Below are 264,075 nucleotides of genomic sequence, written 5' to 3'. Positions count from 1 at the left end.
ACTCCAGGTGTATACTGGCCAAGAAAAGATGCCTTGTGATCCTACCCAAGTCTTGCAGATCTCTTTGTATGTAATGGGGTCACATTGTACTTAAGTTGTGCTTAGCGTAGGATACCTCAATATCCAGGTAGCAAAACCCAGACCAACTATGTCTTAAGAAGTCAGTTGTTGCTTTAACCTTCTGAACCTCAGGTGCATCCAGACCCTGTGGTGATCTAAATGCACAGTACACACACACACACACACACACACACACACACAGTCCAAACCCTGGCACTCGCAGCTGCTCTGCATGTTGTTAGAATCAGGGAACGTTTTTGCTCATCTGTGTTTTAAGCCAGACTCATTCTTAGCTATGTCAACAGTCATTAAGATGGTTAAAATAATTTTATTCTGCCCTAGTGGAGTTAACATCTTCTGTAGAAATAAGAGTTGACTGAAGAATTTCTGAGCTCATAGTCTCATCTCTTCTCCATCTCTAGGTTCTGGAAGCATGAGTCCTCTTTTCTTCCTGGCCACTCTTTGCTTGGGGGTGGTCTCAGCGATTCCAATCCATGATCCCAGTTTGGATGCTGAATGGCATGAATGGAAGACAAGACATGGGAAAACATACAACACGGTTGGTGCCATGAAAACTACACAGAGGCAACACAGGGACAATGGTCTTGGCTGTGTCGAGCATATAGTGGGTTTACACAGTGAAAGCCAGTTTCTTCAGGGCATGACCACAGTTTAGGAGCTATGAGAGCAAACCACGCTGTTGACTGGGGACTGGACTGTGGCTTCCAGGGGTGTACAGCCTCCCTGGGTTCCCACCACCTGTAGCAGCAGGTCCACCGAGGGAACAAGGATTGGGCATACAGTAGAATGACCACACGCTGTATTGATTCCAGCACGAAGAAGGACAGAAGAGAGCGGTGTGGGAAAACAACAGGAAGGTGATTGAGCTGCACAATGAGGACTACGCCAAGGGAGTGCATGACTTCAGCATGGAGATGAACGCCTTCGGGGACTTGGTGAGTGCACATGGATGACAGAACGGGACCTCCTCTCTTCAGCTCTTCGTCAGTCATCTCTCCTTTCCAATGATTTGTTTACTCTTTCTTGAAGACCAATACAGAATTCAAGGAATTGATGACTGGCTTTCAAAGCATGGAACCCAAGGAGATGGATGTGTTCCAGGAGCCTCTGCTGGGTGATGTCCCCAAGTTTGTGGACTGGAGAGATCATGGCTATGTGACTCCTGTGAAGAACCAGGTAGGACATGTTGTATTCTCAGTATCACCGTCCACCAGCAAGTAAAGAAAGAAATGCCATCCTTGTCTTGCTGACTATTGGGGCAGCATGCAGCTCACTGATAGTGAAATTATTTCTTCACGTGAATTGCTGTCAAACATGTGTCTTAGTTTTCTAGGTGAGAGCTTTTTCTTTCTTTTCTAGGGTCAATGTGGTGCTTGTTGGGCATTTAGTGCTGTTGGTTCCCTAGAAGGACAGATGTTCCGGAAAACAGGCAGACTGGTTCCTCTGAGTGAACAGAACCTAGTGGACTGCTCCTGGTCGTACGGGAACAGCGGCTGTGATGGTGGCTTGATGGAGTACGCCTTCCAGTATGTGAAGGACAACAGAGGCCTGGACGCAAGAGCATCTTACGCGTATGAAGCACGGGTAAGTACAAATCCTAAGATGCTGTCTTTCCTGATCAAGTTTACAAAGCAGAAAAATTACAGAGTTAATCTACTGCCTCAGAACTTGTTTCCATGGAGAATCCATCCTATTAAACTCCGAGTACAGCGGTTAAAGTGTCAGCCTGTGCGTGCTGGTCTGATTCCATGACTTCCATGTAGTTGTCTCTCCTTGTGTTCCCATGGAGTACATGCAAACCCTTCCACAGATAGTTCAGATTCCCCCGCTCTGGATAGCTAGTATCTATAGGAATATGCACGGCATGCCATTGAAGATGTGGGGTGTCATTGAAGGCTGTTCATCCAGCCACCGAAATCTACCAGCTTCTCAGGTTCTGAGACGTTTTATGAGTGTATAGACATGGAGATCACCCGTGTGGATAGCAGCTGAGCCGAGCGGATTTCTGACTCAGAGTCTCCAGGAGGTGGACAGCAATAACCATGACTTTTTCTTTTTTTAACCTTTGTCTTTCAAAGAACGGACCCTGCAGATATGATCCAAAGTCTTCTGCAGCCAACGTCACAGGCTATGTGAAAATCCCAGTTAGTGAGGCAGCCCTAATGAATGCCGTGGCCACTGTGGGGCCCGTCTCTGTGGGAATTGATTCTCAACACTATTCCTTCAGGTTCTATAGTGGAGGTAAGTGTTCTTCCTTCCAGTAATCAGGGGAACGTGCCTCCAACACCGTCCATGAGTTTGACTTGTTATATAAAATCTGATGTAAATATTTTGAACTGGAGAAATATTTATGCTGTTTCTACAGAACATTATTTAAACACAATTCCACGAACATACAAACATATATAGATATCCATTTTCTTAATTAGCAAATTGGGTTTATGTGTCTTAATTTTATTTATTTATTTATTTTTGGTTTTGTTTTGTTTTGGTTTGGTTTTTTCAAGACAGGGTTTCTTTGTAGCTTTGGAGCCTGTCCTGGAACTCACTCTGTAGACCAGGCTGGCCTTGAACTCAGAGATCTGCCTGCCTCTGCCTCCCGAGTACTGGCGTGCTCCACCACCACCCAGCAGGTTTTAATTTTATTGAATTTTCTGCAGTTACTGAATCTTTAAGATTTTAAATAGCTGGTCCATTTCTGTAGTCCAGTCTCAGGGGTCCTTCTTGATTCCTGTATTTTGTATTTTCATGTGGTTTCTATGGAATGACACACTTATAACCATTCAAGCAAGTATTTTCCCTGAGGACTTATGTGAACCCTTTTCTGTTATGTTACCTAAAAGAGTCTGTGCCCCAAGCCTTGCTAACACAGGATCACTCCCATGTGTATGACATTGAACCAAAATTAGCAACCCTCCCATTAATGTGGGTGACAGCAGTCACAGTGGGGTTACTGGAGCCTCTCATTTGGCCTTGATTTTGTCTCTCAGGCATGTATTATGAGCCAAACTGTAGCAGCATTGATCTGGATCATGCCGTCCTGGTGGTTGGATATGGTGAAGAATCAGATGGCAAGAAATACTGGCTGGTCAAGAACAGGTATAAATAACCAAAAGGCACTTATGTCGGAGACACTACAGGAAAGAACTGTCGGCAGGCAGCACTTGGGTGCAGGTGTTAGCAATTTACCCCACATATTTTAAATACAGACATTTTAGGGTGCTTGTAACAATAAGACTCTATCATTGTTTGGAGAGTGTTAAGATGGAATTTGAACCAATGCATTTCTAGTTCTGAGCTAAATGGGGGTGGGAAGATGCCCTGTCCTATCGCTGCTGTGGTTCACAGTCGTGTGTAACCAAGAGTTAACCCTCTGCCTTCTCCCATCCTGCCTGTTAAGTGTGGCCTCTGTCAGTTTCATGGGAGTTAATGTCATGAAGCCTCTGTGCTGTGTTCTTTCTACCTAATGGTGAATATGCTTTTCTTCCAGCTGGGGCACAGGTTGGGGCATGAGCGGCTACATAAAGATGGCCCGAGACCGCAACAACAACTGTGGAATTGTTACACATGCCGTGTACCCCACTGTGTGAGCTGCTGGGCAGCAACAAGGAAGAAGTGGGAATGGCACGGAGGAGGGGGGCTCCCCCTTCCTGGACCAGCCTCCGCTGTGGGGGAGTGACACCCGAGTCACTGCGGATCCACACTCGATGTGACTTCTGGGACATTTTTCTCCAGTCAAATGTGACTGCCGCTCTGCTACTGTGAGCAGATTTGCATTGATGAGTTATGAAATTTCGTTTTTTTACAAGATGGACACAGTTCTTATAAAACCTATGTTTAGAAGATGGGTGGGGCTTCCTTCTGTCTTTGTTGTCATGGCTTCTCTTAGTCACACGTGTGATTTAGTGTGAGGACACAGAGGAGGTGGCTGTGGTTTAGGGCAAATGATCAATATTGTCGTGAGGTCAATATTTCAGCCATGATCAGAGTTCATTCCAGACTTTTATGTAGTCACCGTCAACCATGGTGCAACAAGTAATAAAAAAAAATCTAAATAAATTCTTGAAATTTGAATTTATTTTAATCCACACAAATTTTCAGGTTTAAATTGTTTGCCATATGGCGCTGTAGGCTGTCCCACTGATGTGGGCTGGGCATGGCACCATGGGCTGTCGCACTGAAGTGGCCCTGGGTATGGCACTGGGAGGCATTGTGGACTGTCCTGCCGTCAGAGCAGAGTGTGTTTCCCACTTATGCAGAGACATAAAAATGGACATGATGCCAAAATAGTGTGCATTCAGCGCAGCCCTGAGGTGAAGCAGCCCACTGCCCACCCACTGCACCCACTGGAGAATGAGTAAAGAACACGTGGTGTATTTGCAGCTCAACAACAAACAACTCAGGTTCTGATTAGGAGCCACAGCTGGAGTAGTCTTGAAAGCATTCTGCTAAATTCTAAAAGGCAACAAAAAGGACTGCGTGGTCTATGGATTTTCATAAGAAATATACGAAACAGACACATTCATGCAAACCAAATACAGAAGATGACCATGGAGTTAAGAAGAGCTGTGTGACTGACCACGGCTCACAAATGCGGAGGTTCTTTTTGGGAGATGGAAATGGTCCAGATATACACAGAGATGACAAGAACACAGTGCAGACACAAACACCCACAAAATGTTCACTCTGCATACTGAATGTCTGTGGGATAACACCACACATGCAGGGGAAGACATGCATGAGGCTAAAAACGAAAACATTGTAAGAGTTGAAACTTGTAAGGTCTTTGTGCCGTTGAGATTCAGGCTCACACACCCCTGCCATGGTGTTCTATGAGAACAGGGCATTACCCTAGAGAAAGGGCATTTCTGTGAGAGTCCAGCGGTACTCTTGAAAGATAAAGCACTATTAGAAAGGACAGTAAGGGCAGAGAAGATGTGAAGAGCTCAAGGAACACCCTGCTCCAGGCACTATTGTGAACATCTGCGCATGCTTCTCCGCCAATCCATAGAGTCTCAGACTTCAGCCTCTGCCAAAACTGTCTATAGAAGTAGGGCATGGTGGGGCACACCTTCAATCCCAGCACAGAGGAGGCAAAAAGGCAGGAGATCTTTGTGAGTTCAAAGCCAGTCTGGTCTACATAGTGAGTTCTAGGCAGCCAGGGCTACACAGTGAAACCCTATTTGAAAACAAAAACAAATGTCTAGCTGGAGGGCTCAGGAAAATTGATTCTTCTCCCTGCAGACTGCTTTTATAGTTCTCAAGGAGGCTTATTGGGGGCTCTTCATCAGGCGCAGTCCCTAAGAGACAACTGTCTTCCTTGGTGCCATTGTATAGGTAAGTATGACCACATCAGTGGAGGGTGCAGGAACACTCAAATGTAGCACTGAGAAGCTCTCTGAAGGGAAGAAGTAACCAAGATGAGCAGCCTTTGGGTGAGCAAAACTTAGCTGAGTGGAAGGGTCTTGACTTTCACCCTTCCCTTATACCAATCCCCAAATGCCTGTATCAATTTGCTTTGGGGAAAAAAAAGGAATCTCAAGACTGAGAGTACTACGAGAAGTGGAACAAACTTTAGCCATCATGAAAAGGTGAAAGTCCAAGAATCCCTAGAGCTCTTATCTCTGCTTGTATTCCAATCACCTGTTGTCATGACAGAATAGTGAAGAACAGACTAAGGGCTACCAAGGAAAAGAGTTACCAATGGCCTTCAACTATAACGAGATACATTAGGGACCATTGTAATAGGCAGAGGCAACATTGTAACGGGGCCTTGGAGCTGAGGAAAAAGATAGGTTTAAGTACAGCACAGGCATAGATGAGAGGCCCAGGAGCACACGATGGAATCTCCCAGGTAAGGAGGACTCTGGCCAAACAGCCCTAACAGGATTCTTGCTGCAAACAGCCCAGAATGAGCAGCTGTCAACAAGGGCATGGTGGGGAAAGAAAGGAACCTGATCAGATATGAAGAAGATATTCGGAATACGGGCTTTGCTTAACTGACTTCAAAAGACTCTTTGCTAAACCCGGTGCACAGATGGAACCAGCAGAAGACTCAGGAGCCTGGCTGGAGTCGACCCAAATGGAATCTTTGAAATCAAGCTGGCTGGACAAGGCTGAGGTCCCACATCTACCTGGAGCCATCATCTAGAATTGCATGCTATCCTCTACCTCGCTGGCATGTCCTCCCATGACCGTTTAGAGCCTTAACCCCTATGCATTGTTAGACCTTTAAGCCAAGACATAAAAATCCCTAACTGAAAATCAGTTATTCGAACAGTGGAGTTCGTTTATCCGCCGACCCTAAATGCATACCTGAGCCACGTTTTCAAAAGAAGATGCTGCTCCAGGCATGGTGCTGGATGCTTGCAACCCTAGCATTTGGCAGGGAGATCACAAGGGCAGCCTGGAGACATGGTGAGACCCTGCATCAAAAGAAAGGGAGAAAAGGGGGTAAAAGACGCTTGCATAAATCATCGACGTCTCCTGTGATCCCCTCAAAATCAAAACCAAGGAGCTCTGAAGATCTGCTGAATCATTGCTTCCACCCTGTGAGGTGATGGTTCTTTCCTGTGTGCCCTGCCCCACTTCCCAACTACTCAAATTATAGGTTGTTGCTTCCTGTTCTTGATGCAAGTGATCCTAAGCTTTATCCCCAACTCCGTAGGGTCCAAGGAGAAACCAGTTTCTACTCTATAGAACACACAGAAGCTGGTCTTCCAGCCCAGTGTTCAACTGCCTAAAGCACTTACAAGTCCAGTGTGGGATGCACAGATCCTAGACAAGGAGGTGACAGCCACTTCTCCAAGTGCATTTTACACTCACATGGGGTCTCGACTGGTGTGATGTCCTCTTCTGTAGAAGTCAGATGGTGGCAAGAAGTACAAGTCAGATCTGAGAAAGAGAAACTCTAAGACCTGGAAGAGGGTTTGTGGGTTACTGACTTGGCGTGAGACTGGCGAAGGTGAGGATTAACCCCCACATGTTGGCTTCTTATTATCTCCTGAACTAGGATGCCGACTTAAACATATGTGCCATTATCTATATCCCTGGCTATGAAATAGGATTAGTGTAGTTTTCTGTGGCCCAACATGGAATAACCGAGGTTCAAAGAAAGTTAAATGTGAATTGATTCAAAAGAAACTCTCTAGTCGCACCGCCTGAGGACAGTGAAATACTACACCAAGATCTATCTGCTAATAGCAGTCGCCAAAGTCATTTTCCTACAACATGGGCAAGGAAGAGCAGGAAGGCCAAACACAGCACCATAGCCTTTCTAGGATACATCAATGCTTTTGTATCTGCAGTTATTTCAACAGTCGGGCACAAATGTGCCTATTACTCTCTTGCTGAGATGGTTCTCTCCCTCTTGATCCTACATTTAGACATCTCTTGATCAAGATTCACTCGGTAAAAAAGAGTCCATAGATTCTCTGATGCATTTCCATCCCTTTCCCACAGAGAGGCCACTGTTTAGAGCAGCAGCTTCCACACATCCTCTGCTCAAGCGATGGTGCTAATGCACTGGCTGGGTTTCCACCACTTAGGGAGCTGAAGCCCAAGGCAAAGGTAGAGCAGGAGTTAAAACCTGTTGATGGAGGGATCACACCAAACTCTGCTGCCTTAGGGATGGAGACCTGTGGATGGAGGAATCACACCAAACTCTGCTGCCTTAGGGATGGAGACCTGTTGATGGAGGGATGACACTGAGCTTCCTTAGGGGTAGAGGCCTATTGATGGAGGGATCACACTGAGCTCTGCTGCCTTAGGGATGGAGACCTGTTGATGGAGGGATCACACTGAGCTTCCTTGGGGTGGAGACCTGTTGGCGGATGAATCCCACTGAACTCTGCTGCCTTTCCAGAGACAATCTTCTTCCGGTCACATGCAGGTGTGTTTCCAAGGCCCTGAGCTCCAGGCACTGGATATGATGGGACAAATAGTTTCTTTATGTTCAACATCTTAAGGCCGTGTGGATGGCTTTGAAACTCTTCCGCTGCTGCCAAGGTTATTTACTGGGGAGAGTACACAGTTGCCAGCAATGGTGCCAGGAAATCCAATTTTCCGCACATAACGAATGGAGCTCATCATTGGCTTATAATGTATACTGACATTATTTCAGTGGGTCCGACACCTGCACATAAGAAGTAGAGCTGCAGTGTGTGGAGAGTTGGCCTGGTGAATAAAAGCACTCACTACCTACCTGATGGCTGAGTTCAGCTCTCAGAATCTACACAGTGGAAAGAGAGAACTGACTTCCCCAAGCTCCTCCGACCTGTAGGTATGCACTGTTGCATATGTGTGTGCATGCCACACACACACACTCACACACACATGCACACACACACACAAAATAAATGCATGTTTTTTTAAACAAACTGTAAAACATATAGAAGAAAACACCAGAGAAAAGTTTTGTGACATAGGGTTTGATTTTCAAACATGACACTTGAATTTCATAAAAGTGGAAACCTTATTTCATTCAGTGTAATAAAAAAAACCAGTGCTCAGAGAAAAAGCATTTGCCAGTCATGACTCTAATGAGGAGCTAACATCTAGAAGATTGGAAGAACTCCTAAATGCCAACTCCAAAATGACCAAACAAAACAGCCCAGTTAAACCACAGAGCCCCAAAAGAGAGTGTCCTTCATGGTCAACACTAAGCACTCAGCACAGAGAAGACACTCCATCTCGTTAGTCACTAGAAATGGACAAATCAGAGTCACAATATGATGGAAGGAGAAGAGCAAAAGGAAACAATGTGGCTGAGGTGACTAGAGCCGTGTGCCGCGTGCAGGCAGGAAGGGTGAATCCATTATTAACATAGAATTACTTGGCCAGGACTCTCACTTTTGGGTAAATCTGTAAAAGGAGTGAAAGCGGTTATTTGTGGGTCGACACTGACGGAGCATTGTAAACAGCGTTCGTCAAGGAATAAATAAAATGTGGTGCTGACCAAAAAAATGGAGCACTGTCATTCAGCCTTAAAAATAAAGGCATTTGTGACGTGACCTCTGAGCAGCAGCATCGTGATATTGTGTAGAGGAAATATTCAGACATAAAAGAGCAAATCCAGCATGGCTCCATTCCCACGCACCTAGAGATTCCTCCATCTGTTGTGTACTGCTGTCCTCGAGTGGTGGAGGCTGGGTGATTTATGAGGAACATAATGAATCGTCTCAGTTCTAGGGGCTCAGAAGTTCATTATCAAGGTGCCAAGATCTACGAGTGCCTTCTTACTGGGCCTTAACATGGCAGAAGGCTTTTTGACAAAAGAGCAACAAGAGGGTGAAGGTCAAAGGTCAAAGGGTTAGGGCATTCCACCCTCAGGTAAAAGCATGATCTGGGACAGACTGGGACCAAGAAACCACACCCAGAGAGGCAGAGAGGTCTCAGGCCACACCCATCAGCTGTGACAGCAAAGATGGGAGGGTTAGGCTCACCAGCAAATCTGTGATTTCAAAGCCAGAGGCCAGGTAGCACAGTCCGAGGATTGCAAGATTGCAATCTCTGAAGAGCTGAATTTGAGGAGTGCACCTGTGTAGCTGTATCACCTCGGGTAAGCTTCCCCAGTCCCGTGAGGAAGGCTGAGGAGAGGGATTTAAGGAGGGTATCCTCCAGGGGACAAGCTCTCTCAGGCTAACTGGACCTCCAGAAACAGGAATGTCTTCTCCAGTGGAGCCAACGGCAGAGAGTGAATGGGGCATCCCGCGAGACCTCCAGACCACACGGGGTGGGAGGGGGTGTCCCGGAGTGTGTAATTATGTCAAGGTCTGAGTCTGGCAACGTGAGACAGAAAAGCTGGGCTCAAGCAGAGGAGGCTCAGATGCTCACCTCTTCCTGTGCCGCCTCTGCCAGGCAAAGTCCTCTCATTTTCAGAAGAATGGGAGACGGCAAAGGAAACAAGGGGTCCGAACCCTAACCAAAAAGTTAGCTGCGGGTGATACCCGCTGGCAAAGGGAAAATCGGTTTTCTCCAACGGTGTGTCATGCAGATCTGCCATGTTCCAGGGACAACCCTGTGCCCAGGCATATTTGGACAACACAGAATGAACTCAGCGCTGTTTTCGTGAACTTTTACTTTGTTTTGGTTTGCGTTGACATTCTCTGCCCTACTGGTCTTTTTCCTATCTGGTTTTTTTTTTTGGGGGGGGGGGCGGTTCTTGCTTTGGTTTTGCTTCTTGTCTCTATTTTTAAGAAGGGGGGGGCAGAGAGAACAAGCTTGGGTGGGCTGGGATCTGGGACAAGTTCTAGTGTTTGTGGGACTGTTGTTGTTGTTGTTGTTGTTGCTGCTGCAGTTGGTTTCTTCTGAGACTGAAGGGTTTTTATTTCTTTTATTTTTTTGAGATCATAATATAATTACACCATTCGTTCTCTCTCTCCTCCCTCCAAACCCTCCCATATATACCCTTCCTTACCGCCCTATCAAATTTCCAGTCTCTTTTTCCACTTTTGTTACATACATATATTCCAAAATACACCCTGCTTAGTCTGCACAATGTCCCTTGTACATTTCTTTTCTGAGTATTAGATAACCCATTGGTATAACCTTCCCTAGGCAAAACGACGTCTCTCCCTCCACATTTCCCTGTTGTTTGCAGTCCCTTCTGCAGGGCTGAGGCTTCATGAGCCTTCCCATCCACTTTAGCAAGTCTTCGTTGTTATTCCTTGCTAGCCTTGATTTCTTGGCTAGGTATAAAAGATTTACTAGAAGCATTGGCTTAATCAGGCCCTCACTTTTCTTCCCTCTACAGATCCTTAAGAAATGAGTCCTGCTCTCTACCTGACGATCCTTTTCCTGGGGGTGGTGGCCTTAGCTGCTCCAATATTTGACTCCAGTTTTGATGCTCAGTGGTACAAGTGGAAGATGAAACATGGAAGAACATACAACCCAGTTGGTATCATGCAAACTGTCCAGAGGGTCCCCAGTGAGAATGCTCCTTGCTATAGGAGCTCATGACCACTGTACAGGTCCTAGGACTCAGATCTTTCCAAGGCAGAGCCCAATTGACCACAGTGTGCATACATCCCTAGTGCCTCTAGTCTTCAGAATGGCTACCAAAAGTGTACAGCCATCCCTGGCATGAGTCCTCTTCATCCATGCCTACAGGATCACTTTGTGGGCTTAGATTGGGTTTTAAGGGGAAATAAACCCTGCTGGTTTTATGCTTCTAGAGGGAAGAAGAACAGAGGAGAGCCATTTGGGAGAAGAACATGAAAATGACCCAATTGCACAGTGGGGAAAACCTTGGGAAGCATGGCTTCACCACAAAGATAAACACCTCTGGAGACGTGGCGAGTGTGGTGAGGATGCCCCAATGCTGCCCTTTCTTCTCAGCTTTCTTTATACAAAATAAATACTCCCGTGATGCTTTTATTTGCTTTTTCTTGAAGAGCACTGAAGAATTAAAGGTGTTGAACAATGGATTTCAGAACCAGAAACATGGGAATGGGGTGCTCCAGGAACCTCAACAGAAGGAGATCCCCAGACAGACCTGTGGGTGGGAGAGAGAAAAGCTACAGTTCTCCAGAGGAGGACCAGGTAGGACTCTCCACCCTCCCACTGTCAATTGTCCACGGGATGCCAAGAGGGAGCTGCCATCCCTGCTCTGTGGGTGGAGGGACACACAGCCCTCTGCTTTCCTTTAGAGAACTCAGACACAGGACCTGCTGGTGGTGTGTTGACACTGGTTCTGTGGGCAACAGCCTTCCCACTCCCTATCAGGGTCTGTGCAATGCTTGTTGGATTTTTGGAACTTCTGGGAGCCTAGAAGGACAGATGTCCCAGGAAACTGGAAAGCTGGTCTCACTGAGTGAGCGGAGCCTAGTGGACTGTTCTTTACCTCAACACAATCAGGGCTGCAGGCAGGATTAAGGCACAGAGCCTTCCAGGGTGAGCTGGGGGCTAGAACATAGAGAGCTCCTACCCATTCAAAACCAGGGTAAATGCCGTTACCTTCACTGCTCTGGTTTCATAAAGGGAAACACGGCAGAGATAACATACCCATCTCAGAACTGACATTTTAGAGGTTAGAAGCCACATCTGCAAACAGTCAGTTCTGTCGTTAGGAAGTTTTACCATCTGCACTGCTCTGCAGTAATGAGAAGCTCAGTGGAGCATGCTCTAGTGTTACCTAGCAGGGAGCAAACACACGCTATTCCACAGCTAGCATGTTCTGCTAAGATAAAAGCTTTTCTTGTGGACTGATGGACCCAGAAAGTGTCACTGAAGACAGAAGCTAATTTTCAGCTTAGATCAATGAATAGTGCTGAACATCCTGGGATGAGTTGTAAGAGCCCGGACTACAGACAGATGCTCAGCTGCAAGGGGTGAAGAGCTGCAGCTCTGACTCTTGCCCCCCAGAAGGCGGTTGAAGTAACTGAGTCCCTTTCCCCCTTTACCTTTAAAAGCAAGGACCCAGCGTTTATGACTGTTGGTGTTCTGCTGCTAATGTACGGGGTTTGTGCCCATCCCAGGGAGCTGTGGCCAGGGAGGGGCTCATCTCTGCTGCTATTGGTGGACAATGGGGTTTCTTCTGGTTCTATAAGGGAGGTAAGTAGGCCCTGGATGGAAGCTCATGCAGGAATGATGTAGAAGGTCCTGGGACCTTCCAGCATGAACAGTCCTTTGATGAGCAAAAGGGAATGAAGAGATCTTGGTGCATGGATTCCACACAGCCGTTTCTTCTGGGCACACAACCGTTTTTACCTGGTGTGTCCATTTGTCCTCAGTCTAAACACACCCCCAAATATGTAAGCATTTAACAAATTCTTTTTCCTCCCCCGAAGCTGAGAACTGAACCAGGGCCTTGTGCTTGCTAGGTAAGCGCTCTACCACTGGGCTATATCCCCAACCCCCACAAGTTCTTCAATACCTACACTGTTAAGTATACAGCTTCATTGTTTAAGTTGTTAATTTGCCCCGAAGAGCTTTTTACCTTACATTTAAATTGTCTGGTCAACAAATTTTGTGTTCTGTGCTGTCCTCCGAGATCAAACAGGTTATCAGAGAGCACTATTGAAGCTGGGCAGACTCAACTCTGAGCTCGACCTAGGAGTTTGTACCCTGGGTAGTAGAACAGTGGAACCTATGTCAATAGACAAACACCCAAGCATCACCGTCTGTGGCTCTCACCAAGTCTTTTTACAAAAGGATATGTGCTAATCTGAACTATTGTTAGTTTCAAATGAGAACCTAAATCCTGACCTTCAATTTAAAAAGAAAATGGATTCTACTTTAAAGTCTTTTATGGTGTTTCTGTCATTTTCCTGAATTTAGAGATGATGGCAGAATGTGTCCCTGCCAAATACATGGAGACGCTTGGCTGAGCTTTGGCGTTTTTATTTTTATTTTTCAGGCAATTATTATGATCCAAATTGCAACAAAACCCTGACTCGCACTCTCTTGTGATCAGATATGACTTTGAAGGAACAGAATGGGACAAGAAGAAATACTAGCTGGTCAAGAACAGGTGGGAACTGCCAAACATACTGACATCCGAACATCAAACATGAGCTTCCTGCTTGCAATTGGAACCTGGCCAGGTCTCCAAAGGCTTTATGCTCTTACACTGACCGGAGAACCACTCACACCTGGCCACCATACAGTGATGTCATTAATTTTGAAACACACCTACCTGGAAAGACGTCTGTCCTTTCTGTACCTGACTCTTACCATCCATGTGAGGGGAAGTTTTGACTCAAGGGTGGAAGTGATGTGCAGATTTTGACTCAATAACAGGAATGCCTGCCTCTCCCCATCCTTTCTGTGGAGCCCATGTCCCGAGCGAGTGTTTGCAGGAGATGATAACACAACGTTGGCACACACTAGTGAAGACTGTAGTCCTCACGTACAGGGGAAACATGGCGTACTTTCAGTGAGGGTACAAAATGGAGTTTGGATGGCGATGGAAAGATTGCCAGAGACCAGAATAACAACTGTGGGATTGAGTCAGCCACCATCTGTCCCTACATGTCACACTGTAACAAAGGAGGGCTGGACGGAGGGCATGTCCACAGGAGGGACTTCACCTTCACTCCGACCAGCCATTGATGGGTGGGATACAATACAAGAATCATTGAAGATACAAGTGTTGCCATAATTTCGTTGACACTAGTGACTTGTATGTATTCACCTAAACAACGTATTTCATTATGAATTAAATGTATAGTTTTTGAAAAGGTGAGAAACATTTGATTTTAGTAAAGTGACTTTACGTATCAGCCAGCATGTCCTTAGTATCTAAACACTGAGCAGAGTGTGTCAGTGGTACAACAGAAAACTGGGTGACCTCAGACTCCTCTAGCACTGTATATGCAGATCTATGCCATCTGCCCTGGACCACAGTTGGTCCAGTCCATGGATGGGTGAAGCAGAATTCTGCAAAGCGACCGACCATGAGGACAAACAAAACCATGCTAATTAAGAAGTCCTTCCTTCTTAGATAATCAGTTATGAAGTAGCAACACAAATAGTTTTATGGTTGGGGGGGTCACCACAAAATGAGGAACTGTATTAAAAAAATCACAGAATCATGAAAATTGAGGACCACTGTCTCAGAGGAGGAAGCAGACACAGGAGAAACACTGGGCGCTTTCACACCCAGTGTATACCAACCTAAATCTAGACCCAGGAATGTCTAATGGCAAGAGGGTGGGAGACACAGCATATTCACCCCATAATTAAAAATGGCTTTTCTAGCCATACAACCAAGCCTTCTGCTTTTGATACAACACAGTCTGCAGAACTTCCTGATTGCTTTTTAAAATTTAATATTTCTGTGTCTTAATCTGAGGGTTTTTTTTTGTTTGTTTGTTTGTTTAGAATTGGAAGCAGTAGGGTGTTTGTGTGGGATGGGGAAAAAGGGTCTGATTTTCAGGAGTTGATTTATGCCTGGCCAGTCCCAGATCTGGGCTGACAGGGTAGTTGCCCCACAGAAAGATTCTGTCACCAGTCAAGTTCAAAGGCTGTCAGTAGGAGCTGGATGTGATAGTGTATTCATGCACTTTTAGCCCTAAGGGTAAGATAATTACAAATTCAACGCCAGCCTGGGCCAAACCGCAACTCAAAAATCAAAACAATAACAAACCCAGCCCTAACAACCAAAGAGAGTGGTGCTGATGAAGGCTGTCTGCTGAGAAACTTACTCTCGCTGGCATTACAACGTTCTTTCATTTTTATTCCTGCCTTCAGCTGAAGGGCAAGCGAGACTTACCTGTGTGATGGGAGGTGATCCGATGTACACAAAGTCCACTAACTCCATTGTCAATCTCATCTAAAAGCACCGTAACAGAAACACACTAACATCTGACCACATCTGTGCTCTAAGCCCGGCGAGGATGACTATCAAGCTTCACCACCACCTCACGGGTCCTGCGTATCTTGTATTCATTCTCCTAGGTTTATTTAGGTTTCTCGTGGAACAGGACATGGGTGTCTGTTGAAAGTCTCTACTGGAATGTCTGTTCCAGTCTATGGATGATGAACTCATAGAGAAATTGCCAGACTTAGTGGGAGTATTCAAGACACTAATGTCACTTAACATGCCCCTTCCAAATATTATCTAAGTATGGTGATGCTCACTGAACTAAGAATGGGCATTAAAACAACATGTAATATTACACAACCAACTGTCCGTTTGCAACATGACTTATTACCATTCAATGTTAGGTAGGAACCTCCATGTTTAATTATTAATGCTTATATGCAATTATTTAAGAAAGATCTCAGGGCCAGCAAGATGTCTCCAGAGACAGAGAAACTGTGCAAGTATGCCAACCCGAGTTTGACCTCTGGAACCATATAACGGTGGAAGGAGAGAACTGACTTAACAAGGGCACTGTCTGACACCCACCTTCATGCCCGTGCCATGATGTATGCCTACACACATGCTTTATGCTGACACACACAATAATAAGAATGTCTTTCTAAGTAATACTTGAACAAGGACAAAACCATCTGACATCCCAATGGGGATGGAGCAGTCTCACAAAGTCCCACCCCTAGATGAAGAGCTCCAGGCAATTAATGGCTTCTGAGAGAGGGAGAATCAGTCTTCAGTGATGAGACCCTGATAGTTATCCAATCCCAAATGGAAGCAACTTAGCAGACGTATTTATAAATTTACATGTATATGTGCTATATATGTATATACCTAATATAGATTAATGATATTAAAGAATAAGAGACGATGAATTTGAGGAATGTGGGCGTACAGGAGAAATTAACAAAAGAATGAGGGAAAAGACGATGTAAATGCAGAAATAAATAAATAAAATAAGTCACTGGACAAAAGAAATTGAAATGTCAGCAAATCTACAGCTTATATATGAGAAAAACAAAACTTCAGTAATCCTCTAAATTTGATAAAAGTCCTAAAATTCCATGTAGCTTCATAAATAAATGGGTACTGAAGCCAGAAGCTCTTCAAAACTACAATAGCTATGAGGATTGACTCGTTCAAGCACCCACGACAGTGCAGATACCGAATTTCCTTCCAATCTTGCTGAAGGTGTAATATTACAAAATCCATTGTGTGTAGCAAAAAAGGGGTAGTCAAAGAGAATTATAAAGTGCCAGCTATTAAGAGTTAATAAAATAAGGTTTTTATTGGGGAAGCAGCGTATAATACACTGTTCTTGGATTGGTAGAAATACTTTCTCTCCTTAGAGCTAATTGTTACATGACAGAGGTAAAAACAAGCCATATATTTATATTTTATGTGCAGTTCAAAATATGTTAAAAAGGCAGAGGGTGTGAGCAGGTGAGCGTTTGTTAGTATGCATGAGGCCCTGGATTTTATCTCCAGAGCCACAAAAGACAAAAAGTGACAAAAATAAAAATGTCCCTAAAGATGTTTGCAGAAGCTGTACTGGTAACAGCAGGAAATGCCCTAGTGTTTCATGGCAGGTGACTACAGTCCACGCAGTCATCACTAATGTCTCTAAGAGGCTTCTAAGGCCATTGAAAAGGAGCTGTGCCATGGTGGGACGTTTAAAAACAGCAGCAAAGAAAAGCATACAGTCCGTATCATCACAACCACACAGACATACGTCAAAAAAATGGCTGAAAGGGGAGACCAGCAGCATGAGATGCCCTGACAGCCAAAGGGCCACCCGTGCCCCAGGCAGAGCTAATATTGGTCTCACTTTCTGCAGGGGCAGGGGCAGGGGCAGGGGCAGGGGCAGGGGCAGGGGCAGGGGCAGGGGCAGGGGCAGGGGCAGGGGCAGGCACACAGCCACAGCAGCAGCTGCACGGACCCCTGCCTCACCCCCAGGCCAGCTCTCATCTCCCTACTGTGAGTGCGAGCGTATTGATCACAAACCCATGTGATTTCGAGGAGCGGCCTGTATGGGATGCTCCTCGTGGGAGACAGGGACGCCATGCTGATGCCTCAGAATCAGGGCCCCTGCTGCTCTCTCTGCTCACAGTGAGAAGATTTACACACAGCTGAATCAGCCAGATTCTGGGGGCAGAGAATTCTTTTCTACATACATGTGCATAAATGCAAACACAAACATCTACATATAGACATACACACACACCCTTATTCCTACACACATGTGACTTAGCACATGCAGGTGGTTATATACCTACGCATATGCTTACACTTAACATGGCATGTACATGTTTATACTCATGGCATACATGCTAATGTATGTGCAGGTATCATATTTAAAGGAGTAACATGAAAACAGAACAGACTTTACGGGTGGACTGGGGGCAGGTGAGACAAGAACGGGAGGATCAGGTGGGGAGGGGGAAGGGAAATGATAGGGTTGAGAGGGAATTCAGGGAGAGACAGCTGGAATTAAGGGGCATTTGAGGGATGATATGGAAACCAGTGCACTGAAAACTTCCTCAAATATTTGAAGGTAATCCTAATGAGGTCTCCTAATAATGGGAGAAACAGGTACCAAAAGGCCATCTCTTGTCATTACACAAGTCTTTCGGTACCAGAACTTGGTTGCATTCAATTGAGTTGTTGGCCAAGGGATCACATGGAAATCCCAAAACCCAGGCTGTTGCGAAGACAAGGGGTTGTTCTCCATAAACTGACTGTGGGCCCCACTGCTGAGGACAACACTCACACAGACTCGTTGAACATGGAGGAGTTGAGCTAGGGTCTACATGGAAGCTTCACCACTATGTTGTTGTGTCTTTGGTGAGGGAAGGTGCTCTGAAGGCTACAAAAGAAAAACGGAAATACTGATCCAACAACAAAACCTTTGACATACTTTTTTTTCCTGCTTGCAAAATATGCTAGGGCAATGGTGGCTAGAACTTGTGGGAGTAGCCAACCAATGTCTGATCTGACTTAAGGGCCCACTCCATGAAATGAAGATACCCAACACTGCTTGGGCAACCAAGAACCAGAGACTAGATGGACCAGAGATCTTCTTCTCGCTATTCCACTTCTTCCCCTTCTCCTCCTTCCTTCTCCGTATTCTTTCCCTTACTCTTCTTCTTATCCTTCCTCTCCTCCAGGCCCCCTTCACTTCACTTTCTCCCCTTGCATGAAAAATAAAGAAGATGCAGAGATAATGTACTTGAGTTAATTTTTTACCCTCAGATAAACAGTTCTGAGTCCTGAGGGGGTACCGAGGCTGGTACTCAAGGCCTTCGATAATAATTAATATACTAAAGTATATACTATGCCTTATTCAGTCATCACCAGAGAAGCTTCCTCTGGCAGCAGTCAGGAAATGATACAGAGGTCCAGAGTCTAAATGGGATGTCTCCATCAAATCCCTCCCCTCTGATTCCAGGGAGCCTTGTGGAGGAGGAGATGGAAGGAGTGTAAGAGCCAGAGGGGATGTGGGACACCAGGAGAACAAGGCCCGCTGAACCAACTAAGCAAGGTGTAGCTGAGCTCACAGAGACTGAAGCCAACAGGGCCACCATGAGACTCCACTAGGTCCTCTGCATATAGATTGTAGCTTTCCACTTAGTGCTTTTTGGGATTCCTGGGTGTGAGAACTGATGAATCTCTGATTCTTGTGCCTGTTCCTGGGACTCTTTTCTTTCTGTTGGATTGCCTTGTCCGACTTGGATATGATGGTTTTTTTGTTGGGTTTTTTTTTTTTTTTTTTTTTTTTGCCTTATCCTCTTATGTTTGATTTTGTCACATTTGGTTGTTGTCTCTTAGAAGCCTGTTCTTTTCTAGTGAAAGACTGGAATCCGAGGGGAGGGGAGCTGGAGAGGAACTGGAAGGGATAGAGGGAGGGGAAACTATAATCAGAATATATTGTATAAAAGAGTTTATGTTCAATAAAAGGGAAAAAATGGGAAAAAAATGAAGGACCAACACAAGACAGAGCTATGCACAGGGTCACCTGGGGATAGATGATCTGATTTAAGCCGAACCATGACTGACTGAAGTGTGCCGTTTTGTCTAATTCTCTTCATCCCATTAGGTCCAGACCCTAAGAAGTGTGTCAGAAGGAGCTCATTCCTAAGTTGAATTTACTTCTACATTCTATGGTTTGGATGGAACAAGATCTTCCCAAAAAGATAGATAGCCAGCGTTCCCACCCTGTACTCCTTACAAGGCTGTGGACGGCCATTGAAGCCTTGAGTGCCTGGTGGAGTTCCCCTCACCCCGGTGCACTTGAGAGTGACTGGTCTTCCGACAGGGCAGGCCCATGCTGCATTAGAAGCACTTACACAGCTTCTCTCCTGATCACTCCACACCCCTGCAAGGCCTCACTCCCTTCTGACTCAGAACTGGAGGCACATTGTCTCCAGCAAGCAATCATTGGGACAGATGGGGGGAATGGCTAAGTCCTCCACTAGGGTTACCCCAAGAGTTTCCCAAGGATCCCTCTTGCCTGTGAAGGTGTGTATCCGTCAGTTTCCTGTTACCATAGCAAATAACTAAGATACTCAGCTTATACAGAGTAAAGGTTTATTTTGTTGATCCGGAAGTTTGGGCTCATGGTCGGTTGGCTCCACTGTTCTGGACACGTGCTAAGACAGGAGACCATAAAGGGACACATGCAGAGGGCACCCGTCTCTGGCCCTCAGTGCTGGGGTTGGCTAAGTGGATGCTAGGGATGCAGAACAAGCTCTCTTCCTCACTCAACTGTCCTCCAGCTCTCCTTTCACCAGCTGAGGAAGGGTCTCAAGTAGCCAAAGATGGCATTGACTCCTTACGCGTCCAAGGTGACCTTGAGCCTCTAATCCTCCTGCCTGTGCCCCTTAAGTGGTTGGATTACAGGCACGTACCTACACATGCGCTTAGGCACAGGCTAAGGGCTCTGGCATCTTCCAGTAGTGCCACGATGGGGACCCAAACCTTTATGGATCTTTGGGGAAGCATCTCAGATGCCAGCTACTAAAAAAGGTGATGGTTATTCCTTGACATCTTTTCAGGGGATCTTCCTGGTTCAACTCTGGCCAGAGGATTCACCAAAGACAAGGACCTCCATCCTGACTAAGGACCATGTCATCTAATTTTATAAATAAAGAAGCACCTAGACCAAGTACAGCGCTTTCCAAGGGCTGAAGGTTAGTAAGATTGTCTGCATTCTAGATTAGTCGGTGATGTGGTACAGAACACTGGGAGCCAAACTTAAAAGAGAGAACAACTTCTTCTGAATCAAGGACTAACCAATCAAATGCAATACGCAACAGTTTATTTATAAAACAAAAGAAAAAAAAAACAACTTAATTCTTTTACGACATCTTATAGATTAAGTAAAAATACCAGTATTAATATATATGTATATACATAGTGCATATATATATGTACAGATGATACGGTAATGTAACATGCTTCTCAGGACAGAATTGAAACATGTTCCCTCATAGTGATTTAGAATTCGATCACAATCTCAATCACCCCAAGAAAACTTGTTTTTTCTTTTTTCTTTCTCTTTCAGACTTCAAGTACAGGAAGTGATCAAACCAGGATCTCAACATAGGACCCATCTGCTATGCGCCAAGGACAACGGACTGCCACAGATGATGAGCTGGGGTCTTCGGAATTCTTAACACGGGTCTCCATAACTCTACACTGTGTCAACCTTCTACCTGAGATGGGAGGGAGCGGTGAGGCATGACAGTCAGTAGGTTTCATGTACATGTATGTTCACATGGATGTCTTAACAAAAGCAACTTAAAAAATGTCTTCTTACAGCAACACTGGCCATTAACACTCTGGGGGAGGATTCCTTTTTCCTCTTTCCTTGCCAAATGAAACACAGAGCCCCCTCCCTAGAAAGAAAAGGGGTGGGGAAGAATACCAAACCAAAACCAACAACTCAGAGTGAAGCACCTCTGGCGATGATCAGCACACAGCAAGGGACAGAGAGGTAGCATTTCCTTGGTGACAGCGCCGGGCTGACTCAGACGATTTCAACACACCCTCTTCTGCAAAAGGCACTCACATACTGTCTGTTTATAAATCATACAGTGGGGTCCAGGCATGGGAGCCTCTCCTACAAATATAAAAGAAATAGGCTGAGGAGCTGCTACAGCAGAGAAAAGGTAAGAAATACACATTGCGGATAAATGTCTGCTCCTTTCTTTCTTTCTTTTTTTTTTTTTTAAAAAAAGGATAATCGGTAAGGAACTTTAAAATTTTTTTCATTGAAAAGTTTGGAATTCCAATAAAATTATGAGTAAGAAGCAAGGTATTAGAGGACGAGAGATGGAGTCCAAAACACTGACAGGAGGGGCACTAGCTTCCCGTGTGGCCAAAGCGAAGGATGTGGTCTGCTCTTGACTGGGGGATGCGTGAGAGGGAGGGGAACGGAGGTGGGGAAGCAAGGAACAGGATGGGGGGGATGTCTTCAGAAGCAGAAGGAATGTACTGAGAAGGATGGGGAGCCCCACCACCACCACCCTTGCATCTCAGTCCATAAAGACCCTGCCCGAGCCAAGGCTGCCCTCACCGGGACACCACCGAACTAATGGAATTGTACGAGGTGCCACTGTTACAGCTTGAGGCGTAGGCCTCCTGGCCATTGCCATCAAGGTTGATCTTGAACACGGAGGAAGCCTTCAGTAAGAAGTCGGCAGCATCTCGGCGCCCCAGCTCCCGCAGTTTGGATATGAGGATGCCGACCGTACTCTCGGGGTAGGAGGTCCATTCCTGCAGCAAGGCATGCGCTGGGCTGGGAAGGAAATCCCTAGTCGACCTGGTACTGATGTTGTGCTTGGCCACCATGTCTGGGAGGCCCAAGTTCATGGCCAGAAGGCACCAGTCCTTCCCCATGGGGTCGGGTGGGTCAAGCAGACGGCTCAGTTTCCTCCGGGTCAGCAGACTCAGGTCTGACGCATGGATGTCCATGCCGAGACTGGCCTGTGAGTAGACGTCGTGACACCCGAAGCAGGTGATACTGCTGAAGCTCTCCTTGTACCCTCCCATGGTGTTGGTAAGCGAACTCTCCTTCAGGGTCTGAGCGCGGAAGAAGTCACGGGGCTGGTAGACCATGACCGGTTCGTGGTGTTCCCGCAGCTGCTGGGGGCTCAGGTAGTGCTTTACCGTCAAGAGCCCCGGCAAGGTGGTGGCCATGACGTTCTCGATGGTGCTGCACACTGAGTCCAGCAGGAGGCAGCACTTGATCTTCTCCGTCTCCAGCCCACGCACCTGAACCTCGATGCCCTGGCCATGGTTGACCAGCAGCACCAACAGCTCGGCGCCGCGGTTGGCGATCCTGCAGCCGCTCACCCACAGGCGGATGTCGGCGTCACCCTCGGCACTCTGCTGGTGGACCCACCGGCAAAGGTTGACCTGAACCTTGTGGAAGATGCCACAGGGGAAGGGAGTGAGGTGCTCCACAGGGACGATGCGCACCCCGCCGTACACCATCACCTCATCCTCCTCATCCGCCCAGGAGCGCTGCAGGCTGTCTGTTTTGATCAGAGCGGGAACATCCACCATAGTCCCACTACTCAGGTCCCGGGCACAGATGTCCATGGCATCTAGTATCTGTAGCAGCTCCTCCACATCACTGTCGGGGACCAGGCGTTGGATGTCTTCCATGGTATAACGGCCCCGGTAATGGTGTAGGGCCCGCGGGGTCTCCACAGAGAGCAGCTTCCCCAGGACATTGGTACAGAGCCATCGAGGGTCGAGCAGCAGCACATCCTGAACCGTCTCACTCTGCATGATGTTGATCTGCCGGAGGCGACAACTTAAAGTCACCAGAGGGAAAGGGCACCCGGGCAAGCTCAGTAGGGGAATCCACACTCTGCAGCGTGGATCCATCTCTAAAGCCACCCCTAAGCCCTGCCCTAAGATGGTTCAGGAACATCAGAGGGGTGTTTCCCAGAAGCGTGGCCCATGGAGGGAAAAATCAAAGGTATGTAAAGTCAGAGGCGAAAGTAGTAACAACCAAAAGCAACAAATAAACACTGGAGGGAGACGAGGAAAGAAAGCGAGACAAGAAGACAAAAAGACTGGTTTCTGATGGAACCCGGGTCTAGGAAAGACCACAATTAATAAAGGAAGCTATCGAAAGAGATTACCGGGCAAATGGAGACCCTGGGACAAAGACCGTAAACTCAGACACTGTCCTGAGTCAGGGCTGTGTACACATGAACACAGGATTAGGTCCACGTATTTTGCTGAGTTCTGCATGGGAACAACCTTGTTTATGGAGACACACCATGATTTACAATGAAGTATGGCACAATAAATATTTAAAAGGTGAGAGAAAGGAGGCAAAGGGATCCGAATATAAAGACTCGCTCAATGCTAGTTGAGAAGGTGTGGTTTTGTGGTAGTATCTTTCTATTTGTCTGAGACAAGGCGTCACTGTGTGGTCCAGGCAGGACTTGAATTCTTCATCTTCTTGCCTCAGCTTTCTGAGGGCTAGGATTACAAGTATATCCCATGATGCCTAGCTTCCATAGTGATGGAACTTTCTAAGAAAAGGTCCAGAAAATTGCAACTAACATACTAAAGCAATATAAAACTTAAAGACACTTAAAAATAACAACAAAAACCTTGTTTGTGTGTGTGTAGAAGTTTGTTATAAATTTGTTCCTATGCTAACCCTTCAACTGAAAGAGAGGACAAGAATGGTACCAGATATCCATCAGTGAGCCTATTTCTTTAAAAGCCCAAAAGCTGGAGAAAAAGATGTGGGACAAAAGCAAAGCAAAGCCAGAAATCACTTTTTCCTTCCTGGCCCTTAAAGGTTAGTTAGTAGTCTAGGAATAATGGCCGTCCCAGGTGGGCTTTCAGTGCAGGCGCCTCTGGCTCCACCTGCTGGCCATGGGGCACCACTGCCCTAGTGCAGCTTCTTGGCCTTCATGTTTGAGCCTCAGACTTAACTTCCCCGGAGGAGAAAGGGCCTTTACCTTTACCATTTTGCCCTAACTTCGCTATTTCTTTAGGGTCGAGAAAAACAAAGTCTGACCCATGGAGGATGAAACTAAGGAACTGGTAGTTCATAACCAGACTTAAAGATTCAGCCTCATAGAACTGGCCCAAGCACGAGCATTCCTTTCCTTTTCTCTCTTCTCTCTCTTCCATCTTCATTTCCTAAAGTCTCAAGGTCAAGGGGAGAGGGGATGTGATATGAAACTAAGGAGATCCTACATCATGACTTTGAAAATTTCTGGTCAACTACTAGGAGTTAAGAGTATCCTATCAAAGTAGAAAGTTTATTCTCATGGGAAAGTTGCCTTTTATGTCTAAACATCTAAATGCCTTCACCCTGTTCCTGTCTTCTTCCTTGCATTCAGTTACTTTACATTACTCCCAGTCAGTCAGCCAATCAGCTGGCCTTACTGTTTGAGGTCCTTCCGGGCCACTGGCTCTAGATTCAGTATTAGTTTCAAGAATACACAACTCAGACAAATGCAGACCCTGACGCGACACCCACAACTCAGACAAATGCAAGCTGGCAAAACCAATGACCTCAGCGGTTTTCGATATCCCAGATGCTTCTAATTGTTAATAATCGCTACTGGTGCTCTTGACACAGCCTAGCTCATGTGGCCACTCGACTTCCTAGAAAGGAGGAGGCAAAGGCCATGCCATTTTCTGAGGACAGGCATACAGGATGCAGTCAGAACCGTTTCCATACTGGGCTAAGTGCCACACAGTCGAGAGTCAGTTTCTGGTGGGTGTGCTTGCTGAGGGGTCCTAACTCAGAGTGTCTTCCTGTCCACAGACACTGTCAGGATGGCACCTCATGGGTTTTTCTCAGTATTTGTCACCCCAGGACCACGTCCACAGCCAGGGCCTCTCAATTCCCCCAGAGCAGCCAGCCTAGAGCTGCCAGGAGGAAAAGGGAATTAGTAGGTGGCTAAGGGGGCAAGAGAGACCCAGTGGCCCAGGACAAGAGTGCTAACTAATGGGGCCTAGAAGACAGCAGCAAACCAAAGAAAACAGACCGGTCATTGATAGAAAAGAATTGCTCCTACCTGTTGTGAGCTTTGCATACATCTTGCTTCTAATAATGCAACGGATAGCCTGAGATGCACACACATTCCAAACAACACACTTAACAGCCTGTTAACATCCTAGGACCCCAATGTCTATCAAACTACTCACATACATGTGTGTATGCATGCACACGCAAACACACACTGAACAATGGAATAAGTCTCTCCTTTTAACAACCATCAAACGTATTCTATTCAATCTACTCATGTCAGGGTGTAATAGTAGGAGAGCCAGATCCAGCCTGAACCAGTTTTGATGCAGGTACAATAAGGAAAATTGTGTCAGGAAAAAAAAGCCTCATTTATCATATTATACCTATGCATAGTCCCTTTCTCCTCTAGCAGCGGGAGCTCGCCCACCCTCAGCCCTCACCTCGCCCGTGCTGTGCAGCTGCTGGGCGATGCGCCTGAGGTCATCCTCAGAGGCCAGGGGGTTCAGCTGGTCCTGCACGTCGTACACGAACTGCTGCAGTGACATCAACTGGTTTGGTCCGTTGAGTTTCCGCCAGGAGGGCAGCGTTGAGATGATCTTCTCACACAGGTGAGTCATGGGAGGGCAGCCCTGCACAGGCAGGTGGGACAGATTAGCCGCCAAGCAGCTGAAGCTCTGGGAGCCCAGGAGAGACATTACTTATCCACACTGTGCATACCCAGCGCTTTACTGGCTCAGTGAAGGACTCTATCACTAACCGAGGGTTGTCTCTAGGCATACTCTATAATCAGACACGAGGGATTTGATAGCAGCTCGATGTGTAAGAGATGATGTGTCCTCACAACAGTATTGTAAGAACGATGGACTTGACTCACGTTCTCCAGCACCTAAGGCTGCACTCAGATCTGCCCTTGCTCCTGGCTTCTAGCTCCACCCCCTTCCTTGGTCACTAGTTAGGTAGCCGTCTTAGAAACAGTAAGGCAACGCACAGAGTGCGACAGAGAATGAGAATTCTATCAGCATGGGGATTTGTGGGGTCTGCTGATGGAATATCCTTAGAGCAATAGTTAGCAGTTGGTTCAAAATTATTCTCTCACCAGTCACGGTGGTAAAACAAGCCAAGCTATAACATGCCTCACATTCATATAATCCCACACCCTCCTAACGGGAAGCCATACAGCACAGAGGTGTCACACTACTAGTGACACAAAATCACATCTTATGTCACCTAAGATGATGCACTCCTTATTTAAAAAAAAAAAAGAGTAGAACTGGGAGCCGGAGCAATGGCTCTGGGGTTTAGAGGATTTGTTGCTCTTGCAGAGGACTGGATTCCATTCCCAGCATCAACATGGTGACTCATAACCTTCCATAACTGTTCCAGGGGATCTGACGTCTTCTGATCTTTGTGAACAAAAACATACATGCAGGCAAAACGTTCATACACATAAAATAGAAAAAAAAATGAAAACAATTTAAAAAGAAAAAAACTGCCAAGGATAGAGACAGTTCATTTGGGGCATCACCCGCCTGCCCTCAGGACTTGGATGGTGGCTGGTGTTGACAGAGTCATGCACAGAGAATTCAAAGACGTCCTGTGCACGAGGGACAGGCACCTTGCTCCAGATCTGGGAGGAGACCCTGGTTTCTTCTCCGAGTATTTGTCCCCATCTGTGGGGCCAGGCCTGCCAGACCACCCCCATATGGTGACTGAGACACGGTGCCACCACAACAGGAAGGCAAGGATCTGTGAGGTACAGGCTGGTGTGTTTGCTAGGCGAGGCAGGGACACAGAGGAGGACACGGAGTACAGGGTGGCACCACTGGGCCAGAGACGAGTACACATTCACTCAGGGCACTGGGCACCTCCCCAAGGCTGGTTCAGCCTTTCCCACCATGGCACTCCTGTCACTCTCTAGGGAATCCTCTGTCTATCACAGGCATGGACACCTCCCTTCTCTATGTATCATTTTCTACTGCACGATTTTCTCTGACAAGGAAAGGCAGACTGGTTTTCAAAGGGGTACAATTCCTTGGAAAACTTTTAGAAGGATTCCTCAAGTCCCGAGTTATTTTAAAAACATTCTCCAGAATTTCCATCATGGTATTTATTGCTCTACATGTGTGCACGGATAAGTTTGAGTCACCCACTTTGGGGATTGTCCAACTTAGTTCATCCCAAGCAGACAACCAACTTGCTAGTTTATTAAGTCACATTTTCTCTGTTAAAATGAAACAATATTTTTTCTTTCTTCCCCCTTCTTGATACATGTATGTGTTCTTGTATGTACACACGATGCTTGTGCACATGTGTATGCCAGTAGTATTCCTCAATCGCTCTCCACCTCATTTTTTGACACAGGGTCCCTCACTGAACCTGGGACTCACTGATTGACCGAAGCAGCCAACCAGTAAGCTTCTGGCATCCTCCTGCCTCTAACCTCCCCACCTCCCCTGCACAAGGGTTGGGGTACAGGTGTGCCCCTACATGCTTGGCTTTTCTAAGGATGCTAGGGATCCAGACATCATGAGGGAGCACTTACGGACTCAGCCATCTCTTCAACTCAGTTTCTCTGTTTGCTAGCGAATGTCTGTGGACACTGTGACCTCTGGGGACAACGTTTAAGCTGCTCTTAGCGGTTTTAATTATAACCCTGCGAAACCTGTTGTCTTCTTCCATTTCAAGATGAACATCCCAATGCCCTCCTCCCTACTGTATTACATTTGGGGAAAATGCAACACTCCCTTCATATTTTACCTCCGATGCGAACATAGTCTAATATGGTCTCGTCTGTCAGCACACACCCTTTGGTTACTTTTGTTAGTGGTTATTTTTCTTTTCTGAATTTGTTACACATACTAAAATAAACAGACTAAAACTGCTGGTGTAATTTATAAAAGGAAATGTTATATGTAAAGAACTTGATACATCCTGCATTGGTGGCTGTTGCCCCTAACAACCCTCTGTCTCCTGCCTTGTCTGTTTCTCTCTCTTCCTGCCTCCCCCAGAGTAACAGGAGGACATCACTTGCATACAGACCTTAGTCCTAGCTCTTACTGTCAGCCTATCCCCCAGAAAATCAAACCAAAGTGAGGGCAGTACAGTGGGGTCAACTCCTTGGTCAAGGCTGGCGTTTCCACGGTGGAGTCCAGGTCTCTCCATGTGTACTCACCGAGACAATCTGACTCCGTATTTCTTGCAGGTGATTCCGAAGAACCTTGATGTCCTTAGACCCAGATGCGCCCGCATCCAGCACAAACAGCTTATTTGAGACATGGAGGTCATTCCCGAACCTACGGACAAAGCAGGAACCGCATCAGCTCCGGTTCGACCTTAGGTGTTCCCAAGCAGGGGCTGGGTAGCCACTAGCCCCAGAGGCTGATAGGAGGGAAGCAGGGAGACCCTAGTGACCCTGAAGATGCTCTCTGTCCCTGCTGTTGGGTGAACTCTGCTGGTCCCTTTGGATGCTGTGTGTGGGAAATCAGTGTGCTCTTTCTATCATATGAGTGGGAGTCTGGGGTTTCAGGGCGGTAGAGGAAGAGAAGGCAGAAAGATGTCAGAGGCTCCTGATGCAGAGGCTCGGTGTTCACTTTCCAAAGAGCAGAGAATGCTGCTGAGGGAAGGGCTAAGATCAAACAGGACAAGAAAGTCACACCGCGGCTCACATAGACCTCTTCTCATACCAGGAGGAAAACAGGCCGTATCTCTCATTATAATTCAAGATCCGAGTGCCAGCATGTTACAAAAATCTGCAATGTCGAACTTTAGGCTTTAATGATTCAGTTTTTAAAATTTATGTATATGTGTCTCTGTGTGTATACCACCTGCACAAGAGGGCATTGGGTCCCCTAGAACTGGAGTTACAGGCTGTTGTGAACTATATGTGTGGGTGCTGGGAACCAAACTCAGGTACCCTGGAAGAGCAGCCATCTCTCCAGCTGTCAAGTTCACGCTTGCTCATAAAGCCTTGGAACATGATACGGAACGAATGTGGTCTGTCCTCCAGGGGTGCCTCCATTATAGAGGCTCTGTCCCCAGGGAGGTGATATGTGTAATGGGGTCTTTAAGAAATCAGGCTTAACTGAACGCTACAGTTTCAGGGGTGCTGCCGTGCCAAGGATTACGTTAGCTTCCAGAAGGTCTGTGAAGTGTCAAGAGAGCTTAATTCAAAATCCCTCCCTGAATTCCTATCCTTACTCATTGTCCACCATGATGCCACCCACCAGGAAGTGATGTGATCAAGGGGTCCTCTCAGGACTGACGAAATGGGGTTTAGACTTCTTGCTTCCCAAGCTCTTAGCTAAGAGCATCTTCTTCTATTAGCTACCCAACTTCAGGTGTATCGCTACAGCAATGAAAATTACCAACAGAGTCTAAGTAAAAACTTCTATTTACCTCCAGTCCTTTAGAAGAGAAACAAGGGTCTTATATGATAACACTCGACAAGAAGGCACTCGGATCTTTTCTATTCTGTTCTGCTCCATTTCACCCCAACCTACCCCATGATGGAGCTGGACGTTAACCTAAGTAATTTTACAATCCAGTGTGTATCTGCAATTGACATGTTGGGAAATATTGACCAGGGTGCTGCTACCCATGTCAATTCCGAAAGCCTGAGAACAGAAGCCACCTCTGTGTGGAGGTACTGGGTGAGAAGGTGAGAGTGGGCTGTGGCCTTATACCATGTTCTGTTTGCGTCTAGCCAGGTGTGTTACCTGTGTAATTAGTACTCATTGCTTTGATGAAAATGAAAAGTTCAACAAAGGATCGCTCAAAGTGGGAAGTTCCTTCACCCGCTCCACCCCACCCCACCCCACCCGACACGGCCACATGTCCTCTGCTGCGTCCTCTCACCCGACCCAGTTCCCCAGTTCAGATGCTCACCCCACCCCCCGTGGGCTGCGCTCACCTGTTCCTGATCTCTTTCAGCAAGGATATATCCTTATCATATCCAAACTCGCCTCCAGCAGGCCGAGGGATGTTCATGATGTCAGCATGTGTGGCCACCAGGACAACTCGGAGTGGGTTCTTCAGCTTGCCTCCAAATGCTGAGGGAGACAGTGCACCCTCTGAGAGTCCGATCTCCTCCCTGGCTGGTTTCTCCTGCCCCAAAGGCTAGACCCCCTGTGCAGGTGACATACAACCTGCCCACAGGCTAGAGGGCGGGACTAGGGAGTATGGCCTCTGGTCCTGATCCTCCTCTAGAGTTCTCAGCAGAGACATGGGCAGACTGCAGCACAAAAAGATGCTCTTGAGGGCTCCCTTAAAGAGACCACATGTGAGGGAGACATTTGCAACCACGGACAGCTTTCACGGGAACAAAGAAAGCCTTCTGAGTGCAACCACACAAGGGAGAAAGCCCAAAGACAAGCGGTCTCCAACTCACACAGGCATGGCCTCTGCTCACAGGAGTGTTTTAAAAGAGATGTGGCAAAGGAGAAGGAAGAGGCAAAACTACATCCCCTGGGAGAACAGCCCTGCTGATATCATGAGCCTGGGCTTTCTGTCAAAGGAATATGGCTGCTGAGCATCACCTCGAAACCAGGGACAGCTGCTCCTGTTGGAGGCCGAGCCCCCTAGCCAATGTGCTGAGGCAGGCTGCCTGGGCCTTTTCACCAGGGCTGCAGATGGAAAGATAACCCCTTCTGCTGCTGATGCCCCAGTACTTTCCAGAAGGGAGCAGGAGCCATGGACAGAGGACTCCACAGTGCGCTCAGCAATGATGACCTTGGTGATGAAGCGCTTCAGGGGTGAGAAGGGGCTATCAGGGATGGTTCAGAACTGGAAGGAGGTCAGAGCTGAAAGTCCCATTCTGTAGGGTCTAAGTGCGGCCAGCATGAGGACCCCAAGAGGAGCATTGCAGAGGCAGAGGAGGAAGGACCTTGCTCACCTATGGGTTCTTCAACTGGGACCAGAGACTTCAAGAAACTGAGCCAGAAAATCACTTGGTTCAGTTGGATCTCGTAGGGTTCTTCTAGACTGAAAACGATGACATGGATGGATGTGGGATCGTTGGCAGCGAAGTAGTCATAGCAACAAAAGTACACGGGGTTCCCAGAGAACTCCCATACACTGAAATCACCAACTCCTTCAGAAAGAAAGCAAAGGCTGCAATCAGGAAACATCCCACCTAACTTCAGGGGCTGGTAGCATTCTAGGGACTCTGCACAGGGCTTGTGACACCTGCGGCATGTGTCTGTGTAAGTACACAGCAACTTATGCACAGGTCCCTGTCCAGTGCTCTATGCCTATCCCTCTCATCTACGTCTACATGACCCCCTAAAGGTTTTCATTACTATCACCTTGGCTGCATCTACTGTATGTTTACTCCAAATTGCCGGCAGATATATGTGTGTTATAGACGTGTGGGGCCAGAGGCAGACATGGAAGTGTGTGTATAAAAACAAACTTTTGATTTCTCTCTCCTTTCATATTATTATATAAAGAGGGTGAGAGCCAATCATGGCAAGAGATCAGTCCTGTCAGATTCCGCAGGAGAATGAGCCAAACACCCAGAATCCCATGATTTTACACACACACACACATACACACACACACACACACACACACACCCTGTAATTGGAGGCTCAGCATAGTATGGAAAGTTATCGGACCAGAAATAGAACATTTAGCACTGGAGTTCTGGTTTGTGTTGGGGATTTTGAGTGAGGCCCAAATACGAGCACCTTTTTTCTTCATGTTGCCTGGCCAGCTCTGTCTGGGGGCGAAACAAAGTTTTGAAATGCCGGGGGGAAGGGGGAGTCGACACATGGACTTTAATCCCAGTCATTGGGATCAGGAGCTCTTAGACCTGGGCCCTTGGGGAAGCCCTGGGGACCCAGCAGTCCATGCTGTTACAGATCTCAGGTGATTCCCGTTTAGGCTGGTGTTAGATAATCACAGCTTCAGGTAATGTGATGTTTTTCACTAAGATAATCACAGGATCTCACCAGTGTGTCTAACTTGTGGTCTGTGGGCCACATTCCAGTAGAGCTGGGATGTGATTCAACACACCTGTAAATGATGTCATGCCACAGTGTTGAAGGGTTGGACACATCTGGACCTGACATGACCCTGCTACCTTCTGAAAGTCTCCCCATGGCAGACAGGACAGCTCTGTCACACACATCTGGACCTGACATGACCCTGCTATCTTCTGAAAGTCTCCCCACGGCAGACAGGACAGCTCTGTTACACACATCTGGACCTGACATGACCCTGCTATCTTCTGAAAGTCTCCCCAGGGCAGACAGGACAGCTCTGTCATACACATCCCTCCCGATGCCCTCTGGATGTCCTCATCACTGTGTCATTGTCCCTGCTTAGGATCTGTGAGCTGCAGGCTGCATCCCCAGTGACCTGATGGACCGGCAGAGACCAGGGCATGATGGGAGGGGGTCACGTGCAAGGCCCTCAGGTAGATGTTAATACCTCATTAACTTTAGTGCCTTGAGAGTGGGTTATTATAAAGAGAGGTTGGCCACATCCCAGCTCTCTGGCTTCTTTCTTCTCAGCATGTGGCCTCTCCTGCCATGATGTTTTCTACTTGCAACTTGGCAGGAGTGCCCTGCTCTATAGTGTGGGGTACAAGAGGGGAGGTGCTGAAAGGTGGTGGCAGAGGAAGATAGAAGTCTGGGGTGCTACACTGAGGCTCTCCTAGATTGCATGAAAGTCTGGGTCTCATAAGCAAACACAACAACAAAACACTCAAAGAATTCCCCACGTGTACGCCAGTGTTAGCCATGATGTCAATGTGTAAAACATCTTTTCAAACTTGCTTCATCACCATGAGGGGCTGTGTGCGCCATTAGATCCCCACCTAAACATGCAGGGGTTCTGCTTTTCCAAAGGTACTAGTCACCCAATCCGTCACTTATTAAGCACCTTCTGGGTGCTAAGTGTTTTGCTAGGTGTTGATAGCGCCCAACCATGTAGTTTTGCTTCTAGTGTGTTAGCCAGCCATGGCTCCGGCCTACGTCAACCCAATAATCTGCAGAGGACTTTCTTTGAATGTAGCAGATACCACTTAGCAAAAGTTGTGACCCAAAGGAAAACCCAAGTTCCTTCCCTCTGGGTAGGTGGGGCATACCATTCAAATAAGCGTTCTGGATGTCGATGGCCTTGGTGGACTGGTCGTCGGCCGAGCAGTGCAGGTGATGGGACGGAGCCACAAACACTTCCAGCATCCCTTTGGTAAGGCCTGGCTCGAACATCATGCTGCGGCTCCTCACGCTCACGTTCTCACAGCCAGGGTACAGGTTGTTAATGCTCACCGAAACTGTAGGCCAAAGGATTAGGACTCAGGACGTGGAGTCCCCAAAACAGGCAAAGAGGAGAGGGGTGGTTGGTGAGGGAAGAGGTGGGTCTGGGAAAGGGAGGGGCTACGGGATGAAGGATTAGATGCATGTCCATTGCAGTGTATCTTTCTATAGCTTCCAAGCCTTATGAGAACATTGGGGACCCCCAGGAATATCTCATGCCCAGCACTTGTGTCCAGGACAACCACCTAACAGGAGTGGATATGGTTAGCTGGCTGTGGGCATAAGGAAGCAGAGGAGGACAGGCAATATTGGCAGGAAGCCTTTTCTTCCTACGTCTCAGTGATAAGTGTTCATGGTGTGGATACAGGGCAGGGACAGGCTTGTTTATAGCAAAATAAAAGCTATAGCTTATGAAATCACAGAAAAAATATTGTTGACTATTGCCCTCTAGGGGCAACAGGAGGCAGACTTGAAGGGAGAGCCTATTTTGGGCTGAGGGTCCTCAGCAACTTCCTAGGCAGGCGGTCAAGAGTTGTTCCCAGGAGGCTGAATGCCTCCCTGTCTCTGGTACAGACACATCAGGACGGCCACCGTCCCCAAGGGAGCCACAGAACAGAGTGAGGCTGTGGCCGCAGGTGAGAAGTGTGTGTAAGGTTCCTTGGAAAGTCAAGTCCCCACCAGCCTGAGTGACCCCAGAGTATGAACTCAGAACCCCCAACACTTGTCTCACTTCAGGAGCACTGTGAGTTTCTTCAGAGTAGCTAAGGGCCTGCTGGGACCTCAGCCTTTGCCTCCAGCACATCTCACCCTAAAGACTGTAAACCCAACAACCTCAGGAGGTGTGGCCGCCCCCGGGAGCGCCTACCTGTTGGCTTAGCAGCCAGGGGCGATGGAGGGAAGCGGGTGGAGTTCATGGAGGAGAGCCTGGGCCTGCGCCTTCTGAAGAAACTCCTCAACAGCCCACACTTGAGAGACTCCACCAGCGTGGATTTCCCAGACCCTGAGTGGCCGAACAGTTTGAGTTTGATTCTTGGCTGGAGATTCTGTGTGGGTCGGAGCTGCTGGATGAAGAGTCCTCTGTGTGTGTCCTGGGAGAGGGGAAAGTGAAGCTCTTAGCAGGCTGTACCCCGTGGTTCTTGGCTTTTTGGTCCTGGGCCTGCACTTCCTTCTCTAGTCAAGAATACATTTCTTTGCTGGTCCCACAGAAATGTTTCCAAGCTAAAGGAAAACACACAGAATGCAGCCACCGTTCTGAAGAATGTACATCAGGGATTCTAGTCTCTTCCCTTGCTGTCAATCATCCCTGCTCACCCATCTCTGAGTCCCTTTGTCATTGCAGGAGTCCCAGCCCATTGGCATTCACTACCCCTGCAATCTGTTCAGCCCCTGGCAACCTCTGTCCCCTGTCTCCGGATCTGCCTGTTCCTATGGCATCTGGATCCAAACAAATTGGGTGGAAAAACCTGTGAAGCATCAACTTAAGCTTGAATTAAGATGAACTCTGTGTCTGACCAGCTAGGGGTCTATTCCTCTGTGTGGAGAGCCTGGGGCACGGGTGGTACTGCCATGGCGTAAGAAGGTAGAGTCTGCCCCTTTCTGGGTTGTGAGATGCTTCCTTGAGGGCCACTGTGATGGTACATGCAGGCCTGTCTCTATTTGTATGGAAATTCTGGTTCCTTCACAAGAGCCTGTTCTGGTACGTTTGGAAGGTCTTGTTCCTTTAGGGCCACACCAGCAGGAGACTGGGATGGAGGCCACGGCCACCTGCTGTGGGAGGACTGGAGGGCAGCAGAGAGGTCTTGCTCTACTTGTAGGGAGAAATGTGGGTCTCCCCAAGGAACTATTCTCACTCTCTCGTCCATAAACTCGGTGGTCTCCAAGAGTAAAGTTCAGCGCTGAGAACTAGGAAATGTAGGCTGTCAGAGCCGCGATCTTGAAGAGATACCGCCATATGGACAATCTGACCTCAGGTGTAACATACGAGCCCTGGATGAGATGTTTCTGTCAAGAGGCACAGCACTGCATCAAGTCTCTGTCCTCAGGCATCCTTCATGCCACAAGGTCCCATCCTGTCCTCAGCACTTGTCTCATTTTCTTATCTCCTGCTCGTTCCCTAATGAGAATGTTTGAAGCTATTACGTCTCCTCCTTCATCTAGCCCAGGAGTGTCTCCTCTGTTATAGCCTAATGTCTATGCACACCACAAAACTCATCTTGTCTTTCATCTCCTCCTTCAATCTTCATTTCCAGCAGGCTTGATCCATGTGTGGGTCTCCACCGTGACCCCCAAAGACTGAGTTGTAACCTCTAGACCAGGAGCCGAGTAAAAGGCAGAGCTGGCATCCCGGCCCTGGCACACACTGAATGATGAACAGATGACTGGTACTCAACAGAGGAGACGCACAACAGGGCATCTCACCAAGACGCACACCTGACTGGGTTCCAAGTCCCGAGATGCTCATTCTCTGCTGACCTCTTCCCACGGGGTCACTGTTGCTTTTCCAGTTAGTAACCTTGAAGTTTACAAGGGCATTTAACTCCCAGAAAGGCTAGAACCAGCCCTTTCTCAGCAGTGGTGACACTACTGCCCCCTTTTGGGCGCTATGGGAAATAGATGTATTTTAGATCCCACAGGCGCTGGATGGAAAGGTGTGCCTCTATACCTTCTACAGTGAAGGATATTCTGGGTCCCTGGGACTTCTGAGTACTTGATCAGGGTTTACACACAAGAGAAATCTTCTGAGAAGTCTTCTCAGCTTAGGGCTTAGGTGCACGTTTGCACATAACTGGGAGTGGGGGAGGGGAGCACAGAGTTTTCCAAGATTACAAGTATCTTACAAATTGGCTTGCTCATACAGCATTTAAACCTTTCAGTATTTATTTATTTATTTATTTATTTATTTATTTATTTGTTTGTTTGTTTATTTATTTATTTATCTTGTGTGCACGCTGCGGTACACGTTAGAGGCTGCTTGAGAGGGACGGTTCTCTCCTTCCACCATGAGGGCCCTCAGGCTGGTAACAGACACCTCTATTTCCTAAGCCATCTTTCTGGCCCTGTCTAAACTTCTGTTTGGCCTTTATGCATTGAGACTGTTGGGGACCTTGCTAACCCTGGAACTGTGCTGGTTGAGTTGCTGTGCCAACAGTCCAATGGGCACCTGTGGTGAATGCTTTCAGTAACTCCGGGGCGATGGCAGGCTCCCTAGATCACTACCAGGGCCCTAGGGCCCAGCATTTTCATGCTGAGTCTGAGATTCTACAGAGAAGGATCTGCAAGATGTTCTTAGATCAGTGGGATGGCCTTACGGAAGGAGTGTTGTGAGCTCCCAGGTGACTGCCGCAGAAGCTGTGTCCACGCCTCCCCTTAGCCAGGTAAGGAAACAGGACATGGAGTAAAGCAGAATTTACTACTGAACCTTTTACCCTTTGTGGAGTGTCAAAGGCTCCTCGGTCCTTTGCAGAGTGTAAAAGGAAGGTGAACGGAGCACACACAGACAGGAGACGGAATCTCAGGCACAGGGGACCACACAAGCCATTCGCAGCCCATCTCACTGAAGGCAGCCCCACTGGGGCACTGTCTCAAACAAGAGGTAGGAAAGTGAGCAAAGTGAACCCTCCCTACTTATCTTTCCACAGGGTGTGGCTCATCACTTTGGCACCTCTTTGTGGCTTTGTTTCAGAGGCAAACCCATTCACTGCTGGGGCAGTGTAGTATGCCCACCTGCCTCCAGAGCTGGGGCTGGTCACTCATATCTGAATTGCATGCCAGCCAGCTAATTAACAACCGATTTCAACACACCCTGTTTTATAAAAGAGGACAGTGTTTGGCTAAATCTACACCTTGGCTTTCATATGAGGCCCTCAACTCTGGGTGGCCACGCAAGCAAACACATGTTCTCATCTTTAAAGTGGGGGCCCAGGGACATCAGACCAGAGTGGGTTTCCAAGGAAGGAATCCTACATCACCCCCTCCTGCCTATGTCCAGGTTCCTTTCATGCCTTCTTTTCTGTACACCAAGAGATGACAGCCTTGGCCTGGAGGCTCTAGAGCAGTGGTTCCCAACCTTCCTAACGTTGCAACTGGTTAATACAGTCCCTCATGTTGCGGTGACCCCCCCCCCCAACCATAAAATTAGTTTCATGGCTACTTCGTAACTGTGAGTTTGCTACTTTTATGAATCATAATATAAATATCTGTGCTTTCTAATGGTCTTAGGTGACCTCTCTGAAAGGGTCACTCAGCCCCTAGGTTGAAAACTGCACTTTTAGAACTTAAGCCAGGAGGAATACTTTCTCATGGGGGTAGGAGGAGTATACTGCAGTCTTGGAAAACAGGAAAGCACAAAAAAATCCTCATTCTCATGTGTGAGGGACTCTAACCACATCCCGTAGGATGATTTCTCTTGCTCCTCACTTCAAACCCTGGAGAATCTAAACCCAACAAGTTGACACAGAGGTTTCTATAGCCCTCCATGGGCAGTTGGAGCATTTTCACTTCTGGCCACTAGATGGCACAGCAGAGACGAGCTGAGGAGCCCAGAAGTGACTCCCAGGAAGGCCGTTTTCATCAGCTGTTTTCCTACCCTAAGGAATGACTCCAGACCAGTTCTAGAAGGTGCTATGTACGTTAACTGGTTTGGAGGGAAGCACGATTATAGTTCACCAGAGTGAATAGTTAACTGAGTGAATAGCTCTGAGGCTAGACCTAGCTCCAACCCAGACTGGCCAGGTAGGAGCTTGTCCACCCAGAACCTGGGAGGACTAGCCAGCTGGGGCAATGGTACTTCTTCAGTCTTTACAGGTCTTATGGTGTGCACCCGTGTGTGTCCCTTGGGTCTCTGGGTGTGACTGGGTCACACACAAGGCCGAGGGCACCAGAGGTTTGGGTGAGTTCTCTCTGTGCAGACTGGACATCATTTGGTAAGAGAACACTAAGGAGTATGGGTTTATGATCTGGAACCTTGCAGGTGGTTGTGAGGGAAGGGGGTTGTCAGACAGGTTACACTCACCACTAAGGAGCGTGCTTAGGTAGTTACTCATTTGTTAGCCACTGGCCGGCCAAGTCCAGCACCACCCTGGCTGTCGATAGCTCCCACTAATCTCTCGTCCAGACCCTGACACCACAGCCTGAACCTAGAAAAGGTCTCTGGGTTTACAGTTTTCTTTCTACAGCAACTTTTCCCCTGGCAAATTAGCATTCACTTTCCCACCAGGAAAGATGAGTAAACCCACAGGCTGGAGAGGAAGGCGACCAGCAATCTGGAGACGCCAGATAAGAGCCCAGAGAAGAGACAGCGGCTTCCAGCATGAGGCAGAAGCTGTAAGATCCTAATTATACAAACGCTCTTCACTTCTGGCGAATTTTAATTCTGGGCAACTCCCAACACTGTCCATTTTCCAAAACATTCCTGAGCACTTCTGCCTAGACATGGGCACTTTTAATATTAATTTACGGAAAGTCTGACTAAAAAGACAATCAAGAAAATCAAGTCCCCAAAGGCCTGACAAACATGGAAATCGCAGGGACAAAGGTGGCAGCGAAAATGGACTTCAAGATCAATTCGAAAGCAGACCACTCCCTGCGGCCACATCAACCTTGCGTTTAGATGAGGAAACTTGGTCTGCCTAGACAGCACAGCTCAGGTGCATGGGGTGGCGAGGCTAATGAGCTCTGTTTCCTGGAAGGAATCTCGTGCGTGAGTGTGTGTGTCTGTGCATGTGTGTGTGCGTGTAGGCGCATGCGTGTGACAGAAGGACACCTTCCTCCTGTTAGTTCCCCTGGCAAGGGGCACCCAGGGCGCAGTTGTGCTCCTTGCAGAGCCCACCAAACTACAACGCCCTAAGAACCAAATGTTCCAAGCCCTCCATATTGAACTGGGCCAGTGCAGACTCCACACAGCTCAGCCCGACCTCCTGGCCTTGACCTGGGCCCCCGGAGGTCCTAGCCTGTCCAGAAGGGATGCTCCTGAGGTCCTCTGAATGCAAGACTGCAAAGCCCTCCCTGGTCCTGTGTCAGCCCTCACTGTCTAGTGATGAGCACAGACCCCCTGGCTCTCATGCTGGCGTCCTCTGGTGGCAGCGGCATGCTGGCTTTGGATCTATTTCCATAGGTCAATCCCCTTATTTTCTTGACGGTAAAGGTTCAAAACTACCTTCCTAGGAGGTGAGAACACAGGAGGTGAGACTTTGAGAACTGCCGTGACCACGTGGACCGCTCCTGAGTGAGGAGGCCAAAGCCCACCTCTCCTTTGAGTGGCTCTAAGACAGACAGGGAACACAGCCCAATATGTGGAGGTAATCTTTGGTTTTCACAAAGGAAAGGAGAGAAAAAGAGATTCTACGACAGGGACCTGGAGCCTGGGGACCAAAATAGTCTGCAATACAGGCCTTACACCCACCTGTAATGCCAGGAATGCCCTGGTGTGCATGGAAGAGAGGGCAGAAGGGCACAGTGGACACTCTGCGGCCTTCCCTCTTCTCCCACGTTCTCTGTTTGAACAGACTCCCCTCCTGGTGACCCAATGAGAACTGCAGACAAATGCACCATCACCCTGACTTTCTCTGCAGGTACTGGCTTCTGCAGCAAGCCGCTGCAATCACCCTGACTTTCTCTGAAGGTACTGACTTCTGCAGCCAGCTGCTGCAATCACCCCTCAGGCTCCAGGGCTGTTGCTTTGAATTCTGAAACCAAATCTCCTAATCAGGTGTTCCCAAGTGCTGATAGGTTATTTTTTTTTCTCTTTTTTTTGCTGATGAGTCATTTAGTTCAGGACTCTGAACGACAGAACGGATGAGCAGTGCTCAAACTAGGAGGCTCAAGTCGAGAGACATGTGAAGGACAGTGAAGGCAAGTGTAGGTCTTGCTGAACAAGAATTCTATAAAATCCTGCCTGACGGAACAGAAACCCCAGCTCGTAACACTGGGGAGTAATCTGACCTGCTACGAGGGAGGGATTCTTGGCACAGACTCACTGCGATGTCCCCATGCTGGCTGGGAATACACAGTGCATAGGCCCTGTGCACACAGAGAGATTCAGAAAGTGGAGATACTGTGTGTGAGATGGGACTCTTGGCTTTCCACTAACCCTTCCCTCAGTCTCTTTGAGGCCCAGTTCCCCACCTTCTCTGTGAACCCTGGGGACATAAAATGACAAGACAGCTACATAACCCCAGGGTTGCCACCAAAATTGCCAGGGTCCATTTTAGGGATGCTCTTTAGGGTGCCAACCGCCAAGGAAACTATGCGTGCAGGTGCTGTCCTCAGGAAATCATTTATCTCAATTCTTTTGGCCCTAAATACCATCCTATGAGGTGTCACCTCTACCCATGGGTCAAAGGCAGATGCTGAAACATAGATTTGGTGAGCAATGGACCAATTCATCCAGCAAGAGCTTCATGGGTCTGGGTCCAGAATCCAGGCCACCTGCATTCCTTAGTTTTTGTCAACTTGATATAAATTCGAGTAACCTCAGAAGAGGACTCCTCAGCTGAGGAATTGCCCTCATCAAACCAGCAGATCTGTGAGGTATTTTCTTGATGAATGATTAGTTTGGGAGCACCCAGCCCACTGTGGGTGGTGCTACCCTGAACAAGCCATAGGGAGCAATCCAGTAAGCAGCACCCTCCACACTAGGAATGGAAATCAGGGTTTCTTGAATGTTCTGGAAGATCTCTACCAACTGAGCGACATCCCCAGCCCTAGGGTAAGAGCTAAAATGTGATGACAATTTATCTTTTTATTCCTTGCTTCAGCCTAGAAACATCCTAAGCATTAAACTCTGTATTTACAACCTCTTCATAAGTATCCATAAAGGCAAAACCATCCTGTTCTCTGTAACAATTTGCTACGCATTAGTGTCGGTGACCTGATGTGTCTAATTTTCGCTACTACACTTTAAATAGGACTACAGTGGATGTCTTTGTGTGTTAACAAATAGATATATTTTCTTTCTTTCTTTTTTTAAATTTGGTTTTTCGAGACAGGGTTTCTCTGTGTAGCTTTGGAAACTGTCCTGGCCTCAAACTCACAGAGATCCACCTGCCTCTGTCTCCAGAGTGTTGGGATTAAAGGCATGCACCATCACTGCCTGGCAACAAATAGATATCTTAACCAAAAGGGGTTAAGCATTCTGAAGTCTCTAGATGCATGAAACGGGCTGCAGCTCTTACACCTGTATTTGCTTGTTTTATGTCTTTATAAACTTTACAGTGCTGTGATTTGATAAACAGGAGCTGGAAATTCAAAACAAAAGAGGGAAAAAGACATCATCAGTATCTGTAGGGGGGTGTGATGGTTTGAATGTAATTGGCCCCCATAAGCTCACAGGGAGCGGCACTATTAGGATGTGTGGTCTTGTTGGAGGAAGTATTTCACTGTGGGGGCAGGCTTTGAGGTTTCCTTTGCTTAAGTTGCGCTCAGTGTGGTACATAGCTCACTTCCTGTTCCCTGCTGATCAAGATGTAGAACTCTCAGCTCCCTCTCCAGCACCATGTTGGCCTGCGTGCCACCTACCATGATGATAATGGACTAAGCCTCTGAAACTGCAAGCCAGGTTAATTAAATGTTTTCCTTTATAAGAATTGCCATGGTCATAGCATCTCTTCATAACAATAGAAATTCTAGCTAAGACAGGATGGTTAGCAGAGAAAGGGTTAGGAAAACCAAACTAACTCAGTGAAGGGAAATACCAAGCTAGTTTGCGTGTCTGCCTGGTGTCTGAGGAGATACTGGATCTCCTGTAAGCATGGGGCTTACAGATGGTTGTGAACTGCCATGGAGATGCTGGGAATTGATCCCTGGCCCTCTGCAAGAGCAACCAGTGCTCTTAACCACTGAGCCTATCCCTCCAGCCCCCAAATTCATTTTTTACAGCCAAGTGTAGAAGAAACCCTATGGGTGCTTCTGCATGTGTGCCCACTGACAGCACACGGACACTCTTCCTAAACCCAAGCCTGATGCCTCCCCCAATAGCTCACAAGGAAAACTTCTCACAGAAAAATGAAGCCGAGAACTTCAAGGGAAGCTCACCTTCCGTAGTCTTGCCAGGAGCCCCGCCACATGCTCATGCTGTTCAGACCTGGCGAGGTCCTCAGCTGTCTTGCCATCCTGTAGGAGACAGACGATTAGTGCCCTTCCCCTGAAAAGCAGAGCTGCATGAGACCCAAACACACCAGCTCGAGGAAGAAACAGGCACAGCAGGGTTAGAAGAAAGTCAGGTAAAAGACCATATCCCGGCTTGTTTCCCTGTCTGGAGAATCCTTATTTTATCCAGTGGCACAGGAAAGAAAGACGTCAGAGCAAGGAACATATCAATGTCTTGCAGGGACGGCAGAAAGATGCTCAACCCACAGACTCAGCGCACGCTCATTCTCTGACTGATTTCCTGCCCCAAGGCCCCGTCTCTAACACAGCAGTCACGTGTGTCGGCCTCAGGGTCAGCTCATGTCTCTCAGTTCTAACACATACGGACCTGGCCCTCAGACAGTGCAACGGCTGGGAATCACTGTGCCTTCCAAATACAGACTAGCACAGTTTGGTTGCCAACAATCACAGAGCGGGGACCTACGAGTCCACAGCACTTTGACCTTTACTGTTTAATTAGACTTCTCACGGAGCCATGGTTTCATATGAAGGGATATATTCTTATTTATATACCGTGGACATGACCATCTCCAGGGAATCTTCTGGTCCAGACCTGATCCAGTTCACAGTGAGGCACAAGAGTGACCTCACGGTCCCTCAGAGGGACAGGAGCTGTGGCTGTACGCACCCCCCCCCACACACACACACCAAGGGAGAAGGACACAACCGTTGAGCTGAAGTTTTATTCAGCCCTAAAAACCAATTTTCAAGTCAATGAAGACAGCTGTTCAGCAAAAGAAAAGTAAGTCTATGGCTTCATTACCAGCATTTGGAGGCGAGCCATCCTGTGGCGGCTTGGAATGCCAAAAGTCTGTCTGCCTGCCAATCTCCCAGCTCTTCAGCTCAAGCTACTCCGGAGATACTCATGGGGTCTCTCAAGACCAGCAATTCCTAATCTCAGTTCTACTGGATTCTGTAATTCTCTGCTGTGGAAAGCCATTATCTACCTTCTCCAGTGGCTAATAACACTCTGGCATCTGCCAAGGGGCCAGGAATATTCCATAACATCTAGCCAGAAAACCGCATGTCTCCAGAGAATTCCAAGTGTCTCTTGGGAACAAAATTGCCAGGCTGAGAATGAATGCTCACCCTGGGCTGAAGGTGCAGCTCAGGTGGTGTGTGTTCCACAGAGGGGTGTTGCAAAGTCAGGGTCACCCTGTTCTTACTCTGTCCCTAAAAACCTGAGATGAATCCAACAGGCAGGCCAGGCCTTCTTGGCTATGAGTTGAACTGGGTTCCTTATTGGACACTGCACACCCCCCTCCCACCATCTCATCAAACTGACTCTCTGCATGGAATGCCTTTGGGAGGGAAAAAAGCAGGATGTGGCTGTCTCAGACTTTCCAAGATAACATCCAAGGCTGAGCTCTGAGGACGCGCAGGTCCAGAGACATGGAGGAGGGCCTGGTGTTCAAGTGAAGCTGCAGGCCTGGGACACAGAGAGAAAACAAGGAAGGCTGGGCAACAGGTGTCCAGGAACAGGGGAAAGAGAGGCAGGCACAGGTGGAGACGAGGCAGGTGTAGGGAGGCAAAAGTGGGTCAGGACTAAGAAAAAAGATTAACAGGGCCACTGGTGCTTGCTGGGCAGTAAGGGGAAGAGACCAAGTCAGAGGGAGCTCCATCAGAGAGAGCGTGGGCAAGCCACTGTCCTGGGGTGGCTCTCCGTTAGTCCATGGCCCGGGTGGACCTACAAAGGTCCTACAGATGACTTACATGCCTTGATCATTTTGATCACATACCGTTTCATTTTATTTTTGAGACAGCATCTCACTGTGTAGCTCTGGCTGGCCTATAACTCTCTATGCAGACCAGGCTGGCCTTGAACTCAAAGATTTGCTTTCCTCTGCCTCCCAGTCCTAGTATCAAAGGGGTACACCACCACACCCAGTCGATTCTTTTGTAATCTTTGTCTTCATTTATACTAAAAGAGACAAGTTCCTAGAGGGACTGGGGCCTCTGCTGAGTCAGTGGTCGAGGAAGACAAGCCAGTGGAGAGTCGGGAAGGGGGAAGGCAGGAGGAAAGGCAGGAGCGCCAAGGAACCATTCCCACTCATCCCAGTAAAGATCAAACTAGGAGAGACACTAGAAGGCGCTGTGGAGCCAAGTGTTGCTCGGACACTTCTCAGAAGGAACCAGAAAAAGTTACTGGTACAGCTGTCCCTCAGGACAGCAGCCCCAGCCACGGGTCAGAAATGTGGTCCAGAAAAAATGGATGTCAGTGCAGAAAACGCAAGGCACTAAAAACTTGGTACAGGTGAGAGAATAGGAAAGACATTAATAATCTTAAAACACTGTTGAGATGATATTCTGATGCTCTACTGAAATTTGCTTCATCTGTTTCTTTAGTGGAGCTGCTAGAGAATCTGAAACAATAACAAAGTCTGGGCTTTGTCTTTGGTGAGGTCCTCGGCACTCGGCCACCCCACTCCTCACACAAAGGCAACATTGCTCTAAGAGGAAGAAGCCTGCCTTCCCCTGGCTAGAGCGCCAGGTGCCACGGGAGGCTCTCAATGCTGCACGGTCCCTGGAATTCTTACAGCTCAAGACTCTGTATTTGGTGCTTTTCCGGAGCCTCCAATAACTTCAAAATCACTCAGTGGCTATCCTCCATGTCCAACTCCTGCAGAAGGGTCAGCTCTACCAATTTCCCAAGACCCGACTCTTGCCTCACCCAGTGACTCCAGATCGGCTGTTAAGACTCTCTGATCAGCATCCCTCTTTTGTGTTCTAGAAGTTTCCCTATGTCTGTCTGAGTAAATGGTGAGGCTAAGCGAAGAGCTATAAGGTGTGGACAGAAAACCCCGAAGAGCTCCTCTAGCAGCTGGAAGAGACAGGGACCAGAGGAGAAGGTGGCCTGGCAGCATGGTGGCGGGGAACAAAGGAGACAGACACCACAGAGAAGCATGAATGGAGAGAACCACGGGCTCACAGAGGAACACAAAGAACACATTTCTGGCTCCAACAGCTGATAGCATTTCAAATCACCCTTGTTTCTGTTTTTCTTATGAGGCATCATGTGAGTCGAAGAAATATATTTTTTTTCCTTTTAAGCATGCATGAGATGCTTTATGATCACTAACCCGTAGGTAAAGACTGGGTTGACAGAGGAATGAAGGCAGCTCAGGTCCTTATATGGCAGGGGTAAAGAAATACCCAGAGAAGTGTGCCCATCCCACACAGGGCATTGTTAATGTCTGTGCCTAAGGAGAGCCCAGCTCTGCAGAGAACAGAACTGTTCGGTCCTGACAGTGGCTGGCACCGCAAAGGCCTACACACAGACTCTGTGGATCACGCCAGCTGTCTGTGGCTCTCCAGCACACACAGCCAAAGACAACAGGTGAATGAAGAGAGCGGCTCTGCTACAGGGAATCGTCATCTGAAAACAAGCAGCAGGTTAGATGTGGCTCGCCGTGGGCTGCTCGGTTAAGACCTTGAAGATCTCCAGGAACCAAAGCTGCGCTTCCAGCCTCAGAGCCTCAGGTGGGCTGCCACATCAAATGCCACGTGATCGCCTTCACAACTGACTGTCAGCAAAGCTAAGGTCTGTGAAGGTCAAGACCTCCCAATACAGTCAACCCACTGTGGGGTCAGCAGCAACTCGAGCAATAGTTCATGGCCACAACTGCACGGCCAGCTCATCTTGTTGTCCAAACTCTTATCTCTAGTATTTTGGGAAATGCGAAGCTGTTGGGGTACTGAGCCTGAAGCGAGAAGCGAGAGGAAAGGACTGCATCTGGCTTAAAAGTAATGTTCAGGCCCAGCAGCAAGGCAGACACTAAACTGTAGACACCTGCCCTTAGCCTTACAGGCGCTCATGACCCTCAGGGTCACACAGGGGATCCAGCTCCTCCCACAGGCACCCGGCCTCCTGTGCCCTGGGGCCAACGGGAAGCACTTACGAAAGAGAAATCTGTACGTGGAATAGAGTTAAGCAGCACGGTTGTGTAACATGGTAAACAAAAGGCCAGTGCGAGCCAGCAGGTCGCTGATGGAGCGGGCTGGCGAGATGAGAAAAGGATGAAACATTAACTAGATATTAAACTGGGCTGTGTGGGCAAATGTTTATGTAACTGCAGCGAGAGTTAAAGCTTAATAGCAACCTGTCTGCTTTAGAATGCAGTTGCCAGGCAATACCTTTCTCCCCATGCCCTTGAGGCATGAGAAGTTTCCATGGCTCTCCGCAGCCAAACACCCGCACCTGCCTGGTACTCACCGAGGTCAGAGCCTCCACATTGGCGCCCATCAGACAGAGGTAGCGGACCACATCCAGGATCCCGTTGTTGGCTGCAAGGTGGAGAGGAGTACGTCCATACTGGGAAGAGGAAAAAGAAAATACCAAAGGCGTTCTCTTGGCTGTTGCCTGCAAAAGCCCACAGCTCACAGCCACTGTCGTTGGGGGAAGAGACAGCATTACGTAAGGGGCCTGGGCCCACCAGAACTAAAGAGGGGGTTCTGGCTCCCACTCAGGCAAGCCTGCCAGGCAGAACATTTTCAGGTACTTTGAAGTTGAAAGACTAGCTTCAAATACACCTTCAAAGGACAAATGAGGAGGCTAGCCACAGGGTAACCAAGTTCCCTGCTGTGCAGGCAGAGAGCAAGGCAAGAGGCAAAAGCGCGCGCAAGTGCCCAGACATCCATGTGTACTGCATCATACAGTTCAGATCCAGAGAGCCGGGGAGGCAAAAGGAGGCAAAAGGAGAAGGGCTGTGGAGGGGACTCTAAGGTGGTAATGCTTTGAGGCCATGTTATCACGGCTTTTATGCCTGTGGTTCTCAAACTGCGTGCCATGCACCTTAGGGCGCTGCAGTGAAGCGCCAGGGATAACAGCGGCTATCTTTTTTTTTTTTTTAATATTTATATATTTATTATGTATACAATGTTCTGTCTGCATGTATGCCTTCAGGCCAGAAGAGGGCACCAGACCCCATTACAGATGGTTGTGAGCCACCATATGGTTGCTGGGAATTGAACTCAGGACCTTTGGAAGAGCAGGCAATGCTCTTAACCTCTGAGCCATCTCTCCAGCCCCAACAGCGGCTATCTTAAGGTTTGAAGGATACGGGTAAATATCTCCTCCAAGGAACTCAGAGTAGGTGTATTAGACTGCCGGCTCTCCTCTCGGTGACACTTGTCTTTGCAGGTCTGCTCTGAGGAGTTATCAGCCTCTACACTAAGAAATAAAGGTCTTGAAAACCGGTTGGAGAGGTGGTCCACAGTTAAGTGAACTAGCTCTTCTTCCGGAGGATCTAGCACCCACACAGTAGCTCACAACCATCCTTAACTCCAGTTCAGGGGATCCAACACCTTCTCTGACCCCAGTGGGCACCAGGCACATATGTGATGCGCAATAATATAAGCAGACAAAATACCCAAATACATAAAGTAATATTTTTTAATGTTTACATCTCGAAAATAATCTTGTGAAATGGGGGAGAGGGAGGCACCCAAGCCTACTCCATCCACAGGGGGGTCACCAGTGCAAGACTCAGCAACCATGCACCCTGGTGATTGTGAGCATGCACGGAGTAAGACAGGGGATTCCTCTCCACAGGTGTTTGGTCTTTCTCAGAGGCTGCTAAGTTTGGGGGCTAAGAGACTCCACAAACACAACAGTGAAATTACAAAATCGTTTGCTCTGCAGGAGTCATGAATAAAAATCAGTGAGACAGTACGGAGTACGTGAACACCCGGATCTTGGGAATATTTGCTTGCACAGTGTTTATTTTTACATGGGTCAATACATTGTCATTTCAAGTGTTTAATATAGGAGGAGTGTGGCAGAAACTCAAACCCTCAGTGCCACTCGGCCTCTTCCCATGGCCTCCTGCTCTGTACTCTCCATTAACAAACACAGTGGAGCATGTCCCTCCCAGCTCACATCTAGGAATCTTCAGTAGGAGACGAACAACTGAACTGACGAACGCACGATCACATTCTTCGATCCATTACTGGCTTGTCCTCCTGACACGGGTTTCTGTGTCTGTAACTCAGTCTGTGGTGTGCTTTGGAAAGTCTGAATGCTACTCAGGCCATGGCGACGCCTGCAGCCAGCCCACAGGGAACAGAGCTGGAAGGAGTGTTCCACTGCTTTCCTTCTGCCAACAGAGCTGTGACGTGGGTTTTGTTTTGCCATCCTCTTTACAGGTGTTAGAAAACAACTCCTAACTTTCAAACCTGCAGGAGTTAACGTGAGAAGGTAAGGAGGTAGCTGTGCAGATCTGGGTGGACTGTTTGGAAGATGAAATGTAAGGCAGAGAACTCCGGCACACAGTTTTATACAGGGGAGGAGAGACTAGGAGGAAAGGCAATAAGGAAACAGACCCTTTCTAAGAACCTCATAAAGTAAGTTTAGGGCAGGGTCTCACGTAGCCTGGGCTGGCCTTGAATTTCTAACCCTTCAGCCACCACTTCCCTCTGGTGTGTAGCACTGGGCATGACAGAATTCAAATTCCTTAGTGTAACACTCTAGGCTTTTCATGTCTGGACCCCCAGGGCTCCTTCCAGCCTTGTTTTCTCCCGTTTCCCATCACCTCTGCCCTCAGGAGTTGCACACCTGTGCTGTGTGCACCACAGCCCTCAGGAGCTACACGTGAAGGTTCAGTCTAAAGCTGCCTCTCCTGATCCAGCTGGATCTGTCACTTCTGGGAAGCAAACTTTCAGATTCCTTCCTCTTTCCGGAGCACCTCGTGGCTGCCCCATGCCTGCCCCAGCAGTGACGGCAGGGGATTTACCACTGTGTATTGTGAGCCTGGTTTTCTAAAGTAGCCTGAAGGTAGAACCACCCATGGCTGAATCCTCGCTTCCTCAAGGGCCTGGGCTGTGCAAGAACAGGCTGTGCACCTATCCCACCTGATGTCCATTGCTCGTCATAGGTGTGGGTGGTGTCTGTCTGTCTGTCTGTCGGGGGGAGGTGCCCTGTGAGGTTTCTACCTTAGTGACACTGATGTCAGCCCTTACTTTCTCTCATATCTGTTTGCTAACACTACTGGGTTAAGAAGCAACCACCCTCATCTTCAAATTAAGCAGGAAGAAATGTCACCATAGAGTGACAAGTCCCTGCCCTCTTGGTGTGAGAACAGCAGCATTTGAATGGTCAAGTTTATCTCTGGAGGACTCTAATCTAGCAACACAGCACTATGGGGAAGGAGTGGCAGCCTGCCTGAGGAGCACGGATACCACTGTGCTACATCCGCTCTGACAAATGGCTACCCATGTGGGCCTGAGTGAAGGCAGACTGGACAGACTGGGGTGGGGGAAGCTGTGACTGGGACTTACTTTCCCCTGCACACGACAAATATCTCTGCTTCTTCATCAGAGGAAAGGCAGAAAGATACGAGGAGAGGGTCAGGGATGGAAGGAAGCTGGGAAGAGGGCAGAGGGACAGAAACAGGGAAAGAGCAGGTAAGGAGACAGAGGGTGCAGGGCAGACAGAGTCTAATATCATTTGTCTTTTAAAGGTTCATAGCAGAGAGGCCTGGCTCACAACACAATGATGTGAGAGGTCACAGAACTTCCAAAAAGGCGAGTCCTGGGGGCATGGAGCGTGGGAGTGGGTCACTAGAGCATTACCTCTCAGGACGGGTAGGTTACAAAAGTGGCTTCTATAAAGCAAAGTCAGCTTCCTCCATGTCCGTCCCCAGTGTGATGCCATTCAGCACACGAGAGTGCAAGCTGTTCCTCTGCAACTTGAGGTTTTGCCTTGGATGAGCACCACGCAAGACCAGAATCACCCACCGAAGGCCCTCTGTGCTGCCCCAGCACGGTGTGCGATTGGCATACCCAAGTTTGTGAACCACTGTGGCAAGTTCCCACCAAATGAGCCAAGTGTCCACTCTTGCCACTTTTGTGGTGCTGTGAACAGGACCACAGGCCTCTTCTCATCCCAGGCCAGGTGTTTTTAAACATGGAAATCTAGACTTGTCTTGGTGGATGTGTGTGCTGGAGACAGGCTCTTCGCACGTAGCCCAGACTTGCCTCAAACTCATAATCCTGCCTATACGTCACAGGTACTGGGAGTACAAGTGGGTGCCACCATGCCCAACAAAGCTGGACTTTCTAATGGACGTGTTTAATAAGATTTTGTCTTTAGACACAAGCTAAAACATGCTTTTCTTTATTTTATATTTCCAGGATAGTGGGAACTGAACTCTGGGCCTTGTCCATGCTAAACTGGTGTAGCCCAAACGCTGCGCACAGGCTGCCCACCACGCCGCCTGCAGTGAAGGGTGAAGGAAGTCTAACGAGCACGCATCCATTGGGGCCATTTGGCCTCCCTCTTAAGCCACTCGAATTTTGGCGCGATGAGGAAAGGAAAACCAGGACAGCAAGAAACAGCTAAAGGAAAGACCCAGGATATGACCTTCACAGGATCCCAGAGTATGAGGATTACCAACTTCAATTTGCACCACAGGTTAATCTTGTAATCTGCAAGAGGAACAGCAAGACGATTCTCCAGCTGTTTCATGTATTAATTATTTTACCTTGAACAAAATCATAAAGTCCTATGGTGCATATATACCACCTATAAACTGACCTCTCCTGCAGTTCAGATTTATTCTTCTCAACTTCATTTTAACATGACCTTAAGAAGAGAGTGTGCCTGCCTTTCACAGAGTTACACACTGAGACTACACAAATATTTTATTATTCTTATTTTGTACTGAAAATCTATGTGGGATCCAGTGAAATGGTTGGTGACAGCTACAGTCCAGATCTGTACTTGGGGCTTTTTAGGGACTGATAACATGCAATTTATTTTCATTCCTTTAGTACTTATATTTTTTAGGATTTTATTTATTTATTTATTATGTGTACAGTATTCTCAGTATTCTGTCTGAATGTGTGCCTGCAGGCCAGAAGAGGGCACCAGATCTCATTGCAGATGATTGTGAGCTACAATGTGGTTGCTGGGAATTGAACTCAGGACCTCTGGAAGAGCAGGCGGTGCTTTTAACCACTGAGCCATCTCTCCAGACCCCTTTATTACTTATAAGTTGACAGTATTCCCTTGGTCTTACCAAATTTGCATAGTGTGTATGCATGCACACATACACAACTATATTTGGAAGTTTTGCCCACAGAAAACTCATCAGAGACAAGGAAGACAGTGCACCCGGAACCTTGGTCAGAACACAGTGTTGAAAGTATTTACTGAAGACGGTGTGTATCAGAAAGCAGCCTTTGTTTATACCATGAGTTCCAACTCTTCTTGGAAACACAAGCACATGTCTATGTGTACACATGCATAGGTTCGCCCTCCCCCCACACACATGTACACACTCACGCACATCCATTCATTTAACAAACAAAAGTGGGAGGCCAGGATAGGCCAGAAGTGTATGTTAAGGTCCCAATTTTCTGTTACTCTGGGAAACTACTCAACAGTCGCACAGCTCACAACGACACTGTCCCCTAGCGACCGTTATCCTCAGCTATGACAAGAAAATATTATAAACTTGGCAAGAACCCGGCAGCCGGTGGGAATCTGGGGATCCCACCCTCTGCAAGTACCTTGTTTGAGATGTCTAGATTGCAGCTGGCTTCGCAGAGGGCCATCACGATAGGTGCGCTTCCGTCTTTGCAGGCCACGTGCAGGGGCGTGTTGCCATGCCTGTCTTGGAAATCCACGAAGCACCCATGGCCGAGGAGGGTCTTGATGACCTCCATCTGACAGCGCCTCACCGCGAGATGAAGGGCAATGTGTCCATCCTGGAACCAAGCCCAAGCCCGTGAGTGCTCTGGTTTCCACCCTCAGCCCTCTCTCTCCCTTGTGTGAGGCTTAGCTGGAAACAGGGTGGCTTCAAACACGCGAGAACTTCAGAGTCGTTGCCTGGACCCTGGAAAGCGGGGCTTCATCCATTTCACTCCGCATAACTGAAGCTGAGCTGAACACCTGCCGATTCATTTAGGCTCAGGGAGAAGGTCAGACAGCAAGATTCTGCACCTGTCTTAGCAATGGTAGGCTGTAACTTGTAGTGTGCCGACTGCCCTTGTGAGCAGATGTGAGAAACACCACTAGTGGTGGCACACGTAATCCCAGCACTCGGGAGGCAGAGGCAGGCGGTCTCTGTGAGTTTTAAGGCCAGCCTGGTCTACAAGAGCTACTTCCAGGACAGGCTCCAAAAGCTTTTGCCTCAGAACAGAGAGAGAGAGAGAGAGAGAGAGAGAGAGAGAGAGAGAGAGAGAGAGAGAATTTCCCCCAGGGCTGTTGAATGCTCAGAAAGCAGATGCAAGAACCCGGCCAGGGAATTAATAGCACCCCGTTACAGGATCCCTGGGGAATAGTACAAGATCCCTGGGGAATAGATGTGCTGAGCACTGTTGAGAAACAGAGCTTGGGGCCCCATCTCTATTGCATCTGCCTGAGTTTCTCCACTCAGCACTCTTGGCATTGGGACTTTTGATTGTCTAGAAGAAACACTAGCTCCATCTAACAGATTCCAGTAGCAAATACCCAGCCCAAGCTTGGCAATGAAAATATGCCTCCAGATATTTCTAGAAAGTCCCCTGGGGACACAGCTGCGTCCAACTGAGACTGTACCAAGGCACTGCCCCCAAAAAACAATTGCTACATGAACTATAAAACCCCCAGTCTAACTGTACACAGTACTGTTACTATCTGTTTAAGTTCAAGTTCAAATAGATTGTGTTGAATTTGCTTAGGTAAAAAGAGACCAGCTGGTCTAGAACTGAAATTGTAAAACAAATAATAGTGGTTTCTTGCCTTTTTACAAAAGAGTAAGTGGCAAAATAAACACCCATTTCAACATGTGTCTAAAATTTGACAATGTGGTCCCTGTTCCACAGTTAACCAAAGTTAAAAAGATTAAAACAGTGGCCAAACTGGCTTGCTCAAGCCATAAGTTTAGTTACAAACCAAAAAGAAGATTCTGGAAAATTCCAAAAATTTTTGTAATCAAAGAAACGAAATCACAGTATACTAAGTTCAAGTAGGCAAGTGTCTTGGTCCCTCCACCCCATCAGATCAGTGAGTGCCACACAGTTCCCCCAAAAAAGTACCTTGTCAGAGGCATTCAGGTCAGCTCCATGTCCAACCAGACACTCCACGATGTCATGATAGCCCCTGGCGGAAGCTGTCAGCAGTGGGGTCTCTCCCTCCCGGTTCTTGATATTCACATTGCAGCCAACTTCACAGAGGGCTTTGGCCACGGAATAATAGCCATGCCAGGCAGCACAGTGCAGGGGGGTTTCTTCTTCCTGCAGAGAAGGAAAATGCAGATGGCAGCAATATCAAGGCCACGGAGGACAGGGACTGCAGTCAATGGGGCAAAAAATTAACCTGAGATAACGGCACCAGCGGGAGCCGCTGCCATTAAAAGGCAGACCCAGGGCTCTCCCTGGTCAGTCTGTCCCCTCGGCAGGAGTGCTAAGTGAACTGGGCTTTCTCAGCATATTAGAGGTCCCTGAAGAGCGAGACCTTTGCGTGAGTGAACTCGGAATACCTTCTGGCAAAGCTGCTTTTCTTTATTTGTCTCTGAAATAGCTGGAAAGCTCTCCTCTGAGCAGGAGTCCCGGCAATTTCAGGGCTTTGATTTCTGCCAGGTACCTAACTCCAGGACGGCTCGGCGGAGCATTCTGTGAGGTAGCTATCATGATGACATCTCTGTAACTAGTCCAGGAAGCACTGGCCTCAAAGCTTGGGCATATGTGGGGGTGGTGGAAGGTTTGCACTTCCATCAGCGTTATCAAACACGTCTGTCTACAAGGTTCCGTGAGACAGAAGTGCTTACAAATAGAACTCTGAACCCCAGACTTGATAGGGTTCAATCCCTGGTCCCACCACAGACAGCTTGAGTGGGCTGTGGAACTTGCTGTGTGATTTCCATCCCTATAAAGCAAGGATACTGATATCAGGCTGTCCTGGGGATTAGAACAGGTGCATGAAGAAGTTAAACGGGGAGCTGGTTGCAGGGTGCTGTCTGAGAACCTTTGCTTTGTGATGGATGGCAGGAAACTGATCTACCTTGTCCTGGAAGTCAGGGTTAGAACCGAAGCTGCAGAGAAGCTGCACCACATCCGCGTGTCCGTACCGGGCTGCCACATGAAGGGCTGTCTCTCCAGACTGCAAGAGAAGACCAGAACTCAGAACCATGCAAGAGACCGTGCCTTCCATTTGCTCCCCAGAGATGAAGGGCAGGACCTGGGGTCAGGCGGTCCCTAGGCAGCAAGGGCTGCACACTCAGACCTGGTTCATCTCGTCACTAAAAACAACTGGGTAAGACTATGCTCCTGTTACCATGAGGGCCATGTTTTACCTCCTTCGTGGACAGATGATTTTAGCTGCTCAACTTGAAACTAAGACTCTCCCCTCCCCGGCTCTTGTACACATGCACAAACCCCTTTAAGGTCAGGCTCATCATTCTGCAATTATTTAAATGTGTAGCTTTTTAATTAAATTATTAACTACTTTCTCCTTTCATTGCCTTATTTGTGCTCAGAGATTCATTTCTTGCATTCTCCGAGATTTTAGAGAACACAGCCATTTGCTCCTGGTATAGTTCTGAGAATAACAAATATAACTTATGATGCTTTGCTTGTGCCTGCACCTGCCAGGGTCACCCTACCCTAACTACAGAAAACATTACTGTCAACTGGCAGCAAACTGCGGTGATGGATTCCTTTGCTGCCGTCCAGATCTTAGTCACTCATTGAAGGACGTGTGCAAAAATCTTGGTTCCCCCCCAGGCTTTGAGTGATGGAACTTTAGGAGGTGGGGGCTAATGGAAGTTAGGTTACAATAAAGGAGACATTGAGGGTGTCTCTGTCTCTTTGTCTCTGTCTCCCTCTCCCTCCTTTCTTGCTGACAGGAAGTGAACTTTGCTCCAACATACAACCCAAAATACTTTGTTTCCCCAAAAGCCTAACAGTAGTTAGAAGCATCTAAGGTAGAAACTCAGATTTAAATATTGGGCCAAGACACAGTCAAAAGAACAACAACAACAAAAAAAAAGCCTTTAACTTTAAATCTCCTGCTGGAGAATGTGGTCCTCAATCTTTATCTTTGGGTTCTGGTGTACCAAGCAGGCCAACACTCAATGCAGCCCAATTTCTCTTGTTTCTCTTAAGATGCATGGTTTTACCTTGTCTTTAACATCCAAAGGACATTTGTTCTCATTGAGAAATTTCAGAGTATCCACGTGGCCATGCCGAGATGCCCAGTAGATGGCATTGGATCCTCCCTGCAGGGAAACCAATGCAGAGTCACATCTAGAACTCCTGGACCACGCACCCTTTAGAATCGCAGGGCTTCCCTTCTTGTGGGGTAACAAATCCCAGCGGAGCTTCTTCCCAGAGGTCCAAAATCCCACTCAGTTTCAAGGCGTTGGTAATTATACCATGGTCATGTACCACATTAGCAGCAGGGGAGGCTCAGTGGGAAGCTGAAAGAGGGTCTCTGTGTTATCTTTGCAAACTTTTCAAAGTAAAAACAAAACTTTCTTTTTTCTCTCTTTTGAAGCCTTTTCTTTTTACTTTTTTTTTTTTTTTTTTGGTTTTTTCGTTTTTTGAAGCCTTTTCAATACCAACCTCTAGCTAGATTTCCTAACAGTATCCTCAGTATCCACAGGGGACTGATTCCAATCCAATCCTCCACACAGGTATCAAAAGAAAAAATTCATGGGTGTGCAAAGTCGCTTCTACAAAATGATGTAGCTTGCACAGAACCGGCACATCCTCCAACGCACCCTAATCACCTCTGACCTACTCCTAACACCTGATACAGCTGAAACACCATGGGAGCAGTTCTTACCCTTCCTCATCTAGAGAACAGTGAGAAGAAACACATTCTGCAATTTATTCCCCTCTCCCACACACACTCTCAGTCCACCTTTGGTCAGATTAGGGATTGAACTCATGGGCTCTCCGGGACAAACTAGAGTTTTTATGGCAGCTGTTGACAGCTCCGTGGTCGTGACCGTCAGCTGTCACTCAATGAGGTCTGCCTTTACAACGCTGTTTACACAAGGATGTGTGTCCATATCCAGATGCGTGATACACACGCAGGCTAGTGAATTTCTGTAAGGCATGAAAAAGGGGCAGAGCCTGCAGAAAGGAAATGTGAAAACCTTTCCCCAGGACATGTCAGCCTGGGCAAGGCTCTCTATGCAGTGCCATATAGGAAATCACAAAAGTAGACACACTCTCCCACTTACTGCTCCTATGACTGGGAAGACAGCGGGGAACCCATGATAGGAATTTGCTTTTAATAACACAGAATTATGACCTTATCCTGGACATCGATCCTTGAGCCTCGTTTGATGAGTAACTGCAGCATCTGGATATTCCCACAGCCGGCAGCAATCAGCAACGGAGGTGTCCCGTGCTGGAAGAGAAGAGGAAGCTAATCTCTGTTTTTCAGGTTGGGTAGGAAGGGGAAAGCCCATGGAGTCACCAATATCCTCTGCCTACTGTGTCCACACCCTGCCCCAGATCGAGGAACAGGAAGGGAAGACACTGTAAGAAGGACCAAAAGCACCTCCTTTTTCAGATGTACACTCAAGGATGGTGCTACCATTTGTAAAAGAGACAGGACTTCAAGGGTGCAGGAACAGGGTGTAAAGGAAGGCCCTCAATGCAAAACGTCCTTATTTGCAACTCAAATCACTCTAGACAGAAAGGATTTTCCCCACAGAATGGAGGCTCCATTCGCAGGGTGGAGTTGGACTTCTGGGTGCACAGTCTGTGATGCAAGCCTCTGGCACCTCCGTAGAAGAGAGACGGACCTTGTTGGGCTGGTTAACGTCATAGCTGGACAGCGAGCCCAGAAGGTGCTGCAGGCCTGGGACGTTGTCATCACTGATGGCATGGATGATGGCTTTCATCACAAAGGAGTCTTCCTCGTCCTGAGAGACACGAGGAGGGAAAGAGGCGCATAGTTGCCAGGATCCTCATCAACACAGCGGGTGAACCTTGGTTTGTTTGCCATAAGGGTATTCTAAGAAGAAGGGCCGGCTGCTTAATCTGCAATGCACGGTCACAAAGGGAGCTAGGAGGTGAACTTCTGCCCTTTCATGCCGCTAACCATTACCAGTTACTGCTTAGCACCTGCATTGTAACCGAGAATGAACTGTTTCTACAGTTCTGATTTTGGACAAGGATACTGACTGATACCCCTCTGTTTATCTTTTGAATCTGTCAAAACAGAGTTACCAGAAAACACTGTGGAGAGGTTCCTCTGAGACAGCCTCTCCTGCTGGATGAGGAAGGAGAAAAAGTATAGAACCAAAGAAATCCATAGTTTCTCTAAAGAAGACAATCTCATTTGCTAAATTTTCCAGTTACAGAATTATCTTTTTTGCTCTCTTCTCTCTCTTTCTTTTTTTTCTATTTTTCTTTTTGTCATTTTAATGTCTTCTTTCTCTAGGTCTGAAATATAGGAAGGTAAAATCCTCTTAATGCTCAATAAAAATGCATGTGAGAGTGTGCATGTATGTGCATGCACATGTGTGCGTATGTATGTATCTGTATGTGTTTGTGTGTGTCCACATGCATGCATACAGCCTGCAGCCTTGCACAGTCATCAGCAGAAGACAGCCTACAGCCCCCCAGTCAGCAGAAGATAGAGTACAGTCCCCACAGTTGGCAGAAGACAGCCTACAGCCCCCCACATTCAGCCTACAGCCCCCCACATTCAGCCTACAGCACCCCACAGTTAGCAGAAGACAGTCTACAACTCCCCACAGTCAGCAGAAGATAGACTACAGTGCCCCACTGTCTGCAGAAGACAGCCTACAGCCCCCGACAGTCGGCAGAAGACAGAACAGGTGAGATCTCTCCTAGGGCTCCTACCCTAGCTTTCACGTGATGCAGAACTGCTAAGAATGCTGATCCATGAGCTTCAGTCATCCCCACTACCGCATCCCCAGTCAGACCCACATTCCCATTTTTCCCCGGCTCCACTAACACCCACAAGTTCTTCCAAAGTGGTCTTCCTTCCTCGCCTTCATAACTTCCTTCACATGTGTGAGTGTGCGTCGCTTGCGTGCGTCCACACATTCCCTTCCTTCTCACTCTACAGTCGTAGACTAAAGCTGAAGCACTAGTGCGCAGCGTAGCGTCAGGAGAAAAGAAGAGCTGGTATCTGCTGCCACGTGATCATCGCCCTAGGAGTTCCTAGCTCTGTCCAGGAAACACCAACTATTGGGTTACAGGCCATGGTGGTTCCCACAGAACCATTGTGTCTGCCTTTCCTGGAGTCCCCTTCACTTCAGCGAACAAAGCCCCACTGTGTGAGTGGCTGGAGAAAGTCTCACTGAAGTGAGAGATGTCTGGCTGTATCTGAAGAGCTCATCAGCGATTGGGTTTCAGTTTAGACATGGGGAAAATTGTGGTGCCATTCGCAAGGACTTTGGGCAAAAAGTCAGGACAATGTCAATAAACAAAGTGAATATGGCCTTCTGGTCTACCACGAGACAGTCACTGTGCTATCCTTGGTGTTGATGGGGGAGAGAAGTGAAGGCTCTCTGTCTTTTTGTGTCACCGTGACTCTGTATTCTCTGATTGGTCGCAGAGTTCCTATGCTCATTCATGAGAATTAGTGTAAGCTCGTTCTTCTTCCACTAGTTATCCTCTTCCGTGTGTGTGTATGCACGTGCGCATGCACGCACACATGTGTGTACACACATATGCATGCTTTGTGTATGTGGTGTGTCCGTGTACGCAAGTGTTTACGGGAGGAGTAGTATTGGAAACAGTAGGGATGGCAGCTAAGACAAGGCCAAGTCAACTGAATGAAAATCAAAGAGGAGAGCAGGGCAGGCCACAGAGTCAGCCCACCTCAGGAGTAAGTGTGAGTCCGCTATTTTCATGACGTGGGCTTTCTGGACTGATGAACAAACAGAACAGTGTAAACAATCCAAACACGGTCGTGAAAGAAGCTGGCCAAGGCAAACAGGATTGCTTACCAGAGTATCATCGCTTCTGGCCACGCTCATGTTACTTCTGGACAAAAATGACCTGGATAATCTTTGGCACAGTGATATCAAGCGAACAGATTGCTAAAAACAAAATAAACATAAGAAGTCAAGGGGCGGAGGAAAGAGAACTTAGGAAGAAGGCACTAAGAACATGTTCACTGCCAACATGCCTCCGGGGGTGGGCACTCCATAGCAGGCTGGGCTGTTTGCTTAAGGAAGTATTCTAAAGGTCATGTGCTCAGACATAAAGACAGAGAGACTCTGTGCATTCACTACGACCTGCGGAAGTGGGTGCCTTGTATCCCATCTCTCTCTCTCTCTGTGCCTTGTTTTCTAAACCCCAACAAAACCCTTGTGTGATCTTCCTGGGTCCAGCATGGAATGCAAAGGCCTTGCTCTGAGCTCTCTGGGCCCAAGTCAGCTAAAGGAATTCATGTGACTATCAGCACACACAGATGGGAGACAGATGCACTGGTCTGCAGTAAAATCTCCTCCATATCCTCAAAGGCTGAAGGAAGTCACGGGGAAATGAAGAAATACGAGGGAAGGAGAGAAGAAGAGAGAGGGAGAAAAAGAGGAAGAAGGGGGAGAGAGACAGAGACATAAGCTCTAAGCCTTGTTGGCAGTCTAGGTATAAAAATGAGGTACACCACTAGACCAGCCAGGGAGAAGGACAGGGGCTTGCTCCCTCCAGATTTGATCAAATCTTGGGCACTGAAAACCACACCATCACCTTCTGATCCTGGAATTTTGATTGCTTCAGAGATGCCTGAACCAGGGGTTGGGGATTTAGCTCAGTGGTAGAGCGCTTGCCTAGCAAGCGCAAGGCCCTGGGTTCGGTCCTCAGCTTCAGAAAAAAAAAAAAAAAAAAAAAAAAAAAAAAGATGCCTGAACCAGCATCCCACCTAGGTCACAGGGAAGGCACCACAGTGGAAAAGGAGAAGCCATACTGCCTGGGCTTATACCCCATCCTGGGTCCCCCAGCAAGCCCATGAGGAGGAGGGCAGGTTTCTGATACAAGCTTCAGGCCTTGCTGCTCACCAGGAAGAACTGGTTTATTTAGAATGTGATTTGTTACAGTTGGAAAAGCGTTCACTGTAACTTTATTGTACTGATTTCAAAATCTGCCTTGGGGATAATCTGAGAAAAAGAGCGTGCAAAATTTCATTTCAAAGGATAAGCTAAATAGCCCTGAAATATGGTTTGTGCTTGTCTTTGAAAGTCACTAATAAGAGCACAGAAGTTTGCAGATCAGCCTCCTGTTAAATGAACGCAGTTACCAATCCCAGGATGAGAAGAGTGAGCCCTGACCAGACAGAAAAAAACAGAGTTTGATGCCTCCGCATCGTAGAGTCTTACTTTCCATTTTTTCCGAGCTGCAAACTTCTTGAATTTCTCCATGTTTACTGCTGAGGCTTTTCGACTAAGAGCTTGTTGTGTATCTTTAGGCTAAAATGAAAATTCAAAAGAAAATAAAATCATGAAAGCTGATTACAGAAACAGGTTAAATGGCAATGCTTTAAGACCCCTCACTACTCCGAAAGGCTTACACACTCACTATCCTAAAATAGCACACAGAGTGGAGAACAGCATTCAAGATCCAGGAGCTAGGCTGGGATGTAGCTCAGCAGGTGCAGAGACTTCCTAGCATTCAAGAAGCTCTGGGTTTGATCCCTAGCACCTCATAAACCAAGCAGGGTGGTTCATGCCTGCAGTCTCAGCCCTCAGGAGGGGGAGGCAGAAGGGTCAGACATTCACGGTCATCCTTGCCTGTATCCAAAATTGAAGCTAGCCCGACATAATTGAGACCCTCCCAAGAAACAAAGCCATCTAGGAAGAACTAGGCTCTGCCAGGTAACTCTTAATGACCCAGTATTTTGTATAAGACATAGAAAGGGCATCTAGAATAGAAGGCAAGCTTGTAACCAAACTCAGTGACAGCCTTCCACAGTGACAGTTTGGGAATGGCAAGATTCGTGGGGAGGCTTTTTGTGATAGGTTTGAACTTGAGTCTTTCTTACTAAGTGATGCCAAGTTGGGAGGGGACCCTAGAGGTCTGCACATTTGGCCCATCCTATGGGTACTCAGCCAAGTTCACTGCATCTTGTTCAGCGGACACATATAGGCACAGGCTCTACCCAAGTGGGAGAGCGAGAACCCAGGCCTTCCATAATCCCGATTGATGAGGGCCATGGGTTTGTTTTCAACTACTAGATACCTTTATTATCGATTGGATCTTAAATGTTCTCAATGCCTCTTATTCTAACGGCTTAGTGGCCAGCTTGTGCAACTACTGGGCAGGAGAGAAACTTTGCAGTGGTGGAGGCCACTGGAAAGAAGGTGAGTCCTTGAAGGAACCTACCAGGACCACTGCCCCTTCATCCCGCCATCCTGCCTGGCTACCCTGCGGTCAGCATCTCCATCCACCACATTCTCTCTGCCGTAATGAACCATCTTGCTAGAGGCCTCAATAACCATGCCCACTGTCCACCACTCTAAAACTGACCCAAACCAGCCTGTCCTTCTGAACAAAGGCCTTTTCCCAGGCACTCTGCCACAAGGACAGAAAGCTACTGCTAACCTCAGTTCCTCTTATTTCAGGCTGAAGCAAATTCAGTTTTGTTTGCTCAAGTGCCAATAGGTCAGCAATGTAAAAGTGTCATGTGTCAGGGTCAAGGGTCCAAAGAAAGGACACCTTCCCCTACTGCTGTGTGGAAGGAGGGTGTGGTGTCCACAGACCTTCAGATTTTTCAGAGTTCCTGAGATTTGAAATAGCTATATGATAGAAAATAATTCAAGCTTTAAAATGCTGCTTGTACTGTAACTCCATAGGTTACACCAAACACGTCTGCTCAACCGACATGACTTCTTCCTGCTCTGGACAGCTCATTTTTTTTCCCTCTGTAATCACTGGGACACACTGCTGTCTACCACGCTGTCTTACAATTATGGGACCAGTAGTCAGTTCACACTCCAGCACGACCCACAGGTGCTCACACCAATCTCTGAGGAATGATGAGAACCCCAAACGTAAGAAGCAACTCGCCTTGATCCAGGGGTGCTGCAAACTGTCCTGGATTGTCATCCTTTTCCTTTGGGGAAAAAAAGGAAGAAGAAGAAAATTCTCATGACATTGAGACAGGGCTAAGGTTATCTCCATGCTGGCCCAGTCCCCAAGCAGACACTCTGGAAAATGCAGTTTGGGGCCCACATTATAAACAAACAAACCCCGAGAGCAACCCTGCAGGTCACCAGCTTAGCTGCTGACTCATCCTCTGTGTAGGAACAGAGCCAGCAAGCAGGCAGACTAAATGCACCTTCTGCAGTATTTCCTTCTGGGGCATTCTTCCTTTAGCAGGTAGAACAGTGAGGGTCTGACAAAAGGTGGCCACACACAGAACACCTGCTGTTTCCAGTCCCAGCCACATGAGGTTCCACCTTACAGGAAGAAGGGACACTCACTTTGGATCCTTGACCAGCAGTCTCCTGATGAAATCTTTGGCAAGGGCACTGGTATTACGGAAGAATTCCTCCTCAAATTCGTAGTTGACAGCAGATACGTTCGCTAATGTTTCTTGCTTGGTGTCTCCAAGAAATGGGGAGGCCCCACTTAGGCTGTTCAGAATAAAGCAGGACATTAGCAGAACATTAATGACCACTCATGTGGAGTCACTGCTTCTTCTGAGTCTCGTGTGGGAAATGCCAAACAGGAGTAGAACCTGATGCGGGATTAGTCACTTCAGAGTCAACCACACATCGTTACAAACAAAAGTACTGATTTCATGAAAAGCCATCCTGCTATAGGTTCATCTGGGGCTAGAGAGATGGCTCCGCTGTTAAAGTGCCTGCTGCATTTGGACCTCCAGAACCCATAAAGAAAGTCGGGCACAGTGGCATGTGACTACACCCCTAGCAATGGGCGACAGAGTAGAGCACTGAAGCTCGCTGGCTAGCCACTGTAACCAAATCAATGAGCTTAAGGTTCATAAAGAAACGCTATCACCTTTAATCCCAGCACTCGGGAGGCAGAGGCAGGCGGATCTCTGTGAGTTCGAGACCAGCCTGGTCTACAGAGCTAGTTCCAGGACAGGCTCCAAAGCCACAGAGAAACCCTGTCTCGAAAAAAAAAAAAAAAAAAAAAAAGAAACGCTATCTCAAAAAATAAAAAGTGGCATGTAGAGCAATCATTCGGACCTGCGAACACACACTAACAAGTACAACAGACACACACATGCTATGTGGTATTTACATTACATACAAACATACCCCTGCACACAGTCATTTGAACCAGTATGTAGTTTAAAATAAAACTCTTCTTCCTGTTTTCTCAGTGATGGACAGCTAGAATTCCTCACCATGATTATGCTACAATCTCTGGCAATTCATTTTGACTGAGGAAGAATAAACCCAAATAGCATAAAATAAACCCCTTTTTAAAGGTTTGGAATGAAGATGCTTAAAGGAGAACATGCACGAGCTGAAAGGGCCTACATGACCTGTCTGGTTGACACTTATGGTTCAGAGACAAGGGAAGAATACATGAGTTGTAGACTCGATACTTACAGAATGTAGGTTATTACCCCAATGCTCCTGTACACAGAAACAAAAACAAAACCAGGTTAGGAGAACAGTCAAAGAGATAAGAAAGACACCAACACCAAGGACATTCTCCTTACCACATGTCTGCCTCGAGACCAAGGGGCTCATAGTTGACTATCTCTGGAGCTACAAGAAAATAAAGACTTATTAGCTTGGGAAGGCTGCAAGCCAACAGAGTCTACCCTCATGTGACAAACAGAAACATGGACAGGAAATGATCCGAAAGCCAGGGAGATTCTGCCAGCAGAATGTGGATGAGGCATAAGTGAGCCTAAGGGCAAAGAAAATTTACCCACAAACTCTGGTGTCCCAAATATATTTTTGAATTCATTTCCAAAGTCGATTTTATGGGCCAGGCCGAAGTCGATGATCTTGATCCGAGGCTTGGGCACATTTCTATCCAGAAGCATGATGTTTTCTGGCTGAAAGGGAGGGAGAAAGAGGAGTAAAGGGTGTCAAATGGTCCTTCTTCACACTTAAAAAAATAGACAAAACCCAAAAGGATGTAGATGAGAAGAGAACTGGGAATAACAGGTTTGGGACTCAGGGTTTCCAGGAGGTAGGTCTGAGACAAGAATTTGAGGCCTGAAAACCCGTGGTAAGGATGGGGAGGCAGGAAATAGGAGGCAGACCTAAAATGTCTGTTATTAAGGTAGGATAACGAAGGCACCATCCTTCTTGACAACTTGAGGAGAAAGGACAGAACTCAAGAGTCCTTCCCATGGAAGCAGATCCTGTGTCTGTCTGTCATCTACACTCCGGTCCTGCCAGCTGCCCAGGGGGCACTTATTTATGGGCACTGCCAGCTGCCCAGGTCAGAAACAAGACATCAAGCAGATGTTGGACACTGGGGACACAGACAAGGGCTTGATGGTCCTGCTATAGGGAAAGCTTCAGGACATGTCAGTCCTCTGCAGTCCTGCTCTAGCTTAATGGTCTACGCCAGCCTGTGGCCACCTCCAGTCCCCCTATCAGTTTCTTCCTCTTGTCCCTGTGCTGTCTTCATTTACCCAAAAGATTACACCTCCATAACGGCTAGAAATGGAGCTCACACATTTCCAATCCCCCATACAGCCTTGCCTTCAGTCAGTCAGAGACTGGCTATACCAGCAAACTTTGGGGTTGGGTTGACTTGACAGTGAAGGGGAGGGTCAGACCCCAGGCTTGCATCAAGAGAAAACACACTGTCCACCAAATGTTTAGCCATAGGAGGATGAAAACTGTGCCAGTCACCAGCCAACCCAGCCAAAAATAGCCTAGTGTTCAAGAGCAGCCATTGCCGAAGCACCTGGTTAGGAAGCCCCTCTGGCTCCTTCCCAGGGATTCCTGACTGTGACCATTGATCTTAAGCCTCTACCCCACAAAACAGAGATTAGACACCCCAGCTGTAGGAAGACCTCATATGCTAATGACTTACACAAACAATACCATCTGTTAAACCCACGTGGGGGAAATCTTTACTTGGGAGCCTCAGCTGTTCTTAGCCAACAAGGACACAAAGGCCACGGCTGGCAGAGGCTTCCATCAGCTTCACCGGCTTCCACTCACAGTGTGTGTTACCTTCAGGTCAAAGTGGGCGATCTGAAGTGAGTGTAGGTAGTAGACACCACTGAGAATCTGCTTGAGAAATTCTGTCGCCTCCTCTTCTGTCAGGGATTCCTTCTCAGCCAAGAAGTCAAACAGTTCGCCCCCTGCAACACTGAGAGCCAGGAGCCAGGGTTAATGGAGATTCATTCATTTACTTATTTGTTTGTTTGTTTATTTATTTATATTTTGGTTTTTCAAGGCAGGGTTTCTCTGTGCAGCTTTGGAGTCTGTTCTGGAACTCACTCTGTTGACCAGGCTGGTCTCGAACTCACAGACATCCACCTGCCTCTGCCTCCCGAGTGCTGGGATTAAAGGTGTGGCCACACCCGCCCAGCTCACCTTATTTTTTTTAAGATGCCGCTCTCTGAGCTCAGAGTTCCCTATTTTGGCTACAGTGGCTGACCAGCAAGCCCCTGGGATCTGCCTGTCTCTATCCCACAGCACGGGGTTACAGAAGCCAGTGGCCACACACAGCTTTTTCAAGAGTACCAGGGATGTGAACTCGGCTCCTCACAAACGCTCAGCAAGCGTTTACCCAGTGAGCTATCACTCCAGCCCCTGGCATTTCTTTACATTTCGATGACATTTCAAACTTAGGATTTTTAACTCTCTGTTCAGGGATGGGGAGCTATACCCCAGCTTTGTCTAGGACTCTTAGAATAATTCATTCTGTATGTTAGAGAAGTAACCAGAAGATTCCTAACCTGTATTTTAACTGGTTTTAAATTGATTGCAACATGGTATCATAAGGATTTTCTTTGGTTTACATTTGTTTATAAATGAATATGTACATATTTATAAATGCAATGTAAAAAAACACATTTACTAATAACTTCAAGAAATATTTTAGTTGCTAAGAATGAACTTATGAAAGACCACAGGGTACATGGTTAGCGGAAGATTTGTTGAGTCTGTCACTGCCCCACCGTGCTAGACAATAAACCCACTGAGGGCGGCAGGCATAGCCTGCTGTATGCTGCCCTACCCACAGCACAGTACCAGGCTCACGGTAACAACTCAAAAACTTTTCTATCTAGTAAAGAGAAGAACAATTCCTCCAAAACCCCACCGGGGTGCTTAACAGAAAACAGGGAACGTTTAATAAGAGACCTTGTAAGGTAATCTTTATCAAGTTTAACAATTCACAACATTGTAATTAAATGTGATTATGCACATAACTGCTATAGTATGTATTGTTCAGCAGGCCGGGACCCCACACACATGCGAGTGAATAATAAATCTACACCCATTCAGTGTAAACAAGGAAGGCTTCTCACCCCACCTCCTCAGCCTCCACATCAGAAGCTGTCTGCTTGCACGGCTAGGCTCCACTGACCTTGGAACTAGAGACACCTTGACAACTAGCCTGCTGTGTGATGATTTCCACTGGGCACTTGTAACAAGCATTGAAAACACTGGGAACCACTTCCTGGGGGGTAGGGAGGTTATCCCATGCTCCTTTAGCAAGCCTCTATCATCACTGGAGGGCTCTTGACCCAGCCTGGGACTCCAGAGGATAGCTGGAGTCAACAAAGAGTGTGAACCTTGTCATTGAGGTGCCTGCCTCTCCCGGCTGCAAACCCTAGTGGAGCGCTGAGAGATATGTTCAGCCCCTCACTCTAGGCTCCACAATGCCCTTGGCCACACTCCTCCACTTCTCTCCATTCAAAATGTGATGCCCAGTGAGTTATTGGGATTGAAACAGCTAGAGAAGGAATCGTTCAAGTACAGGGAGGAGGAAAAGACAGGGAAAACAAGAAACCACAAAGGACCCTACGCAAAGAGAGAGATGGGCCAGTCTGCCTGCTCCTCCAGCCTTTTCTGTACTATCTATGATGGAAATGGCTATGGCCCCCTCCATCCAGACAGCATTCACAATGCATAACCCAGACTCAGGGCACCCAGGTCAGATAGTTTTCTCTAAGATTTATTTGTTGTATTCTATGTGTATGAATGTTTTCCTTGCATGTACTTATGTGCACCACAGGCATGTCTAGTGTTCATGGAGGCCAGAAGAAGGTATGGAATCCCCTGGAACTGGAGATACAGACACTGTGAGCACCCACGTGGGTGCTGGGATTGAACCCTGATTTATGGAAAAGAAGCTAGGACTCAACCACTGAGCCATGTCTCCAGCCCCCAGGATAGAATTCCCTCTCAGTTAGACCTGCATCCTGAATATCTCTCTCTCTCTCTCTCTCTCTCTCTCTCTCTCTCTCTCGCTCTCTCGCTCTCTCGCTCTCTCGCTCTCTCTTGCTCTCGCTCTCGCTCTCTCTTGCTCTCTCGCTCTCTCTCGCTCTCTGTCTCTCTCTGTCTCTCTCTCTCTCTCTCTGTCTCTCTCTCTCTCTCTGAACTTCATTCTCCCATCAGTCAGAGCCACAGAATAATCCTTTGAGGGTTAAAGATGTTGGATGAGGCCGGGCAGTGGTAGCAAACACCTCTAATCCCAGTACTTGGGAGGCTGAGGCAGGTGGATCTCTGTGAGTTTGAGGCCAGCCTGGTCTACAAAGTGAGTTCCAGGACAGGCTCCAAAGCTACACAGAAAAACCTTGTCTCAAAAGAACCAAACTACAAAATATGCTGGATGAACGTTGATCACTGCCCAAGTCTGGCACAAGGCAGGGTCCCAAACAATAAAGGAAGAAGGCCGAGCCCCCACAGCACAGGGCACAGAATGGCTCTGACTAGGAAGTTCTCTATCCTCAGCTGTTCCTCAGCTGGCCCATGCTGGGGCCTGACTGCTGAGATTCCCAGAGAACAGAGGGAAGAACAGAGGAGCAAACAGAGCAGGGCCTTTCCCTGGTGAGTTTGGTGCTGTTCCCACCTCCTCTCTCTGCCTCTCTTCAGGGCTTCCCACCTCCATCTGACACTGGTGGTGCTTCCACACAAACCCACACCTTCTCCTGCCCACAGGAAACTCTGGCTGTGGTCTGACTGTGTCTCAGTAAAATGTTATTAACAAAAGCAGGTGGCTACCTGAGTTTGGCTGCTGTATGGTAATCTGCCAAACCTTGGTGACTTAACTCCTGCAGTTTCCTGACCACAGAGAGTCAAGAATAACTCCAACCCCTAGATTTAGGTCCTGGAAGATGCAGTGGAACTGTTTAACCACAGCTGAGGGAGAGCAGGCCTCAGCTGGTCCTCTAATTACCTCTATCTCTGGTTCACCCAGGACTCGGCTTCTCTCTCATATTGTACATAACACAGTCCATGCTGTGGCTTGTCTAGGAAGCCAGATGTTCCCCTGGAAAACAGACCTGCCACTGGTGCTCAGAGTACGCTGTGTTCATCACCCTCCCTCCTACTATGTCACCCTTTACCTCGTTCCTCCTTCACCCACTTACACACTAATCCTCGCTCACCCAGCCCTCCTTCACCCACTTACACACTAATCCTTGCTCACTCACCCCTCCTTGACCCCTCTTCCACACACATGCTCAGACTCAGAACCTCCAAATAAGGATAAGAAAGAAATCAGTGCAATCCTTTGTACTTGGACTTTTTGTTCCAAATTTTATGTTTTGCTCACAAAGGAAGATTGATGGAAGGAGAGCAATCTGCAGAGTAGATTCTGGGAGCAAACTGAGTCTCCTTCATTAGGTCTGTGAGTCAAAGAGCTTTAAATTCCAATGCTCACACACACACACACACACACACACACACACACACACACACACACACACTAGAAATGTGTGACATGCAAGCTCACAGGCACTTGCTGTCTCCACCAAGAGAGGTGGGAACAGAAGTTCTCCCCCACCAGCAAAGCCTCCTGACAGAATTCCATACAGTACAATTTTAAAAGCACCCTGGGCTCCTGGGTAGGTACACAGTCAGTGGGTTGAAGGAAAATTCATTTTAAAACTTCTCCCAATTATTACTTTGCAAGATTTCAGTCTCTAAATTAAAAACACCAGAAAGTCCCTGGCTCCTGTTAGCAACTGCCATGAATATTAACAGGATTCAGTTCTGGATTGGCTCTGGTCTCAGCTGCAGGGTAACTACCAGACTCGGCCCTTTTCAAGGTAGCTGCTGGATTCCCTGAGATTGGGGGAGGGGCGTGTGCTCATCTGGTACCACAACCCAACTACATGTGACAGGTGAACTAGGGGCCATCAACAATCAGGAAACACGTATGCTCTACAGTGGACAGGCTCCAGAGGACATGTCTGGGAGTGGCTTGTCAAGGATCTGAACGGGACTTAGCACCAACTGTGTCCTTGGATGTGGGTGACTGGACCCTAATTTTACTATCTATAAAATGAGGAGTTGAGCAATTCAGTCCAGTGGGTCTCTTAACCTAATAATTAGGGACATTTTTAAATGTGATTTCCTCATACCTGTTTGACTAGGTCCCAGAATCTGTATTTAACATGGTCTTTAAGATGATATTGGTGCACACTGACCACACACTTAAGACAAGGACCTCTCAGTTATCCAGCTCTGGCATTTTAAGATTCTATATGCCTGGGCACACGCACCAGCGCGCGCACACACACACACATGTGTATACACTTGTGAGCATGGTGAAGGTGCACATTCTATGAGTCCAGGCCTCCTTCTAGCCAGGAGTGTGGGAGAAAGTGATGTGTGTTGTTCCGCTTCAATCATGGCCTCCAACGCATCCCACACAAGCCTCCACCCACACTCTCCTGATATCCTAGAATAGAATGTCTCTATAAGGGTCTAAGAGATGGCTCACTGATAACAGCTTTGCCACCAACCCTCACAACCTGCATTCCATCCCTGAAACCCACATAGTGGAAGAGAGCTGACTTCTCAAAATTGTCCTCTCAAGTCTCTAAGAATGGCATGATATATATATATATATATATATATATATATATATATATATATATATGCTTGCTCACACACATGTGCACCTTGTACACACACACATACACACACACAAATAAGTAAATAAGAAAATTTGATTTTTAAAAAAGAATCCTGTCTTCTACAGTCCGGATGAAGAATCAGTGCTCTAGAATCAAAATGTGGCCAATGTGGAAAACCGACAGTTTCCTGCAATTGCTGCTCTCACTCATGAATGAGAAGGCAGAATCATGACTTTCTTTCAGAATGAAGATGAAGACATAAAGCCAGAAAAGCATCATGGTTTAGCAGCAGCAGTAGCAGGCACCACCAATGCGGGCCAGACCATATCACTGAGCTGCTAAGAGGATGCAGCAGTTGCAAACACTGCACAAACCACAGCCTCATGTCCCACCAGCACCCAGAAAGCCTCGTCAAGACCTGAGTTGACTGCACACTGAAGCCCAAGACCAAGCAGCCAAAAGCATTTTGTTGAGCCAGACTCTCAAATAAGAGGCCACAGTTCTTAGCTAAATGAGGTACTTAAAAAAAAAATCTTTATTTTCTGTTTTTTAATTTGAGGAAGTATGTCTAATACAATGAAGCATTTATAAAAAAGCCCAAACCCATTTTGTTTTTCTCTTCCTCGGTCAGTGACTAGACTCCACTTTCCCTTTACCCATTGCACAGATCACTACGATAATCAACCTTGAAAATGTGCTCTGGGTTCACACACAAGTTGTAAGAGACAGCTTCAGAGGAGAAAGCCTCCCTAGCTCCTGGGAGATGTAACTAAGGCCTGTTGCACATCACACCCTGCAGGGAGTCTCAGGTAGTGGGTGTCACACCTACAACGGATTGTCAAACCAAAGCTCTTCCTCCCTCAGCTCAGAACGCTTGCTCTGTTTCTGATTCTCCACCTGCATCTTCTTATCTACAAGGGACCAGAAGGAAGGGTAAGTGGGAGACAGGAATGGATGCGGGAGCTGGCATGAAATTATTCCAAACAGATGAAGGACGAATTTGTTTTAAGTTCCTGGAGACGATGATGGAGGCCGTCAGTTCAGCTGGGAATAGGCAAAAACTTCAAGGAGAAAAATCTACAGTTCTGCAGACAATGGCCTGATCAAACCTCTCAGGATGTTCCAAAGAACCAGAGGATGCAACTGTCAGGGAAGAGCCCCAGATAGGTGAAGCCTTAGGGAATGATGTTGATGTGAAGGGAACCTCCCTCAACTGTCAGGGAAGAGCCCCAGAGAGATGAAGCCTTAGGGCATTACTGTGATGTGAGGGGAAGGAACCTCCCTTCAGTTTCTGGTTTCAGCCATTAGGAGCTTTGAACTTGGGGTTTACCAGGCTGCTGTGGATTCCCCTCTCTGTGCTGTGATTATCATTGGTTAATAAAGAAACTGCTTTAGGCCTATAACAGAGCTATAGGGGTACAGAGCCAGGTGGGGAAAACTAAACTGAATGCTGGGAGAAAGGAAGTGGAGTCAGAGAGAAAGCCATGGAGCCCCGTCAGAGACAGATGTTGGAACCTTGCCATTAGGCCACAAGAAAATATAAAATAATGGAGATGGGTTAATTCTAAATGTAAGAGCTAGCTAGCAATACACTTAAGCAATTGACCAAGCAATGTTTTAAATAATATAGTTTCTGTGTGATTATTTTAGAGCTAAGCAGCCAGGAACCAACAAGCAGCCTCCTCCTTCCAACACCAGGCCTCATTTGCAATTTAGAGACAGGCCAGGGTCCTGAGTATGTCAGATGACATCATGAGCAAATTCAGATTAGAGAAAAGCAAAGTCAGGCAAGCTAGAAAGGAAGCCCGAGTTCCAAGTGAATGCTTAGCTGCTCATCTAGAGGACTGAGAGTAAGTTTAATACCCAAAGCATGAGGCAGGGCCTCCCATCCATCAACCCAAAGACTACATACAGATGGCCTTAGGCAGTGTATTTTTTTTTAATATTTATTTATTTATTATGTATACAATATTCTGTCTGTGTGTATGCCTGCAGGCCAGAAGAGGGCACCAGACCCATTACAGATGGTTGTCAGCCACCATGTGGTTGCTGGGAATTGAACTCAGGACCTTTGAAAGAGCAGGCAATGCTCTTAACCTCTGAGCCATCTCTCCAGCCCCTAGGCAGTGTATTTTAAGAGAGAGATAAAGTTGGAAAATATTCAGAAAGTGTCACATTGGGAGTATGGCTCTGAAGTACGAACTAGAGTACTCCAGGCCCTGTGTCTGGTCCTCCAGCCCAGAAGACGGGAGAAAAAGAGAGAAGAGAAACATGCACACAGCAGTCAATAACGACTTTCTTCTCTCGAGAAGTTTAGATGCAGAAATTCATACTGCAGTTGGCCTCAGAAAAGAGGAACTTGACTAGCGGGGTATCAGGCAGGAAGCCCATTAGGAAACACATGTCCCTCTGGGTCCTGCATCTTAGAGTTCAGTGCTGTGTCGCTACGGGGGTGCAGGTGTGTAGAGAGAGACTCACAGTCCTTAGACTGCCTGCCTGGGCCCTTGGCACTGTACCAGTTTCCCTGGGGAGTCATGAGCAAACATCTGTTTACCCAACAGGTGAACAAATTCAAGACTCCACCCAAGACCAACATAGCGAACCAGTAAGTCTACTGGGCTTGTTTACAGGAGCATGGTTGACAGAAACACTGTCACCACACACTCTCCACCTCATCATGACAATGACATCACGGATACTGCATCTTAGCTACTCCCAGCACCTCCCAAGATCACCAAGGCTGGGATGGGGTAAGATAACGCTGAATTCCCATGTGGGGGACCCCCAAGATGGTTGTGGGCTTATGTTATGCTGAGAGGAAAGTCATATACGATGCTACCTGGTGCCCTAGCTTGACCCTGAAGATAGTCATTTCCAGGCAGAGATAGCCTCATCCATTTAGCCCAGTGACCTAATTCAACGGCCACACTAAAAGCACCAGTGAAAAAAGTTCAAGAGCAGCATTGCTGTAGGCACTACTGTGGAGGTGGAGAGGGGAGGAGCTGAGAGACGAGATCTGCCATGCACTTGGGCCATGCACATTTCCTGAACTAAAGAAACGTACTCATACCAGGGGAAATGAATAACCCAACAGCCAGAAAGCCCTGCAGCATAAGCCATGCCTCTTTTCACTTTAATGGCTTCAGCCCAAGCTTTGGAAACCCACAGAAAGAATTAGGCCAACCGAAAGTGGGGCAAAGGAAAAGCTGGGGCAGCCAGGCCTCTCTTCAGCTTGGGTAATTATAACTGGTATTAGAACAAAAGGCCGGTGGGACATAAACCAAGCTAGGGCAGCCATAGATGGAGGATGATCCCAAAAACCAATTTATCTTGTCTAGCTGAACAGAAGGGAAAGTGATTACCCAGGGCCTGTGTTATTTCGGCCCCTCCTTCCTGACTGGGTTGAACTCTCCAGTGAAGGAGTTAAAATGACAGTTGCTGATTACTGTTAATGATCTGGAAACCCAGGCTAAAAGACCAGCAGCCGTCAGAAAACACACACAGCCAAGGAAAGGACCATGCTGCCCTGAGATGCGGATGTGGAGAGCTGGGCTTCTACGTGCACAGGGCAGGAGACATTTCCCCTCGGTTTGAGGACACATTTTAAGAGGAAGGGAAGAATTTTAGAACTGAAATTCACTTGTGGGTATGAAGGCTTCCCCTGTTGCTAAGAAGCCCAGCCACCTGGGGTTGATCATGGGGATCAAGGGCGGGCAGGGGAGGGATCAGGAACCCTGAAGAGTGGGTAGGAAGTGAAGAGAGCCTCTGACCACCTCTGCTAAGAGAGGGAAGGAGCGGTCTGCAGCCCTGAGAGTAGAGAGGCACGCCCAGCAGAGCCACTTAACGGTGGAGATGAGATCTAAATGCTCCTCTCAGCAACAGAGTTCAGGTCCAGGAAAGGGAACTCCATCTTGAGCAAATCAACCTTTGATTCCCTGAAAGACTCTTCTTTCTGTCTGTCTGTCCCCCCTCTTTCTGTAACACCAATTTAACATCTGATAGGCAGGATTGTGTTATACATCTATAGCAAATTCTGCCACCCACGTCTGAGTGATACTGGTATCAGAGTGAGGCCCACAATAGCTTTCAACTCCTATGCCCTGCAGTCCCATCTACTGGCCATCCTTCCAGTCAGCTTGCTCCAACCTACACGCCCAGTATGAACACAACTCCCCATGTCCCAGTGCAGGCAATCTGCCTGTTCCCATGAAAGAAGACTACTTCAACCATGGCAGGCCATAAGCAAGCAGGGCTTGGCAGCAATGCCGTGGGCATTCCTTCTTTTCACCCCAATGTCCTCACCTAGACAAGACTCTCTCTGTTGTCCCTAAGGACTAGACAGTCATCTCCCAGCTAATCTCCTAGACTGACAGGACTTGAGCCACTTTCACTAGGCACCGCATTAGCCTGCACATCTCCTAGATGGTTGATGCATAAGAACAAACAAGGGAAACTCTAGCACAGACCCAGAAAGCTTATAGTTCATTAAAAGAGAAAAACACACACATAGTCTAGTAAATGCATGGGCAATACATTTCTAAAGGTGACTTCTAAAAATATGAAAGATGCCAAAGGGTAGATAGAAAGGCAAAAAGAGAGACAGGGGAGACGGGCAAGAGGGAGGAGACTAGAAGCTCACATGAGAGCGTTGAAGTTTGAGGAGATCCATCTGGGTGAAAATGTTGATGAGATCCCTGGAGGATGTTTGTGGGGCTTCTTAGAGACCTAGTGATACAGTCTTGGGGGTTGGATTATTCTAGGAGGTCATAGTTAAGTGTGTGGAACTGCGTACATATTAAAGCACTGTGCAGCATATGTGAGGAAGCCTAAACGGAAGTCTTTCATAGGCCAAAGAGGAACAGAGGGCAGAGTCAACTCTTCTGAAGGGAACGAAGATCAACAAAGAAGAACAAGCAGGTACATTGATTCCAGAAGGCAGAATAAGAGACCATGAACAGAGCCTTCAAACCACATATCCAAGAGTCCAGACACACATGGTTGTTCAAGAATCAAACCATGCACATAAGGGAGTAAAAGTATAATAATAACCTCGGGAACACTTTTCAGCCAGGCTGGCAAGAAGAGAGAATGTACAAGATACACACATGCAGGGTTTTATTGCTCAAGCGCTCACCTGAGTGGAAAGTCATTTACTGTGTGTGATTTGATCTGTTGTGAAAGGCGGAGGTTGCTGCCAATTGCTCTTGATGTCTCTGCTCTTGGCTAATAACAGATATCTAAGGGGCAGGGTACCAGAAGGAGCTCTCGAAATTGCCTTGGCAAACAAAAGCAAAGGTTCAAAAAGTCATAAGCGCTCAGCCTCAGGGAGGAACAAGCAAGTGCGCCAGCAGGAGAGACCACGGGGGAAGTCTCGGAGTTCCTCTGTGTCACAGGCACCGTGGGAGAAGCCTCTGGCATCCGTCTCCCCCTCCAATTTACCACTTTGCCTGGAAGCATCGATTTATTCTTGGCCTTTGTCTCTGAAATATGTTCCCAGTTCTGGGCCAAGCAGACAAATGTGTGTGCACCACACCAGTGTGTAATAACAGGAAGGCACAATTCCTGTGCACAATTTCACCCCTGGGCTTGGCTAAGAAGTAAAGGGTTGGATGAGCAATGATCTTACGGAAGGTGTCTGATACACAGCAACATTTGAATACAGCCTTTCTGTCAGGAGCAACTTCATCTCAGAACTTACTACTTTGCCAAACCCAAAGAGAACTAAAAAGAACTGCTGTTCACCAAGTGAGGAATCTCAGACTGTCAAGAAGAATTGTCCACAGCTCCAGATACAACAGCATGGATGCAACAAATATAACATGGTTAGCACAATAAATCCTACATTGGGTGTTTGTTTTTTTGTTTTGGTTAGCATGATTAAAGAAAGCAATTAAGGAAGACATCTGTATAAAACTCTGGCCTCAAACACATGCTGTCATCCACATATGTGCTCCCTCACAAGTAGAAACACATACACACATGCACATCACATACATAAGAGCTGTAATATAATAAACAAAATGTAACTATTTAAGTAAAAAAGAATTTTATTTTCATGACCTGCACTTGGAATGGAATCATGCATGCATGCATACACACATACATACATACATGGATGGACACGCTAGCGTGCACACACAGTGGGGGCTTGACACAATTTACCATCTTGTGTCTAGAGTCTGTGAGTCCAAATCAACACTTGTCTCCACTGCTCCCCTGGTTTGGAGGAGTTCCACGCACCCCTTGGCTTGTGACCACATCTCTCCACTGTCCTATCCACCAGCATCCTCCCTGCATCTCAGTCCTCTCAGGACCTTATAATGCTATCAACCACATTGGACTGCTGCCCTGCTCTACTTCAGCGTGAACTCCAAAAACTAACCATACTGGAAACCACCCTTCCCCCAATAAAGTTGCATTCTGGCAAATTACTTACTAAGAACTACAATATATTTGGACATGGGGCATAATCCAACCCTACCAGCTTTACAAAAGAAGAGGGCAGACCAGTCACAGCATCTACATCAGAATATTTTAAAAGGACAAATGCTTGGCTAGGGATGTAACTCAGTGAGTTGAGAATTTGCATACAACATGCATGAAGCTCTGGGATAGACCCTAGCATAACAGAAAGCCAGACACAGTGGTGCAGCCCTACGATCCCAACACTTGAAAACTTTGTCATTCTAGCCTGGGAGAAATGAAGCCCTGTCTCAAAGATCATTAATTAATCATTAATTTTTTTCTTTTGGTTTTCTTGAGACAGAGTCTTTCTGTGTAGCCTTAGCTATCCTAGAATTCACTATGCAGACAAGGCTAACCTCGAACTCACCTAGATCTGCCTGCCTCTGTTTCTCAAGTGCTGGCATTAAAGTGATATGCACCATGCCCAGCTAATTAATTAACTCTTTAGCCCTATGTTGAAACTCTAGAGAAGGTCAAGAAGCCTGTCTTCTGTAAGCCTTTCAGGAGACCCTAGTGGATACTAATATTTGGGAATTGTTTCTATACCATGTCCAATGGTTCACACTGTGTCCTAGTGCTAACTCTGGGTCTTATCCCAGGACAATCTGTAGCCTCTAGGGCTTCCTGTCTTCACATTTATCTAAAGCAGTGCCTCCTGTGGTCGAGAGTCCCTGGTGCTACTGTGCACGCGATATGTTCTTAGATCTGGAAGTCTGTAAAGGCCACAGGTGTCTTTCACACATTGTTTAATCTGCTTAGGAATACTATAAACTGACTGCCACATTAAAAATCCTAGATTAGACTTTAAAAAAACCTGGCCAACTGGATCCTACATTCCAACATGAATAGTCAACCTTGGGTGTTAGTCCCCTTAAGATACTGGTGAAGGACAGCACTGAAGACCTCAGCCGTTTTCCACCATTCTCTGGAATCTCTCTAACACTGAGGTGTCATGGTGCCAAGGATACTTATTTCCATTGTCAGCTGGACCCTGAAGATATGTGGGCTTGAGTCAGCCTGTGTAGCCCCTCAGGGACAGAAGAGGGATGGAGAAAAACTGCCTCATTACCCACAGATTAAAACGTCTAGCAATGTACTGCTAGATGTTGGTCCCTCTGATGGACATCACCATGCACTTAGACACAGCATTCATACTTGGATCAGAAGTGTCAGACCCCTTGTGTTCGCTAGGCTGTTGCAGGCAGGTGGTTGAGCTTTAGAAGCTGATTAGTGAGGGATGTGAGGTCACTGGAGGACGCCGTCCACGGGTCCTCTGGCTGTAGCCCCTCTTCACTCTCTATTTCCTGGCTCCAGCATGCTCTCCACCACGGCATGCTGCCTACCCAGGCCACCACGTGACAAGGCAAAGCAGCCATGGACTAAAGCCTCTAAAACTCTGAATCAAAACAAAGCCTTCCCTCCTTTCAAGACCATCTGCTCAGGTATTCCCAAGGTCACAGCCATGAAAAAGCTAAGTTCTCTCAGTTCGGTTCCAATGCTCATGGGGTAACAAAGTGCATTATGGAAAGATTCAAGCACACATCCAAGTTTTGGAGTGCCTCAACCGTGCAATGAGGCGGGTGGGCGAGAACACGGGCAGAAGGGATCTTTGTTTCGGCATGACTTCATTAGGGAACAATGGCATGTGGAGGATGCGAAGTCGTGATGGTGGGATGTCACCTGTGCCTCCTGCATGTTTATTCTGCACTTCAATGCAATAGTAACTCTTCTGCCTTGAAGCAAGTGCAGGAGGGGAAGTTACTGTCTTAAAGCTATTTTTCAGAGTTGCAGGGAGCAGAAGAGCAGAGCCTGGCCTAGAGTCTGACTAATGTGCCTTAAACACAAACAAACAAACAAACAAACAAACAACATAGTATCCACTCTGAGCTCAGCAGAAGTCCCTTCTCAATCCCTGTAACATAGTATCCACTCTGAGCTCAGCAGAAGTGCCTTCTCAATCCCTGTAACATAGTATCCACTCACTCTAAGATCAGCAGAGGTCCCTTCTAAATCCCTGTTAACATAGTATCCACTCTGAGCTCAGCAGAGGTCCCTTCTCAAATCCCTGCAGGGTGGTTCCAGAAGTATCTCTTACTCAAGGAAGGGCTTTTGTTCTAGCAGAGCCTTCAGCTGATTGGATAAGGCTCACCCATCCTATGGAAAGCTGTCTGCTTCCCTAGGTCTAGCCAATTCACATGTTGACATCATGCAAAATCACCCAGAGCTTTTAACCAAATGTCTGAGCAGCTGTAACCACCAGAACTGCACATAATAGATGGGTGAGGAGGCGAGACCATGAGCCCCAGGAGCAGTGGGAATCTGTGGAGATGTGCCTGACCCTGTGAGGATGGAGCTAGCCTTATAACCCTCCCACCCACTTACAAACTCCTGCTGCTCCCACGAAACTTCCACAAGTTGTATTCAAGGTCACAACACAGTCAGCAACATAAAGCTGCATGCTTCCAGGCACCTAACCACATGCCTGCAATTAAAAACATAAACACTGCCGATGCTGGGGCTGGCAGGGCACCCAAAGCTACCTACTGCTGGAGGGGCTGAAAAGTGAAAATTCATCCTTGGGAAAACAAGCCTGCCAGTTGCTTGTGGGGTCCCCACATGCCTCAGCAACCCCATTCTTAAGTGCTGACCCAGGAAATGTGGAGAACTGTGTTCGTGTCAGTCTGAGTGCTGGAGACGACGTTGCTCCTGACTGTGAAGGACTAGAGACAGCCCACTTGCCCACTGGGTGGTGGAAGCAGAAACAAGCACTCCACCCCGGTGATGGAAGGCTACTAGGCAGTTTAAAAGGAAGAGTGTGTGTAAGTGTGCAAGTCTTACACTGAGTGAGGGGCACTGGTCTCAGAGTTCACACTAGTGTCAATTCCACTGGCACAGCATCTGGGGTTAGGACGTGGAGATGGGGCTGATTACAAAACAGCCCGAGGGATGCTGGAGTGCCTAGGAGTGTGGGGAGGGGCCGTGGGGACCATAGGGAGCCCACCTTCCTCCAGCATCATTTACTACAGAACAAGAAGTTTAGAAAATCAAAAGATTAAAAGAAGCTGCATGGAGTCCAGTCTACGTACAAAGGAAGGGAGCTGTTGAACAGTGAGAGGACACATCAGGACTCAGGAACCTCCCAGGGAACGGACAGGACTTGTCGCCACAGGGGACCACACAGCATCAGCTGTCAGGCCTTAGCACCAAACAGAGTGGACAAATCAGGACTCAGGAACCTCCCAGGCAATGGATAGGACTTGTCGCCACAGGGGACCATGCAGCATCAGCTGTCAGGCCTTAGCACTACACATCCCTCTTCCCTCAGGTGGACATCCACATGCCATAGAGAGACTCTCTGAGAATTCTGAGTGGCTTCTTCCTCTCTCCTGCCAGAAGGGGCTGCTGGACTTGGTCACAGTGGGTCCCCAAACAGCACATGCAGGCAGGAATCCAGGGAGAGGAGGGACAGGAGGTGGAAACCAGAAACAGTTCAGAACAATGCTTGTCAATCAGCTGCCCACCATGACACTGGATGGGCAGCACGTTTAGAGAGTTCTGTAATCACCTCCTGGAGCTCAGCTTCAACTTCACCCATTCCTGTAATTAGTGCTGACAGTTCCACAGCTAAAAGCAGGGTGTGCTTTAAAGATTAAGAGGGAAGAGAAAGGAGAATAGAGGGAGAGAGGCAGAAAAGCAGGGCAAAGAGTCGGGGGGCAACATGCATGAAGGTTATGGAGAACTTCTTCAAGAAATCTGCTTATGGTAAACATAGCTGAACTTCAGAAAGGAGAACCCCCTACATAATGTACTTACGGCAAACACAGTTAAACCTTAGAAAAGAGATGAGTCCCAAGATCTGGGTACTCTCTTGCAAATCGTATGTCACTTTGTTAATGGAAATGAGCTCAGGACTGCTCTCAACAATGGTCCAGTTGGGCTAACGATGGCCTATGCAGACCCATGTCCCTCCCCACAGTCTCTTCCACACACCACAGGGACACTCACAGCTCCAGGATCAGAATGACATCAGTCTTGTTCTCATAGACCTCATGCAGGGTGATGACATTCGGGTGGCGGATCTCCTTCAGAATGCTGACTTCCCGTTCGATGTCCTCACGGCTCACACCCCGTCGGCTGGACTTGGTCCTCCTTTTCTTGATGAACTTGGCTGCATACTGAAGACCAGTGCTTTTCTCACGGCATTTCTTCACCACCGCGAACTGTCCGCTGGCAGAGAAAGAGGGGACAGTGTTTAGGTCTCTCACTAGAGACAGAATCTGAGCAAGGACGTGGCATGGGAGTGGGTATATGGCAAAACCATGACTAGAGAAGGTCAAAAGGTTGACAGTTAACAAAGGGGGCAGGCATGCTTCTTATTGTGTGTGGTGCAGCTTGACTGAGCCCATTCCTTCTGAATAACATCATAAGGAGTAAAACATATTTGATTGAACAGGTAATCAGTCTGTCTGAATAACATAAGGAGTGAAACATATTTGATTGAACAGGTAGCCAGTCTGTCTGAATAACGTCATAAGTAATAAAACATATTTGATTGAATGAACAGGTAGCCAGTCTGTCTGAATAACATAAGGAGTGAAACATATTTGATTGAACAGGTAGCCAGTCTGTCTGAATAACGTCATAAGTAATAAAACATATTTGATTGAATGAACAGGTAGCCAGTCTGTCTGAATAACATAAGGAGTGAAACATATTTGATTGAACAGGTAGCCAGTCTGTCTACACTCTTTTCCTCCCATTTCAGGCACTCACATCTGACCTGTTTCAACAACTCTTCTTCAGCATGTCTAGACACATAACCAGGAAGGGGGGAGGGATGGAGAGCAGGATCTCAGCACAGAACAGTCAAGGCTCTGTCTTCAGAGATATATTTCTAGCATCAATATTAAACACCACAACACTTAAAGAAACAAGGCCCACAAGAGGGTTCTCTGTGGTTCTGGGCTGCTGACTCCACCCCTAATACGATCTAGGCCAAGCCAATCAATGCAGTGCATTCTTCTGGCTCCAGTGATAGACTTGTTATGACCTTCCAGACAATGGGGAGACGGTCTTTATGAGACTCTTTTTATGAACACTGAGCTATATATAACCCCAGAGTGACTGCCAGCTATGTGGGAGCATTAGGAGAACAGCTTAGGGTTTAGGGGCAACCTCTGCAGTGGGGTGCTTGTGGAGGGAAAGGAACCAGGTCTGTGGGAACACTACCAAGTGGTGAATTAAGTCCAGCCTAAAACTACTTCGCTGACTTTTTAGCTACTGAAGCCTTTTACTAAAGGCAGTTTGATCTGAGCTGCCTTTTCTCGCAGACGGAAGCATCTTTGGCAGCACAGAACATGCAACCAGAGTCTCCTTCCCACATACGAAGGAAATCAGAAAGGAAGAAACACAAAATCACGTGTGTCCAAAGAGCGAGTGAGACCACGCAAGTTCAAGAGCAGTGTTCTGGGGTGGGGGGGTAGTGAAACACAGGGGAGCTTTCTGGATCAACCTCCACCCTCTCCCTTCTTCCCGACTGACAGAGGAAGGGGCCACCTGCTGGGAGCCGATTCGAGTGGCCGCCATTACAAGATGGCGCTTGCCCCCCCCCCCCCCCCCCCCCCCCCCCCCGGCCTCGCTTGCTGGACAGCTCCATATTAGGCAATGCAATGGAACCGTGCCTCTCGTATGTGCAGTGACGATGATGATCTTAGGGCCAATCCCGTGGCCAGGAGCATCGGCAGGGGCGCATCGGCCAATCCAGGCACGACTCATTCCCTTACCCCCTATATAAGCAGCTGCCGTTTGGCGCTCAGGGCCCCTCGCTTCCACTCTCCCTTCAACCAAGAGGCTCCAATAAAGCGTGATTTGGGAAGAATGTCTGGTGGTCGTCTTTTCCTGCTGGTCAGGGAGTTCGCCACCCAGCCCTCAACAGCTTTGAACATTTCTGGGTACCTGCTGAAGAACAGCTGTGTAAAGGAGTGTCATGGATATTTGTGACGGCTTTATTCACTCCTGTGAAGATGGGGTGGGGGTAGGGAGGCAAATGAAGGATAATATTTTGATATTCAAGAGTGGATGCTTTACCACACATACACTTGCCTCAGCAGCAGAAGCCATGGAAGAAACACACACGCACGTGCACACGCACACATCATTTTTGCAGCAACTTATACACAATCGGTTAATTCCCATGTCCCCCTCCTACAGCAGGATATTGGCTGCTGTGAACATGCTGGCTTAGAGACAGGGGATAGGATGTGGCTATCTCAATCATTGTGTTCTTTGGAATCCAACCCCACTCTCTACTGCAGGGTTAGGGATGGCAGAGGGGAGCCTCCACAACAAGGTTCAATTCTTCACCAGCCTTAGAGTCCAGAGAAGAAGCTAAGTGGCCCTCGCCTCACAAAGACAGCATCTGGCAGACAACAAGCACATGAGAAGACCCAGAATGCAAAGGTCCAGCTGGGACAACCAAGGACTATGCCAGACCGCCAGAGGATGAGCTGTGCGTCCCTCACCCATGGGCACAGCAACTTGACACAAGGATCCAGGCTACAGGCTGCAGGCCCTCTGTGAATTGACTCAAGAATTTTAACACAGTGATGGTAAAGACTTTAAAGACAGTAAACGTCAAAAACTTCCTGCAAAGAAGCCACAGGATCCAAACAAAAAGTTAGGCTCAGAGATTCTCCTGAGTGTGGCTTCGCTTCTTGCAGTTCCAAGGTGAGCAGCCACTGCTTTCCATTTTCTGACCGCTTCTTTCCTATCCTACTTCCCCAAGGCTGTGGATTACCTGAGGACAAAGGGCTCCAAGCTCCCCTATCCACCAACCACCCCCCACACACACACACACTGCAGACTGCCCCCAGGGTTGGTGCACAGCACTGGTTTGCAATGCTGGCATCTTGGGTACCAGGACATCAGATGGAGGACACTGTTACAAGCCAATGGAACTGTGCAGCAGCTACAACCACAGACCACCTATAAGCTGTTAACACAGACTCCCAATGCCACCAAAAGGCTACAACGATCACACCATCGTGAAGGGTTACTGAAGGAGAGGGATCATCTGTTCATCTGCTTTCCATTGTTAAAACGAAACACCTGACCTAACTTACAGAGAGAAAAGACTTGACTCATTATTGCAGAGGTGCCAGTCTGTTATCAACTGGTCGCATGGTTTGAAGCCAGCTGTGGGACACTAGATCATGGTGGGAGCCACAGTAGACCAAAATCTTTCACCTTTGGCCAAGAAGGAAAGTGAGTGAGGAGAAGGAAGGGGTCTCACAACCACATTCCAGAGCAATACCCAGTGGCATAAACACCCGTCCTAAGCACCCCACCTCTTCATGCATGGGTCACTCAAATATTCAAATTAGAGCAAGGGTAAGTGCGTCAATGAAATTCGGAGAGACAGAGTAATTAGACGTGCCCGGCAGCAGCACAGGTGACCACAGGCAACTACAGGCGACCACAGGCGACCACTATTTACTGACAGCTATTATTAATTTACAAAAAACCAAATTACTTTTGCTAACACTGCTTGTTTTTATATCAATGTGATGTGACAGGACCCTCAAAATATCACTTCTAATCGGTGTCCTCCTTGGGGGATGATAGCAGCGTGGGCAAACGGGACCCAAAGGAGGAAGAAAATGCCGCCAAGATGGCTGTATTGATAACTGTGGCTGCTGGCTCCAGCCTTCATTCACGTCGTTTCTCCACCCATTCTCACCGCCCCCACCCCACGCATGTCGCTGCCACAACTGTAAACTACAGGCTGCAGCCTTGAAAGTCCAGGGTCACAAGTGTGCACAGGCCCGGCAGCTGTGTACCTGGGTCACACCCACAGCCCTGGTCATCTCCTCAGGCAGCGAGCACACGCAGCCAGGGACTCCTGGGTGAACGCATTCCCCTATATTAGTCACTTCGTGGTTGCTGTGATAAAATACCATGATGAAAAGCAACTGAGTGGGGAGGCACGGTGGCTGCAGCGGAATGGTAAGAGACACATTCTCAACCTCAACCACAAAGCAGATTCGGCAAACTGGAAGAAGGATGAGGCCATGAGCACCAAAGCCCATTCCCAGGGACAGACATGCTGTAGCACAAACAATAAAAGCCAGAGACAGATATGGGGGTTCAACCTGAAGATCAGAAAAGCAAAGCAGCCAGCCGTGGCTCTTACCTCTACCTCAGACAGAAAAGGCAATTCTGCCTTCAGGAATCTCAGAATGAGATTGAGCAGAAAGCTGTCTCCTCCCTTATATTCCTCTCTAGTGCTGGGATTAAAGGTGTGCACCACTACTGCCCGGCTTCTATGGTGAACTAGTGTGGCTACTAGGATTAAAGGTGTGTGCCACCACTGCCTGGTCTGTATGGTTGACCAGTGTGGCTGTTTTACCCTCTGATCTTCAGGCACACTTTATTAAAGAACAAGTGACCTGTCACTATGTACTTCCTCCAGCAGGGGACCCTAAACCGCATGAACAGCTCCAACATGGGGACCAAGAGTTCAAATGCCTGAACCTGAGTGCAGGCATTCTTAGTTAGTCACCACACCCCAGCTCATCACGGTCAACTGCTGCAGAGACTCAGTGCAAAGCTAGGCTACTGGCCAACTGCTGCCAGGAGTCTTCTCTTCCTTGCCTCCCAGAGCCGGACCACGGCTTTCCTATCACCTGCTTTCTACCCTGGATTTGAGTTTGAAGGTAATTCCCACCTAAGAGCCCAATGGCTAGTAATAAATGAAAGCGGTTTTTATGCAAATACTTCTACTTTGTGGGTCCTAGCATAATAACAGGATCCGATTCAGAGATGGAACTCAAACTACATGTCCATCCAGTACTGTTGCCCACACCCTGAGGCTGGTCAGAAGGGAATTCCAACATGGAGGGCTACACTTCAATTACTGTTAGCCCAGCAAAAGGCTGGATGTGAAGCAGTCTAGTTTCTGTGCAGGGAAAGTCTGTACTCACACTGAATTTTTTTAAAGTAGTGTAATACATCCTCATTGCTCACAGATTCTGCTAACATTTATTTGTGACATCCCTGTCAATCCTTGTGGCTGTCACTTTTTAAAGAAAGATTTATTTAGTTTACTTTATGTTTGCCTGCCTGTATGTATGTGCACCATATGCATGCAGTACTCACGGAGACCAGAAGATGGCATCAGATCCCTGAACCTGGAGTTACAGACAGTTGTGAGTCACTATGTGGGTGCTAGGAACCAAATCTGGATCTTCTGTAAGAGCAGCAAGTGCTCTTAACTGCTGAGCCATCTCTCCAGCTGCCTTGTGACACTTTTGTGGATATTTACACACACACACACACAGAGAGAGAGAGAGAGAGAGAGAGAGAGAGAGAGAGAGACTAAAGAATTGAGCTGCTAATAAGCACTTCCAAGCTGAGGACCCTGAAAATAACATTCCTTCCTCCTAAGTTTAGCTCTGACATTGGCAGCCAGTGGCCCCTTTGAACTCTGCTTGATACCAGGTTTTTAGTTTTCTTGTGTTGTTGGGGGAGGGGGGGGTCACTGTATCTTTTTTTTTTTTTTTAGCTTTTTGTGATATTTCACTAGTTTGGATGGTCTCATGTACTGTTTAGTAAGCCAAGACTGATGTGCCTCATAGAAAATTCATTCAGGATGAGACACCATTGCCATAAATGCAATGTCAGCGAAGTGATAGCACGTATTAAGTGAGGTATCTATAAATGGAAATGCACTTAAAAAGGGTTATGCAGCATGTCTGCAGAAATGTTGACAACCAGCTTAGAGGAATCCAAAGCTGCATTCCCCCACGAGCAGCAGCTCGGTGCCTGCCAGTAATTAATAGGCACAAATTTCCCTGAAAATGGAACGCTTTAGATGCCATTCTGTCAGCATGCTAACATCCTCTTTCAGGATAGCCTGTTGCATTAGAGATGAACAGCCAATCCATTTAACACAAAGCCTTTCAATTAAATGTAATAAACATAAGCTATCTGGTGGACAGACACATAATACTGAGAGATATCCCTATTTGAAGAGTTTCACAGATTTAAAAAAAAAAAAAAAGACAGATTCAGACTACAGTAAAAATGGGCAGCTGATGTGACTCATTGACAGAGCACCTGCCTATCACTCAAGATGCTAGGTCTGATCTGCTGTGTCGGGGACTTCACAGGGACTGACACAGACTTCACAAGGGCTGAGGAGTAAGCGCTTATCGCGCAAGCATGAGGACCACAGTTCCTAACCCCAGCACCTGCTTTAAAAACAAAAAGTTAAGCGGGTTGCGCCCCAATCCTAGTAAAAAGAAGCACATGAATTCCCAGAGCTTGCTGCACAGCAGCTTTAACCAAGCAGTAGGTTCCAGGTTCACTGAGAGAACCTGTCTCAAACAGTTACATAGGAAAGATACTGGGGAAAACATCTAATGTTGCTCTGGCCTATACCTGCAAACATATGTGCACATTCATGCACATGTTGCATGCACACACATGCATGCACACACATATATAGACTCAAAAACTTTTTTTAAAAAAAGCCACAAATCTTATTAAATCTTATAAATCTTAGTTTATAAGAATAAACTGCCACCAAGCTTCCTTGTCCAGATATTAATACATTCCGCTTGACCATGACCCTGATTGTACTTAAGACTCTACAAGGCCATGACACAGATCCCCTCAGGGACGACTGTCATCTCTTCTATTGGTGAAAACCGACGCTCAGGAACATTTTATGAATTTGTGTAACTCTCACATGGCGGGTAAAGCTGCATGGCTGGCAACCAGTCCAAGCCCCGGAGCCCCGGAGCCCCATTCACCAAACAGTGACTGCTCTAACCTGTGCACACCCAGCCAACACACTGGTGGGCGGATCTTCCTGGAGAAGACCTCTAAGAGGACAATGCAAGCCTAGGACTTTGTGGATAATTCAGGTCACCTAATGTCGCCTCCTCCTCTCTGAAAGTCAGGTGTTCCGGATAATTAAAGTCAAAATTTGGAGGTGCTCTGAAGAGCCCTGCAACAAAAGAGTACTCTGTGTTTGTGACATTGCCAAGAAAGCACTATGGTGGTTGAGCATCCCTGATAAGAACATCAAAATATCTGAATCTTGGAGCATTTTTGTAACAGAGTCCACACCACAAAACTCGGCTTCATGCTCGAAATCATTAATAATATTGCAAAAAAATACATTCTGGTCATAAGTGTGTGGTGCATAGGAAACAAATGAATTTCCTGATTCCTACTGGGTCCCATCCCTCTGCTGTGCCTAAGCAAGCATTCTAGAATCTGAAAGATGATGAAAACGCTGTGGGTGAGGAATGCGTGGTCTGCATTTAAAATGACAGACAGCACAGGCAGAGTCTCAACATCCGGCCACGTGTGGAGCATCTATTTGTGAAACGCTGATGTTTCTGTAGGTCTTGTTAGTCCACTAAACACTGAAAACAAACCCCTAAAATTCTGGTTAGCCTAAAAGGGTCTAATTTTCAAATATAGTCTTTTGTGGAAGACTCTGATCATGGGAACGAAGGGTGAAATAGGGACCACTGCCAAATCGGGGCTACAGGGGCTGTGTGCGTGGCTGGACCGGAAAGAGCCTGCCTGTCATGTAGGGGAAGGCAGGGGGTGGAGGGATGGAAGAAAAGGAGGAGGAAGAAAGAAAGAAGTGTGGGAGAGGAAAGGAACAGGAGAGAAGTGGGAAGGAAAAGAAAAGGGAAGGGGGAGGAAGAGAAGGAAATGAAAAAAGATTTTTCATTAAGCATGGAAAAGATGCACTGTGACAAGATACGACAGCACCCAAACCAAGGTCTAACAATGTCCCATTTCTCCAGAGCACTCCCCAAGAGCATGCTCCAACCTAAACAGGGGTGCAGATTCTGAACCGTGGCCACGAGAGCAGGCAGCTTTTACCTTTGATTTTAAAGCACACCCGCGATGAATGTGTGGGTTCTCCTCTCAAATAACACTTAGAAGAGGAAGCAGGATCTCTCTTTCCATCCTAACCCTACCAACTCCACAGATCTTGGCAGAAGAGAAGGTAACCCGAATGGAAACTCATTAATGCCTGCCCCAAATGGTACCCATTCCCTTGGAACACCTTCTTGACGTAGTCTACACTGGGAATTGCTCTCTGCCTTCCCATCAAGAAGCTACTAAGAGAAGCAGCCAAACTGCATGATAGGAAGATGAAAAGCTTGTGAGCTTTAAAACCCATACTGAAAAGAAAAAAAAATTATTTGAGCTGCTGTGGAGGTCAGGAAAATGGCCTGGAGAGCAAGGGCCCCTCATGAGCAGCAGCTCAGGTTACTATGACATGAACAGAGAGAAAGGGCTTCCAGAGAGGATAAACCACATCCTGTCACCCTGGAAACCCCCAGGAGTAACATGCAAAAGGAGCAGAGTCGCCAGGGGGTCATGCAAATAACAGAGTGGAGGGGACTGAGACAGATGCCAGTTCCTGGGAGCAGCAGCATCCTGAGGACGAGATCACACAGCACAGCGCAAGAAGGCACAACACCCATGGACCAAGGCCAGAAGTAGCAAGTCCAGAGGAGTCAAAGAAGCCAGTACAAACAGCACCGAAGCACCTGGCTCAGAATTGCTGGTTTCTGGAGACAGCCTCTCACTTAGCCCACCTAGTCTGGAACTCCTGATCTCTGCCCCTTCTCTTCCATGGAAACAGAAGGAAGGTTCTAGATCCATCTGGACAAACAAGTCTAGACTTCTCCAGGAATACCTGGAGAAATTTAAAATCTAGTAAGCGGCCCTGATAGGCTGTGTGTGCAGGGTTAAACCTCGCCCTTGTCACAGTGGGACGCAGTGTGTGTCAGCTGTCCTTTGAGGTGTCATTATCCATAAAACCCTCACAAACTTAAAGTTTTTTGGTCTTGGAGCATTTTAAAGTCCAGCATTCTAGAGGTATGCTGGGTCCTCTCTCCCAAGGACACTGTCAGCTCCTTTGGAGTGGGGCTGGACTATATCCACTGCAGGCTTTAGGGCTCAACACAGAAACACATCTGAGGCTCTTCCTAATGCGTGGTACTTGAGACTGAGTCCCTCTATGGGCGGATGAAGCTGAACACAAAGGTGGAGGCGGGAGATGCAAGGAAGAGTGTAGATCCCTCTGGGACTCTTTGGTGCATTAAAACCTGGGGCTGTGCTGTGTCTAGCCTGGGAGAGGAGATCACTGCCTCCTTCAGGCTGCTGGTCAAAGGGCTGCCCTGGGACGGGCAGTCTATGACAGTCTCGGCTGGCCCGGCTCTTCCCATAACACAGTGTTTGAAGCTGCTTTCTTCCTTCAGTTGTGCTGGGTATTGCTGGTGGCAACTGAGAGCAGAGTGAGATGAAGAGAAGAGAAGCTCAGAGACTGTAGTGGATGCTGGCCAGCTGTCACAGACCAGCTCTTCTTTGGTTTTGATGAGTTGTTTTTTGGTAGTGACTGTGGATTGAAACTAGGACCCTGTTCATCACTGCTGAGTTATAAACCAGCCATTATTATTATTATTATTATTATTATTATTATTTCTGTTTTGATACTTCTAAATTGACCAGGCTGGTTTTAAGCTTGTGACCCTTCTGTCTCTGCCTCCCAACAGCTGAGCTAAAGGTTTGTGATACCAGATTCAAACAGATCCAACCCCCAAGCCCTCAGAGTAAAAGTAGATGAAGAAAAAGTGTGTTGGAGTATGGGTCCCCAGGCCGCCTGGGAGCAGCCCTGAGCAGCCCGAGAACACCAGGGAGCAGCCCTGAGTGTCCCAAGGCCTCCTGGGAGCAGCCCTGAGTGTCCCAAGGCCTCCTGGGAGCACAGTCCTGGGTGTCCTTTCCACACACTAGTCAGATGGGAACTGATGGGTGCGCTGTTATTTTTTTTCTTATTGTTCTTTTCCAAGTCAATTTTTTTTTTCAAATAAGACCTCACTGTGTAGCCCAGGCTGACCTTGCACCCACCTGCCCCCACTTCCCCAGTCCTAGAATAACAGGTTTTGGCCATCTTATCTGACTACATCGCTTATTAGCTCTGGGCTAGTCTCTTCAGCCCTTTGGTACTCATTGCCTAAGTAAACAATACTGGCCCAGATAATGTCCTGACAGTTCGGGAATTTATATCCATGACATTTCAACCCAAAAGAAGTTCAAAGTGTTGGACATACAGACAGTGGGTCTCTTGGGCACCTGGAAGCTCTGGTGCGATCCTCGCTGGCCATGCACAGCACCACCCCTGAGACCTAACAAGACAATGCAGGCCTGGAGCTACATCTGTTCATTGTTTGTTTCCTCTTTAAAGCCAAGAGAGAAAGAATAAGATGATGTTGCTAAATGTCATTTAACACAATCCAAACAGGGTCTCGATGGACCAGACAAACAAGCAACACTCGGAACCTTCTCCAAACACAATAGGCTCAGCAGGCTCAGCATGAGTCACACTGGCCTCTGAGCCTAGGATTATGAGAAACGAAACATCCTGTAACGAAAGTACATCTTCAGATTACTGCCACACAGCTGCCGTTCCATGGACATTACCATCAGAGGGACAGAGACTGGGACTTCCGGCTCAAAAGCACACTCCAGCCACATGAGTCTGGCCGTCCCTGCTGAGACTCAGAGCCTATTTGACTATTCTGACTTCACCGGGTGAATCCCTGGAGCCTTTCCCTATTATTGGATCAGGCTGACTCTATCCTGTAGTCTCCTTTCAGCTACTGGGAAAAAGTTAACCAGGCTAGAAGGTATGATCTGCTCTAAACTCAGCAGGGTGCTCTCAAGGGGAAAGTCTGAGAAGGGAGCAGGGTTCATGTGTCTGCATGAGGAGAGATGAAACACGCCAGGCACTCAGCTGAGAGAAAAGGAAAAGAGTCAGATTTGTTCAAGATGGAGAACAATCGGCTGGAGGAAAGAGCATGCAAATCCACTGTGCACAGCTCATGGGTAACTAGGAGGTCTCTATACAGTAAGGAGCCAGACTGAGACGCAGCTGAGGAGATGGCCTGGGGGGTAAGAGCATTGCTGTGCAGACACGAGGGCCTAAAATCAGATTCTCAGCACCGACATAAGAGTCAGCATGGCTGTAGGTGCCTGTCACCCCAGAGTGTGGACAGGTTGGTAAGGGGTTGCCCACAGATGTTTTCTGGGCAGCTAGCCTACTAGAAAAACAGTGAGTTCAAGATTCAGTCAGAGAAGCTGTCTCAAGGGATTAAAACAGAAAGAACCAAGGCATGTGGCATTCTCCTTTAATGTGTGCGTGTACACACACAGACACACGTACACACAGATACATACATACACACACAGAGACACACAGAGACAGACACACACACAGACACATACATACACACACAGACACACACACAGAGACACACATACACACACAGATACATACATACAGACACATACACACACAGACACACATACACACACAGATACATACATACACATACAGACAGAGACAGACACACACACAGACACACAGATATACACACAGAAACATATATACATAGACACACACACAAACACACAGAGACACACAGAGACACACACACAAACACACACAGACACACATAGACATATACACAGAGATACACACATACATACACACACATACACATATACACACAGAGATATACACACAGACACACACAGACACATACATACACACAGAGATACACAAACACATACATACATACACACACAGATGTACACACACAGAAGACATACACAGAGACACACACACAGACACACACACATGCACATGCCAGAGTGGAGCTTACAGAAATCATGGGAACCCCTAGTGTGTATTCTGCTCTGTCCCAGAACATGAGTGGGTCTAACAAAGGCATCCGTCTTCATTGTTCCCTCTCTGTCTAGGTAGGGAGAGTTCGCCTGTGTGCTCTTGTAGAACCATTAGCTTCATGGCCCTGAAAAGATCAGGTGCACAGCGGTGAAACCACGGAACACCTAATCTCCCACGGCTGTCGGCACAGCCACACGGCTGCTGTGTTACAGCCATGCTCTGCTTGGGTCAGTCTAGTTCTGCAGACTCAAGGCAACCCAAACTAACAGCTTCAGGTGCTGTCCTTCTCTGGGCATGGGAGCCATAGGCTCAGCCCAGCAGGAGGTAGAATGGCTGACTGGCTGTTTGCATGACACAGACAAATCCTTTCCATAGAGCCCAGTTCTACCTGCAGTGTCTACAGATCTGCCAGCCTGGCTCTGAGTCAGGTGGGATTCACCTCTCAGAGGAAGTCTAGGGGGAGAGAGAGAACAGGAAGACCGGAGCAGGTCACTTCAGGCCAGGTGAGGCAAGTCTGGCACACAGCTTCCCTGCTGGAGTTACTGAAGTGAGAGCCGTTCTGATAAAAGTGAAAGACGATCAGCAGTGGAAGCGAAACCAGAGCTACCCTAGAAGCCCGGGCATTTGCTCCATGCAAGCAGAAAACTCTCTGGACGCCTGCCAGAAGGGCTGACCCCACCCAAGGGATGTGATCCTACACACATGAGGCTAATGGTGAGAGCCAGGAGGTGACTGTAAATTCCACGGCCAAGAAAACAGACTCTGACAATATTACTCCTCTGAGGAAGTGGGTGTCCAAGACATAAATATCTTAAGCCAATAAGTGAAAATATATGTGGTGAGGTGGGAGATGGCCGCATGGAGGTATGTGTTACATGCATGTCATGGAGGTATGTATTATATGCATGTCATGGAGAGATATGTGTTACATTCATGCCATGGAAGTATGTGTTATATGCATGCCATGGAGGTATGTGTTACATGTATGCCATGGAGGTATGTGTTACATGCATGCCATGGTTGTATATGTTATATGCATGCCATGGAGGTATGTATTACATGCATGCTATGGAGGTATGTGTTACATTCATGCCATGGAAGCAGAAGGTGACTGTAAGGAATAAGAACACCAGCACGGGATCAGGGACTGGGAAGGGACAACTGTCAGTAAAATATAATGCTGTAACGTTTACAAAAATAGGATAATTGTTTAAGAGGTAAGAAAGTGACATTATCAGTGCTTGATGTGCACTGACAATTCCCTTTGTAAATATATTCTGCCTGTTTGCCTATGGAAGTCCACTGGGTGTCACGCACACTGCCAGAAGCACTTATGCACCAAGTCTCCACATAACCTCCTCCGGCCAACCCCTGCTGGGATCCCACCGGTGCATGCAGACTGGCCTAGGGCTGCAAAAGAGAGAGTATCAGCCCGTGTAAGGCCGTGAATGGGAGTCCAGGCTCGGCGTGAAAGCAAGCAGACATTAGAACTCTGTCGACTTTGAGAGTTTGGTGGCAAACGGTAAGTGGACTTTCCATATGATCTTATTTCAGTTAGCATCACACCCAACTCTTCCCCCAGGCAGAGGCAAGACAGTGGGAGGGAGGACAATGGGAATTGCGAAACAGACCTGGGAAAGGGGGTGTGGGGGAATTTCTGATGTGGTCAAGGAAGCAGGAAGCAGATGCTGTGACATCATTGAGCAGAGATGTGAGAGTTACAGGTAGGATAAAGAGGAGAACCAAAGAGCCAGTTTCAATGTGCAGGGAACTCTGCCTCCATGTGCTAAATTTCTTACATGTATATGCTTGCTCATGCTCACGTGGGTGCACATGTATTCAGGTGTGTATGTGTGCAAGCATGCACGTGGGTATGCAAGTCAGAGGACAACTCCAGGTGTCAATTTGTCATTTTTCAGGCATCATCCACTCCTTCTTGGCGGGAGGGCACATGGTGTCTTAGTCACTGTTGTATTGGTATGAAGAGACACCATGACCAAAGCAACTCTTATAAAAGAAAACATTTAATTCTGGGCTTGCAGAGTTTCAGAAGTTTAGATCTATTATCATCATGATGGGGAGGGGAGCATTGTAGCTGGTCCATGGTACTGGACCAATAGCTGAGTGCTACATCCTAATCCATAGGCCAAGAAGGAGACACTGGGCCTGGAAAGGCCACCCGTAGTGACACACTTTCTCTAGCAAGGCCACGCCTACACCAAGGCCAGACCTATACAAGCCTATGGGAACCATTCTTATTCAAACCACCACCCATGGTAGAGACCAAGTAGGCTAGGCTGACTGGTCACGAAGCCCCAGGGAGGGAGCGTGTCTCTGCCTCCCAGTGCTGGGATAACAAGCATACACTGCCATACCTGCATATTTTATCTAGGTTCTGGGGATGAAATTCAGGTCCTTTACTGTCTGCCCAGCCCCATACATCATATTTCTGAAACCACTCGTTCCCTCTTGCTTTTCAAAGTCATAAAAATAAACAAACCTAAAGCATGGGACTCACTGTTGGGCTCAAGGATGTCTGCCAAAGGACACACTGTTCCTCGCTCTCCTCACCTAGGACGGCAACTTCTGAACAAATGTCTCTCCTCTCCACTGCCTCTGTCCTTCTTTTCTACACAGAAAGCAACAGGTCACTCAGGTGCTATCCAAGTCTACCCACAGTCGACCTGGAAAGGCTGTGTCCTAAGATCCCAGGGATCACCCACTTTGGTATGAAGGGCAGCAGCTCCAGAGGCTGCACTCACTCAGCAGTTGCAGGTCTGAGCCTCCCAGGGCTCAAAGTCACTTTCGACAGAAAGACCTGACTGGAAATAGGGGCAGCTGATGACCTGCGGCAACAGTAAGGAGAAATGGAAGAGTCACAGCGAGGTGTGGCAAAAACAACCAAAGAGGGAGTCTGCCCCATACTTGCACCCACTCCTAATCTACTCATCCTGTCTGTCCAACCCCCACCCCGTGCCAGACAGGGTCTCTCAGCATAGCCCTGACTGTCCTGGAACTCACAGAGATCCGCCTGCTCTGCTGGGATTAAAGGCATGCACCACCACCTCCTGATCTACTCTTACGTGCTTGTTCATCACACTAAAGAGCGCTGAGAGCTGTCACCATGTGTCCTCCACCGTCATGCCAACGGGCTGAGTGTCACAGCCACAGGGCTGTACTATTTCTACTAATCTTTTAACTCAGTTCACTATGACCTTCTTGGCTTTATATCATGTGATACAATCACAAAAGTTGCCAGTGTCAGCAACACTTCTGTGTTCTTCTACAGAAACACATCTTTAGTGTCCCCAACCACTCCAGCTCATTAAGAAAGGAACGGGGCAGTCCCCGCCAGGAACGGGACCACAGTCTAGCAGGACACCAAATAAACCTTTGTTCAAAATGAAAGGGTGATCCCTTTACGTAGCAGAGCTTTAAAGCCCTTCTGGGTTCTCCATTGTTGCTTTTAAGTTTAGTGGGTTGTTTGTCTAATTCTCTATTTGAGTTCCCAGTCAGTTAAAATCTCTTATTATTTTAAGCCCAAGAATCTCAAGTGAAATAAAATGAGAACAAATCACGTTTAAAGCTGCACAGAACCGTGGAGCAGTCACGTGGTCTCTGCCAGGTGCCAGGCTCAAGATGAATGGCTGGCTTGTTCCACGGCAGCTGGGTAAAGTCCTCCACATTGGCAAGCCAGTTTAGTCAGGTAAGTTCCACAGCTAACTGTTGTGTGGGCTGGTCATGTGAGCACCTAGCTTTTGACCCAGGACCCACAGGGAATTGGGGAAAGACAGGAGAAAGAATCAAATTCCAACCTGGTCAGAACTACACAAGAACACGTGATTTCTGAGCTTAAAAGAGGTCTCAGGTCTCCCAAACACACAGCCTCTGGGGCCACTCTTCTGTCTTGTGTCATGAAACCATACCGTTTTCAAGACATTTTGATTTCTAGATGTTATCCTATGTAAAACTGACTAAATAATAATAACAACAATAATAATGATGATGATAATAAAAATAATAATAATAATAATAATAATAATAATAATAATAATAATAATTTTTTTCAGCTTCTCCACTCTGGCAGGCAGAAGGAATCCAAACACGGCAACTGCCACTCCAGGTGCCAGGGGTTTCTGGAGGCCACACCAGCCAGTGGACGCAATCAGCCTATGTTTAGGAAGAGGACATGAAAGTGGTTAGGGAGACTGCAACCAAGCAGAGAGAAGCAACTCAAGATGCTAAGTTCCCAGGCTGTTACCTAACTGGGTCATGAGTTCCTCCTCTCCCAGTGGCTGAGAGGAGAGAGGATTCAGGGCTGCACAAAGGTCCGTGTAATCTATGTTTGCAGCGGAGTCAACACCAAGCTTAGCAGGGGACACAGCCAGAAGTAAATGTCACATATTCACGTGCGGTGTCTCACGGAGTTTCCGAACTCCACTCCAGCACCGCTCTCCTCTGTTAGCTTCCTGCCTGATTCGAGGAATGTGCTCTATTTTTCTGAGAAGCCTTGTGGTACTGAAATGGTGGACAAAGAGGGGGCGGGAGGGTAAAAACAACAACCTCAGGGTCTCTGTTTCTGGGAGGGAGGAGTTTTTAGACAGGTTTTCTCTGCAGCCTGGCTCTCCCGGAACTCACTGCTTAAACCAGCTAGTCTCGAACTGTAAGATTAGTGATATCTACAGGTAACTCCTTCAGAGATAAGAAGACTAAGGAAAGAAAGGATTGTGCGGTCTAAAGTGGAGTTCTATTTCCCAAACAAAAAACTGAGGTGAAGGGTCAAAAGGGCAAAACTACACTTCTGAGGGCAGGACACTGAGACCGCTCCTGCACGGAGCTTCACCTCTAGCCTGTGCAAGCACCCTGTCACACTGTAAAGTCCCCCTTACCTTCCATATAAAGACTTTAGTCACAGATGCCAGAGACTGAGAGGGGAACAAGGCTGGGACCATCATCCTGGCCACCACATCCCCAAAATGAGCCAACCTGACCACTGTCCTCTTTGGTTCCCTGTTCTGAAAAGTGGGAACTCAAGGGAACTGTCTGGAACATCAGCTTGGGATGTTCTTTAGCTGTGGACCGCAGGTAAAGAGTTTCTGTGCTCAGCTCTCAACTACCTCATCTCCCACGCCCATTACCTTCAAAGAGCTGTGCCTCTTAGTGGGCAGATTCTCTCTATGGTTTCCAGCATATCTAGTTTTGCCAATAAGGCATCTGCCGAGATCACCCCTTACCACAGGATATAGCTAGGAGACTTTGAGATGAACATAGCCCGTGTGTTCATTCCTGCAAGATCGTCGTTGATTTCCCGGTTGAGCAAGAAGTCAGATGACTCACTGAATACAGAACAAGGAGAAAATGTGTCAATCAAACGCTTGACCCTAGAGGAGAAACACTGAATCAGTCCTCCTGCCCTCACCCCTCCTAAGCGTCCTACCTCCCATTTATCTGGAGGATCTGTGTCCAGAGGGCCAATCAACTATAGAGAAGACATTGGGGGTGGGGCTGCATCGACAATGAACAGGTAAGGAGGCTTCTTGTCAATATTTGCTAAGCAACTCGGAACAGCAATTATTTACACTAGATTAAATATCAGCCACGGGTGTATTCAGGAGAATGTGAGTAGGCCATATGCACCTACTACCAAGGGATCTGACTGAGCCCTGGCTCATTTCAGCTTCACAGGGGAGGAGGAATGACTTCCGGGAAGGAATCTTCCAACCGCATCATTCTTGGAGTTCACCAACAGAGGCCTCGACTCTCCTCCCTGAACCACAGACACTGCAAGCTTCAGCGTGGATTCTAGCAAGCAGGAAGCGGTCTACATATCCAAAGACAGAACGGTCAGGATGTATGACCCTGCCATTGTAACCAGTTGCAAATGTCAAATGTCACCGTGGGAATGTTCTCTCTCTACCTAATCTTGAACTCACTCAGTCCTTCAGTCACATGTCATCTGCCAAGAAAATGGATTCCCTGGTGTTTCAGTCGTCAGGGACCCATGGAGAGCGTGTGAGCTTGTGGGTCAGTGTGCAGGAGGAGAGGGAACTGTGTGCAGCATGGCCTCCCCATACCTGCTGACGTGTGCCCTGGCTATGTGGACAGTCTGAAGGCAATGTCTGAGATGCTGCTTGTGACAATATCCCAGAGAACTTTCCACGTGCCCCTTGAGGGCGGGCATTGTCCTAAACGACACAACTGTCCACACAAATGACTGGGCATGAGTAGATTCAAACATACAATGGAGGTCAGGACAGTTGAGAGACCTGTCACAAAACAAATAAATAAACAACAGCAACAAAAAACAAAGCAAGCAAACAAGAGTTTCACAACAGCAGCACAGAGGAGACCCAGATACGATGAAGATGAGCTGACAGGAGGGCAAAGCTAAGAATTCCAGATAGTCTCAAATCTGAAAATAAAACGAAACCCAAGGGGATTAAACTGTGACTCCCTACGCAGGAGGAAAATGAAGATAAAGCTGTTGCTTGCAGAGCTCCGTAGTGACATCCACAGAGAAGGAACAGGGGACTAGGACTCAAAGGTTCCCCTAGCACACTGTCCTGAGGGTTTTTAGACAAAGTGACAGGTTAGGTCTGGGTTTTGATTTTTAAAATGTCTGGCAAGTACATGTTATGATGTACTTCTTCATCTAGGGAGTAAGAACTGGCAAGACCCGTCTGGAAACAACTTTAATTCTATTCAACATGAGCCTTTAAAATGTAGCTTTTGGCTCAGTGGATCAACTTCTAGGAATCTATCTTAAGGAAATAATCAGAAAAGCAATCACATCTCTTTACAAGGACACTTAAACTTACCACAGGAAACAAGACTGGCATTAGCAGAGGCAAATGGCTGATCTAATCACAACAAACCCACACAGTGCAATCTCATGCCAGCTTCCAAACTGGAATCGTCATAATATAATTTTTGTGTTTTTTTTTAAAAGAGGCATGTGGCTAGAATCATAAGTTTGATTTTCATTTATGTCACGAGTCACAAGACTGGCTAACGCAGAGAACACTGGTGTGGAGTGGGATCTTCGGGGGTCAGGCGGTGACAGATGCCTACTTCCTCTTCCCTACTTCCTCTGTCCAAGTTTCCTTTTTTTAACTTTTGGCATGGCGTAGGCTACATGTAAAGTCAGAAGGAGGCAGCCGTCTAGGACATCAGGGCATGAGGTGACGTGAGGCCACCTTCCTGTGGCCAGCGGGAAACATCTCAGCAGGTCCTGTTCTCTCCTCTGATCACCTCTTACTGAAGAATGCTTTCTTCAGTTTCCATCCCTGCACCAGAGAGTAAATGAAGGAGGACAGGAAGGGCTGGAGAAAGAGAGGAGGGAAAACAGAAACTCTTCAGAGTGGTACTAGTCTTGGTGGGGGAAGGGAGGTCACGGTGAGGCATATATATTGATGAGTGGTAGCCAGAGGTCCATCTTGGAGTCAGTCATGCCTAGGTGCTGTGCTGTTCACCTTGTTTTCTGAGGCAGGCTCTCCCATTGGACTGGAGTTTGTAGACTGTACTAAAGTGAGCTTGTCAATAAGCCCCCGGGATCCACCAGCTTCCTCCTCCCAGGCTCAGGGCTTACAAACACAAGCAACAAGTCTGAATGGGCCCACAGGTTTATACATCTCTTTTCCTGCTGAGCTACCCTATCTTTCCGGCCCTGGTCCCGTGGAGTGGAGATTCCTTAAAAGTCTCCGCTTGAGTCAAAGCCCAGAATCACGAAGTCAGAATAACAGGGCTGGGGCCTGGCTTTACATTTACAGGGAAGCGATGACCAGGTGGGAAAGCCATTGCCAGCTTTCAAGTGTCAATACACATCATCTGGTAAAACATTGACGACTGGGCCTCCCATCCTGTGGGTCCAAGACAGGCCCTGGGAGTCTGTGCTGTCCTCAGGGGCTAAGGAGGAAACACACATGGAGACACAGAAACAGCTCCTCAGTCCTGCCTCACTGGCTGCAAGTTCCACGCAAGACTGATGTACAAACCTAACTGATACGGTCCATTATTCCATCCCCTAAGTCCTAAACACCGACTGGCAATGACAAATCACAATAAAAACACAAAACGACAAAACAGGAGAGTGAAATGTGTGTCACTGAGACGGATGCTGGCTGGATCTGTCCCACGCAGACATGAAGCACACACACTGAGGGCGCCTCTGTTTGTACCTTGGGAAAATAAATGCTGAGCTCACTCTAAGGCTGCACCTAAAGGAGAGGCGGGGGCCAAGAAGTAACAGGGGCTTGTCAATATACCGAGGTCCCAGCTTCTCACCTGCCAAGAACACATACGCATGACAAAATCCATGCAGCTTAGAAAACAAGCCTGTTGAGGCTTGGATTTGTTCTGGCTTTAGCTCATTGACTTATTGTGTATGTTTGTGTGCATGCGCTCACGCGTGTGCAGGTCAAAGGGCAACTTTCAGGAATGGGTGCTCACTTCCTTTCGAAGTGCAATCTCTCACGGCTGTCATTAACACTGTTTTGAAGGGCTCTCTTTCTTTCTGCCTGTGTGTTCTCCCATCTCTGCCCAGCATCTTGCTCAGGGAGTGCTGAGATGATGCGGTATCTGTCAGGCTTGCACGGTAAGCACTCTGACCAGCTGAGCCATCTCCAGACCATTCATTCTTACTAGTGTGGGTGAAGCCGCCATGCATTCAGCACAGGTAGACACTTGCTCTCAGCCTGCCTTTAACACAAACCCTACCATACTTTCATAGACTGCCTCTGTGTGCGCGCGTGCGTGTGTGTGTGTTGGGGGTGGGGGGTGTGAAGAATGGGCCCATAAAAATCCACCTAAGTTTGGAACACACAGAACGCTAATATCAAGAGATTGCACTAAAAATGATTCCCAATTACTGCACACAGCTGTGTCAGAAAAAGCAAAACATGGAATGACCAAAATCAAGCCCGTGAGGTGGGGCTGCTTTGGATTCAAGACATAAGGTATTTCTAGCCCTCCCCCTGGGGCAGGACTGGGTCTGTGCAGCAACCACCCACGCGTACAGTCACAGAGTCGAGCGGGTGCCTCTGGTTTGCCCTGAACTGTGCATGCTAGGCAACTCCTTGATGCTGGAGGCTGTCAGGAGAATTTTGTTCTGAGTTTGGCACCATTGGGTTGAGGACAAATTATTTTTATTCCTCTCGGGGTTCACTGCCTTCTAAAGGGAGACATCGTGTTTGCTGTTAGGAAAGAGAAGGCAGGAGAAGAGGAGAGAGAGAAAAGGGGAGGGGAGGAGGCGGGAGGGGAAGAAAGAAGGAGCGGTGGAGAGTTAGCTATTAGCACCCTTATGAATATGCACCTTCACACTTACCCTAAGCGTTTTCTAGGCAGCACATGAAACACCTCAGGGCAGGCACTCTAAAATGTTGAAATGGTAGTGGCCTGGCCTCAACTTGTGCAGTGGTCAGGAAGCCTCCACTTGAACATCTGGCCCAGACCCAAACATTTCAATGGCCTGAAGACCCCCGTGAGGTGGAGGCATTTGGTCACCCCAGTGTTTGATCTTTCCTTTGCCCGGTCAGTGTTTGGGTGTGGGGCTAGTCACTCGGTCTAAGTACATTTTGTACCTTGTGGACATGTGACTGTGTTCTGCACAACAGGATGTGAGCAGGGACATCTTTCATTGGAAAGAACCTACCCAGTGCCTGACCCCGCCCTGGGATGGTTCAGGGCATCAGCAGCTATACTGACAATGTCGCCAAACGCCTAAGCTTGGGGTGGCAGAATAGCACCAAAAGAGTGGCAGAATCCTGGACCCCCCAAAGTTGCCAGGTCCCTCGTGAACTCCCACACGACAGACAGATGGACTGGTGTTTCCTGTAATCCTTATTACTCGGGGCTGTCTTTGACAAGGGCTCAAAATGATCCCACCAAGTATCTATTAAAACATCTATTAAATCACCTCAAAACCTTGCAGGATGAGCCTTCACTCATGGTTAGAGACAGAGAGCTGGGGAAGGTAGGAAAGTCTCCTGCCTGACATTTTCTACCACTTGTTAAGTTTCTGGACACAGGCCTAAAGTGGTGGCTGCCACTGGAATCATTTTCTCCATCCAGATGTGCGAGCCTTCCAGCAACATGGCCAGGGGTGCTGCCCACCTCTTTAAACACACGAGCCTCTTCCAGAGCCACACAGCCCCAGCAACCCAGATCAGACCGTTCCATATTCCCGGCACCTCCCAGGTCAGAGAAACAAATGACTCTGTGACTACGGTTTCCATCCTGTGGGGCAGAGTGCAGATCTGGGGCCATCAGCGGCGAGTACCATGCCAGGAATGAGAAGCACACCAGGCTGCTCCAAGTCAGAAAGTGTGTAGGTTCCCAGCGGAAGCCAGGTGGAGCCTGCTGTGCAGACCCCAGGGAAAAGAAAAGATCCAAACTTGCAAGCACCCTTTGGTGTATGGCCCCATTCAATGTCACACTGGAGGCAGCATGGGAAAGGAAGGTGCCATGCACTGCCTGACTCATTCAGAGCACAGACACCCTCAAAAGGCCACTTTTGCTCAGTGGTCTATAGAAACTAATCTCAGAGTCTGGAGGGGCTACAATTTTCTCTCAGTCAGGTCTGGCTATTTCCAACAAGGAAGCCTACCACCTAGTGCATTCTGGGCACACCAGTACCAGCATCAGAAACACAAGGCCTCAGTCCAGCCCAGACTGAAGAACTGGAATTTGCATCACCCGGAGCCTTGCAGACTCACAGAAAGTCCAAGAAACATGGACATCGCTTCAGCCACTGCCGGGGAACCTGATCCACATGTTTGCCTTCATCGTCCCTTGTTAAGAAAAATAAAAACCACCTATTGAAAGCTGGAGAGGTGCTTAGGAGCACTAACTGCTCTGCTCTCCCAGAGGTCCTGAGTTCACATTTCAGCAATCATGTGGTAGCTCACAGCCATCTATAATGGGACCTGATGCCTCTTCTGGTGTGGAACGTTCATGCAGACAAAGTACCTATAAAATCTACAAATAGACCTTTGCAGGATATGATCGACACATGCCCTTAATCCCAGCAGGCAGAGTCAGGCAGATCTCTGAGTTCCGAAGCCAGCCTGGTTTATAAAACAACTTCCAGGACAGCTAGAGCTACACAGAGAAACCCTGCCTCAATAAACAAAACAAAAAACCACTCATTGTGAGGAGTAAAAGTGGCACTGGGCACAGGAAAGGCAGAGAGACACCGGAGGTGTTTTCCTGTCACTAATATCATCAGCTGATAGTCACTGGGGTAGATCTGCTAACCCTCAGGTGAGCCAAGAGAGAAGTTAAACTCCACACCGCCCTCCCTGGCAAACAAAGAATACTGAAAATCTTGGTCTTGACTGACACCCCCAAAAGCAGAAGAAATAAAGTGCCCAAAATGAAAATGCTGGGGCTTGGGGTCATCTTTGATGGAGCCCACAAATAGTTGGTCACTCTCAGAGAAGCTTTTCTACCTCAAGGTCAAACAGTGGCACCACACTACCTCATTGGGAGGAAAGACACAGGTGGAGATGTCCACTCAGACACGGCATGAGCGCCCACACACTCTTCGCAGACAGCTGCTCTTAGAGAACGGAGTGAGACTTCCAAACAGATTCACCCAAACTGAAGTGCTGGCAGACGGATGGGCAGCCACACAATGCAACCCTCAATTTGTGTCTCTGGAACGGCCACAAAGAGGCAGATTGGACAAGAGAACAAACTCTCTGTTCCCTTTGGAAGCTCCGTTTGTCTAATCTCTCTCTCTCTCTCTCTCTCTCTCTCTCTCTCTCTCTCTCTCTCTGTGTGTGTGTGTGTGTGTGTGTGTGTGTGTGAGAGAGAGAGAGAGAGAGAGAGAGAGAGAGAGAGAGAGTAGGTAGGGAGTAAGAAATAGTTAAGGACTACAGTCTGTATTTTCAGAGTTGGTCTGCGCAAAGCCAGATTTCTTAGATTTTAATTTTTTATTTTTACTTCTTTTTGCAATATTGGGATTGAACTCAGGGCCTCCCACGTGCTAGGAGAACGCTCTAACACGCACACCCACACACACACACTCCACTTTAAGCTCTGGGAAACACCATTCCATGGATCAGAATTTCACAGGCAAACACCAGCAACAGCTGAGTTGTTTGCTCCAGTGTTCCCAGCCACTGACTTTACAGAAAGGAAAGTCTAAACTGTCCCACCTTGACCCCAGGTAGCGGCTTTTGTTCCCGATGTACAATGAAGTCACTGTTGGCTTTGGATGCGTGTGTACCGAATGCACAAAGCCTTCTATTCTGGGGCCTAAAGAAAACAGGCATTGGCATGAGGTGCTGCATCTTCCTGCATGCACTGGACTGTCCAACCTGAAATGCAAGGGCTAAACTTTCAACAGCAAACAGAAGGCTCGTGTTCCAGTGTGGTTCACTGAAACCCAGAGGGACCCTGGGGGTGTTGACTTACTTATTCTTCTCTTATCAGCACGTTTAGGGGTCAGTTCCCCGTGTAAGCAACAAAAGCAAACTAAGCATGTGATGCTTTGGAGGGAGGAAAATAAAGCCACGGAGACCCTTGATCTACGCTGTATGCACAACGTCCTGAGTGGCTGCTGTCCCTTCCTCTCTCCTGGCCCCCGACTCAGGATCTGTAAATATGCACAGGAATGTGCACAGGCAATTCAACATCTGGAGTCAGTAGCCTAAATCTCAGCCTCCACTCCTCCCATGGGGAAGTCCGTGGAAGCGGATGTCTGTGGGACACAGGTGTCTCTCTCCCCAAGCAAAAGTGGTCTGTCTGCTCACGTGTCAAATAAACTACACATGAGCGAAGAGCCCTATATTATTTATGTCATGTGTGATGAGCTGTTTATTTGCACCATAAATGAGAAGAATGAAAAAGAGCAAAGGCCCAATGGGAAGGTGGCATTCTAAGAGGTAACCGTGATTCACACTGATGACTTGCTCCAAAACCACTGGCGATGCAATAAACTTGGCTCCTGAACATGACTTCTCTACCTCTGGCTACCAGGCAATTTGTGTTGTCTCTGCGTGTGTTAAAAATTAGACAGGCTGGGATCAGAAGCTGAATTTGGACCAAGCAGAGAGGCCTGAGTCAAGAATGAAATGCCCAACACCAGGACCAAAGAGAAAACGAGGTCAAGTCCTCAGGACCCTGGTGCTATTTGATCAGCGATGTTTGTACCTTCTCTCCTGAAACTGACAAAGATTCTTCCCTTATCACAGGCCACAAAGAAAATATTAACAGGTGACTCAGTTATGCAAAGAATAACACAGAAGTGCTGCACAGCAATCCAGATAAGAAGTAAAACTCAGCTGTGAGAAAAGCACACTCCGGGGCGGTCTCTAAGCTGTCCGAACTAAGAACCAGAAATGTAAACATTAGGTTGCCAGAAGTAAAATGTGGCATCCAGAATTCTGGAAGTAGATCCTAATCCTTTAACCAAAAGAAATTATCTACTGTATCTCTAATGTATTTACGATATTCTTGAAAGTTGTTTTCTGGAATCTTGTTGAGGGGGAGGGAGGGAGGGAGGGAGGGAGGGAGGGAGGGAGGGAGGGAGGGAGGGAGGGAGGGAGGGAGGGAGGGTCAGCCAGAGGGAAATAGCTCTCAGCTTCATGGAGTCATTTCCCTAGAGCCTACTGCAGGCAGGAAGTGAGGACACAGGATCAGTGGCCAGGAAAGGGGTCTTGGAACACATTGGGCTTCAGGAGAAAGCTGAGACGGTGTCTAGAATGAGACACAGCATTTGGCGCGATCCTCTCTGCCCCTCCTGTAATCACAGCCTAGGACCCGTGCCCCAGCTGACTCAGGCGATGACAGGTTCTGAGCCTAATAACCACTTCCTCCTCAAGCATTTGTCCAACATGGGCTTCCAAGACTGAATCATAGCACTCAGGACAGAAGCAGAACGGCCACAGTTCTAAGCTAGCCTGGGTTACAAACATGGTCCTTGGACGAACCTCACTACAGAGTGAGACCCTGTCAAGCCCCACACACTCGCAGAAGAGTGGGCCACTGAAGAATTTCTATATATGTCTGTGCAAGGGTGTGCGCATGTGTGAGCATGTCTGCATGAGTGTGCACATACGTGAGGTCCAAGCACATGTGTACAGACATGTCTGAAGGCCTGAGGCCACCTGGAGTGTCACTCCTCATATTATGTCCACTTTTTCTTTTGAGACCGTCTCTTGCGGTTCTAAAAACAGCGAGCTAGCCTGGGCTGCTTGGCCAGAGCCAGCCCCAGAGCTCTGTCTGTCACCCCTTCCCAGCACTCCGCCTGTTACCCAGCACTGACGACAAACACGCACCACCATGCCTGTCTTTATTTACACTTCCGGGGTTTGGATGCATGTCCTGCTAGCACTTTATTCGCCGAGCTGCCTCCCCAGTCCGAGTGTTTCTATTTATTAAATGCAAACACTTTATCTGCGTGTGTAGATTTAGGTGCCTGAACTGCAGCAGATAAGCCAATCATTAGCTGAGTTGAGCTGGAGGAGGGGCTTTTAAGAATACTGGTTCCAGGGCCCTTCAGTTCTGACTCAGCTCCCAGGGCCAGTAATCTTCAGTTTAATAAGCTCCCTAGGTAGGCTGATTAGGCACCTGATTAGGCACCTGAGCTGGGTGTGGTGGCTCACTCCTGTGATCCCCAGTACTTGGCACAGAGGCGGAAGGATCAACAGTTCAAGGCAAGTACAGGTTACACGCGAGAGTCTGTCTCAAAAAGCAAAAACTGAGAAGACACTGAGGGAGCTGGAGAGAGGGCTCAGTATTAGGAGCACTTGCTGTTCTTCCCAAGGGCCTGGGTTCAGTTCTCAGCACCCACATGGTGGCCCCAGTGCCAAGGCATCCAGTACCCTCCTTTGGCTGCACAGAAATCAGGTACACACATGGTGCACAGACATACATGCAGAGAAGCACACATGAGCATAAAAGTATGTGTATATATACATACACACACACACACACATACACACACACACACACACACACAAAACCCAGCAGCTGAGAAGATGGCTTTGCGGGTGAAGGGCTTGCTATGCAACCATGAACATTTGAGTTTGTAAACTCAGCACCCACATAAAAGCCAGCCCGGACAACCCCTAGACCTCACTGTCCAATCAAACAAGCAAAAATGACTCAAAGCAAGTTCAGTGAGAGTCATAGACACACACACATGCACATACACAAACATGCACACACACATATCACACACACAAATGCACACAAACACATATGCGCACATGCAAACACACATATGAATTCACACAAAAGCACACAAACTCATATATGCACACACACCTACAGATATGCCACAAACACATATGAACACACACATAGAAATGCACACACAAGTCAGACTTCACCCAGTCTAGCTAAATCTGCAAACAGCCTGGCTGAGACAGCGGGATTAATAAGAGCAGTGTTACTTAGTCAAACCCAATATCGGGTTTCCTAACCCTGAAAATGAGGCAAGTTTCCCTATTCCTTAAAAGTCTTCTCTCAGTCTGCTTATTTCAATAATACCATGCGCATACCAGGCAAGAGCGAGGTAGTTGCCATGGAGAGTCACACCCTGGAAGTAAGTGAATTACAACCACGATCTAAAAGTGGGCCTGTTTCAGAAATGACCGAACAGTGTGTGGGTAAGATGGCTGGGTGGGGAAAGGGGCTTGCTGTACATGTCTGCAGACACGAGTTTAATCCTAGGATTCCACAACATTCTCCTCTCGCTTCCACACACAGAGATGCTGGTTAATCCACAATGGATAAAGCTCAGCCAGCCCTCATCCACTTTTGAAAGGTTTTTCAGAAAATGCCATTTTTAAATGACATTGGTATATGACACAACGTGCCTAGAGAGCCTTCCCCTTTGGGACAGCTCCCAGTCAGCGGTGCTGAGACCACATGGCATAGACAGGGCACAGGACAGTTAACCTGCACAAGGGTCCCAGTCGGCGGTGCTGAGACCACATGGCATAGACAGGGCACAGGACAGTTAACCTGCACAAGGGTCCCAGTCAGCGGTGCTGAGACCACATGGCATAGACAGGGCACAGGACAGTTAACCTGCACAAGGGTCCCAGTCGGTGGTGCTGAGACCACACGGCATAGACAGGACACAGGACAGTTAACCTACACAAGTGTCCCAGTCAGTGGTGCTGAGACCACACGGCATAGACAGGGCACAGGACAGGTAACCTGCACAAGTGATCCAGTGCTCACACTGCAGCCCAGTTTCCCACTCTCTTGAGCCAACATGCCTGCAAGCTGGGGACACAGTGCAGACCTAAGAAGGTACCTTACATAATAAACCATTTCTCCAGGGTCTGCATTAATTTGAAACTGAATTGCTTCGATAATCTTCTAAATGCAAGAGCCCTCAAAGGAAATTAAGCCCCAATTATAAGGAAGTGTGACTTCCACCCAGAGGTTACAACTGGGGGCTTGAAAAGCTGGTTGAGCCACAGCCTGAACCACTGTGTTTTTGAAAAACTAAGTCCAAACTCAGTATCTTAAAACTCTGAATCCTAACATTGCCAAAAGACTCAGGAGAGCTGGCCCACGTTACCATGGACCTCTGGGTGGCCCTGTGCTCTCTCGCTGGGCATGCCTCCCTCCTGGTCAGCTTCACCCAGCACTGTTCTCTGCAGAGTCACCTTGCCACAGGACAAGGAAGTGGATGTGGAACCGCGTCCCGATCTCCTAACTCACTGGTCGTTAAGACCTTGACTAGACATGCCCCCCTCCTTGGAGGCTCAGTTCCGTGGTGCTGGTTTACAGTGAACAATGCCAGCATCTGAGGTGTCCATGTGTGCTAACGGGAACTGTGTGAACAAGCACCCCGAGCCTGATGGAGCAATGTTTGAGAAACAATTCCTATCCCGTGAGACTCCTGAGCACAGCTCTGAACTCTTGGGGCACTCCTGGGTAGGATGTCATAGACATCCAAAACCAATCAGATCAGTCAGGCCAGTGGAGACTCTAAAGAGACTACGAAATGTATTCCAACCAAGGCAGATCCTACATTACTTCCAGCACCTCCCATTTGGCCCCAGTTCTATTGATCCATAGCTGGTCTTTCTCTAGCTGGAAGAAACACACAGGTTGGAAAGACCTAGAGGAGAGCAGACAGGCCCACCTCTCTCTGTGTGTCTGTGTCTGTCTCTCTCTCAAGCAGACAGGCCCATCTCTCTCTCTCCTCTCTCTCTCTCTCTCTCTCTCTCTCTCTCTCTCTCTCTCTCTCTCATTCCTCCCCAGCTCCTCCCTCTTCTCTGTTATCAGCTGAGTAGATTGTTTGCATCTGGCTGGATTTTCCTTTGCCAGCACTGGAGGCTGAGGGAGACAGCAGATGGCTTGCTCACAGCTAATTTGAGTACATATTCAAGACAATAATCAGCTACAGATTGACTTGGCACCCACCACTGTGGGAGGGGGAGGGCAGCAAGCATTGCTGAAGTCTATCCTGTCCCCATGACTTTGTCCACAATTGCTTTGCCAAGACAGAGTTCTAATGTCATAATAACTTGTTTTGAAAGAAACTCTCTATTTCATAAGCAGAGTCCATCCATGTCTTCAGTGAACTACCCACGTGAATTCTGGAACATGTCTCCGTAAATTGTAAACCTTCATGACTAGGTTTTCTTGCTATTTTTCCACCCACCCAGGCACCTCAATGTGTAGGAATCTTTCCATACTGGCCCCCGAAAGATGCCAACAGCCTATGCAAGTTCCCTGCATGACACAATGCAGGCCTTCTCTACATCAATCCAGTCAGCAGTGGCCTCGTCCAGTGATGGAGTCACTGGGGGTCGCTGCTTTGAACATAGGAAACCATCAGAAATACAAAGGGCACATCATTGGCCCATCTGCCCTCGACTAGTGGCAATTTTCCACGACTCTTAAAATCTTAAAATCTCCTAGGATAGCGAAGCCTCCGCCTGCGATTCCTTGGTTTTGTGTGGGGACAAAGAGAAGCTAACTCATTGCTTACACTGAGATGCAGGCAAATCCAATCTGTTTCCTTTGAAATATGAGGCATCTACCGTCAGCATCCCCTACGCTTGTGCAGCCACACTTGGGTCTGGACCTTTGTTTCTGTGACTTCTCTTCTTTAGGAGCCACAGAAGACCTATCACAGTGCTTACAGTCACACTGGTCACCCTTAGTGAACTCTCAGCATGAGGTGCAGGAGCACCTTAGAAAAACAAAACCCCAGTAGCATCTCAAGGTCTAGTGAATTAAAACGTCTGTTTTCGCAAGCTGCTCAGGGCAGCTGTGGGGCATCCAGGAATGCGGGTTCCTTCATCTTCAGTTAGCAGCAAAGGCACACATCCTCTTGCGGTTCGTCTCCTCACCGCACATATTCCCCTCAGAATGCAAACATGGCCACTGACAAAGTACAAAATCTGCTGCTGCGGTTAGTAGTTACTTCCTGGACAGTCAAGGCACAGAATTCGTTGAGGTGGGGACGTCCTCATTAGAGTCTTACTCCTTACATCTCTGCACCAGTCAAAAGGAAACCCACTGGGTTCAGTCCCAGAAGCCAGCCAGGATGCTGTCCACAAACTCTCAAGAGCCTTGCAACAGACAGAAAGGTTCAGATCCCAGCTCTGACATTAACGCTATGCTCCTTCTGGCAAGCTGCTTAACTTCTCTGGGCCTCAGTGTCATCGCTGGTAACATCAAAAGAACAGGTCGTTCTCAGAAGTCTCTAGAGAGTGGAATGATGGTCCATAGACATAACTCAGCACAGTGCCCGGTATGGGCCAAAAATCAGCGTTTTCACACAATGAGGAGCTAGGAGAAATAACATCCATAATTATAGGAACCTTCCTTCCTCCTTCCTTCCTTCCTTCCTTCCTTCCTTCCTTCCTTCCTTCCTTCAGTGGAAGAAAGAGAGAGAGAGAGGAAGGAAAAAAGGAAGGAAAAGAGGGAAGGCGGGAGGGAGGAAGGCAGGGAAGCAGAATATAATGGTGCATGTCTGTAATCCCATTATTCAAGAAACAGAAGCAGGAAGATCTGTGAGTTCCAGGCCAGCCTAGGCTAGAGTGAGACCCCGGTTTGTTGCCACTCATGGGAGGCTCAGAAACAGAAGGACTGGGTTGAGAGTGAGAAAAGGTGGGAGAGGATGGGAGGAGAGGAACGAGGGGAAACTGCAGTCAAGATGTAAAATAAATTAATACATTTAATACACAAATAAATAGAAATCTTTACAAGAGAATAGAAACACAACAACTCATAAAGACGAGCCTCTGCCCGGGACTCCACAGCTTCCATCTCCAGGCTGCTGCTGCTTGGCTTCCCTTCTCTAATCTTCGCTACACAGAAGAGTTTGAGGTCAGCACTCGGCTTAGGTTCCAGCAGGAAGCAAAGCAAGTTGTCACATCAGAAGACCCCTCGTTAAGTCATCCTTCAAGCTTAAGAGGCAGCAAACAGCCTTTATTTTGCAATAGCAGCTATTATTCAAATTCGGAAGGATGACATGCCATTACTGTATGAGCTAGGCTTAGCAGGATCTGGCAGTTTCCCTGTGGATACCACCTGAGATACAGGAAAAGGGCAAGGTGTAACAACACAGGACAAGCTCAGCTCCTCCAGGCTGTAGGACAAGCTCAAGTCATCTAAGTCTACACGGGGAAGAAAATTCAGCCCCTCCAAGGTTGGGTGTGATTATGTGACTTTTTTTTTTTACATGAATGTGTATTCATATTCCCCTGTATAGGTGTGTGTGTGTGTGTGTGTGTGTGTGTGTGTGTAAAGCCAGTTCTCATTTTGCTGCATCTTCCTGGCTCATCAACAGGGCTTTCAGCTGGATGGAATCCCAATGACTTTGGTCCTAGACTTGGGACATTAGACATTGGATTATTTGTTACAGTAGCATAACTCTGCCAGTCCGAAAAATATAACTACAACAAACAGAAACCTAATCTTCAGTGTCTATGCTAATAAGAAGGAGAGCTTCTTTCAAACAAGATGGCACTTGGGCTTTAGGACACACAGTCCCCACTTCCGTATCTCTCTTCCTCCCATCTCCTTGCTTGCCTTAGATCCAGGAAAGCATATAATGTCCTTCTGTCACTGAAGACTCTCAGAAGGCGCTGGGGGGGTGAAGCAGAGTCGGAGTAACCAAGTTCTTTACTGTCACGGGGCCATTGTATTGACTTCTTTGATCAGTACTGCCAGGTCTGGAGTCCTAAGCTGGGGGCATTTCTCCACTATCCACGGAAACATCTTATCTCAGCCCTCCCAGAAGGAATTGCCTAAAGACTGCGCTAAGCAGGTAGAAGTCATAGGCTCTTTCCCCAGGCTCATTCCTGGCCCAAGCCCACTGCCTTCAATGTCAAGCGACCTGCACCCTTCTCCGGAATGTAAAGACGTCACCTCTGACTCTGTGTGTCTGCCTGAAGTCTCAGGGCCTGATCTCCACAGCCCTACAGCTGGTCGCACATCCCCAGAGGCCTCTGGAGTCTATGACCTCATCTGAGAGAGGCTCAAAAGCCTACACTGCCTCTTTAACATTACCAAGCCTTCCAAGCATGCTCCTCTTTTTGCTCCAATCCCAGCTTCTGAGGAGCCAGGATGATATAAACCCCCACATCCCCCAAACCCCTGCACTCAGAGATAGTAAGGAAAGAGAAGGATATAGACTTGGGGACCATCAGAGCCATCTGTGATGATGTGCATGGATAAGGTTTTGTCTGGGAAGAATTCATATGTTGGAGGCTTGGCCCACAGAGATTGCTGATAGGCTGAAAGCCATAAGGGGGTGGAGCTAGATGGGGGCTCTGGGGTCCTGCAGCATGTGTCCTGAGAGGGACAGGTCTTGCAGGAACTTGAGTTAGTTTTTGTGAGTTGTTACAGATGAGTCGAACACACTCACTGGACAGCCCTGATGGTGCCATGCAACACTCTCTAGGCAGCACTGAGGGTGCCAGGCAGCCTACCCTGGCTGGTAGAAGACAGCAGATCCACCAGACCAATAGGACAGGAATGCATGGTCTGCCCAGTATGCTTCCCTAGCTCACTGCTCTGGTGAAATAAACAGGATACAAAAGATGACACTGTACAATTTCAGATGAGGAACTTCGGGTCCCAAGTTAGAGAAACAGAAACAGAAAGCAGAAAGGCAGTCATCATAAGCTAGGAGGGAATTCGGTTTAATGGATTTCCTTCTTTATTTTTTTAATGGGGGGGGCAGGTTCTGAGACAGAGTTTCTTTGTGCCATAGCCCTGACTACCCTGGAACTTGCTCTGTAGATCAGGCTGGACTTGAAATCACAGAGGTTCACCTGCCTCTGCTCCTGAGTGCTGGGATTAAAGGTGTGCCCCCACTACACCTGGCTTACTAAAGTCTCTAAATTAGGGTTTAATAGTTTCTACAAGATGAAAAATGTTCTGAGTTATGTATGTATATGAATGTGCACACTCGGATTATTTAAGATGCTGAGGTTTAAGTTCACTTGCTATTGCCTTCAGATCAAGACGTAGAACTCCCAGCTCCTCCTCCAGCACCGTATCTGCCTATATGCCACCATGTAGCACCATGATGATAAAGAACTAAACCTTTGAGCTGTGGTGCTGTCTACACACTATTTTATAACCTGAATGATATTTCTATCATAAAGTCGGTTGAGCAAATGTTTGGGGGCCTACTAATGTCTGAGAACACGTTACAGTATGCTTAAATATTAAATACCAAATGCAAAAAGAAACAAAAACAAACTAAAAGATGGCAAAATTTAAAGCTATGTAATATGATGACACAATTACACACAAAAATAGTGTTGGACGTGTAATTAAATGGAAGAATGCTTGCCTACCATGAGCAAGGCCCTAGGTCCATTCCTAGCACTGGGACACCACACACACACGCACACACACACACACACACACACACACACAGTGTATTTTAAAAGCTACAAGGCAAAGGAGGGGAGAGTGGATGGGGCCTCTCTAGCTGAGCAGGGCAGAGCAACGACAAGGCTGGTAGACGGGAAGAACAGGCACTGCTCTGAGGAAGGTACTTGTGCCAAGTCACACAGAGTCTCTTTGTGGGGCTTCAGGCCTCAAGCCAGGGTCTTTCAAACCCTCAGAACTATTAAAGGCATCTGACTGCCGACTGGTCCAGATTCAGAGAAGCCGTGAAGAGGTGCCGTGGAGCTCCTGCTTTGGAGACTGCCATAATGTTTACACCACCAGAAAAAAGAGCTAGGCCACATAGATGAGTGGGCACGAGGAACTAATTCCCTAGCACCGGAACATTCTGCATACAGTAGCAGCCTCACAGCCATCCTGAAGGACATATTCGCATCCTGCCCCACCTGCTCCATCCTGCCTCCTGACGGAAAGAGGCCAGACTGGGTAACAGACTCTCCAGGCCTTGCTTTCTCCGCTGGAAAGTCCACACTCCACTTACCAGGGTCCAGCGTGGAACTCTCCAAGGTGACAAAGGGGCAAAGTGACACACGTTCAATGGACCCTCACTTTGTCTGGGCATGGAAACACATGCCTGTAATCTTGGCTAAGGCAGAGGATTGCTTAGAGCTAGAGACCCGTTTGGATAAATAGCAAGAACACCAAAAAAAAAAGGGGGGGGGGGAGATAGGAAGGAAAACATGATCAGACCTGACAGCAAATTTCAAATGTTTAACTTTAGTCTTTTCCTGGGCTATCAGGATGCCACCTGACGCCCTCTCACCACACAGCACAGCAGCAGAAAGCCAGCAGCCTGGCCGTGGAAGGACAGTGTGCTGTGTGGCTGGATTACGTCAGAAGCCTAACAAGTTAGACGCAATCGCTTTCACCTGAAACTTTACCTTACCAGGGTGTAACCCCGTCAGCTGAAGGACATTTCTGTCAGCACCGAGTTCAGAGAATGAATGGATAAAACTGGATAGCACCAGCTGGTAGTCCAGTTCTTATTCGGGAGGAGAGAGAGGAACAGTGTCTGTTGAGTGGTGTGCGCATACTTGAGGAAAAAACCCTGTATCATGCTGAGTTTCCCAAGTATAAAAGACTCGCAATAAGCAACTGAAAAGGGTGGAGAACCCAGGCTCCCCCATCCCAGGCAGAGGGGCTGTGTCCAGTGCCCCCCATTCCAGGCAGAGGGGCTGTGGTCAGTGGCCCCATTCCAGGCAGAGGGGCTGTGGCCAGTGGCCCCCTCATCCCTGGCAGAGAGGCTGTGGCCAGTGGCCCCCCCATTCCAGGCAGAGGGGCTGTGGCCAGGCTCCAGGCAGTCTGGTTTACTCCTCTCTTCCTGCCAGTCAGAAGTTCATTCACAGACAGCATGGGAGTGGGAGCCACAGGAGTGGGTGCAGAGCAAGCACTGTCCCCACTGAGCTGTCTCCCTGGCCCTGGTTATTTCTTTTGTGGACAGTTAAAAGCAAAAAGAACTTCAACTTCACCATGATGATGACAGGCACAAGTGTGTTTGGGTGTTTGGTAATCCTCCTTCTCTCTATCCTTGCTTTGGTCAAAGGTCAGACAAAGAACCTCCATTCAGAATTTCGTTGGAGAACATTGGTGTCAATGACTCCATTTTGGTGTCCACCCTGGTCCACTGGGGACCCAGTACAGGTTCTCCATCTTTTCAAAACGATGGCCCCTGTAAGTGGTATGTAACAGTCTCCAAGACTTTCTGAAGAAAATAAAAAGCTGTAGAGATCCAGTATCATCTTGAGGTTGGAAGTTCTTAATCCGCATGGCTTATAAGACCGAGCTGCCTTAATCGGAAGAACAAGGAAGGCAGAGGTGAGAGGCACAGGCTGTCCTCAGGCTCAGTCATGGCCTAAGTCTCAGCTTCCAGACTTCTCATAGGAGTCTTGCACAGCCTTGGGCAGATGTGAGGCCACCAGGTAAGCTTCATTTTGAGTAATAGTTCTGAGACAAGGGGCTGGATAAGCACAGACCACACCAGCCACCTCCTGACAGCCAGCCAGGAAGGGAGACTTCCTCTTCTCTGTGCTGCAGAAGGTAAGAGCCCCTGAAGGCCAGAGCAAAAGCTTCAGGGCATCCATCCTGACCCCAAGGCTTCAATAGTGTGTCCGAGATGCCCACTGATTCCATAGGGCCCACTCCTCACAGAACACGATCCTAGCTCAACTCAGGAGGAGGTCAAGACTTAAAGGACTCTGTCCAAGACCCGGCTTTCCACCCAGCAGGGAAAATGAGTTCTTAATCACTCACTGAAAACAAGGCAAGGAAAAGCCACCCCATCATCTCTTCAAGTACAACTCAGGGAGGAAAACAACTTATCAATAAAGTACCTGCCACCCAAACACAAGGAACCCAGAGAAGAAGCCAATCCCAGCACTAGAGGACAGAGACAGGAGGATACTGAGGACTTGGGGGTGGGCCAGTCTAGACAAATGTGCAAAGTTTGAGTTCAATGAGAGACACTGTCTCAAGGCCAAATGGAGAGCAATCAAGAAAGACAACCAGTGCTGATCTCTGGCCTCCATGCACACACAGGTGTGTGCACACACATTCAAAAAACAAAAAAACAAACAAAAAAAAAAAACCAACTGAAAGTCAGGCTTGGGGCATGGAAGCACACTGCTCAGAGATAGAGCTATGAACTTGGGGCCAGCTTGGGTCACACAGCAAGTCCAAGACCAGGTAAGGAGCCACACAGGCCTCACTGGATCCTTCCCATCATGCTGTGCTTCCTCATTAGCTGCTTCATGGCCTACAGAGACCAAGACCCCATCCCTCTCAGCTGGAGAAGCCCCACCCCCAGGCCCTGCCAATCATCCGCACCATGGGGTGAGGCTGCCTGCTGCTGTGTGTCAGGGAACTAGAGAGCAAACTGAAGGCCTCTGCTCACCACAAGCAGCACTAGAGGCAGATGGACAGCAAGGACCAGCACACAGGCGGGCCCGGCAGCCAGCTCTGTGGCCTCTGTGAAGCTTGCACTGTTCTTCCCAGTTACCACCCCCAGCTGTCTGTAAAAATCAGTATGTTCATGCTGACCTCACAGGGCTACTGTGAAGAAGCATGAGACCACAGCACCTGGATTACCCCACCCCCACATGTGCGCAGGCGCTGTCTACAACAAGTGCCCACTATTAGGATTCCTGCATCATGGAGAAGTCCCAGAGGAGGAAGTGAGAGGGTGAACAGACCGCTTCCTCTGCTCCCGAGCGGTGATTAGGATGGCCCCATTCATCCTGCTGCTTCGTTCATGGTCTCATTTTCCCATTGGTCTTCTTAGAGGAAAACAGTACCGAGTGGTGGCATGAGCTGGTGACTACCTCCACTGCTTTAAGTAATAATTTCTCCAAACACTGTTGAATCATATTAATAAGGAACTCGCCCACCTTTTAGCTAGCCAGTAATTGTGCCTACTTGATTGAACAGTAAATAATATTAAGAAACAAAAAGTGTTTTGTGGGCTTTTAACAATGGGAGGTAAGTTTTTAATTATTTGAGGAGAAGGTTTTTGCTGTTTTTATTCCTTGTATTTGGAGAAGGGTAGCAGATGGCCCCAGGGTTTTTCTGTTTTCTCTCTGGTCTGTGTTTGGGGGAAAAAGAGAGGGAAAGGCCCAAGGAACGGCAGACACATTACTTTAGAAGGTTAGAGTAGGCTCTGTCTCACCTCTGTCCTGCTTAGGAATGGACTTGCTACACATGGCTTCTCAGTACAGCTGGACCAGGGACTGGTCTTGGTGGACTGTGAGTGCTTTACAGATGCACAGACTTGCTTTGATGAGAAAGGGATACTGAGTAACTCCCAAGCTTTAATCATGAGTGTGGGGACTGGATGCACCCAGAGAACTCTCCTCCTCTCTGTGGACTGTGGGGGCTGAGGTTTAACCAACAAGCACCCTGGCTCCCAGAAGAACCATCAAGTCTGACAACAGCTGTGGCAAGAACCAGCCACCTTCATGGTTCCTCTTTCAAGATCTCTTGAAGCCCAAGGGAAGCCAGGAAAAAGGCCCACCATTCTCTAGTATATGAGGGTGTCACAGAGCACTGACTTGGTGCAAGCTTCTAGTGTAACCAACAACAGATGGAGGCCATCTGAGGGCATGGTGCTCTTTTGAGGAGTCCAGGCACCATGGAGATCTGGACTCTCCCAAGGAAGCCTCCTGGCCACAGAAGCAATCAGTATACCCTTGCTGAAGGGTCTCAGTTCACATTCCTGAAAATGGACCCAAGTGCACAGTCCTGAGTGTTTGATAGTGGGGCTTTGTGGGGTGGGGGGAGGACAGGGTTGTTGTGGGTGATCCCTTCCATCTTCCCACCTGGGTCACCATTATGCTCAAGGTAAAATTCATTAAAGCTGCATTATTACTGAGGTTCTGGAGAGGGAACAGGTAGCTCGCATGTGCTAGTCTATATCCTACTGCAGTGCTGAATATTCTAGATGCACCCAAGAGGACACAAATAGTTCCAACACAGCGGAGAGCTGAGGCAGGAGGATTCCAGATAGCTTCCTTCGCTGGGTGGGGGGCGCAGCCCTGTAGTCCCAGCACAGCAGAGAGCTGAGGCAGGAGGATTCCAGATAGCTTCCTTTGTTGGGTGTGGGCGCGCACCTCTGTAGTCCCAGCACAAGGGAGAACTGAGGCAGGAGGATTCTAGATAGCTTCCTTCGCTGGGTGTGGGGGCGCAGCCCTGTAGTCCCAGCACAGGGGAGAGCTGAGGCAGGAGGATCATGAATTAAGAGGTCCTGAGAAAGGGGAGAATGAAAATCAAGAAAGAAGGGGAAGGAAAGAGAAGAGAGGAAAAAGGAGGGAGGGAAGGAGAGAGGGAGAGATAGCCAAGAGGGAGGAGGAGATCTTTCAAGAGAGGGGAAACAGAATACAGAGCTACAAAGAAGAAATGGGGGGGGGGGAGAGGATGAAGGATTGAAGAGGCCGAGAGTGAGGGCAGGTGGAGGAGGGAATGGGAGGACTAAACAACACTGAGGACCTGCTGCAGTAGCCATACGGAGACTGCTACTATAGAAGCTTCCTAAAATGTATACACATCTAAATATAAAGAGACTTTAAATGGAGTTTCTTTTTTAAGACACAGACTCCACCAGAGAGCCCAGGCTGGCCTCGGATCCTCCTGCCTCTCAGCCCTCGTCATACTAGGACGCTGGGGCAGGATTTCTGATACAGCAAGGATGGACGGCTCTAACAATCTACCAAGACTGGAATTATATGCTTGGGGACATTTTTCTGGGGTGGGTACAGCTTTCAACTATACCCAAAGGAACTTCCCAACTATTAGGCTAGAGTTTGCTTAATCTCCAGTGAAGTTTCCCTATCTGGTTCCTTCTTTTCATTCCACTGAACACATCGAAACCCAGGAAGGAGTCTAGTGGGGGTGTTCCCACATCCCTTCCTGTCCATGAATGACATAGCACATCCTTTCTCTTCCTCTTTCTCCCAATACTCTCCACTGTGGAATGTTAAAAAGAAGTGTGTGTGTGCATGTGTGTGTGTGCATATGCCGTGTACACTGCTAAGAGTTGAAACTGTATCAAACAGGACAGAGAGGGTCTACATTCTTAAGGGATTTGTTACATTCTTAGGGACCACATTCTTAGGAAAGATCACATACACTGATAATTAGTGGCAATATCATTAGATTAATTATATTTATAAATTATATTTTAATATAATTCGTAATTATATGACAGCAGCTAAAATGTACAAACTATTAAATAGAGTCAGAGACTACGCAGATAGAAAACATTTCCGATCATTTACCTCCTCACTATGTCACACCAAAGCCAAGACAAAGAAAAACTCCACAAAAGCTGAGGAGGTGACTCAGCGGGCAAAGCACTTGCCACCATAGTTTAAGGACCTGAGTTCAAATCCCCAGAACACACATACAGCACAGTCAAAAACATCTGTAATCTCAGTCATCCTGCAGCAAAGCAGACAACAGACATAGGAAGACCCTAGGAGCTGGTGGGCTGGCTAACCTGGTGTGCTCAGTGGAAATCAACAAAGAGATCCCATGTCAAGGGAGGCCAAAGGCAAAGACTAACCAACAAGGCTATCCTCTGATCTCCACGCTGTGGCATGTGTGCACCCGTAGTCACACATAAGAACATGTCTCTGCACACATACACACACACATGAGAAGAAGGAAGAGAATACTCAAGGCTGACAGCTAGGATGTTGTTGGTCTCTTACCCAGCTGCCCATTGAAATCCACACATCAGTAACATCCAGAATGATGTTTCCTCTTTCCCAACTAGCTCTATATTCAGACTGAGAACACAGCACGGTGGCCATCGCAGGCTCACAGAAGGGCTCAGTGACGAGTTTCATTTTAGGAGGATGATAAAGTTCTGTAAAAGGGGGGTGGGTAACCACTGAACAACACGCTCACGGTGGACTGCTTTGCTCAAACACCATGACCAAAAGCAACCACAGGGAGGAGAGGGTTTGCTTCCGCTTACAATACTCAGGTAACACTCCGCTGCTGAGGGAAGTCAAGACAGGAACTCAGAACTGATGCAGAGGCCGGGCCAGGTGAATCTCTGTGAGTTCGAGGCCAGCCAGGGCTACAGAGTGAGAGCCAGGGCTACAGAATGAGTTCCAGGACAGGCTCCAAAGCTACACAGAGAACCCTGCTAATGGCTTACTCATCCTGCTGTCTTATACAACCCAGGACATCCTGACCAGTGGTAGCATTGCCCACATCAATTATTAAACAAGAAAAGGCCTACAGGCCAACCTGGTAGCATCATTTTCTCAACTGATGCTCTCTCTTCCTAAATAACTCTAGCTTGTGTCAAGTTGACAAAAAACACTAACCAGTATGTCACTTGATGATAATACCTGAAAAAAGCGACTTATGGAAGGAGGAATTTGTTTTGGCTCAAAGTTTGAGGGAACACAGTTAATTGTGGCAACAGGGGCATACAGTTAAAGGCTCCTCACCTCCCCATGTCTCCAGGGAAACAGGAAGCAGAGACTGACCAGGAACTGAGGAGAGGCAGAAACCTCAAAGCCCAGTGTGACCCACTTCCTCCCTTAAGGCTGCTCTTCCCAAGGTTCAGCAACTGCCCTAAACAGCACCTCCTGAGAACTCAAATATTCAAACGCATGAACCTGTGAGAAAATGATACTGGCTACACACCTTTTGTGTGGATTTTTGTTTGTTTGTTTGTTTGGTTGGTTGGTTGGTTGGTTGGTTTTGGTTTTTGGAGACAGGGTTTCTCTGTTTAACAGTCCTAGGTGTCTTAGAACTAGCTCTTGTAGAAGACCAGGCTGACCTTGAACTCACAAAAATCCTCCTGCCTCTACTTCCCAAGTGCTGGGATTAAAGACGTGCACCACCACTGTCTGGGGAGCTATGCATTTTAAAGTGGTTAAAAATGGTATGTTTCATTGCAGATAGACAAGTGTTGATTTCTCTTCCTGCACTAGGCAGAGATGTCACCATGCCGCTGTGTGCCAGGTGCTCCAGGAAATGAGTCTGCAGGCTGTGAGTATCACCCACCTTATTTTAGAGATGTTTCCCTGTCATGGGTGGGGACCAGTACATTCCTCTTCCTGTAAAATTCCTCTGTTCTTTTGTGGGATATTTGGTGAGGTTTGGAAGGAAAGCCCAGTCTAGGGAGTCACGAGAGCTGTAGTGTTCTGAACAACAGGGGTTGAAAAACGACACTCAACAGAGAGATCCCTGTACGGCAGCATCACCTTCCTGCTGGCTGTCCTGGGCAGGCTCCAGGCTACCTCCCTGGCCTTGGAGAAGGTAGAACCGCAGTGAAGGTCAGGCATGCCCTGCACAGTATCACATCTCCCAGACGAGCAGACTGAAAGCTGAGCTGGCCAGGCAAGACTCCTCCATGTTGACTCAGAATTTGATCTTGGGTATCACCAGACCTCCTCGCCCTCGAAGGCCCACGGCTTAGTGGTAGCAGAGATTACCCAGGGTGCAGTTGCTCATCTAGATCCCAGTTGTGATGGCCCCCAGTCATCTGAGCTTGCATCTGAGGCAGGCTAGACACCCCATCTATCAGCCAGGCTCGCTTCTCGGAGAAGACAGGAGACTGAAATGGTTATCTGCAGAGCGCCCTCCTCTCGGCTCTACAGACACACTGGTTTGGTTACAGCTTCTCCGTGTCACCCTATCAGGACCCATTCTGCCCTGAAGGAGGTCATGGTGCTCACTGCTCTCTGATGCCTGATTGCTAAGCCCCAGGGCCTCAGATGGGGCCTCCAAGCTCTCCCTCCTATTTTATCTGCAGTTCTGGGAGGTTTTGTTCCTGTCCTGTCATTTCTCACCAATGGCCTGAGCATAAAGGGCGGCCTCCCCCTTTCCTTGCTGTCTCCGTAACAGGCTGTCAGGCTTTGTATTCATCCATTAACCACACAGGCAAACCACAAAATCTAAATTAACAAGATGAGGCGTCTTAATTGGTTTTCCACCATGATAACAGGATATCCAAGACTAGGTAATTTATGAAGAAAACAGAATGATGAGTTGGCTTCATGGTCCTGGAGACTGACAGTGCCAGCATCCACCTGAGGATCATGTGTTGCTGCAGACATAGAAGGAAAATGGAAAGGCAGGTGTGAAGAGTAGAGATGCGGGTCTGACACCTGAGATACCTAACACACTCCTGTGAGAAAATTATTGAGCCATCCAAGAGTTTTAATGAGGTCACACCATACCCATGATGTCACCAGTTTTAAGAAATAAGATCCAGGGCTTGTTACCACCGCCTCCTGGTACAACAGGAGTGACAGAGAGGAAGGGCTGCTAAGGCACCTGGGGGTTCAACACCCACCCCTGGGTTAGCCTCCCATCCTCAGTGTCGGGGTCTGTGTGCAAAAGAAACAAAATCTCATGTTCTCAAAAACACTTCCAGAATGAATCATGGGAAATGTCTGCTTAAGAGAAGAAGAGTGAAATGATAATTAATTGAATTAAATAACTCAAACCAACCACCTGCACAAGAAGTAAATTCACACACTGGGGTGACTTCCCGAAGGCACGTTCTTCACAGTCTCCTGTAGAGCCTCAACTTTGTTGGCAGCTCCCCCAAAACAGAACCAGGTAGAGTCTGAAACATGCACGCACAGGTAACCCAGGCTGGGAAAGCCCAGCAGACCCAGACACCAGGCCATCCCCACATGACTACCAAGAATAAAGTCGACACTCTGCTCCTCAAGAAGGCAGTCAAGGATGAGGAGGCCTGGCTCAGAGGCTACGCTGTCCTGCTGGTCGCCAGAGCGAGGTGGTGACCCTGAGTCTGTGCTTGCACGCGCATATGTGTGTGCTCTCAAGAGTGCCCTTTGAATGGAGGACAGAACAACCTTGGGCTTCTTTCCACAGGCCCCACCCGCCCTTCTTCCTTCTTGAGACAGTGCCTGTCGCCGACCTGAAACTGGCCAAGTAAGCTGTGCTGGCTGGTCAGTAAACCCCAGAAATCATGTTTCCGCCATGCTGGAGTTACAAGGCCACTGGGTTACTAGCCTCAGGTTGTCTTCATGCTCTTCCAAGAAAAGTGGGGGAGGGGGGAGTAGTGTAAATCAATTCCACTTTTCAATCACCAAATGTCTTCTATTGATCATGTTACTGAGCTTATATTTTGTAGAACAGACATAATAAGAAAAATGTAGCTCAGATGATGGTGAGCGGGAAGCAGACAGAGAAGATAAAGGAAGAGAGGGCGTGAAGATGGGGATAGTCTCTCCTCATTCTCGTCTGAAACCAATCTCTCTCTGTCTCTCTATTAACCTTGTCTCTCTCTCTCTCTCTCTCTCTCTCTCTCTCTCTCTCTCTCTCTGTGTGTGTGTGTGTGTGTGTGTATGTCTCTGTGTGTTGTCATGTCAGAAGCTTTTATTTGGGAGCGTTTCTGACCTTCCAGGGCTGGTCTATGCTGAGACAGCCATTGCCCCATCTGCCAACATATCTTACACACACACACGAGTGCACCACACACTCTCCCCACCTCCTGAAAACTGGTTCTCACACTCCAGGCCACAGTCCCCCACCCAGTCACCCAAGGGTAAAGTATCCCTCAGCTCCATGCCCCAATGCCCACTGAAATCACTCAGCCTAGTCCGTTGTAAGCCTGCTTCACTTCCTAGCCTCTTCCTTTCTAGAAAACCACAACAGAGGCTGCTGTCCATGTGTGACCTGACTCACACTGCCTCCTGATCCTCCCTGTGTGACACAGAGGGCCCTGTTCTGTTGGCAACTGTGAGCACTCTTTCCACTGGCAGAGAGGACTCCTGCCTGCTGGCCTCATTGTACCTGAATTAAAAACAAAAGCTACAGAAAGGCAGTTTGCCTCCAGCACATCCAGTCTCTCAGCCTCACCAAAGCACTGCATCATGATTGGAGAGCAACTTCCAAACAGCTGCTACCTGTGTGCTGCGGGAGATGCATTCCTCCCAAGTGACTGTGTGCTCTGCAAGAGAAGCAGTCACCTCAAGAAGCTGTGTATCACAGGAGATGCACTCATCTAAAATTGCTGTGTGCTGCAGGAGATGCATGCACCTCAAGTAGCTGTGTGCTGCAGGAAATGCATTCACCTCAAGTAGTTCTGTGATGCAGGAAATGCATTCACCTCAAGTAGCTGTGTGATACAAGGGATGCATTCAACCTCAAGTAGTTCTGTGATGCAGGAAATGCATTCAACCTCAAGTAGCTGTGTGCTGCAGGAAATGCATTCACCTCAAGTAGCTATGCGCTGCATAAGATGAATTAATCTAAAGTGGCTGCCAGAGATTATTAACAGCAATTATTAGTGGTCTGCTCCAAAACCATTTCTAAAGACCATTATGTAGCTTACACCTCCCCAGAAATCTGGATCTGCAGAATCACCAGGCTCCAGGAAGCCTGGTAATTTTTGACAAAATGTGTTAAATGGCTGGGTGCCATAGCAAGGCCTTTAATCCCAGCAGTCTGGAGGCAGAGGCAGGCAGATTTCTTTTGAGTTAGAGGCCAGCCTGGGCTACATACACAGTGAGAGCCTGCCCACCCCCCAAAGTGGGGGTAGGGCACGTTAAGCACATTTAAAAAGCCTCAGCTGGTCTAACCGCTCCATATTTGTGTTACAATTATAGGGGAGCTGACAGCACCTTCAAGGCAGGAAGGTAAATATTCAAAGCAGCCAATCAAATGCTCCAGGTTGCCCAAACGAGAGGCACCACCCACAGTGCTGAAGTCTGCCAGAGATGTGCACAAAGGCTTACCTGCAGGAGAGCAAAGCTTAAGAGCACAGGGAGATCTGAAATTCTTGACTCTCAATCTTTCCAGCTTGCAAAATGCCTTTCCTGAATTTTGGAGCGTAGGAGGGAACCTAACATTATATCACTATTAAATACTCACCTAAAAATCGGCAGGGTCTATTCTCCCACATTTCCAGTTTGAAGTCACCTCTCCTCAAGGAGAGGCTGCAGAAGCATGCTACCTGTGGGGACCTCCAGGACCTCACTATTAAACACAAATGTCACTGTGTGGCACAGTGGAACACATCTTTAATGTCCGCACGGGAGACTCACCATGAGTTTGAGGCCAGTCTGATCTACATAGCAAGCTGCAGGCAATCTAGGGCTACATATGAGATCCTGTCTCAAAAATAACTGAAAAAAAAAATAATGTGACAGTCATTAGCATTGCAGAATTAATTGCTTTAAAAAATGTGTGCATTGTATCTTGAAAGGAATACTAGATAAGTTTTCTGGAAGGTGTGTGTAAACATAGGATACACACAAATAAGCCACGTGTCACTAAGCATGCATGTACACAGGCGTGCATGCAAATACACATACACACAAGATCACATATTCTAAGGCACTACATATTACTATTTATTTATTCACTTACTGATGAATTTGAGTTTTCTAAAACAGGTGTTTTATATAGCCCAGACAAACTCAAGGTTAGCCTTCGACTTCTGATTCTCCTGCTCTGCCTCCCCATGTGCCAGGACTACAGGCACAGGCTTCTGTGAAATTCTTATATTCTTTGTCTATTTGCCTTATGCAGCTTCCCCTGCCCATGAAAGCTTCAGTTAAATATGGAGACCTAAGGACGTCACTAGTTTATCTTTGTGTCAACAATACAAAGGGTAACGGAAGGTGAAACAAAAAATCCTGACAGAAGTCTCACTGAGACAGTGAGATTATAGGTAATCTTTTTTCTCCTTGATTTTCTAAAACTCTAGAAATGAGGGGCTGGAGAGACGGCTCGGTGGTTAAGAGCACTGGCTGTTCTTGCAGAGAACCCTGGCTTTAGCCCCAGCACCCACTTGGCAGCTTACAACTGTCTGTTCCAGTTCCAGGGGACTCAATGTCCACTTATGGCCTCTATGGGCACCAGCTACATACATGTGACAAGGCATGTATACAGGCAAAACACTGAGACACAGAAAAGAATTTTTTTTTTTTTTTTAATGTTTAAGCTTGAGTAGCAAACTGTTTAGGCTAATCCAGCACATGCTCACTCGTGCACGATCCTCTTTGGAGACTCTATCTGAGATCATTTCATAGCAAGACCCACTGGGCCTCTCTATTTACAATCTGTACCTTTATTATCTCAACATGAGCTTGCTGTTAAATAACAGAAACCACTAATTAAGGTCACACAATGTCTTCTGAGTCCTCAGTTCTTAAAACCTCTGGAAAGGTATCACAATAACAGGATCCAAGCGCGCACAGTTATGATGCATTTTTATTCCGGGTAAAAAGGGAAACTTTCATATTTTTCCTGAGTTTGTATCACCTTACCCAGCTCACAAGAATACCGTGGAATCTGTCAGATAAGGACAAACAACATCACAGAAAGCATGGTGGGATGAGAAAACAGTCCTGAGATCACGTTGGCTGCACTGTTCTTATTAACTATGTCAGAATGCAGCTCTGTGTCAGAAAATGCTGGCCAGTGCAAATAAAGAAACTGGGTTCAGGGCTGGGGGTGTATGTGACTCAGTTGAGCAGGAAGACCTGGGTTCTGTCCGCAGCACCACATAAATCAGGTGTGACGAGACAAGCCTGTAATCCAGCACTTGAGAAGTGGAGTAGGGAGGCCCCCACAACTGCAGAGAGTTCTAGGACAAACTGGACCCCATGAGACCCCACCTTGAATGGGAAGGGGAACCGGAACAAACACTAGTGATACTTTACTAGTAAGCACTGGGACATGTCCCCATAAAAAGCTGCAAACTATAACTAAATATGAAGCAAGAAAAACAATATGCCCATTAAGCTGTCCATTTTGTTCTCCTACTTCCCCTCAGCACCCTTTCCTGTGATAAAGACCCCTTCCTTCAGAACCTTAGCTGACCCATCTCAGCCACAGTGAAGCATTGTTTTGTATACAATGAAACTAAGTGGTATTTTTCAATGTCTCAAACTTGCTTCATACACCATATGCCATATCCTAAATCATAACTGTCAAAAAAACAATTCCCATAGACGTCTACATGATTCACTGTAGAAGCAATGAAAATAACTCGTTTTCTCTATCCACCATACAGTCTGATTATAGTATTTAATTATAGAAAGACATGCTAACTAGCCAAGTTCCATGAGAGTCTCTGTTGGTAATTATGACATCATCTCACGGATGTCCACGGGCTCCACCATGGTGAGGGTGAGAAAGTATGTCATCTGAGGCTTTGCGGTGGCTCTGCATTCATCCACATTTAAATACAGAACTCCAAATTCAAAACTAGGATCTACACATGAGAGAAACCATACAGACTTTGGTTTTTCTGGTCCCGCGTCACCTCACTCAGTAATTCCAGCTGCACCCATTTTCCTGCAAATTTCAGAGTTTCTTTCTCTTTTTATGCTGGATAAAATCCATCTTTGTACACGTACCCCATTTTCATTATGCATTATTCAGCTGGTGGACATACAGGTTGACTTCATTTCCTTGCTACTGTAACTAGCACAACAGTGAACATAGACATGCAGCTATCATTGCCATGGGGTCCTCTGAGTACATACCTAGCAGGGATAAAGCAGGGTCATACAGTAGTTCTGTTTGAACCTTTTCAGGAAACCTTCCCACTGACTTCCGTAGTGGCTCCACCTGCCGACATTTCCACCCATAGTGGTCAAGGGTTCTCTTTTCCCAAGAACCCCATCGGCATCTACTCCCATTTGAGTTTATGGGCTGAGATGAAATCTCAAAGTGGTTTCACTCTGCACTTCCCCGGAGGCTAATGGTAGACATCATTTTAAAGATGAGCAAAGATAATGTCTTACCTGAAGAATGCAACAGCAACAAAATGTAATTGCACCAAATTGGGAAAACACCAACATATGCTCTACACACACACACACACACACACAGAGTGTGTGTGATACTTTACTTGTATTTTAATAAATAAAGCTTAACCAAAGATCAGAATACAAAGCTAAGTCACTAGAGGTCAGAGAATGGTAGCACACACCTTTAATCTCACGACTCAGGAGACAGAGGTAAATGGATTTTTGTGAGTTCAAGGCTACCCTGGGCTACATAAAATCAATCCAGAAATAGATCCAGGTGGTGGTGGCCCTTTAATCCCAGTGTTGGGGAGTTAGGAGAGTCACACACCTTTAATCTCAGCACTAGGGAGCTGGACAGGAGCAGACACAGCTGGGCAGAGAGAGAGTTAAGGGGGAAGAGACAGGAACTCACTGGAGTGTGAAGTCTGAGGATTCATGGAGACAGGTTCTCACCCTTTCTGTCTGAAGATTGGTAGAGGTAAAAGGTCTGCTTTGCTTTTCTGATTTTCAGCTTGAACCCCAATATCTGCCTCTAGGTTTTTATTATTCATGTTACACATACCCCCACACACAGAGATTTTAACAACAAAACAACAAAACCCTACCACATTAGCAATAACAGCTATGTACATCACAACTGTGCACGGATATGTGTATAAAATGCGCCCTTGAGAGACTCTAGCACTCCTTAACTCCATCTTCAACCTGAAGATCAACTCACACTTCTTGTCTACATTTGTTCTCTGCTTAAACACCAAAGACGACTTCCGAAAACCACTTGCTGCTCCAGCCTGCAGCAGGCTGTGGTCGTCCCTCTCCATCAACTCCTCTGGTGCTGGAAAGAAGAGCTGCTGACCCCTGACAAGAACGTTAACTCTTCAGGGTAACTGTGAGTCAGAAACTGTTCATCAGGGGTAAAAACAGCAAGCAATATTCATCTAACTAGAAAGAGCCTCTGCGTGGGGCTGAAGAGATGGCTCAGTGGTTAGGTGAACATAGCACTATTGCAGAGCACCCAGGCTCTGTTGCCGGCATCCTCATCAGACAGTTCACAGGCCGCAGGCTGCTCGCAACTCCAGCTCCAGAGCATCTCACACCTCTGGCCTCCACTGGCCCCTGCGCTCACATGCACATCCTACACACAGACACGTGTTTAAAACAATTAAGAAATGTAACAACCTCTCTCCTCATAAACTCATGCAGCTCTCAGATCTCATCAGAGAAGTTTCTGGCCAGGCAGTGGTGGCGCACGCCTTTAATCCCAGCACTCAGGAGGCAGAGGCAGGAGGATCTCTGTGAGTTCGAGACCAGCCTGGTCTACAACAGCTAGTACCGGGACAGGTCCCAAAGCCACAGAGAAACCTTGTCTCAAAAAATCAAACCAAAACAAACAACAGAGAAGTTTCCAGGCACAGTGGCTATACAGAAAGTGAGCCGGTCAAAGTGCACAGAGAGGAAGTGACTGTGCAGTGCTCGCCACAGATGGGACATCCACATCACATCCCTCCCTAAGGTGCAGGGACCATCTCAGAAGAGGGGGCGGACAGACTGAAGATCCAGAGGTCCGGGAGGACCTAAGGTAAACAGTGTCTTCTGAGGGTAGCAGGACTGCTCCCCTCATGAGCTCATGGCGGCTATGGTTGCCTGTAGAAGACCTGCAGACATTCAAGCCAGACAACATTCTAGCATATATGGCAATGGGTTCATGAGACCCAACCCCTAACTAAGGAGTGTGATGGCTTCTGGGGGTGTGGCTGCTGGCAGGTTGACCACCCCAGCAGGTGGCCCCACACCCAGGAGTACCCAGGCAGCACAGAAGGAACTCAAAGGACTCTGAAATTTGCAATGAAGGACACAAAGTTGGAGAATAGGAAGGTCAGGATGGATCTCGGATGACTTAAGGGACAAAGTTGGGGTAGACATAATCAAAATACATTGTATGAAATTCTCAAAGAAATAAAAATGTTTATTTCAAAAAATATCCACTAATAAGAATATGCTAAATTGACTTACTTATCTCTATTTTAATAGATTACACTTTGGGTTTTTTCTATTCATATGCATGCTTTGCCTATGTGTATGTCTGTACACCACACCCCTGCCTAGTGTCCACAGAGGTCAAGGACATCAGATTCCCTGGAACTAGAGTTACAGGCTGTGGTTAGCTACTACAAGGGCCCTGGGGACAAAAGAGAGCAAGCGTCCTCAACTGCTGAGCCATCCATCCATCATTCCCATCCCACTTCAAATGTTTTTGATGGATTAGAGCTACACTAATAACCTTGTCCCAGAGGTCCAACTGGGCCCTATTATTAAGCAAAAATGAACTGCAGGATAATATGTATATATACTATGATCTCATCTCCGCAAACCCAGAGTGGGAGCTGCATCTTCATATGCGTGTAGATGTAGACGTGTATGGAAATGAGTGCTTAAAGCTAACAAGAATGCTTAAAGGGGGTGTTCTACCTGAGGCTATGATTTTGTCTTATTCTAAAATTAGGGTTGATAATGTACACACATGAATATTTTTACTGTTTGAAAAACTCAGTGTCTTAATTAAAATGTGCTAAAGTCTGAGAGTATGTTCTTCTAAGCAGTACTCATTCCTGTGTGAGATTTAGTTTATTTTAAAGGCAGACTATGGACTTCTATGATATGTCTGCCTCGGCCTAAATTTCTATTCGACAATTATTCATGCGTCAAGGACACCCTAAGCACTAAGATGATAAAGACACAGACACACAGAGGCCCACAGTGTTGGGGAAAGTCGGGTAACTGTTTGCCATGACCACACAACACCCTGTGAGCAACCATAATTAAACTGATTTAAGAGCTCAGGAAAAGGCTCTGTCCTGTCTTCAGAAACATGTGCAACCCAAGCACCCTAAACTACGGAGCTCTACATCCTAATCAGAAAGCAGACAGGGAGGGTGGTGAGGTAACACAAACCTGGAGTCCTCCTGAGGAGGCTGTGGATGCCAGGAGCTACAAAAAAGCCCCCATTCACAAAAACAAGAGTAACAATAATAAAACAACTGTCTGAAACTTCAGAAACTTTGTTTAGAGACACTAAGTAACTTCGTAGTCCAAGCTGGCACAGAAGTTACTATATAGATCAAGTCAGCCTTGAATTCAAAGAAATCTGTGTTAACACACACAAATGTGCGCCTGTTCACCTTAACTGGAGGTCAGAGAGTTTGAGTTTATTTTTGTTTTCTCAAAGTTGTTGACAACAGGTGTGGCTGCAAATGAGCACTTCTGACCTCAGGTGTGGTTGATTAGTATTTTGGAGGTAGAGGTGGGTCCGCTCCATCTGGACCAATCAAGCCTATTCCTTGTTAACAAAATCTGTTGCCTCCCCATCCCCTTCTGGAGTGAAGTATATAAGCCTGTGGAAAATAAACGAGGCAAATTCAGTATTCACTGAATGTCCCTCCCGATGCTCTCCTGTGTTTCTGTCTCTTATTTCTCCTATATCTCTGTTCCTTTTGCCTAATAATTCTAATCCTCACGCTCCTACCCTGGAACGTATGAGTTTTGTCAAAGCTGGCTTTTGACAGAGATCAACCTGCCTCTGTCTCCCGAGGGCTGCTAGGATTAAAGGTGTGTGCCACCATGCCTGCCAGTAACTGTTCTAACATACTGTAATTCCAATTTTCTTTTTTAAAAATATTTACTTATTTATTATGTATACAATATTCTGTCTGTGTGTATGCCTACAGGCCAGAAGAGAGCACCTGACCCCATTACAGATGGTTGTGAACCACCATGTGGTTGCTGGAAATTGAACTCAGGACCTTTGGAAGAGCAGGCAATGCTCTTAACCTCTGTGTCATCTCTCCATCCCCCTGTAATTCCAATTTTCAAAAGACAAACTTTAAGCTAACATATGGCGTTTTCATGAAAGCTCCCCAGTGGCTCAGTGGGGCACCATGACTTACTTCTTCAAATTTAACCAAAGGGGCATTCTACCAAGGGAAGAGTCAGTACTTTAATTCTTAAAACAGAATAATGTCAGCAAACTGTTTATAAAGCTCAATTCCCTGCTAACTTGTGAACTATTTTATTCTCGTTTATGGTAACATTACTGCTTAGCTACTTGGATGGAGGGTGTGCATTCATCCATTGGCCGTGGTTTTTTTCTGCAGTGTGTAATGCCGCTCAGAAAATCAGGAGACCTCTGAACAGAAAGCTCTTGGCACAAATACTGGGTCTCACTGATTTAATGTTTTAAAAGAATTCTGTTCAAGCTTTTGCCCTCACAACACATGTCAGGACTAACGAGCTGTGTCGTCAGGGTTTGGGGAATTCAGTAGAGGCCTTCAGTGAAAAGACAATGGCACGGAATGATAAAGGCTGCTGTAGCCTTCCCACCTTCCCCACTTCGACAGGACGCGGATTCGCAAACCAAGCCAGCCCGTTCAGCTAAGTGGGAAATAACCGGACATGGATGGCCATTCTCTCTGGGTGGTGGCAGATTGAGGAGTGAAAATTATAGCAGTTTTCTGTCTAATGGCTGCTGTGTGTGTGGGCGGAAATCTGTCATTTTACAATATACTTCAAAAGAGCAGACCCTAAGCCACTCTCAGAGCTACTATTTGGCTCAACGATTAAACAATACTTCTGTGAGAAATTAACATCTTAAATTTCCTCTGCAAGGATGGCCTTGGCGCTCATTTAAATGCTGACACTGAGATTACAGCCTTTGCTTTAATTAGAATCCTTTTGACCTTAAAGTAAAGCTGGGAAGACAGGGAAGTCTTTAAACCCTCAGCAGCTACAGAGCATCTTAACCAGCTGGGATTCCTGTGGGGTGGGGGTGGAAACTGTAGACACCACTTTCACAAGCAGGAAATACACCACAGCTCCCCAACCCCCACTTTGCCTGGGGCTTTGCTCTCTGATGTTTATAGCTTTAGGGGGCTGATATCACCCAGTTGCACCTCCTTGGCCTGGAACCAATCTAATCCTCACCCTGTCTTTTAACTTTACAGAGGCACATTTTATAGCCCCGACTAGAAGCCTCCTCCATCAAAAGCATGCTTGACAGCATCCTTTCTGGATGATGTCTCCATGGCTCCCCTAAAGACACACAAGCATTCAAGTATCACACCCCATCTATCACAGACACCTACACACACAGCAAGATGCTCCACAGATGTGCATGGCAGTTTTACATACACACATGCACCCAGCACACACATCATAGACCATACACAAATACACAAATTCATATGTAATATCAATCATACACACACACCACTTACTACCACATGCTACACAAACAACATATATAAATCATACACTACACAAGCGATACACAGAAACCACACAACAAAACATAAACATGTAGGCACAAAGCACTCATTACACACAGTATACACCTCACACACACACACAAACATGATCTGCTTTGCATACACAATATTCCATATAGCGCAAGTTACAGATTTGCTACATAACTGTTGATGTCCGTTGGCTACTAGAGGCTTACAAACCCAATAAGAGTGCATTTTATGGGTTGGAGAGATGGCTCAGCAGTTAAGAGCTCTTGCTGCTCTTCCAGAGGACTGAATTCAGTTCCCATCACCCACATGGGTAACTAACTACTTGTAACTCCACTCCAAGGAATCCGACATTCTCTTCTAGCTTCTGCATCCACAGACAAACAGCATTCACTCACACATACACATAAATAAAATATTTTTTGTAAAGAGAGGGCATTTCTTTCACTACAAAGGTTCCAAAGTAAAATTTAATTCAAAACACCAATTTTTATTTATTTATTTTGGTTTTTCAAGACAGGGTTTCTCTGTAGCTTTGCAACTTGTCCTGGAACTAGCTCTTGTAGACCAGGCTGTCCTCGACTCACAGAGATCTGCCTGCCTCTACCTCCTGAGCACTGGGATTAAAGGCATGTGCCATCACCGCCTGGCTAAAACAACTATTCATATATATATATATATATATATATATATATATATTATGTATACAATATTCTGTCTGTGTGTATGCCTGCAGGTCAGAAGAGGGCACCAGACCCCTCTACAGATGGTTGTGAGCCACCATGTGGTTGCCGGGAATTGAACTCAGGACCTTTGGAAGAGCAGGCAATGCTCTTAATCTCTGAGCCATCTCTCCAGCCCCTAAAGATTTATTTATTTATTATGTGTACAACATTCCTTCCATGTGTACCTGAATGCCAGAAGGGGGTGCTGGGTCTCATTATAGATAGCTGTGAGCCACCATGTGGTTGCTGGGAATTGAACTCAGGACCTCTGGAAGAGGAGTTAGTGCTCTTAACCACTGAGCCATTTCTCCAGCCCTAAAACAACTATTCTTACCTCAGATGATAAAGCTATATTCATACATGAGCAAAGTATAAAAAGACAGGTTAATTTTAAATATTCCCTATCCCTGACTTTATATTGTCATTGTATCTATTCAAGATAATCAAAATCCAGTGAAGGTAAGAAATGTAGTATTCTGAGAAACAGCAGAAGCACTGCCCGACACTGGTTTTATTTAAGTCTTATATAGATCCGTGGGCTGGGACCAAAAAGGCAGCCGTAACTGATTGGAGTGTTTTACTTATTATTACATTATTACTTATTTGCTTATTATTAAATTTATTGATCCAATTAAAGCTATCGTCCTCAAAACATTTTACAATTCCCATACGACTTGTGGATTTGTGTTCTCTTTTTCTAACCAAATCAACTGTCAGAATTTAGGCTCTTGGTTTTTATTAGCACAGGCAGATAAAACCTCTGAACTCTTCAGCAATTCCCTGGAGTGAAGAGTCATCGCACAAGCCACCCCTGAGCCACAAGCTCTTTCCTCCTGGTCCTCAGAACACTTTGGCTTGCAAACAGGGGCTGTGACATGCCAAGGGGTGCTAGCTCATCATGAGGACATCTTTGCAGAATCCCTGCACTGTGTAAATCCAATGAGAAAACAGAAACCATGCTAAACCTTGGAGGAATTCCAGGCTGGGACGGCTGTCTTTAACCCAGAGGCTGTTGGCTGCCCCAGACTCCTGACCTGGAAGACACCCTGGGATTCAGCAAAACATAAGAAAGCAGGGAGGCTGGGAGCAAGCAGGTGTAGACTCTGGAACACTTACAGGCAGAAGGAAAACACTTAAACCCTTAAGATTGGAAGTGAGAATCGCCTTAGTGGTACAGGGAATGCCTCGCATGTAGGACACTTGAGGTTTGATCTCCAAAAATACTGAAAGTGGTAAGGTAAAAATAAACCATTTGGATATGCCTTTTTTTTGTGAGACCAACTGTCATGGACCAGCCTTCTGTTTTATACGAGTCTTCTCTTCCTCACCCCAGCATACACGGAAACATATAAAAGTGTCTCGAACGTGCACCCGTCTCGGGAGAGGGACACTTAGCATACTGAAAAGACTATCTATTTTATGTAAGAATTGGTGACCAAAGTTTATGTGCCTATATGCTTCTAAGGTATCTAGTCACTTCTGCAAAGCAAAGGCACATGGGACTCTGAAGGAGAGCGCAATGCAGTTCAGAGACCCTGAGAAAGGTTCACTGACAGAAGAGAGTCATCCTTACCGGTAGGACCACATTAGAGTGAACGGCACCCACCAGGGTACGAAGTGTCACTTAGAGTAGCTGATACTGACCCGTGGAAGAGCAGTTTCAATTTTATGCTCTTTTAAAAAATCAAAACCCAGAGGTAGTATGAGTTCTAACTCTTCAGTCGCAGCAAAACACAGCACTGGGCACTAAAACCCACCTTGAAGCCCTGTACACATGCCAGTGATGTCTGCTGGGTCATGCTAAGGGAACAGTAATCCAGGGTCACTAGTACAGGGAAGGGGGCTAATGGGGATGTCTTTTTCAGGGCAGCAGTGACCACCACCATTACCACAGGAGAGACACAAGGAAACTCCCCCACCACAGATGAACAACCACAAAAGAAAAGACGTCTCTCCTCATCTGTTTATCCACTCCCATCCATCAGGGGCTTCACAAGGTAGGTACCAAAGGAGGATTTGTTCTTTAATCCCCTGAACAGCATGTCTTCCCAAAGTGCGCAGGAAATGCATTAAGCAACAGAATCAATTATAACAAGTGGATCAAGCAAGAACACTTCCGAGTTTTCAAATCAGGGCCTGAAGAGAAAGGCATGTAAATCAAAGTCAGTTTACCCGTCCAAAGGATCACTGAACACACTGAACCCAGCTATAAAACTGAGAAAACTCCAACAGAATAGGCAGAAGCCAATACTACTACTAGCCGCCTTAAAAGTGTAAATATAATTGTAATAAATCTTAAGGACAGAAGCCTGAGTACTGTTGTGGAAAAAAAGAAACGCACAGGAAGGATTAAAGATGGGTCCCTCCCACAGCAGGCTGCTAACACCTCCCTCCCTTAGGAGCAGGTTAGCACACTGTGGGCACAGTCTCACCCCAGTCTGCCAGGGTCCCTATTGTCACGAGCTTCCAGAGACTGTTTCTCCTGCCTCAGGACACTCCTCTGGATTTGGTCTAAAGGCTCAGCATAACCACAGCCAAGCTGTCCAGTGTTTCACTGTGACTCACCCTGAGACAGGAAGGAACAAGGGAGGCCACGGAGGCCCAGCAGACAAGCCTGCATGGCCTGGCCGGACTCAACCCACATGTTCTCTCCCATTGCCACACACTTTCCTAGTTTTTAGGATCATGCCTACCCACTATATACCCTGCACACGGCGGCTTTAGCTGCACAATGGCTGCAGCCCTGGCCTAGCCAAAGGCAGTCCTCTCCCAGCAAGTTCTCTTCTTTCCTCATTTTTAAAGATGTATTTCATTTTTAATTGTGTGTGTGTGTGCATGTACATGAGTGCAGTTACTCTGGGGGGTCAGAAAAGGGAGTCAGGTCCCCTGAAGCTGCATTTGGAGGAGGAGGTGAGACACTCTACATGGAGCTGGGAGACCTGGGTCCTGGGAACCACACTGGAATCCTCTGCTAGAGCAGTGTATGAGCCATCGCTCCATCCTGCCTGACAGGTTTTCAAAGACTCTCACTCACTCCATGGGCCATTCCTTCCTTTTACATATACTTTGTATCCAGACCCATCAACTTCTTAGTATAAGCCGGGCAGTGGTGGGGCACGCCTTTAATCCCAGCACTTGGGAGGCAGAGGCAGGCGGATCTCTGTGAATTCGAGACCAGCCTGGTCTACCAGAGCTAGTTCCAGGACAGGCTCCAAAACCACAGAGAAATCCTGTCTCGAAAAACCAAAAAAAAAAAAAAAAAAAACTTCTTAGTATAACAGTGTGCAGGGGAAAAAAGAGAGTGAGAGAGAGAAAGCGGGGCTTGTTTCTCCTTTTCTCAAGCATGAAGAGGCTCTTTATACACAGGCTTCTGTATGTTGAAGTTTACATTCTCCTGTTAACATTTTCAGATTTTTTTTTATGGAGGGGAAGGTGTGGCCAGAGTCAGACTTCTATTACACAGAATAAAATGATTCGATATGTCTTAGATCTCAAAATTCCAACCAAACAAGGGATAACAGTTCGTGTTCATCCTAAAGGTGAAGCAGAAGTTGGCAAGCCTTTTCTGGAGAAACCTAAATCTACAATCAATATTCTCACCCATGAGGCCATCATGGGCTCTCACAACCCTGACATTCTGCCATTACAGAACAAAAGCAGTAACCGACCAAGAGAATAGCTACAACTGTGTTCAAATGCAACTATGTTCTTTGGATACTGAAATTCTCATATAATTTCCTATCACAAAAAATTCTTTACATTTTTCCAACTAAGAAAATGTAAAATGTCACTCTGCACACTGGATTTCCAAGCAACAGCAGTCAGATTTGGTCCTGGGGTCAATGGCTGTTGGCTGATAAAAACCAGGGGACATTGGTCACACTGAGTCACACCACAACAGCCTTACTGAAATGAGGGTGGTAAAGTATGCCATCAGTTCCAACACGGACAGAAGGAACACAGGCCTTAACAAGCACCTACGAATGCCTGTGTGGAGGGAGAACCCATGCCACAGGCCTGTATGCTCTCAGTACTGTGTATAACAGACTGGGGGCTGGGGAAGCCAACCCATAGGCATCTGGTCAAGACTCTGTCTAAGATGGGCAGCTACTGCAGGGGCGGCCTTGCAAGAGTAGTGAGTGAGAACTTAAGGGAGATGGGCTGGCCAAAGGAAGCCAAGCCACTGGAATATGGACTTCCAGGGGACACCAGGACCCCCATTTCTTCCTCTCTCTTTTGTCTCCTGACCTCCACAGGTGAGCAGCTTTCTCTGCCACGCACTTCCTGCCACGATGTGCTGTGTCACCCAGGCCCAAAAGCAAACGACCAAAGCATCTGAAAAGTGAGCCGAAATAAATCTTGCCTTCTTTTCGTTATGAGACGGAGTCTTGCTCTGTAGTCGAGTGGCCTGGAGCTCATGGGCCCTGCCGACCTCAGCCAGGCACACCTAAGATCACAGGTATGTGCCACCAGGCCTCCTTCCCTCTCTTTCAGGTATTTCTCTAGGGGATTTTGTCCCAGCAGCTGGGGGCTGGGTGATGCCTTGGGGGTTCCTCTGAGTAGATCTCATCTGCGGAATCAAGTCTCTTTCGCATCTCAACATCTGCAGCATTCTGTGATTAGAGTTCCTGCAGAGGCACGCACCTCTGATATGCAACTAAAAGCTTTTCCATCCCAACTCGTCGTCTACCACACGCATGCGTGCCCGCGCGTGCGCACGCGCGTGCACAGATCCTACAGATAGTTTCCATCATAACCATTCCTATTCTCCATCTATTCTTTTTCCCCAGTTATAAACTATTATGTGTGTGATACAGCGAACACAAGAAAAACCCAAAGGGAAAATTCAAGCTATTTTTTTCTTTTCTTTTTTCATAATCAAGCTATTTTCAAATACCATCTCTACTTTGAATGACAAGGCTAGTTAGTGGCTACATAATCTCAGTTCGGCACTGGCAAGTGAGGCTAGTGCCCGCCCCCCCAACACACACATACTCAGAAAGGACCCAGCGAATACTCCAGCCCCAATCCCACAGGAGTGGACGTGACAGCACTCAGCCAATGACCTTTTTTTTTCCTTAGTAACATTTTAGACAAAGCTGTCTTTTCCTTCTGTTCTCCTTCCTCTCTTCTACCGTCTCCTCTCCCTCCTTCCTCCCCCTCCTCCTCCCTTCTCCTTCTCCCATGAGGATTTAGACAGACACTTTAAGATCTAGCCATGCTTCCAGCTGACTGTTCAGAGGGTAAGCATTTCTGAAATGCATCAGCCTCTATTTTTAAAAGGCCCGATGCTAATGTTTGGCTCACAGCTGCTGGATCCCAGGGGAAGGAAATTGCTTAAAAACCTCCTTTGAAAGGGAGCCTTGCTTGACTAGGAAGAAGTTACCAGGCTGGCCCTGGAAGTACCTTGGTTTCCAGAGAGGTTGAGCTTCAAAAGGACTCGGTAGGAAGGTTGCCTCTGCACACCGTCTTCAGAAGGCCCCCGTCCCTGGAACTCCACTGCACAAACAGGCATTGTCCCACTCATTTTGTTCCTAAATGTCACGATTTCCAAGGAAGGTGGTGTTTAAAAATTAAACAAAGTTGAGTTTTTAAATTTTTTATTTGTCTGTACGTCCTCCTGTGTGTGGTACATGCCTGTGGAGGTGAGAGGTCAAAGGTGAGTGTCCTCCTAAGTCACTCTCCACTTTATTTTTGTGACCAATTCAGACTAACTGGCTGGCCAGCAATGGACCCTTCTGCTTCCGCCTCCCCAATGTTAGGATGGTCATGTACGACTGTGCTCATGTTCTTACATGGGTGCTAAGGTCTGAACTCACGTGTTCATACTTTTGTCTCTCCAGTCCCCAGAGGGAAATAATTATGGAATTCCTGAAGATAGGATACCATAGATGGAAGTTTTCAGCAGTTATCAAAATTAAGAGGGTATGCCAGTAGTCCATATTGAGGGGCAAAATGGGGCAAAAAGGCGGATACGTTGTTGTCTGACCCTTAGAGAGACGAATTGTGTTTGATAGAAACTCCCCCTAAGACCCGCTTGAGATCAGCCCACAGATTTAAAACCCAAGCCCCCAGGCAGTGATGGGCAGAGAGTGCAAGGGCACTGAAAATCAGCTGTCTAGGCTTCTTTCTGCCAACTACCAGCACAGAATGGGACATGTTCAAGGCTCAGTTTATTCCTTACACTCTGGGAAATTCGGTATTGTTCTGGTGTAAGTCACAGTGAAAGAATTAACAGTGACTGGGCAAACTGAGTCATTAATGTCTCGTTGGGGCAAAGAGGACAGCGCCAGCGGGCTGTTTGGCCATTCCCAAGCAGCTGAGAGGGTAGCTTCTGCAGGGATAATAACAAGGCCGCTGTGGGCGGGGCCTGAGGATGCAGAGGGCGGGGCTGGACTGCTCTGGGCGGGATGGAACCTCTGTGGGCGTAGCCTCAGCTCAGTCTGCACAGATCTCCAAGGCTGCTCCCCAGATAGAATTCTTGTAGGGGAGAAAACGCTGCTCCTGGCATTTGGAGAGACATCAGACCCTCCTCCACACCAAACATTTTCATGACACTTAAAGTGCCAGAAGTGACAAAGAGGAGCCATGGAGAAGAAGAAACCACACAGAGAGAGTAGGTCTGAACTGCGCAGGGCAAGTGGCAGCATTCACTCCGTGGCTCTCTCCAGGACTCCTCCTGGTGGTTCCTCTGCTCTGGCTGACCTCACTGGGGTCCTTATAGATAAAAGATGCCGTCTGCAGTCAGGAATGCAAGGCTCCGTCTTCTCCAGAGCCACCTAGCCCTATTCTTCAGTTTGGCGGGTCACTAACCGGTAACCCAAACACTATTCCACACATCTTTGATCCACATGAGCATTTACATTATGCGAAAGGGTCAGGAGCTGACATCTAGATGATTTGGCCATCTTTGCAAAAAAAAAAAAAAAAAAAAAAGGAGACGTACTTTTGATGGAGCAATCTGTCCTGGCATCAATCACTAAGAGACAGCTAATCAAACTTTGAAGAAAGTCAGAGTCAAGAATATGGTTCTTGGCTAGAAGAACATTCCAGAAAGACAGACTAGATGATACACAGTAACATGGACTCCTAATGGGGGAAAAAATGGTGTGTTTAGCATAATAAAGGTCTCTTCGCTCTTCTGTCAGGCCAAACAGAGACAAGTATCCAGTCAGCTGTCTTTAGCCTGTACCCTACTTAGTGTCCTTGACTTAGCTTGCTGTGCGGAAGTCACACCAGCTATGCACACCAGTCTAGAAGCACTGTGGGATGGGATGCACATGTGCAGTGGGAATGTTTCTGAAACTTAGTTTTCCGTTTCCAGGTCAGCAGACTGCAACATCAAAGGAGAATTGGCTATTTCTGCATTCTGGTCAGTAAAGGGCCAGCTGCGGACAAACCTGTCTCCAGAAGATCACTTCCCAGCCCAGGATTTTCTCCAGGGTTAATGTGCTTTATCGTGTAAGCATTTAAGATGTCACTTGTAGGATCTCTGTGAGTTCGAGACCAGCCTGGTCTACAAGAGCTAGTTCCAGGACAGGCTCCAAAACCACAGAGAAATCCTGTCTCGAAAAACCAAAAAAAAAAAAAAAAAAAAAAAAAAAAGTCACTTGTAAGAAAAGAGGGCTGAGAAAACTCACCCCAGGAAGCCAGTATCAGCTCAAAAAGCAACTCTGTGCTTGGAAAGTCTCCAAGAAAAATACAAGGTTGCTGTTTTGAGACACTTGTTAATGGAAGTCGATACTAAATGTGCATTCACTCAAATGTCTTTTAAAGGCTTTGAGGATCTTTCCCCAAATTACTCTCCTTAGAGACATGGGTTCAGACAATATCAAATTCCAGGAAGGGAGTACCTCAGCTGGAGTGAGCTCTGTTTTGTGCTTGCTAGGGTCCAGCCGTTGCAGAGTGTACCCACGCAGAACACGGCCTTCCCACCCTCCCAGAGAACAATGATGATGAAGCAGAAACATTCCTGCAGGGCCAAGCTGCCTTTGTGGACTTACAGACCCATCATGCTGCGAGGACTACCATGCGCAAGGTTCTCAGAGGGCGGATTCAGCATCAGAGACCAGCAAGCATCTTAGTTCTCTCTGGTCTATTTTCCATTGCTATTACAAAATGCCTGAGGCTAGCTGAAGATAAGAGATTTATTCAACTCATAATTCTGAGGACTGGAAATCCCAAAACTGGCTGCCCACCTCCAGTGAAGGTGGTCTCCAGCTACATCTCAACATGGTGGGTGTTACCTTGGAAGGAACACAGCAAGTGGGAGAGATCACAGGGACAGACAGGAAGGAGAGGCCAGGAAAGGGCCAGATAGCCCACTCTCTGGAACTATCTCTTCCCATAAGACCTGATCACTCCCATACCACTGTATTAATCCATTCAATAAAAATGGAGCCCTAGTGATCTTATTACATTCTACTGACCTGGTTCTAACCACCAGAACACCACTTTACAAGACATAAGCCTGCTGGGGGCCATATCCTACCTCATCTACCCCAGACACACATTCTCAGAAAACACAAACCTTATTCAAACAGTGAGTACCTTCCACACCCCTCTGGGCTTGTGCAGGTCACTAGGACACCAATACCATGTTACCTGAAAGACACATCCTGCTGAGGAAGCCAACAGACTCTTTCCTCCCTGAAGTGTGAAGCTGTGCAGCTAGCTTAGTTTTTGGAGAACGTGAATAGCATTTATTTTCATAGTCCATCGACAACAATAATCAGACAACTAACACCACATGTACCCCACTCTGTCAGGGTCCAGTCTCCTACCTAAGGCACACATGTTCAGTGGGCTCCCACCCCATCTGCCTCCCCAGCTAACAGTACTAAGGAGTCTTGCTGTTCCCCAAGTGTCTTTGGAGTAGAAAGCAGCATAAAGAGGTGGTTTCATATGGAGCCTGCATTTTTAGAGAAAAATTCATGTAACATTTCCAAATTTGATCAGCACCAAAAAAGGTCTGTCACACATGAGAGAGTGTGGCAGATACCAATTAAGTATCGTGTAATAGTGAGATGTCACCAGAACGGTATAACGTGAGTGACAGTGGCAACCACCATCATCATAAAGGGCACACAGTACCTAATTTCAAGAACCGCAGGATACATAAAAGTCTTTGCCTTCAAAACATACCAAACACATTTGCTCCTATTAATTATCTAGCAGGTGTGCCCTCTGCTAGTAGTGGGAAAACAAAAACCAGCACAGTGATCCCTGTGTACACAAAGAGGACAAGATGCAGACCCCCGGTGGACGCCTGGGGCCAAAGGCCTTCATGGAACAAACAGCACTGACTACACATACTACAGTCTTCTCTTTCATAGCTAAGATCATTTTATTTTATTTTTTAAATATTTATTTATTATGTATACAATATTCTGTGTGTATGTCTGCAGGCCAAAAGAGGGCACCAGACCTCATTACAGATGGTTGTGAGCCACCATGTGGTTGCCGGGAATTGAACTCAGGACCTTTGGAAGAGCAGGCAATGCTCTTAACCACTGAGCCATCTCTCCAGCCCCCGCTAAGATCATTTTAAAAGTTGAACACAGTATGAGGCTTTTAAATAACTAAAAAAGAAATAGAATAATTGTAATACTGCATAACAAATCTTAAAATACTGCTATTTTCTGGCCTTCACCATGGATAACTGATCATCGTAACATGCCACAAAACCCACAAGTCGCACAGCTATAGATGAATAAACTGTGCACAAAAGAGTGCGATTCAGCAATAAAACAGGGCGAACTATGAACATAGGCAACTATACACACAAATCCCAAACACATTATGCCAGCCAAACAGAAGAAAGCATACAAACTGTGATTCTATTCCCGGAAAATGATAGAAAACTGACAAGTACCTGTAAGGGAAAGGGGGAAGGAAGGTATCCGAGGCTTGGATGGTAAACACTGCATGTCACGATTGCGGTGAAGGAGGGAGGATGTTACATGAGTCTATGCATTTATTAAAACTCAGAACTGGATAGTAGAAAGCATGGATGTCACAATAGAAGATTGCTCAAAGGTGAAGAACAGCATTGGCTGCTCTTGCATATATCCAGAGTTCATTTCCCAGCACCCAAAGGCCAATCACAACCATTTGTAACTTCAGTTACAGGGGATCCAATGCCCTTTTCTGCTGCCATGGATACCAGGCAGAGACATGGTGAATAGACATGAGGGCAAAACACATAAAATAAATTTTTTTTTAAGTAAAGGAGAGAAAAATTGAGCAGTAATCAGCAAATAAGTTAGGCCAACAAATAATTTAAATAGCTACTGTTTTAGGTAACCTACATTTTAAAAGCCAATTTACGGCGTCTATCTGTATAATCTCAGTAATAGTGCACTCGCCCAAGGAGAGGGCAAGAGAAGTGGCTAACTGAGCTTCCCTGGCCTAGGGTCCATGCATCCAGGCACACTAAGAGGGACAGTCACAGCCAGATCTGGGAAGTTCACAGTGGATAGCTTTGACAGCGCATGCAGGAAATAGGCCGGAAGACACACACACCCCCAGCTGTATTCCAAGTCTAGAACCACCGCAGGTTTCACTGGGATGACGTCTGTCATTCATTTATTCAACTCATTTTAGTTATGCAATGTGCTGGACACTGTGGAAAACAGAAAAGGTTCTGGAATCCACCACTCACTCGCCCATAGAAGGATGATTCTTCACTTTACTGACTGGTTGAGGTCTTGTCTGAGCTACAGGACATGTGGACTTTGGAGTGTACCAGTTTGAAGTTGGAACTGGTATTGCCTGCTGACTACGGTGTCCTCCAGAAACGTGTATGTCCCCTAGAGGCTGTAAAGAGGTGGTACTGGGAGGTAATCCACCCCAGGTCCTGCAGATCTGAGAATTTGGGAATTTCAAGGTCTTGTGTCTGTGTCTCCCACCCTTTTCCACATTACCTGGGAATCACACAGCATTGACACTCTGCCGCCCCCAGGCAGAAAAGCAAGCCCCAAGCTCAAAGCCCTGGGCCCTTCCCAGGTGTCCTGACAGCAAGGCGACGGAGGCCCAAACATGCAGATTGACAGAGAGAGCCTGGGCTGGGTAGGGATGTCATATGAGCTCCTTGGTCTTGGACCTAGAGATCAGACAGACCTGATGCCTGCTAATCAGCAGGAAGCCCAGAACACCTTCAGCTCTTCAGGTATGGCCCAGCCTCCCCCTGGGTCTCCAACCCCTCTCCCAGCCTCCACCTGATTCTCCAACCCCTCTCCCAGCCTCCACCTGGGTCCCCACTCCCTACCCCAGTCTCTACTTGGGTCTTCAGCCCCCCAGCCTCCACTTGAGTCTCCAGCTCCTCGCCCCAGCAGCCTCCACCTGGATCTCCAACCTGCCCCCAAGCCTCCACCTGGGTCTTCACTCCCCACCCCAGGCTCTACCTGGGTCTCCAGCACACACACACACACACACACACACACACACACACACACACACACACGCTGCCGCCAGCCTCCACCTGAGTCTCCAGCAGCACCCTCCCCCCACCACCACCCTCCACCTGGGTCTCCAGGCCCACCCCAGCCTCCACCTGGGTCTCCACTCCCCACCCCAGCCTCCACCTGAGTCTCCAGCACCCCACCACCACCACCAGCCTCCGCCTGGGTCTCCAGGCCCACCCCAGCCTCCGCCTGGGTCTCCACTCCCCGCCCCAGCCTCCACCTGAGTCTCCAGCACCCCCCACCACCACCACCAGCAGCCTCCGCCTGGGTCTCCAGGCCCACCTCAGCCTCCGCCTGGGTCTCCACTCCCCACCTTAGCCTCCACCTGAGTCTCCAGCAGCCCCCCCCCCCCCCCGCACCGCCAGCCTCCACCTGGGTCTCCAGGAGCTCCCCCCCCCCGGCCACCGCCAGCCTCCACCTGGGTCTCCAGGCCCACCCCAGCCTCCACCTGGATCTCCAGGCCCACCCCAGCCTCCACCTGGGTCTCCACTCCCCACCCCAGCCTCCCCCTGGGTAGCTGCACGAAATGCTCATCCCTGGAGCATATTCCGTCTAAGGCAGTAGTACACTCTGTCCCAGGGACTTCATCCTGTTTTACCCACCCCCTCAGTGGTCACACCACACACCACCAGCAGACTCACACAGCAACAGAAAGCAAACTAGAACACCCTGTGTTTAAAACAAGAAAACATTTATTCATGAGTTCCCTGACTTACATATACAAAGAGTAGATTTGGAATGATCGCCAAGAAGAGATAGCTGTTGGAGAGCAGAGGATACTCTCTGTGGTTAGACTACCTGAACACATCACCCTCTTAAATGCAGAAGACATAAAAGACCCTACCCAAGAGCAGGTGTATGAATCCCTACTTCGTCATAACTGGTCCTTCTAGTTTGGTATAGATGACAACCGTAAAACGCCAAGGTGCTGGACAAGAGACCTTCCCTTTTCTTCCAAGATGAGTGCATAAAAATGATGACAAAGAATGACATTAGAAGCACAGGACACTGAGGAAATGGTCTCCTCTTCTGTGTGCCGCGGCCCAAGGGCGACATCCCCAGATGGCAAGGCCCTGGCCAGTTCAATTCTAAATCAGGCCGATCCCTGGGGCCTTTCTTCCCACTGAGCACTGCCCTCCTGGGGGAGGAACCAGCCTCAGCGAGCTCTGGGCTTCTGCTTGGGAGCCCAGCTCCTCCACTGCCCACCGACTCACTACATAGCTCAGGCCTCCTGGGGTCCAGGAGTAAGTACAATAATACCTGGTGATGTCCTGGGACCTGCTGGGGTGGGAAAGAGCCAACAGGTCGCTTTTAGGAGTTAGCTTCTGAGTATGAACACCGTTGGGCAGGTCAGAGTCAGTCATGAGAGGGCAACAGAAGCTAAAAGGACAGCCAGAGCCACTGCCGATGCCGAAGCCACTGTGAGGCTCAGCGCAATGAACGCGCTCTAGATGAGGCTTGGTTCAATGGTGATCAGTTCTGTGATGCGACGGCAAAAATGGGAAGAGCTGACAGGTCCTGTTCAAACAATGGATGGCCACGGGTTGGCCACGAAAAGACATAACCATTGTGTGCACATGCACATGTCTAGTGTATATGATATACACTGGTGGAGTGTACATGTATATGCATCTATATGTACAGCTACATATACATGTAAAAACCTACATGAATACACGCATGCTTGCCCACACAGGTGGGATAGTTATTCCTCACCAGAAATGCTTACAAGTATAAGGGTTTCAAGTTGCCTATTTGGGAGGGGGTTGAATTTTGAAATATTTACATGAAAATTTTACTTGCTAAACAACTTAACTAAGATCACAGGAAATTGGGGATTTTTTTTTTTTATTTTCAGATGTAAGACCTTTTATTCCACCTTTAAATTAACTCTACTCCCTCAGACACAACTTCTTTGACTTCTGTTTTCTTGATATACAAAAGCCCAAAACCACCAGCAGCCGCCAAGGGACCAAAAAGAAACTAAATAAGCCACACAATTGTTACCAGTATCCGAATTCATCCCTCCCGACCTGCGCCATAGCTGTCTGTAAATAACCTAATCCCAGCCAACTGCTCCTGAGCCGGCCTTCAGCAGCTGTGTCTTCCTGTCTCCCGCCCTTTCATCATCACAGGAAGGGATGAGAAGAGCTGCACGGGACTGGAAACTGCCATGTACCCTGCTGTCCCTGTCCATCTCCCCAGATCCTTCCAGGGCCTCACAACTGACACTTCTTGTCCTCCTCCCTGAGAGCCTTCCAGGCTGATTCACACCTTCTCAAGCTGGCAAGACTCCCACACAGATCTTCCCATCCCTCCCTCAGAAGATGCTGCTGCAAAGCTCTCCTCCCCCGGGCGGCTGCACCTTGGAGCTCTTCCCATAAAGCACCCCGGTTCACAATTACACGCCGCATGCTTTCAGAACCCACCACGCACCTTTCCGCATGTACTAGAATCAATTAAAAGTCACTAGGAAGAAGCGAACTCCGAACTAACATCTTCCTTTTGACACCTCAGCTTCAAGCATCGTTAAAAACAGTGAGATCTGACAGGGCTGTGGGGCTGGATAACAGCTTAGATCTCAGAGCACACAGGCGTACCGCCATGTTCCTTGCTCCATCTTTGAATCCAAAGATTCCTAGCAAGCAACTGCACTGAGGAGCAGTGTGGCCATAGATATGTGTGGCTCATCTCCGTCAGAACAAGGAGTCCCTTTCACCTTCTTCAATAAGAGCGGGTTGAACACACTGAACTCTGACTAGGCTTGCCTCCTTTGTAGGATTTGGAACGTGTGTTACACGAGTCGTATGGTTAGAAAAGCCAATGTTTTTAGGGGATCCTAGGAGAAAGAATTCATCAACTGGCTGAACCACCCTCTGGCTTCATGAGCAGAGAGCTGAGCCCTCACAGGTTAGCACGCCTCACAGCTTTGTTCTGAGTGTGCGCACATGTACAAACATACTATGCTTTCGCAATTTGTTTTCAGAAATGATTTTATTATACAGTCTAGGCTTGATTTAACTTGAGATTGGTCGGCTGGACTAGCATGTACATTCTGTGGAACTTTCTGTGATTATAGTCAGCCTCCTTAGATGCAGCCATCCTCAGGTCATACATGTGCCATGTAATCAGGCCTGTAACAGCCACATCTAAACACACACATGCAGACTTGTTTCCTGTCACTGTTTCCTAGACAATGCAGTATAAGACAACCTTAAACAATGCTTGCATTACATTAACAATTAGTAGTAGCCTAGAGGTTATCGCAAGTACACAGAAGATAGGCATTCCACATGAAATGTCTGCTCACAGTGTAGGGAACTCAAGTGTCCGTGAGTTTTATTTGTAGGGGATCCTGGAACCAACACTCATGGAAACTTTGGGACAGACATGGGTGTGTGGGGCATTTTATTTATCTCTGCATGTATTCACAGATGATAGGTCCATCCTGTGATTTCCACTCCGTGGGCGTGGCAGGAAATAGGGAGGCAGATACACCTTTCAACTGATGGACTTTACTCCCACTGAATGCTCACAGTGAGGCCGACAAGAGTCAGTCTACTTTGAAGACTCCTAGGAATCGTCCCAGCACTGAGGAGTCTAAAACAGGAGGATTAGAAGTTCAAAGTCAGCCTGGACTGGCTACACAGCAAGTAATCGGGTCTCAAAAACAAAACAAATAACAACAACAAACAAAGAACTATGGCTCCAGTCTTTCAATTCAAAATGTGCTATTTATATCAGTTAACAGCAATGACTATCAGTCTGTTATTTCGGAAGTACCTTCTCCTTGCAAAAGGCTGGGAACAAATGGCCTACACCTCTTACCATGGGTCCTGTCCCCACCCCCACAGGCATGGAGATATTCTGAAGAGACACGGGTACCCCTACCTGTCAGACCATTGAGACAACGAACCCCAAGAACTGGCACCTCCTGTGGGGAAAGGCTGAAGTCTTTGGGGGTCACCTCTACCCCTCGGCAGTATCTGCCACTCGCCAGACCCCCTTGAAGGACACTGTCCTTAGACAAGGATGACGGCTAAGAGGCCACCCCTTGACCCAGTCTGATTTTCTGTTTAAACCTAAACTTCCCATCAACCCTCCCCACAAGACAGACTGGAGCCAGGGGGACATAGACTCTCTTTGTCCCTCTTCCCAATACCCACATTGAACAGATCTCCATTTTCTGTTCTTCATTATCACATTCCCTTGTTCGATTGGCTTATCGAGGTTGAGTAGCCCAGCATGGCATGTAAGGACTGCCAGAGCTCACGTTCTAGCCCTAGTTAGTCCAGCAATATAACCTCATACATACGCGTGTGCAAACACAAGAGTGGAGAGTGTAAGTCGGAGCAGCATGTCAGTACACACTTGCCTACGGAGGACACTCTGATGCTCAGAATCGACTGGGCACAACTGGAAATATATACGCAGTATGCCAGAAGCAGTGTGTTCAGGGAGTAGACAGCACAGACACCCACACCTGCACCGAGGGAGGGAAGGGCAACAAAGCCAGCCCAGCCGTCACTGTTTCCCTGTTATCACTGGTGGACGCCCTTCCTGGTCAATCTCCCTTCTGTCCACCCTTCTCCAACCATATCAGCCTGCTCTTCCTTTTTCCCTGCACAGGGCACCACCCTGTTCCCTGCTGGGCTTCCTGTCATGTTAGACTGCTGGGAGGTACAGACAGGAGTGTGCGGTCAGGACTGAGACAGATGGTGGCATTTCTTCCCCACAGTGGCATGCGTTGGTGAATCCAGCTCACCACAGACATAGCCTCAACCCTCTGTGTTGCCAGAGGGTGCCGGTGTACACTTCACCATCCCAAACTCCTGGACCAAAGGGATACGGTCCAGTTTCCCACAGCATCCCCTCCCCACTAACAGTGCCTTCCACATCAGCCCCAGCCCTTTCGGCCCCTACCACCTCCCAACCATCTCCAATCCATTTCCATAAAGAGTGCCTTCCAGAGTCTTCTCAGCAGATCTGAATAAAGGTGCTAGACCCCAGGGATCAGCCATCAGGAAACACACTTCACCTCTTCCTGCCAAAGGCCCTCAGAGTTGGGCAGGTTACCTCTAAAAGTTCCCTCGTGTGGGGCTCCCCATAGCTCCCCATCCCGCTTGCTGGAAAGGCAGCAAGTTCTCTACCTTGACCGAAAACAGAGAATCAGCATGAACAACAGCAGGCGGGTTAAAAGCAGCCATGAAAAGCAGAGCAATAGGCCTGCAGAGTGAGGGAGAAAGGGGCCAGCCCTGGCGAGGGGCTCAGACTCCAGAGGCATCCGCCCTACGCCCTTTCCTGGAGGCTGGCAGTATGCAATGAGGGATGGTCACAGTCAGCCTCTGGCTGGACCCCAGTGTGGATGCAGAAGAGTGTGGGCCCAGAGACCCCAACTTCCACACAAGCACAAGGGCAGACTCTGGAGCCAGCTCAGTCAGCACAGAAATGTCAGCAGTATCCAGTCACCAGAGGCCGGTTCATCCACATCACTTCCCATGCAAGGGGGTGTGCTGTCCTGGGGGGCTCAGCTGAGAGGTAAGTGCCTGGAGCCAGGGAGAAGCTGAGGTATTGCTGGGCCTGGGGGGGCTTGTCACTGAAACAGGTGAGGCTAGTTATTAGCAGCCAGGAGGAAGGATAAGCACACTGGGCCCTGAGACCCACAAGCAGGCGTTCCTACTCTTAAGTCTCAGCTCGAACCCTTACCCACCATGGCAAACTGAATTATGTCTCATCTTAGAGTCTTGGTTTTACGTGTCAGTAAAACAGCAAGCTGAGTAATTATGGTACACAGGCTGAACCCTCTGCCTGTTTCTTCAGAGAACACCCACGGGCATCCAGACACAGGTTCTCTGTGTACCTTCTGAACTCCAACCAGTGTTGAAACAGAAGCCATGTGGCCCCGAACTCCTAAAATATTTATCTTCACAGAAAAGTTCGCCAAGCCCGAAACGGAAGATCCCTGAAAGGCACTGATCTGATACCTGTGAAAGGGTGTGCCTGGTAAGTGCGTGATAGCCAAATAAAACGATTATATTCGGGAAACAATGGCACCCTTACTTTTGCCTTTTCACCCAGAAGAGAACGCCACCATGTCCCATTGCAGAGTGCCCACAGCCTTCCTCGTGTGAACGTTATGTTTGCAAAGTGCCATCAAAGCTGCTTTCACTAATGCAATCCCAACCCTGGCTCTCCCAGAAATCTGTGAATTACCAAAGCACTGCCGCTCTCACCAGCGACGTGCCGGGCCTCCCTGATGCTGAATTGGGCAGTTGTTGTTTTCCTCTAATTCTCCAGCTTCTTGTGTGTGTCTGTCCCACTTAATAGTGTGGGGCGTGGTTCGTCCAGCAGTTAACATGAACCTTCCAGCCCTGGAAACCACTCAAACATGGAGCGAGATGAATTCCAGGCCAGTTCATGGGCTGCCGTGAGAACGTGGAAGGAGACGCGGGTCTGAATCACAGAAGAGTCTTCCAGAGGAGAGAGGCGCTTCCAAGTTCCCACACAGAGATATAATTGATGTGAACACTGTTTACAACAACAAAGGTTCTGTGTGTTTTTAAGTTGATGTTTGCAAAACCTGCTTAGAAACTCCAAGATCTGTTTTATCCTTCTACTAAATAAGACATTTCAAAGCCTGTACCGTGTTTCTCCAAATGCCAAATCAATGTTGTCAGAAAGATGGAAAAAAAATCAGTTACAAAGTATGGCTTCTATTTGAGGCATTCCAAGGAAATCATATAGGGGTCATAAAACTTTGCTGGACAAATACTTAAATCTATATAAATCTGACCTATTTTACAAAATTTCATTGTGCCTGTGATCTTCAGTCCTCTATCCTGATAGTTGAGGAAACACCTGCCACTGACTGTGGGTCCCCCCACAATAAACTCCCAGGGAGCAAAGCAACAGAGGACACTGATCCAGAGACCCCCTCCAGCATAAAGAAAGGGCTTGACTCTTACATTTCTTAAAACCTCCCATGTTTAAAGGATGCCTAAGGTTTTGCTCAGTATATACCTAAATAATAAAAGTGGTGTTCCGGATTTGGTACAAGTAAAGATGATTTCATATCCTTACTTTAATCAAGTTTTTTATACAGCTGCATATTTACTCAGACTCCAGTCTTGTTTGAAGGCAAGTTTCCTCATTTGAAAAGATTGGTCTGAGATGGTTTGGGGTGAGGAGCCCTCCCTGCTCTTGCAGAGGACTCAGATTTGGTTTCCAACACTCGTTGGGCATCTCAGTCTCCTGCAACTCCAGCCCCAGAGGATGGGCATCTATCTGCATGCACACACCTACCCAAACACAGGCACACACATTCACATAACTAAAAATAATAAAAATAAAGCTTAAAATAAAAATGAAAAGATTTAAATGTTCCCACTATCTTAAGAGTGTTTTACTTTGGCTGGTTTTCATTGTCTTTGGAAAAGAATTTCCTTACATCCATAACGTGGATGAAAGAGATGGAATTCTAAATTAACACACACCAAACAAAGAGAAACCTCCATTTGAGGTTACCTGCACTTCAAATCCATAGCTAGGTCCCTATTTAATCTGCATTCTGACCCAGCTCACCCAGAACACTGCCCAGCGTGCTAACTGGACTCAATTTCATTCTCCTGATGGGAAAGATAAATGCAGCCTTTGGCCTAGAGACCACAGCCCACATCTTCAACCCTCTCCAACTTAGAAGGTGGAAAGAGTCAACATCCACAAACCCTGGGATCTCTTCTACTTCCTTTTCTGGTAAAAAATCATCCCCAATTCTTTTTTAATATAAACAAAAGGCTGGAATCTAAGAATGTAGACTTGGGACCCAGCTGCTGCTCAGTCTGAACACCTGCAGAAGCCCTGACAGGCAGGCACCCTACGGAGACATTGTCTGTGAATCTCTAAATAGCAGACCTCCTAGGACCAAGCTCTCTCACCCGGGGAGTGAATTTACCTCAGAGGGGTTCTGAGGGTCACACATCCTGCTCCCCACCCTCTTCCTTGCCTTGAACCTAGGAATCCAGCTGGGCTGCAGACTTGAGCTCCCCACCCCCCTTAAAAGAGTGTGAGAAAAGAACAGCCTTTTCTGCCCTGAGAGCCCAGACCTCCACTCTTTAGAGCCCCAGCCACCGTCTGCCTCAGTGCTGGGGTCTGAACTCTCCTCATAGGCTCTCCCATGCTGTTACCTATCTGTAAATGCTTTTCTAATAAACGCCTTACCCTGCAGCAATCCGTCCCAGTGTCCTGCCTTGAATCCCTCACCCAAGAGTCTCCAGAAGCGATTCCATAGGCAGAAAGAAAAGTAACCCCACCTTTGCCACCCCAGCATGGGGAGTCCAGCTGGCAGGGGTCTCCAGGCCTTACTCTTTGTCCCAGCTAAGCAGGGAAGGAGACAATCGCTCAAGAGCAACCAAGATAAGCCAAGGAAACTGTCCCAGACCTTGAGACTATACACCCAGATACTGGACCTCCAATTTCAAATCCTTCTTTTAGCTCAGCCCACCGGAAGTTCAGACATTCTTTCTGCCTACTGGCCACAGGCTCTCTTTGTCTTCTGCCCCTGTACCTGTCTGTCAGTCAAGGCTCCTGTCTTGCTCCTGCAACTGAGTGATTGATGCCCACTGGATACAAAAAGGATTCTGCTCCCACAGCTGACTTAGCCAAGGTGGCAGGCATTTGTTTGTGTCAAGGGAGGTGGTGGTGCTCAGTGGCCCACACCAGGTAAAGGCCTGCAGAGTGCACGGAAGGCCCCACCCAACTGAAGGCTATGCAGACCGCACTCAAGTCTGAGGAAGAGAATTCTGGTCTTGGAGGAAGCAGGGAGGCGAACACCCACCAACCCCATAACCCCATCCCAGCTGACAACTCCGAGGGTGAGCGGCACTCTTCTTCAACTCCTAAACAGTCGGCACCAAGAGATGATGCTCTTGCCACTTCAAACACAGTCTCTGGGATGGATCGTCACTCTGTTTTATTCCGCTATTTGGTTTTGCAGTGCTGGACAGCTGAATGCTAGGTAAAGGTTTTACTGATGAGCTACTTTAACCCAGCCTGGATCGTTTTCAGAGCCCTGGTTTTCTCAGCTGAGAGATGTTGACTTCTGCCAAGAGGTGGTAGCTCACGCCTTTGATCTCAGCACCTGGGAGGCAGACACAGATGGATCTCTGTGAGTTTGAGGCCAGCCTGGTCTACAGAGTGAATTCCAGGACAGTTAGAGCTACATAGAGAAACACTGCCTCAAAAAAAAAAAAAAAAAAAAAAAAGCAAGAAACAAAAGAAAAGAAAAAAAATCAAAGATTAAAAAAAGAAATGTCGACTTTTATTCTTTTGTGGTTTTTTTCGAGGCAAGGTTCCTTTATGTAGTCCTCCTGGGTGTACTGGAACACTCTGTAGACCAGGCTGGCCTTGAACTTTTAGAGATCTGCCTGCCTCTGCCTCCCGAGTGCTGGGATTAAAGATATGTGCCACTACTGTCTATCTGGCAAATGTTGACTTCTAATTGACCCCCAACTGCTGGACTAGACTAGTGGTGTCCCTAGGAAATCTCAGACTCCTTGTGCCCTCTCTTCACATCTGTTGGATGTAAGTTCCTGGCTGCTCAGCCCTGAAATAATCACACAGAAACCATATTATTTGCAATATTGTTCGGCGAATAGCTTAAGCATATTTCTGGCTAACTCATATCTTAAATAAACCCATCTCCATTAATCTGTGTATCACCATGAGGCTGTGGCTTGCAGGGTAAAGTTCCAGTGTCTGTCTCTGGTGGGGCTACATGGCTTCTCACTGATTCTGCCTTCTTTCTCCCAGCAGTTAGTTTAGTTTTCCCCGCCTACCTAAGTTCTGCCTTGCACAATCTTTTCTTTTTGTTTTGTTTAGTCTTTTTGTGACAGGCTTTCTCAGTAGCTTTGGAGTCTGTCCTAGAACTTGCTCTGTAGACCAGGCTGGCCTTGAACTCACAGAGACCTGCCTGCCTCTAAAGGCGTGCAACCACCACCACCTGGCCCTTTCAGTTTCTTGTGGGGGAAATGTAGACAGAGACACTCTGTACTCTGTAGGTGCTCCTGAACTCACCAGTTTACAGGTGTCTATCTCTCACAGGAAGCTAAATGGATGAATATATGAGGAAGTAATCAAATCCTTCAAATCAGAATGACTTGGTCAGATTTTAAAAATATTTTCACTTTTCTTTATCTCACTAAAAAAATGACTCATGTTGTATGTGTCTTGATGTTCTGTCTGCATATATGTCTGTGCACTGGGTGTGTGTCTAATGCCCTCAGGAGTGAGAAGAGAGTGTCAGATGCCCTGGAACTGGCGTTACAGATGACTGTGAGTCACGTAGGTACTGGGAACTGAATCCAAGTTCTCTGCAAGAGCAGCCAGTGCTTGAACCACTGAGCCAATTTCTCGCCCTGCAAAGCACTGTCATTATAAACTAAAGATACCCTACAAATAAGCTTACCCTTCATCAGCCATGTTCTCTAAGCAAACCATATGCTACTTCAGGCCACTTACAGGGACAGCCACTCAGCAGCAGCAATGGTTGTTGCCCCGGCAGCTGGCAGAGCCTGGCCATTAGCAAATCTGAACAATTCCGCCTTTCAACCACCAACCTAATGGACTTTCCTTGGCAAAGGCAGATCTGACTTGGCCTAGCACCCATTTTCACATCTCAAATAAGTACGCGTCAGGAATGAATGGAAGCTCCCAATCTGCCCTGTGCCTTACTTTCTATAGCAGGTTTGTCTGGTCAGAGACCACAGGCATTCATCTCAGACTCCCCTCTACATAAAGATGCAGAACACAATCAGTTCAATTTCCCATCATCAAATCCCTAGTGCTGCAGCTGGCCACTTCAACTGGATTTGAAATCAAAACGTAAGCTAAGAGAAGGTATTATGTGCTTTAGAGAAGTTAGGAATGCCATATTAAGTCAAGCAGTAGTGCCACATGCTTTTAATCCCAACACTCGGGAGGCAGAAGCAGGAAGATCTCTGTGAATTCTAGTCCAGCCAGGTCTATGGAATGAGTACTCAGAGAAACCCTGCTTCAAAAGAAAAAAAAAAGCCACATTAAAAACATGAATTTACATGCTGACACAGTCTCAGGGTGACCACCCCTTGGAACAGGAACCCTTCAAACCAAGCAGCTGACCCCTTCTCCTTCCTCTCCACTCCCTGTCACACGGTTTCCTTTGTAGCGCTCCTCTTCTTAGCAGAGCCTCCTGGCCCTCAAGTGGCTCCTGTTCTTCCTCCTGTGGTCTGAGTGACAGGCGACTTAAGGTACTTAAGAACGTAAAGTAGTCCTTAAGCTCTGCCTCCAGTGGTCAGCTCTCAAGTGCCCAGCCATGTGACTCAGATGCTCCAAGAACTGCCAGTACAGCACAAACCAAGGCCAAAGGAACCCAGACCAGAGGACCAGAGGACAGGCAGACAGCTCAGGGCGGACAGACAGAGAAAGGCTCAGGACCCACCTAGCAGGCTGAGCCAAAGGGGCAGAGAGAAGAGAGGACTGAGCAAAGATGAGAGGAAGGACCCTGCCACGGCCACCAGGAGCGAAGATCAGAACCCGAGTGTGCCACGAGGACGTAAGAAGACAGAGGACCCAAAACTGATTTACAGTTAGTCAATCCTCCCTCAGGACAAGAGGCAGACCCGGGAGGAAAGGACTCCTGCACAAGCTGGAGGAGGATGGAAATCATCTCACTGGTGATCTGAAAACATTAGAGCCATAGAGCACATTCAGAGAAGCAATACCTTAGATAGAGTGCATGCATGTGTGTGTGTGTGAGTGCACGCACGTGCGCATGTGTGTTTACAATGCTTGTACATGTGATGGAAGCGTGTGTGTGCGTGTGTATACAACGCTTGCACATGTGATGTAGGTGTGTGTGTGTATACACACTTGCACATGTGATGGAGGCATGTGTGTCTGTGTGTGTGTGTATACAATGTTTGCACACGTGATGGAGGCGTGCGAGAATGTGTGTGTGTGTGTGTGTGTGTACAGGTGTACCCGCATGCAGAACCCCGAGATCTGAGATTGACCCTGGGAAAATTTTTCAACTGCTCTCTCATGCCTTTAGAGAAAGAGGGCCTCTCACTAAACCTGACGAACTGACCAGCAAGCTCCGGGAATCTTGTATCTCCATCTCCTCAGTGCTGGCATTATAGGCACGCACCCTCTGTCTCACCCAGGCTCTACCTGAGTGTTGGGGATCTGAACTCAGGTCCTCACGCTACACAGCAAACACTTCACCAGCTGATTCACCTCTCCAGCCCAAACAACTTCCTACCTCCCCTCCCAGATGTACTTCCCAGACATAAGATGATTTCCATCTGCTCGATAGATCAATAAAGTCTCATAAGTTGAGTGTCCCTTATCTGTGACACTTGGGGCTGGAAGTGTACCAGATGTCGCAGCTTTGTTGGACTTTGGAATATTTATGAACTCACCAATGAGCTTTCCTCATGCGAAAATCCAAATAGCACTTCGAGCACTGTGTCTATCATCAAATAGGCGGGATTCCTGAACACACCAGATTTCACGTTCTCAGACCAGGGAAGCTCAACCAGTTGATACCTGTTGGCTCACCAGATGTCTAGGGCAGCATCTGTGTGCACACGTGAGTTCATCTCTAAGTCTAGCCTTCATCTGTTGAGTCTGTCTTCTACAGGATGCACAACAGCTCTCCAGTAAAGCACCGGCTTTGGACTCCATCCATCTCCCAGAAACACAGCACAGAGGAGGGGGAGGGAAAAACTGTAGGTGGGGGAGGGCTGACCACGCAGCACAGACCGCAGCACAGACCGTCTCAAAGGAGGGCAGCATCAGAACTGAGCCAACACCAACAAGGACCTCTTCTCCCCAGTAGAGCCCGCTGCTTATCCTTTCTTCCATTACTGAAGTGGTACAAACCCTGCCCTCCTGTGCGGCTGGGCCACAGACAGACCTCTGAGTTGCTAAGCAGAGAGATAAGAAGCTCGGAGAAAAATCCAACCCTCCTCAGGATGGGACAAAAGAACAGCACTGGTTATTCATTCTCGTTCAGCTTTTTCAACTGGAAAATCCTACAGTTCAGGCCAGGCAGGGGGGACTGTCAGAATGCCTAAAACAGCCTGAACAATTTTTATACTAAAAGTAAAAGACATGGCCAGGTTTGTGAGGCACACCTTTAATCATAGCACTCGGGAGGAAGAGGAGGGCAGCTTGAGCTCATCCTGGTCTACAAAGTGAGTTTCAGGCCATCTAAGAATATAGGGTGAGACCCTGTCTTAAGTTAAAAGAAAAAAAAAAGTAGAGATGGGGTTTGGGGAGTTTGGGGAGATAGTTCAGACAGTAAAGTGCTTGCCATACACGCACAGGACTTGAGTCCCTAACACCCAGTCAAGCATGGTAACAGACACTCACAAAACTAGTCTGGGAGGTAGAGACATGTGGATGGATCCCAAGCCGGCTTAATCAGTATAGCCAAGGGCTCCAGGTCCCTGTGAGAGAATCCTGTCTCAAAACACAAGGTGGACAGCTCCTGAAGAAAGACCTATGGCCTTCACAAGAAGCACACACGTGTGTATCCTCATCTGTGTAAACATGCACATGTGTGCACACACAAACACCAAAAATCAAAAAGGTAGCTTGGGGGTGTGTCTCCGGTACCTCAGGGAAAAAAGGAAAGAAAGAAAGTTACATAGTTTAAATAATGGGAAAATAAACTACCGACAAATAATTAACATGGAAATCTGTTCATTCTTGCAAGAAAAAATATAGAGAGGCCCTTTTCCAAAATGACTAGAACTGTAAGTGTTTAGGATTCCTTTTTTCTTTTCAGATTTTAAAAGAGTTGCCTATACATAGAGAATTAGCTCAATGAAGAAACCTAAATCTAAATGTAAAATTCATTTATTTCACTCACACCTTATACAAATAGCCTGAGGTAACGGGGAAGACGGGTACGCAGGATGCACACACAAGAGTGTCTGCTTGCCTGTGCTTTCATGGAGGCCAGAGGACACTGGTGTCTGTTCCATCCGTGTCTGCTATGTTCCCAGAGACCCTGTCTCCCCTGGCCCAGCACTGCGGTTACAACACCACACCTTTTGTCTGTCCTAAGGAAGATGCAAGTCGGGGACGGTTATTGTTTGCATTAGTATTTAAACCATTTTAGTAGGAGGACAGAAAATCAAATGCCAGCTTTTCCTCCCTCTATCCTGTCCTGACTGCATACTTAAAGGCCACTGAAAATGTCAAGAAAGGAACAGGAAGATTCTCTAATAATACCTCGCTATGGAACCTCTGTGGAGGCCCAGAAAAGATGCACTGTGCTCTGCAGAATTATCCCAGAAACTCAAAGCAGGTCAACTGAATTTTACCTTCCCTGTAAAATTCCAAATGGTCACACACCAAGTCTGAAAAGCTGTCAATCAGTGAGGAGGCAGACCCAGGGGGCAGAGGCCAGAGTCCTCCCCATCACACTGCAGCAAATGCAGCCTTAGAGTTTTGTCAAGTTTCTAAAACACTAAGCTGTTAACGTTGGGATTTAACTAAGCATTACATTGTGTGCTGATGCCATACCTAACTGCAGGGCACAAGCCACAGGGGAAGGTAAGACAGTCAGAGCATCCTTAAGACCTGAGGGAGCACTCACACTCAGAAGGGCAGTGGCTGCTAGCTCCTGTCGGTTTTTATGAAACCCTTCTAGGAAGAGGCTGCAGTTACAGAGGCTGAGGAACTTTCGGGAGGCGGGGCCTGACTGAAGGAAGCAGGTCACTATAAGTGAAGCTTCGAAGGCTACATACAACCTGATCTCTAGCTGCAGCCACTCCTCCGATTCCTGGTCCACCAGGACCTGACAGGGCTGCCACACTTTCCCGATGACAAACACTGACATTCTCTGCTGTTCATGCCTTCCCTGCCATGGTGGGCTGAAAGTTGTGAAACCACGAGACAAAAGCCCCTTAGGCGTTTTCATCGAGTATTCTGTCCCACGAAGGCCAAGATAACCCATAGGCTATCCTCAACCATCCTCACCCATAGGCTATCCTCAACCATCCTCACCCATAGGTTATTCTCAACCATCCTCACCCATAGGCTTTTCTCAACCATCCTCTGCGACGTGTCTGTTGGGGTGCATAGACGTGCAGAGTCGCCCAACTTGAATACCAGTTTCCTCTGGCTCTGGCAAGGGGGGAATGGCCACAGCCTAAACATTATAGACCACAGCACAGCCTGGGCCAGGGTCCTTAGGGGATCTCTCTCGTCCCCTACTGACCAGCTGTCCTGGAAAACCTACTGTGACTAAACATTGAGCAGAAGGGAGGATGCTGACAACCCAGGCTTCCTCCAGGCTATAGTTCCTGAGGCCTCAGGTTGCCTAGCACCAAGGGAAGCCACTCCCCTCCTGTCAGGACATGGCTTCCTGTGACTAAGATCAGAAAGTCATGGCTACTGACACCATGTTTAGGTTGGGTATACACAGCAACTGCCTCAGAATTAAAGACACATTTCCCTGCTGAGTTAGTCAATATAACCCTGACTTTGTCATCCTGCACCCCATCCCCAGACACCATCTGAGGGGGTGTTGTGCCTCTCCACCCACTCACCCACCTCTCCCCACCTGACCCAAGAGAAATGGTCTATGCCTTCAAGGTGTGACAACCGCAGGGAGGCAAAGGACACAGAACAAGGGAAATGCTCCTTCTCCAGGTGAAATGTGCTTAGCTCATGGAATGAGTGTAAGCACCCCTCTGGGAACACGGCTTTCTTGGTTTCCCTGAGGCTCATGAATACAACTTACCCTTCAGGTAACTAAAGGCGAGATAAGACACACGCCCAGAATGGAAAGGCTTGTACGCAGGCCCAGAAAGTCAGCTCCAAACCCCCTCTGCGACTAGCCACACGGAGCCTAAGCTCAGGCCCAGGGCCAGAACACAAGTCTTCCACCGCCAGCCTCATGCCTACCTTCCTACGATTTCTCATTTTCAATTAAAATGCTTATGGATTTTATGACAAATGGGGAAGGTAATAAATCTGAACTATAAGCCTCTAACCACCGTCCAAGCCAATGCGAAATATTTAATGCTCCACTCCACTTGTTTCTGCTTAAAACTGATCTGTCTTGGAAATTTGGGCAGTCATGCTCTTTGCTGTTGGGTGGCAGGGAATGCAGATCTGAAGGCTTCATTCCCATGAGTGGCAGCTTTGCCATCTTGGGTGTCTGTCTTCATCATGGTCACTACTTTCTCAAGGCCCCCAGTGATGCTTCTCCCAAGGACTCATTCAGTCAATCACCGCACCTTGGGTGAGCACCTACTAAATACCATGCACCTAATTCAGCACTAAAAATGAAAACACAGTGACAAAGTCCAAGGTCATTGATCCCTGGGAAATCAAACAGGCTATTACTGGGCAGGTTGACGCCTGCCGTGACACAGAAATGTTACTGAATGAACATTAGGCAGTGACTATGCCCAGAAATCCAGGGCCATTGTCTCTAATTCACCTACGACCACATAAATAAAGGCATCCAAAGGGTACACCAAGACAAGCCCACTCTGCATTGACAGCACTACACCTCAACCACCAGCTACACTTTAAATTCTCTGTGTACAGCTGCCCTGGCAGCTTGGAGCCGGGTCATTCATGGATACACTGGCCTTGTGTCTTCAGCACACATCACACCCTGCAGAGAGGATTGCAGGGACACTGGACCACGGAGCACACTGAGAAAGAACTCCCAGCAAGCTACAAGGATCAAGATGAGCAGTGTCGTAAAACCCAGGGGACCTGATCCTACAGACAAGTCATCCACCTGGCTCCTGTAACCATGGAGTGGTTGCAGATATACCTCAGGGCTTGGGAGTGCTTCCTGTGTAATCCAGGGGACCAGGAGTTCAAATCCCAGCACTCACACAAGTCAGGCATCCCACACACTTCTGCCACTCCAGGTCTGAAGAGAAAAGTGGAGGAAGACGACTAGCTGAGGCTTGCTGGCTGCTAGCCTACCTAAGAAAATGTGAGCCAGGTTCAGGTAAAGAACCTGCTTCAAAGGTACAAGCAGGCAGCGACAAACGAAGGTACCTGATGCTCTCTTCTGGGCTCCGCACGTGCGCACCGGTGAGCACACCTGCACACACACATGCACATACACACATGTGCACATACATACACACCTGCACACACACCTATGCACACACACATACACACACTGCACACACAACTATGAACATGCACATACACACACACCGGTACACACGCACATACATACAAAATAATAATAATAATAAACTCTGATCATAAAAGAGTTCCTAAGGAAGTGGGCCTCAGTCAGACTAAGTAAGTTCAGACAAGGAGACAGAAGACAACCAGTACCTCAGCAAAGCAGCGGACAAGGAGGTGCCCAGAAAACTCACAGGTCAAGCTCAGTAATGGCCAAGAGTATAACTAGGGTCAGTGGTAGGCCAGTCAGCAAGCAGCTGCCCAAAGGCCCAGCTGAAAGAAGTAGCCAGGCATACTATTAAAACAACCTAGTATTACAGCCTTGAAAAGGGGCTCTCACCACAACACTTCTTAAGGGAGCACCACACACCATGGAAGGAGCACTGTATTCTCTCATCATAACTCTACTTGGGGAGCACCACACACCAGGAAAGGAACACTGTATTATCAAAATCCATCTTGGGAAGCACCACCCACCATGGAAGGAGCATTGTGTTCTCTTATCTGAATTCCTCTTGGAGAACACCCCACCATGGAAGGAACACTGTGTTTAGTCTCCCAGGAAAGGAAGGGAAATTGCTAGACAGCCTCCTCAAGTTAGCACTGAAGGGTACCAAAATTTCCTAAAGACAATGGTCCCCTCTGCTTCTACTTGGAGGACAGAGCTCCAGCCTTGAGCTGCATTAATCTGAATCAAAGAGGTCAGAGATGGTCAACCACAGCAATGGCCTCCACCAGGATGCTTTTCATAGAATGGCTCCCTTCTCTTCCCTAGTGGCCCACTGAGCTACCAGCCTGTCTTAGATACCTATCTTGGGGTCAGTTCTACAGATAATCTGTTCTTGTTTACACCTCATAAACTGTTTCCACACCTTACATGACCTGATTTTCACAACTTCTATGAAATAAGCACTGGGCTTATCAGTTATGACCTGGGAGGTGATAAAGCCATCAAATTGCAAAATTCGGTCTAGGCTGCCTATCCATTGGTTGGTTCATCTGTCACTCCTGCAAAAACATGGTAGTTTTAAAATTCTCAACAGTCAACAGGAAGTTCTACAGTCTTAGGCAATACACAGAATACACACACACACACATTCAAAAGTCATACTCCTGCAGTTTACCCAAGAAAAATACAAAGTGTGTTCTACTTCCCTAAAATTCTTCCTTTCTTTTCTAGATGAGGATTTTCTTGGTCCACTTATAAGATGAACCGCTCTATTTAAAGATTACTAAATAAACCTAGATTTATTTAGAGAGACAGCTCCATGCTTGAGTGCTTGCTGCTCTTCTAGAGGACGTGACTCACACCAGGGGGGCTCATAACTGCCTGTAACTCTAGCTCCAGAGGATCCAATACCCTCTTCCTGCCTTCATGGGCACCTGCACTTGTGTGGCAGATTCACAGGCTCACAGATAAACTAAATGAAGTTTTAAACTCTGAATGCTGGTCTACTTAGACTCTTCGTAAGGCTCACAGTTCTGAGCTCGCATCACCCTCCCTTTAGGCCACAGACTGTCCGTTTCCATTTCTCTGCCCTTGAATTCCTCCCTTCCACTCCCCGTCTTCCAGAGACATCTCTACCTGTGTACTGTACATCAACGCTTCTTTGGCAGAAGTGATGACATCCAAGATGTAAAACCACAGGGTGCAGAAGAACCTTAGAAAGAGCCAACCACGTGCTTCATCTTTTGGCAAAAACAAGAGCAGCCATCACAATAGTTCACATACATGTTTTCTTTCTTAAAATCCCAACTCCCAGCTTCTCCAGAGCAAGTTTTCAAAGTTCCCAGGTCACACAAATTATTTAATAAACAACTTATCAATTAGTCTTGCATGGAGAAGAGAACAGTTAGATACTGACGCAAAGACAGAATCAAAATCAAAGTGGAACACAGTGACAAATGAGCAAAGCTCCCCTGTCATCACACCCACAAACGAAGATCAAAGCCCGTTTGCTAACCACAGGCAAGCCTCCCTCTCCTTTCTCTAAACACACAATTCCATGAAAAGATCTTAAAGGAAACAGAGTCAATACATCTTATTCACAAAACAACCATCTCGCCTCATTTTTTACCATCTCTTTTTTTTGCAAGATAATTTATAGACTCTGGCAATCTTTCAGCAATGGGATGAGAAATTTTTCACCCTTCTTATTTTCTAGCCCCCCTGGGAAAATCCCACACACTCATCTTGCTATGAACCACAGGAAGAGAGTGGTTGAATTCCAGTTAAGCCAAGTATTTCAACTGCACACTCTCGACCTCAATCTTAACCATACCCATGAAATGTGATCTTTCAGAGCCTAGCCTTTCAGTCATTCATTAAGATGTACGATAACGGTGTTCTCCCCCCAAGTACGGGCTCTGCAGAGGCCTCGGTCTATCTGAGAATGCACAGAAACGCTATGGGCTATAACTTTTTAAAAGATCTTTTACATTCCTGGGTAATCTGAATATTTTAAAATTTTAGTTAGGTATCTTCCAAAAATCCTATTAGGTAATAAAGGGTGTGGGTTTTTTTTTCTTTTTAAATTTCCTTTCTGTGAAGAAAAAAAAAGCTTTATAGAAGGCCATTGGGTATACATGGAAAAATACAAATTTCAACACAAGCACTGTGTGAGTAACTGCAACTATGTTTGTTTATCAATCCTTTTGCCTGCTTTAGTCACAATGCCAACACGCAATTCCACACGCCAAATTTTAAATAGAGTATGAACACTGGGCTATTTGCTCACATAAAGCACAGATCAATAAACCCTGCGGATTAATGGAAAGAGTCACTCAGCAGTTGCCAAATGCTGCCAGAGAAATCTTGGTGCACCTAGACACTAACACACCCTGCTCAGCACCACAGCCCCCACAGTGTGCTGGTAGTCTCTGAATATAGACAGCCGCCATAAACGGTACCAAGCTTAGCAGCAAATTCCTGGTGGGAGTAAGTTTCAAATTCCAAGGCCAACATCTGGCAAGTTCCACACCTACCTACGAATCCTGGCTGATGTGCACTAAAAATCCAGCACAAAGGGTGAGTATTAAAATGTTAAACGCCCATTAATTAACTTGTACTCTGCTTAAAGCACACATAGATGGTCCCTCCAGTTGCAGTTAAGAGTCCTGGCGTTTGCCTCATTGTCTCAGAAGGGAGACTGCTGACAGGAGTTGGTGCTCACAATGAAGTCTGGTCTGGTCCAGGGGTTTAGACCACACTCTGGACTCCCACTCCACCCCTTGGATCAGGCAACTTATTCCTGGTCCCTGGCCTTCGCGGGTTAGGCACTACCTCTTCCACCATCGGCACATCCCAGAGAAGGGCCAGAGAGAGGCACGCCTGGCTTTAGCAGAATCTGTTTACCGCGCACTGCCCCCCACACCGAGCGCTTCCGCCTCCCTTTGCTGGTACCTGCCCAGTTCCTCGCCGGTGTCGTAGTAGTCGTCCACGTTTTCCTGCCTGAACACAGTCATGATAGACTGTCACGCCTCACCAGAACCCAGGCCACTCCGGCTCCGCCGCCCGAACCATTCCCACCGCCGCCGCGCCGCTGCGGGCCCCTCATGCACCAAGCCGCAGACCTCTGAGAGAAATGGAGAAGAGAATGAAAATGGCAAACCTCAAGGAAATAGGGGTTCTCGGGGCTCGGCTCCAGTCTCGAGGCCTCCCGCAGGTTGGGGCCACGCGCGCCCTTTGTTAAAGCCCGGGCTGGGGGACCCCCACGCCCCACACCGCCGCGCCCCCAGCCCCGAGTCTGCGGTTACCCGGCTCCCGCCTCCGCCTCCGGACGACGCGGGGACAGCGGAGGGAAGGGACACAAAGCGCCCGGCCCGGCCACCTGTTCCCCCGCGCCGGGGCCGCCCTACCGCTCTTCCCGCTCCCTGTGGCGGCCGCTCACCGGCCCCGCAGCTCTCGGCCCGTGCGCCCTGCGCCCCGTGGCGGGTCCTGATGCGGGGCACCTCCGAACGGCCTCCGTTCCCTTGCCTCGAGCGCAGCTCGGCCCCTCAGGGACGCAGCCACCACCTTCTCCTCCTCCTCCCTGTCCTCTTCCTCCGCTGCGCTCGCGGCTCCTCCCGGCTCCGCGCTCCCGCCCCGCCGCGCGCACCCCGCACACACCCACTCGCCCGCACCGAGCGCGCGCCCCACCTGTGACTTAGCGCCCGGCTGCCCTCTGCCGCCCGCTTCAGGGTTCTCCAGAGTGAGAACCCAACAACCCGCGTGGGCCAGGCGGTGTGCTCCGTGCCAGAACCACACACACACACACACACACACACACACACACACAAAACAAAACAGCAGGTTTAAAAAAATAAATCAATAAAATCCTGCCCCGGAGACGCCAACACCCTGATGGAAACGATAGCAAATAGCTAGCTTATAAATAAGATTGCTCTGTTCTTCTGTGTTGACAACAAAACCAACAGAGAATAACAGGGGTCTCATCAGAGCGGGCAACACCAGGACAGATGTTTTGAGCTAGAATGAAGGCAAGGTGTGCGATCCACGAAGGAAAAGGTTGAGCTATCAGAAGCCTGACGAAGCTTAAGAGGCCTGTCAGTACCTACGATCATCGGTTGTTGATGTTGAAACAGCAAGTCCTGCTTGAGCTATGCTAAGACACGAAAACACGAATGAAAACCACCGTAGGCATATCTTATGCTAGGTGCATGTTCAAACGATGGTGCTTTGCATCTCTCAGATTAAATGAAACTTTATTAAAATTAATTACAACTGTTGTTATTGTTTTTAGCCGTCACAACAGTTCACAAGCGCCTTGCACTGGAATGCTGGGGACTGGCCACCACACTCCAGGTCCACTCGTGAAACTGGTAGGTATCCACACATCCATTTTTCATTAAGTCTCTCTCTGTGTTCCCAGCTAAGCGGAATTCTCAAAGGGAATTCTATCCAGCTTCCTAGAACTGCCAAAACTCATCCGCTAACCCGGCTGAGATTTCATATCCAAGCCACTGCTCAAACTCTTGATTCATCAGAAATTTTCAGCTGTGGAGGCTTGGGGCTACAAGAACAAAGTAAAGCAGAAGAATGCTCCTCAGGCTACGTCAGATTCTAATCTTAAATATTTCCCCAGGTAGGAGTGGTCGCACACACCTGTAATTCCAGCACTCAGTGGTAGAGGCAGGAAAATCAGGAGCCTAAGGATAACCTCAGCTACATAGCAAGTTGGAGGCTATCCTGGAGTATGCGTCTCAAAAACAAAATCAAAGATATTCTTAGTGGCCCATGGGAAGAGACCATCAGGCATGAGGAGGTAACAGTGACCTAAGTGGTAGATCTGAGAACAGATACAAAAGTATCTTGAGAAATACAATGAAGATCAGCAACCAAAAGGTGGGGGTGGGGGTGGGAATTCATTTTGGAAACAGAAAAATGAATACATCTGTTGGAAAAATGAAAAGCATGGGAAGAAACTTGGAAAGTGTTTACTGATGGCTGGTTTCCTACAAAAACAAATTTATTTTCCAGGTCACTAAAAGGATTGGATCTACTTGGGGCCATTAGGGCAGATTACAAGACATTTTTCTGGTGTCATGAAAGAGCAGAGTGGAATTTTGATTTATAAATTTTCATCTAATAATCGTAAGGCTGTCTACCAGCTGCACAAGCTTAGATGAAATCACTTACCCAGATCTGCACTAATTCAGGCAAATGTTTTAGAAAAGGAGACTGTGGCAGTTAAAACAATGTCCATAAAGTCATTGACTTTCCTCCAATCAAAATGCGAATTTAATGTTCCTCCAGTGAAGACAGGCCTCCCTCACCCCTCACCCTGGTTTTTTCTAAAATAATCTGGGGATAGCCATACTGGTTGGTTTCTTTCCAATGTTAGAGCAATCTCTCTCTCTCTCTCTCTCTCTCTCTCTCTCTCTCTCTCTCTCTCTTTCTCTCTCCTCCCCCTCCCTCCTCCCCTTCCCTCCCTCCTTTCTTCTCTCCTCTCTCCCTCCTCATTTCGAGGACTTTCAGAGAGTTTCCTCTGGAACTGCCATTTAAACAGATAAAAGCAGAGAAAACAAAGGATTCGCCCTACCCAGTTGGCTCTACCCACCCCTCCAGTCACCCAGCCCTGGGCAGTTGACCATGCTAGCTCAAGTCCTGTGAGGATTACTGTGGGGTGATTTCTGGTAAAGCATTAGATCACCATATAAGAAAATCAGGAAAAGCTAGAGGAATCTGAAAAGGCTCAGGGAAATGTAACTTTGAGACACGCCAGGGTCAAGGCTGGAGAAACTATTCTCTCACTGAATCTTTTTTTACACAATTATGTAAATTGAGTTTTTCTGGTTTATAGTTTATTTTCTTAGTCTGTTTCATCACCTATAAAATGGGGACAACTTGAGTTTGATACCCCAAATCCCCAGTAAAAGGACAGAAGTGACTGCAGAAAGTTTTCCTCTGAACCACACACACACACACACACACACACACACACACACAAATAATGAACGAAGTAAAGGAAATAATGTACACGGGGACAATTATCCTTGTATCCTCTGAGAGAATCTGAAGAGATAATCTGTGAATCATAGCTGTGTGTATTACACAATACATCAGGCTATCTGGCATGGATTTCACAAAACGTTCTAAGCAAAAACAGCTCCAAGGAACACATCTTATTTGTAGAAGACAAGAGTCCTCCTGGTATAAGATTTGAGCTACAAAGGACGTCCACACAAATGGCTGATTACAATACACACCAAGACCTATGACAATCACGGACATGGAATTTCAACCACAGTATAGATTTCAGGCTAATATTTCATAGTTACATTAGTCTGAATAAAACCACTTTCTGTAAAAAAAAAAATCTAACTCATCTCAGAGATTTATCACAGTAAAGATTCATTTCTTGTTTCCAGGGAGTTGGAAGAAGACTAAGCTCCATGATGTCACTCAGGGACCCAGGAAGGTGCCATCTCCATGACGTCACGCAGGGACCAGGCATGTGGTGATGGATTCATCGCACCCAGTGCAGGTTGCGGTCTCTTCAAGATGATGAAAACAGAGAGCATGCAGACTCTGGAGGTTTGTTAGGTTTGAAGTTAAGATTTAAACTTCTGTTTTTCTTTCCTTCCTTTTTGTTTTTCTGTTTCTTTGTTTTAATTAGCAAGATAGTATTAGATCAAAGAAAGATTCTTTCAGGTTAGTTTTCAATAATATAACTTTAGTCTTACCAAGATAGACATTTTTAACAATGTAACATTAGTCTTACCAAGATAGACATTTTTAACAATGTAACTTTAGTCTTACCAAGATAGACATTTTTGCTGGGCAGTGTGGCACACGCTTTTGATCCTAGCACTTAGGAGGCAGAGGCAAGGCCAGCCTGGTCTACAGAGCAAGTTCCAGAACAGCCAGGGCTACACAGAGAAACTCTGTCTCGAAATAAAAAAGAATGGATGTTTTTAAAAGATATATTTATTTTTATTATAGGCATGTGAGTGTTTTATCTACACATATTTACATGGTCCGTGTGTATTCCTGGTGCCTGTGGAAGCCAGAAGAAAAATTGGATTCCCTGCAACTAGAGTTATAGGTGTTTGTGAGCCAAAATGAAGGTGCTGGGAACGGAACCCCAGTCCTCTGTATGAGCAGCCAGAGCTCCTAACCACTGAGCCATCTCTCCAGCACCATGGGCAGATATTTTTTAAATGATACCATGCAGAATATGCCTGCACTTTGGTTCATTGTGAAAGGTGTTTTCCTTGGAACTGGAGAGATGGCTCAGCGGGTAAGACGGCTTGCTGCTCTTCCTGAGCAATGTTACAAGCATTGGAACTCAGTTCCCAGCACCCACATCAGGCAGCTCACAACTACCTGTAACTCCAGTTCCAGAGTATCCATTGGCCCCCTGTGGCCTCCATGGGGGGACAAGAGGGCTGCAGAGGTAGCTCAATGATTAAGAGAACTGATGGCTCCTCCAGAGAAGCTGGATTCAACTCCCAGACACATGGCAGCTCACAAACATCTGTAGTTCCAGTTTCAGGGACTCTGATGCTCTCTTCTGGCTTTTAAGAACACCAGGCACACTCATAGGGCACACACACACATGCACACACACACACACACACACACACGGGGGCGGGCAGACAGACAGACACCTAGACACATAAAACAAAAAGAAATAAATCTCTCTTAAAAATTACTGAGCTTATGCTGCCTATGGTTTAGCCTTGGGTTCCAGAAAGCACATGGCAGTTTTTCCAGCACAATCCTCAAGCAAGCATGAGTTACCATTTCCACTGATTTGATTCGCAATCCTGAGACTCTACTCTGTTTAAAACTAGGGGTGCACACAGACATCAGGGCCTCTTCCCTCTGCCAGGTAACTCAGACTGTCTAGAGAGGCTGCCATGTAACTGTGCTAAATACACTCCCCACCAGCATGGCCTTTTTAGCTTTCCCCACCCTTGTGGCTGAACTGCAAAACTTATTTAATCTTTCCTTAACCTTGGGTTGATAGTGGATCTGGCCAATGGGAAACATCAGCCTGAGATCAAAGAACAGGGAGGAAAATGAGAACAGAAAAGTTATTTCCCAGACCTGTTTATGGGGTTTCCTCAGCCAGGGTCACACAAAGCAGGGCCTCACCTCTTCTGCATGGTTTTGGCTGTTCCGTCTCTCTTGTCTCCTTCAAACCCGAAGGTCTTGGCAACCCCACTGCCCCTAAGTCTCACCCCCTCCCCTTCAAACTTAGACATCATCGTACTTCTCCAGAACCCTGGTGATTAGCAAGAAAAGCATTTCAGGGAGCTGTGGAAACAAGATGCTAGGTCTTAAACCCAGACAAACGGCTTAACTGAGATGCCTATTTAATATATGAAAGGGGACCTGGCTGCCAAGTTCTCCTAGCATCCCTCAGTCCCTACCTGTTACAGGGTCCCCCCTTTCCCTTACACTTATCTCTCCTGCCACGGGCTGGGCTGCCCTTCCCCCAGCTGCTTTTCCCTATATAATCCAGCCATTTTGGTTACCCAGTCCTTCCCCCCCCCTTCCCCTCCTATCTCTTAGTCTCCCTCTCCTCATAAGACTCAGTTCAGGGTCATGTTCACTCTGGACTCTTCCAGATGTCTCTGCCTCTGGCTATGTTCTCCCTCCCATCTACAGTAAATCTCCACCATCAAACCTAGGTGCAATCATGTCCTTTTTTGTATTTCTTTTTCTCATTCATCAGGGAGGATTCAGGGGTGGGAGGAGTCCAGGGTTTCCAGGAAGCTCGCATTTAATAGATCTATGAAAGATGAAAACTGAGCACGGCCAACTGGGATGATGGAGGTGAAATGGGGCAGGGCCGAAGGTCACAAGAGAGCAGGATCTAGTCAACAAGAAAAGACACAAGAAGATCCGGATTGTGACCTTCAGGCTTCTGTAAGCAGCCAGAACCTAGGCAATGAGAAGACAGGTTAACATGAAGAAATGAAGAAGCTATTCCAGCGCCTCCAGGGTTTGAAGAGGGTGGGAGGAGAAAGGGATACTTGGGATGACTTGAAGTTTGGCTGGGTGGTTAGATGTTGCCACCATGTAGACTGAAATACAGGTAGTCAAACAGTTTGGGAAGAGAAGATAAAGTCTGTCATAGAGATATGGAGGTTGACATTAAAGATGCCCAAGTAGAAGTGGGCACATGGGGAATGGGGTTGGAGAACTACCAAGTATATGAAGGTCCCACAGCCCTGGAAGTGGCTGAAGTCACCTAGGGGTAAGATGCTTGAATAGAAGAGAGCTATGGGTCTGAATCTCCAAACAACTGAAGTAAACATTAAGAGACAAGAATGCCTGGTGAGCAGCTATAGCTTGCCAATAGATCTGATGAGATGCGGATGTCCCGTTTGTTTTTTTTTTCTTAGACAGAGAACAAGTGGGGTCAATGTGAAACATTGGTGGTGCACGCCTTTAATCCCAGCACTCGGGAGGCTGAGGCAGGCGGATCTCTGTGAGTTCGAGGCCAGCCTAGTCTACAAGAGCTAGTTCCAGGACAGGCACCAAAGCTACAGAGAAACCTTGTCTCGAAACAAACAAACAAACAAACAAACAAGACCTTATGAAGAGCCAGGGTCTCAGAGTACACCCTACATTTGTTTCTCTTCTCAGCGAACAGCTACTAACTTCATCTAATCGGAAGCCTCTTACGAGCTTCATCTCCCAGCTGATCTTTTCGTCTTCCAGAGTTGGATTGAATATTTACGATATGACAGGCACAGCACGCACCGCACCTCCCACTGAACCGGGCCCTATTTCCAGTCCCTCTCAGGTCCCTTCCCACAACTCTGATCCAGGCTCCTGTCACTCTTGATTAGGGTTAGTAGAGGTGGATCATGAGAGGCTGTCAAAAGGTAGAAAATCACAGACGGCGGTCCTGTATGCCTGTCGAAAGGGACACATAGCATAACTTGAAGTTTGGCTGGGTGGTTAAATATTGCCACCACATAAGCTGGTTTTAAAGATGAGAGTTTCCATATTACCTGTGTGGCCTTCTAGGGATTTGTGATCCCAGTGTCAAGGCCTTATGGGCTTTTGCCTGCTGTGCTTCTATGGCCTCTCTCAATTCCCTCTCATCCAGTTTCTAATGTTCATTTATTATTGAAGTGAAATCCAGACACAAGCCCTCAGCCTCCTACCCCTATTAGAATTGGATGAGCCAATCATACTCACCTGTAAAACTCAAACTTACAGCCCATTGATGTAGGGAAGAGTTACTTTTTCCCCACTGAGTCTACTTTTTCCCCTCTGTGGTGGCTAATGGGCCTCTCTAAAGCCTTCAGACCTGGCACCGTATATTGCTATTTATTTTCCTTTCAGCAGAAATTATGGTGAAATATTTTCAGTCCACATCAGAATTTCTCCTTTTTGTGTGGATAGGTGTTTTAAACACCACAAGAGATTCAGTCTCAAAGGAAGCCTCTGGGCATTCCGGCAGAGTTCAGAAAGTGAAAGCCTCATTACTCAAGCCGGCGACATGATTCACAGTCTCTGTCACCGCGCTTCATAGGATTTATAGAAACATCGCTTTTAAAAAAGACAAACTCGCCATGAATTTTCCCGAAAGTGCTTGTCAGCCTGAAGATTTGCAAGGAGAGCAGAAACCACTGACGTTGTGGACATCCTCAGCGTGACATCCTCAGACCAGGAACTTGGCTCACATACCCATGAGGCTGCAGCTTTCTGTTTAGAGGGACAACGTCCAAACGCACACACATATATAATACAAATGGTGCAATTATTTTGAAGCTTGAATATTTTTTCTATTTCCCTATTTCTAAAAAAAAACTTAATGATGAAATACTGTAAGGGCATGCCCATCGCACACACCTCAGGAAGTCAGAGCTGACCACTCCTGACAGCCTCGTGAAACCAAGTGTCAGCAGTTAATGTCTGCCCTCTTACGAAGCACAACTGCACTGGACACACCACCATGGGCTTTATCGTGACAGGTATGATGTCACACACAATTTGACGTCGCTGTATTGAAAGTTCTAATTAACACTGGGTGGTGGTGATCCCAGCACTTGGGAGGCAGAAGCAGATGAGTCTCTGAGTTTGAGGCCAGGCTGGTGTACAAAGCAAGTTCCAGGACAGCCAGGGATACAGAGAGAAACCTTGTCTTGAAAAACCATTTCAAGGAGAAAAAGAGTTCTAGTTGAGACAGTTTGCTGGAGCCCAGTGACACATGGCTAGCGACATACATGGAAGACTGAGGCAAGAGGGTTCTGAATTTGAATTTGTTTTTGCTACCCAGTGATTCAAGGCCAGTAGGGAAACATAAGGAGACTTTGTGTCAAAAACATGAATAACTAAGTAAACATGAAAATAGAATAGTGTGTATAGAAAGCATTAGCCATTATTTTGTAGCTATGCTGACCTTAAGAGCTTGGAAGCTGTCTTCCAAATTCTTGGAAGAGTTTGGAAGTTCTTGGCACGGGTCACTTACTGAGTGTCTGTCCAGGAAAGTATGACCTAGTTTGTGTTTCCTTCTTAGGAAAGTTCTCCAAAGCAGTGTCTTTCAGATTCCTAAACATAGCTCAGGAGGATGCTCTGCGCGGACGCTGTTTACATCAGTGCTTGTTGCACGAGGATGTACTCTTTGATCAAAACTTAAACAAAAGTATCTCAATTTCTTTCCACTGTTCCTCCCTCAATTTAATTGCAAATTCTTATTATTAAATATAATAGAGTTCCCATGGGGTTGGAGAGTTGGCTGAGTGGTTAAGAGCACTGGCTGCCCTTCCAGAGGACCTGGGTTCTATTCCCAGCACCCAGATGAGAACTGTAACCTAGTTACAGGGGACCTGATGCCCTCCATGGGCACCAGGCAGACACATGGCACACATACATATGTGTAGGCAAACAGTCAAACATACAAAATAAATTTTAAAATGCAAGATTCCTCTGAAAACCCCACTTACAATTTTCTGATACAGTATCAATAATACACCTATAACAAAACTCTAAAATTTTGAGCATTTCTGATGAAAATCAGCATGTGGGGTAGCAGGTGCTGAATCTGGAAGTGTGGCAAGGAACCCTAACCCTCCAGCCATGGAGAGCTAGACACACTTGTTGAATTTTCGTTTTATTCTAGTCCCATGTTGGAATGCCAAAATGTGGTTGGTTGGTTGGTTGTTTTTGATTTTGTTTTTTGTTTCTTTTCCTTTTTTGTTCCCCTTTACTCTTTTTTGGGCTCTTTTACTCTTTTGGTGGCCCACCACCTAGCTCTCAAATACACACACACACACACACACACACAAGCTTAATTCTTTTTTTTTTTTTTTTTCTTTTTTTGGTTTTTCGAGACAGGGTTTCTCTGTGGTTTTGGAGCCTGTCCTGGAACTAGCTCTTGTAGACCAGGCTGGTCTCGAACTCACAGAGATCCGCCTGCCTCTGCCTCCCGAGTGCTGGGATTAAAGGCGTGCGCCACCACCGCCCGGCACAAGCTTAATTCTTAATTATAAATGCCTGACCTTAGTTTGTCTTATTTCTGGCCAGCTTTTCTTAAATTATTCAGTCTACCTTTTGCTTCTGGGCTTTTTGTTTTTCTTACTTCTGTATATCCTACTTTTCTTCCTACTCTTGGCTGGCTGTGTAGCTGGGTGGCTGTGTAGCTGGGTGGCTGGGTGGCTGTGTAGCTGGGTGGCTGGGTGGCTGTGTAGCTGGGTGGCTGTGTAGCTGGGTGGCTGTGTAGCTGTGTAAGAAAAGTTGCGTTTGGTTTAAGACTCCAAAGGGCTAGCTACCTCTAATGGTAGTGGAGGTATGGCAATAAGGCCAGAAGGGTGGGAGATCACGTCCCAACATCACATAGGCAGCAGATAGAACAAACTGGAAGCAGAGCCAGGCTCTGAACTCTCAAAAGTCGTCCCACTGACGTCCTTCCTCCAGGAAGGCTATGCATCATAGAAGTTCCATAATCTCTATGATTGTTATAGTACTACCAACTGGGGACCAAGTTTTCAAATACATAAGCTTTCTCATTCAAACCTCTACACACAGTCTAGACAAGCTTGCAAAATTCTAAAACAAGTAGCGCTGGGCTGGAAGGATGGCTCAGCAATCAAGAGCATCGGATTCCAGAGATCCAGAGCTCCGTTTCACAATGGGCAGCTCACAGCTGCCTGTACTTCCAGCTCCAGGAGCATCCCGCATCTCTGGAGAACATGCACAGACTTTCTTCCCTGCCCTTATTCCCTGGGCAGTATAACATGTTATACCACATTCTCATTGCCCAAGTAGTAGAATCAACAGAGAACCTGGGCGTCCATGGACTCCACACAAGCTACAGAGACTGGAGCACCCTGGGACTTGGGTGTCCACAGGAGGCCCTGGAATCAAGGGATTACTGAAGCTGCAGCTGTTTCTCTCTGCCTCCTCCCCTCTTCCTGTCTCCTTCCTTTTGCTTTTGATTAAATCTATGTTAATTGAAAACGTAACAGTTCTATTTCCAGAGTGGATCTCAGTAGCACTAAATTAGATTTGCTGAGTTTGAAACCACATGGCAAGTTGTTGAAGAAGCCAGTGCAAAGGTACAAAAGTTCATGGACCCTTTAAATTAAGAACTGCAGCCATCTCTCCTGGGGACCAATAGGTTGTACAGCAGAGATAAGTTTATTAAATGTGTTATGTTTTGCTGATAGAATATACCATTTTCACCTCTGACTATAACAGACTCAACAGGAAATGCCTGGCCATGCGTACCCTGCCGGGTGGGAGGACATTATAGCTGGGTAGAGTTTTCAGTAGTCTTGAAGCAGGGTGGAGGTGACAAAATATTGTTCAGATCTGGGGGGAAGCAGGCCTCACAACCAGCATTCTAGAGAGAAAGACTGGGCGTTCCATACAAAAGTGTAACCTAGGAATGGCAGCCACCTCATACCTGGACTGAAAGGGTACACGGGCCTGGGAGAAGGGGATTGCAGGCTTCTTACCCGGAATAATCACTTTTCAAAGAAGATGCAAATTGTACTGAACACCACTGACTGTCCTCTTAAAATGAGCAAATTCCAACAAAGCCTTAAAAAGAGGCAGACATTCTTCAGGATGATGTTCCAAGCAAGGCCATAAACAAACATGACAGCGCATGGGAGGGACGCTCACTAGTAAACACGCAAGCACCTGTTAATTGGCATTGGCGGGGGTGGGGGTGGGGGGGGTGGGCTTGGCCTGTCAGGACCACAATGTGCAGCGTAAAGAATCACGGGTAAGTCGCTGGTAATGGAAACGTCTAAACAATCCCTTAGGCTGCCGAGCCATGTTCCACGGTCCTGCCTTCCTCCAAGGCTTTCAAGCCAGTGTCCTCAGCAACTAGAGGGTGACATGTCCCTCAATCTGTGTGTTTGTTTGAGACAGTCTTGTAATCTCAGCCAGGCTCAAACTCACGGTCCTCCTGCCTCTGCTTTTTGAGTGCTGGAATTACAGAGTACACCAGCACACATGATTTTAGCAGTCAATTTTTATGAACGTTGTTTATGCTTTGTTCTATGACGTGGAGACATGGTGACTGGATAAACATCAAATTTCTTTTCTAACTTCACCTTGTGCACTGTCACGTTTTATTAACAGTCGTGACTTCTGGAGTCTCAGCTTCCCCTATGTATACTCTCTCCAGAAGTATACTTTGGTACCTCAGGCAAGACTCAAGGAAAACCCATGCCGGGCTGCCGAAAGAGTTTGGCTCTGAGCCACACAGGTTGTGGCATGTTTGGCTGATCATCAACTGCCCTGCTATTGACCAAAGTGGTGCCATGACCTAGTGTCCTGTGGCCAGACTTCCAATTTTGGCAAGCATTTAAAAATTAGAGGTCATTCTTCTTTGTGAACAAGGAAAAAGAGAGGAAGGGTTACCATGAGGAGTCCTTCTAGCCCAGCAATGGCTGCTTAGTCAAGGGAATCCTCAGAGTTTCAGCTCTCATGACAACGACATTGGTGACACCCACATGGAAAGTGCTGCTCATAGCAGGGTGAGGGTAAGAAACCCTGACGTCAGACATGTTATAGGAATGTACCAAATGTATTCCAGGTATTTTGTATAGATAGTGGGGGCTGCACATGCCACTGCGTGCAAGTGGAAGTGCCACTCTGGACCCTTCTATCTTGTTTTTGATACCTCTTGATTTTGGCTTCTGTGTACATCAGTAGAGATGGCCTGGAACTTCTTTGGATTCTCCATCTACTGTAGCAACAGGACTGCAGAAATGTGCTGCTGTACCCAGCTCAATATCCATTCTAGGGATTCAAACTCAGATCTTTACTCTTGCTGGGTAAGGCCTTTACCCACTGAGCCGTTGCCCCAGCCCTGGAAGCTAACATCTTCTAGGCAACAAACGTTCTAGCCTGCAGAGCTAGGGAACTGGGACCCATACTTAGTCTTGTAAAACACAAAGTCGTCTGCATCAGTAAGCATGACAACTCGTGTCTCTCCCTAGCCTGATGTCTTCCTCCTGTGCCTGTGCATTCAAGCTGGTGGAACTGGGATGGTTTTGGCTCCTATTCCTCCCCAAGCTCCAGGCTAGCCCTACTCTCACACCAGCAGTGAGTTTATTAGCTGTGTTTCTTACACTGTGTGTCAGCGGTCTGGACCATCCTGCTCTATTTCAGGGCTTTCTGTGTACTCCCCGCTGAGCTTTGTCAGGGGAAAGGACAGCAGGGCTGGGCCCCTGGCCTACCCCAGCCACCATCTTTCTTCTGACCTTGCACTCACTGTGTGTCGGAGACTAACCTTGACATACTTATCCTACCTGCACTAGGATTCTAGGTGTGCACCGTAGCGTGTGGTCTTATGCAATGCTAAGTGTGGCCTTGTGCCTGATAGGCCAGGACTCAACCAACTGAACTACGTACCCAGTCGATACTATCCTTCCTTAATGACCCAGAAGGTCCCTTAACACCTCAAACAAGTGTGAGCATATTTTATGAAAGTTACCAGAGATTTGGGCTGCATGAATACCACCGAAGCCTGCCTTAATGCTGCAGAGTGACCACTAAATACATTCTAGTCCCTGTGTTTGGCACCAGCAGTTTCATAGATGTTTTAAAGCCCCACCCCATGTGTGTGCGTGTGTGTGTGCGCGCGCACACACACACACACACACTACTCATTTTTGTGCCCTCTGGCTGGCTAACTGCCTAGCTGGTTGCAGCTGCTCCTTGAACCTGGGCAAGCCACCTTTTCATCTTACACCTTTGCTGCCATTTCGATGAAAAGAGGCCACGGCTCTGTGTCTCACCTCTGCCTATAATTTCACATAAAGTTTGTCACATGCAATAAATCCTGTCAGGGTTCTTGTGGGGCTTGGAAATGGCTGCCCAAGTATCACCCTCCTGCTCTACAGCTTGCTGTCAGGAGTGAATTCACGACTCGCCTTTAGACTGCCATCTGCCCTGAGACAGGGCCACCCACTTTTCCACAGAATTCCCATTTGGAGTCTCTTCTTTATTCTGTCTACCTCCATTAACTCATGCTCTGAACTTTCAAGAACCTTTAAGAAATTGAAGCAAAGAAATAAAATCTGGTCATGGTTTCCAGGGAGTTGCGCAGACCCTTCTTCCTCAGGGCCTAGGCTTTGTGTGCAGGAAACCCCAGAGTCTTAGCTCAGCCCTGTCCTGTGCAAACACAGGCAAGTTGCTGCAGTTACACAAACTGCGTTTCCTCCTTGGGAAGATGGGGCCCATGGTGCTACCTGCCTCCCAGGCTGTTGCTGTTGCAGTCCTGATGCCTGTGCTCTGGTGGCCGATTATGTTTACCGTTTGGTTTTCAGTGTTATGCTCACTAAAGATATTAGGGGTGATGCTATGATACCATAGAGATATGATTAGGGCAAAAATTACACCTGAAATTGCAGAGTATCATGGTGTGTGTGTGTGCGCGCGCATGCATGAGCGTGTGTGTAAATACACATATGCAGTACACTTGTGGAAGCGAGAGATGGACATTGGGTATCTTCCTCAATCACTCTTCACCTTGGTGAGTTTTTTTTTAAGAAAGCATTTGTTCCATAGTATTTATTTAATTTTATGCATGAATGCTTTGCCTACACATATGTGTGCCCACCACATGCTTGTATAGTGCCTGTTGTGTTAGATAAACTCCAGATCCCATGGAACTAGAGTTTGTTGGAACATGTAGTAGGAGCTGTGGGCCTCTTCCCACAGCCTGGCTCATGGCTGCCTGGCTAGCTTATGCCCCAAAATAACGACACACAAACGGTATTCTTTTAAACACTGCCTGGCCCATTTCTATTCATGTGTGTAGCACCCCAAGGTGTGCTTACCAGGAAGATTCTAGCCTATGTCCATCCTGGGTTGGAGCTTCATCGTGTCTCCTCTGGAGAGGAGAGCATGGCGTCTGTCTCTCAGAGGAGCTGCCCTGCATCTGAGCTCACTTCCTCTTCCTCCCAGCATTCTATTCTGTTTACTCCACCCACCTAAAGGCTGGCCAATCAAATGGGCCAAGGCAGTTTCTTTATTAGCCAATGACCTTCCTCCATCAGGAACAGATGGTTGTTAGCCACCATGTAGGTCCTGGGAACTGAACCTAGGCTCTCTGTAAGAGTGGCAAGGGCTCTTGATGGCTGAGCCACTTCTCCAGCAACACATTTCTGTTTGTTTGCGTTTTTATGATATGAGTGGTTTCCCTGAATGTAAGTATGTACACTGTATGCGTGTACAGTGTCTGAGGAGGCCAGAAGAGGGCACTGGAGTCCCTAGAATTGAAGTTGCATATGAGCCACCATGCAGATCCTGGCACCCGATCCCAGGTCCTCTGTAAAAATAGCATAAGATATTAACTATTGAGATATCTCTAGCCCCTGGTTTTGCCACTTTTATCTTTTTACATCTATCTATCTATCTATCTATCTATCTATCTATCTATTTATCTATCTATCTATCTACATACCTAACATCTATCTATCTATCTATCTATCTATCTATCTATCTATCTATCTATCATCTATCTTGTGTGTGGGGGGGGTATGAGAACATGAATGTGGAGGTCAGAGAAACAACTTGCAGCAATCAATTCTCTTCTACCATGTGGTCAGTACCAGGGATCAAACTCAGGTCACCAGGCTTGGTCTCAAGTATTTTTATCTACTAAGACATTTTTCTGGCCCCACACTTTTTTTTTTTTTTTTTTTGAGACAGGGTCTCTAAATGGGGCTTGGTGACTCGCTAGACTGGCCAGCAAGCCCCTAAAATCATCATGGATCTGAGAGTCTCTATCTCCTGGCACTGGGATTGCACTGGTCCACCTTGTTGGCATTTCAAGTGGGTTCTGGGTATCTGAACGCAGCTTCCCAAGCTTGCACACTGCTGACGGAGCTACTTTCCAGCCCCTAGTGGTGATCCACAGTTAACTCACTGACCTTTGCCTCCAGCTATTGTGACGGCTGGAGGAAGGCTTGCACAGACTACAACGTGGAGGTCTGGAAGAAGGAGAGAACAGCAGATAGAGAACAATTTATGAACTGAAATCCGGCTCTTAACAGAAACAGAACAGGACAGACTTGCAAGTTACTCTGTGTTCTGAGAGGAGAGAAAGGATGAAACATCCCAGGAGTGTTCTGAGTGGCCTGGAGAAAGCAAGCCTAGGATTGCTCCTCTGGAGTCAGATTGAAATTAGTCTATTCCCTACCAAGAACTGAAGGCATGGTTCACACTGTATATTTAATTTTTGTTAAAAAGTAAATGCAGCTAAGAGAAAGTCAAGGAAATATTTTCATATAAGAGACGCCAACTCTGATGTCTTCTGTGTGGGAAGAAAGGGCTGCTTTTTCATTTTTGCCAATCTCAACACACATCCCGTTCAATGATTTGATGATCCTCTGGGTTCTAGGGAGACTAACTTTCCATCTCAGTTTCCCTCCCAGTCCCATTCCTGTCTTTCTTTTCCTTGGATGTTGGGTGTAGGGCCTTGCTAAGCACACACACTATGACAGAACTGCTCCCCAGCACGAGAAGAATGAGGACGTGGTCAAAGTCCTCAAAGAGTTTTTCCTCCATAGCCAATGTGTTCATTTCCCTGATGGGTGATGAGAACTTGCTTTTCGTGTCCTGCCAACAGTTTCTACACCTTCAGTTCAAGCTCCACTCCTCTTAGCTGGATTTGAACATAAATTAGGCCCCTGGACAGCCTTGTCTCTCTGTGTTAGAAGTTGCAAGGGTGGGGGGCAGGGGAACAGGATATGAACACAAATTTGGGATCCGATAAACCAAGTTCCCAGCCTGTGTGCTCCTCTGGTATTCCAAGCCTTGGTCTCCTCATTTGTAAAATGGGATTAATAATGATACCTATATATCTACGGTGGTTTGAATGAGACTGCCTCCCATTGGCTTGTATATTTGCACGCTTAGTCCCTAGCTGATGAATTGTCTGAAAGGATTGGCAGATGTGGCTGTACTTGGGTAGATGTGTTGTTTCTGAGGGGGTGCGCTGCTGGCTGCTGGGGATGGGCTTTAAGGTTTCAAAAGCCACAGCCAGGTTCAGTCTCTCCCCTCTCTGCCTGCCTGTGAATCAAGACGTAAGGCTCTCAGTTACTTCTCCAGCACTACATCTGCCTGCCTGCTGCCATGATCTCAGCAATGATGATAACAGACTAACCTCCGAAGCTGAAAGCAAGCCCCCAATTAAATGTTTTCTAAGAGTTGCCTTGGTCATGCTGTCTCTTCACAGCAATAGAATGGTGGAATGGTGGCTGAGACGCTATCTCATGGAGTTTTTGTGAAAATTTGAGGTCGTGTATGGATGATGAGTTCATGGGGGAGGGCGTAGAACTTTCAGACTGCCTAAACGCGAGTCTTATTTGCATCATCAGCTCACTTAGTCCCCGTATGGTTTTGTGTGTGTGTGTTGGGGGGGGAGTGCTGGGAGCTGGGCCAAGCCAGGGCTGAAGGAGGATCCCAAGCAGAGGTGAGAACACCCAGAACATTGTGTCAGAAAAGTTCATTTATTAGGAGGGGGCAGGGGATAGTTAAACAGCAGCAAGAATGGCCAGTTAGAGCCATGTGGTATGTTATTGGTTGGGGCAAGAACGCTGAGGTAGCTTCATTTTTTTATACTTAAGAGCAGCAGGGCCAGGGGAAGTCACCTTATAAGGTCATGTAGAAAAGGAAGGAAGTTCTGGAATGTTTCAGTGGTCAGATAAACAGCAACTAGTCCTTGTAGCCTTGGAGATCCAGGAGCTTATCAGTTGCTACACACACTGGAGCATGTCCACGCCCAGAGAAGCCTAATAGCTGGGGTCTGTAGGTGTCTGAACAAGACAGGGGAGGTATCAAACTCCTGATACTCTCAGGATGAGAAAATCTGGGATTTTAGGCAGGCTTTGATCCCTTCTTAGTAGCATCAGGCCAGTCCCACAACCATGTGATATTGGAAATATGTTCTTTTCAATTTTTAGATTATTTTATTTTTATGTGTAGGAGTTTTTGCCTACATGTATGTCTATGTACTACATGCATTGCTAGCGCCTTACAGGAGTCGGAAAAAGCTCCTGGAATTCTCCTGGAACTGGAATTGTAGAGAATTGTGGGTCGCCACCATGTTGGTACTGGTACTTGAACCCAGATCTTTTTAACCATAGAGCCATATCTTCAGGCCTGCTATTGAAAATATTGTGGTCAGCATCTCTGCCTACAAAATGAGGATTCAAACATTTTCTGATTTATTATCCTTGTGGAAATGATTAAAAGCAATACTCCAAAGTAACAACTTAGCTAACACAGCTTGGCTTCTGCTGATAAACATAATTTTCTCTTGTTCTTATGAGAAACCTGTAACTTCTTTAGTCTTTTACTACAGGGCTCATTTTCAACCTTTTATCCTTTCTTGATTTCTCTTTGCTTTGGGCACCCATGGAGTTGTCTGTGTCTCTCCTGACATTCTTCCCATGATAGAGCTCATTCTATGTGTCATCTTGGTTGCTCCACAGTTCCCTGCTGTTCAACCAAACACTGTTGAAGTAGCTGTTGTGAAGATTTGAGTAGAGAAGGTAGCATCTATAATCAGCTCTCTTTAGTACAGATTCCCTGGATGATGTGGATGTGCCACTTCTACCCAAGTGAAAACGGAAAGAAGAAATCCTGCAGTGAGTTGGCAATGAGAGATCTGGCCTCAGAATGGCAGTGCTGTCTTCTGGCATTCCCAGCCCAGTGGCCTTCCCTGTAATGGACACTCTCTAGCCTCTGCCATTTCACCAGCCAGTTACTTAAAGTTAATCAAAAATGAACTTTTACTATTGCCTTTTTTTCCTTGTGTGGACTCTCACTTATTTTGTCTACTTTTCTATTTAAAAGTCACTCTGTGTGTGTGTGTGTGTGTGTGTTAATATGCACATTTGTACAAGTTCAAGTGCTGGTGGAGAGCATTGTCAACCTCAGGTGTCTTCTCAATAATTCTTCACATTATCACCATCATCACCACCATCATTGTCATTACCACCACCATCATCATCACCATCCCCATCATTGACACCATCATCATCAGCATCATCAACATCACCACCACCATCATCATCATCATCACCATCATCATTATCATCACCATCATAATCACCACCATCATTGTCATTATCATCATCCCCATCCGCATCATTGACATCATCACCACCATCAGCAGCAGCAGCAACAACATCACCACCAACATCATCACCATCACTGACACCACCACCACCATCATCATCATCACCAGGAACAGGGTCTATCCCTAAACCCAGCGCTTGCAGTTCACTTAGACTGGACTAGGCCAGCATATCCCAGGGATCTTTCTGTCTCTGCCTCCCCAGTGATGAGATGACAGTGCTCAGCCACCCTTAACTTTACATGGGTGCTGGGGAGCCACACTGAGGTCTCCATGCTTGCAGGGCAAGCGCTTTGCCAAGTCGGCCATTTCCTAGCTCTACATGCTTTCCAATTAGAAAAAACAAAACACAGAAAACAAAAAACCATATGAAAATTTTGGGCACCTGCATCACTTCCATCAAGGATGAGAGTCATTAAAGGGCAATAGGTATTGTGGGGACCTTTATGTGTGTTCTATTTAACTCTGGGCTAAGTCTGTCTCATGGTAGAATGTGGGCCCACATTTGGCCAATGCAGGTGAATTCCCTAGAGAGTTTGTAATGTGTTTAAATTAGCTACTAATGTTGAAAGCAGGAATATCTCTTAGAACAATTTTGGAAATGACTATATTTCATAAGATCAGTTTTGTAGATCTGGAAACAGGGGACTCTTTACAGGAGCTGTTACCCAGCACACTGACATAGCAGACAATGCTCTTGTTTCAGGTCCATTTGCTACAATGAGGATCAGACCCAGGGGCTCACTCTTGCTAGGAACTTCCATTGTTGGTATGGAAATACCTGTTGTTTTTTTTTTTCTTTCTTGTTTTCTTTTCCTTTTAAAATTTAATTGTCTGTTTGTGTCTTAGTTAGAGTTTTTATTGCTGTCAGGAGACACAATGACCATGGCAACTCTTATAAAAAAACATTTAATTGGGGTGACTTGTTTACAGTTTCAGAGGTTCAGTCCATTATCATCATGTTGGGGAGTATGGCCACATGCAGAGAAAGATAGCATCTGATTTGTAGAGATCTGTCTACGTTTGCCTCCTTCCAGGGCTAAGATTAAGGGTTTGGGCAACCACATCCAACATCCCCTTTTCTCCCTCCCTCTTTCTGTTTTTCCTCCCTCTCTTTTTAAATAATTAAAACTTTATTATCAAGAACTTAAAAATTTTAAAAAAAAGTACAGTGAGATTAGCCAGATCCTACGACCATAAACCTCAATGAACTTCTGTACGATTGTAATAGCCATTCTTTCCCATAAATACCTGAGATAATTGCTGTTCCTAGGGGAAGGTTTATTTATGCTACACACATGCAGTGTTACTGAGTTCTATCTCCAGATCTAGCTTTCTTCTTATGGTTGTGGTAGCTCAATCTGAGGGTCTAATTGATACCTATCTCTTCATCCATGATCCACCCACTCATCTTTCATTTATTTACTCATCTTCTTTCTGTATATGTGTATGTATATGTTATATGTATATATTTAAATAAAATAACTGAATTATTTATCACCTCAATAATCCATGTGCTGTGGTTCAGAATTGCATCCTGCAAAAGTTCATGTTAATATTAACTTCTTGGTTACTGATCTGGAGAACATATTGAACTTTAGAAGCTAAAACCAAAAGGAGGAATTAGGTCACTGGAGGCATGTCCTTAAAGCAGTGTTGGGACTCCGATCTACTAGTTTTGGTGAGGTGAACACCTTCCTCCAACTGCTTCCCCACCAGTGTCTGCAGCATTTCCAACTGACAATGGACCAAAACTTTAGCGATGTGTGGAAACCAGGGAGAAAAAGAACCCTGTTCAACGTTAACTACCTTAGCTTTGTGTCATGGTGACAGGAACTGACTGAGCACATCCTTAAATGATCTACAATTTCTGAAAGACTTTAATCCCAGAGGGAAGAAGGTAGGCGGTTCATGGACTTAAATCTCTAGCAATGGGAGGTTATGGAACAGTATTAGCATAAGTCATCCAAATAAAACCAAGGCCTTGCCCCAGAACAGACGTGGTTTTGTGCAATCGAGCAGGACGCTGCATTTAGTGCCCCGGCAGCCATTTTTCTTTCCAATTGGCTCACTAACTCTGTCTTCCTTGCCTTGCCCCACCCCTCTTAATGCAATCATTCTGGAACCTTTTCTGATTGATTTCAAATTAGAACCAGACTGAATTAACGTCCCCAAATGGAATTGCTACAGTCTGGCTCCCATTATTATCTACACTTATTATGAGAGCAGATTCTTCATGAAAGCCTTTGGCTGCTGCAGTTTCAGGCTCACGTGTCAAGTTGGTTCCATCATTGTGAGTGTCTGTATGGTAATGCAGAAACTGCCCAAGGGATTTCTCCCAGCATCCTCCTAAGTTAACATGCAGGAACATGTGGCGAGGGCATCCAACTCGGCAACACTTTTAAAGAGTATTAGTTTGCTGTCATCCCTGGGGTCTGTGATCTAACTCAGCCCACTACTTGCTCTCTTTAGTTTTCAGACCCATGTTCATGTGCTGTGTGTGTGTGTATGTGTGCGCGTGCGCATGCAGGGTGTGCTAGGAATGGAGCCCAGGGATTCACACGTACCAAGTGAGCACTCTAACACTTTGCCGCTGTAAACTTGACCTGAAATGGTACAACCTTCCACAACAGTCAGAGGCCAGACTTCTGCTCACATTGTACAGGCTGGTCTGACTTTCCCCAAACAAATTTCTGCTTTGCGGTATGAGAGAGGCTGCATGCAGCCACGCTCCCTGATTGAGCCTGTTCCATGATGCAGACTTAACTCGTCCTGTCTGGTGGACTGGAGACAGGTTTGTGAGAAATGAATCACCTGAGTAGTTTTCCATCAAGCCTGTTTTTGTTGTTGAAGGGGAGGAAGAAATGAGATGTTGGGTCTCCATTGGCTAGCTGGCCTTGATGCTAGTACACACTTAGCTTCCTTCAGCAATGAGTCACTGGATGTTTTCTTTCAACCTTCAGTGTCAGCCATTGAGGCCAGCACCCTGAAGAGACTTAGACCCTCCTCTCATGGCTGGAACCAGCAAGGGCAAATTTGACTTGATGGAGAAGAGAAATGGAAACAGAAGTTTCTGTCCCTCCTGGTCCCACAGTCATTCAGCCCCAAAGAAACACATAGAGGCTTATGTTAATTATAAACTGTTTGACCTATTAGCTCAGGCTTATTATTAACTAGCTCTTACAACTTACATTAACTTATACTTCTTGTCTACGTTTAGCCACGTGGCTTGGTATCTTTTCTCAGTAAGGTATTCTCATCTTGCTTCCTCTGCATCTGGCTTACAATTCACTCTCTGCCTTCTTCTTCCCAGAATTCTCCTTATCTGGCTGCCCTGCCTATACTTCTTGCCTGGCTGCTGACCAATCAACGTTTTATTAAACCAGTATGAGTAACATATCTTTAAGGGTACAAGAGAATTATCCTACAGCAGAGAAAGATCAGAGGGGAGGAGCATGCTGGTGTACTCGGGTGCCCCCATCAGGAATGTGACTCAAGGTCAAGTGTGAGATGTGGCAGGAGGCAACATGGTCACAACTGTCCCATTTTCTGTGTTCTGAAACAAATAAGTCAAGAGGCTGTGTTACCCACTTGGGTACTTAGCATGTGTCAGGAGGCTTCCCTGAGGTCACCTGGAGGAATACACAGCAGCAGCTGGATGCTTCCTTAGCTAACCCAACGTGTTTGAGGAGAGGGGACCCCCACATGGCCTTGTTTGAGAGAATGTTTGTGTTTGTTTTTGAGGCAAGGTCTCCATAGCCCAGGCAGGTTTGGGACTCATGTTACCCTCTGCCCCCCCCCCCCCCCCGAAGTGTAGGGATTATAAGGATGCCACCATGTGAGGTTCCAGTGAAGTTTATGATTTATAGAAAGTTTCTTAGAAACCTTGCACAAGAGAGGATAAACTAGGGTTTGTGTTTTTCACACAGGGAATGTTTTTGGCCAGGAATCTCTAGAAGAACATTTTCAGACATGCGTGTGACTCCCAGAGAGGTGTTGTTTTGGGAATGCCTTGTAATTAGATCCAAACCCTCACCCAGCAGCGACTCAGGACTGTAAATTCCATGTCAGTGCCACACATGGTCTGAATCGTATTCCAGTTTGTGTTTCCTTCTGTTTTGTTCAAGGTTTGTCTCATCTTACAAAAGGCAAAGCTTCCACTGGTTGTCCCAAATAGTCACCTAAATTTGCTGGACGGAAAGCCAGGTTGTGTGTCAAGTAGGGAAGCAGAGCAATTCAGCCGGGAGGTTCTCTGCCCTCACTCGATCACCTCACTATCCCCTTTCTTGTAAGAGAAAGGGGTTAAATCCAGGGAAGTTCCTGCACTAGTGGTCAGAAGCATGATCTTTGGATGCTGGGGTTGGGGTGAAAGGGAGGGAGGTTTTGGCCTGGGTGAACTCTGCTCCAGGACTACGCTCCTCTTAGGGCCGTCTGCTTTCATGTTGTAGTTCTGTGTCTACAACTTACATGAGGAAAATTTGGTATGTTTTTAAAAAATGGAAATGTCTCTATTGTTTTTCCTGATTTTAGCTTTCTGGTTCCAAATATTCATAAAACATAGAATTTATAAAATAAAAGTCCCTCCCAAGCATTATCTCTCAGCAACATCCGCATCCTCCGTCTCATTGTCGTATGGGAGCGTGTAGATGTTTCTGTGGAAACCCACTCCCGTTTATTTTTACTGCTGCATCTCCAGAAGTCTTTTACACCATCATGTTTGTTCCCTCACAGGTTCTGGCCATACTTTTCCATGTCAATATAAAATCTATCCATATTAAGAAATGCAAATTTCCATGATCCTTTTCAGTGGCTTTCCCACATTCTCTCAGATGGCTTAGTCATTTATATTCTTGTCCTTGGTAAAAGACCTTGGTGTTGTTTCTATTTACTTGTGTGAGAACAGAATGAAAATGACTGTTTTTGCATCATCCTCTTTTTATCCACTTCTGCCCTCATTATCATTTTCCCTTTAAGGTAAGTTCCTGCAAGAGGAAATTCTGGTTCAAAAACTGGCCAGGAGGATGGAGAAATGGATCAGTGGCTAAAAGCACAAATTGCCCTCGCAGAGAACCCAGCGCCATGGGAATGTCACAACTGTCTATAACTCCAGCTGCAGAGAATTGGGTAGACTCCAGCCTCTGTGGGTACCTGTGCTCCCATGCACGCACCCACACAGAGACATGCAGGCATACAATAATTCAAAAGTTGTAAAAATCAAGTCTTTAAACAAATCAGGAAAACGCCATGAGTTAATGCTCTTACTGAACATTATGAAGTGGTCATTTCTCCAACTCCAGCCAGGTTGGCTTTAGCATCCTCTCTAATTTCTGATGCACAAAAGGGTTTACCTCTGTATGCGGATGGGACAGCCCGTAGTTCCGTGTGTATAGTAGTCATTACAGCGAAAGTCAGTAAAGGAAAAATTCTTGCTCAAAAGAAGAGACTCTTTGATCTGGGTGGAGGCTCAGCATTGTGGGCAGCCAATCATTGGCCAAGAAAACTCTCTGGAAGGCGGGACACCCCTAGGAAGGTGGGCTCATCTTACACCATGCTAAACATATGGATGGAATATTCATTCCTTTAATGAGATGCTATACTGTACATTCCCAGAATTCCTTGCCCCTAGTACCTAATTCCCTAACACTGAGTAGTCGTGAGACTTGGCTGGGTCCATCCACTTTTGAGTAGGGCAATATTTTCTTTTCTTTTTTCTGTTTCAGAAGCTGAGCGGAACCTAAGCATGCTTTTTCTGGAACATTGAGTTCCTTGATATTTCTCTGAAGCTCCTTTTCCTGCCATGTCACAGACCTCCATGCCAGCATCTCAGACAGCATAACTTTCCCTTCTCTCCTCTACCCTCCTCTTTGTAGCTGTTGAGACATGCAGCTTGCCTGCTCTCAGGGTTGTTCTTTAAACATTAATAAAATTACCCTCCAGCTCATGCTTGAGTTCTATGCTGAATTCCTTTATTACTGAGTTGATGAACCCTGATTTTCCTGGTATCTTATTGACCATTTTCTCTTTTTCATTTGTAAACTGCCTATCTATATTTTTTCCAGTTTTTAACTGTACTCTGACAAACCTAAAGATGAGTTTTACTCAGCTGGTTATTTTCCAGCGGCCATATTCAGAACACCATTGGCCTAGTTAGGGTTACTACTGCAATGATGAAGTAACAGGATCAAAAGAAAGTTGGGAAGGAAAGGATTTATTTGATTCATACTTCTACATTGTAGTCTATTATTGAAGGAAATTAGGGCAGGAACTCAGACAGAGCTGGAACCTAGAGGCAGGGGCTGATGCAGAGGCCACAGAGAGGTATAGCTACTGACTTGCTCCCCGTGGCTTGCTCAATCTGCTTTCTAATAGGGGTGGCACCACCTATAATGGCTTGGGTCCTCCCATGTCAATCATGAATTAAGAAAATGTCCTACAGCTTGCTTGATCTTATGGAGGTATTTTCTCAGTTGAAGATCCTTCCTCTCAGATGACTGTATCTTGTATCAAGGTGACATAATACTAGCCAGTACAATCATAGAGTTGGGCTAAGTTTCCAACTGACTATCCACCTGCCTGAGATTTCACCAGGGGCACTAAATTTTAATACGTGAACCCATGGTAGACATATCCAAATGATAGCTGAATGTTTATCATTTTTTTCTTAGTCTTTTGTAAGACTTTCTATGTTAAGGATATTCTTTGAGGTCTAATACAGATTCGACCCCTTTATTCTCATACCCAGCCTACTCTCATTTTAAATAAGGGCCTCAGTTACCCATCACTTATAAAGTAGAAGTCTATGGATTGTTAGGAAGAATAGATTGCTGTTTGGAGAAGGCAAGAGATTTAGTTTCTAGGACCTTTATGTATTCTCAAATCCTATTTTCTCTATGATTTTTACTGACTCCCACTTTATCAGCACCCCAAATGAAGCTGCCACGGGGCTCAGTGACTGGAGGATTTAAACACCTTGAAGGAGAAGTGGGTGGTGATGGCAAATCACTGAAACTTGAAGGAAAGCCAGCGTAATACAATTGAAATTTCACATTGGGAGTGCATCACTATAGCAACAAAGGACAGATCTGGAGAAACAAGGCATAGCATCATAGAATTATGGAGAAAATTGATCAGGGAAAAGAGTGGCTGTGGATCTTTTGTTTTACTCCCAGCTCATTTCTCAAGACTCTACATTAGCACCTGGGAAGCATATTTCAGCTCTCAGAAACAAACACATTTTAATTATGTTTACATGGATAAAGCCACAAGAAGGAAATCCTTTTGGTAATATTGTTTGTAGTAACAGTGTCAGGATCTCTGCAGTCTTTTATTTGAGAAGCAATGGTTTAATTTAAAATATACACAGAGCTTTGACTTCTCATCTTCCTAAGTTAATGTTTTCATCCATCTATTTACTCAATAAATACTCGCTGAGACCCTGAAATAGAAATGAAGTTTACAATTTTGAGCAAACTTTGACCTGCCGTGTAGTCTCATCCTAGATCCCACAAAAGACAATTCTCCAGTCATTAAACATCCTTGAGCCCCCCCAGTTCAATAACGTATTATGCGTGCATTTGCATGTGTGAGGATTGGATAATTCCCTACCCTTTGACATTTGCACCACTTTTGTTTTTTCATTATATCACCGAGGAAACAAGAAGTGAATCTGTGTTAAGATATGTCTGGCTCAGTGACTCTGTTAGGGATCCCCAGCTTAACACACCACAAATCTTAAAAACAAACAAACAAACAAGGATAAAATCACAGCCTTTCAACCTCTGGAGAGGAAAGATCATCAAATCCGAGCCCCTGCTTCCTACAACAGAAGAATAGGGCAAGAAATTCCTCATGCATCCTTGCTTCCCAAAGCACGTGTTGACTAGAACGTCACTTTAGATATTAGAAATAAGCAAAGCTAATGAAGGAGGAACATTTGGTGCTGCTCAGTGGGAAGACCCTTGACAGAGAAGCCATCTCTGATAAGACAGGAGAAGGAGGCTGCACCCATGCAGAAAGGCCGTGTGTGGGAGAACGATGGTCCAGGTCCTCAACGGAGTACATGTTGTTTGTTGAAAAGACATTAAAAACACAAGTTCTATCTTCATATTTCATGGAGCTTGCATTCATCATACTCACAAGAACCAAATGTCTTAAGGGATATTACACAGTTCATGACACATTTGCTCCAGGGAAGATTTCCCACATCCCCTACCATGACGATGCCTTCCTTATCCATGGTGACATTTCCCCTATTCATGATGATGTCTTCTCTACCATGGTAACATCTTCCCAGTCATGGTGACCTCTTCCCAGCTATGGTAACGTCTTTTCTGCCATGAAGATGATTTTGCTGCCATGGTGACACTTTTGCTGCCATGGTGACATCTTCCCAGCCATGATGATGTCTTTCCTACAAAGGTAACATCTTCTCAGCCTTGAAGATGACTTCTCTGCCATGGTGACATCTTCCCTGCCATGATGGGCCATGTCCCTTTCAACCTAAGTTGAAATAAATCCTTCCTTCCTTTAAGTTGTTTCTATCAGGCATTTGGTTTCAGTGACAAGAAAAGTACCACACCCTTCTCCTCCCTACCTTCTTCATGCCCCTCTTCCCATTCATCCCCTTTGTCTGTTTCTTTTCCTTCATCTCTCCTCTCTGACATCAGAAGCTCTTTCTCCTCTTCTTCCTCCTTTCCCTCTTAGTTGTATTAAAGTTTGATGCCAAGAAGGGGCAGAGCTAAATGACCATACGTGAGTCAATATCATTGGGCTCTTTTCTCTAGTCTCCCTTTTCACCTTAAATTCTGACAACTCCCTTGCACTCATACTCAGGCACATATGTACGCACACGCTAGCATGCACGCACGCGCGCGCACACACACACACACATTCATACCACACACCCCAGTTTGTTTCTCTGTTGCTGTGACAGCCACTGACTGAAAGCAACTTAGGGAGCAATGGGTTAATTTCATTTTACAGCCTTCAGACCCTCATCCAAGAAAGTCATGGCAGGAAATTAAGGCAAGAATCTGGAGGAAGGAATTGATGCAGAAACCACGGAGGATTCTGCTCACCACCTTTCTCAGGCTGATTTCTTATACAACCCAGCACCATTTTCCCAGGCCTGACATTGCCCACAGACATGTTCAAGACCAGGCTGACAGAGCAATGGGTAGTGACACCTTTTGGAGGTCAAATGACCCTTTGTCAGGGATCACATATCAGATATCCTGCATATCAGATATTTACATTACAATTCACAACAGTAGCAGAGAACACAACTCTTGATCATCCTGTGGTTGTCTTGGGCTAAACCCTAAGTGTGACTTTACCTGAACACCCAGGTAGACAAGCTTAGTCGCTGTTCAGCAAATTTTAGCCCAAAATGGTTGCTATTAGGAAAAAGGGATCGGTTGTTTGGAAAACTGGCTTTTTGAAAGATCTGCCCTATATGTAGCCAAGACTCGGGTGGAGAAACTGACACGGGGATGTTCGGTGTGAACCTGGATCCTTCTTCCTGAGACACAAATGCCACTCTGGTGAACCAGCTTCCTCTCTTGGGCGGCAGGCATCTTTCCAACCAATCTCCATTGCGGTAAACTAAGGTGAACATCTGGATCCTAGGGGACAATGTAGCTGACTTCTGCAACGCTAAACACAGGGTATTTAGACGACAGAAGATTCTGCATCACACCTTCACAGATGTGGTCTTAGAACCTTTTCTCGTCTAACTCCCTTGGTGAAGTAACTTCCTTACTTCAGAGATCTTGCTCATCTCCTTCTCAGGAACAGTGAGGCAAAATAACCAAAGCGAATTCATTTGTTGTAACAAGACTTGTTGGATTTTGCAGAACGGTTTGTAAACTAAGAGAAATAATTGACTTCCCTTTCCAACTCGATCCTCCTGGCGTACACATGACTAACCCCTGAACACCTGTTGCCAGCGGCTGCTGGGAAGCGTGTTCAGACCACTAAAGGTAACCTCTTTTAACAGTGGCTGGGATTTGCCTCTTTGTTGTTTTTATCAGGGTTTTTCCCATCAGAGATGACCTTAAGATCTGTAAAGGGAAAAATGTTGTTTGTTGGAAGCATCCCAGATCAACATTTTGGAGAAAGAGAAAAATAAACAAAAGCATCAATAATAAATAAAATTGTGACTATTCTGATCCCCAGGTAAAAAGTTGAATTGAGAATTTTTTTTTCTCCCCGAACTGCTTATAAGCACTCTGGGTCTCTATCAACATTAATATTGATTAGCTGGGTGTGGTCACCATGCCTGTAAACTTAGAACACTTGGGAGGCTGAGACAGGAGGACCAGGAGTTTGTGATCAGCCTTGGCCATGTAGGACTCTGTCTCAAAAAACAAAAATAGAACAGAAGATGAATGCTGATGTGCCAGGGAGACAGGGAAGGGGGATTCCCCGTGTCCACTCGTGCCGAGTCTCTCTGTCCAGAGATTAGTTAGGGTTTTACCCTTCCGCTGTGACAATAAGGCTGATGACAGTAAGTCATACAGGCCTGGTGTGTGACACTTAGGGATTCCTGGGCCATCTCCCTAATGAGACGCAAAAGTAGGTTTCAGGATATACTTAAATTAGACTAATTTAGTCTAAAATAACCATGGGCAGAAGAACAATTATATTTAAAGTTATATAAATTTCCATACAAATTGTAGCTCTCAGTCCTGGAATCCCTTGAGGTTTGCATATTTTCCAACCTTAATATAGAATATAAATTTGGCCCTCATTTATATTCTCAAAGACTCTGATTGAAGAATTCTTAATTATTAATGCATGAAAACCAAGAACCACATATGTTTATTAATGAGTAGGCAATTATTAAATTGCTAAATAATTTTCTACCTCATGTTTTAATTATACATTTTATTGGTAGGTAGCTTTTAGGAAGTGCTTTCTAAAAACAAGGCAGCACTCGCTGGCTACATTTACCAGAGCGAGGAGCCATGGGAGCATGAGAAAGGATGGCTCAAGGTCCTAGAAACAAGGTGGACACAGAACTCAGAGCCTGGGGTCAGCCTCTCACGGTGTTTGGTTCTGCTCTGTTGCCTAGGAACCAGAGTTTCCTCACCCGGCTGCATCATCTCTGCCCAGTAAGCTACTACCAGTATAGAATGTTTAAGTGAAAGTCCTCTGAATTCTGTATGTGTATATATATATATATATATGTGTGTGTGTGTGTGTGTGTGTGTGTGTACACACACACACACCAGAAGTGATCCTACTTTGAGGAGATTCAATCTGAAAACTGAATCCTAAGATTGAGCTTACTGTCTGTTTTATCTGGCATTCTCCTGCAACAGTTTAAAACATAATTTTTAAAATTTGTTTTCCTGGAGACAAAGTTTCTCCGTGTAGCCCTGGCTGTCATGAAACTCATTCTACACACCAGGCAGGTCTCGAGCTCAGAGATCTGCCTCCCAAGTGCTCAGATCAGAGGCGTGTGCCACCACTGCCCAGCAAATTTACTTGTTTTTGAAAGATGGCATCAGACAAGAATGGTGTTCTGAACTTTGGAAAAGAATCACTGACAATAGTTATTTATTAAATTCAAGTATTTTTTCAGAATTTCACTTTAAATGTTGGCCTCGGGGCATACACCCTTAATCTCAACACTCCCGAGGTAGAAGCAAGAGGATTAGAAGTTCAAAGCCATCTTCAGCACTTAGTGAGTTCTAGTCTAGCCTGGGCTACATGAGAACCTGTCCAAAATCCAAATATTGGCCTTAACATGAGTTAGCTTTCCTTTGTAGTGATGATCTAGGTGGTTAGAATTTGAATTCATGGTTTTCATTGTTCAGCGTCAAGAGCAGATGGCCCCCTAGCTTTCGGTTTGGTGGAGTGGTACATTATGGAAGAGCCTGTGACACAGCAAACAGAGAAAGAGGGCGAGAGGGACAGGCTGGATTCCCACACCCCTTGGAGGGTGCCCTTCAGTGACCTGCAAACTTCTCAGAAGACCTCTACAAGGTCCACAGATTCCCCCCAATTGCTCCATTTTGGGGCTTAAGCCTTCCTTCCATACATTCACCTCTGAGACTTGCTCATCCAGACCACGATAGTCTCGGAATTTGAACCTAGAACTCTGGCATCAGCTCCCCACCGTGAAACATGCTTCTAGCTGAACTGAGTGTGGGAGTGGTGGCCTGGGCCCTGGAGTGCAGAGGTTATAAGGTCTAGGCAATCATGGAGTCAGATTGAACTTCCTGTGTCCACCATGCTCCTCAGCCTGGAGCACTGCTCTCAAGCTCTGGCCTTCACTGGCCAAACCTGGAAGGATAATCCTATTTGCCTCATAGATAGAAACCGTTAAGAAGATCAAATAATCACAGGGATGCAAGACACCTGGTGCTGTCTGTGTCTGTCCCCAGACAGGGCTCTGTAAAACAGTAAACACTGTTGCGTTTGCCGTCTACATTATCAGTTAGAAAAGACACAGGCAAAAAGCCTTGCTTCCCCTTCAGTGTAAGACACACCTGGGGGCAAAAGGTCAGGGCTGAGGCCAGGCAGTGGTGTGCACAGCACCAGGGAGCCAGGCTCTATCACTACTTTAACAAGCATCATGGGACTTCCATGTTCTGAGATCAAGAAGCCACCTGGATCCTTGGAGCCTCAGCATGGATCCCAGAGGGTAGCAGGAAAGGCAACGGCTCCGCTGTTAGTGGAGTCAGCCCTTCTAAGGCATAGGGAAGAAGGCCCTGTTCGTGTCTCACTGGGGGCCCCACTGGCATGGATGTCTGAAAAATGTAGTTTTAGTGAAGTTCATCCCTGAAACATCTTCTAGTTCTTTAGTGAGGAACAATAGATACTGCATACACCACTGGTGGCCTCTGCCCCAGGCTAGCCCCTTCAGCCTTCTGGGTTTCTTACTCTCTAATCAGTGCTCTATCTTGAATTTCAGCTCTCTTCCCTAGACGCTCAACTCTTCCCTTCCCTTCCCTTCCCTTCCCTTCCCTTCCCTTCCCTTCCCTTCCCTTCCCTTCCCTTCCTTTCTCTTCCCTCCCCTTCCTTTCCCCCCACTTTCTGTCTCTCTGCTGTAGCCCAGGTTGGTCTTCCAAATAGCCAAGAATGACCTTGAGTGACTAATCTTCTCTTTTAGTTTCACCGCCTGAGTATTGATTATTTGATGTGGGGATCCAACCCAGGGCATCCTGGAAGCTAGGCAAGCCCTCCACTAACTCAGCTACAGCCCTGGCCAACCTTGATATTATATTTTACTTCTTTTTTTCTTTTTCTTTTCTTGGGTTTTTTTCTTTTTTTCTTTTTCTTTTTTTTTTTCCTGAGACAGGGTTTCTCTGTACCTTTGGAGCCTGTCCTGGAACTAGCTCTTGTAAACCAGGCTAGCCTTGAACTCACAGAGATCCGCCTGCCTCTGCCTCCCAAGTACTGGATAAAAGGTGTGCACCACCACCATCTGTTCTATTTTACTTCTTTTATTTTGGGGATTATAAGATAATTGCATAATTTCCCATTCCCTTTTCTTTCTCCAACCCCTTACATATACCTCTGCTTTCTCCCTTTCAAAGGCATGGCCTTCTTTTCATTAACTGTCATTACATGCACGCTCATACATACATATACATGTGCATATATATATATACAAATATATACATGTGTGTAATTATACATATATATTCCTAAGTACAACCTGCTTAGTCTGTACAATGTTACTTACATGTATGTTTTCAGTACTGAGTTTGGTATTGGATAGCCAATTAGCATGCTCTTCCCCGGGGAAGGCTATTTCCCTCTTCTCAGCACACTTTAGACAATGCCTGTAGTTCTTTGTGTAGGGCGGAGGCTTCATGAACCTCCTTGAAGTTGTTGTTGTGTTATTGTTTTTCTGGTGTTAACCTGGTGGTGGCTGGGTAGACTGACATAAGGACTATGTAAGGATTTTGTTTCAGAGATGTGTGAATGGCTAAGGCCAGGCATCCATAGTCATCTGAGAACGGAGAGGCATCGTCAGGCAGAGGTGTGCAGAAAGTACACGGTGTGCCTTGCTTCCCCCGCCTTCGATTTCAGAGCTGGAGCAAACAGCACCTCCACACTCCGCACTGCTCCCTTTCCCAAGGCTGTGAGTTTTAATTCTGGCTGTGAGAGAATTAGCTGGGCTCCTTCATAAGGTCCAAAGATGAATCAATGTGCTCAACTCGAAAAAGCCCTGTTCATATCAGCGGTTGCTTAGTAGCTATAACTAGGCATTCTAAGTATTTCTAATTAATACAGAGTTTTTGAATTTTTTCGTGATGAATCTCATCTCAGAAATAAAGATCGGGGATGGAGAGATTGCTCAGAGGGTAAGAGCACTGGCTGCTCTTCCAGAGGTCTGGAGTTCAATTCCCAGCAACCACATGGTGGCTCACAGCCATCTGTAATGAGACCTGGTGCCTTCCTTGCCAGCAGTACATTGTATGCTTAATAAATGAATAAATAAATCTTTAAAAAAAAAAAGAAAGAAAGATCGTTTGGACTGGAGCTGTAGCTCATTGGTAGAGTACACATTTAGCATGTTGATGGGGAGGGTTTGCCCCCCACACACACACACAAATAAGTAGATGAACAGTAGCAATGAGAATATGTTCCATCCCAATATCCACTAGTCAGACTAAAATAAAGAATACCTGGAATTTCCCAACAAGTGTTTCACTCACAGAGCCCAACAGTTGAGGAATGCCTGTCCCTGTCATGCCAGCTGTCTGCCCCAGTTGTCTGGTAGGGGTTCTGCAGCTGGCCAGATCAGACTTCTCAGCTCCTAGCCACAACGTGGTCATTCTGGGTAGGAGAAGAAACCTGCCCTCTCCCTCTGACGTCTCTGAACTGACAACAACACATAAATAGAAAGAGAGGTTTGTTTCCATGCACACAGAGAACTTCCTAGAGAAGAACTACCCCTGCCCCCGCAGAAGCAGGAGCCCTGGGAAGTGATGTGCCATCTTGAGATGGGTAGAGAATTGAGAGAGAGAAGTGGGGGCTGGTCAGAGTGGCGAGCTGTGGGGATGAAACCCTGTACCAGCCCAGCAGACGATAAGGGATGCTTTGGCAAAGGTTGTTTATGTAAAGTGGTCCTGGTGCCGGACTTTCTGTCTCCAGTGAGAAGGGCGATTCTCTTTCTCCTGGTGTTGAGGGAGGGCTGGGAGAGGGCGTTAGCACAAAAGGAAATTTACATCCCGGTTTAGGACAGATACTTCTCTATCCGCTATTTCATAGCTGTCTTCAGCTCAAAATAATCCTCATGTCAAATACCACTTCTAGGGATGCGTCCTCTAATTCCCTTCAGAGTCAAAAACTAAGAGCCCGGTAAACTTCAGGAGCGAGTTTCAGGGATATTTACATGCTTACCCTGAGGCTAGGCTCGGGAAACTGCCACTGATTCAGGTTGGTGCCGTGTTCTGACCTCGTGGGTACAGAGGTCTCAGGGCCTACTTGTGGAGCAGGATGGAAAATGTGATATAAAGACAGGACATACCCAGTAGCAATAACAGATGTCTGCCACAATAAACTGTAAGTTCAGGGTTACAGGAAATGTGGCTGCTTAGACTCAGTCCTGGAACCTAAATGGAGGAAACAGGTGAATGTCCCCCTTATGGCCCAGGCTGAAGCTCTTGAGCTCACCTGGTCACCGCCTGGAGGGAGGAGGGGCACAAAGTGCCTCACACCCAGAAGGTGTCACTATGGCTGGCTGGCTTTTTGGGGTGTCTGTTTGTTTAAGAGTCATCCTATGGGGCTCAGACTGGCCTTGAATTCATTATTCTACCGTCTCCACTTCCTAAAAGGTGTGTGCCACCACGCCCAGTGAGTGGCTGTGACTGTGAACCAATTTAAACTTTCCGAAAATTTTATTTATTTATTATGGATGCGTTTTTGCCTGCATGTATATCTGTGCACCCCGTGCCTGTCTGGTGCTCAAGATGTCCAGAGTGGGATGGATTTCCTGGGTCTGGAGATGCACACAGTCACGAGCTTCCTCATGGGTGCTGGGAATCCAACCTTCATCCTCTGAAAGAGCAGCCAGTTCTCTCATCTGCCGACCCAGCCTCCAGCCCTGGCACTGAACTGATTTAAAGAGAATGAAGTAAATATGAAAAGGAGCTAGAGCGACGGCTCGGCAATCAAAAACATTTGCTCTGCTGCAGGTGACCTGATCTCTGTTCCTGGCACAGAGTCAGGGTGCCTCATAACTGCCTGTAATACCAGCTTCACAGGACTGAGGCCTCTGACCTCCTCATGCACCTGTACAGATACTCATACGTACAGATGTTCCTACACACACACACACACACACACACACACACACACACACAGAGAGACAGAGAGAGACAGACAGAGAGACAGACAGAGACAGAGAGAGCTAAAAGTAGACATTTTTCAAAAGGAAAGAACCTATGAAGAAATGTAGACTTAGGGTGGCCTGGCCTATTATCCTGTGGTATTTTACATGATTCTCAGACTTGGTGTTTTAACCCCAGGCAAGCAATAAAACTCACCATATTCATGAGACTGTGGTTGGAAGGCTTCACAGTGTGGTCAAGACGAATGATCTACAAACAAAATGTATCAAGAGAGGAAACATTTAAGAATGTTTTGTACAGTGAGAAATGTTGTGTGCTATTTATGCATCAGCGCTCCGAATATCTGAATGCATTTTTTGATGCGAGGTTTATTTTGTCAGATCAGTTATGGCCTTAGATGCCTGCGGCTGCCTTTTGCTCAAGGGTCTGTGCCTGTGTCTTAGCTGCTAGAATTTACAAAGGGGTGTTTTACTGGAGATGCAGTGGAGTGAGCCAGGGGTAGCGGTGCAGCTGTGTGCTTCTGTCAGTTTTAGAGGTGAATTCCTAGAACCTTAGACTGGGTGTTGTCTTATTCTGTAAAGTTCAGTAAAGTAGCTAGAATCCAGATCGTCAAAGCGACCAGAGTCTGATTTATCCCCGTTTATTTCACAATCTGAACAGGTCTTTCAGTGAAAGCTTGGGACTCCGACCAGGGGTCTCAGTCACTGCACTGGGCTAGGTGCAGAGATTCAGAAGAATTTGAAAAACCATATGAACTTTACAAATATTTTGTAGAGCCCTTTCCCTGACATTGGAAGCTGCATCCCCTATGGGGAAGAAAGATGACTATTCTGCACCACACCTGTATCATCTCTGATGCTAGGGGTACCAAGGTCCAAGTCCAAGGTACACAGGGATGGATACAAAATTAACGTGTACATGTTTGGTAGTTCCTCCTAACATCTGCTCACAGTGAGGATGGCTATTTGAACCGAGAGAAGCCACTAGATAAGAAGAAAGATGACATATAATGATTTCCTTGGGCTTTGATGTTGAGCGTGATGGCCATATCTGCTTGAGAGGCGGTGGAAGCAAATTCATTTTGTGGAGAATTTCAGATTTGTTGCAACCAAACACTTGAATAGGTTGGGTAATTATGCCTTTCTCGGATGTATTTCCTAATTTAGCCAGTGCAACAACAAAAAACCCTAAAAATAAAGCCTCATTGATCCTGTATAATTATGATAAATAAGACATTAAAAAGACAATAAGCCGGGCAGTGGTGGCACAAGCCTTTAATCCCAGCACTTGGGAGGCAGAGGCAGGTGGATCTCTGTGAGTTCGAGACCAGCCTGGTCTCTCCAAAACCACAGAGAAACCCTGTCTCGAAAAACCAAAAAAAAAAAAAACCAAAAAAAAAAAAAGACAATAATTTGCTTAGACTTGCTTAGACCCACATCTATTGAAAGTTTTATGAATGGGGAAAATAAACCTCCTGTATGTAGCAAGCACCTATTCTAACATACTTTTGGTTGTTTGATATCCTTCTATGTGAAGTTCAGTCAATTTGGGATTGAATATCTTAAATAGTTTTGCTGCCTCTAAGCTATAGGGATTGTCTGAACTGGCCTGGAGTCTCAGAAGATCAAGGCGACATGTTACTGCTTCATAGAACTCCAGGGCAACTGAGAATAGGCACCACTCTGAACTGTAATTCTTTACAGGCTTGCTCTTGGACAGACTCTTTGCACCACTAACAACTGGTCTATGGAAAGACAGACTCTCAGTAGCCAGTGATTTTACCCATTTCAGTAAGTGGAGAACACCAGAAATCTTGGTCTTCACCTGATGAGATCAGCAATACACATTTGTCGTCCTGCTCCATAGAACCTTCAACCCTGACTGTGCCAGGATTGCATCTACAAAGGCTATAGCTGAATCATAGAGTGTATGCCCTGATACTTGCCTGCCCCGTGACATCGTGCTGATAGATTCATACTACAGGGGGCAGCAGGTTCACCAGCTGTTCTGATATAATATGAATCAAAGATATTTCAAAATGTTAACATAGTTTCAAACATGGCAATGATTGGACAAATGCCAGGTCATTGCACTTTTTCCATAAAAACATCTATTATTGAATACTATGTCTTTTCTCACCAAGAAAGAGGTTTGGTATATGGTGAGTTTCTTTGGATATTAAGTACATTGTCTGGACCAACTAAGCAGGTGGCTCCAAGTGCTACTAGCCTGGTATAGACCCCAGAGATAGGGCTTTCCAGTGGGCCTGTTTCCTGTAGGCAGAGTTTTTCATTGAGACTGTGAACTCCCTAGTAAATGCGCAGAGACTTAGCATGCCCACGGCAGGTCCAAAGTGTGAAGCTCCTATCTGATCCCAGACAGAAAAAGCACAGCAAGGATTCCAAGGACTACAAGGCAGTGTCATGCTCAGAGTCATGAAGTGAATGACTTTTCTGAGGAAGGGATCTTGTCTTGTTTGTAAATCTGATATAAACGCAACACCATGCGTGGATGGATGCTGTATGGTACAACCAGCCACGAAGCTGGGCTTTCAATGCCAGGCATAGGAAGCTGTAACCGGATTAGGCCTGAGTCAGCCCTGAAGGGAACAGTGTTAACAGGACTACATAGCTCACATTCCTGATGTGTCTCCCACTGCTACGCTTCTGCCTTCCTGTCCAACCTACACTTGTGGGTGTGTGGACTCCTACAACTGTGGAATTCTTAACAATGCAAACTTCTCACAGTTTCTACTCCACGTACCACCCTCACCCAAATGGGCAGTGCAAACATTTCAGCATGAGAGCAGTGGGGATGGAGAACCTTCCTAGAGGGCAGAAGCGTAGTATGTCTTGGTATTGGCTCCCCGAGAGCATCAATTTAAGGACAGAGAGTTTTGTTTTGCCTCACTGTTTTGGATGATTTAGTGCATGATCAGTTAACCCTTTGCTGCAAGGTTTATGATGAGGCAAGGTGAAGACAGGGCCTTTAGCACAGAATCTTTTGGGGACTTTATTATAGACCTCAACTCCTGCAGTCCCTTTGCCACAGAATATAGGGTCATCTGAAGTGATAAGATTGGGGATGTGTTTCTGGAGAGTTGCTGTGGGGTTTCAAAAGAGTTTGAACAGAAAGTTCTGGAGAATGTATGGCCTTCTTGGGATAGGCCTAGGAGCATGAGGATTTGAATGGTGGTGATTTAGCTCATTGAAGACTTTATAAAGAACACATGCTTGCTCTGGAGACTGGGAGTCATCAGTGTTTGCCAGACGTCTTAGGAAGGTTTTCTAGATGGACTGAACATGGCGTGACCATAACCTAACTGACCTGGCTTTTATATCAGAACCATTCTTAAGATATCCCACTAACCCCAAATTCAGTTAATACCTGAGTGGGTTGATCCATTGATTAAGACAGAGACCTTGATTAAAGGGCCACATCACCATGACTGGCTAGACTTCTTTTTCAATGAGATGAACAAACCTTTACATGTTTCAGCTGAAAATGCTTGGGTTTCTGGGGCATCAGAATAATAGCACAAATAATTATTATTGTCATAGCACACCTCACTGAGAAACCTTCATGATGACGGCCACAGACCTAGAGGGTGTGGGTTGTGTCATAGTTTGAATGTGGTTTCCTTGTGAACAGTGGTATCCAGTTTTGCGCTGAGGAAGTGAGATGCACACATAGGGGTTTGGCTTCAGGAATGAATGAATGCTGGTTTCCTGGAGTCAAGTCTGTCTTCCCAGATTAGTTCCTGTGAGAGTGGGTTCTCATAAAGAGTGAGCCTGGCCACACCTCTGTGTGGTGATTCCTGTCTTCCATGTGGATTGCCCTGCCTCTTATGTATGCTTCTGCCAGAATACCACCTACAGAAGGCCCTTGGGAGAGGCTGGACAAATGAGGCAACCTGATCTTGGACTTCAAGTCTCCAAAACAGTGAGCTGAAGAAACCTCTTGTCATTATAGACTATTCATCCATAGATACTTTGTTACAGTGACAGAATACGGACAAAGAAACCTCTTGTCATTATAAACTATCCATCCATAGATACTCTGTTACAGTCACAAAATACTGACAAAGATTACCATCTAGTCTGCAGATAGAGAGTGGTTTTCTTGCTAGGTGTGTAACATTCCAGGGCAAGAAAGAGAATGTGACACTCAGCAAAAGAATGTAGCTCAGAGAAAGGGCCAGGAACAGGAATTTCTTGTTGAGGAATGAACTTGCTTGTTTTTCTGTGATCCGCAGTACAAACAACAAAATGGTAGCGAGGACCTTCGGCAGCCAATTAACTGTTTTTGTAAAGTCTAAAAACTCTCTACATAGACAGTTGGCCTGAGGAGTTTGTCAGTGGGCTGAGCTGGGCCTGCTCAGCAAGCTCGATCATCAGGACACACAGGAGCCAACCGCACCTCACATCTGACCGTCCACAACTCTGAAGCCCTTTCTTAGGATATGACTGACATGGCATGAAGCCAGGCTCTGGGGTGTCCAGCTTGTTCGGAGTGAGCAAACACATGTGAATCTGTACTCCCGGGACTGCCACACAGGAACTTTGTTATGGTGAGCAATATTCTTGGTAGTTTTAGGGGTCTGCTGAAGGCAGAGAAATTATCAGATTATAATCCCGGTTCTGCTGTTAGCTAGGCAACCTGGACGAGCCATTGCTCTGCTTTTCTCATTTGGCACCTAGGCATTGCACCTGTCTCACAGAAAACAATGCCTAGCAGGTTCCCTAGAATTGTGCTGTTGGAAGCCCTGCAATGGCTAACTTAACTTCAGTGGCAGATCCCAGGAATAACTGCAACTCTCTCAACTTAGTCGGTGCTGTCTGGTCACTGTCTGAATGGTCTAGGAGTATTCCGGTAGCCAATTAAAATCAGTAATGAAGCTGGGCATGGTGGCCAACTCTTAATACCAGCCCTTGGATGGCAGAGGCATGCTGATCTTTATGAGTTCAAGGCCAGCCTGGTCTATACAATGAATTCCAGGACAGCCAATGTTCTGTAGAGAGAACCTGTCTCAAAACAAAACAGAACAAAACCACAAAAAACCAAAAAACAAAAACAAACAAACAAAAAACCCCAACCATCTCAAAACCCACAACCCAGTGATAAGAGGACGTCTGGGATCAGGAGCTCAGCGGTGACAAACTCAGTGCCTGTGGGGATGTGGGAGTGTAAATTCAAGCAGAGATGTAGAATGTTTATGTGCTTTCTGAAGCTCTCACCAGCCCCATGCATATTTGTGTTTTACTGCAAATTAAACCCGGGACCTAGAGTACCCTAGATAAGTGTCCTACCACTGACTTAATGCCCTCTAATGTTCTCTCTTTCTTTGAGGAGGTTTCCATGTAGCGAAGACTGACTTTGAACTCTTTCTACATTCAAAGATAACCTTTGATCTTGGATCCTCCTGCTTCTGCCTTCTTAGGGTAGATTAGAACTATGCACCTTATGCTTGGCCTTAAGTTACAATTTCTGAATGGCAGAGACCAATCATGTTGGCCACTGGGGTTCTGAACTTTCAGATCCTCCAAAGAAAGGCTGTAGGAATATCAAAAGGTGGAGGTTGAGCATGAGGATAGGTGAATGCTAGGAAGAACTTGATATGCATATATATAAATTTGTTGCAGGGATAATTAGTTGCCTAGCAACACTATCCCCCCCAGACCACATCATCTTGAGCTTGCTCATTGCCTTCTTTAGACATCTGTACTCCTTTAATTTTTTTAATTAAAAAAGACTTTAACTTTAAAAATAGAACAGATATTTATTCTTTATGCAGTGAGACAATGTTTCCCTATGTTGCTCAAATTCCTGGGAGCAAGAAGTGACCCTAGGACTGGAGAGATGGCTCAGCAGTCAGATTGTGGTTCGCAACCTGTGGGTTGTAACTCCTTTGAATTTCAGATTTTTATTTTACGATTTGTAACAGTAGCCAAATGATAGTTATGAAGCAGCAATGAAATAATTGTATGGTTGGGAGTCACCACAACATGAGGAACTGTTAAAAGGGTCACAGCATTGGGAAGGTTGAGAACCACTGGGTTAAGTTGTTAGAGAGGAACTGAGTTCTGTGTACAGTACCCATGTCAGTCAATTTACGAATAACTGCCTGTGAGTCCAGCTCCAATGGATCCAATGCCCTCTTCTGGCCTCCGTGGGCACCTGAACTCACATGCAGACACACACACGTGTGAGGCATGCACATGCATGTGCACACACACGCACGCGTTATTCTCCTATCCAGACTCCAGAGAAGCTGGAATCCTAAGAGTACACAGTGGGTCCTGGCTTTCTGATGATGGCTCCATGCTTGTGTATCTAGATTTCATTCAGCATTAGTCTGTTTAGAGTAGTGTGTAGCACGAGGGGATAAAGTGAAAACTGGCTTACTGGTGTAATTGGGAAGATGTACTCTCCAGGTGCCTCTTCTTAAAGTAAATGGGTCACTTTTGTCATGTTACAATAGTTAGTACTTGGTTTGATAGAAAAAGGTGTTGTCTGGGGGCTGGAGAGATGGCTCAGTGGTTACCAGTATTGACTGCTCTTCCAAAGAATCCTGGTTCAATTTTCAGCACCCATGTGGCAGTTCATAACTGTCTGCAACTCCAGTTCCAGGGAATCTGACATATCATAGAGACACATACATCCAGGCAAACTACCAATGCACATAAAATAAAAATAAATAAATCATTTTTAAAAAGTATTTTGTTTTTTGATACTTAAATACTGTCTTTTTATAGGCCCTAGGCCACACTGTCTTATCTCTGTTCTCTTAAGTAATATATTTAGTGGTTTAATGGACATTTCTCATTGTGCAGAGACTTAGCCATTCTTGCTGGAAACTTTTTTACCCGAGGCCAGGGAGTCTGGCTTGGTGGCCTGGGTGGAGCCCTTTTCCGGCAATGCATGAACCTGTCCTAAAAAAGAAAAAGTAATGCAGTTTTATTTTAAAAAATATTTACTAACTGGGTATCTAGAATAACTAAAAACCAACGCCTAATTTACAGTATTTACCAAAAGCCATAATATAAATGTTCTCTTGACAGGCAGTTTTGTACTGTCCCTGTTTAGAGGGTAGGGAAGAGAGACACAGACCACTCAGGCCAGCTGCCCATCACAACATGGAAAGTTCCATCATTCAGTGTTCAGAGGAGAATTTCAGACATCTGTCTATAGTCCTGCAAAATCCAAGTCCTGTGAAGATTCAATTCAAAGGGTAAAGAAATTATTACACAATTTCCAGAGAAACGCAGGCACATTTATGAAGTCCGTAAAACACAAGAACAAAATTATCACTTATAAAACCTCAGCCATGTGTGAATACTGACTCTAATTTGCTTATATTTCTAACTTGATAGTCCTAAAATTATTTCTCAAAACCAAGCTTTATGCTAGGAAACTACAACCATTTCAATAAATGTTAAGCTGACTATATATTTAAATATACATTTTAAGAATGAAAATAAACGCTCATTATTTTGACCTCTCTAAAGGATATATGATTCCTGATGCAAAAGCATTATACCACGTCTATGTTGTACACTGTTATTATTGGACTTATTTTTGAGACAGAGTCTCATTATGTAGCCTAATGGGTCTCTGACTCTTGATCCTCCTGCCTGGCCCCTAAGTACTGAGGTCACAGCTGGGTACCACCACTGCCAAATGTGAACATAATTATTACTATTTATCTTTGTAGGCTGAGTGGTCCATCAGCCTCTAATAATGTAGTTGGCAAATTCTCAGCGCTGTATTTAGAGAAATCTCCAGAGGATTCGGCTCTCAATATTCTGAAAATCTTTAGGAATAATGAATTTAACCTTCCTTTAAAGTTCATGCTGCCACCCAATACATTTTGCCTGGGAACTTAACTACATTTTGTAGATTTTGTTAAAACGCCTGTCCTGTTGGAGGGACAGACACATCTGCTTCTGTTTGACATCTCAGCAGAGTTGCACAGCAGCAGCCTGTGTGGAGGACGGCCAGCTTTTCCTCTCTGCTCTCTGCATACCTCAGGGGTCATAGGGAGTGACTTGGAAAATGAAGGTCTGTGTATGAGTGCGATCCTGCTTCCTGGGAAGGTGCTGACCAACCTCCTGACCCTTGGTTCCCAGTTGGTCAAACTGGTTAGAGCACAGTCTTTGACAATAGTGGGGGAGGAGCAGATTTAGTAATACAAGCTCCCTGCCCCACCCTCCCTTCCCAGCTGATCAATGACAGCCATTACCAACAATAATAAATGATGGAGCCTTTTCTCTTCACTTACTGCTTTTGACCCACAGAAGAGAAAGCGCCCTTGCAGATCTGTCAGGGATTATTTATGCATGGAGCTGTCATTTTTCCCCTTGCTTTAAAAGGTACTGCAGCATCCAAACACAAATCCAAATCAAAACTGCTTTCCTAAAGGAGAGCTGCTTCTAATTACCATCTGTCTCCTGATTACGGGTTATCTGCATTCATCCGTGACTTGTAATTCATAATTTATGAAGCCCTACGTTGCCACTTGCCTTAATAGCCCCCATTTTAGAAATCCAGTGTTGTCAAGGATGCTTAACACAATGTTTAGTAATGGCGATGAGCCTCTATCAATTATTCCTGAAGTAAGGCTTGTAAAAAAGGATGCAATTTCCAATTTGCCTCCCAGCATCCTCTTCTAGCCAGCTCCTAGAAGAAGCAAGAGCCCGGAAGGTACAAAACACACCTTGGTTCCAAACCTCACTTCTTTGAAGAAGCTTGGACCATCACCGGGAACTTCCATCTTGGCAGTAGGCCCCCAGCCTTCCAGTTTCTCTTGAGCATCTTGGGAATGGCCCCATCAGGAAGATAAGTTCTGGCAAGATTTGAGCTGGTATTTACAGCAGGTAACTGGCAATCATTATTCCCATCAAAGATCCTAGGGCAGTGGGACATCTGTAAAATCACAACATGGATACCAGGAGTACCAAACAGGAGGAGACGCCGCAGCAAAGTGGAGTGTCTTGGTTGTTATCTAACCCAGGATACAGTCTTGGGGTAGAGAAAGGTGCCAAGGGCTGACAGTCCTGGGGTGACCTGGCTTAAACTTTACGGCACAAGGTAAACCATTTAACATTTCATTTGTTGGTTTGTTTTGTTTTTCTAGACAGGGTTTCTCTGTGTAGCCCTGGCTGTGAAGGAACTTGCTCTGTAGAGCAGGCTGCCTTGGACTCACAGAGATCCTCCTGCCTCTGCTTCCTGAGTGCTGGGATGAAAGGCTTGTGTCACCACTGCCTAGCACCATTTAATATTTTTGAATGTGTTTTCCAAGAAAAGAATTGGGCTGAGCAAAACCCTATGTTAGCTTACTTCTAGCTCTGAGCTTTTGAGATTCAATCCTGTACTTTCCTTTTTGAAGTGCTTTGGTTCCTGCTAAATCACATTTGTGTTGACCGTGTTTAGAAATTAAATGACATCCATGTGGCTAAGGTTTCTAGAGCCTGACTCCTCCCTCCTTAGACGTTCAGCAATGCCTTTATTTACCTTCAGAGCTTTGAGTTCACGAGTTGATATATGGAATATGTTTTGATCCACTTCTGCTCAGTTTTAGCAGTAGAAATGGAATCTACACAGTGCATAGAAATAATTTAATAATCTTCAGATCAAGATGAACTTTGGTTCAAATTCCAGATCAACGCCTTACCCCCAGTGACCCTAGGCAGTTACTCAAGATACCATCATGTGAACAGTGTTGACAAACACATCAAACCATGAAAAGCTTGCCACTCAGGACTACACCTCTGCTCTGTGAGGTGGAGGCTTCATCTTGCTTGTGAATTTCACTCTCTACTTCTTTCCTTCTTTCCTTTTACCCTCCTAAGCCATTCAGCACCATGATGAATTACGAACATTCCATCACAATGGATTTGCCAGCTCTCACAACTAGTTTCTGGACCCGGGTGTTTACCTGACCTTCACTTCCGATCCTTCTTCCTCTCTCCATCCCAACAATTCTTTAACTTCAGTTAGGGCTGTCATTCTCTTCTTTAAGTTTGTTTTGTTATTCTGTGTATTTGTGTCTGTGTGCATATATGCACACGTGCATGCAGATAAGTCTAGCATCCAGAAGAGCTAATGGACCAATCAGTTTTATAACTTATGGAGATTCCTGTGTGATTTTCTTTGGGACTTGCTGGCTGTGGGAACTGGGCAAGACAGAAACCTCAACAAGCCAGCCCTCATTTTATACTGGAGAACTCTGCAGCAGACCAAACTGAGTGAGAGCATTCATGACATCTGAAAAGGGGAAACAATGACCCAAAAGAAGGCTGGGCACATTTGGGATATGCTAACAATAAATCTGGAGGCTGGTCAAGATGGGCACAGGATACAAGGGCAAGAATGGCTTCTTGCGTGACAAGGCTGTGGGCAGACTCACAGAGGGCACACTTGCAGCTGCCCCTCAGACCCTGGCTGCACTGGGCATGATATCTCCCTTCTGCTGAAGCAAACTACTTGCTCCGCAGGCATCTGTGTCCTCTGTGCTCTTGAGATTCAGACCTGGGTCCTTTCTAGTGCACTGCCTTCAGGAGGTGAGGCCCTCCCGTTACCTGCATGATTGACATGCCAGGAGTCCCTTGTCATTTCTGTCACTCCTGCATAGACCCTGAATCCTCTGTTCCCTGGCCTTGGGGAGCATTCAGTCTAGAGCCCGACATCCTCCTAGTTATATCCCTTATGGAATCTGGTGGAATGTGTTCATTCAAAATTGAGTCCTGTCCCACTCTTTCTTCTTCCTGTCTTTTCTCCCAGGTTCCTAACCTGACTTCTCTAGAGAACTACACCCTCCTCCCCCAATAACAAATCATCCAAACAGGAATTATCCCCCAAGCTCCTGCACCTGATGGCCAAAGCGCACTTTAACTTCCTTAATAGGCCCAGGAACGCCTCATCGTTGGAGAGGAGAGCTTTAGTGGAATGGCAGACCACAGCCAATTGCAGAGCGTGAAGGGGGTGGGAGTGGTGGACACTGCCATTCTTTTTGGGTATCCTCCATTTTCTTCAAAGCTTTGTAGACCAGGCTGGCCTCGAACTCCCAGAGATCCGCCTGCCTCTGCCTCCCAAGTGCTGGGATTAAAGGCGTGCGCCACCACCGCCCGGTTGTTTCCAGATTCTTATTTCTTGCCTCATCAAAGCAGAACTCAATGATTAGAAATTGCCATCATTTTGTGCAGATAGACTAGCAATGTGAGGCCACATGTATCAGATACACCCATGCCAACCCTCTGCTTAGCTGCTTGCTTGGAAAGGGACTGTTGAGTTCAATTCATGAAACCTACATGGTGGAAGGGGAGAACTAATAATGTAATTGTCATCTGACCAGTGCACACAGAAATAAGTAAATAAATGTCTTTTCAAAAGGAAAATAACCTGCTGAAATTGGGGGGTGGAGAGAGAGAGAGAAAGAGAGAGAGAGAGGGAGAGAGAGAGAGAGAGAGAGAGAAATGGAGACTGCTCGTTCGTTCCTGAACGCCCAGATCTGAATAATCACACAGAAACTATATTAATTGCAACACTATTTGGCCAGTGACTCAGGCTAGCTAGATCTTATATCTTAAATTAATCCATTTCTATTATTTTATATTTTGCCATGAAGCTCATGTTTTGTTACCTCTTGCTTCTTGGGCAGCAATATGACGTATGCTTTCTTTGGCAGCTACATGGCATCTCTCTGACTCCACCTACTCTTTCTATCTCTGTTTGGATTTCCCACCTGGCTTTACTCTGCTAAGCCATTGGCTGAAAAAGCTTTATTCATCAACCAATAAAAGCAACACATATACAGAAGGACATCCTGCATGAGAAGGAGAGAGAGAGAGCACTGAGTGCAGCCACAGGGAGAACTGATTGGGGCTATATTGTTTGGTGGTGCTTAGTGGTATGCTGACGGTGTAGAGAAGTAGGAATCCTTCCTTTTCAGGATGCTCCGGACCTGTTTTTAGGTGTGACCCTTGAAGTGCAACAACAGCAATGCTACCTTTTGGCTCTGCCAGTGTCATTTCAATGACTTCTCTTCTGAATACCTGGAGTCAGCATTAGTTACTTGTACAGAGGAACTTTGCCTGAGATAATAAAGCATGGGACTGTCTTTCCTCTGTCTGCCTTCTAAAAGGATCTCCAATAGTTATTACCTATGGTGGTTTGAATGAGCAATGTCTCCCTAGGCTCAGGTTCTTGAACACCCGGTTCCTGGTTGATGACACTATTTGGGGAGGTTGTGGAACCTTCAGGAGGTGCAGCCTTGCTGGAGGAAGTACATCACTCGGGGAGGTCTCTGAATTTGCACTCTCTCTGTCTCTCTGTCTCTGTCTCTCTGTCTCTCTGTCTCTCTGTCTCTCTGTCTCTCTCCTTCCTGCCTATGGATAGAGACGTGACCTCTCAGGTTCTTTTCCTTGCTGCCATGTCTTCCCTGGCAGGATGGACTGTCTTCCCTCTGGAATTGTAAGGCCGGATAAGCTCTTCAATAAGTTGCTTTCTGTCATGGTGTTTTTATCACAGCAACAAAATAACTAACCTGTTGCCTCTGGTGCTCCCATAGTTCATTTGTCTACTTCTTTGTTGGGTCAGCACTATGTGTGATCAAAGTTTTCCAGCAGTCAGAGCCTGGACTAGGGGATTCCAAGTAACAATAATATGTGGGGGGAGGGGGGAAGATACAGATTGTCTCTATTTTACACCTCAGTCTTGTGAAATAAAGATTATCATTGGTAACAGTACTCAGTGTGTACATAAATAAAAACTGTAGCAAGGTATAAATGTTGAATAGTCCAGTGGAAATTCCGGTAATTTCCCTGGAGCTCTCCAGAGCAGCAGGAGTGCTACTGAGTACTTGACTGACAGGAGCCATGAGAACAAAGTGCTTCATTATTTTAAACCACTAAGACATGAAATAGTTTATTATGTCACTACAGATAATGGAACCATGGTGTTTAAGGTTGATTTGTTGCAGTTGGGAAGGAGAGGATTGTTTACAACAAGAACAGAGGGTAAAACCCAGGGAGAAATGTACCTACCGAAAAGAAAAGACATATGTGGTAATGTGTGTATTTGCCCCCTAAGCTCATAGAGAGTGGCACTATTAGGAGGTGTGACTTTGTTGTAGTGGGTATGACCTTGTTGGAGGAAGTGTGTCACTGAGGGGTGGGCTTTGAAGTTCCCTATGCTCAGCTCAGGATACTGCCCAGTGAGTCAGTTGACTTCCTGTTGCCTCTGAGTCAAGATGTAGGACTCTCAGCTCCAGCACCACGTCTGCCTGCATTGCCTCACTGCTCCATTAGTGGAAATAATTTATGTTTAATAAAATACCACGATAAATAAACAAATATAGCAATTTAAAATTGAAAGCAAAAGGAAACATAAACAGCTGCCAAAAAAGGGAAGGAAGGGGTTAGAGAGATGGCTCAGGGGTTAAGAGCACCAACTTCTCTTATAGAGGACCTGGATTCAATTTCCAGGGCCCATATCACGTCTCACAGCAATCTTTAACTCCAGTTCCAAGGGATTTGATGCTGTCTTTTGACTTTCAAGAGCACCAGACAGAAACATGGTGTATACTCATACATGCAGACAAAATACACACATAAAATAAATAAGTCTAAATAACAAAGAAATGCTGGTAGAGGAGGTAAGAGCAAGGCATTCCCATTGTGAGTGTGACCTGGTTTATCTACCAGATACCAACATGATACATGGATGTTAACCCCAAACAATGGGCTGGATTTGGAGTCGAAAGTCCTATTCAATCATTAACAAGTGTGTACATGAGTTAGAAGCTCATGCAAGTCCTTAATTAGAGCCTGAAGCCTCTGAACTGAACCAGTCTTTCGCTGCTTGACCTAGTCATTATACTTCTGAAAATCCACTGAGACAATCAGAAAGTCTGACTGAAAAAGCTGAGGGAGAGGCTGAGCACACCCTCCAACTTGCCCTGCTGTTAGCTGCTCAGAGTCACCAACTTCAAAGGTCCTGCAGTCAAGCATACACCCCTTTAGCTTTGCTGTGGGCAACACCTCCGATATGGGTGCTGATGGCAATGGAAAGACACAAACCGGCAGAGGCCTTCACTTGTTAGGAGACCCCTTAGGAGCAGTCCAGAGGGCTGGTGAGCACATGCAGGCCACTATCGCATGCCTTACTCCTGGCTGTACCCTGCTTCTTTATCTCACAAGTGCCCCGAATCGTCCTTGGGGCAGGTGGTTAGAGGCAGACCCTGGCTACCATAGTTGGTTGCTTGCAAGAAAACTCGTCATCTCAGCATTAGGTAGGCGATCTGTGTGTTGAGAAAAATGGGCCTGGTGTGGTGGCATACACAAGGATGTTATGCTTTTATAAGGTTTGAAAATGTGTTAGCCAAGTGTGTTGGTGCAGGCCTGCAACCCCACATCAGAGAGACTAAAGCACGAAAATGGGAACATCTGAGGAAAGCAGGGTTTTGTTGAATAAGAAAATAAGGCCATTCAAATAGTGTTGAATGGTGTGGTATGTACCTGCGATCCCAGCATTTGGTAGGTGGAGGTGAGATAAGGAGTTCAAGACTAACCTGGGCACATGAGATCCAGACTCAAGCAAAAATGAAGACACAGTGAAAAACAAAAACAAACTGAAAAATTTTAGGGTCCTGAAATTAATAATATATGAAAAAAGAGATTATCTCTGTTATGCCCCAGCTTTATAAAACAATGATTATCATTAGTAACAACACTCAGCATGTGCTTAAATAAAAAATATGTAGCAAGCTATTAAGTGTTGAATACTCAGGTGGCAATTCCAGAGATTTCAATTTTCTTCCTGGCATTTCTCCCACTTTCCTGCTGCGATCATGAACTGCTTCTACAAGGGAAAGCCGTGGTTTTACATAAAGCTTGTCCACAATGGGGTGTTCACTTCCGCAGCTGATAGGATTCCAGCCTGGGTAGAACATCAGCCTCTCATCTCTAAAATTGCGCGATATGAGATGGAGGCATGGGACGGTGGGTCCGTCAAGTGCTTACACAGGAGAACCTGAGTTCAGTCTCGGAAACCCATCTAATAGCTGGGCCAGGCAATCCCAGCCCTGAGGAGGATGGCACCAGGCTAAGTTGCATGATGAGCTCTTGATTCATAGATGGATCCTGCATCAGAAAATTAGGTGCAGGGAGATTCAAGAAGACAACTGATGTTGGCATCTGGCCTCCACATTCATGTGCACACATCTGTGCACACAAAATACTTAAAATATTCCAGAAAAAGATTTAGATTCCCAAAGTATTTAAACTCTGGTTGGGATCATTTGAAGGAAGGCTAAGACAGTAAGAATGGAGTCCAGTTCACAGATCCCGGGATTTTAGAATCAGCACGATGCTCTGGGGAAACACAGGTGGGATTCCCTAGGTCTGATGGGGCTGAGTGCTGTGAATGATGCTCATTGCGAACAATGATTGGCCGGAAGCAGGGCAGAACGAGATTGGGCAAGGCAGCCTGACACAGGGAGAATGCTGGGAAAGAAGGGCAGAGTCAGGGCAGTCGAGGGAGATGCCAGTCAGTCGCCCAGGAAACAAGGCACGCCAGGGGACAGGTAAAGTCATGAGCCATGAGGCAATACAGAGATTAGTAGAAATGGGTTCATTTCAATGTCAGAGCTAGGAATGAGCCTCGGCTATTGGCCGAGCATTTATAGTTTATATTAGCCTCCAAGTGTTTATTGGGACTGGGTGGTCAGGACGGGAAAATTCTGCTTACAGCTGAGGCTTTGCAGTTCTGACGAGCTCCCTGGGGCTTCAGGTGCTGTGTGCAGCCCGTGGACCACACTAGGAGTGGCAGTCAAGCGTTACTCTCTGAGCACCCAGCGAGGCATCCTCCTTTACAAGACGAGAGACTGAAAGCGAGTGGGGCTAGATATACCAGGCATGTGTGTGGTGTCCGGAAGTTCATCGCTGGGAGAACATGCTGGGGTGACAGAGTCACTAGGAGGTTATTAATGACGTCATGGAGCACTCACACAAATATGGGTATAAAATATCTATGCTTTTTAAAATGTGCGTATTTTTGATGAACTTTTTTTTTTTCTTTTTAGAGTTTCACGTTTCCCAGGTTAGTCTCGAACTCTCTACACAGCTGAGGGTGTCCTTGAACTCCTGGCTCTCTTAGCTCTATTTCCTTATTGCTGTGACTACAGGCATGCACCAGCACACCTAGTCTGTGTGGTCCCAGGGTGAAGCCCAGGGCTCTGGGGGAGCCAGTCAAGTTCTCTGCCAGCGAGGCTGCCTCTTGACTCGGCTAGTGAGTGGCGTCCCAGAAAGTCTTATGCATCATGTGGCCTCTTTCCTGACGGGGTCATATCAGCGACTGAAAAAACAAGCCCCAATTCTTTCTCTTCTTTTTCCTTCTCCCTTTTCACAGAATCTCCGGGCTCTGTGTGTGTGCTCAGTAATAAGAGAAGCCAGAGCCCCTGTATGTCCCAGGAAATGCTTTATCGAATCTAAAATTAGACAAGCGCCCATTGTCTCATTCAAAAGCAAATCCCATGCACTAATCCAGCAGAAAGCCTCTAGCTCTTAACAAGATAACAAGATTTCTTCATTTTTTTTTTTTATCCTAGTGCATGGCAGTTTTCATCCTCTCCTGTGACAAATAGACTGAATTAAGCAAGAACCAAAAGAGCTTTTTTCTGTAAGGGTACGTAAATCTTGAGATGGGCACTCGTGGATTGCAGGTCGCCTCAAGGACTTTGAAGGACACACATATTTAGCAGGGAGATAGTGGCAGTTTTTATGGACACAGATGTGCCCTGCCCAGCAGGGGTGTGCTCTATGTGCTTGGCATTCCTCTCAAAATCTGAGAAGGAGGTCTGTAGAGGTGGAAGTTTCTGTCCCGACCTGCTCCCAAGTAATCACCCAGAGGCTTAGTATTAGTTTGTAAATGCCTGGCCAATAGCTCAGGCTTGATAATACCTAACTCTTACCTTTAAATTAACCCATATTTCTTATCTATGCTTTGCCACATATCTATCTTTTCTCAGCGTGGCATGCTCATCTTGCTTGCTTCTCTCTGCTTCTGTTTGGGACTCCTCAAATTTTGCCCTTCTTCCTACCAGCATTCTCAGTGTGGCTATCACACCTATACTTCCTTTCTGACTGCCAGTCTGTCAGTTCTTTATCAATCATTATATATATATATATATATATATATATATATATATATATATATATAGTACAGAAGTATTTTTCCACAGCAGATCTATGAGGTGGCTCAACAGGTGGATATGCACTGCAGGCCCTGAGGACCTAGGCTGGATGGATTTCCATGACCCATATAAAGTTTGCACGGCTGCGTTCTGACCACATGTGTGCCATGGCATGTGCTCCTGCCCCTATATCATGCGTACTTTCACACACAATAATGATAAGAAATACTAAAACTGAACAAATGAAAACCAAGAACCGTTGTCAGGGGCTGGGTGGGACTGTGGGGAATGAGTGCTGCTACCTTAGGTTTCCAGAACGACATGACCTGAAGTTAGAAAGTGGCCATAACTGCCTCGTCTAGGCAGTACACTAAAAGGCACTGATCGGCACTGTTTAAAGTGGAACACAATGGCCCCCACCTTAGAGACGTCTGCAGTGTCAGCCAGTTCCACGGTGTGCATGCTGTCAGTATGGCTGACTGCTGGGACAAACAGAGGAAAATCGACAGAAACAAAATCACAGGAACCTTCAAACCGTCAGCCAGCCGTCCTTCAGAGAGCAGGGCTTACGTACAACACCAGTCAACAGAAACAAAATCACAGGAACCTTCAAACCATCAGCTAGCCATCCTTCAGAGAGCAGGGCTTACCTACAACACCAGTCAACAGAAACAAAATCACAGGAACCTTCAAACCATCAGCCAGCCATCCTTCAGAGAGCAGGGCTTACCTACAACACCGGTCAACTCTGACCTTTGACTTGAAGACTCTGGAACCATCCAAGAGTGGCTCCAGGCCCGCAGTCATAGGGTGGATGGCTGGATTTGGGGACACTTCTTCTGTTCCTCTTTTCTAGGCTGCTCTTTCTTTTTTACCCATGGTGCCCTGCTCCCTTTCTATTTTCAACAGTTGATACTGATGCCCACTTCTGCCTTTCTTGGAGCACAGAAGCTCCCAGAACCTGCTTCCCAAACCTACTCCTCTAGTTTAGAGTTTTAATTGATTGGAATGTCTATGCCCTGGTTCTCATCATCGCCATAGAGACTGGAAAATCAGAGCGGTGCAAAGGCCTCGCTGTGTTAGTCTGTGGGATGTGCTTTGGGGGTTTCGTTTCATGAAGAGATTATGATCAGTAGGAACATCCAAGAGCAGGACCAGGAGTTCAGCACTTATCTTTCACTAATTCAGATATTTGACAACACGGTTAGCATCTTTAAAGAGAAAAGATTTATTTTTATTTATGTGTATGTGTGTAAAGAAATCAGGGACTGGAGAAATGGCTGAGTAGGTAAGAGTGTGGACTGCCTCGCAGGTGACTGAAGTCTGGTTCCCATTCAAGGTGGGTCACTTCCCAATCACTCTAGACCTTCTGAGGCTTCCACAGGCACCTCCCACACATGGCATCTATATGCATGGGCACACATGCACACACACACGTAAATAGAAATAAACTTTTTTTTTTTTTTAAAGTCCCTGAACACAAACCAGTGCATCATTGCAGACACTTCATCCAGGCGGCTACTCAGCCTGTGTTCGTGCCCCAGCCTCTTACCATCTTCTTCCCCGGCATCACTCTTACCCGGCCTCAGTGCCAGGGCAGTTTTGAGTCAACATGCCTTCCTTGCTGTGACGATTGCTTCCATAGAAGCAGTGTGTCCTTCATGCGGGGACACCTCCCACAAGAATGAGCAAGTAGCAATGAACCAGGCTTGCTCTAAGTGTGACCTTCAAGTATGGCCTTTGTCTGCTCTCAACTTAAAACCTGCACTTTTCTGTGAATCTCACAAACAAGATGAAATTATTTGATTACAGCAAAAGCATGTCGTAACCCTCTCGTGATCTGTGGGTGCAGCCTATGATCTCATTTATCATTCTGTCCCAATTTTCTCAGCACCCCACAATCTGACTTCAACAGCACCAGAAATCACACACAAAGCTATTGGAAAGGCAAACTTGGCTCTTTCTTGAGAAGTGCACAAACATACCTGAGTTGTTCTCTTAAAAAGCGTTTACACATTTTGATTGTGTGTGTTCATGTTTGGCGTGTGTGAGTTCAGGTTTGTGCACGCCAGGACAAGCACATGGCAACAAGAAGACAAATGGAGTCGGTGTTCTCCTTCTGCCATGTGGGTCCTGAAATTGAGCCCAGGTGCTTTGTCTTGGCATCAAGTGCCTTTACCTGCTAGGCCATCTTGCTGGCTTTTCTTCCTTTTCCTTTTCTTTCTTTTCCTCTTTCCCTTCCTCCCCTTTTTGAGACACGGTCTCACGTAGCCCAGGCTGATCTTGCTATGTAGCTGTGGATGACCTTGAATGCCCGCTCCTTCTGTCTGCCTCTTTCTCTGCAGTCCTGGGATTTGGGGCAGTTTCCACTCTGCCCACTGTTATGTTCTGTAATGGTGCACTATAAAAGGGCCAGGAAAGTTCCCAGTCTTTGTGGACAGTGTTTGTGAGTTAAAAGTCTTATCTTGATATTAAAAGAGTGTCAATTCAGAAGTTGTTTTTTTAAGGCTAAACTTAACAGGGATAAAGCCATAAAATCCTAATCTTGTATGACGTACAAGTTAATAGCCATTTCATAAAGGGTCAAAGTTTTGTTACGTTCAGATTTAGCTTCTCATATACGTTTTCAAAATTAAGCCTGAAACAAACAAGCAATGGTCCTCAAACGCTTCAGAGATATGAGAACATAACATTTAAAACCCCTTCCTATAAAAACCCCTTCTCCCGGTCACTCGGGGTCGAACCCCTCCCCTGCGTGGGTTATGAGTCTCAGCCCCAGTGCACTGGTTTCCGTCTTGTTGATTAAACCTCATGTGATTGCAGCAAGGACGGTCTCTCATGAGTTACTGGGGGGATCGAGTTATCCTGAGACTTGAGTGAGAGTCTCCCCCACCGGGAGGAACCTGGAGGCAGCAGCTGATGCAGCCATGGACGGGAGCTTCTCACTGACTTGCTCCTCATGGCTTGTTTAGCCTGCTTTCTTATAGAACCCACAGCTGCCAGCCCTAGGGTGACCCCACCCACAATGGGCTGGGCCCTCCACCGTCAATCATCAATCAGGAAATGTGCTATGGGCTTGCCTACAGCCCGATTTTATTTTAGTTTGTGAATGAGAGTGGTGTGGTGAAAGGATCGAAATTTAAATGAATGAGATAAGACTTTATCTTACTGAGGTGACTCAAGATCATGAGGATATGAGAGACCAGGTTTTAATCACCTGTACCTCCAAAGAAACTTTAAGAAAAACTAAAATTCAAATTTTTTCCCAAATAAACTTTGCTCAGTATCCAGGGTACTCCATCCTTTAGTTTAAAGGATGAGATCTAACGTTTCATCGGAGTGACGCACGCCAATCCCACAGAGACACACCAGGGTCATCTCACAGCTAAGTCTTTTCCTTTCTCCTTTTTCATCATAATATTTTTATTAATTGTTTGGGAATTTCACATCAAGCACCCCAATCACACTCACTTCCTTGTCTTTCCAGGTCTGCTCCCCACCATTGTGACCCCCTGTCAAAAAAGAACAAATTTGTGTTTCCCATATACCCACTGGGGCACTGTCAAACTCCCAGTGGCCAGGCCCTTAAAGAAAGCTGACTCCTTCCTCACCCACACCCCTGCCGGAAGTCCTCAGTTGTGGAGAGCTACATTTCTGTATCCATGTCACAATTTTTTAAAAGTTCTCTTAGATAGCTTTTTGTCTAGGCTGTTATTTCTACTTTTTGAGGGGGTGTGGGCTTCATCTGATTGTCACAGAAGCCTTTTATCTTCCTCTTTCTTAACCGTGAGTCTGCAGTCTTAGATACAATGTGAAAATAGCTTTCTTGTTCTTTATGGTCATCAAGAGCATGGTCTTCTACACAGTTTCTGGCGACAGCACAGACCACAGACATCCACATGGTCTCTGCCATGCACCTCAGCATGGTGGCAGTACAGACAATGGACATCAACACAGCCCTCTACTGCAGTATGGACCATGAACAGCAATAGGGTCCCTGGTGGCAGCCTGGCCCACGGGCATCAATATGGCTTCAGGCAGCCGCACAGATCACAGTTATACAAACAGTCCTTGATGGTAACACAGGCCACCGGCACCAACACAGCCGCATCTACAGAAAGACCACAGATCCAGACAAGGTCCTTAGGAGCAGTATGGATCACAGACATCAACATGAACTTAGGTGGCTGCATTGGCCACCCACATCAGCATGGCCCCTGATTGCGGTAGGACTCATGGATATCAAAATGGCTTCAGGTAGCAGCATAAACCTTTGACAGCTGCATGACCTTCGGTGGGAACACAGGTCATGGGAATCACACAGACCCAGCTACAGCCTGATCGTCATTTTCTCAATTGACATTCCCTTCTCTCAGGTGACTTTAGCCTGTGTCTGGTTGACATAAAACTAGCCTTGACGATTTGCATATAGGGTTAGGTAGTGTTGGAATACAGGGCTGGTTGGGAGAGGTTGGTGCCTCCCCACGGCCTGGCAGCTTATCTCCTTAGCTCAGTGATGTGGAGCTTCCTTCTTCCAGCAAGGCTTCCTGCTTTCTACCTAACCCTATCTGGAGAATGTCCTTATCTGAAAGCTGTCTCTAAACCAGATGCCTGATTCATCTTTAGTTTGACACAGATCCCTGCTAAGAAGTCTTGTGTTAGGAGCTCTTCTATCAGACCCTACTGTCAGATACTAAGCCTTGTGACAGGAGTGTGCCACTTAATGCAAATTAGGGTTTGACCCCAGGCTCCCAAATCCTCCATATTCCTTATACTCTGCAGTAAAGTTGAGCTGATTCGCCAAAATCCGTCTCCCAGAGCGCTGTCTCTATTCTTGCTCATGGGCCATATACAAAGCTTTCTGTTGCCCATTCTGCTTCTTTCCTCTCTCAACCTGGTGGCCAACAGGCTGAGAGGGAAAGAGGACTCCTACAAAGTATGTACAGTGGTAGAGAACTTGTGTGAAATCCCCATTTCCAGCAAGGCAAAGGAAAAATAGAAAGAAAATCTTGCATGTGTATATAAACATGAATGTACCGATTTGTTGTCGCCAGCCAAGTTCTTTGCACTGCAGTATCTAGTTGTCCTCTTTGTATCTTAAGATCAAGTCTCCCCAACTTGACCTTGAACCTCTGATCTTCCTGCTCAGTTTCTGGAGTGTATGGGATTCCAGGTCTGCTCCACCTCAGCCAGGTAGCATTAAATGCATTTAAAAAAGAACTAGGATAATTGTCTACTGGGGTTGCCAGCATGCACCACCATGCCACCAAGTGGGTTTCCGTGCTGCTGGGGATGACCACCAAGTGGGTTTCCGTGCTGCTGGGGATGAGACCAGAGCACACAGGAAGCAGGCCAGTAGTTCAGGGTCATACATGACAATGGGAGTTTGAGGCTGGTGTACTACATGAGACCCTGTCTGTTGGTGGGGAAGAAGCTCCTTCACAGGAACCTGAATTTGTATCCATGTGGATACAGTGTAAAGCAACACTATAATAATTATTCTACATATTACCTGAATCATATATTTGATGCCTGTCCCAAGGAGATCAGCAACCACACAATGTGTGGTTTACTTGTTCAGCGTGTGCTTGCTTCCCACATCCTAAGGGAAGAATATTTTACAGTCATGGGTCAGACACGGGCTTTCTAGTGTAATTCTGACCTTCTACTTCGGAGGGGTAAATGCCCTTTAAGCCATGGTCTCTGGGTTGACCAGCCCATTAATTTTAGGGCTGCAAGGTCACTGCAAAGAAAACACATGGTGAATTGCATTTTAATTTGAACAAATTAGCAAGTTTCAAGGCAGCTTTGTGGGGGAGGGTGGTTTTTTTTCTTGTAAGAGTTAATGAATAGAAATTCTGATCTTTGTTTCTAATTAATTTTCTCCACTTTCATTTGCATTTTATTTGTTAAAGTCCCAGCTAGGCTTTGTCTGGGTGAAACAAGAACTCCTCAGGGAAGGGGCCCAGTCTCCAGTTTGACAATATACTTGTGATGAAAAGCTTCTTGGGAGCCAGGGCTGGGGTTAATGTGCTGTGTATTTGCATCCTGTGTCTCAATCAGCTCCTCCAGTTAAAAGCTGTTCTGAATCATTTCTGGTGGCTGACAAGCTGGGAAGCATGGAGTCACTCGGCAGTTTCTGCTACCACGGCGGTATCTTCATCTTGTTTCTTTGTTGGCGGCCCAGCTTTGGAATCCTTTCGATAAGTCTGCTATGTTTTCAAAGCTGGGGCAAGATCTGCCTCTGAGATCAACAGCCCCAGCCTAGGCGATTCCTGGTCTTGCAGTGAAGACTGTCCTTCCCCACCAGTCCCTGGGGCTCTGACAACAAAAAGGCTGGGCTCTTCACGTGCCCAGCACTGCTAGAGTCTGGCCTCAGGCTTGTCCAGTCACCGGTGCCCACGTTTGTACATTATGTCTTTTCTAGAAAGTTATCATTTATGGCCAGTTTGCTTGGCTGCTTCTTGTGCTTTGAGGTGGATATGAGTTTGAAGGACTTCCTACGTCCTCCCAACCACACGCCAGTTCCCACCCCCAGTGTTCTCTCTTCGCGGTCACTACAGCACTCCCTTCTTTCATCTTCCGGTCACCTCTGACCTCCTCTTCACCTAAACACATAGATCTGACCTTCCTTCACCCACCAGCGTTCACAGTGATGGTCTGAGCAAGGCAGCCGCAGCGCCATTGCCTGCTCAGGCCCTGGAGGCTGTCCATGGCTCACTCACTGTGAAACTCAGGTGTGGCAAGTCTGTGTCTTCTTTCGACCACAACTTCTCCTGCCAGCAGTCTGTCTCCTCTCTTGTTTGGACACCAGGCAGCTGTGGATCTTTCAGAGGACCACAGGGGTCAAACTGGGTTCACACTGAATTGAGACTTAGGACAGTGTTCAGTCATGCTGACTGTCCTCATGAAGAAAGGCCTCTAGGACCTCTTCCCCATCGCCACCCTCCGCCAGTGATGCTTCCTGGGTCCGTAGACATGAAGGGGCAAACAGGGGTGTCACTGTGAAGCTATCTTCCTGGTAGCTGCTACCTTGACTCTGAGACGTGCCATAGTTAAAAAAAGATAGAATAAAAACAAACAAAAGAAAGAAAAAAACAGAGAAGAGCCCAAGAGAAGGCATAAGAAACAGACCCACTCATTCACACACCCAGGAGTCCCATAAAAACATTAAACTTAAAACCATTATATAAATGCAAAGGGCAGTCTTCTGTTGGTTCCCTGAGCCCTGAGGGGAGGGACTTGATAGAGACGTCCCATTTAGGGCTGAGTGCTGCGAGGTCTCTCACTGTCAGCCTACTGTTTAGCTGGGAGTCTCTGTATTTGTTCCCATCTTCTGTAGAAGGAAGCTTTTCTGATGATGGCTGAGCAAGGAACTGATCTATAATGCTATCAGAGGGTCATTAGAAGTCACCTATCTGTTTGTCTATCTATCTGTCTATCTATCTATCTATCTATCTATCTATCTATCATTATCTATCTATCATCTATCATCTATCTATCTATCATTATCTATCTATCTATCTATCTATCTATCTATCATCTATCATCTATCTATCTACCATCTATTATATATATATCATCTATCTATCTATCTATCTATCTATCTATCTATCATCTATCTGTCATCTATTATCTATCTCTCTATCATCCATCTATTATCTATCATCTATTATCTATCTATCTATCTATCTATCTATCTATCTATCTATCTATCTATCTATCATCTATCTATCTACCATCTATTATATATCTATCATCTATCTATCTATCTATCTATCTATCTATCTATCTATCTATCATCTATCTATCTATCTATCTATCTATCTATTAGAACTGTAGTATTTGGTTTTAACCTAGGTCCTTGGACTACTTAGTCTCAGGTTCTTGCTCACCAAGGCAGTGTCAGGTCTGTGTTCATTCGTAGAGTGAGGCTTTCACTTGAATCAGAGATTTGTTGGTGACTCCCACAAGCTTTGTGCCACTGTCACAGTAGCTTATCCTGCAGGAGGACATCATGGTAGATCAATGGGTTTGTGTCTGGGTTGGTGTTCATGCTTCTGTGGTAGTGACTATCTTAGTTAGGGTCTCTATTGCTGTGAAGAGACACTATGATGATCATGGCAACTCTTTTTTTTTTTCTTTTGAGACAGGGTTTCTCTGTGTTACTCCAACTGTCCTGGAACTCAATCTGTAGACCAGTTGGCCTTGAACTCGTAAAGACCACCTGTCTCTACCTCCCAAGTGCTGGGATTAAAGGAGTATACCACTACTGCCTGGCCCACATAAAGGAAATCATTTAATGAAGACTCACTTACATTTCAGAGATTTAGTCCGTTATCATCATGGCAGGAAGCAAGGCAGCATGCAGGTAGACATGGTGCTGGAGAGAAGCTGAGAGGTTTACATGTCAACAGAAAGGAGTTTGCGTGTCATACTGAGTGTAGTGTGAGCAGAGGAAACCTCAAAGCCTGCCTCCACAGTGACACACTTCCTCCAACAAGGCCCCACCTGCTCCTTCAAAGCCACACCTCCCAAGAGTGCCACTCCCTATAAGCTTATGGGGGCCAATTACACTTAAGTACCACAAGTGCCTTCCTGTACCAAAACCACTAGACTATAGGAGTGAAGCCTCTATGTAGGCACCAGCTCAACTTGTCTATGTTCAACCTCAAGCCAGGGTACTAGAACCTGAAAGCTGTAAAACTCATGGGAAGGAATTTTCCTACATGTGATCACCATCCAAAACAATTTTTATGGCATTGTACATAAAGGGTGAGAGGCTGACAGAATCTTCTACACAGTCAATTTAAAAATTGCGTCAGCCAGGCTAAAGGAAAGGCATCTGATCGTGTTTTTCTCTACTTTGCACGGCTGACGCTATGGGAAGAGAACACTGCTGTAAATTCTCAGACATCAATGCACTTCTGCTCTTGTAGCTCATTTATTTCTACATTAGCCTCCCTGAAGCCTATGATGCTATTACTATTTCTCAGTGTTCAAAGGTTTATATTTCATTGTGTTTTCATTTCTCTTGTATCTGTTCTCAAGTCTTCATCTTTTAAAAAAATTAATAAAGTGGGATTCTGAGATCATTTAAAGCCTGGATGTTTAGTCGCTAGATTTGTCTCTGGTCCCAAGCAACAGGGAACTTGAAACTACTGTGATGCTTCTGAAAAAACATTGATTAGTGAAGCTTCTCAAAAATGGAGTTTTGGTGCAGAAGTTAAATGTTCCCCACCAGGCTGTAGAGATGCACTGGCTGCTCTTTCAGAGGTCTTGAGTTCAATTCTCAGCAACTACGTGGTGGCTTCCAAACATCTATAATTGGATCTAATGTCCTCTTCCAGCATGTAGGAATATATACAGATAGAACATTGATATACCTAAAATACATAAATAAAAATTAAAAAGAATTATTTTTAAAAAAGTTCTCTATCAAAGTACCACCCCATCTCCTAGCCTACCGAGTTTCAGAGCACTGGCTTCTTTTACACAGCAAACTCCTTCTTCCTTTTTCTTTCTTTCCTTCCTTCCTTTCTGCTTTTCTTCCTTTTATCCTTTTTTTCTCCCTCCCTACTCTCTCTTTCTTTTTGAAACAGGGTCTTATTATAGAGCCCTGGATGTCCTAGAACTCGCTATGAAGACCATACTGGCTTCAGACTCAAAGATATCTCCCTACCTCTGCCTCCCAAGTGCTGGGACTACAGAAATATATCATCATGCCTGACTATATAGCAAATTCAAAACAAGTGCTGCAAATCACCCATTTGAGTTTGAGAAAAGTCAATAAGCACTAGAACTTCTATCATGACTCTGAGTTTAGAGTCTCTGGTTTCTATAGACTAAGATTCCAAGTGAGGACATGCATTTTCCACCCAGTAGACCAACTACATGAAAATCTCTGAAAAGGAAAAGCAGCCTTCAGTAGGAAGCTGTGCCATAAGGGATAATTTGGCTGGTTCTTGGGAACAGTTAGTTACTAGGCACAGCTAAAACTGGTGTTTGTCTTCTAACAGATCTCAATACCAGGTGGCACAGAGGGGAGAGGAAAGGAGTCACAGGCGGTGTGTCTCAGAGAGGGCTGCTGTGCTATGCAAAGGCATGGATCCCAGAGGAGGGCTTGTGCCTTCCCTACTGTTCAGCTGGGGCTTGTCTGGCGCTTGGGAGCAATGGCTGGGGGGAGTAACAGATTCGTAGAGTCTACTTGTAGGGAAAGAACTTCGGATGGCACTTATGACCACATTCCAAAAGATAAAAATGCCGGTGGGACTCAGAGTAATTCAGGCCTTGTTACATTGTTGAGGGTCTCCAACTGTGTCTCCGGAGCCACACTAGAGTTGTCCAACAAGGTTCTGGACAGGAACTCCAGGATTTCTGACCTAGCAACTCTGGACTAGAACTTGAGGCTTTTCGTCTTGAGTAACCTCCCTGGTGATGCTGTTTCTGCAGCCCGGGAGCACCAGACAGCATTTGCTCTTCTCTCTTCCCATCTTGCAACAAGGGAGTTGGCCACCATTGCTTGCATTTTGGCAGAGGCAAAAAGGCAGACAGAGAAATCGAAATACAATAAATAGAAAGAACGGACTTGCTTCTGGTGTGGTCTTCGCAGCAGCTCCTGCAGGGGGACGTAGGAGGTGGACTAGACAACATCCTGTCTGAGAGATTTGTGGCATACACTTGGATTTCTTGGGCTTTCAGTTGGAACTGGGAACGAAAATAGAGAAACTGTCAGTTATTATTTGAGTCTGGATGTTTGGGGCCAATTATCATAGGGCTGTGAGAGCGTGATCTGCACCCTGTAAATTGATCAACATTTGCTTTTCAACTTTATTTTGTAGGCAGTAGATCGTTCTTCTGTTGTGAAGGATATTCTTATGTATGGTTGATCTGCTAGTTCATTTGCATATGGAGTTTCTCTAATCTCCCTTCAAGGAAGCTTCTTGTCTATAAAAAGGAAAATCAGGTTGGAGAGATGACTCAGCACTGGCTGCTTATCCAGAGGACCTGAGTAGTGATTCCCAGCACCCACATGGTGGCTCACACTCTCTGGACTCCAATTCTAGGAGATCCAATGCCCTATTCTGGCCTCCGAGGGCACCAGGCATACATGTAGCACACAGACATGCAGGCAGGCAAAATATCCATATAAAATAAAATAATAAAAGAAACACAAATAACCAAAGACAAAGCATATTGATAGTGACAATGGCTCAAAACTAAGGCCCCTTTTGTTTACGTACTTTCAAACACTGGCTTAGCATGTGTTCTATGGCACATGCATATGGGCGCTAGTGACATAGCTTGAGACAAGGAAAGCTTAGTCCCTAAAGCTCTTTTGAGGCTCACAGATCATCCAGGACCAAGAGCTGTAGCTGAGACATTTTAATGGAATACAACAAGTGAATCCAGTGACATATGAACCCTGCTGTGAACAGGGAGGAATCCTGGAGAGATCCATGCAGAAATTTGGAGAGGAAATGGCAGCGAGGTGGGAGGTGGTCATGAGAAGGAAAGGGAGTGCAGGTTGGTAGATCCTGGGCCATTGAGTACTTGCTGACATAGTAAGCAAGCTGCCCCAGGCCTCAGGGATGAGAATAAAGTCCATGATGGACAAGACAGCTTCTCTGCATAACTCCCTTACAAAAGGGGACTCTAGGACCCACGCAGTCTCGGTTTTGCACCCTGTACCACTTCACTTCTAAGCAGAGGGGGCAGTGGTTGGAGAGACAGACTATGAACGCCTCATACTCTGGTGGACCCATATGCCTGGGGCAGAGAAGCAGAGTGGACACGAGGTAAACACTGGAAATGTCTTTCTGAGATTATTTTATGTGTATATGAGTGTTTTGCCTGAATGTGTGTCTGTGTACCGCGTGTGTGAAGTGGAGGTAGAAGGCATCAGGTCCTCTGGGTCTGTGACAGGTGGCTGTGAGCCACCTTGTTGGTGCTGGGAACTGAAACTGGGACCCCTGCAAGAGCACCCAGTGGTCTCAGCCACAGAGCCAGCCCCAAAGCTGCTGAAGTTGAAGGGGAGTCAGTAGCTTGTTTGGATAAGGCCCCGTGTGTCACAGGACACAGAGAGGGCTCAAAGCACATAGGTTATGGCTGAGGAGGAAGACCAGAGGCTAGATAGTTTGGGAGCAGTTATGTTGGGGACATGTGCCTTGCTCAGAAGACAATGGGAGTTCTTGAGGAGTTAATGAAAGGAACTTCTGGGGTCTTAGTGACTTCTAGAAGATTCTGCTAGTTTCATTCTGAGTCATGAGTTGGAGTCAGGGGAGAATAAAGAGAGAATAAGTGAAATTCATGGGTAATTTTATAAAAGAGTCTATTGATTCTGTTTGTTTTGAGTCAGGCTCTTACTGTATAGCTATGGCTGTCCTGGAACTCACTATGTAAACCAGGCTGACCTTGAATTCACAGAGATCTGCCTGCCTCTGTACCCTAAACGCTGGAATTAAAGGTGTGTACCACCACACCCACAGGTTTGGTGGGTTCATCTTTAGTTGACAGCAAATACTTAGTATTCAATATGAACACAGTATTAAGCAATTTAAAATTAACTGCTTTATTTACTAATTCATTTGGCTGTTTAATTATGGTTCTTACAAATTCCCAGAAACCATAGTTGGGACCTTGCTTTGGAGGTTAAATACATGAGTACTGTAATTCTCCCACACTTTTATTTTCTTATTAATTTTATTTATTTATTTATTTAGAGACAGGAGCTCTCTTTGTGTCCCTGGCTGTCCCTGAACTCCTTTATGTAACTCAGGTTGTGTTTACAGAGGTTTCTGTCCACCTGGTCCATTTGTTCAGTCCCAAAGAAACACACAGAGGCCTCCATTAATTATAAACTGGTTGGCCTATTAGCTCAAACTTTCTTATTAACTAACTCTTACATTTTACATTAACCCTTGTTAATTCTTGTCTGTGTTAGCCATGTGGCTTGGTGCCTTTTATCAGTGAGGCATTCTCATCTTGCTTCCTCTGTATCTGGGTGATGACTGCAGACTGAGCCTTTCCTCTTCTCAGAATTTTCCTGTTCTGGCGGCCTGCCTATACTTCCTGTCTGGCTACTGGCCAATCAGCATTTTCTTAAACCAATAAAACTGACAAATCTTTACAGGGTACAAGACCTTTGTCCCACAACATGGTTGGACTCATAGAGCTCCTCCTGCCTCTGCCTCCCAGAGTGCTGGGTTTAAAGGTGTGCTCCACTACCCCTAGCTTGTAAAGTTATTTTTTCACAAGGAAATCATGCATGGGAATTCTGATTGGGTAAAAAGGATAATTCCTCAGGAAGGATGATAAATAAGCCCAAAGTCTGGGGTTCAATGCAGGAAATACCCCTGCTGGGAGAAATACATGTGGAAATATTGAACACAAACAGTAGGTGTGCCGAGGGCATGCCAGATGCCCTCTGGGTGGGACAGCAGTGTTCTCTCTGTTTCAAGGTGAATCATCTAGGGCCTGGGAATTTACAGGGCTGTGGTGCTGGAAATGTGGCGGGACCCAGCCTAGATTTGTTCTGCAGGCATAGGAAGTAGGAAGGAAGATCGGGAGGGAAGAAGCAAAGGAAGGAGGGAGGGAGGGAGGGAAGGAGGGACGGAGGGAGGGAGGGAAAGAGGGAGGTCCCAGATGTCTCTGGGAGTCAGTGCAATCTTCTAAGATGCCATTGCTGCAGGATCCAGGAAACATAATCAGATCTGGGCCTGAGAGTTTAAAGTGAAGAAGGCCTGGCTTGTCTGCCTGCCCCTCCCTCCACAGAGTTTGGGTACAGGATTTTGGCTTATCCTTTCTGTTTAAGCGCAGGGGATCTGGCTGCACCAAAGAGCCTGGTATTTTGTGACACCCATGAGTTCTTATGGCTTCAACCGCTGTATCTCACTGCCTTCCCATGAGGTTGCTCCGTAGGAACTTATCTGGGAAATGGTTAGAATGAAGACAGCCAGGAGAAACTGCTGCACCCTTGCAATCTCCTCAGCTCTTTGCAGGATGCAAAAACAGAGCTCCGCAGAGTCTGTGTTTTGTCTTTTCAGTTAGGGCAGTCAGAGGAATCCAAACTGTGGAGAAATCAGGCTAAGTCCTGTCGTAGTTGCCTAAGCCATATCAACGCCAGATCTGAGAAGGGTCAGATTTCTTCGAAATCCTTTTCCCACATTATTCTAAACTTTTCTCAAAACCCAAACCTACACAGGGATAGATTAGGTCTGGGACATAAATTAGGGGTGGGATACTTGCTTAGCTCGCTCAGGGCCTTAGGTTCAATCCTCAGTGCAAGAACCAATAAAACAGACCAAATGGCATCACTAAAACCCTACAAACTCAAAGACCAAATCTAAGGACAAATCAATAAATATATCAAAATTATTAAATACCTCAACATAAAAATTATTATTTCTTAGTCCCAGGAGGCAGTTCTCTGAGGATCCTCAGATGGGGACAAAGTCTGAGACTAAAGTCCCACGGAATCAAAGCATAAAGCTGCTCTTCAAAAGCCTCAGAGTAAAAGTAGCATAGGTCACTTGATGTGGGAGTGATTTCTTTCTAATCTGTTGCTTTCATTGGTTAATTAATAAAGAAACTGCCTTGGCCCATTTGATAGTCCAACCCTTAGGTGGGTGGAGTAAACAGAACAGAATGCTGGGAGAAAGAAGCTGAGTCAGACAGTCGCCATGATTCTCCCACTCTAGACAGACACAGGTTAAGATCTTCCCTGGTAAGCCAGCTCGTGGTGCTACACAGAATATTAGAATGGGGTTAGATCAATATGTAAGAGTTAGCCAATAAGAGGCTGGAACTAATGGGCCAGGAAGTGTTTAAAAGAATACAGTTTCCGTGTAATTATTTCCGGGTAAAGCTAGCCGTGTGGCAGGAAGCGGCTGCCTCTCCCACTACAACAGTCACTCTCCATGAGAACAAAATGTAAACACGTAGTTCTGTCTGGAATTAGTTTTCAGACTGTTTCCCGGCAGATTCAGCATCACTACATCCTTTGTGTCTTAATGTTGTCCTCCAAGTATCCTGATACTGGCTCCATAGTATCCTGATTTACTAAATTTCCATAACTTGCCAAACAATTTGTCTCCTGGTTGATGCTAAGGTTGTTCTGAATTTTTTGCTCTTTTTTCTCAGTTACTTACAATACTGAAGTACATTTTTTATCTCTTTAATTTCCATAGATTCCATGGATTTTTATATAGTCCATAAAGTCTCAGGAAGAGCCAAAGTCAAAAGACATGAGCATTTTCAAGGTCTCTTTTCTGTAATGTTGAGGTGAGAAAGAGCTTTTCTTATTTAAATTGTTGACATAATAAAATTGAACTTGTTTTAAAAATAATGACAGGAAGGGGAGGGGATGTGGCTCAGAGGTAGAGTGCTTGCTCAGTAAGTGTGAGACTCCTGGGCACACACACACGCACATACACAAAAGAAGGAGAACTTGAGAACTCTGCCACCTCGATTATGCAACATGGTCAGAAAATTACCTTAAGCTGGATACTGGTTAACTCTGTAGAAGACCCATGAGTTCGTGGTGAGCATTAACAGTTCTTGCCACAGGCAATCATGGTTGAAAGTTCAAGGACAAAAAAGCTGTTGATCGCACACAGCAGGAGGGTAAGGGCCACCCACCCCGGGTGCTGTTTCCCAGCTGGAGCTGCATTTCACCTCTACCTGGCGGCCTTCCTCATGTTTTAACCCATGAGGATCTGACACCCTGCTTGATCTATTTTAGCTCCATTACCTCAGCTCAGTGGACTAGAAGCTTCAAGCCAGAAATTGCTAAATGCTAAGAGGCACCCTAATCAACCTCCTGCCTGGGCTGATTGCTCCTCACCATCCCCGCAGTCCCAGCATCTGGGTGCCTCCCCCTTACGTCACCAGTACAAAGATCTCCATTTATTAGGTCAAGTGCGTGATGAGCCCAGCATGCCCACGCAAGGTCTCAGTTCCTAACCTAACAGAACCAACGTCACAGTTCCTGGTAGAAGGAGGCTTCTGTGAGCACTAGGACCTCCAAACTATGCGATTACAAGACTTGATGGGAAAACTAATTTCTCCCATCCATTATCTGGTGTAAAGTTGAAAGGGTCCAGGCATGGAGGTGCATTCCTATAGACTCAGTGCTTAGGAAGTTGAGGCAGAAGGATTGTGAGTTTGAGACTAGACTGGCTATATCATAAGACTTTGCCTCAAAAAAAAACCAAAGAGAGAGAGAAGTCACTGGTGTTCCCACTCCTAGTTTCTGAAACTATGAGAGAGAAAAATTCATCACTAGTTGGTATGGGACAGAAGAAAAACCAAAATTAAGAGACTGTTCTATTGTCACTAACCTCATAATTCTTTGGTTTTATTTTGACTCTTTAAAACTTTTCTTTAAAATATGAAAATTATTCTAAAATTTATAAGATTAATAAATTAGCCATAGACGTTTTGGAGGACCAAAGTCATATAGAGAGGCCCAGGAAGTACTAGGATGGGCCTAAGAAAGATTCTTGGCTCTTTGGATTGAGGAGGGAAGGAGAGACTGGTGGTCCCTGGTCACTTCACCACTGCTTCTCTGATCATTCAGGGTCTTACCCCAATATGTGACTCCCAATTTTTTTATTGATGAAAGAATAATTAGATAACTGATACAACTCAGTATCTGGGTGTAGTGGCACATACTGTAACCAACACTCAGGGGGAGAGGCCGAAGGACTGAAAACCAGCCACCTACCTAGGCTACAGACCAAGACTTTGACTCAACTAACTGATAATACACACACACAAACACACACAGACAACACACACACACACACACACACACACACACACCTCTTTGCCTGATCAGCTTTCAGAAACTATCTTAGAAATGTTTTTTTTCTTGTTTGTTTAGCTACCAAACATTGAACTAAATGATATTTTCTGAATGACAACCTTCTGTGTTGATAGCAAATTAATAATTTTTTAAAAAGCTTAAGCTGTTGTTCTCTAAGTGTGTAACTTAACTTCTTAACTTCATTCTGTGTAACAACTTGCAGGTAATGCATTGGGTGGACAGAACACCTCAGTCAGCTCACTCTTGAGTCAGAGACCCCAGAACCACATCTCTTTGCAGATTGCTGAGCCAGAGCGAGGGTGGCAGGTGTCAATCATCACCTGCCCATTAAGTTCTTCCAGGGGCTCAGGTCTGTCTGGGAGCCCGGAACACCTGCATCCTCCGATGACAGCCAGTGTTAAGGACAGGATTAAAGGTATTTGAAAGGCTAGCAGTCTTGTGCTGGTCATTTAAAAAGTTTCACAGAAGAAGCTTAGGAAGCCTTCAGTATGGAATAAAGATGCCGCTTCCAAAAAAAAAAAAAAAAAAAATCATTCAGCTACAAGATGGGGCTTCTGAGGCCTGGGAATCTGCTGCACTTGAAAAAGTAATGTATAAAATATGGAAGTTCATAAATAAACTGATCCAAGAGGGAGAGGCTTCCTTGTATCATTTAAAGATGTGCTTAGAAGAAAATGTGTTCAGGGCTGGAGGGATGGCTCAGTGGTGAAGAGCCCAGCACCCACATGGCAGCTGTTTCAGGGGGCCCCAGGGCCTCTTCTGACTTCTGCAAGCACTGAACTTATGCGATAAATATATATACTATACTTAGCCACACCTACATACACATAAAATAAATCTTTAAAACAGAAAATATTTTCACAGCAGTCATCCTTTGATCAAATGCACTTACGGAAGTCTTCACAGTCAGGCCAGTGCTTGCTTGACTTCCCACAGATAGGTCTTTGCCCCTAAGGTGCCCGAGGCGAGCCCAGAGAGACTCTAGATTGCTAAGCATGTGCTACACTGATCCACTCCCAAGGTCACGACATAAGTAGGGGTCAGAGGCACATTTGTTTTAAGGTTTAGTTTTGAAATGGCTTGCTTGGGTCCTGTGCTTGGTGCCCTGTTTTCTATGCGTGCAGGTTAGTCGACGTCTGTTGGCTTCCCTTTGGTGCCCCTGGAGATACCACAGTGACACCTGTGTACAGTCTGGAGAGGCCTTTCCCTGCGTCCTGGGCAGCTTTAAATATCACCATTGTCTAGAATCACCCGAGATTCAACTGATGAACTGTCTTTATCAGATCATTCATGGGCATCGCTGTGAGACATGGTCTTTCCTGCCTTACGTGGTGTAAGAGGGCTCAGTGGTGGTCTGTGACCAGGATGTACAAGCAAATCGATCCTTCCTTTAATTCAGTCTTCCATCACAGCCACAGACTGAAAGTATAGCCTTGTGATATGTGACCAATCTCAGAGTCACAAGTCTAGCTGCCCTGGCCTGATGCAGTGTTTGGTGGCTGGTCTGCCCGCCTTGGTCTCTCTTTCCCCCACATTTTCTGTCTTCTTTTTCTCTCCTGATTTTTTTGAGACAGGATTTTTCTGTGAAACAGTCTGACTGTTCTGGAACTCACTATGTAGACCACGCAGGTCTTGAACTCACAGAGATCCACTTGCCTCTGCCTCCTAAGTGCTGGGATTAAAGGCGTTCGCCACCACCTCCTGGTTGTCTTCTCTCTTTCTAAATGCCACCCATTTGTGAATATGTAGAGCTCTATTGCTGGTTACAAAGACATTGTTTTTTTTTTTTTTCCTTCTTTTCTCCCTCCCTTCCTCCCCCCCCCCTTTGGTTTTTCAAGACAGAGTTTCTATATGTAACAGCCCTAGCTGTCCTGGAACTAGCTGTGTAGACCAAGCTGGCTTCGAACTCACAGAGACCACCTTTCTCTGACTCCCCAGTGTTGGGATTAAAGGCGTGCGCCACCACTGCCTGGTTGATGTTGTTTTCTTGAGAAGATAAGAAAACCTATTTTCAGTTACCAGGAACATAATTAAGGTCTTGCAGTAGGCTAAGTCTTGACATGAAGTAAAGAGAAATTTGTAAAGCTTTGGCCTGCTAGAAAGAGCTTGGACTGGGGCAGCGGTGGGGCCGGCTAAAGTGGCTTCCACCTTGAGTTCCCCCTTTATGCTTGTTCTTCTGCTAGAAATATCCTGCTTTTACATGCCTGCCTCTCTGTGCCTCCTCCACACCCCTGCCCTCCCCCCCCTTCACACCCCTGCCTCCCTTCACACCCCTGCCTCCACACCTCTGCCTCCGCACCCCTACCTCCACACTCCTGCCTTTATGCCCCCGACTCCACATCCCTGCCTCCACACCCTCACTGTCTATAGGCCCCTACTCCAACGGTGCTATCTCAGAGAACTTTCTGGTCCTCCTATGCAGAACAATCCCCTTTCCTCCCCCAAGTCCCGCCTCTCCCCTTTCCCCGCTTGGTTTCTCTTCACGGCCCACCTTAGCCCACACATGAACCATTTGTCTCCTCTCTAGGACATAGGCTCTCCAAGAGAAAGACTTGGCTTTGTTGGCTTCTGTCTCCCTGGCATCTGAGTAGCGAGTGTCTGAGCACAACAGGTATTCAGTGGATATCTGCCGAGGGAATAAAGGAGGGCTGTGTGGCTGAGATTTCAAAGGTGCCGCTCCTGCTGATACCTCCATGGGTGAGTGCTCGTGCAGTCAAAGAAACCCAACAACCAGCCCCCTCTAAACCGAATCCATGAGTGCATTCCTTTAGATTGTTGAGCCTGTCATTCCTCTAGGGACTGTCATCTGGGGTCCCTTTTCCATTCAGCATTCTCTTAGCTTGTCCAACGGGTACAGGAAGCCCCTCACAGAGTGCCCGCCCCTCCTCCTTTCAGACTTCCCGGAGGTAACCCACGTGCAGCAAACACAACTATTTTCCTTCGTACCCAGTTAGATGTTTGTCTGGGAATTGAAGTTTGAAGGAGCTGGCTTGATCGGGTGAAGTGAGACCTTCTGTGTGAAACTGTCTTCCACAGGCTTTCAGTATTTAGGTGTGAGAGACCAAACATGGAGGTCAAAAAATAGAGACGATATCGTGTCCACGCATGCGCCGCTGGGCGAGCTGCTCAACTGAGGGAATTCATGAGACATTCTGCAGAATTTCCTAGACACACACATGCCATCCACTGGTTTATTAGCTGATAGACTCACACCAGACAAGTCTATACTGTGGCTGCGCGTGTGTGTCCTCAGCCCGAGGCTGTGTACCTCCTTGGTCTTTGCGGGGACTTGGCGGGAGTCCCTGCTGCGTGTGGACTGAAGCCACAGCTTTAGCTGTAAGACACTTCTGTTGTTGGTGGAATTCAGGATGAGAACCCTCACCTTTGTAAGCTCCAGTGTGTACTGAGGTGGGACCTCTAAGGTCTTCAGATAGTGTGGTTCTCTTGGGATGACTTTGGGTTCTGAAAAGAGGGTTCTTTGCATGGACCTCTTTGTCATCACCATCTTCAAAAAGAGAGCATCTTCTTGGTTATCATTTCCCAGGATAGAACACTGTCTTCTAGGGTGCCACTCAAGAGGGCAGACTGGTTCAGCGGCAGGGGGTTTCCCTGGCATGCACAGGCTGGGTTTGCCCCCTAGCATTGCATGCAGAGGAAACAGTGGTGTGTTGCATAAAGATCAAATGGCAAGATCATCCTCAGCTAAACAGAGAGTTCAAAACCCTATGTGGGACCTCGTTCTAAAATAAAACAGAAACCAGAGAGAATGATCATCGTCTCGATGCTCTGATGACCATATTGAATACCATATCTAACGGTTTATAGCCCTGGAACTCGGGCCCTTCTTTCTAAAACAGGAAAACCGAAGAGGGTTGGCAGGTGCGTGGCACACAGATGAGCTGTGGCTGTCGGAGAGTGGAAACAGCTGAGAAGAGCCTCGGAACAGGGTGGAGGATGGAAGCCGGGAGGGACCCAGCTTCTCCGGAGCAGGAGAGCATGAACATGGTGGACTCCATCACCAGCAACGTCAGTAAAGCTCCCTTAGTAAATGCCACAGTCCGGGCAGAACCGAGAAGCCACAGGACGCCAAACGCGCATGGGCAGTGGTGAGTCGGACGGCCATGTAGGAGGTGGAAACCCAGAAAAGGGCTGCAAGCTCCAGCTTCAAATTAAGATCTACAAAGCATGAAGCGCTCTAGTGGTTTGTGTGGGATGCACACTAGGGTGAGTGACTGGCAGAATGAGAGGAATCTCAGAAGAGACACGAAGCTGACCAGCTACCGTGTGGCCGTCAAGCGCAAGCTCTGAAGTACCCCGCAAAGCAGGAGTGTAGTCTAGCTCATTTCTCTTGCTCTTTCGCAGTAAGTAAAAGATGGCAGCAGTGTCACTGTGAGACCAAAGAGACTGGCCCTCACAGGCGGCACAGGGTGCTGCGGGTTGTTGGAACCCAGCTGTCCCGATGAAAGCAAGCTCAAGGCACACAGAGACCTGTGTGTAGGTGTCCTGCTCAGCCCAGCTGAGCACCTAGAACACACAGGCCCTAGTCTCCAGCAACAGCAGGAGAATGAGTGGGAGCGGCTCCTCCTCCCATTGGCCTCCCTCCTTCCCCTCCCTCTCCTTCCTCCTGGAGAAAACTCTCTGCAGTTTTGTGCGATTACGTTTGGGCTTCTACAGCCACAGATAAATGAAACAGCAATTGATGCAGAGTTTTAAAAGATTGGGAAAAGCCTTTCAATTGCCTCGTAATGTTCTATTATTTTCTCTTTTGGTTTTCTGGTTTCTGTAGGAAGATACAGCAATGCATAAGTGAGGTTTGACCATCACAGTTGAGAGCCTAGGAGCACACTTTATCATCACGGCATCTAAGACCTCAGAGCTCTTGGATGCTAGACAGTGGTGTACCCTAGGAGCACACTTTATCACGGCATCTAAGGCCAGGCTAAGGAGCTGTCACTCAAGAAGGCCCCCACATCACCCCTCATTCTCCTAAGGCAGCTCTCTGCTAAGGGTGAGATCTCAGCCATCACGTAGGAGGTTGGCTTCACTTCTTAAACTCATTCTGACTTGTGTGTTCTCGGTGCAGCTCTCCTCATAATCGCTGGACTCTGGGTCAGGTTGTGGGTATCACTTGGCAGTGTGCAAACACGTGGGGGCGGTTTGTGTGTGCTAGAAGAACACTTTAGACAGCAAGGGCAAGAGAAAAAAGCAAGGCCAAGGATGGGAGGAGAAAGGATAATTATCCCCATTGTGCCTACCGTCATGTTATTATTCTAACATAATCTATATTTTACCTTGTGAGTTGGAATCAGAGATTTTTTAAAACCGCTTTTCTTACTTTAAATAGTGCATTTTATGTATCATTAAGTCCATTCTTGTATAAAATCTGAGCTATTTAAAAAAAATTTCTACCTGAGTTTTGAGGAAAATGAGAACCAAACACCAGCAACATCTTCTAGAAGAACTAAGACTTGAGGGAGGGATTAGCAGGGTTCCCTTCCTCCAGGGGAAGTCTGGGAAATTAGGGAATAACCCGGAAAACCAGTTTGGAGGGGTCAAACTGTTGGTAGTCTGGAGTCAGCTTGGGATCAGGCAAAGAAGATTTTAACAGAATATATGTGTGTGGGGGGGGAGACTTTATATGTGGGGTTCAGCAGCTTCAGGTGTCAGCCATTCCTTCTCTTCTGAGACAGTGTCTCTTGTGGGCAGCTGTGTACAAAGGTCAGCTGATCTGCACACTTCTGAGGGTTCGCCCACGTCTGCCCTCCTCACCATAGGAACCCTGGGATTACAGGCCCTGTTATCTTGTCTGCCTTTACATAGATTTTGAGGATTCCTGATTGAGTTGGTGCCCCTAGGCCAACAGCTGGCATTTGCTGAATCAGTAAGGAGACCTTCCTTGGTTCCCAGCCTTGGAGAGCCCTCAGCATGCTCCACGAGTTTCAGACAGTGATTGCATTTTATTTTTTGTGATTCTACAACACACACACACAGACAGATAGACACACAGACACACAGACAGATGTACACACACACACAGCTAGTTCCATGTGTGTGCTCAGTATATAAGTGTGGAACTAAAGGGATAGGTGTGTTAGCACAAACCTTTAATCCCAGCACTTGGGAAGCAAAGGCGGGCCAGTGTCTGTGAGTTCAAAGCCAGCCTGCCCTACTTGATGATTTTGAGGCTACCCAGGACTACACAGCACATAGTCAGACCTGTATCAAGAGAGAGAGGGACAGGGATGGGGCTGAGATGGGCACCAGATAAGCACCACATCCTTTGTGGTCCCTAGACTTGGACAAAACACAGAATGACTGAGAAGAGCAGACTAGAGGCCGCAGAGAAGGCGCAGCTGTTAGGAACACTCACTGTTCTTGGGAGGACGCAGGTTTAGTTCCCAGCATCCACATGGGAGCTCACAATAGCCTGTAGCTTTAGTTGGAGGAGAGCTACTGTCATCTGATTTTCCCAGGCATGGCAGTACACATAAAACACACATATGACTAAATCTTTTTTTTTTTTTTTAAGGAACAACAAGCTGGGAGTGGTGGCACACTCCTTTAATCCTAGCACTTGGGAGGTAGAGGCACATAGAGTTTTGTGAGTTCGAAGCCAGTCTGGTCTACAGAGCTAGTTCCACGACAGCCAGAGAAAACCTGTCTCAAAAAAAACCAAACCAAACCAAAAAAAAAAAAAAAAAAAAAAGTACGCAAGAAGAACAGACTAGATCCTCTTTTCTCAAACCCTTTGCCATCATACCTGTGAGTTTCCTTAGAGACAAATTCTCCCAGGCAAGGATGGCTGCTTGTATGTAGCCTTATGATGGCTGCATTGGCTTTCCTTCTCACTCTTCCCTCAGTAGTATATTTTAGCAACTTTTTGCACCGAGTTTACATTACATTTGGTATTGTAGTAACCTAGAAAGTGCACTGGAAGATGTCAGTGCTGGGGGGTGGAGCATGTGCAAATTCTTCACCATCTTAGGAAACACGCATGATAAATTTCAAATTTTGGTGTCTTTGGGGAGGCTTGGAACACACACACACACACACACACACACACACACACACAGCTAGCAGCTGGAGAGATGGCTTGAAGGCTAAGAGTCCCAGCTGCTCTTGCAGAGGATACAGGCTTAGGTTCCAGCACCCATATAGCAACTCACAACTTATTGTAACTTCAGTTCCGGGGAAATGGATGCCCTCTCCTTGCCTGCATGGGCACTGCACGCATGTGACACACATACATATGCATGTGCATATGAGACATGTTTTGAAAACAATTCCAATAGCTCGCTGTTGGACACTATTCTGTGGCCAGCTGTGTTTCCCTTTCTTGTTTCTACACTTAGACCCTCCAAGGCAATCTCCACCACTTCATAGGAGAGATGCATCCATGGAATTAAACAGAAAGTCTGCCTTAAATATCATTTGTCAAGAACTTTAATCGATATTTTCTGATTTAGTTCTTGTAAAAACCCTGCAAAGGAAGTTTTTAAAATGACTCTTGCTTTGGAGATGTGATCAGTGAAGCACAGAGAGGTTCAGCAACTGCTGAAGGGCACACAGCTGGCAGGAGGTGGAGCTGAGATTTGGATCTGGCCCTGGAGCTTGTGTTTTGCACATTGCCCTTAGACTGAACACTGCTATCTTTTCCTTGTCAATTGTTTATTTCTGTATGCTTGCCTATTATTATGGTATCTCTTCTAATTATGAGATTTTATTGCTGGAGTGATGACCTTATAGACCAATGATCCCTTCTGATTTGGAACTAAGTGTTTGTGAAGTCCTCACCCCTATCAAAAGCCTGGCATCTCCTGAGGACCTGCGTTCTAGGAAGCTATCAAGGCAGCTGAACAGGAAGCTGGTTATGGCCTTGTGATACCAGGCAAAGCCTGCACCCCATCAGAGACAGAACGAGGAAGGTGGTTTGGATTTGGGGTGAGCATTGTTTCCTGTCAAGGATTTGATCCAGCTATGTCAGAATTTGATTTGGCTTGGGGTTGTCTTATTGGTCACCAGTTGTAATCAATTTAGTTTCAGCTCCTTCTATAAAAAGCCTATGGAGCCTGACCCTAACTGGATACTCTACAGGAAAGAAAAAAATAATAAAAGAACAGCAAAAACCCCAAAACAATTAAAAGTACAAGATAGAAAGCAAAAATTTCCAAGTGTTCTCCCTGGATTAGGTTGACAGTCAGATATCCGATCCCCCCATGCCCACCACCACAAATTAGCAGGTATTTATCGTGGCATGTAATATTTTTACAGTTTTCTTCAAATCTCTCTTTGAGACTTAGGCTTAGATTGGTTTCCAAGGACTTGCCTAACGTCTGCTGTTTGTGTATGATTATGTAATACTGTGCATGATTGTGAAATAACATGAAATATTAACCAGATTTTTTTTCTTTTGAAGAACTTCCCCTTGAGTAAGTGCTCTCAAGTTTTTAAGCTTACCACGAATTAGAACCATCTGGAGAGATTTACAGACTCACCTTATCTGGCCTCACCCCCAGATGGAATCCGTCAGTTTCTGGGGCTTGGCTGGCCATCTTGTTTGGGTGGGTCAATTCTTGGGTGAGGGGAAAGAAAGCCAGAGAGTAAAAGGAAATACGTTCTTGGAGTTTGAATTTTAACAGACTAGCAGAGGGAAAGACACAGATAGGAGATCTGGCAGGAGTCAGTATGGGGGGGGGGGGCCAGAGAGGCTTCCTGCCTCCAGAAATCGAAACGTTTCCCAGGACAATGAGGGAACTCAGAAGAAGGAAGAGAAAGGTGGCAGATATGATAAGGCTTATGTTTTGACTCCTGGAGAACCTCCCAGACTCAATGTAAACTGCGTGCATCTGGGATTAGTGGCCAGGTAGAACACTGAACATCATAGAAGGTGTTTTTATGATCTGATATAGAATGTCTGCTACCACATCCCTCCTGTGCATGAATTTTTTGACACCTCACTCAATTCCCCAGAACGTGGATGACATTCCTAGCAAGGGAGAGAGGGAGAGTACTGAATTTTGGTGGAGGGAAGGAATGTTCAGAACAAAAAACATCCTCAGTGGGTGTTGATGCATGTCGGTATCAGGATCATTTTTAAATATTTACTTTTATTTAATGTGCAAGAGTGTTTACCCATATGTATGTGCACCATGTGTGTGCATTGCCAGTGGTGGCCAGAAGAGGCAGCATAACCCTGAAACTAGAATTACAGATGGTTGTGAAACACCATGTTGGTGCTGAGAACAACCCTGGTACTCTACAAGAGCAGCAAGTGCTGTTAAACACCGAGCCATCTCTCCAGCTGTAGGATTTAAAAATTAAAACTGGTCTTTATTGGCACTTTTAAAGGTTCTTCATTCTTTAAGCATTTGAAAGCCTTTAATCCCAGCATTTAGGGAGGCAGAGGCAGGAGGATCTCTGTGAGTTAGAGGATAGCCTGGTCTACAGAGTGAGTTCCAGGACAACTGAAGCTACACAGAGAAATACTGTCTCGAATAACCAAAAAGAAAGGAAGAAAAAGAAAAAGAAGGAAAGAAAGAAAGGAAAAAAAGAGAAAGCTTTTGAAGACCTACAAGCTTGAGTTTTGACTCCTCATTCTCTTGATCTACCTGTTTGACAACGAAAGAAATATGAGTCTCCATTGCTATAATTTTGTGACATTTCAGCTCATTTAAAATGGGTTTTTAATTTTACCCATTAAAAGATATTTCATCATTTATAAACCATTATACTCTGACTGTTAACAGGTTCTGTGAGTCTTGCCTTTATGACTTTTATGGCCCCATACATCTTTTATGTTCCCCATCCATTTTTGCTGGTTCTGAATGCCATCAACTTCAGGGCAACTGGTGGTCTCCCTCAGTGCAGCATCCTGCTGTTCTGTCACATCAGAGCAACAGAAATAAGGACTTAGAAGCAACAGTGACCAGTAAGTCAGTTTCCACGTAAAAATCTTTTCTTTGACTGAATCACTGGTACCGAGTACTTAAGAATGTGTCTCAAAATGACAAGCCATCTTGTGAGAAAGACAGACAATTTCATTACTCAACAGTCTCCCCTGGTATTGGCTGAGAGTGGTGTCACTCTGGAACACACAGCCTTGACTCGGACCATGTGGCTGAGCTCTGAGGATCCACACTGTCAGTGGGGAATGGGGAATGGTAGAGTCGCAAAGGCTCAGCATAGAAAAGGACCTGCAGGCGGCAGGATCCACGCGTTGCTGATGTTTCAACTGGTGTGTATTCTTTATATATAATAGTGGATTTGTAAAAACATTTTATTTCTAAAATAACATTTTTTTTTATCCTTTGAGAATTTCCTAGGGTTATACGATGCATTTGGATCAGATCCTGAAGCTGGCACAGTTTTACTCTTCGTTGTGGCTGAGTAGATACACCATGTGCCTGTCTCACATCCGTTAGCCATTCCTCCTGGTGCACATCGGAGGGGATTCTGAAACTCAGCTGTTGTGAACAGTACTGATATGCACTGACATTTTCTCTTGCTTTAACCAAAAGATCACACATTGGCTCCTTTCCCAACACCGGACTAAACTAAAGGCAAATGAATGACAGACCAGAGAGACCAACAGCATCCCAGTGGTGTCTGTTTCTTTAGCCCTGCTTCTCAACCTGTGGGTCAATAAACACTGTGAATTAACTTGGTCTCACTTGGCTGTCTGCAACTGAAGAACCATAAGAATGAACAGAGGTTATTTCCCACCAGTGAGTTATAGATCCTTGGATAATAGCTGTACCAGGAATCTTTCTTTTGTATAGATTTTCTACACAGCTAAGATGAATTACCTGGCTGGGCAGATGTCTTGGTGGGTTACCATGCTTGTCTCCAAGTCTGGCCACCTGAGTGCCATCTCCAGGACCCACAAAGCAGCGGGAGAGAACCAACCCCTGAAAGCTGTACTCTGGCTTCTCCATTTTGCACAAGGGTGCACAGCTTCCCAGCCTCAATAAATAATAAAATTCATAGGTAGGTAGGTGTAATGGAAGGCTGCTTATTCATTTTCCCAGCTTCCCAGACCCCAAATAATCACAGACATTATATTAATCCCAATAATGTTGGATCAATAGCTTAGGCACATTTCTAGCTGGCTCTTACATCTTAAATTAACCCATTTCTAATATTTTATATTTTACCACATGGCTCATGGTTTATTGGTAAGGTTCCAGTGGGCAGGCATCTTTCTCCTTTGGCAGCTACATGGCCTCTCCCTGACTCTGCCTTCTTTTCTCCTCTATCTCTGCTTGGAGTTCCCGCCTTGCTCTATTCTGCACTGCCATAGGCCGAAAGCAGCTTCTTTATTAACCAATGGTAATAAAACATATTCACAGCAAACAGAGGGGAATCCCACATCAGGTAGGTAGGTAGGTAGGTAGGTAGGTAGATAGATAGATAGATAGATAGATAGATAGATAGATAGATAGATAGATAGATATTGGAAGATTAATTATGGATCTTACACAGCAAAATGAGACAAAAAATGTCATATTAATAAGCAGCTTGAAATTGCTGGGCTCACATAAATATTGTGACAGGTCCATCCTTTCTGGAATTTATACAGTCCTTGGAATGAGCTACCCAATCTGTCGGCAATAGTGCAGTGCTAGGGCTAAGAGAAGGGCTGTCTGGACTCCAGCAGATCCCATAGAGAGAGAAGTGCCCACCCAGTCCCATGTGCCTTTGCTGAGCTATCAGCCATTTGCGCTTCCAGAGCTTATGTCTGGGTTCTCTCCTAGACATTGGAAATCTTTGTCAAAGTCTCCGTCCCTCATCTTTGACAAGATTCACAGATGGGCCCAGTTGGTTTGCAGAGACACTATAAATGTTTGCTTGCAACTTTAATCCCAGAAAAGACAATGTTTTTTTGAAATAAGTGAGAAGGCTCAGCTACTACTTCCTGTCTCCCAAGCTCATGCTAACTCTTCCAGCACAACAGAGATGGCATAATGCCGGAGCACCTCTGCAGACCTGGGCAGTCTCGCCTGTGGCAGGTTCATTGGCCTTGAACTACACTGGTTTACAATTTGCGTTTACAAACCTTGTTTCCCTGATTTGCTCCTTAGCTTGTAGAGGGAAGTCTTGAACCTTTGCCTCTCCCATGGCGGTGAGTGTGAAGTAATAATGTTGTTTGCATCCTCATCCCCATATTGGATTCAACAAAGGCTGATGAACCTCATTGATAATTGGATGACCTGCTCAGGTGGTATGAATGAAAGTTGCCTGTGTAGTCTCATGTTTTTAATATTTGGTCCCCAACTGGTGCAGCTGTTTGTGAAGGATTAGAAGGTGTGGCCAGTTGGAGGAGGCATGCCACTGGGAGTGAGCTTTGCGGTTTCAAAAGCCCATACTGTTACTAGCTAGCTCTCCCCTTGCCTCCTCTTCTGGATAAGACTGTGAGCTCTTAGCTACTGTTCCAGAACCATGCCTGCCTGCTTGCTGACATGCTATCCTCCATGATGGCGGTGGACTCACTGTCTGAACTATAAGCCCCCACTCTCTCTTTTATAAGTTACTTTGATCATAGAGTTTTGTCACAAAACTCTTGAGGAAGAAATGATCTAAGGGCCTATCAGAGCCTGGAAGTCCCAGGCTTTGACCCCCAGAGCACTGCAGTCTGTACGTGTGTCTCAGAATATATTATTAAAATAACTAGAATTTGAAGACTTTTACCACATCCCTGCCAGCCATACCCATCCCTATTTTTTACTGCTCTTGTCTTGTCTGTATTTTTATGTTCCTTGACAGGCTCTGAAGATGCCTGAGTCTGAGCCTGAGTTATGTTTTAACCTTGTTGCTATACCTCCAAATACTTGGTCTGTTTGCTCACAGCTCTCCACTTTTCTCTAGTGTGTATCATAAAACCCTTTGGAAAGAGCGATGCTGACCTGCACACCACCACAGAGCCAGGCCTTCCCTAGCCATTGTCGGCGGCTGATCGTAAACTTGAGACTGCCACAAGAGCAGAGTGTGTTGCATTCCAGCTTGAGGTCACACTCTGCCTCAGGATGGGCTCCCCTTGCTGCACCCCACTAAAAGTCAGCACCTCTGGGCATGTGCTTGTTTCCAGGCAAAAGACAAAGAGCATTTGCAAAGGTGTTTGTGGAGCTGAACTCCACAGAGATGGGTCAGTGTGTGGAGGAGGAGACAGGTCAGTGTGTGGATAGAGGAGGAGACGGGTCAGTGTGTGGATAGAGGAGGAGACGGGTCAGTGTGTGGATAGAGGAGGAGACGGGTCAGTATGTGGATGGAAGAGGAGACGGGTCAGTGTGTGGATAGAGGAGGAGACGGGTCAGTGTGTGGATGGAAGAGGAGACGGGTCAATGTGTGGATAGAGGAGGAGACGGGTCAGTGTGTGGATAGAGGAGGAGACAGACGGGTCAGTGTACAGGTGGAGAGATGACTCACTGTTTAGAAGCTCTAGTCCAGCAATCCCCAGAACCCAACCAGGAAGCTAGATGTGGTAGCCCACATTTGTAATCCCTGCATTCCTACAGAAGCAATCGGAGAGCTAGCCTAGAGTACACAGCACGGCATCAGAAATAAGAGAGACCATATCTTAACAATGTGAGGGAGAAAACCAACTACCCAAAGTTATCCTCTTGAAATGAACCCCGCCAATATGAAACAAATAGTTATTGACAACCATGCTTATTAAGCCGATTAAAAGTTTTGAGTCCTTTTCATTGGTGGCCAGACAAGAGTGGGCTTGAGTCTCTTCTTGCCCAAGCTCAGGAATACAGAGGTTTTAAGGGCAAACCCATAAAGACCACAGTCGACATCAAAGTTAGATGGAGGTCAGAGTAACCTTGAAATGTTCATTTCTAAAAGAACATAGTAATTCATTTAGACATAACAGGCCAATTGTTTTTTACTTATATTTTCTGGTTATTTTAATTTTAATTATTTTGGTTAATACATCTGGACTTCGATCAAGGCTGTCTTCATTTTCTGATTATTATGAATAGAGCAGCAATGAGCACAGATGAGCAGGAATATCTGCGGCAGCATGCAGAGTCGTACAGCTGGATCTATTCCCAGCTTCCTGATCACCCTTCTGATCTGTAAAGTCAAATACTGTGTCACAAATGTGCTGGTTAATTTTTTGTCAACTTGACACAAAGTGGAGTCACCAGGGCAGAGAGAACCTCAGTTGAAGAATTACCATCCTCAGAGTGGTTTGTGAGGTATCTTCTTATTTGCTTTTAGATGCAGGAGGACCCAACGCCCTGTGAATAGTGCCACCCCTGGGCTGGTGGTCCTAGGTTCTATAAGAAAGCAGGCTGATCAATCCATGGTGAACAAGCCAGTAGGCAGCACTCCTCCATGGTCTCGGCATCAGCTCCTGCCTTCAGGTTCCTGCCCCGACTCCCGTCTATGAGGGACTGGAACTTGTTAAGCTGAAACAAACCCTTTCCTCCCTCCCTAAGTTGTTTTGGTCTGTGCTCTCACACCAACAGAGAGCGAACTAGGACACTTGGATCTTTTAATGTTTACATTTCATTGTGTTTTCCCCACTTAGTCCCTTCTTGAGGATCGTGTGGGAAAGGTGGATTTGTAACTCCTGTGTTATTTAGCAAGAGGAGACGGACTTGAGGTTTTCTCCTTCATAGAACATTGCAGCTCAAACTGAAGCCTCACACATCCCTTCCAGAGCTTCATCATTCTGAAATCATTTCCAGCCATTGCCCAGGGGAGGCTAACGACTCAAGGCAGGCTCATCTGCGTTTGGTTTCAGATCTTCCTATTTTTGTTTATGGGGCCCAAGGTTGGATGCTGAACGCTTGACTGGGCCTGTCTCTGAGGAATGCACTCAGTGGCCTGGATGCCAGACCGATCTGGGCCGTGACTTCTTTTCACTCTCCCAGACTTCATTCAGGGCGCCTCAGGCTAGTGTGTGCTGTTTGGAGGTGGCCAGAGTTACTCTTTATCCAACATTGCCTTCCTCTTCGGCAGTGTTATCTATTAACCACCCTTGTCTTTGCCCGCATCCCGGGTTGGCACTGGGTAAAGATGTAAAATCTTAGAACATTAGAGTGTGGTTGGTCAGGTTCTTTCTTGGTGGAAGGTGGGTGTGGGAGGAAAAGGGCAGGAGTCTCTGCTCTCCTCACCCGGTGTTAGTTTACAGCCGTTAACACGTTCACAGGAACTCACACCAAGCACACTCTATCTGCATCTTTGGTCTGGCCTGCTGCAGTAACTTTATTGATCACCCCCATTTCTGTCACTTGTGGATGACATTCTGCAGGCCGTTTGACTGGGCAAGCTGGTTTTCTTTCTGTGGATGCCTATAATTTTGCTCCCGTTCCCTAAGATTAAGAACAGATGAGGGGGCGGCAAGATGGCTCAGCAGATACGTGTGCTTATAACGAGGCATGACTTGGATTTTATCCCAGAAGCCCACAGGGGACAGAAAGAACCAATTCCCCAACGCTGTCCTCTGGCCTCCCCTTATTCCTGCACACTGAATAAATAAAAACGATCAAACAAATAAAAGTAACAGTAACAACAATAATAAAAAACATATCACTGCATACCACACCCAGCTTGTAGATGCTCTGATTTCACAGTAACAACCCTGAAGGCAGGGTCAGCCGCTTCTGCCTGTGCCCCCAGTCAAGCACAGAGGGCCTGGCAAGAACTGACTAAGTGAACTATGACCCAGCCTGATCCCTTGTCCCCATTGTTGCTTTTGGAACAGTCACTTTCTTGCATCTGGTTTGCCCAAAGTGACTCCAAGATCATTCCCCTGCATCACCTGGGCCAAGCCTGGCTTTCCCTGCTCCTCCGCAGCTGCCTACCCTGGACCTGGTCACCAAGTAAATTTCAAACACTGAGGATGGACACAGTGTACAGCTTGGGCTTTTTGTGTGCCGTGCCCAGACAGAAACAAGTTCTGAGCCCAACCAGTCTCCCACGCTCTGGTGAGTGGCTGGCTTACAGGCTTCCTTTCTCCTTCAGGGGAAACGCCCTTGACATTGTTTAAGTCCTTTTCTTTCCAGGTGAGCCAGCGGAAGCAAAAAGAGACTGCCCCAATCTACTCATAGCTACATTGTTCTAGCCGTTTAAACCTGTGTCTCAAGAGCACAGGCTCCTGGTGTGGCTCTGGCCGACTGTAACTCTTTGACCCCAGTGTTTCCCTGACTCTATATTCGAGGCAGCACTGATTAAAATCATGCCTTGTTCAAATTGCATTCTTATCGATTTCTGTAGACGGCAACAAAAGGGGAGCTTGTTTGTAGAAGCTGTTTCTCGAGCACCAGGAATAGGAGTGGGTACAGAACAGTTGAGCAACTAGAGGCAAGTACTGAACCTAAAGTCAAAAACACAAACGGTGAAGATTAGATTCCTTGTTCCCCTTTGGATCCGCTCATGGCTTGGTTCTGAGAGAATGGGAGGCATTTCTAATGAAACATTCTAAGTGTTAAAATAAGAGATAATTGAAACTATCCCTAGCTCTGGCAAGCGCTGGTTTGTGTGTTATGAATTCAAGTTAAAGGCAACTTCTACTCCTTGCAGTTGGTACTGAAATATAAAAGCTAGGAAACTGAAGAGTAACTGTGAAGCATTGCTGTTTAACTCCATTATTGCTTACTCTCTATGAAGACAATGGACTGAACATGAGGACAAACGACATCCCCGAATTACGATCAGTTAATTCATAAAGTTAAAGGAGACAGAATACTAAGAGCATACTTGCCAGCATGTCTTAGACTTCACATTTATTGGTTATTTACAGTTTATATCTTGAATTGTGGGCGTTAAGAGCACTTTTCATTTGTGTGGAAGGAGATTGAGGTGTGTGTCTCCTGATTAAGATGGGTGGACAAGAAGGTTGGGCATCTCTTCCCACCTGAAATGTCATGACCATTACAAAAAAACTTAGTCTTTCAAAGCCACCAATAATATGGGGGCATGAAGTCATGAAACCGGTCCCAGAAGCCCTAGGTAACCCGGTCACGAGAACACATGAAAGATTAAATTTCATGAGAGAAAGCGCCGAGAAGTGAAGAATTAGGGAAGTCTCCTTCGTGAGTCACAGGAACCAGCAAAACTTTAATACAAACAGGTAAAAAAAGAAAAGAAGGAACAGTTCAATCAGCTATAAAAACAACCAATAAAGTTTTGGGGCTCTACAAATTCTCTAAATGACCCTAACTGTAAAAGGCCCTAAATCTCAAATTAAAAGCCCGAATTAGTGACAGAGTTATAAGACAGACCTTCTATGCGCTGTCTCCAGGAAGCACACCTCCCTGACAGAGACATTCACTCACATCAAGTGAAATGATGAATTCGATTGTCAAGTAAACAGACGCTAAAGCAAACCCGTGCACCTGTTTTGCTGTCTCACCACAGAAACTTTAAGCTAAAATTAGCCAGAGGAGGTAAGAAAAGCTGGCACTTATTAAGAAAGAGAACACTCCATTTGCTACAATCTTTTGTTACAAAAAGAAAATGCAACAATTGTAGGGGCCAGAGAGACTCTCAATAGTGAAGAGCATTCACTGCCCTTGCGAAGACCTGGGTTTAGTTCCAGAACCCATAGGGTGCCTCACGTATCTGTAATTCCAGATCCAGGGAATGGGCTGCCCTCCTTCTTCTGGCCTGCAGGTATGTGCGCAGATGTACGTGCGGGCAAAATACTCATACCTGTACACATAAAGTAAAAATAAGCAAGTATTTAAAAAATATGGCTAGTATAACATATACCAATGAAATCTAGAGAACCATTAAGGATTATTTTAAAAATTTATCTTCCAAAATAGAAAAACCAATCTAGAAGAAATGAGTAAATCATTAGACATATATTATCTATCAAAATTAAATCAAAAAGGCAATAAACAGCTTTTTGATTATTTTTTTGTTTTTACGTCTCTACTGTGGTTTCCCCTCCTTCCTCTCCTTCCACCCCTTCCCATCTCCCCTCTCTGACCCCGCCCCTATTCACTCCTCCTCTGTTTCTCTTCAGAAAAGGGCAGTAGGCCTCCCATGGATATCAACCAGCCATGGTATATCAAGTTACAGTGAGACTAGGCACCTTCTCTTTTATTAAGGCTGGATGAGGCAACCCGATATGATGAAAGGGTCACAAAAACAGAAAACAGAGTCAGAGATGGCCCCTGCTCCCACTGCTAGGGGTCCCATAAGAAGACCGACTGTAACTTATGCGCAGAGGGCCTAGGTCAGGCCCATGCAGGCTTCTTGGGAAATAAACATCTTAACACATACAAAACAAGCACTGTGACTGGAGCAGGAAAAGAGGCTCCCAAGAAAGGCGAGCTAAGGATCAGTCCGGTCTACTTCCAAACTCTACCAGCCATCGGAGTCCCAGCCATCTTCCTGTCTCTCCCCATCTCAGTGCTGGGGTTACAAGGTGCAAGGTCAAAGCCAGGTTTGAGTGCTGGGGATTTGAATTCAGATCCTCTTGCTTGTATAACAAACGCTCCTACCCAGCGAGCCATCCTGCCAGTCCTCAGCGAGCATTTTAAAGGAGTCGGTGTATTCAATGGCTATAAAACTGCTCCAGATACTTCCGTGTTGTCTTTTAGGCAAAGAACACTTGCTTCTGAAGCGCCAAGGTCTCTTCGCTTCCTTCACAAGTCTTCTTCCTCCTGGACAGGCCCTCCTGCCACGCCTGGGCCGTCTGTTACCCTGATGGTTTGTCTGTTAAGCTGACAGGTGTCAGACATTGTTAGAGAAGAGCCCTGGACCTTGAGACGCAGAGTGACAGAAGTCTTGCTTACTGAGCTCTAGTGATGTTTCCTGTAGAGACAGGGGAAGAATACTCCTTGCTATGATGGTTTTGGACTTTCTTGCAAATTCTTGGAGAAAATGGGTGTGCATCTCTTCCCCAACCATGCACAGAGGAAGTGGCTCAACCCATCATACTGCAGTTTCTGCCTCGAGGAAATCAGAACAATGCCCATGACTATCCAGTAGTTTTGTGGATCTGGCAGATTGGTGGGGACGGAGAAATGACAGTTGGTTTGACTTTTTTTCCACTCCAACTTTTCACAAAACCCAAAGCATTCATTTTTCCTTTTAATTCTTAGTTATTTAAATAAGCCAACACTAAGAATTGACTGGTATCTTTCAACAATAGCAGATGTCCTGAAGCCCCAATGAATTTGTAAAAGTAAAGAAATTTTTTCTTCCAATTCCACAAGAGAGAAAGTACCCTTAAGCCTTAACCAATCAAATAATAATCCATTCTGAAAATGCAAATAGCATTGTCTCTTAAAGTCACAAACGAAACCCAGGCTCATGTTTCTGGGCTTAAGGTCATAGAACCCTCAGATGGTGATGTAGGATTCCCTTCTGTATGTTATGAATATGTTTTATTACCATTGGCTAATAAAGAAACTGCTTTGACCTATGGCAGGGCAGAATATAGCCAGGCTGGAAGAGATAAAGAGAGACAATAGATGGAGTCAGGGAGAGGCCATGTAGCTGCTGAAGGAGAAAGATGCCAGAACTTCACTGGTAGTCACAGCCTCATAGTGATACATAGATAAGTTGAAATGGGTTAATTTAAGACGTAAGAACTAGATAGGAATATGCTTGAGCTATTGGCCAAACAGTGTTATAATTAATATAGTTTCTGTGTGATTATTTGGGCCAGGGCAACTGAAAAATGAATGAGCAGTCTCCATTTACAGATGGGAAGAAAATCGCGTAAGTGGTTTACCACCACCCTGGTAGTGGGAAGAGATTTTTCTGTGTTACTGTTTATAGGTCATATTCAGCCCAGGCAATAGTAACAAATATCACCAAACCCACATGACAGTTCACAATTGTCTATAACTCCAGCCCCAGGATACCTGACACAGAAAATGTGTGCTGAGACACTCACGCCTGTGATAGCAACAATAAAGAAGTCCTTTGAAGTGGTTTAGAGAAAGAATTTGGAAACGTTTGGGGGAACTGTGGCTGTGGGGATAGCTCAGCCATTAGTGTGCTTGTTCTGCAGGCTTAAGGATCTGAGTTCAGTTCTCAGAACATGTTTAAAAATATCTGCAGTGGTGGCGAGTGTTTATAATCTCAGTGCTGGGATGTTGGAGACAGGTGGTCCCCTGGTGAGTAGTGCTTAAACATGAGGAATCCGTGATTCAGCCTGGAGACAGGGCATGCCCCAGTCTCCATTCTCCCAGAGATGCAGCAATGCTGACATTCCAAAGAGGTCACAGAACAGATATTCCTTTTGACCTTCACACCGCGAAGACAGTGTCTTCTCAGAATGTGGTTGCCCTGTATTTGTGACCATCCGCCTCTTCCCCTTCCTTTCCCTTTCTTCTGGCAGCATTTTCTGTTTTAAAAGAGTACAAGCTCATCTTCTCAGTCTGGCCACTCGCAGCTGCCCTCGCCGTCAACCGTGCTCAACCCCCCGACCCTCTGGTAGAGACAGTGCTCTGTGGCCTGTGGCTCACCCAGTACAGCCACGGTTGGCAGGCACACCGTGCAGCAGATCCTGTGTAGGGGAGAGGGATGCAAAGGTGAATGAGAAGCTATGCCTGGCCAAATACCAGGAGGAAATCTGGTAACTGTAACTAGGCAATGCTGTAATCGAGAGTTAGAGGGACCTCATGGTGTAGAAAAAGATGACTTTCCAGCTGGGCCTGGTGACTCCCACCTTTAATCCCAGCACTCAGGAGGCAGAGGCAGACAGATCTCTGTGAGTTCAAGGCCAGCCTGGTCTACAAAGTGAGTTCCAGAACACCTAGCGCTACATAGAGAAACCCTGTCTCTATCTTCCTTCCCCCTAAAAAAGATGCCTTTCCATGCTGACATTCGCGGGCATGCTTGCCCATGCACCCATAGCCTCTGTGTGACTGCACTGTCAATGTGCAGCAGGATGAGAGGGAACCCTGGAGGGAAGTCCATACCTACATCCTCCCAGAGAACCAGGGTTTAGGCCTGTTCAGGTGATCACTTGTTCATATAATTTAAGTTCCCTAGATTGTTCTGGGCAATTAGCACTCACAAAGGACTGTACTCTTGCTCCCAGTGTATCACAGGCTACAATTTAGGGAAAATGGGAACCATCTCAAACAAAGACCTGGGCAGAGGCAGGGGCTGGCCTGGGAGATCAGGGAAGGGGGAGGCAATACAACCAATACAGCTGAGAGAAGCTGCATTGTACAGTCTGTGAGGTGTGGGAGGGGGAAGAAAGCCTGTAATCTCTTTTTCTTTTCTTTATTATTATTATTATTATTATTATTATTATTTTAGGTTTGGAAAAGGAACCAGGCACCATTTCTCGGCTCAGGAGAACACTGCTACAGTTTGAGCTTGCCCTCAGAAGGTTGATTGTGTGGGTGGATGGCATTGTTCCATTTAAAGTAGGGCAGCAGTTGGTGAGTGGTTAATTTAAGAGTCATTGGTCTGACAGAACAACCCATGCGTCCTCTCCCATCTGTGTGGGGGAGCAAGCCAGTGCTGCACTTACTGCTTGGGCTGAGTCCAAGGAGCAGATCTTAGCCGCCCTATGTGAACGAGACAGAGTCAGAGCGACTGAGCCAGGGTAAAAACAGGGTCAAACTCTGGGTTTGAGTTTAGCTTAGGCTGTGCACTTGCCAACAAGCATGGGTTTGGTGTTCTGCATAATCACAGCTTTTAATACAAGGAGAAGAGATTCAGCAGGGTCTCGCCGAGGAGAGCAAGAGCCTGGTGCACCACTGTTGATATAAGTAGGGACCTGAGACCCAGGGAGCTCATAGTGATTCCAGGTTCCTGTGTTCCAGAACAAAAATGAAAAGAGAAACACATGAATAGTGGTAGGAAAGACAGCTTATTAAGTGTGTGTGTGAGGGGGGCCATTTCCAAGGGGGGAAGTGGGCCAGAGCTATGAGGAATGCCAGAGGATCAATGGCACACACTATGCACATGATTGAGGCTTTTCTATCCCAGCTCCCCCAGATTTTGGCTCATTTGCATAGTGCACACTAGTTTTAAGACATGCTCTGGTATATGTTAGCCTTGGTAGGGAGAGGTTTCCCATCTGGTTTCTTTTATAAATTGATTTTAATTCATTCTCTGTCATACTGTAGGGTCTCTGACTGAGACCACATATCACTGGTAATCTCCTTCATGGAGCAGTTTCTTCCTGACAGGACATCAGAGGTACCGTCCTCATTATCCCACACCTGATCCAGAAGACTCCATGGGGAAGTACCTTCAGGATGCTAGCCAGTTGCCATAGTGACTCTCTCAAAGGTTCTCCTTGGGCTGAGACTCTTAATTGGCCTGTGTTTTACTTTCCTCTGCTAGTGCTGTGGTACAATATACTCTGACAGGATCAATGTAAGGGGAAGGGTTTACAATCCATAATGGTGGGAATGTCCACAATCAGGTACCAGATAGTGAAGAGTCCAGAATCCCAGCCAGGGAATGATGCTGCCCACAGTGGGCAAGCCTTTCTACCTCAATTAATGCAGTCAGGATAATGTTCCACAGATAGGCTAAGATGCCCAGCTCCAAGTTGGTTGTTGATTCTGTCCAGTAGATAAGCAATATTAACCATCACACCCTGGCATGCTCACTAACTTGGAATTCCTCAAGCAGGCTTATGAACTGTTTCAAGACATGTTTTCAAAGTCATGAAATGTGTTAGGCAAGCATTAACTGCAATCATTCTCCAGTGGTCCCTGTTACCATGGGCCTCTTCTCTTCTGCTACCTATGCTGAGAACCATTCAGAGAAGCCTCCAGCCATGCCCACAGAGGAAAGTGAGCTAGCACCAGGAGGGAAACAAGAGAGTTTCCCCTTCAGCTTTCAAGTTTGGGAGAATATAACAAATGACGTAAAAATCCCTCTCATATACTGTATGCAATCAAGATTTGTCATAACACAAATGACAGGAGAAAAAAGCTTTCACTCCACTTCCTCCTTCTAGAAAAAACATCCTGTTTGCCTCTGGTGTGCAAAGAAGTAGGTGAGAGAACAGAGCCATTGAATACTCCAAGTATGTCTGCGCTTCCATGGCCCGCCGCCTTTAATGACTTGCATATATGTAGGCGGTAAGAAGTACGTGCCAGTCACCAGTGCCACTGAAGAACTCATGAGTGCCTCGTGTGACAGTTGCATGGGGAAAGGTGGCAGAGGCACATGCCTGGGACACTGAGGCAGGCTGCTCCTGGGCTCAGTGGCCAGCCAGAGGGCTGAACTGGTGAGTTACAGATTCAGTGAGAAACCTTGTCTGGAAAAATAAGGCTCAGGACTCAGCAGTTAGAACACTGGCTGCTCTCATAGATGGTGTGGGATCACCTTCTGTATGCTGTGAATATGTTTTATTACCATTGGTTAATAAAGAAGCTGTTTTGGCCAATGGCTTAGCAGAGTAAAGCCAGGCAGGAAATCAGAACAGAGATAGAAAGAGAGAGTAGGTGGAATCAAAGCGACACCATGTAGCTGCTGAAGGAGAAGGACACGTCGGCAAACCTTACCAGTAGGTCACAGCCTTGCAGTGATCCATAGATGGATAGAAATGGGTTAATTTAAGATGTAGGAGCTAGCTAAAAGTATGCTTGAGACATTGGCCAAACAGTGTTGTAATTAACATAGTTTCTGTGTGATTATTCGGGCCTGGGCAGCCGGGAAATGAAGGAGCAGTCTTCGGTTACTCACAGAGGATCCAGGTTCAGTTCTCAGCTTCAAACTGCAGCTCACACCCTGCTATAACTCCAGCTCCAGAGGATCTAGTGTTCTCTTCTGAACTCTTCAGGCATTGCAGTCATGTCACCTAGTGCTGCTCCTTCTCATAATTAAAAAAATAAATCTTAAATATATATGTATACACATACACACATAGATGGTGAAGAATGACTGAGGACTGGTGTTGACTTACAGTTTTCACACACAAGTGAACACACACATACATACTCATAAGCATGAACGAGCACACACTTGCACACTTACATACATGCACACACACATTCACACATGTACATGCACACACATGCACACAGAGCTCATTAATCCTTACTCCTAGTTTTCATGCACCTGTCTCAGCACGAAGCTTCCGTAGCTGTTTTTTAAGGAGCCTCATCTCCCTGTCTGTCAGAAGCAGTGGACACCACGCTGCCTAGACATGGGTTCCTGCTGTTTTTACAGGGCCCACAGAACTCTCTTTGAAAGCTAGCTTCCTGGCACTAGCACGGCGGTGTCTTATGTGCTTAAAATTCCATCTGTGCAAGTCCAGACACGACCCGAGCGCTTGTCAGGTCTAGTTCATCTCAGCCCTCCCAGGACTCAGCTTGCATGAGGGAAGGCTTCCTCAGTCTCAAACACCCATTCTGCTGAGCCAGCAGCTCCTGCTGTCCCAGCTCAGACAGCCTGTGATTGTTGACAAACTTGCCCAGTGCATACTGTGAGCCTGCCAGGAGTCCTGCTGGCTTCTAGATAAAGACAAGATTCCAGGAAAGGCTGAGCTGTTCTTGCCCAACCTGGCCTAAGTTATAGTCCAAACACACAACCCAAGAAAGACAGCCAGGCTGGTGTCTTTCTAGAACTTCTGGAACCCAGGCTTCTGGAAGATTAGCAAGCTTCTCCTATTACAAGCTGAGATACCAAGATTCCAAGCCCCTAGGTAATCATTGGAGCAGATGCACAATGTCCTCCTACACTCCATTCTGGGAGAGCTGCACGTGGTGCAGGGACTGAGTCAGCAGACACTGCTCAGTTCTCTGTTTTCTCTGGGCTGGCCTAGGCTGCAGAGAGCACACCATGTACAGCACAGGGAAGTCTGTAGGTACCTTTCTGTCATTATCATGAAATACTGCTAATGTTCAAAGAGAAAACATCCATTTACCTCCAGTTTAGAGGACAGAACTTTGTCTTTGCCCTTGGACTACCTCGCCTCACATAGATAGGCATTGTGGCTACAGCCAACAAGTGATTATGTTTCAGACCAGAAGAGAGTGGTGGGGTGAGGCCAAACTCAAGTTTTTAAAACAGTCCTTGCTCAAGAATTACTTCCTGAGGACATGACCCTAGGGGACTGAGGAACTTCCCTCAGCCACCCTTCAAAGGTTTCCAAAATTTCTGAATAGCAACACTCTGCACAATAACCTTTCAATCACAACAGAGCACACTGATTAAACCACATGGATACCAGACGGCAGCAGCCCAGGCCACTGACAAGCATGCCACTCTGATCCAATGACTGCTTTGAATGCCACTAAGAAGCAGCAGTTGAAGAAAACCCCTGAGAGCCACATTCATCTAAAAGCAGCCTATAAATTGATGACAGTGTCCCCTTCTCTCCACCGGGCAGGGCAGGTGTCAGACAGCACCAGCCCTGTGTCTGCCCATAGGCAGCTCCATGTGGTCTCCTCAGAGGGAATGCGCAGCAGGGGCTGCTCCAGCTTTGACTCTGGGACAGAGGTAAGGAGAAGGCATTCTGGGTGGAATGCTAGGAACCGCCAGCTGTGAGAAATCTAGCAGGGGCTGTGGAGTAAGCAGAGGATGAAAGATGCTAAGCCATGCAGTGATGGTGAGAAGCTGAGAGGTTGGTGGTGGCCAGCCACACCCTCGGCATAGTCTTCATGACCTTGGACTGGTTTCTGTTACTGCCATCACAATGGTTCTCAAACACAGCTGGGCTCCTTCTCCCTGAGTTCTGCACTCACAGATTCAGTCAAGCATGGGTGTGAAACCCACAGATATCTGTGGTCAGAACATGTACATATTTTTCCCCTTCCAGGGATCATGTGTGTGATTTGAATACTTGTGTGTGTGCACATGTGTGTACTCGAGTGTGGAGGCCGAAAGCAGATGTGGGGCGTCCTCCTCCCTTATTCCCACCTCTCTCTCAGAGACAGGGTCTCTGGCTCAACCTGGAGCTGGCTGATTTGTCCACGTTGGGTGGCCACTGAGCTTCAGGCAGGACCTTTCCTGTCCTTGCTGTTCCACACAAGAGCTGGGATTGCAGACTTGTGCCTGCTCGGACCTCATTGCTGGGGATTTGAACTCAGATTCTTGGGTTTTTGAGGCAGGCACTATGCCAACTCAGCCACCTTTCTAAGTAAGTCCTGTCCTTATGTCTTAAACCTGCATAGTGATTCACATCCACACTGTGTGAGGCCTTCTAAGCCACCCGGAACTGGCTTGCAGGGCTTAGGACAGGAAAAGCTTTAAGGCAGCATTGCACCCTTTCACACAGGGATGGGTGCACCTTTGGGTGCTGTTATCATCCCAGGTCTCAGAACCAACTCCTTGGAAACAGGACAACTGCCTTCTCATTCCTGCCCCTTGCTTGGAGTCTTCTCAAAGTGCTAGCTGTAGTCGCTCTCCTGGGGAGTTTGGAAGCACCCCAAGTCCCAACTTCCCTGTTCATCTGCATCTGTGATTTCATTTGCACCTTGGTTGCCTTGACAGTACACTTGCTCCTCTGACACCACACAAAATTATCTTTCATTGCATGAGCTCTGACTGTGGCTGCTTCTCAGACTGGAAGCCTTGAGTAATCTTGGAGTCTTCCCTTTTCTTTTTCTCCAATGTTTTCTTCTGGGAGAGCGGCAAGCGCTCTTTCCAGCTGAGGCATCTTCCTAGCTCCTTTAATTAGTTTCACTTTGTTTTTATTTTTGTTTCAGACATATAACCAGCCTTTCAGCAAACCCCACGTTGGGTGTCAAAACCCACCAGGTCTCAAGTCACCCATCTCAAACCCAGTTCCATTCCACCCCCTCTCTGAGCCTCATGAAATTTATCCAGGGTGTTCCCTTTGACCATCTACGAAATTGGTTTGTGTGACTGGGGAGTGAGAACTGGAACTCCCCATTAGACAGGCCATCACCAGTGTCTAGTCCCCAGAATAGGCTGTGAGGCCCTGTGACAAACCCATCCTTAAAAGCAAAGGTTTAAGCCAGCACCTGCTGAGGCTTGTGCAGATCTTTACCATGGTAGGCAGCCTCCTGTAGCTACACCATTGGAAGCAGGTGGGCTTCAGGGTGCCAGGGCTCAGGAAGAAGCCGACGGGATTTCTCAGCGTCAGCCTACACTGAGCTTCAGAGGAGGGTAGGTAGGAGTTCCTAGGGGTTCCCAGGAAAGAGAAGGCTCTGTAGCAGCTGGTCAAGAGGGCCCACACAGGAGTGTGGCTGTCGCCAAGGCTCCTGTTGTACAGGCCTTCACTCCTAGCATCAACTTTAAGGTTGAAATGCTTTTAGAGAAGAGGGCTGGACATGGGTTCTTCTCCAGTAACTGCTGGGGACAAATTTAAGACAAGTATCCCTTTTAAGATTTCTCTGAAGGAAGATGAAAGGCAGACTTCTGCTTTGGAAGACATACTGGGACTAACAAAGAAGGCTTAAGGAATGTGGACCAGGTTTGACAACACACTAAGTATCCCCCTCCCCACACATCTACAGACACACTAACAGGCATGCCCGAAGACTAAATTATAGAATTAATTTCTCGTTCATAGCTGACTGTTAGAAATAATGGTGGTTGCAAACGTTGATTCTGCCATGACCGTGTAACACCGGAAGTTCCATTTATGAGTGGAGGAAAGGAAGTTGCACAGAGAATACAAGGAGCTACAGAAGTGACTTGATTGATTGCAGCTCTTGACAGTAGTAGATTACAAACTGATCCAAATAAACTTCTGTTGCAGTTTGTCAGGTGTGGAGAAAATTTTAATCCTAACAAAATAAGCAGGAGGCAATAGCTACACCATTGGAAGCAGGTGGGCTTCAGGGTGCCAGGGCTCAGGAAGAAGCCGACGGGATTTCTCAGTGTCAGGTACCTACACTGAGCTTCAGAGGAGGGTAGGTAG

The 264,075-nt window shown here is 46.6% G+C and overlaps 2 protein-coding genes across 2 annotated transcripts; one reads left to right on the top strand and one right to left on the bottom strand.

Moving 5' to 3' along the window:
• The first annotated feature begins 493 nt into the window (after window positions 1-493).
• Window positions 494-3,671, top strand: LOC130885992 (procathepsin L-like). Its single transcript, XM_057787867.1, has 7 exons — window positions 494-619; window positions 894-1,016; window positions 1,111-1,257; window positions 1,441-1,665; window positions 2,160-2,322; window positions 3,072-3,180; window positions 3,572-3,671. Exons 1-7 carry the CDS (start codon window positions 494-496, stop codon window positions 3,669-3,671), a joined length of 993 nt encoding a protein of 330 aa, XP_057643850.1.
• A 17,029-nt stretch (window positions 3,672-20,700) lies between these two features.
• Dapk1 (death associated protein kinase 1) lies at window positions 20,701-167,947 on the bottom strand. The gene is made up of 27 exons (XM_057786914.1): window positions 167,774-167,947; window positions 167,287-167,458; window positions 81,252-81,473; window positions 65,917-66,055; window positions 64,649-64,778; window positions 64,434-64,482; window positions 64,321-64,347; window positions 63,220-63,372; window positions 62,804-62,849; window positions 61,117-61,206; window positions 59,746-59,838; window positions 57,565-57,684; window positions 57,066-57,164; window positions 55,924-56,022; window positions 54,807-54,905; window positions 53,843-54,040; window positions 52,334-52,531; window positions 47,037-47,135; window positions 42,710-42,787; window positions 34,545-34,767; window positions 33,508-33,696; window positions 31,309-31,506; window positions 30,328-30,466; window positions 28,591-28,711; window positions 25,859-26,047; window positions 21,978-23,206; window positions 20,701-21,521 (listed from the first exon to the last, which is right to left on the bottom strand). Exons 2-27 carry the CDS (start codon window positions 167,346-167,348, stop codon window positions 21,482-21,484), a joined length of 4,329 nt encoding a protein of 1,442 aa, XP_057642897.1. The 5' UTR covers window positions 167,349-167,458; window positions 167,774-167,947; the 3' UTR covers window positions 20,701-21,481.
• Between the last annotated feature and the right edge of the window lie 96,128 nt (window positions 167,948-264,075).

This window comes from Chionomys nivalis, chromosome 13 (assembly GCF_950005125.1).
Source record: "Chionomys nivalis chromosome 13, mChiNiv1.1, whole genome shotgun sequence".
Taxonomy (NCBI): Eukaryota; Metazoa; Chordata; class Mammalia; order Rodentia; family Cricetidae; genus Chionomys; species Chionomys nivalis.
This window is presented reverse-complemented; position numbering and strand designations above follow the sequence as displayed.

Bases quoted from the DNA above. Each gene is read 5' to 3' on its own strand.
- LOC130885992 (XM_057787867.1), top strand. From the start codon at position 494: ATGAGTCCTCTTTTCTTCCTGGCCACTCTTTGCTTGGGGGTGGTCTCA. The intron at 1,017-1,110 runs GTGAGTGCACAT...TCTTTCTTGAAG, and splicing joins TGAACGCCTTCGGGGACTTG to ACCAATACAGAATTCAAGGA. The intron at 3,181-3,571 runs GTATAAATAACC...CTTTTCTTCCAG, and splicing joins TACTGGCTGGTCAAGAACAG to CTGGGGCACAGGTTGGGGCA.
- Dapk1 (XM_057786914.1), bottom strand. From the start codon at position 167,348: ATGACTGTGTTCAGGCAGGAAAACGTGGACGACTACTACGACACCGGC. The intron at 66,056-81,251 runs GTGAGTGTCCCT...CCTGGCTCTCAG, and splicing joins GTCATTCTGATCCTGGAGCT to TGTTGCAGGGGGCGAACTGT. The intron at 30,467-31,308 runs GTGAGCAAGGTC...TGTCTCCCTCAG, and splicing joins CCCAGTTGAAGAACCCATAG to CATTTGGAGGCAAGCTGAAG.